We start from the raw sequence: 288,358 nt of genomic DNA on the forward strand, positions 1-288,358 counted from the left end.
CTGCCTACATAGCACTGGAGGACAGACACCGAAAAAAGCTGAATCACTCAACAGGAGTCAGAAGCACTCTTTCCCCTTGGTGCTGCCTGTTTAGGAGAGGCAGGAAGACCAGGATGGAGACTTTTGTCAGAACTATCACTGAAATTAATGCTTTCCAATTAATGCTGCAGTGTTGCGCTACACGACTGCAGCAGTCACTACCGTTACGGTCATGGTGTTATGGTCTCTGTGTTTCAACAGCAAGGCATCACAAACACTTCACTCAATGTTTGATTCCTCCCCAAGGCGGTGGGAGGCTCTTACCCATCCACTGAGCCTGGGCAGGAGCTGAGGCACAGTTATGCTTCCGGAGCCAACTTTGGGAGCTACCACGTCTGCAACCTCGCTGCATTCAGCAGGAGCTTAAACTGGCAAAGAGGGAATCACACCTTTCCTCAACCTCAAATTGAGCATTACTGTTGGGTAGAAAGCTCTTCAGAGAAACTTCAGGAAGTTTTCTGACCCCTAACCTGGAATAGTTTGGATAGAAAACATATGAGTGGGTTTATGGAATTATAATTGCAAATGTGTAACTTTTAAAATTTAAATTATTTGTTTCTCTTCCTTAGAGAAAAAAAAAACCATTCACAGCAGAAAACCACCATGGTTATAATTACTTTCAAAAACTTAAAAATCAACTAACTAGTATAAACTGAAAAATTAACACAAAAGAAGTGTTGGATATGTGCAACACATCTAATAACTGGGATACAAAGAGGATAATAACTTCTAACAGATTTTTGAAAATAACAAAAAATAATTCTGCCCTTACTACAAATAACAGCTCTGTATGGAGAAAGATATAACTTGCATTACAGTATTTTGACATTTTTCTAAATAGGCTGTGAAAAACAAAACAGTTAATTCCCCTTTTGTTTCTAGAGACTGTTTAATAGCAATATAATGGTTTTATGTATTTCTCCAAAGCTCCACATTTTGTCAGCAGTAAAGGTGAAAGTTTATGTTAACCAACCCTAAAGGCATTCATATTAATATATCCAAAAAGCTCCTAATCAATAGTCTTGAGCAAGATACTTTTCTTTTTCCAAAATAAATAAAATTTCACTACTCTTATTAAAAAAGTAAGCAGTGCTATGTAGGTGTCCTAAAATGTAAACACATGCTCAGCTAGAATAAATAGGACTTATTTGTTGCCATAGAGTCAAAAGACAGACTAATTCACTGGGTAGTGAACTCAGGTCTCAGTGAGGTACTTGAGAGTAGACGAGATGTTAAAATTCCTTGGAGGGGGAAAAAAAGGTGATAGATTAAGCACTGGTTTATATTACATACAGATTTTTATTGCAGAATGACAGTGCACCTGTGAATGCAAACACAACTTAGGGCTTTCAGGGCCCACCCTGTGAAGAATACATGCAGTCTGGTAAAGCTCTTAGTTACATATGGCAGGTCTGAGCTCAAACTAACTCATGTTGTTCATGTCGGGAACTGCAACCAGTAACTGCATAAAGGAGAGTTTCACTCCAGGACAGTTATAGGGTGCAATCTGGGCACTTTCAACAGTCTCATATACAGTGGGGTAGTATATTATATTACAGCCCTAGAGAGGCTGTTGCAAAACCCACTCTGCTCTCAGCCTGTAATAAATACACGTCTGTCTCTATCTCTAAGGTATGAAAGCTGGCTTTTTGGTTCACACTTTTCCATTTTGTAGTCCCTAGTACAAATCCCAAAACACTGGCCAAAAGGACTGCCATTATACAAAACAGAAATAAATCTGGAAGCATTGCTTTAGGAAAAGAGGTGAGTTAATAATGTTTAATTAACAGCAGTGACAGAACGTTCTTAGGATCAAACAGAAATGTAAGACATCCCCTAACTTTGAGAGCCAAAAGTGACCATGTAGGTTGACAAATACCTTCCTCTACCAGAGCCTCCCCATTGCCAGTCCATGGAGGCAGGCAGCTCCACGCAACCATTGTCTCAGATAAAACCTTCTGCCTACTGACAAGTCTTTTTCCGATCTTTAAATGTAAGCAGCCCAGATCACCAAAGTCAGGCAAAACAAATACAGGTCTCCTCCTTTTTCTAAACCCCAGGAAGTCCAAGAATATTTTCCATGTTGCTTCAGAGAACCATAGAGCTTATTTTTAAGTAGAGATCTGACTATATCAGCATAACATCTTTAGCAACAACAGAAGTCCTCAGGACTCTCCACTGTGTATCAAGTTGTGTACACCAGGACTTGGGCACCTGAGCATTGGGGTTTTGAGTCCTAGACAGGAGACAACTTGGCCACTCCTAGCAAAGAAGCCATTGTCAAAATCTGGACTGAAGGAAAATGGAAGTTTCTATTCGACATTCATTTACTGCATCAGGATTTCCTTTTCTTGCAAAAGCATTACTAACAGCCACAACTGGAAAGAAGAATAAGCATACCTAACACAAATGTTCGGTACACGATAATTTATTCATCTCATTATTTTATTTTGTCTCCCTTAATGTTATGTTATAGCATAAAGGTAATTTCTTGACAGATGAATTACATAAACACTGATTTAAAAAATTTCATTTCTCTCATTAAATTGCACTTATCCAATTATCCATTAAAGCTGTTTGTAATGCGAATGCACATTTCTCACATGGCATTCCAAAGCAATGAACTGGAAAATGACACCTTGCCAAAATGGCACATTCACACATCTGATAATCAAGTTGAAAGACCAGGAAAAAAACCCACTCAAAACCCAAACCAACCCCCAAACTAACCCCAATAGTTTAAATCAACTTTTGTCACTGTTTCAGAATCCAATAAGGTGTCTTCAACTCAACTTTCTCTAGAACAAAGCAATTTTATTCTTTACCAAATGCTGGTAAATCACAAGCCTGAAGAACAGCCCACTTATAGTCCAAAAACTAAGTAGAGGAGCTCTGAAAAGCAGAATAACCAGACAAATCTGTGACTCATTCAAAGGACGCTGAAAACAACCTCCCAAATCATGCTGCACTGATGGGTGCAGACAGACCTCAACAGGCTCTGACTGTGCTGAACATGGTGTGGGGCCAGCACGTTGCATACAAATCTAAGAACGATGAACCAGCTCCAGGCCACAGAGCAACAAAGCTGCACTAGTGCTGCTCTGTGCCCCACTTACTGTGGGGTAGCAAGACTCAGAGTTTATTAGCTTATGAACTGTGCTAAGCTCATTTATGCACACGCTGTCTTCAAAACTGAGCTGCTAAGTCTGTGAAATGCTGAACTGTATTTGTGAACCTCCTAGGTCAGGCCACATCTCTGCACTTTATGCCACTTCCCAGTAAAGCAGATGTCCCCTCTGATCTCAGCCAAGGTCTAAGGAAGCGCAAAATGACTCTCCAGTCTAAGTATCATACAGACAGTTATACCGCAGAAAAGAACCTGACCTTTTATCCCTATGCCTACACCAGCCCCCATTAAAAACCCTTCTAGTAATACAAAACACGTGACTGCAACAGTAGTTCTTTTTGGGTCTTTTTTTGGACAGTATAGGTACTCAAAATAGTCTCTCAAAAAAGACTATCAGACTAAAGTAGTCTCTCAAAAAAGATGAGACATTTTAAATACACTGGCTGAGTGTGCAGGGATATGTGCAGGTATTACTGTACAGACCTTCTGTGATGAGTGTCTTTTATAGATTTTTCACATTCTCTTGCGTGATCTGAATCCGTATCTGCTTTATTTTGGCACAAAACCAGAGATCACTCTTTGGTGCTTAGTTACAGTCAGCTAGGAACTGTTCTCATTTATGACAGCCTTCTGAGTATTGCCTACAGGCTGCTTTCACAGGTCTGAGCAGCCCCAAATCTCCATGTTGCTGCAATAACTCTCTTCCCAGAGCTACGCATTGTTTATATGGGTGCTATGGTCACACAACGCTTAAGAAAGTCTATCCTATCCCAATCCTATTGGGATTGCATGTTCTCTGTAACACTACTGTGTCACATCTTACACAACAGTCTGCTTTGTACCTTCAAGGGGAAGGAACACAAGATATAGCAGAAACTCAGTGAAAGTCTGTGCCAATTGTGATTACAGCTGTGATTTCTTCATCTGTCCCAGTCACACAACAGCAATTCAGCAATTAAAAACACAAACAATATAGTGGGTGAATAAAAGATATAGCATATAAATATTGTCCATACAAGTGTTAGATCAATAAAGATGAGGTGCAATCTACTAGAGGTACTCTTCTAAAAGAAAAAGGCTGGAGTCCCCAACTCAGAATTGTGCTTCTGGATTTGAAAAGCTAAACCATCTCCCTGTTCACCTTCTCTTTACTCACAAATCCTGAGAATCATTGGGAGCATGGACTCACTCATTTCCTTGGCAGCCAGCTGTTCAGAATGTCTCTGGAGACTTTATCTAGGTTGTGGGTCAACCACATTGTTGGATGCAGCATAATCTGAAGTATCTTAAGCAGGCCAGCTTTGGTCTAAAAGCAGTACAGCCACACCTTCACTATCCACACCTACCAGTTTACCTCAGCTGGAGAATCTCTGTAGTCCATGGCCAATGAAGTTTTCTCCTTTTCCCAATCATATCTTGCATTACAGTTCACTAGGTTAGCTTGTCTATTAATCACATTTACCACATTTCTGCCTTATCCAGCCCCCAGAAAATTGCGAGCTGGTAGTACTTAAGGAAAAGAGGAGTGAGGAAGGAAGGCACACAACTGTATTTCTATTAAATGTCCACATTTATGAGCCATACACTCAATAAAAGGAGCAAAATCTACTGTGTAGCAGAAGTATGGTCATAACAGCATTCCTAATGCTATCTAGTTTTACTGAGCTACAATTTAGGCACAAAAAAATTGCACCCATGGGTCCACTGAGTCATTATCTCACAGTGGCTCTTTTTTCACATCTGTTTCAGTCCAGCAACGTATATATCACACAGTTCTGCTCCAGTGTGCTCTGACATGATTAATTTCTGTGACACGAACTCTGCCATTGCTGCCTGGTTTGTGGTGTTCAGGTTTGTACTGCTTCTTTGGGTAAGAGAAAGCATTAACTCTTTGCACTGTAGCACAACTACACCTCAGACTACCCTTCCTGCAAATCAACTCAGTATTACCATCAGGCAAGTACAACTCATCTTCTTGAGCTTGACAACAGAACTCCCTTTTGTGCTGCAGCAACTGCCACTAGTTCAGCCTGGCCCCACGCCAGTCCAAGCCTATAGGATCCCATGGACCAAATCAGATCCTCCAGACCCATGAACCACAAACTTCTGTCCTCCAGATGAAGGATTCGGAACAATAGGACCGCTCAACTGCTGCCATTGGGTTGTTCTTGTTTATTCTGAGAGGCTTTCATGGCTTCTTGGACAGAACTCCATACCCTTCCCTCAAAACAACAGTAGAATTCTGGCTGGAAGGGAACTCTGGATGTCATCCCATCGAACTTAGATACCATTCTCAATTCACAATTTCCTGCCTGTTAAGTCGGATGACTCTCTAACCCTGAAACAAAGCACAAAAGTTGTATTTGTCTTCTCATTGGTACAAAATATTAACCTAGCCAGAACATGTAAAGCAGCAAAACAGTACTGTGTGGAATCAAGAATAAATAACACAATAATTTATGTAAATTATGTTAGACACAGTAGGTTGTTCCCTTTTGCCTTTGGTACCAAACAGCTAATCTTCCCTCCTAGCTCTAATGTTTCTATCCAGAAGGATTAAACATATTGATATACAAGCCTATTGAAAACATTTAGAGTTCTTTCGATTATTTCAGTTTAAAAGAAGTAGATGCTCGACGGGAGCAAAGACCAAAAACAAAGCCAGTGAAAACCCAAGATTTTCCTAGGGCAAAAAATAAAGAACAGTACAATCTCTCCATCTGGGAAAAAAACCCCTATATTTCCAGAAAATTATGAAGTTCCTAATGAAAACAGACTTCTGTTTTGTGGAATTAGAAGTAATGAATCACCTTTCAAACTAAAGGACATCCAATTTAACATAAGAGGGATTCATAATAGTAACATTACATTCCCTACAACATGAATATACCACATAAGGATTGCAAGATTTTTTTAGGGGCTGGATGATCAGTTGGCAACCCAAGAACAGTCACTGCTGAGCCAGCCTAAGGTAATACGAGCTTTCCAGGGTCCCATGTCAGGGAACAACCTGATCACCTGCAAAGATTAGAAAGGAATGTTCTTCACATGTGCAGTCCTGAGCAGCTGGCTCTGTGTATCACAAATCTTGATGCTTGTTTTTTAACCTTTTCCTTGAGTAGAAGTTTGCCAGCGCTTCTAGATTAAGTACACAACAGAACTGACTCTGTATACCAAATGCTGTTCTCTTATCTTTTTATGATTATATGCTTCTTTGGTGAAAAAGAAAACAGCCCTTTTACATATTTCAATATGCAGGCGCCTTCCAAGGTCACTTCATTTACATTAAATGTTTTCCTTCCAATTTTCATGGTCCACCAGACACTGTAAATAAGCACATTATACAAAATAAAAACACATAGCTTTACACTCAGGCAGATAAACTTAGCATCATAAATCTGTTCAAATATACAAAAAATATGAAAGACTTTCCTGATTATAACTTGTGTGTACATATTTCTTACATAACTTAATTGGATTTTATTTACTAGATAACATGATTTAAAATCCACCTTTCAATGCTGTAGGCATCATTGATAATCTTTTAAAAGCTACACATAATACACAAACAAAATAATAAATCCTCCTCAGACCAAATCAGATAATTCAGTTACAACACAAAATAAACAGACCCTCTTACTCCCTGTAGCTCCCACAGTGCCACTGGCAACCCCCACTAAAAATCCTGCTTCTCACAGTCATGGGGGTGAGCAGAAGGGCCTGCTCTACAATCAGTCCAGGATGCTCAGATATTTTACAGATCCTGGTAGCAAAAAAAAAAAAAAAGGTAAAATACTTCACCTGCCACCTTCTCTCTCTTCTTATCCCAATAACGCCTTAAGTCAAGCTCCTCCTTTGGCAGTATATGCTAGTGTGGGATGGGAAACATTCCCAGACACACCTTGGCACGTGTATTTATCTGTAGGTCAAAATGAATACTTTACCATCAGTTCGAAAACTTGTGTAGATCCATGCTAAAATGTTTATCAGTGTCTGTTTATAGAAATACTTTAATACACAAATATACACACACACATACATACACATAAAACCACCACATACAAACTCATACCTTAGGAATATATACAAACTATGTTTAAGCCTGAGCTATTATATACTATACAAACTCAAAGATAGTATTTATACACTGGCTTTTGAATGATGTGAACAAAATAGCTATGGATAGCTAGAGAAAGGAAGAATAGTTTTTAAGATTGTGCTCTGAATAATGTTGTGCTCTACTGACAACAAAGAGGATGTATCAATGACAAGCTTTCCCTCCTTTTCCTTTTTCCTCAGTAGGGCATTTCAATCAAATACAAAGAGGACCTGAAAGAAACAAACACAAGCCCTGTTTTGGAAAGAGAAAGTGACCACAGCATAGAGGGGAATAAATTCTGGTAGTGAAAAAAGATGATTCTTAAAACCAAGGAAACATTAAAACAGGAGGGAGCAGAACTGAAGAGGAACACTCCCAGATACCTCCCAACTGCATAGTGCTACTCATATACCACCACTAAAAACTACTGGAAATGCAGCGTTCCTTATCAGTAACAACAGTTCTACAAAGGCAAGCTCACATTCACTGAATAGGCAAATAAAAGGTGGTTGACAGTTTAAGTGTATCAGCTTTTTTGACAATTAACTTGTGTCAGCCGGGCAGGTTAATTGTCAAATAGGCTGATTCATTTAAACTGTATCAGCCAGCTTTTGTCTGCTTATTTAGCAGCAGAGTAACTGCATTCTGTAATAACAGAAATTATTGATAAAACTCAGGCAAGAGGGCAGGGGAGGGCTGAAGGGAGAGCCTGGAGCGGCTGCTTTGAAAGACGACGTGAAGGTGGCAGCGGAGATATTTGCTTTCAAAATGCTGTGAATCATTAAACATTTGTTCACTGAAGGCAAAGTTTGCTATGCCTTAAGATACACCGCTCCTTCACTATAGGATCCTGGGAAGAAGCAAAGTTGAAAGTGCGCAGACCCATCTGAAGAAAGACACTCCAAGCATGCAAAGGAATTTTTTTTTTTTACTTGACCTCTGTGCAATTTTTCTCCATGGGGCAAGAATGGAATGGTCTTCCAGGTGGAGATGCAAACATCATTTCCCCTCTTGCAGAAATAAAACTTCAGAGCCTTACCTGCTTTCACAGAGACCAAGATCCTACACTTTTCCTGACGTCCCTCAGTGCATTTCTGTCACTGCATTAGCGTCATGCTGCTCTATCCTCTTCTTCTGTTCTTCATTAATCCAAGGGGAAATTGCAGCCTACTATGGAGAAACGGCCTTAGATGGTCTATACTTGGATACTACAAGTGGAGGACCTCCATAAACAGGGATTCAAAACATGGACTCAGCTCTGCTTGTGGGGCTAACCCACCACCTCTAGGCTGCTCTAATTTGTGAGATGAAATTATGATGAGGAACACCATGGACTTCTAGAATAAGCAGACAAACACCTGTCTTACCTTTTTGTCATAGCAAGACCCTCCAGCCAGGTCACTGATGGGCCTGATGGGTCTATTTGTCTAATGGAATGGTAAATGCTCATTAATACTTTTGTTTGGATTAACTAAGCACAGTGCCATCAACCTAAGTTTCTCCTCAGCTTCACTGCATGTGAACTTGTCAGATGCTACTTCTTTGGCTCCCACAATCCCTTTAACGTCTCAGTATTTTTCCCTCTCAAACAACAACCAACCCTCCCCCAGGATCCTGTTGGATGCACCATGTTTGCTAGGGTAACATTAATCTCAGACATGGGAATGTTCTACTTCTTTTCTTAGTTCTTACCACCTGTCCTCCCCATGCAGAGCAAGTTCTCGGAGTTAGGAACTCTCTGCTACCTGGTATTCTTTTGGTAACTTCCACATGATGCCCACATTCCAATTTACCCTTAGATTTTGTAAAAATGTAATTAGGAACAATTAAATCAATTCAGTAATGCATATTTGGGTTTGAGCAAACGAAATTTTGTTTGGATCATGTTCACCTGCCTAAGCACATAAAATTCCCTAACTCTAATCACCTTTCCTTGCCTATCTGTTCCCTGCATCCCCATCCTTCTCTGCTCCATCCCAAAGTCCAAATACCTTTCCATTAATAAAATATTTTGTTCCAAATGTACTAGCATGCAAAAGGTTCACAGGCTGTTTTTCTAAATTAACATTCATGCCATTTTAGTAGCCAGTCATGAGTAAAGCAAACAGGATCTTGAAATAAGATATCTTCTTTTCAACATCAGGCTTAGCACTTGACTAGCTCAGTTAATGTGCTGTGATAGGTGCTGTAGGTTCATATTACCATCTTCCTGTACACCTGCATTTAAGTCTCACAGTGCAGTGTAACTTGACCTTCCCAACGCTACTTTTCACCTATTGGCAACAGATAATGGCACAATTTGTAAAACAGATTACAAAGAAAATAATGGCCTGATAAAATTAGAAATATAAAGAATGACGTCACAAATGGAAGTCAATGAAAATTTCACCACTAACAAATGAGTTTGTATGATCTTGTGTTAGAGAAATACATAGTAAGAACTTTGAGGAAAAAGCATCAGAATTGTAAGTCTTTACCCTAAAGAAAGACTTAATAGTAGTTTTCTCTTAGATTCCACAGGTGGGTACATTCCAAAACAGCTAACACAATTTGAAGGCTACAGACCTATGGTCAGCGATTCTGCAGAGGTAAATCAGTAAGGTTTTACTGAAACCAAGAAAGCTCTGGTTGGTATGATCCACCTCTACATGCCACTCGATACTATCTTGGAGCCATTATAGGAACTGTGCTTATGAATTTCATGTAGAAAACAGAGAAGCAACAACACAAGGCAGATTCTGTTGCTGGCATTACCCCGTTCAGTTATTTCTCACTCCTATTGCTGTAGTAGCTATGAACAACCGGAACTATACAATCACAAAAAAAGATGGGCTCCCCCTGCAAAGGAACTCGTACTGTAGGTCAGCATAGAGGACCGCATACAGACAGTCAAGGAGTACTAGGAAACGGCACCATCCTATCAATTACAGTGCACCAGTCCTCACCACGGGTACATTTTTTTTTTGTGGGCAAAAGAGTTTCAAGGTGGAATGTGAAGAAGGAAGGAGAGCATGGAAGAAAGTACACCAGTGCTTATTATAAAATTTAACATATAGGCAAATGAAGTCAGCATCTTAACTGATGAAAAACAAAAACTTTAATTCTGATACAGAAAGTCAGATGTCAGACAAATGGCAGGCATCTGACAGCTTGTGAAGCTGGGACCCACCCACGCTCTGAATGCCAGTCTTCTATTCTTAACTGTGTAACATACAGAACTTGGCACCCACCTCCATTCCATACAAAGCCAGGGAAGGGAACCTGAAGGCCCCCCAAAACTGAGTAACTTTAGCATGTGCAATGTTGGTGGATTCTGCTTGAACTCCCTTTTTTTTTTTTTTAACTTGCTATTTTAAATGTCAGTCTTCCTGGATTTAATCTTAAACTTGACCAGCTTGACTAATCGGAGGAAAAAAGGAGCAGCCTTGAAGTTCACAGTCATACAAATTATCAATAATGAATAACAACCCTTCCATACAACCCATTTTCTATATCTACAAAACATAAAACTTTTTATCAGGATGACGGCACGCTTCCACGGCAAAGAAAGTCTCTCCTCATAATCTACAGGGTACACTATCATGACCACCACACCTACAGGATACTTAAATTGTAAGGTGAATTATTACTATCTGCTCCCCAGAGGAAGGCGCTTTTTTATACCTGCCAGGTGGAACTGGCAGCTGACAACTCAACGCCCCACAAAAATCTTCTGCAAACAGGCTCTTAACAAACAGGCGTATTCTGGTTTCCATTCAAATCAAACATCTCTGGCTCCCACTCTCCAGCTCCACTGGCTTTTGGACTTAGCCTTCGTTCCTGCCCAGTTCAGACTGCTTGATACACACACCCATAATATCTTTCATTTTTTATATTTACATATTTCATCACAGCAAATATTAATTACATGCATTAGTCAAAGACGTTGCTTCCAGTTTGTCTGCAGATTTCAACAGGGGCAATAAATGTCCTCTATTAGAGAGAACAACAGACAAATAAACCACCTTTTTTTCTGGGAAAGAGGTGCCTGCTCCACCTGCTTTTGCTGTGTCACATCAAGCAAAAGAAATCACACCTTTCTATGTCACAGACTATTTTTTTGATTACCAAATACGTATCCCCATCCCCCTCATTCGGGGGCGGGGGGAGGGGAACATGACAAGATTACTAATACAGTAAGCATATATATTGCTGCACTGAATGTTCAGAACAGCCAAGTGTTTTCTTAAGTTAGGCTGCACCTGAATAAGAGTTAGCATGCCTAGCTACTTCAAATAAATGAAGCAATTGCTCTTTCAGTTTGAGAAGTCTTGCAAAAAAATGGGTTTTACTTGCTAGTAAGTGCAACCAGGTATAAATCTTCTCAGTCCAAAATAATTTCTTTAATAGAAATTTCTGAAACTATTACAGAGAAATACACAAAAGAATTAAAAAACAAAACCACCCGCCCACACACACACAAAAACCAACCCAAACAACAAAACCAGCCAACCAAACCCCTAAGGGTTATTTAAACAAATGGTAAAATGAACCACTCTTGAAAGTGTTCTGCTCCAGTAGGAGGGAAAGACATACCTGTGGGAAATCGAAGCAGAGCTGGCAAAAAAGGCTTATTGCAGAATACTTTAAAAATCCACAACTTAAAAAAGAAGTATTCAAATACACTCTTTACAGTCATGCACAAAAATCTAACCAGACAGAAAACATGCAGGAGAATGTTCATTATTTATCTCAAAGGAGTCATGAAATACAGTGAGTTTTAGGCCAACTCCACTCAGATCTGTCCACATCCTACTCATATCATCAAGCTCCAAAGATTAATCAATAAAACACAGAACATTTTAACACTGAAATTCACTTTCCTAATGTATATAGAGTAAAGAATGTACCAAGGTCCTATGGTTAAGTTACATTTCTTCAACTGCTAAAAGTATCACTGAAAAGTGAAATAGGCTTACAGAGAAACAGAAATAAAGTTTACTTCATGAAAACAGCAACCTCAAGTTATATTCCTAGCACTAGCTGGTACATCCAAGAATTTGTCTCTACACCAAGAAGTCACATCTCGCTTGTGTGTGTTTCTCCTTGGCAGAAGTAGTCTCCAGAGGCTGGGAAAAAGTGAGCTTGTGCTGCAGGATATGCCCCCAGAATGACTTGCAAAGACATAAGCATGAGTGAGTTCTGGCATCTGATCAGTTCTGGTTTACTGAAATTTGTAATTTTGAAGAGGATAGTACTCATCTTATTTGCTGTCTTGCTCCTATACTACAGTCAGTCTGAAACTAGCTGCAAGGGATCCCTAAGCAAGTGCTCTGTGCTGAAAAAAGCCTCCTACATGGAAAGCTCTAGAACTTAATAGTTTTTTATAACAATACTAGCTACATGTCTGCCTATTTCCTGCAGGTGCTTTCAGGTTTTAAATTATTTTAAATACAGCTAAGTGAAGCTTCTTTAACTTATTTCTGGAATGATTGGGTATATAAAAGTCTCTGAAGGCTACAGTACAAGCTGTATATTAAACAAATGTGAGTGGTATTTATTTATAACCAAAGATACAAAGTTCATTAGGGAGGGCTCAGTTCTTTAATTTGCCATGAGGGTGACTAATAGGCAAGTATGTGCTGCCCAGCCATGCCAGAACATGCCAGCCTCACCACTCTGCACGGAGCAGACAGTACACATTCGCTGAACACCCCACAGGGATGATGGCAATACTCAGTAGATAGTGGGAGGCTATTGGAGCAGATGTGGGAGAGAGGTTTGGGAAACAAAGGAAACAAATCTCCAGGAAATGAGGCATTGTGCATTCTGCTGCTCCTTGGACAATTTGTTTTCTTTTCTAATGTGGAAAATACAAAATATTATTATATTAGAAAGTGTGAAGGTAAAGCAAGGCTAGTTCAGACATCACATTTGGGGTAAACAGGTATGGATGGTGGCTGACTTGATATGAACATTCCAGGTTGATTCTGGAAAGCTGCTATGTCACTCACAGTAAAGTATGATCCACCAGGACAACCTAATAATTGCACTGCTATTTCTGTTCACATTTGCACATTCTCCAAGCTTAAGAACATCCTAATTTATGACTAATACAGGTTCTTCTTTTTTAAACAACCAAACAAAACTCTAGAACTTCTGATGAGCAATTTTTCCAATTCAGATAGCTCATTTAATATCACTACTTTTGCTGCAGCCTGTACAGTTTTCCCAAATGCAATTGTAGGCTAGAGACCATTTTGATGCTTTCACCTTTTGCTAAAAAATTGAAGTTTCTGGAAAAGAGCAGGCAGTACAGTGGCAAGAAAGTACCTTCTCCTTCTCATTCTTCTTGCTGATTTCAGTAGCAGGTATGATGGTAAGTGCCGGGAATGGCTGACTAAGCCTCAATCTCTTGCTGCCACTCTAAAGGGGGTTTTATTTTTATCGGAGATAATTGAAATAATACTGATCCTGGTTTGTAGTCTTTATCTGTAACCAGCCCGTGTTTTGCACTATTTGAGCTCTATCAGTTGCTCTCAATCCATCTGGAGGGCATGACTTCCAGTTTAAAGATCTTTTAAGGCTAGTTTCCGATTGTCCCTCCAAGAATACACATTACAAGTAACGGTTACAGGTGCACAAAGAGATGTTTGCTCTTTCCTCCTGAGCCTCTCGTACCGTAGGAGAAAAATTCATGCATTCCTGTGCTGGTGCACAGTGATGTGACAAAAGGCTTTACTTAAATTCCAAACAATCTTCACAGTTTATGCAAAATCTAATCACCAGATGCAAAATCTTGCTCTGAGGAGTTTGCTACATTCTCAGCTGTAATTACACTCACAGGGATCAATTTAGCCGAGTCAGACCTGGCAAAATCTGCAGTAAGACCCACAGAATCCAAGCAATGCTGTAACAAATCCCAGACTATTGGGCTATACCACTGATCCAGAGGCCAAATGCTATTTGAGTGACTCATTGGGGAGGTCGATACTAATCAGCTGAGAGCAAGCAGAACAAGCTTTTGACCTAGACTTTATAATAGATAACCTACATTTTATCTTAGCAATTTAGACCAAACTTAACTTCAACTTTAGCTTTGTCTCAACTTGGCATGCTTCACCTGGCTCAAGTTCTTTTGTCCCTTATATTCTGGATAATTCCAACCTTCTGAATGCCTCTCCAACAAATGGCTGCTATCATCCATTATTTAGAAAATGTTCTAAGTTTATATAAGAATATTCTAAGTTTGTATAAGTATATAAGTATTCTAAGTTTATATAAGAATGAACAAACCTAGTAACAGGTGTCTACTGCCACAAAAGTATTGTTTAAATAGATAAATAAATAGAGAGAGAGAAATACTCCTTAAGAATAACCAACTCAGACACACCTTTCTTTGCTGCAGATTCAACTCGCTGTAAGCGGAACACCACCGCAACCAATGCAGTTGTTTAGGTGTTCTCTTTTCTGCCCCTTTTCCCAAAACATCTGATCTGGTTTTCCATAAGTGGTTAGTGAATTTTGGTTGACACATGCAAATGGCTGGATGTTGATTCTCTGTACTGCCTGTAACCCCACTGAAAACCAGAAAGCTGATCAGCAGTTCGGGTGTCAGCTTGATAATTCAGAAAACAAACAGCAAAACCTGTTCATCACCCTCTTTTCCCTAAGTTCACCCATGGCACATTTTTGAACAGAAAGTCTGCTGGTGGATATATATTTTCCCACTGGCTAGCAATGTGCTTAGCGCGCTCACCATGCCTGAAAAAAATATAATCTGGACAATCATAAACCTTAAATTTTAAAGGCAAAAGTTTTCTATTGAAAATCTTAGACTATCTTAGGGAGTTTTAAACATATTCTTTTCTAACATATCCTGAGAATTCCCTACATCTTTTCATTGCAATGTATGAAGTCATCAAAATACTTTTCTCTCCTAGTTGGAGAATGGGCTTTCACTTAATGACCAACTGAAACTCACTCATTTATGAGAAATATACATAATCTAATGGACAGCTGCAATTCAGTTAGAATGATCAACATATGAATAACACAGCTCAGGAACATCAACAGAATAAGGTTGAACCCTCCAAGCCTTCAATTATTCTTTATACCTTTTTTTCATACAAGAAATGTCATAGCCTATAAGCAGCGTAACAGATGACTTTATGACAAATTCTCTAAATGAAAATATGACAAACTGTATATGGAAATAAATTTGTCAACAGAACACACAGCTTAAACACGGAAAACCATAGCATTGAATTCAGCACAGGTGAAGGGGGACTTAAAATGACTTATTCAGCTATGATATAGGAAGTGAAAAATATAGGGCTACATTCATGGTTGCTTTAAGCAGGTGTCACTCATTCTTTCATATTAATAATGCCTCTTTTAATCAGCATCTCTTCTGTCTGCTACAGACAGGTCACATACTTACAGTTCTTTTAGAATTTAGGAGACTAGAGACTGAATCCTCTTCCTGTGTAATTGTTCCATTGCTACTTCTGCTCATCACCTTGGATGTGTTTCTTTCTGTCAAAAAGCAGAGTCACTGTGCTACTGCATGAATCAGGCCAGGGAAACAGCTGTGACTGCAGTAACGCAAAGGTATTTATGGAAACAAAATGCACAGTAAAAATATGCATTTATTTTCTGAGCAGGGCTCATTAATATGTTGCATTCTTCTAGTACAACAATTTATGATATACAGTAAAATTTAAATTTAGTTTAGCTGTAGTCTCAACAAGCAGACAATTAGGAGAGTTTGGAGTAGGGGCAAATGTGATTCTTGCCAAGAGGGAGGATTTTTTGTTTTCTGTTTTAAATAAGCCTGATCCAAGTGGAAAGACTCCAACTGACTGCTGTGGGCTCTGTCTCATACCTTTTGCCTTTATTATGTAACTTCTAGTTTTATTCCTTCTGCTTTTTCTGGCTTTTGTTCTTTGCCTTGCCTTACAAACTTGCTTCTTCCTCATTGCTACATTGTTTTTCTGCCCTGTATCTTTTCCTCCTACAAACAAAAATAATGATATTGGTCTTCTTGTGGCTTACTGCATACCCTTTCAATGTACCAAACAGGTAGCTCTAAAACACCTGAGCAGATTAAAAAATTACAAGCCATTCCCAGGCACATTCACCTACTCACATTGTTTCTTTTTCTCTCCACCATCTTTCCCAAAATGACATTTTAAAAATTTGCTACAATTTTCATTACATTTTACATCAGAAGGGACCGTCATATCACTTGCTACAACTGTCACTCTGGCAAATTTAAATCAAATTAAGTATTACTGTCTCTAGTATAAGTCATGCCAAGCTGTCCCCAGCTTCTTCAATATGGATCACACAGCCTGTACCTGAATTGTCTTCCCAGTAGGAAAACCATGCCTGCTGCTTTCTGCTAACTTGACCTGAAAGGCTGCTTGCTCCAAGAACATGCATGATGATCAGATTTTAAGTATGTAATCAGAGACATTGGGTAGGAGTATTAAAAAAAAAAAAAGATTCTCTGATCACTAGGAGAAAAAAGCCCCTTTTACCTAATATTCCTCTTCAGTTTAGAGTTATCTGTGGACCAGGAGGAAAACGTCTTCCTGATACTACAGGAGATCAACAGAAACCTCTGAATAACAAGTTCACATAATAGGCTAGAGATCAGCAAAAAGTTATACTGCTATGGGCATGTGCACCTCTGTGTGCATATTTTAATCCTGCAAGAGAGCCTTCTTGCACAGAAGAGCATACAAGCAGGTACTGAACACACCAAATATGAAATGCTGGCAGCTGTGTGCCAATGAAAAGAGAAGTAATTAATTTTACAGTCCATTTACAGTCAAAAATTTTGTTCACAGTCATTCATTAGCAATATCCTCCTAAGTGTCACTGCTCACCCAGTTGCTTCAATGTTCTCAGTATCTCTTTTCTTATCAAAATGTCACTTCCCATAGTATATGTTCAGGAAACTGTATCCCACATTAACCACAAAGAGCAGTTGCTTTACTAGACCGTAAGTACTACTTGCAAGATTTTGGTCACACCGGCAGTCATTTTCTACTACTTGTATTTTCAGTAACCCCAGTTACAAATTATCTCTTTTTTTTTCTTGCTTTCCTGAGGACGATTTGTTCCTTACATTGTACCTTCTGATCTGATGAAATGTTAGTTAGTTTTTCTGCGGTAAATTGTACATGGTCACGAGTATGTCTGCTCCCCTCTAGCAACTTTTTAACTTGTTTGCCATTTGCAGCCTCACCAGACAAAAGGAGAGCATCTCAAAAATATTAAGTCCTTACATATTGTGTGAAAATAAGACTTCGGCAGAGTACCACAACCAAGCAAAAAGTCTAGATACTCAGCTGTACTAGATACCAATTAATTCCCATGAGAGGTACCAAGAAGTAGGCTTCATTAGTTCTTATGTTCGCAAAACCAGTTGCTTTTACCTCTGCTGGCTAAAGTACCCACACTGCCATTCTGTTACTTGGCTAAGCACTTAAGTTCAAACTCTATTCAAAATTACTGATTAATGCTCTTCAGTAAATTATTATTTCTGGTTAGGTTCATTACATTACTCTGTCCAAAACACAGCACCAACCTTTGTTTTGGGAAACGCCTTCTCTCTCCACACATCTACTTGAAAAGGCTCTCATTTCGAAAACTGTTTATTTCGACGCAAAACACTATACTTATGGCCAGGACTCAAAGGTGGGTTTTGCTTTTTTGTTTCAGCTTTACCATTATGCCAAACTGCTATTTAAGTAAGCCTCAATCCCCATCATGGTGTAACAAGAAGCATCCTGAATTCCTGTGAAAGAGAGGTTTATTTCATCACAGGCAGGTTAAAGTATTTTTAAAGCTTCAAAACGTTGAGAATTCATCCGTTCGTGTAACGTACTTCAACCTCTTTTACCACGTTGACTGACAAGTTCCTCTCCGAAAGGTTTAACAAACGGTTTCTCATGGTTTGGGCATTTAACTGGACGCGTCACTAACGCCTGAAGGCGGCGGAAGGCGGGTTAAGAACAGGACAGGGCGCTTTAAGCAGACCCTCCACAGGGATAACCAGCCCCGCTCGGCCGGCTTTGCCTTCCCAAGTTCCCTACGCCCGGCACGGCGTGAGGGCGGGGAGGGGACCCTCGGCCCGTGGGGCGCCCCAAGGGCCCGGTCTCGCACCCCGCCCGCCAGCTCGGACTCTGCCGAGCACCGAAGGCCGACGGCAAAGCAGGGGCGACCCTGCCTTCCTCCGGGGGCCGGGCACACCGGCACCCCGCCGGCCGCCCCGCTTCCCGCCCTCGTTTTCCTCACGCAGCCGGAGGACCCCAGGGCCGCGCAGTCACCCACACCACCCACCAGCAGCCGGCCCCTCCTCGCTCCCTGCTCCCCTCTCTCCCGTGGGTGGCCCGAGCCCCCTTCCGTACGAGCGGGGGATGAAACAAGGCCGGCGGGCGGCGGCAGCCGCTGCCGAAGACCCCAAACCGGCCGCCACGACCCAGCCCCTCAGCGGTGGCGGCCCCGCCCCCGGCCCATCCGCGCCGCCGAACCCTCGCGAGAAGCCGCCGCTCGCTCCCGCGCTGCCACGTTCAAAGGTGCCGGCGGCGGGGAGCGTGTCGGCCACGCGCACCCGGCATGCCGCCGTCCCACCCCCTCGCGCCACCGCCGCCAATCGGAGCCGAGAGGCGCAGAGCTTCGCTGCCGCGGGCGCTCCACCATTGGCCAGCGGCGGGCGGGGGGGCGGGTCGAGCCGGGCCGGGCTGCGGCGCGCTGTGTGCCGCGCTGCCGGGTCCGGAGGGCGCTCCCGCACGCGGGGCTCAGGTGGCGGTGGCGGTTCCGGACTCGCTCTCGCCGCGGCCCCGCCCCCGCCGCCCGCCCAGCCCCCGCCGCCGCCCGTCGCTGTCTGACAGGAGGTACCATGGCCTCACGCAAGAGCTCCAGAGGCGCCGGCGGCAGCCCCGTCCCCGGCTCCAAGAGAGGTGAGTGGTGGGAGCGGGGCTGTAGCTGGAGGGGGACGTGGTGGGGCAGCGGCCAGAGCCCCGGAGCTGGGGGAGGGGAAGGGGCCGATGCCGCCCCTCACCGCGCCCTCTCATCCCCCCCGCCTGCGCCTCCCGGCGGGCCCAGGCGTCACCTCCCTCCCTCTCCCCCCCCGCCGGCCCCCGGCCGCGCGATGTGGGTACGCGGGGCCGCGCTTCTGGTGGGGGGGTGTGTGTGTGTGTGTGTGTGTGTGTGTGAGGTCTGTCCCTCGCGTGTCCGTCGTTCGCCTCGGGAGCTCGCGGGGGGCAGGGCGCTGCGTGGCCGGGCCTAGGCGGCGGCGGGGGCGCCCCTCGGCGGCTCCCCCCGCGGGTCAGGGCGGGCGGCGGGCGGCCCGTCTGCCCCGGCCGGGCTCCGCATCCGCCCGAGTCCCGGGACAGGGCGCGCAGACCTCCTCCCCCAGAAACCGGGGGTAGGAGCGGGATGCCCAGCGTGTGATGCCGATCAAGCCCTTATTCGTGTGTTCAAACTTGGACGTTGGAATGTCTCTCGAGGCTGGCCTGTTTTTAAGATCGCTGGTCGAAACTTACTAGAGCCATTGTAGATGTAGCGTCTAACCTGATGGTTTGTGTGAGCATGGAAGCGTGGGGGAATAATAATGGAAAAATGCAAGCAGAAGGCTTTTTGAGACAGCTATCCCTACCCCATCCCCCAGTAAAGGACACCTTAGCAAATCTGACTATTCATGAACTACTATGTTTGGACAATTTACGTAGGGAAAGCTTCATATGCGCTAGTGGAACATGCTTGAAAGAGGGGGGAAAAAAGTAGAGACTTCTGCAGTCACTCTGCAGCCACGCACACTGCCCTAAAGAAAGGAAGTGCCCTCTCTTATCAGAGGTTTGCACGCTTGTCCATTGTAACTCTTTGGTTTTGAGTTCAACACGCACATAGTTCTAGTGATGAAATGTGGCGACGACACTGAAATAAGATGTGTCATTCCTCTTTAAATATAGCAGTAATACAGAGAATGGTGTTAAGTAAAGGATGTACTACATAGGATTAGTTTACCTATTGCAGGATGAATTGAGAGAAAAAGATTTCAGATATCCTTACATGTAAAAAAGTTTAGAGTTGCTATTACAATGTTCATGAAACTGGTTTCTTGCTTTTTTTTTCCTCTCTAAATCCTTTTTCAATTGCTGTCTTATGCTGTAGAGTCTATATCACACTTTTTGCTTGGACTGGACGTACTCTGATCATCATCCAGTATTAAGCATGCTAAGTACAGATTTTCAGTGATACTGCTTTAAAAGCATGCATCCCTGGTGTAATTTTAAATACTAAACATGGTCTGTTAATATTTTAAATATCACTTTAAAGGTTTGTCAACACTTGAAAATGTCGCAGCAGCCAGTGAGCCTTCCATGGTTGAGGGATGTGAAAATGAAATGAGGAAATAATTTTGAGATGGCTAGCAATTGAGACTTGTGAAGTATAGAAACCTCAAGTCTGAGGCAGTTCTTGAAAATGTTATATTCACTTTCACAGCAGTTCATGGGAGAGGATGTGGCGTCTTGCCAAGGTATTGCTCATAACTCTGAAACCACTGAAGCTGACAGCACATCTAAAAATCTGTGCGCTGAGGACAATGCCTGCACCTGAATGTAGTGATCTGGTTTTAGCTTTCCACATCAGAAAACATTGACGGTAATCTTGCAAGTAGATCGAGTCTGAAATAGTTCTAACTGTAGTGTTTATATAGGTGTTTTCAGATTCAGAAGTGGAATTAAATATTTTTTAGAAATAGAACTCTACCTCCGACGTTCAAAACTCATATATTAGAAGCTGTCAAATCAGTCCTAATTAAAAAAAAATCTTTGTATTTAAGCTATGTACTGCTACTGGTGGACACTTCTTTGAAAGTGACATTGACAGAATTGTACGAATATGCCAATGATTTTATTTGGAGTACAGAAGTGTAAACCAGGTCAAAATTTGACAGTTTGGGGAGAGTTAGAGATGGAGACATGTGTTTGCTATTATCTTTACTGGGAAGTTTGGCTTCTTGTCACTAGCCTACAGGATCCATTGTAAAAACTGTGGACTCTTGGAATAAAATCCACAGCTAGATGAAGTAATAGACACTGACTGGAATATTACTTAGAGCTTCATTGGATGAGGGACAGTTTTGGTGCAGGAACAAATGGGTGTCACCTGCTCATGAATTAACTCTCTCAAATTTAATGAGATGGGAAATTTGGAAATGCCTGGGGCATTAGCAGGTGGCTGTGGAGAAGCTTTTCAGTCAGAGTGAGGATCAGGCAGCCCAGCTACTTTTGAAATACAGATGGCTGAAAAAAACATGAATTACTCTGTAAGCTGTGTTGACTTGTGGAAGTAAGAGTGCTGATGATGAGGCATCTGTCATCACGTTGCTTGCTGTGTGGGTGTCTTTTGTCTTGTAGTACATAATCAAGGACTTAAACATAATTCTTACTGATCATAGAGCTTGTGCAGTAACTGCTGTACGTTTTCTTTGTATTTCTAACTACAAGTGGGAGAGTAGTTCTCTAGTAAGCTAGGCTCTATACAAAAGCCACATATCTGACACAAGGCACCATCTATATTTAAAGACAACTGTATTTTATATTAAAAAAAATACTACCTCTACTAGTTCTGAGGCTCTGTTGTCATCGCATAGATTGAAGTCAAAGAACTCTACTGTTGCTTTGATAATTTTTTTTAATATCCATAATAATGATTGCGATTATCTTCTAACATCCCTGACTTTTCTCCACAAGATCGCAGGAGATACTTGATTTATCTGTTTCTTCACTTAACCATATATTTTCCTTGTATATCCAAATGTGAACATATTGCCGAGCTTTTAACTCCTTTTACTCATCTTGTGGACCTTCTAAGATGTCTTAATCTAATCCTTTCATTAATTTCTGGCTTTTCAGCTTTCTTCAAATTTGGGTTTTTTGTATTTGTTCAAGTTGACCTGATGTCCTTATCCAACAGCAATTTTGTGCTAATATTAATTCTTTTAGGTTAACAGCATCACTTCTAGAAAGATAGTGGTGCCTGTTAATTTGCATGAACTTCTACATTTTATCTAATCTCTATGTAAATGCTGCTTTGTAACGTACTTTCTATAGGTGAGGCTCTCCATTAGCTTTTTAATTTGCCTAAAGAGCAAAGAAAGCTTATCAGCTAAACAGGTCACTTTTTTCCTGCTGAAGCTTTTTTGCTGGCTCTTGGGAACGTTGAACATCACCTCACTGCTTCCAGTGCTTTAAGTGGGGTTGCCTGTGCCTTCTTTGGCATCTCCCAGCTTCCCGCTGGGCTGTGGTGTGACATCTCCTTTTCTTACACAGCAGATTGTATGTAAATATGATACTTCCATCTACCTAAACATTCTCTCTCTCTAATTTCTGACCTGAACTACTGGCCAGCGTGCTTGCTGTATGTTCTTGTTTTTACAATTGTGTAGTGTATCATATGATTTCTTGTGTTACAATTTACCCATTATTTCCTTCTTCATTTTAATTGTAATCCTTAGGAAGAAGGATTACAGTTAAGGTGTTGGAGTTCTTAAGACATCTCACTTATGACATCTCACTTATGTGAGATGTAGATTTGGGATGCTCTGTGGGACTTAAATGTTTTGACTGGTTTGTCCAAGTCTAACTCCTAGTGTTTCCTGACCTAATACAATTTCCCATTAATTCAGTTAGCGCACTGCTCAGTGCTTTGATTTGGCTATTTAAACTCAACATTGGAATGTTTTCCTGTAACATCTTTGGTATTCAGTATACAATGGGGAGTTATTGCTTTGTTAGAGTTGCTGTATGGCTGTTGCAGGCAAATGAGAAATTATTAGCTTGTGTCTCACTGGTGGAATCTTTACATACTCTTCTAGAAATGTTGCAGTGATTCCTTCTCTGAGCTTATCCTATTGCCTAATTTAGTTGCTTGCAACTAGTCAAATATCTTGAATTTTTATCATTAGTGACAGATATTACTATTTTTTAAACACTTTGGCACAGACTGGTAAAAAACATGTCTCTGTATTAGGAACAAGATGGATTTGACCAAGAAAGTTGATCATGACTTGTGAGACTAATTGTAGTTCTCCAAATTTTAATGGCGTTTGTGCACCTGGTATCTGATAGCGAACTATAGCTTTCAAAGTATGAATTGCTCATGTCAGTGACAAAGTATCTAAATAACAACTGTGTATGGTGTGTGTATGTTTCTTCCCTAAACCTTCAGGAAACCCTGAAATGTGTGCTAATACAAATAGCAAAGCCATGAAAATGCAGGCAGCCACCTCTTCGTGATTCATCTGTCTGCCTTGTGTCGTGATCAGGGTGGCCCTTCTGGAAAACATTTTAACATATTGTAAAATAATCGCCAAAAATTAATTAGTGGAAGCAAAAGTAATGGTCCAAACATCTGTAATTTACATGGTGTGGTGCAGCAGTGCCACCAGTGAAATTACTGGTTTTGCTGGGTTTCCCTCCATTTTTTTTCTTCTTTTTTTCTTTTCTTTCTTTAACTGTGCCATACAAAACCCGAGGCAGTAACTCTTCAAACAAATAAGTTTTCCTATCTCTTATTAAATGAAAGTGATGTAAATAACATACTTAAAATTGTTAGCAGAGGTATTCCTCTGCATATGTGAGCATATTAGCAAGTCCTTGATATAAGTCTTCATTCATTTGTCTAGAACTTGAGTTAAATGAGCTCTAAATCCTAAAAACGCAACCTTGTCATCTCTTAGGTCTATCTGTATGAAACTTTCTATATGCCATTAGCTATTGAAAGTTACGGCAACTGACTGCCAAGGTGTTCTGTAATGAAAAATGATCCGTTTGAGTACAGTATGTTCTTTTATGACTCGTTTTTCCATATTGCCTGGTACTTGGTTTTCTTCCCTTTGCTTTTTCTCAAGAAAATATTATTTCGGGTTTTAAGATTGATACCTAAGTGTAGCAAAACTAACACAAAACCAAAGGGAGCCTCATACTTTCCCCTCTATCAGTACTTTATCTCCTTAAGAATTCTGGTGCTATAGGTCTGCAGTCAGCTTAATCTTGTCAGAGATTGCTCTGCAGTCTCCTCTTCAAGTCCCCTTCCCTGTACCTGAATCAGTAGCTGTGCAGAGGTGCTAGGTGAACCACATCAGGGAACTGATAAGCTGAAAGCTGACTCGCTTCTTTTTTTCCCCAGACTAGCACAGTGCACAGCTTTATGGGAAGTCATTTGGGTAGAAGAGAAAGAGAAGACAATGAGTGGCTGGGCATCGGGGGAGGGTACAGTTGAATCTAGAGTTTTGTGTTCGATCATGTCATCATGGAGCTATGGTGTGAATGTAGCAGGTGAATGGTTTGGTTGGATATGCTAATGTAACAGCTGGATATTTAATGGCTTCAGTAAAGACAACAAAATTTACTAGCAGTAAAAGGCATGATTATTTCTAATTACAGAGTGCCTAAAGAGGTAAGATTTCAATATTGCTGTTTCTTTAAACAGAAAACCCTTACTGATCAAAAGTTCACTTTCAGCTGAACCTTTCTGAATCACTTTGAAAAATGTAAAAAGTGTTCCTGCGCTAATTCTTATATTGAATTCTTCGTTGTAGAGAACTTGAGCAGTGAAGTTCTGATTTGCTCCAAGTGATTCTTTCCTGATGAAGATCAAAAACTGGTAACCTGTGTGATAGCCTGCAGCAGTCTTTGTCCTAACTGCATCCTGCGGGCTAGCTCTTTGCATGGAAGCGTTTTGAGCTATGCTTTGAAGTGGAAATCATAACTCTATTATGTGTCTTTAAACACACTGGAAATTAAGTATGCAGATAAGCAAATACTGAGTATGAATAGACTGTAGTATGTGTGGTTCAGCTTTGCTAGAACTTTTTAAATGAAACAACTTTTAGTCTCTCCTTCACATGCATTTGCACTATTACTATGCATGTACTTACCCACTGTAATAAATGCTACCGAGTTGTTTGAAGACTTCCTTGATAAAATATTTACTAGCTCTAGGTTTTATAACTATTGAGTAGCGGTTTTCTTGTTTTACAATTTTATTTCTTGAGGTTCTGCTTAAATGATAATTGACAATTAATTGCTAATGAAATTTATCTCACTTTCCTTTTACACTAGTGTGTTTTAAGGTGGTTTTGTAGTATTATTAAAGAAAGCTCAGATAGCAGTTTGTAACTGTGGAATTATTTGTTTCCATACTAACTGGAGGACACGGCCATATCTTTTGTGGCAAGAACGTTGTGAAAAGAGCAATACTTTTGCAACTGAGATCTCCTAAAAACATTTTAAAACTGTTTATAGATCCAAGACTATGTACTGACTGTAGGTATGAGACACCTACAAACTCTTCTGAACTCTGTAGGAATGGCAGCTGCCTAACACCTCTGTGAGCTAGCACCTAATTTATTAATTAAATTGACTTAGTATCAGACTTGAAGTTTTGACAAGTTTTAGACACTGAGTAAGGGACTTTTAAAAGTTCTTTTCCATGTGCAGAAATGGGAGAGTTGTAGGTACTTGCATGGCAACTACAGTTTTATTTGCTTCTATTTGAAATTCTTTCAAACCATGAGAAAAATTGAAAGAACTGAAAAGATATAATCTGTTTTCTTTCCTTTGTGGCTTAATTGGGACTTGTTGCTAAAACAAATTGATATGACCCACATAACAGGGTAGGAAAATGGAACAAGGGAAAAAATACCCTAAAATTAATGCCAGCATGCTATATGCAGAGATGAGGATTTTCAACATTATGTAATAGAAACTTGTTTAAAGGTCACCACTAGCAGAATTTGCATGTTCTGGGCTGAAATATTTCATGTATTTCCTTTCCACATTTACCTTTCCTGAACTCTGTTCTGGCCCAAATACAACCAAATATTTAATTAACCTAGTAATTATGTAGGACTACTGGCTACATTAAATCATTCAAATACAAGATAGGTAGATTGTATAATTTAAAATCTTATTTTGAATGCTCTGTGGGAGAGAGCTGGTTAATCAAAACAGCAGCTATTAAAGATCTTTAAGTCATCCGAACAGGTAAAATTGGAATTAATTTTGTCTCCTCATCAGTGTTATAGATGACATAGATATGTTGATCCTATAACAGGAGGCAAACTAAAATGTCTTTATAAGCTCATAGTCTTAACCTTGATTTTATTGGCTTGATATTTAAGATGTCAGAGTTAGAAATCTAGGGGGTGGCTTGGAAGAGGGGAGAGAGAAGAAAAAGTACAAAAACTATGCTTGAGTCAAGTGAGTTCACAAGAGGCAAGTTCTACATTCCATTTTGGACATTGGTTCTATTTTGTGTTTGTATACACATAAAAACAAAGCTTGAAAATGACTGAAGTGTTTGTGAAAAATATAAGAATGTAGGAAAGCTGACTTTTCTATACAACTCTATTTAGATTAGGTAAATAGAGAATAGAAAATATTTTTGTTCTGTCTTTACAGGACTTTTATTTTTTCCTGAAGTGCTAACTCTTTAAGCCTGATATGGTACTATCTTTAAATTTGTAGAGAAAAAGTTTGGGTGTGTTTTTGTTTTGTTTTTTTTTTTTTAAATCCAAACTATTCAGATAGTAGGTGATGGATGCATTAAATACTGCTTTAAGTATGTTCCTGTTGGTAGTATTAATTTTAAAACTCTTCATAGTTGTAGGCAGTGTTATTAGTCATTGAAGCTGTGTGCACATCTGTGTGTATATTTTTTTTGAAATAAATCCTAACTGAAGAACTATTAAAAAAATGTTCATCTGAATAACCAAAAAGAAAAACCCAACACATGGCTTGGGCAAATTTTGACTCACTTTTGAAAGTCATCATCTTTCTAGCACGTTTAGAAAAGAAGCAGGTGCAGATTCAGGTTTTTCTCTTATTAACATATATTTCTGTATTCATTTTATGTCCTCTAACTTCAGCGGTTATGCTTAGGTAAACAGAATTCCAGAGGAAAGTTGTTAACAGCAGCTCTTACCCTGGCAAACAGCTGGTCTCTCCAAACCTTATTGAAAAGTGCAGAGCTAGCATTGCAAATAGAATTCACTGTTGTGCTGTGTTTAGATAAAGTGCCTTTGGCAAGTCTTATGAAACTGTGCAACCCCCTAGGACAGAATTTCTCATTAAGTTTCTTTTTGTCTTTAATTTGTGACTGTTTTTCTCTTAGAGAAAACCTTCCATTTCTTCAAAAAACAAAAACCAAGAAACAACAGAGCTTGTCATTCTTACGGTTTCTTTTATGAGTAGATTTCTTCTGAATAAATTTGCTGATTTTTGTTGTGTATCTATGAGAAAAATAATTTAAATGGAAACAGTGAGCATTTGTTCACTGTTTATAGTCAGAATAAATGTAACTACATAAGAATAATAATTATAAAAAAAAATGCTGGGAATGATGCTTGACATCAGTCAACGAGATGATAATCTCAGTTTTGTTTTGTTTTGTGTTGGATTTTTTTGTGAAGAATAATTAATTCTCATGTCTCAGTAACAAATCACCTTAGCTTGCAACTAAAAAACTCTTCTAAACGTTGTGGTGCTTACTGTGAACTAGAAAGGTATCCATATGCTTAAAAGTACTTTGGACTGTAACAGCTTTTATTCAGAAATGGGCTAAGTTTTTAAAAGTATGGGCCATCTCTCTTTCTAAACTGAATACAGAAAAGAAAGGAAAAAATCCCTACATATATCTATTTTACTTGAAGCATATTTTCAGATAACAGAATTGCAGATCTGATTCTCTGTAGAACAGGATGGAAAAGAGTGGTTTCTCACTTCTCTGCAGTATTGTGGTAATCGGAACTCTCACCCAGGGTAGCAGAGGAAAAGATTTAATTGCATTTTCTTCTTGAAGAAAAAGTTTGGTTGACTTTCAGTGTGGCAGCTGCTGTTTATGGGGTATGCTTGAACAGCAGTGAGAGTGTAATTTTAAATTCTTGTTGTTGAAACTGTTCCAATTCAATGTGAAACAGAGATTCAGCCTGTTGAGAGTGAGTGTGACAATAGGCCAGTTATGTCCACAGTCCACTCTCCCACCTAGAAAGGAGAGGGAAAACTGGGCTTTAGTCTGTTCTGTGGAGCTCCTCTCTCACAAATTGCTGTTGTGGCAGGTTAAGATTTGACTGTGCACAAATAAACAGCTTCATTGTGAAGGACTAAACTGGCTTTGTTCTAATACCCTTGGGTATACTTAAAAATGTGGTTTAGACCTCTGAAGAAATTCAAACTCTGATCCCCAGTGCAGAGGAAAGAACTGAATCTCTGGTCTCTCACATCCTGATTAAGTGCTGAATTCCAGGAGATGGTTCAATGGCATCGCTTCATCTGCTGAAGGGAGGAGCTTCCTTTAACTAGGGAAGTTCAGTGGGGTGCTTATGATCCTAGAAATTTTTTTACATGTTTTATGATGTATATCTCTCTCTCCATCCCTGCTCCCAGTCGGCCACCCTCAGCACCCCCACGATCAGCCTGCTTAGCTGTTGAATCCTGAATTTATGACTTTGCTCGTTTTCAGTATTTTTGTTGCTCTTTGATTGTTTATGTAGTAGGATACTTAACATGAAAAATCTTGTAGGGATTGAAAATGAAGGACCTTAAAGGTTTATGTGAGGGTTGATTATATGTGGAATAATGAAAAGTTCCTCAAACACTGGAGTAAAAATCTGTGAAGTGGCAGCAGGAGAGCCAAAATTGCCTTTCATTTTGCTAATTTATTATTTCAACTTTAAGTTCCAGTCTGTGTGTTTTCTTTGAACTTGCAGCTCTTTCTTCTCCATCCTTTTGCCTGTTCCTGTCTGGTAAGTTTCTGATTTAGTTCATCGAAGTTCTTTGATAATGTGTGCAGGTATCTTTATAACCATATAGACTAGATTATATAAAGTGCAGAGCAGAGGTCTAGATTTTAATGCAAGTAATAATAAAAAAGCCCCCCCCCCTTTTTTTTTTTTCCTAATTTCCATTAAGGTTGCAGTGCTGAAGATTTCTTAGATACCAAAAGGAAGAATCGATCTTGTATCATGAAATGTATATTGAATTTATTAAAACTGAACTTTTACCCTAAACTTCAGATCTTATCTTTAAAGACCCTACCGTCATGATTGTAAAACAAACGAAATCTTTTGACTATGGATATTTGGAAGAATTTAAGGTTGGAATATTTTATAAGTGATACCATAACTATTTTAGTAAAAATCACCGTTCTATCTGTAAAGTAAACAGAGAGAAAACAGTAACGCTGTCTCCCTCACAAAATGAAAAAGATTTTGTAAAAGCTCATCAAAAGCTCAGATTTGTCCATTGAAAGTGTATTATTCCACCCTTGGTACACTGAATGAAAAATAAAGATGAAAGTCTGTTTTACATCAGGATAGCACTTGCAATTGTTATGGTATGTGGACTTCTCAGAATGGAACGGTTCAACACACATTTATTGAGTCTAGATTTTAAAATAAAAATCACAGAAAGTCTGTGTGCATGTGTATATATGTATACACACATATATGACCTGTCTCACGTTAGTGAGAGAGGGGGAAAAAAGCTCGTAATTTAATAGGCAGGGGGAAAATAGTATCAACAAAGAATGCTGTAAACTTCTGTTTACTAGATCTTTTACTCAAAATACCTGTTATTGGCCTCATACAAAAAAACTTTGTGTAAAAACTGTTTAAAATAATTAACTGCATTTTTATTACTGAGAATGGCTTGCAACAGTTGTTTTAACATTAATCATATTGGAGAAGATAATCTGGCAAAAATGTCAAGCAGTAGTAGGCCATGCTCATACAAGAGAGGTTGTTTTTTGTCTTTGCACTGCTACTAGTTCAGCTCTGATGGTGTTAAGATGGTTCTACTGCAACCTATTTTAGTTTTTTCACTTCTCTCCCATATCTGTGTGTTGGTTTTCAAACCAGCTTGTTCTAAAGTCGCCCTGTGGTCTAGCTGATTGTTTATTTTTACTTCTGAAATGACATTTTCAGATATTTCTTTGAGGTTAGTGTTTTGCTGTTTTCCCTTTAACTGTGTTTTTCTAATTTCTAGTAACTGTCTGCAGGTGTGCACCCTTCTCTTCATGTGATAATTCATAATTGCTTCCATATTACTTCCTAATGCACCTTTGTGGGAAATAATTATACACATGACAAGCTTAGCGTGATGCTTTGAAGCCTGCCTTTGTGTTCATAGTTGACTTCCCCCCCCCGGCTTCTTTGCTTGCACTTTGGTCGTGATCCACAGGTGGAATTAATGCTGCTAGTCTTGATTGTCAATTCTGCTTTTCTAAAATTAACTAAAATAGAGTGGAATGCATAGTTGTAGCAAAACTAACTTGGAAACAGTTTTTAAATTTGAAACACTTGTACAAGTGAGGTCAAGATTAATAATTTTGAGTTAATGAAGCAATTTGAGTTGCTTCAAAAAAGAACCAACAGACTAACCTGTAGTTACAGCATTTGAACACAGCAGAATGAGACCTTGCAAGAAGTCTCCACTGTTGACCTAGGTATCCCAATCTTGAATTGTATTTTAAATATGTATCTATTCAGTCTAACCTTTGTCTTTTGCAAAACCAACCAAAATTATGTTGTCTGGTATTTTGAACTATAGCATTCCAAGACATACACGTGTAAGCTCTATTTTTCAAGGTATGCATTAATATATGTACTTCATGGGGTGTATGATCAGTTTTGTGGCCCTTTGGTCTGTCTTCCTTTTGGTGAGTCTGAAGAGTTTCTCCATTTTAGCTGTAGCCTCCCCTTTCAGGAGGGAAGATGTTTGTCATTTCTTGGGAATACATATTCTTGCAATCAATTGATTTTATTTTTTTTTTTTTAAAAGGGCACAAGATAAGGCTGTGGGTACTTGGTTAAAGGTCAACATATGTGTGTTAGTTCAGATTGGGAGTGTACATTTGAAATTTATTTCTTGAGTGTCTCTGCTTACTTTGCTTTTATTTGTTGTGCTGTTGTTCCTGAATAAACTTACGTAGGTGTGAAAGAAATGAAACAGAAAGGTATGTTGCAACCTCTTATGGGTATTCAGCCAGGTAAGATCTAGTTTGGAGAATCCCCCCAAATTATGTAATGTGGACTTCAGGTTCTCAGCATCAGTTGCATGCTCTGTGAGTCCACTTGTAGTAAGATCTCGTATCTGCAAATGCAGGTGCAGCCAAAGTGAAGTGGCAACAAATTGCCTAATGCAATGCCTGTCAATATAGGTTTTATATGTAATAGAGTTAATATAATTGCATGTACAATTATTTCCCTTAATAAGCTGTTGATTTCTCTGTATATTTGGTGACTCTTACCCTTTGTTTAAATTTTCCTCCTGTCTTACTCTAAATCACTTGTGCATCTCGTACGTTGCTGAAATGTACTAGTCAGGAGGTCTTTCTTAAAGCATCTGTTCTGTTTGACGTATCCAAGTAGCTTTAAAAAAAGTTAAAAGATACACTAGTTATAGAATAAACTGCCTGTAGTTTCTTTACATCCATTTAAAAAGCCTTAAACTCAGTTGGGTTTTATTTCTCACTTTTTATTTTTCCCTTGAGCTATTGGGAAGTGCATTTGGGAATTAGTTGCTGGATGTTAAAACCACAGGAGGTATATGCTGTTTTTCAAAGTAGCTGTAACATTCTACTGTTTGCTTCATCTACCTGATGGCTATGTTATTTAAAGAAGCATGGAGGAGGAAGAGCAGAGCGCTACATCCTAAAGCTTTTATTAGGGTTGCTGTTAATGAGACATGAGTTTGTTTCTGTCTTCCTCCCACCCAAAAGATGCTGGCTTTTGTTTGAAATGCAGTGGGAAAATAATAGTTCGCTAAATTTGAAAATGTAAATAAGTTGAGGAGTGTATTAGTACCTTCTTTTCTGGTTTTCTCAAGAAGAAGAGAGTATGTTATCATTAATCGTTTATGTTAGCTTTAAATTGTACAGGTAGTGTGACTATTGTCAGAATTTAAAGAAGGGGTGGGTGAGATAAGTTAGTGTTAGTACTTTCTGGAAAGGGAAGGCAGCAAAGCAAATAGAATTGTTTAGGTTTAAAAAGACCTTTGGGATCATCAAGTCCTACTGTTTACCTAACACTGCCAAGCCCACCACTAAACCATGTCCCCAAGCACATCATCTACATGTCTTTTAAACATCTCCAGGGATGGTGGCTCAGCCACTTCCCTGGGCAGCTTGGTCCAATGCTTGACAACCCTTTCCATGAAGACATTTTTCCTAACATCCAATCTAAACTGCCCCGGACACAACTTGAGGCCGTTTCCTCTCGTTTATCACTAGTAACTTGAGAGAAGAGACCAACACCCACCTCGCTACAACCTCCTTTCAGGTAGTTGTAGAGAGCAAGAAGGTCTCCCTTCAGCCTCCTCTTCTCCAGGCTAAACGACCCCAGTTCCCTCAGCCACTCCTCATAAGACTTGTTCTCCAGACTCTTCATTGCCATTCTCTGGATACACTCCAGCACCTCAATGCCTTTCTTGTAGTGAGGGGCCCAAAACTGAACATAATATTCAAGGTGTGGCCTCACCAGTGCCGAGTACAGGGGCATGATCACTTCCCTGCTCCTGCTGGCCTCACTATTCCTGATACAAGCCAGGTGCTCACACCTGGGCACGCTGCTGGCTCCTGTTCAGGTGGCTGTTGACCAACACCCCCAGGTCCTTCTCTGCCAGGCAGCTTTCCAGCCACTCCTCCCCAAGCCCGTAATGTTGCATGAGGTTGTTGTGACCGAAGTGCAGGACCCAGCACTTGGCCTTGTTGAACCTCATACAATTGGCCTCGGCCCATTGATCCAGCCTGTCCAGGTCCCTCTGCTACTTTTAGCAACACCTCTGCTACTTTTAACAGATATGCAATAGAAATTTTGCCTGGTTTACCTTTATGGCATGTAGTGTATTCCACTCTAGGGAAACAAGTTTTGCTTTGGCAAAACTATTAGTAACCCTCATCTGGGTCTACTAGAGGCAAATATAAGGTATACTGGGGAACACTTCTGATCTGAAAATTCTTTGGCAAGAATGCATGTGGTTGACTTCAAGTAACTCTTGCAAGACTCAGAACCGCATTTTAGAAATTAGCTGTCTTTTATTCTTGAAGTAGTTAGCAAGTTTCAAATGAGCAGCCTCTACAGGATACTCGGGAAGCCTGGTAGAGAAATGCCAACATGGAGAAAGATTCTTGGGCGAGGGCCAACTTAACAAATGCAAGCAGGCAAGCTTTGTGTCCGGAGTTGGGTTTCAGCTTATGCTGATGGATTTGATGTCCTTAGAGCTCAGGCACTGAGGCATGCATTGCAGGAAAAATACTACAGTACAATGTGTTTAGTTTCATTCCTCACTGTGTTTGATGTCAGAGGCTTAAGGGGAGGGGAAAGGATCAACTACCCAGGATGCTCTGCTAGGAGGAGTAAGTAAATTTGATTGTCGTCAGAACTAGATTGCCATATGAGTTCTGAAAAGCATTTGGCTCCTGAGGATAACTGCTCTAAAAATACATTGGGAGGGGAGGTTTCTCCTGGGTCCAGTTTCGTGTTCCAGCTGAGCTGGCTTTAGGAAACTTGTTTGCTCCTGTTGCAAGACTGCAGTGAGGATAAATAATTTCTTATTCTGCCTTCAACGTTAATTTTGGAGATATCGACGCACTCGCTCTGTGGAAACTGAGCGCTAACGCTATGGCTGACGACACAGGTATAATCCTAACCTTTTTGTGAACAAATGGAAAATGCATAGTTGCAAATACTGGCTATGTCTAATTTTGTAATCAGCAAAGTAACTGGCTTACTGTGCTGTGTTGGTGTTTTCTAGCCAGTTTGCTGTTCCAGTCCGTGTTACTGGCTGCCTCTGTTCTCGTTGATTAAATGTTCTTGGGAGTAGAGGTATTTATTGCATGAGTTTCTGGCAGGTGGTTAATTGTGACTTAGTTTTTGTTTGTGAATAGAGCACACATTAATTTAAGACACATTGTTTTGCCTTCAGATACCTGACTTTAAAGTTATTTTTGGAGTATGTGAAGTTACTACGTGCCTTTAGTGTAAGCTAAAGTAAAAAGAAAACAGTTTTCATATGTTTTTATCTAGTATGATAGTGGGTGAGGTATAGGGCTTTTAAAGATTTGCCGTTGAGGAGTAGAGCACAATTTAAGAGTTTCTGATGTCTGCATAAAGACATCTGGTGGTGTAAGCACAGGCTTACCAGATATGGCAAGTGACCTACTTCTGGCATGGCTGGCAGCATGTGCAGGGAAAGGGCTTGAATTGAGAATTAATGGTCTGGAATGAGCTCTGAGCCAGCGTCAGTCCTTGCAGCATTTTGTTCTGACCCTGTGTGTAGGGTTATCTGTGCAGACCATAGGTAAATTTTACGTTATGTAACTTCTGTGTATATTAAAGTGTTGCCTGATCAAGCTGCTGTGGTTGAATTCTTAGCAGAAATTTTGAAGAGTTTTGAAAATAATTTTCCTATAAGATAGGAGGCTGCAGCATAAAAGTGTATCTTTGTGACTGTTGTTGAATGATGTTTTTATAGCAGAATCTGGTTTTGAGTGAGTTGCATGAAACACTCTTTTAGACTGGAAAAAATACAGACAGCTATGCTTGATTACTTTTATAAATTTTTCTGTTCTAATAAGTAAAGCCCCTTTCTTCAGAGGCAACTAGCAGTAAACAGTAGAAAACAGTAAGGTAAATGAGTAGGTGTGAAATACAGTAAGATTCTCTTTCCTGTTTGCCTCTTCTAATACCTAGTTTTCTCTAGACAAAGTTGTAACCTGGAATCATTTAAAATATTTTGGCCGTAAGGTTTCATTTTAAATATGTACAAAGCTTCTGTTGACTACATTGGAACACAGAAGTAACAAAGTTCTCATGTTACATAGCATAATTGTTTATTTCTGAATATGAAAATTTCCAGCTCAAGTACGTAAAATAATCCTTATATACAGTTGGTCATATTTCTGAATGTACTGGCACACACCACTTGTCTTTGCCTCTATTTTCAGGGAACCTGTACATCTTTCCCACAAGAGAGATGTTATGATGAATTACGTATGTAGACCTTGGACATATGTAATTAGGGTGCTGTGCAGTAGCAAGTGATACGTGCCCGATGTGAGGTTAAGTTGTCTTGGTTTTTCTCTGAATATTATTGGACAGCCTGTACCGAGGCAACTTTTTGTTCAATAAAGAAAAGATACTAAATAGTTGGTATTTGATGTTTGTACGGAGGAATCTTGACAAAAGAGGTGTGGGTGTTTTTGTTGTTGGTTTTTTTTCCAGTTAAATGCTAAGCTGAGTAAGAGCTGATGCGAGTCAGGTGATGGTTGTTTGGGGTCTTTTTTTGTGTGGTTTTTTTTTTTTTTTTATTGGTCTGAACTCAGTATATAGCACAGTGAACGTAATAAAAGGTTAGTTTATTACAGCTGTGAACATGATGGCAAGCAGGGTCTGAAAGTACTTGTATATAATATCTATTACAGAAATCTCTTAGTCATCTTTCAGAGCTACTCCCAACTTATTCTGAAAAAAAATCATACTGGTATTTAGCTGCTGAGTGTTTTTTGTCTTTTTCTATGATCATTGTTGGTAAATATATCAAACATCACTTGCAGTTAGTATGATCAAGTTAACTCCCCACCTTATTATATTATCACAGTATTCATGACAAAGTTCCTTGATTATTTCAAAATCTGTAAGAAATAGTTTTACTTCAATAGCTAGGACTGAATGTGGGTCAATGGGCAAAGGCTGGTGCTTAGAAGGGAATGAAGTGGAATAGGCTGGTAGACATGAAACTGAGGCCAAGTGCCAGCCTTGCAGTGGTAGTATCAGGAGGCAGAAAAGCAGACCTTGAACTTTGGAGAAAAGCCACAGGCATCTTTTGGGATGCACGTTTATTCACTACATGTACCCCTCTTTCCCTAAAATGACCCTAAAGCAATGGACCAAGCAACTTATCTTCTCTAGTGGTGATGCCCATTTGAAACCCCCTATCCATATGCTGGGTTGCGGTTTTTCTTTTCCCAGTGGTTTATTTATAACTACTGTATGTTTAATACACACTTACTTTCCACATGTAAGTTTATAAATGAAGCTGTGATTTGCATTAAGTCTCTGTGTCATCCTTTTACTTGTATGTTCCACTGGACTGGAAGTCTAAAGGTATTCAGCATGTAGTGAATCTCTGCTTGATTCTAAGCAACAGGGAAGATACTTTTAGTTGGTAGAATGTCTGAACTTGGAGTTTTACCCTTAATATGGTTTAGATTTTAGGCTTCTTAGGCTATTTGAATTTTCATGTTGATTTTGTGAGCTGATTCAATTAGCTTTGAAACTTCTTATGGAAGAAATGCTTTTCTTCTAAAGTGTTTCTGCTGGTCTTATTGCCCTCTGGTGGTAGTTTGAGAACTGTTGGCACAAATGCAAAGCATCTCAAAAATGTTAAGCCCTGTATAAATATACACTAAAGGGGAGGAAGGGGGGATTTCCAGCTAAGTTGTTAAGACAAATTACATGTGGGTTTTTGGTGTTTGCTTGGTTATAGGGCTTTTTCTTGGATAATCATCAAGCTTCCCACCATAATTCACAGTGATATGAAACGCAAGTAACGGTGAAGTCAAAAAGAACAAAAAAGTGTTCTTCAAATGTCTTATTCTGTGTCGTCATAAGAAACAAGATTTCCAATTATATCTTCAATCATAATTTTCTAACTGTTATACAAATCTATTTTTCCTACTTGTTTGCCTTACTTTAACAGAGTCTAAACATGGAGGAAGCAAGAATGGAAAGAAAGAAGGCCTCTCTGGAAGCTCATTTTTCACCTGGTTTATGGTAATTGCTTTGCTGGGAGTTTGGACATCAGTAGCAGTTGTCTGGTTTGAACTTGTAGATTATGAAGAAGTTCTAGGTAAGAATTTTAAATCTTTAAGATGCTGCTAATAATTATTATGATATACATTAAATGGAGGCTGCTTTAAATTTCTAGTTAGCTGAATTGCTTACTGTGGTGTTTGCAAATGACCCACATAATAAGAATAGGCAATGTAGTTCAAAAAGTACATTTTAATGCTGAACCCTATTATGATGTTAAAATGGGATTCTCATAAGTCTGGAAAAGGTTTTTAACATACTGCATTTATTAAAGAATTGAAGAAATTTCCAAGGATAGGTCTGGATCTCATTGTAACATGTATGCTGTGGTTCATTTGAAATGTCAGCTAAATATTCATTGTTCCAGTTTTAGCTCTCAGAAACTTGCAGCAGTGGTTGAAACGTGGCAGCTAATGTTGCTACCCCTCTGATGGACTGTGTCTATAAAGTCAGGACAACTGATCAGTCATCCTTTCGTAAATGAGCTGTGGAATGACCTCAGTTTTTAGCTTATAACAGTGATAATATGACGATGTTAAGATATTTTTGTTAATATAATAGCTAAGGGTGGAAATGAATGTCTCGAATTTTGAGATATATGTCCATAGGTACAGCTGCTGTCCCTGACCCTGTAGGCTTCAACGTGCACTTTTGCAAGCTTTACAGCTTTACAAGTCTGTTGGTACATGTTTTTTTCATCTGGACTGATTTTAAGAGAATCTTCTGGTCTGAAACTTAATTGGGTCTAGCAATGCAAATAATGGTTTCTATATTTTTACCATGCATGCAGCCAAAGCAAAGGATTTCCGTTATAACTTGTCAGAAGTCCTACAAGGTAGGATATTAGAGAAATAAGATTGCTTTACAGTCCTTTGCTAAAAATTTTAATTTAGTTTGTTTTTAATTTTTTAGAGAATTACTATTTTTCAGCAATGACATGAAACTCAGTCATTTCTCATCTGTCTCATTCTTCATGGTTCTGAAGTTGATACAGTTCTTATTTCTAAAGAATTACATTTGTTCTACCAGTCTGTTGTGTTTAACTGTAAACTGATAAAGATCCTTTCTAAGTGATTGCTTCCGTACAATGGTTATGGCCTTATTTTTGTCTATTCGAGACCCAAGTCTGAATTTTTTCTTCCACCAAACTTTTTTTTAAAATTTAAGTACCATTTGAAGAACTATATTTCATTTATTTTAATGGCAATCAAGTTCTGCCTCCACTTAGAGAATGACAAATGTAATAATAAGCTGGCAAACTGTAAGGACTTAGAGTTCTTCTGCAAGCAGTGTGCTAAGTTTCAGTCCATTAAAAATTATGTCTGAATTTTATAAAAACTAATTAGATAGCTCTTTACTCACTTGGTGATCCCAGGACAATTCTAATCCTTAATACCACCATACTATGCTAAAAATTCTTTTTGAGTATAAACTGGGTTCTCCTGTCACTTTTACTTAGGGCTGGTAGAGCTGTAGTTTCAAAAATAAGTGAGAAGTCTGATTTATACACCTATAAATGGGTGGACAATTTTTTGTCTGCAGTGAATGTTATACAGTTGTTGATAAAATGATGAACGTTTTTCCTTTGGCCAGGAAGTAGGCTGCTTACCTTCGATTAACTTGGCACTAAAAATTATATACCTATCTTTTTTTTTTTTTTTTCTGAGAATTTAGAATGGCAAGAAGCATATAATCAGAAAACAAACAGTGATTATTTGACTAATTCTTGTTTTATTATTTCTTTTTCCTCAAACGTTTTGAATGTTCTGTGTGAACTTAAATTTTACTCTGACCAAAGTATGTTCACATAAAGCATATCACTTAGAGGTTTGTTTTAAATCTGTGAGCACCAAAATAAATGTGTGGAAAAAAGACTAACTTGTGTTCAGTCTGAAGTCTAGGAAATGTAGAAAGGAACTTAAATTTCCTGGAAAATATTACAAATATTTTAAATATGCTTAAGAAGAATCTGGCTAAATCACTAAAAAAAATGGTAACAACCTAGCATTGACAGTCAGCCATTGCACATTGAAAGCACTGTGCTGAAAACAAACTGCTGAATACCTAATTATTCTTTCCCTCTTTGCATTTCTAGGCAAGCTTGGCTTATATGATGCTGATGGAGATGGAGATTTTGATGTGGAAGATGCTAAAGTATTGCTAGGCAAGTACATACACAGGTGGAATAATTATACAGTTGTCCTATTCATGTTTGTTTTTTGTTTAATGTCAAAACAATAATTCTGGTTTTTCCTAATTGAAGAATTTAAATTGATTTAATTGTGGTTTTTTTTTTTGTAATGCAAGTAGTAGGATTGTGTGTGCAACTTGTAGCAAGTTGTATTCTTTTTCTTCTAATACAGCAACGTAAGTGGAAGGCATTTAATTACTTACAGGATGATTTTGAAGTTAGGTGGTTGATGCTGCCGTATCAACTGTTGAAAAGATGGTTTTGATTATTAATAAATGTATCAAATGCTGGGCTTAAGATGCTTCAGAGTTAAAACATTATTTATGTTAACATGTTAAGTTGGGCCCATTTTACAATGACTTCCAACAGGCCTTGGTATTTCTTAGATGACTATTTGTGTAGCCTGTTTCTGTACTGTGTTTCCTCTGTTCTGAGATCTCCACAAGTCTGTTTGTTTTCTTTGGCCTTCAGAAATCCCACATGACATGGGTTTTTTTTTTTTCAGTTGAAACACTGGTTTCGGGCTTCTGTTCCTTGTAGTTTGGGAGAATGTCTTTCTGCTCACTCCATATCTTCAGATAGAAATTTCAGTCGTTAGTCATCTTTGTGATATTGCCCTTTTACCTGCATCTTCTAGAGGTTAAAGCATTACCATCTTCAGCTTCGCAGTCAAGCATTGGATACATACTTCTTGCATACCTGATGTTAGAAAGTTACTTTTCTTTAATAGATTTGTTCAAATGTGAACCTATTCTGAGTACACAAACCTAGCAAGTTAAACAAATAAGCAACAAAAAACGCCAGCACAGTAGCAACCCCAGGTTGAGCAGAGGGTGGAGTGTCTCAAAGTTATGAGTAGTGTATTAACAGTGTTTTAGAATCATAGAGTCATTTAGGTTGGAAAAGACCTTTAAGTTCATCAAGTCCACCAGTAAACCATGTCCCTAATCAGGATGCTATGGCTTGCGATTTGAAACTCATACTCTATAAAAATCAGTTTATCATCAGTTTATTTTTCCCCACTTATGTTTGCAGAAATAAGCACGTCTTTTCGGGGGGTTCGTTTGTTTAATCCCTACATGGTTGAAGAGAACCCATGCAATGAGAATTACTGAACCAGTTTGCAGTTGTGTGAATGTGAGAGGTGCTCCAAAGAATCTCTGGTGCTCTGAATGACTTCAGAGCTACAAATTGGGTGTTAATTATAAATGGTGAATAAGGTAACGCTTTGTACAGTTATAATCCTAATCTGTCTCTGTCTGTTATGTAGTGTGTAGAAAGTGGATCTCAATCTCTTGTGGGTCATCTTAGTTGGATTCAGATTGGCAAGGTGGTAGCCAGAAACATGCTGCTGCTTTGTTACATCTCTGTTCTATGCAACTTGATATAGCTGGGAATTCTGCCAGTTCATGACAGTGTTTCTATTATAAGCTTGTTTTATCATGCATTTAGACCTTATACTTCAAATGTGACATTAAAAGGTCACAGATCAAATGTTATTTTTATTATTTTTTAATACTTACAGGTATTATTTAACTGCAGGGCAAAGGAAATTACGAATTTAAAAAGTTACATGACTGATTAAAATGATTAATATAAAAATTTTTGATAACTAATGTATAATATTATTAACTGAAGTTCCTAGTGAATTATTATGCTTGTTTGTATTTAACATTTAATGTGAACTAAAGAATGAACAACACTATGCAGACTAAAATTATTTCATTGATGCAGAAACTGGAAGCCTAGGTTCCCTCTTGAGGAATTTGTCTTCCAGAATTAAGTCATTGTAGTAAAGAAAACCAGATAGTAAGCCTGTAGATTCAGTTGCACTAGGGTAACTTTCTAAATACTGAATGCATAGCTCCTTGTATATTTTATTTGTGCGGATTTCGTTATTACACATGCTGTTTGAAGACCTGTTACTTTCTGGGATTTTTCTCTGGGTCAGACTACCATAAAAGCAAGTGGTTTCTCTGCTAATTTAATACTGAGAGATACTACTGTTAAAGGAGAGATACTACTGTTCGATGTTTCATGCTAGGAAGTCATACACTTTTTTCTGTTCGTTAGCTATTGCTGAACTACTGTATATTGAAATTGTGGCATGTTTAGTGGCTTAAAGTTGTCCACTTCCATAGCCTTTAGCTCTTGCTACAGATTTAAAGTTTTAATTTGCATATTAATAATAGATATATTTTAAGCTAATTTAATTTTCAGAAACGCTTCTACCAGCATGAGTTTATATTTCAAAGAATGGTTTAGTAGCTGACAAGTTAGTAGTTTTCTATATTACTTGTGCACACCTAAATAGAAGAATTAAAATTTACTGTTGTATTTCTTGTATGTATAAGGTTTGATAGGGTCTGTTGTTTTTATTTGTTCAAATCAAAGGAGGTTTGATTATGAAGTTCTCGAGGTATTGGTGTAATTTTGAAAACAGTGTACAAGTAGTGTGTTCTTTCCCCCCCACCTCACACCCAAGTAAGGGGAAAAGGGGGAACCACCTAAAACCCAGCCAGCCAGTCAACCCCAAATATTTGTTGAATTAGTTGTGCATCCATTTATAAAAAAGTTATCCAAAGTAGAAATGGAAACTTCCTGAAGCTAGTCTGCAGTTATCTTGCAGATTCTTTCTTTTTCACAGGTATTTGTGAGGTTCTGTTTACTGAATTCCTTTTGGAAACGGGAAGAGAGGCTTCTTAATCCGCACGCTCCTTTGAGGGCTGTTGTTATCAGTAATTCTCTTCCCGCTTTTTGTCCACCTCACTCTGATTCTTCTTTGAAGGAAGTTATTTTTCTCAGGAGGCACGTTATACCTTGGGAAGTGAGAACTGAGTACAGAGAAACAGTGGCTGTAGTAATATCACCAAAAAAAAACAACCCAAACCACATCTATAGGGAGTACCAATGTCTGTTGTAATAGAATCTTTGGAGCCGAGCCATTTTTTTATACTTCAGTCCTTTTTAAGAAAGATTGCACATTCAGAAAATGTGTCGTGAGATAATAAGAGTTAAAAGAATGCTTTCGTATGGTTCAGCTGTTTAGGATAAGCTTCATACTCTTTGTTTTTCTCATGTACTACTGTAGCACTTTCAAATATTAAAAGCTTTCATATGCTCGGTCTTGTAAGAGATGTTTGCAGGAGAAGAAAGGCTTTGTCTTGTTAAATGAATGTAGGCAAGCCCTCTGCCCCATTGGTTGTGGTAACACTGTTGAATAGATGAGGATTTTGACTCCCTCAATAAGTGTTTGATTTAAATTGTAGTGTTTAGGCTTCTCTTGAAATAAAGTAGTTATTTCCTGTGAGTCACTGATTCAGCATGGTATGGCTGCCTCATTGGGCGGTTGTATTTTTGTCACTATTTTCAGGTGCTTCTTACCATGCTTATGTGTGCTTATCAGTATGTGAGTCTTACTTTGAAGGACTTACTTTTGGTTTGTTTTTTTTTAGTTTAATTCTTTCTAAGACAGAAAAAGATAAATATTTTAAATAATGTGTTACTTTCTGTAACTCAGGCTGAAGTGTGTCTTTTGTTCTTTTTTAAACTGTTAGATACAAAGGCCCTTGTATTAATCTTGGATAGTTTTTGTAAAGAATTGTAAAGAAAGATTTTGAGGGTTTGTTGTTTGGTGGTTTTTAAGGTAAAGACTATAAAACTTGTTCTTCCAGTTCCTATGGTTCCCTTTGGTGTCCTAATACTTTCAAAGAAAATGTGCTGCTGTACTCCATGTTATGTTTTATAAAGATAATTGCCCAAGAGCCTTATTCTTGACTTAGTGCAAGAACAGGGACATCGATATGGTTCTTCACGTGCTTACAGAAATGCTATCTAAAGGCTGGGGTCTTTTGTAAGTGGCATTTGGGGTTTGCCTAATTATTTATTTATTTAATGCCAGATTCCAACAGAATGATACAAGTATTTATAATTCTGTCTTGATAACTTAGATTTTTTTTTTTTCCCAAGATTCAGTTTTCCGCTCTTAATTTGATATTTCTTTCATCAGTAAATATTTTGGTTTATGTCTTTAAATCTTGCTTGGTCCAAATTTTGAAAACAAATTAGAATGATGACTGACTACTGTGCATAAAGTTAAGTCTATAAAATTTAATTTTTATAGAACTAAGCCATGGAAGAAGTTGGAGAGGGATATTTATAATACCTTGATTGCCTCCTGGATTCAATCTGTCATTTTTAAACCTTTGGGCTATCCAGTGAAAAATTAAAGAGAATGGCTGGTCACTCAAGTAGAGGTTCTGGACATCCAGGTACAAGGATGTGGAACATCATGGACTTGGAAGTTTCCTCAGAATTATCATTGATACTTTCACTATGTGCTGTAAGAAAAACATGTTGAGATGTGTTAAATGTCTCTGCTATGAACTCCTATCTTGAATGTTTCATTAAACTGCACCTAATATTGTTTTGTAGTCTGCATGTGCAACACGTTCACTTAATTTTATGTCTCAACAATCTGTCTTCACCCTTAACCCACTTTTCTGCTTCTCCTTCCAACACAAACAAAGGTTTGTTCTGGTTAGAAGTGGGGGAAATTCCTCCATCTCCTGCTTTAATGCTTACCAATAATTGATGTTTGTCATTGCTTGATCATTCTGTTGTACTTTTCCCAGAATGGAAAAGTAGAAATGTTATTTAGTAATAACTGTAAAACAGTGGATTTTAATACAAAAATCCAGGAGGAAAAAAAAACACCCTTAATCATGGCTTATTTGTATTTACAAGCATCAGTTAGATCAGTGGGTCTTGTAGCCCAAGATAACAACTCCTGGTATCAGAGAATTTAGAAGTGACAAGCTCTTTCTTCGCTGCTCTAGCCATATCTACTTCAGCTGTCTTTAGTCAGCTTTAGATTTTCTGTGTAACAATATATGCACCCATTATATTGGCTCCGTACTCATTTTTATTTAGTATTCAGTATATCCTCTGGTTTGGAATTAATTCCTGAGGATCAAGTATATTATGTAGAATATATATCATAGAAAAAAATGAGAATCATGTTAAAAAAACCAAGCAAGCAAACAAACTGCAAAACAACCCCACCCAGTAATTAGAGTGCTCACTTCTAAGCAAAATCAAAATTCTGCATGGTAGAATAAATGTTATCCTTAACAGTGTGTCTGTGACAAGTTTGTTTAAATACTGTTTGCTTTTAAATGTTATTCTCAGTTATCAATTGCAAGCTGTCAAATCTGAAGGTGATGGTTTAAAAAAAAAAAAAGGCAAATTGGCTCATCTTAAGTAGTGGAGGATTACTAAGGTAAATGCTGCAGCAAGAAATTGAATATAAATGGATTTGGTTTTAGGACTAGGAAGAAGGGAAAGCAAAGCTGCCGCCTTTTTTTTTTAAGATTTTGGCATAATATTATGCATGTTTATTGTCCAAATTATAGCCTGTACTTTGAAAGATTCAACTTTCTTAACATCTTTCTACTTCCTAATTAGCATTCCTGTAAAGACTGCTGTCTGTGACATGAGATGTTTTTCACAGATCCTCCTTTTACAGTTTCCTCTTTCCATCTAACTGCTGTCTTTTTTTTTTTTTTTTTTCCCTTCCCCCCCTTTCTCTCTTTCCTCTATTCTTGTGTAGGCCTGACCAAAGATGGCAGTAATGAAAATATTGATTCCCTTGAGGAAGTCCTTAATATTTTAGCAGAGGAAAGCTCTGATTGGTTTTATGGCTTTCTCTCATTTCTCTATGATGTATTGACTCCTTTTGAAATACTAGAAGAAGAAGAGAGCGAAGCTGCAGATGATGTTGATGGTACGTCACAGAATGATGGGGTTCAGGGAAAAAAGACTTGTGTTATTTTGGATTTACAGAACCAGTGACTGAGAGACTAATTTGATTGGCTTTCAAAAATGTCCGTGAAACCATCAGTCTTAATATAACAGGAATTTATGGCATTGAGGGGAAACTCCCAAATGGACGCTATAAAGATAGAACTAAAGTCAGCCATGCAATGTAGTTTCGCTAGTTGAAAGCCTTTCAGTGACTTTTCCATTTTTGTGATAGGGCAACAGATACTACGCAGTTGTGTAAATACATAGAATAAAATGTGTATCTGCGGTTGTGTAGTTGGTTTCTGTATGTGCTTCAATTTGTGCATTTTGTGCACAAAGCTAAGTGTAATAACCTCTACTGTTAACACTATAACATTTGTCTTTCTAGCAAACATTAACTGAAGCGTTTTGTAACAGCTTTGATTGTAAAGTATTCTGGCATGACTGCATTATGTAAAGACATATTTATATGTTAATCCTTAATATAGACATGGCAATGATAATTCTCTTGTGAAATATAATTTTAATAAATAATTTATTTTGTGATTCACTGATTTCTCAGATAGATTTTTTTTTTACCTGTTCAAAGAAAAGCACTTCATTTAAAAGTGCTTGCAAATTTTACAAAAAATATTTATTTCTGTTAGCTAACATCTGTTGTATTCAGAACATCTAATGCCACTATATGGTTTATTCCCACTGATTTGTCTGTTTTCAAACTAAGTTTTCAGTCATTTTATTTAATATAACAATCACACCACAAGGGCTGTTATAAATTTGTTCAAGTTTTTGTTTTTTTTTAAAGTGGGTCTTTAATGGAAGTGGGAAGCTGTGATTATGTATTTCTAATGTAATACTGAATATATTAAAGACTAATTGGAAATTAGAATGTAATGTCTTCTGTGCTAAATTCAAGAAATTAATGCAGTTTTGCAAATTTTAATCCTTTTCTGTGAAACTGTTTTATAACAGTTGTTCCAGAAGTATTTTTTATGTACATGAATTCTGTCTGCTATCATAAAGTTACTAGTATAGAAAGGGGAGTTTATAGTTGTGTTCTGCAATTTGTATCAGGTACTAAAAGCTGAAACTGAGCTGTCATTTTAATACATGAATAGCATAATAAATCAGATTATTATTAAATTTATATGAAATTGTTTATTGTGGTGCCTGCTATGCTTAAGTTTGTATCTGTTTCCCATATAAAGTTTATATTAATGTTTTAATACTAGTGGATGCAGGCTGAAATTTTAACCTATCTTAATTTTCACTTGGTTTGGCATGGCATGGCGTGGCAATCTTAAAGCCATGCAAAACTTTAACTTTTGTTAAATCAACCAACTCTTTAAAAGTTTAATCTTTTAAAGAGTAAACTATTTAAAAAGTAATGAAAAAAATGTCAGTGTGAAGCATTTTAAAAAAAAAAAGTGTGAAGTGTTAATACTGCTGCTTAAGATTTACAAATGAAATAGAGCCACATAAACATTAGTCACATTTTCTTCTAAGTATTTGAGGATTAAGTTATAAGAAAGTTAATAACACATAAATTTAATGGTTTTTAGTATGAGATATAGGAAGTATAAGGCAAAGAAGATAAAAATACCCCCTTACATATGAAAATAAATGCTAGTAGATCTGTAGAATATTACTGTGAAGTTTCTTAGCAAGTGGAAGAAACTTGCGAAGTGTCTGAGATGTAGGAAATAAGCAAGCTTGGTTTGTTTTGTTTTGCTTTTGGTTTTTCTCTTAATTTTAGAAGCAGATTTGAATTAGAAATAAGGCTTTCTCACTATTATGGGACATTATTATGGGACAACATTATGGGACAATAATATCTCTCAGTATGAATTAGAAAAATTGTCATGGAGCATTGAATTCTATTGTAGGTGCTTCAGTAATGGTACTGGATAGCCAAAACGAGGAGGAAAACATCTAGTATGAGAATTCTGTATCATGAAGTTTATACCAAAAAGTTAAAATACACATTGATAATCTGATGAAATTTCAAGTGAAATAAATAGATTGCCTGAACCATGAGAAAGCTGCAGGCACTGAAATAGGTAACAGTTACATCAGTTTAACTTGGGCTAGGGAGATGAAATGAGGCTAAGAAAGTTCTGCTTTGATATCATGGAAGTTCCTTGTTGATTTTATTGTGTGTGGAAGTCTGCTCAAAAACAATTATAGTGGGAATAAAGAATTTGTAGGAGGAGAAAAAGGGGTGGGGGGGAAGACCTAGGGGAAATATTAACAGTAAATAACTTCCTAGAGTGTTTAGTTTCCAGAATACGGTTTTTTTTCAGAAATGTCCACTCTTGCCTGGTGTTGTTCTTGTTGAGTTAACGATTAAATCCTCACCAGTGGTGAGCAGAGCTGTCAAAGCTCTCCTAGTGTTTGGGATAGAAGAGTTTAATTTCAGTGAATTGCACTAATTGTTGTGCTTGCAAGCAAGACTTGGCTAGTAAGGGGGGTGGTAAGATTTAGATGAGTCTTCAGTTATATCAGCATGGCAGATCTTTAAAAAGAAGCATTTTAACAGCAAAAAGGTTAAGCTGAATATGAACTGTATCTCAACTCTTGCTTCAAAGTCCACACAAAGTGTTTGAATTTAGTTGAGGAAATTGAAACCTACGTCTTTAGTTTTATTTGTGGTGACTATCAGGTATATAAAATACAGTCAGTATATTAATGTTTTAAAAGAAGCCCAAAACACTTATAAAGTTGTTTTAAACTATAGGTAGAAAGCTGCAGCGGCTTTGTCTTCTGATGTTATTTTAAAAAAATTATTTTGGAAGGCAAAGCTGCTATTTTCTGCCTACAGTTTTGGTTTGAGAATTTAAAATAGGAGCAAAGTGTTAGCAAACCATGTCTTTAATGAAGAAAATATATTGTTTAAGTGATAGGAACTTTGGAGGTTTTTGTAGCTAGTAAAGAATGAAAATTCAGTGATTTTATGTTAAATTGAACATGGCGCTTTCACTAGCTACCTTCATATTCCTTACAGGTTGACTATACTAAATTTTACAGAGCTGCAGAAGCAAATGTCTGTGACTAAAGTTGTAGTCTTCCAGTTTGGCCATAATTTTTAGAAATATGCAGGATGCTTTTCTTTGCCAATTTGTAGTGTTGTTAAATGTTTGATAATTTAACTGCCAGTCTTCAGCAGACTTCTACAACTTTCAAAATACTGCATTTACATTTGTAGCATAAGCTTTTGATTGCTTTGTTGTGATAGTGGTGTAAAGAAATAGTAGGGAAAAAACCCTTAATACCCATATATATGAAGTGGCTGAGAACTTACGGAAGGTTTGAACCCCAGATTTCTGTGACCACCTTCAACAATATTTAATTTGAAAGTAAGACAGTGTTTTATGTTGGGGGAAGAAAATCACGATGCTCAGGACATAGAATAACCTAGAATTGAATAGAATAAACAGAAAACCATTTGCATATCTGTTGAAATTCTTATTGTAGCAGCGCTCTTTTTTTTTTTTTTTTTTTCCCATCAAAGAATGAGCTTTTTTGAGAGCATGTTCAATCTTTCACTCTTGAAATTTTTTTAAGGTCAGTGAGTAAGTCCTACCACCTGTAGTTTTCATTTTATGGTAATTTTGCATTATTAGTTAGTCTCCATTGACTGTCCTTAGAAGAAATTTGTTTTTTATGACAGTTATTCGTATAGGTTACGGTTGGATGGAGGTGTAGAAGAAGAATGCATTGAAGCGTTAGAAGGATTTTTGTTTCATTTCATAATATTTAACGGTCAAATGGGGGAATAAGCCACCTATATTTAAACATGATTTGATTAGTGTTTGAGAGCTGGGGAAGGCTGTTGCATGCAGTTCAGTCATTTTGGACAGATGCACACTATTTTCGCTATTCAGTTGCCATCAGTTAAGCAGCTATCTTCATGATGGCACAATAGCATGAAATAGGCTAAATACACTCTTTTGTGTGGTCAGTTAGGATGGATTCCTAAAAGCAAGATGTGCTTGTTGGTTTCTTGTGTCTCCTTGTATAAGATGCAACGTATGCATCTGTGACTTCCGAAAATGTGTTCTGCCCCATGTCACCGATTTGAATTTTTCTTCCAAAATTAGGTAATTAAATAAGCAGGAGAGATTAAAGCAATTTACCGAGAATGTATTGAGAGCATTTTAGTGTTGGTTGGTTGGTTTTTTTTTTTTTGTATGCTGATTGTATGAATTAAAAACTAAAAAAGCCCCCCTGCATTTGGGAGGGTTACAGGCTGTGGTATGCTTGGCAATCTGCATACAGGTAATGAGTTCAGCCTAAGGTAAGTGGGTCCTAGCCTTCCATCAGTAAGCTGGTTTAACAGAAGACCTTGTATATCCAATGTAGCATATTAGAAATGCAGAATAATTGTAATAATTGTGTGCGGGTGTGTATGCAAACAAACATGGCTTTTTCTGACTTGCAGTTCTGCTGGAGAAGGAAAACAAAAAGAGAGAAAAAGTTAATAATGGTTTTGACTTACAGATTTGTATTTCAATTTTTAGTTCTGCAATTTAACATCTTTTGCTAATTTTCTGTGTGGTGAAGGAGGTTTTTGATGGGACCTCATGATTTAAGGCAAGAGTTCGAACACAAGCCCTGATGTTTAAAGCTTGACACTTCTGTTATCCAGGCTTTGAACAAATTGCAGAAGAGTAGCAAGTTCTGTCTGTCAGCTGCTTAGTGCTAGCCTTGGCTGTATGCTTTCTATGGTAAATGTGAAGTAGCCTCTTCCTTTTTCACATATCAGTGGATAAGCCACCTTAATTAGCTTACATTTGTTGCACGATGCTGCAGGTTAAAAGGGTTTATGCAGGTAGATGTGGGGTTAAATTTATTTATAGGAATTTTTTCATGTGGCAAAGACTTTTGTATAGCAAGGATATTAAAGTTTTCAGTATCATTAAATGAATAATTTAAATTTTGCATATGCAATAATGAACTTCAGGTTGCTCGGTGTATTGCTAAATATGAGAATATTATCTGTCAGCATCTGAAACTGCTCAGAAAGACTGAAGTGCTTTGTGTTATCTATTATTTTTGTTTTGCAGTGCTTGTCTCTCTGAATAAAAAGAGTATTCATACTTTTCTTTTGATTCTGAAATTCTAAAGCTGTGTTTCTCAGTTGGGGATTCTTTTTGTGGAGGTTGTTCTTGAGGATTTTTATGAGGAAAAATAGAGGAAACTGTTTTCGTTGCAGAATTAGAATGCTTTGTAATATTCTAAGTTTCAAAGAATCAGTTAAGATGCTAAGTTATCTACCATTAAGCATTATGTAAAAATAACCACTTTGACATGAATACTTAATTTTTCATATGACCATTTAAAGCAGCTATTTGGAAAATGTTGGAAACCTATCCAGCTGTCTTAACTGGGAAGTCAACTTTTTAATTCACTGACTCTAATAGTAGTCCTTTCTGACATTCCATTATAACCACGGATATGGTTATAAATTCTATGTTTATTTTTGTATTGCTGGCACTGGACATTTATAATGTAGGACTGAGTGGGGGGGAAAAAAAGGAAGACCTTAAAAACTAGCTAAAAAAAAGAGTGTGAAGACACTTGAATTGGATCTTAGAATACAGGTCCACAAGTTCAGTTATGTGATTAATAAAATTCTGGGCATTGGTTTGTGTGCCCCAAGGCTATAGGAGCATACGTCTTTGCCACCAAGGTTACTTGGATGTGATTTTATCACAGGTCCCAGGATATTGCAGTCTTGGAAAAGCAAAGTGGTTTGCACCCATGTCTTGCTTCAGCCTGTTTGGGGTTCACAAATGCGATTTCCCTGTGCTGCAGGCATTGTAGGGTCGAGGTCGAAATCAAGACACAGCAGAGTTTGTGTCTTGTGATTATTACATAATATTAAGATTTCGAAATATTATTCTACATCCTTTTCCTGTAAATGGGTCTATTCATAATATGTTAAACTATACATGATATACCGTGCATTGATAATTTGCTGGGAATCCTAACACCATTATATAAAAGCAGATTGAAACAAAGTACTGCTTGTCCGAATATTGAAGTGAAATATCAAGAACCAGTGAACAAGGTATTTTGTAATATTTCATTGTAATGCATATACTTTTATTTAAATATAATCTAATATATCTGTATGATAATTTGTGTGTATCCAAGTATCTGTAAAATTTTCTCTTTTTCCCTGTCAAGACATGCTTTTAAGAGTGTATCTTAAAATATCCAGTAATGTTTAATTTTACTATGAAAAGAGGGGAGGACTAGAAATTTAAATATGGCTTTGTGCAACTTTGCATAGTACCTCTTATTATTTGTATTTTCATTTATGCTGTAGTGTAACAAAGTTGGAGTCTATTCTTCCTTTTGTATGAGAAAATTGTTTACTTATTGTTCCACACACTGCTCAGAAATCATAAGTTTGAATAATGAATTTAGTCAAGTTAGAACTCTGGAATTCAACAATGATGGTAACCTGTGAGGGAAGAGCTTATAAAGGCTTTCTTATCCCAGGTATGAGTTTGTAAGGAAATTGATCTAAAAATTGTATTTTTACCTGGGTAACCTATTTTTAAGAAATTTTGTGCATGATGTCAATGCTTGATACTTTGAAAACATGTAAGACAGATATTAGATGCAAGTTGATTACAATTACTTTAATGGCTACATTCATTAAATTTATGAATTTTTTTTTAATGTAGAATATGGGGTTTGTTTTTTTTTTTTTTAAGAATAAATGTTAAGGTATATTGACACAGTTTGGGTAGTTATTAATTGTTTTCTGGAAACCTAAGCTGAAGGTTCAGGTGTCCAATGTGTAGACTCTTTATATGTCTGAATGAGAAGCCTAATATTGAGACATGGCAATATCTCTTTGAGTTTAATAAGATTATGTATCAGTCTAAAAATATATATTTACCATAACTTTTCTTAACTTTCTAGTTGGTGTTTGGGTAGCAATGCACCTGATTTTTGTGGTTAAGGAAGTTGTGTTCATGGGCTTTAGGTCTTAATCCACAGCAGCATGATGGTGATAATCTAATATCTTTTTATGGTATTAGAAAGATGAGGCTAAGTATTATTTGTATTTTGGGGAAGACTTCTGCCTTCATGCCGCTTGTGGAGGTAGGTGTAAAGCACAATCAAGATGCTGAAAGACCTCAATTTCTGTTAGCTACAATGGGAAAAGAGGGTAGCACCTCGCTTTGGAGAGTAAGGTTTATTTTTTTAATAGAAGTCTTAACAGTCTTAAATAGCCTTAAGTAAAGCAGTAAGTATTTTAACTGAAACTAAATGGCAGCTGCTTTTTGAAATATGAGCAATACCTTTGCCAAAACAAGTATTTGCCATTGGATAAACAAACATAGACTGTATTTCATCGTAAGAAAATAATTTATATAATCTACAGTACATAGATGCTTGAAGATCTTTTGAATTAATATGTTTATTAAACATTTATAAAATTGTATAGAAATATAAGCTAGTGGGTTTGAGAGAGAGCTGCCACAATACCTAGCAGAGAAATCAGCTGCGATATTGGTCATGATTACGTGGCATCACACTCTCTGGAGAGAACTGAGCTAGCTGTAAGAAGTTAAGAAGCATCTCAAGTAGTGTGGATCTGGTAACGTGGTACTTCTCTTGGATTTATTAGTCTTCCATCTCAGTACTTGTGGGCTTGCTAGTGAAGATGCTTTATTCTTAATGAGTTAACATTTGGTATCTCTCCATAGCATTGCAGGGTGCTGCGTAAAGTTAACTTTTTACCTGGCACGGCAGATTGGAAAATTTTCTGTCATGTTTGTTGAACATCACAGATATGTTCATAACCTATTTCCATTTTGTAACAAATCAGGTGAGGAGCCAGGAGGGGTAGCCAAGAAAAAAACTAAAGTCAAAGGTATTTTTAACCTTCTTTTTTTTTGTGGAACTTTATGCAGATAATGATGTCTGAAGTGCATGTGCATTGCAAATACAGTCTGCAGGTTATAATAATGTTTACTAACACTAGCTGTGTTGGCTAAGTGTTGCCTAATGGTGCAGCAAACTATTATCCTCCCCATTTTTCAATAAGTTTTTTTACTACCGATTGTATTTTAATGGCAATGCGAGTGCTTTCCTAACTAGAGGTTATATTTTGTTTGTGCAAATTTTTTTAAAACGGTTGTCTTGTTTGGATTTTAAGTAGTTTATGTTAACTTCATATTTTGCATGTTTAAAAACAAGTTCTGATGTATTTGCAGATTTTGGTGAAAAAATCCTTTTGTTATCTTTCATGAATTCATGATGCTGTTACTAAATTGTAATTGGTCTTGAGCACTTTAATTTCTGCCTAAGTCTGTACTTAAATAGTTTCATCTATTTCTTTTTCATGGGAGGAGAAATTTAGGTAAAGGTCAATAATTTCTCCTTTAATATTAATTGCAGGATTGCAGTGATTATACTTAGAAATTTTCCAAAAGCTTAAAGTAGATAGCTTGCAACCAACTTATGCCACATATTTATTTATAATTACATTGCTGTATGAACAGGACATAATGGTCTAAATGTGCTCAGTGCACCAGAGTGACTAAAATAGCTAATTAGCCTCAGCAAAACACCAAACTACCAGGTGTACTTCAGGTGCTTAATTCTGTAAGTGTGTTGAGCTATCTCCACACAGCATGGTGCTATGTAAAGAACACAGTCTCTTTGTTGCGTTAAAGACACTTAGACTTCAATGACTTTTTTCTAGCAGTATGTGAAAAAAGCATGCTGTTTATAATACAGAGTCTCATTAGGAAAAAAGTGCATTTGCTGAGGGGAGCTCTTATGCTCATATGAATGTGACTTTTCTTCGCATCTTGCATGCACATTGAAATTTTTAGCATTTGTTCCACATTGTGTTTGGTATGACCTGGTTGCAAATTATGTGTTTCCAAGAATGTAATAAATGTCATTTACCAATTCATTCCTGAGTTTTGGATTATTTTTCAATGTTTGATATGAGAATGAAGAAACGGTATGATATGTTTCAAATGCTTTATGCAAAAAAACCCAACCAAACAAAAAAATCCCATCCCCCCACCCAAAAAAACCCCACACCAAACCACAAAACAAACAAATAACAAAAACAGTTGGCAGGTACTGTGATGTTACTCCTTTTATACTGAGCTGCGTGGTTGCATTTTTCACTCCCAGAAATGTTACATAGTGGTTAAAGGCAGATGTTACAGGAGAAATGTTGTCACTTTTCTGCTTTTTACCTCAACAGACTGCATTTTATCAGAAGTCTCATAAAAATAGAGCTGTTGCATTTTTTGTATATAAAATATTTATAGCTTTTTTAATTATGTGGAATTATTAATTTTAAATACAAATATTGCATATTTAATGGGAAAAATTCTAGTTTTTATTGAGTTAAAAATCCCTTATTCTGGAGAATGCTGCTGGTACTGACAATGTTTTGCAAAACTGGGGGCAAAGTGGAAGTAAATATTGAACATTTAAATTTCAAGGAGGCTGTTCTGAGTGTTCTTCTGATATTTTATCTAGATACCGTGTCACAGCCAAATGTGAATTGAAATAGAGAAAATAGGCACAAGAGATAAAACTCCAAAAGTAAAACAAAAAAGTATTACTAATAACGCTACATATGGAAAAGCAAAGGTATAAGAATTAATTTGCAGTCGCTACTTTGATTTTACTGAATAGGGTCAAACCAAGTTAACTTTTTTGGAGTTGATTTACTTCACTAGGACATCGCTGTTTCTTCTTAATTATGGTGTACTTATTTTTGTGAAATATATACTTATGATATATTTTTAAGCCTTGTCCTAATATGAGGTAACAATGTCAGTAAAATGTGTTGTACATTTGTGGTGTTATAGCCCTTTCAATTGTAGTTCTAGGAAGTTGAGAAATTTGTGGAAAAAAAATGCTCTTGACATTTTTACATCCTGCAATGGTCACACTGTTGCCAAAAATAGAAAATTTAGTGTGATTTTTCATGCTCACAGACAAAACTCTCTTAAGCGTTCGGCAAAAGTTAGCTAACAGACAATAGAGGCATGGTTTTCACTAGATTAATGCTTTATTTGGATGCAGTTGCAGTAAGCTAAGGTTATTGGCTGGCTGCATGGTGTGAGATATTGCTAAAAGTCAGAACTAATTTGTTTAAATGGCTTAAAGCTTACATAGTTATTTATACAAGTTTAAATTGGCAGCTAACATTAAGAATTTGATGAAAGCTTTTAGATATTTGCTCATAAGATGTTTTCTGATCTAAGAATGGTTCTCTTATTGAACATTTCCTCTTTTTTAAATGAAAAACTAAAAAGTAAAAGAAGCTATTAAAGAACCACTCAAGAAATTAAAGGAGAAGCAGGAGTCCAAGAAGGAGGAAATCAAAGATGGGGAAGGAAAAAAGAAAGCCAGGAAAGGAAAAGATGCTACTGATCGAAAGGACAACAAAGCTGTTGATATGAATAAATTAAAGAAAGATTCTGAGAAGGCTAAAAGAGACAGAGGAAAGGAGAAGGAAAAAAGCGTAGACAAAAATGTGAAATCCAAGGAGGCTACAAAAAAATCAGCCACTGAAAAGGATGGTACTATTCAGGTGGGAAAAGACAAAGAAACAAAAAAGGTAGTTAAAAACCCATCCAAGGAAGACAAGAAAGAAAAGAAATAAACAGAGTTCTGGCTGTGCTAATGGGGAACAGACCTCAGGAATGAGAAATGCAGCATATTTATATGAATGTGGTAAATATGGCAATAAGAAGATAATGTTTTCTGGATAAGTGTGAACAAAGGCTATATATAATCATTTTTTGGAAACTGTTGAGGGTGTACTGGAATTGTAAACACAAAGCAAAAATGTCTGCTGTGAAATGCAAATATGTACATATGTTAATATGCCTGCGTAACAATGTATATTGAAAACAGAAATATCAAATTGAAGCCAATTACTTCAAGCATACTCTAAATCTGGTTGGTTGGTTGGTTTGTTTTTTCCCCTTTCTTTGTTTCTTTGTAGTAAAATGCTGTTTTCTTGATGTGGGGATGAAACTGTAATGTTGTATAACAAATTCAAGCTTAAAAGCAATATTAAGAGGATTATCTGGACACATATATTGGAAATTCACAAAAAATTTTGTTTCACAAAAACAACTGAGAGCGGTGTTACTAGAACATATTGTCATAGGAACTTAGCAAATAAAGGTAAATTATTCCCTGCTAAACTTTTTCCCTAAATAGACTGGGAAAACTGTTTTCTACCAAACACTCAAAACAACTTCAGCGTTGTGTTGTTTATGAGACTTCAGTGTATACTCAACCAAAGCATTGCAACACTTGTTTATTGATCCTGTGACAGTATGTTCTCCTTTTCTTCTCTTTGTTCTTTCTTTCTTTGTTTCTATCTTCCTTTATCTTTCTTTTTTAGCTATTTTTAGGTTTGAAAACTTGATTCACTGTCACTTTTCAGTTTACTGTGTCCTGATTTATTTTTTTTTCTGAGTTTTCCAAGTTTCTGGTAATGAATGCTTCTGAAAATTAGGCCATCTATTTCACCATTAATGGGTGTTGTTGGATTCCAATCACATCTTAAGAAGCAATATGCTACTACTACTCTATTCTGGTTGAACCTGAGTAAAGAACAGCTTATATATTTTCGCAACTATTATTTTCTTCAAACAACACTTCTGAAGTACATGATACTTCTGTAAGCAAGCTTCTCTGTTAGTTTGCTCTCATAGCTTCTGTATTTTTAGCACTGAGGAATGATTTATTCAGCATCCTCATTAGAATAAACAGTTATTTCTTCAGACATATTTCAGCCTGTTATTGAACCTATACTTCCTTTCAAGTTTATATGGAAAAGGAATTTTTTCTAATTTTACTGCACAAATATCATGTAGAAATATTAATTGCACAATAAAATTACACGGGGTTCAGAACAAAATTTGCAACGAAAGTTGAACATTTATTATTGTAATACTGCAGTATTGTTTTAAAGAAAACAACTAAGGACTTAATTTGAGCATGAGTATATGCATGTAGGGGGTGCTGTAGGATTGAAGACCTGAAGGTTGATTCTGTTTGTGCTTTTGCTTAAATTTTGTGTACAACAATTGGTGATACACTTATCTCAGAGTTTGGATACAGCACGTACATGTTTCTGTTAGATAATTTGATCCCTAGAGGTGTAAGATGCAGTAGTAGGGTAAGATATATTCAGATTTTTCTTTATTAGAGGAGACTTATGAAAAATTATTCAAATGAAAGCCACAGAAAATAGTGCAGTAGCTGAAGAGACTAGCTGTAATAATTAACAGAGATTATATAATGAGCTATTTTCTAAATATTTATATATGCGTGAAGAAGGAGGGAAAAGATGTGTGCATTATGAGCATTATAGTGCTCAGCAAAAAACTTGACAGAATGAATATCTAATTAAATGCGCTTGCGTAACGAGGATTCTCTTTTAGGTTGTGGTGATAGATGTGTTCATTCATTTTTGCTCTGATGGGTGTTAAGATACATATTTGATAGAGTAGCACTCAAATCACACTTCTCAAGAATGGTGGCACAGTGGTATAGTGCACATCACTTTTTATTTTCTCCCCTAATGTGACAGAAGTTGTAACTGTCTGGGAGGGAAATTTGGAATGAGTTGCCTTTCTGATTAATATATTGTTGCATCTATGACCCAAAGTTTACCTGGCTCTAAAAATGTTGGGGTTTTAAATTTTTTTTCCCAAGAATGTTTTACTTGAGCAGCACTCCAAGCTATACAGATAGCCACACAATAAAATGAGATTTTTGCCTCAGATCTATTTTGCTGTTGTATATCTCTATGAAATATTATTGTAAGTCAACTTAACAAGGCAAGTTACAGCCTAATCTCAAAAAATGCACCACACACGTAAAAACTGAATCCAACTGTACTGTGATAAAAAGATGAGAGAAAATAGTACCTTGCAAAAAGTAAATTACTTAACATATTATGTACTCAACAGGATTGAACAGGAATCAGTTGTAAACACAATAGATGTGTCTAAATAATTTGAAAGCAAAGTTGAGAAATGTGCAAGCAAAACAGAAATAATCTCGCTAGTCCATTCTTTCCTTTTATACACCGTAACTACTTGTTGCTGTGAAATACTGAATAACTTCTGAAATACTTTGAATCCATTTATTGTTCATGAAGCAGAGCTAGCGGCTGTCTGGAATTGGAGGTGTGAGTTAGCAGAGGTTACGAGGGCTTATTTAAAGAGGTGTATATGTAAGGGAAGTGAACTGTATTTGGGAAAGCAGGATGGCTGTTGCTACGCTTCCAGATTCTTAAGTGTGAGGCGGTGGCTATTCTACGTAACTGGTTTTGTCTCCATATGTAGTTAAAGATGATTGCAGAAGGAAGTAACTTCTTACTCTTGTAGCCTTTAATATTACTGCAGGAAAATATGAATATAAGTCTGAATAATATTTTTTTTTTTACTATTTCAGGGTTTTTTTTAATGGCACAGGAGAAAATTGGCAAAAAATGGAGTGTAAATTTGACTTTTTTTCTTCTAGCTTCTGATCTTGACTCTCTAGTAGTGGACTCTTAGTTACAGTACTTTTAGATACAGCCTAACTACTTATCTTAATGTAATTTAAATATTTTAAAAAGGCATAAGTAGGGTTAATTCTGTTATTCCTGTTCCCATTACTTATATAGGGTAATAGAATAAATGTTTTTCTCATGATGCATAAAATAATAAAATCTCTCTAGTTTACAGAAAGTTGTTTTGAGGTGTACTGGTCCTATTTGTATTGAGATATGTTTGACTCCAGTAGAACCTGGTAATTACTTTTTTAAAAACTTCACTGACTTGAAATATAATACAGGTAAAAGTAACTTTAAGTGGAACAATATAAGATAGTTAGCAGTACAGGAGTGTTCATTGTAGTGGAGCCCCTGCTTTCTTACATGTTATTTTTCTATTGATTTCTGTGCATAGAGCTCTTGAGAAACTAGTCTGTTTTGGGCAGCGTGCATGTGTTTATTTAAGAAAGTAGTTTTATCTTAATTGACCTTGGAAGTTAAATATGAACCTAGGAAAAATTATGTAGGGTTATAGGAGAATTCCATTTGGAACGGACTTCAGGACATCCTTGTTCTAAAATGCTGCTCAAAATGGGGTCATCTCAGAGGTATGACTAGGTTGTGCTGGCTGTTATCCAGTGTGGTCTTCAAAACCTCCAAGGATGGGAATGTTCAAACCTCTCTCTGCAGCCTTTTTCCGTTTCTGGTTTGACTGTCCTCATGGTGGGCTCTGTGCGTGGGTCTGAACCTCTCCTGTTTAAGTCTTGTTTGAATCCTTCATAAAGGGTAGTTGAGAGGAAGATTAGGGTAATACCAAGACATTCTTTCTTCAGGATGTGGTGTCTTAGGATGTGGCGTAATCTTTCAAGACTATGAATTATCTTTATCTCTTACCATGGTGTTGATTGTTGCTGTTATTGGCTGCTTTCTTTTCATTGTGTTTTGATCTAGAAAGACTCTGGTATAAATAGTAAGCATCTTAGTGGTGAAATATCAGTCATATTTTTTCTGTAGTAATTTAGTTGTCAGAAGAAACTGGCAATTGAGATGATCTTATTTTGAAGAAACTACAGTTCTCTTAATCAGATCTTCTAAGATTTAACATCTGAATTTAAAATACCTCTTCTTATTCTGAGCAGCATTTTGTAAAGTTTAAATTAGTTCTTCATAAAACATATAAAATTGATCACATGAAGCACTTTTTGCCCAAAGAGAAAAAAGTGAGAAAAATCTGCTGCCTATTTTTCTTCTGGATACTGAATAGATGTTGAGAAGAGCATAGTCATTACTTTGAAATAAAGGCAAGTGCTTAAAATTCTGTCTCTTTTTTTCCCTTCATTTCTGTGTTTGTCTCTAAAACATATACGTTTACTATCTGAACACACTTTAGTCTTTGTGTATATCACTGTATATCAGGACAGACCTGTAACTGTGATTGTTTGAATACATTTTGGAGAATTTAACACCAGTTAATTTAACTGAAACAACTTTCTTAATTTATAATTGAATCAGATGAAAAAGAGCATAAAGTTAACTTTATAACTGAAAAATGCAGGCCTTAAAGAAAGATCTGTCCCAGCACAGCCAACGTCACCAGAATCTGAGGAGACCACCCAGCCTGCTGAGAAGTCATATGTTGAATCAGGTAAGGCCTTTTGTAAACCGTAGGTGAAACAAAAAACATGATGCTTCATTTGAATTATAATTCTGTTTCCTCAGCGTGCAAACTCATTGTGTTATTTCTTTGGGTAGAAAAATAAACATTTCATTGATTTTATGTGTTGCTTATCCACTACAGGTTTATTTAGCGGGAATCACTCTTGATAACTTAATATAAATCACTGACCATAAAAAGCTTATAATTTAAACATATAGAAGGCACTCTTGTCAACTTTCATGTTTACCATTGGAACCTTGTCACATCAGAATAACTTTCTGCTGGTGTACTCTTGTGGTTTTGATATGTATGCAACAGTATACCCAGTCAGAATAACAGCAGATTCTCCACCACTTCATAAGATTAATCAGTCACTTTTCCACTAAAACCATAGTATATCATAAATAAAATAAATACGGCTTCTAGTGTTGAGAAATACAATTTAAACATTTTAAAAGCCCCATAAGTGTTAGTAAAATTTATTAGGTTCAAGGGGAATTAAAGGAAAAAATATTTTTACACATCAGATTTCAGATATGTGATTTGCATTTTAGTGTTATTCAGAGAGTAGATATTTTCTCCTGTTCCTTGAAGAGGCTTATCCTACTTCATGTTTATGTGAACCTAACACAATAACCCACAAACGTGGAGCATATGGTGAATAAAATGGAATACAGAACTTATTTTGAGACTTGCATTATTTTACTTAGAATTTATAAAATATATCATGTTAAGATAGCATTTCCTTTTTTTCCCCCCATAACTGGTACCATTTTGGATTTTTATTTGAAAAAAGCAGCTGTGATTTGTTTTTGTGCTGTTGAGTTTCTCAATATTAGTTTCAAGACACTTATATGAAGGCAATACTTCATACAAATCCCTGTTATGTCCTGGGCTGGCGCGCTAGATGGCAATCACTTGTCCCCAAAATCAGTTTTTGATTTATCCTGCTGTGAATGGCCAGGAGAAGACCTTAATATTACAACGTTAGCATCTATACCTATTCTCGCTGTTTATAAAGCCAACAAAACCCCACGTCTGAGAGTGACATGTTATTGTCAAATATGGCATGCTAGTGCTGCTGCCTAAATTGTAGGAAAGTAATGGATGAAAGTGTTGGCAAGATAATTACTTGGCAGAGAATTCTTGGTTTGAATAGTTATCTGATGTTATTAATGTTACTGCCACTGAGAAAAAGATCTGTGCAGAAAATGCAGTGTAGATAAATTCTTCCAATTCATCTTCAGAATGAATCTGATGTGGTTGATGCAATACTTTGCATATTGGAGAGTAAGCAAAGCCAAATTGTTTTTGTAACTGTGTGAGTTGCAGAGGTTGACCAAGTCAATCTCTACGGAACTTTATGGAATGGAATAAGAACTTTATGGAGGCTACTAAAAGCTGCAAGCCTTGAGCTAACGTTTAGACTTTGCCTTTTGCACTTACCTTCACTGCAATTTATAATCTTTTTAGAGCACCAGAATGCTGGCATAGAATCGGAAGAGGAAATTCAGTCTGTTCTTCGTGAAGCTCTCCATTCCCAGCCTGGTAATGCATTAACACTTAGAAATCACTGAAAAACATATAAATACTGCTGTAGGCTAGACAAATCTCAGTGTCTGGTTTTGTTATGCACTTTACCCTGCACAAAACATTCTAATCAGCTCATTTGTTGTTTTCAAGAAAATTCAGAAAGTTCAGTCAACAAATCCTAAAACTGTGGCCTCTTAGCCAGAGGTGTTTGGCAGCAGTAGCTCAAATCAGTCAGTTGACAAAAACTTTCTCAAAATACTGTGTAGAGTGCAAGAATGGGTAAACAAAGATGGCTTTTACTGTGGTTTTCTCCAGGAGCAAAGAAGGCGCTGGCAAGTCAGTGCAGCTACTTTGGGTTTATACTGCTGGAAGGTGCAGACAAGTCATCGACCCCCCTCCCCATCTGTTTTTGGGACTAGTTCGAAAATAGGAGGGGTGTGCTGAAGACTGAATATGTGCTGCTAATAGAATTTACCAGAGGGCATCTATTCTCTAACAATCTGTGTTATTGATCAGGAGAGAGACATGAAGATGTTGATGAAAGCGTAAATGATGAGTGGCAAGTGAAGGAAGAAACACCTGGAGAAGCTTCTGAAGCTCCTGTAACAGATGACTTGCTGAGAGAATTAGAGAATGAAATTCCAGAAGCATATGAGGCACCAGACTCAGATCAGAAAGGTATCTGAATGACTAAGTGTATTTAAAATCAAATCTTTGCAACAATAAGAGCAGAGAAATAGAAATACATCTCACTGAAAACTTGACTCGTTATTTCTACTTGCAGTAGAGACTTAGCAAATGTGAACCACAGCAAGTATTATTTGCAGAATAAGTATTTTTTTAAACTGCAATGAAATATTTTAATGGCATATGTTTTGGAGTCCAGGTAACTATATATTATTGTTTACTTACTGCTGTATTGACTTTCAACCAAACAAATTAATCTGTGCTCCAGCTGTGCATATCTCTCCCCAGTAGAGGGACTTCTATAATATGGAGTCTGCTTCTGGACTTTGTAGTTTATTAAACTAAATTTTAAGGGTTTATTAGCACGGCCTTTTGTAGACAGACTTATTCTCACTCTACTTTCTTTCTAATGTGGCTCTCTAAGAGAATGTTATACATTAAGTATATTGCAAGTCCTGCTGAGACAATAACATCATATGAAGAAGATGCTCATATCCTGCTGCCTTGGGGCATTGACAGGATGATAAAAATTGTTTGTGATCTAAATATTAAAGCAGAATCATATGATCTAAATCCAACTTAGGGAAAAGTATTTCTGAATGCTTTTTTATCTGCAATACTGACAATTTTACATATATCTTAATACCTCTTTTTGAAAAACTCATGTAATGGATGTCATCCAGAAGCTTTGACTGCTGGAAGTACACTGAGATTCTTTCTTCACAACTGAAGTAATTATTTTTAGGCTGGGCCTGTTATACTTCCTTGTTTCTGTTTTGTTCATTTACAGTGCAAGTTAAAGTATGGGAATAGAGGAGAAATTAAAATTCCAGTTACTTTAAATCTTTAAAATTACTATTAAGAAGGCAAAGTGAATATGTTCTACTTTCTTTACATTTGCACAGTAATGTCTGTGAAGAGTCATCTTTTTCAGAGCGAATACATAGAGAGATTGTTTGTGTATACACATTCTCAGTATTACATATAAAAAAGAAATTATAAATTTTATTCTTTCAATCCATATACCTATCTTAGTGGCATTAGAAGAAATTTGCTTGGAATTTCTACTTAGAAATTTGACTTTATTCTTACATAATATTCTGTTATAGGGTTTGTGGTATCAAGTACTGATTTAAAAATTTTAAGATTTGTAAATACATATTTGTTTCTCAGATGCTGATCTTTTGGCAGATGATCTTGAAGCAATGGAGCCTGAACCATATGAAGCTCCAGGTATAATTTTGTTTTTCCAAACTCAGTAATACTGATTTTTCTGCCTAAATGTAGCAAATTATATGAGAAAGCAGAATAGAAAATGTTAGACTGGTTTAGTAATATATAATTTTGAAAATGTTTTTTTTTCTCCAAACAACTGTTCTTGATTGTCTTGGATATTTTCACTCTGACTGAGATGACTATCGTATTTGCTCTTGCAAATGGTTTTTAAAAGGAACAGATGATAGGTATGGAAACTTTGCTTTCATTGGTGCAAAAACTTCATTTTTACTTTTTTATGTGTTTCTGGTTGTTGTGTGTGATTGGGATCTGGAAAGGCAAGAGATCTGTGGTTGTACGGTCCAAGACAGTGAGAGTGACATTTAGTGCTTATGTATTGTCTTCTTACAGTCTACAATGCGAAGGCTCTCCTAGCCTGTTATTTTTGGCATTAGTGAGAAACTTGTGTTCTCACATGGAAATCTGTCACCTTTCAGAAGCATCCAGTTTTGTCACCTTTCCTTCAGGACTGTTTGTTTCTTTATGGCTGAGTACGCTATCAGAGAGTGAGTCAGCGCCTGCACTGTCTTTCTGCACACCCTAATTCATCTTTAAAGCTTTTAGAAATTTTGCCTGGACTAATCCAATTAGCTTATAGTCATCTTCATATCATGCTTGATATCACATACAATGACATTAGCTCATCTTTCCCATTACGAAGAAGCATTAGGTGGACATTCCAGTTTCCCTGCTTTCTGACAAGTATTTTCTTCTGGATGCTAATAATGCTGCTTTGTAGTACAGGAAGCCTTTCCCATTTACATTAGACATTGATTTCTATTTGGATTAGGCTTCTTATCTTTGGCTCAGTGTTAGTTCTGGACTTTACAGTCTTGATGCCAAATATGACAGGAAAGTAGTTTTGTTTGATACAGCTAAAACTGCTTATTCCTATGTTTGTGGGAGATTACTGTTTTCCAGTTACCAATTTAGATTCCAAGCTGAGATGCTTCCAAAGTAAAAGGATAGTTACTTCAGTGCCGTGTGTTGTCAGATGTATCCTACTGAGTATTTTAATAATATTACAAAGAATTGTAGTCACAGGGGAAAATAACCCACATATTTAGCTATGCAGTGAAAAAAGGTAAAATGCTCTAACCCAGAAGCGACTGTACCTACTGCTGAAGGTCTGGTTTGTGACTCTTACCTTGTCCTCTGTCCATCATCACCAGGGGTCCTCCTGCACATTAGTAAAGAAGCTACTTTAGAACTTTGAGGATAGGAGAAGACTACGTTTTTTATTCATATTAGAAGAACTATTAAAAATATTCATGGAGACTAATGGCTCTTGTGGATCTAGTTTTCATACAGCAAGTATAACAAGATTAGAAGAGAGGGTGGCCCAATACCTGCCATTAGATTGCCATTTGTCAAGTTGCAAGTGTCTGTAAGGTTTTAATTTGTCAGTTTTCAAATAAAGAGCTACACTTAGCTATTGACAGACACATTATGGATGCAAGTTAAAATAATCGAGTATTAAAAATATTTATTTTCTTATATTTGATTTACAGTTTCATATGAATATGATATGGATGTGGAAAAGACAGTAAGTGATCCAGAAGCTCCAGGTTTGTAAATTTTCATGACTTCAGATTATAATATGACCACTTAAACTTTTTTAAACACACTTCAAAGTAATGTGTCATGTTGACTGTTTTGTCACAGTTTTATTTTCACACAGTCTTTTGGGTACTTTCAAATATGCCTGATTGTTGCAGCCGTGTTACCATTACAGTCGTGAACACAACGCTCCACGAGTCCAATCCACAAATACTTACATAAATATCTTGTTCTATCAGGGGTCTTCCAGTCTAATCGATGGATTGTCTAAGACCTATCTGTATTTCTAATTTTAAGCCTGAATACAAATATGCATGAACTTAGTACAGCGTGTGACTTAGTGTAGCTGTACAGATGTGTTTTACAATCCAGCTGTCGCTTCCAAATAAAACACTGTATTATTAACTCAGTATGTCTAGTCCTGTTACTCTTGAGTGAAATATCTGACCTTTTTAACTTCTCTTGTGCTATTTAGCTGTTGCATGAAAATTTGATTAGAATATAAAATATTAAATATTTATGTTTAAGGTGACTCTGAACAAATGCCAGAAGATGCTATTGAACATTACACAGGTACAGTCCAAAGTCTTATTTCTTTTTATTGAAGTTTCATTGAATTTTGGCCCCAAATCAGGCCAAAAAACCACCCAAAACATTGGACCTCAGAGATAGCATCAGTTTCTTACAAAGTTATTACATCGTATGTTTTCAGAATGTAAATAAAAATACAGAAGTTCTACGCAAACACTACTTTTCTGTCATGCCAGTCAATGGGCAGAATGATATTTTGAGGGTTAAATTTGCAGGAGAACAGATGTTTGTATTTTAAATTGCATAGAAATGTTTCTGTGGATAAAAGTAATTTGAATTTGTCCAGGATGTTGAAGTTAATGTGATATGTGTCAGGAAAGAAGTATCTTTAAAAAAATATTTTTTTAAAAGAAAGCCATGACAAACGGATTCCAAAATTCCACTGTAGAAATTTGCTGTATATAGAAATGACTTGAGTGTTTCCATTTTAAATTGTAGGTAATTTGTAGATGATTTAATGAACTAGCCTACTGCTAGTGCTTTATCTTTAAGTCTGTCTTGTGATGCCAAAAAATAATTCAGTTCTTTTCACAGGATCTTTTAGAAATCTTCCTCTTTATTGAATTCATATTAACTTTAATACAGTATAAAATACTATAGTTTTGAATCTTTCTGTCCTGCGTAAACTTGACTCTGTATGATTTGTGTGTATTAGTTGTCTTAATTCCATGAATTTTCATACTGTGCTTTTTTTTTTTTTCCTTTAAACAGAGGATAGAGTGCATGGAGATTATAATGAAGACCATGGTATGACAACTGCTATATTTAGTGAATTAACAGTATCAAAGTCTTCCATTAATATGAAAGTTAATTTATTTTGTCTTTAAACTTTCCATGCTGTCACATTACTTTGCAAGTTCTCAGTTAAGGTGGTGATCAGGTTGTTTGTTTGGTTTTTTTTTTTTTTTAATGTTCAAACCCCCATATATATATAAGCAATCAATTGGTCTTTAACAGTGGAACAAGTGTAGAGTATGTGTGTAGTTTATATGCCCATATTTGTCCTCTTTGTCATCCTTTCTGCCTATGTGGCATAAGAACGTTGAAGACTTCGCATGCCCTTTGTCTTATGAAACCCTGGCCAGCTCAGCTGTGGTTCACTGCATCTGTATAGCTCAGTGTTACCTTCTCATCTTGTCTGTAACTACCAGAACTTTGGAGATGACTCTGTTTTAGTTTGATTTGGTTAATGATCTGCTAATGATTGCTGAGACCAAATCAAAAAGTAAATGAGATGACTACTACTGGTCACAGTCTTGATACAAAGATATGTGGTTACGATTCCTTCTGTGAGATCCTTCTGCGGGACTGCTGTACTTCAGACGAATTAAGCATATCTTCAAAGCACTCTTGTTTGTTTTCCATGTTTATGTAACCTGAGCAAAAGACAGCGATTCTTAACTTCAAAATATTTGAGACAGAAAACCTTGCAGCTCATTCTTTGTCATCAGGAGGGAAATTCTGACATCCACCTTTGGGATGGAGGTCAAAAGCCTGTTGAAGGACTTTCAGTGGCCCAAAGGTGTATTCAGCCCTTAGTCCATGTCTTTCTCGTCTGCAGAAAAAAATTATTTGCCTCAGCTATGATGCCCCTGACAAAATATGTCAGCATCAATAGGATGGAAAAGCAAGAGAGACCTAGCTTTTTCCCTGGGCTTATTATTTACTCTCCTTTCCAGGAGATACTTATTTTACAATCAGTTACGAATTAAGAATCACTTCTCTTGCTTCTCACACCTGAAGGCAAAGTGCAACTTCTAACATTTACATTTCGTGCTCCTTTGAATGTAGTAGTGACTTGACCAGAGAACCCTTCCACAGTCCCCACACTCAGGAAGTGTCATCTATACCTGCTTTTGGAGTAAGATGAGTGTGGAGGTTCTCAAAGTAATTTGCATCAGTTTTCCATAGAACCAGTTCCAAAACAGTTTCATATCCTGCAATCTCTTCTGGCCCCAGCACAAGTGAATTGCTCTACTTTGTTAGTAGTTCATGTGCTTTGGCAAGCAGTGGTTTCATTTCCTATTGTTACTGTGTGCTGCAATGAGAGTTCTAAATAGCATCAGATAAATCAGATTTTTTTCTTCTACTCTTTCTTTACTATTCCAAATCCTTTGAGAATAGGAAGTTCCATTCTTTTTCTCAAAAGGAAATTCCAAGGTAGGAGGTGATTGTCGAAGAACTATTATTCTTGGCTACTAAACTGCCAGGCTTTTTTTTAATGCAGCTAATTGTGCATGCAGTTCAACATAATCCATGACAAACAACTTTTCTTTTGATAAAAGTTCACCTTTTCACAGCAGAATTTTGCCTTGCTTCCAAGTCCTCCCTTCAAGACATTCTGGTTATGAGAGAAAACACAATGGTTCCTTTGACCTTTTTAGAGGAATTTCATTTGAAAGCTCCAGCCTGGAGCAGTGTAGAAGAAAAATACTAATCAGATGAGGCACTGAGTGTTCTTGGCATTTGCACGATTTGATTGGGTTTTTTGCTTTAGTTGTTTTGGGTTTGTTTTTTTCATTTGTTTTGGCTGGTTTTTTTTTAATCCCCCCACCCCGTTCCCCCCATCTTGAAAGTTACATGAAGTTTCAAAGTTATTTGGAATGTCACTCTTTGTTCCAAGGGCAGACCTCTGTACAGGCACTCTTATTTCTAGGCACTTGTCGGTGTCTCAGAAATAAGCAGAGAAGATAATCAGAAATTTGCTATCAGGATCCCTAGAAAAGATGAGACCCACCACTGAGGAAGACAGTCTAATCACACTCAGTTCTATAAGCTCATTTTCTGCTGTCAGTCTTCAAGGTTTGAGCTAACCAGCCAATCATGGATATCTGTTAAGATGTGCTGAAAGATGTGAGGCTGTCTTTCTGTGGCACACTGTTTTTTCCTTCTGAGTTCAGTCTATCCAGTTTCAGAGAATGGGAGTTGTAATTGTTCATGAATGTGCACTAGACATCATTTTTAGCAGTTGTAGTACCTGGTTTCCATCCCTGTTGTCTCCTGGCCCATCTTTCTTTTACCTTTCGACATGCTTTTGGTTGGATCTAAACCAAAACAGATTTGCTTTTTTTTTCTGGAGAAGAGAGTTTTTAGCACCTGATTTCTGAAGTCAAAGAAAGGATGGAGGCCATCATGGAGATCTGAAATTCTTTCTTCAAATGTAAAGCTTATGTTTTTGACATTAGTTCCAAAACTGCAGTTCACATCCACAAGAATATTTGCTTTAAAGCTTTAGATGCAAATGTCTCAGAAATCAGCAGAAGTATAAGCTTCTCTATTCTAGAGTCAATGTATCTTCTCCATCTCTATCAGATGTGTTTCCCCTTTTCTGGCAGACCCTCTGATGTAATAATTTTCTCCAGTCCTGGTGCTTCCTAGAATTCTCAGAAAGCTGAGAGGACAGTGCTAAGATGATTCTTGGCCACAGAGGTTCAGTTTATTTTCTGACTCTTGTTTTGTATGACTTGGTTCTTAATTCAGATGAACAACCATCTCTAATAGGACTGTGGTTCCTGTAATCACTTCTGCCTTGCATGGTGTTGGGAGAAACTGAAGGCCTATGGTAGGCTGCCCCCACTTTGTGTGTTGCATATTGAAAGGAACCGTTTCTTGACACTTTCTGCAGTTATTGCTAATGCTAAAAATTCTTCAGTTGAAAAGAGTATATCTGCTCACACTGAGGTGTGTAAATGAATTGATTGTGTAACTTGGAATACAGGAACTCAGTTATTGTGCACAACTGTGAGCAGTTTTATGAACTTATACAGTTTGTAGCAGTGAAACTAGAGAAAGAAGGTAAGTTTGAGATTTTCATTAGAAATGAAGAGTTCTGGTTGTGTTTAAGAACATGCTATAAGAACTTGGTTTCTTAAAGGGATGGAGGGGGAACCAAATGACTATTAGAGCCTTTTAAGATGAAACAGCAGTGGAAAGATTTTTGTTGTTGTTGTTTAAATCTTATGCAAATAACATTTTTTTCATAGGAGGCGTAATACCTGCTAGGATAATTACATTATCCAAAACACTGGATGAACATTGAACTTCTTTAGTTCTAAAATTCACAATAAATATATATTGAGAATTCAGACAATTAATGGATAACATTTTGTCTATTTTTCAGACATGATCTAAAGCAGAGTAATGAATATTCCTAACCTATTTCTTCTTCAGAGTTACAGAAATTAGACTGGCTCATTAGTCAAAAATTAGGAGTGTAGATGGATTACAACAATTGTACAGAATGATAGCTTTGTTGTTATGTTTTTCAGTATTTCATCGATGTAGATAGAAATTCTTGAAATTTCAGCATTATGTTCAAATTTGGTATCTGTTTTACATCTAGAATTTCTACTGCAAGCTCCAGTAAAGGTTCATATATCTATTCAGGCCACAGAACTGGAGAAAGTCTTTGAGAGCTTTGTGTTTATCAGTAAAGAAATGAACTGGATACGTAACAACCTAATTTTTAGGATACGTTGTGCATATCAACTACTCAGGAACTCTATTTTTCTTTCCTTTCAGAACCAAAACATGAAGAGCAGACTGAGGCTCAAGATATAGGTATTTACATATATATATGTACATACACACATGTATGTATATGTGGGTGGGTGGTGTCTGTGTGTACTCCCACACACATCCCTCCATGAATATATATATTAATATATAGAGAGCATATTAGAAAACCTTTGTTTTATATGTAATTAAAGTAGAAACACCTCTAAAATAAAGGTTACTTGGAATATAAATGATTTTCAAAATCAGAACAATATTTCATTAAATCTAGCATAAAAATCATTAACCTAATCTTGCTATTTATGTATATTGAAATATGTCATCTGTGTGATCTTCAGTCACGATATATTGCCAATTACAGCAAAGGTGCACTACACTCTGTAGTTTTAAAGTTAGGTTTTTGGCTATGAACTGAGACACCTTCTTCTAATATACCATCCTTGAGGATTCATCTTCAAGGTCTCAGGTGACACAAATTGGGGCGTGTGAGGCTTTTCATAGGCGTCTGGAACACAGTGGTTCAGCATTGATGCTCAAACTATTGCCTGCTGTACGCCTTGCTCATAACCTTGTAACTAGTGCTTAAGATCATTCAAAATTTACAGGCTGTCAATACTAGCTCTGCTTTGATGCGTACTTTTTTGCTAATGCCTTTGTGTAATTAGCAGAAGCAATTAAAAAATTATTTGTCTGCAGTCCTCCCTCTGGATCCTATATACTTTGTTGTCTTGAAATACCTGCTCTTTTAAGAGTCATGTCAGACAGCCAATTGAAAAAGGCACAATTGTTTAGTTTAGAATGAAGTCAAGAAATTCTCTAGCGTACATAAATTGTAAGTAACTGTTTTGTCACCTTTGTGGTCATAAGCTTAAGAGGACAGTCAAATGAGTTAAATGGTGCCATATGCAAAGAAAATAAAAATAATTTATTTTTCTATGGAATCCATAATTTAAGTTGAAGAACTTCCTCATTGTCCTTTAGGAAGGGAAGTAGGACCCACCATGGAGTTGCATGTTTATCCAAATAAAAAACGTTTTGAAGTGAAAGATTATAGTTTCATGGGTTGGTTTTTAGTGTGTCTAGCAGGTGGAGGTGATGCTGCGAAAGATGAGAGTGGGAGTACTGATTATGCTGAGAAAGAGTACGGATATTTTTTTAAAATTTCAGTTTTTAAAGTTAGTGTGTCTTAATCCAACCAACATTTGTTCAGAAGGTACAATTTTGAAATATTTACCTTAGGAATTCAGCAGTTCTTTGGTGAAACAGGGAAGAAAACTTAAGTAGTAATTTCTTTTTTGCCCTCAGTCATCCAAATTGCTGTTTGTTTATAGCAGTTTACTGTCTGTGTGCTAGCTATGTTCTTTTGTGTTTTATGTAAGCCTCATCAGTTGATGCCTTGACTTCATTATTGCTCTGAATTGAATGTTTTCTTAGCTGTCGAGGACCTTCTGGAGGAGGTGATTGAAGTCACAGAGCCAGGTATCTATTTTGTAATTGTGATCTTAGTGTTTTGATGACATATATGTATTTTGAAATCTGATATTAAAAAAAAAAGTTCATTATATAATTTTTTCTTTATATACTTTCTCTTATAAATGAAACTATTGAAGACTTTGATAAAGAGCCATCAGGTATGAGTTCTTATAGATTGTAAATGAAAACATTTTTTCTTCCATTTATATTTTTAATATAGTTTAAAAAAAAAGAAACAGAGAAGTGTGATATATAGAATCATAGAATGGGTTGGGTTGGAAGGGACCTTTAAAGATCATCTGGTCCAAACACCCTGCCATGAGCAGGAACATCTTTCAATAGATCAGCTTGCTCAAAGCCCCATCCAGCCTGACTTCGAACACTTCCAGTGATGGGACATCTACCACTACTGTGGGCAACCTGTTCCAGTGTTTCAGCATTTCATTGTAAAAAGTTTCTTCCTTATGTCCAATCTAAATCTAACCTCTTTCACTTCAAAACCATTGCCCTTTTTCCTGTCACTACAAGCATTGGTAAAAACTCACTATCCATCTTTCTTATAAGACCTCTTTATGTACTGAAAGGATGCAATAAGGTCTCCTGGAGCCTCTTCTGCTCCAGGCTGAACAACCCCAACTCTCAGCCTTTCTTCATAGGAGAGGTGTCCATCCCTCTGATAATTTTCATGGCCCTCCTCTGGACCTGCTCTAACAGATTCATGTCTGTCTTATACTGCGGACCCCAGAGCTGGACACAGTCCTCCAGGTGGGGTCTCATGAGAGAGGAGTAGAGAAAGAGAATCACCTCCCTCAATGTGCTGGCCACGCTGCTTGTGATGCAGCTCAGGATATGGTTGGCTTTCTGGGCTGTGAGCACATACTGCTGGCTCATGTGCAATTTGTCATCCACCAGTATCCCCAAATTCTTCTCAGGGCTGTTCTCAATCCCTTCATCCCCCAGACTGTATTGATATTGGGGATTGCCCTGACCCAGGTGCAGGATCTTGCAGTTGGCCTTGTTGAACTTCATGATGTTCTTATGAAGTATTTAGAGCTTCACTTTGAGGAATGGAGTATATTAATTTTCCACATTACTATTCAAAAAGATTAAGTTGTAAATTTTTGGTTGTTGTGCTGATGTCAGGGAATTTTAAATGAGTACTGGGTCAAATGTAACTTGAAGATTTGCTCTAAGAAGGTAAAAATAACATTAAACAAGATCTTTTTTTTCAAACATGACATTAATTCAGTCAGCTAGAGCAAAGTGATCTAAGCAGTTTAGTCTGAGCATAGTGTGTAGGATTAGATGCTATACTTACTTAGGTTTTCCACGTGAAAAATGTGTTCTAATATAATTAAATGGGGAAACAAACATTATTGTTTCACACAAACAACAATTGTAACCAAAATCACTTCTGAGGGATGTACTAGGAATGGCAGTCAAAACCAAAGAGGGGCTAAACTTCTGGATGTGACATGCATTCAGTACTTTTTTTCTACTGTTAAGTTAAACTGCAGAACAGCCAACTAGGTTAAGTCTTCCTTTTTGTTTGATACTAATTTGATTGGGTGGCTAGTGGGGAATAAAAACAAAGTTGTGAACATACTTTGTATAACTTTAAACATATTTTCTTTGTAACAGTAGAAAGTAAGCATACAGAAGATGATGTGGCCACTGAACCAGAGGAATCAGGTTTGTGTATTATCTTTTGCATTAGTTTGATACTTTGAGAATGATAAATATCACAGAATAGAATCCTATGCTGCAATAAAAATACATTTGTAACTTTTCTGCAGCTTTTTTCTTTTAAGAACAAACGTAACTGTGTTGTGGAATCTAGCGCCTTGGGTTTTTTAATGGCAATATTTTAATCGCCTACAGAGCACTCTTGAGTTTTAGAAGCTGAGAGTGCTCCTGCTTCAGAAGAACTTACGGCAATAAAAATGGCCATATTGGGTCACGTGAAGCTGAAGATTTCTTTGCTATGCTCTTGTTTCCCACTAGCCAGTAGAGTATATGTAGGAAATAAAGGGGAATGTCTCCCCAGCTTTGAGCACCTTATTTATGGGCTTCCCAAGTCAGAGAATGTATTTCCCACTCTTTGATTCTTCTTATTGTCTATGGCCAGCATGCTGGCTATTAAGAATTCTTTTCTGGTGAGCCTGACTCCCTCCGTGCATGAACAGGGAGCTATGTGCAACCTTCAGTCTGTTAGCAGTAATAGTACTTGGTGATGTGCGACATCTCTAATTTAAAAATACATATGGAATTAAAAAGAACTGAATTTTGAAGTCAAATATTTCACAATTACAGCTGGGAACATAATAAGTATATGAATGTTTTCTAAGCCCGTACTCTGGTAGCATGTTAAACTGTGGGAGATTTGTGCTTCAGATAGTGTAGTTTCAGAATTTTGGAGTATCATTTTTGAAACTATGCAGTCCTGCAATTTACTCATTGGCCCACTTAAGTATTAATCTTTCCCCTGAAAAAACTCAGTTGAGAAAAATTTGCATCCGACTTCTGCAGAATTAGTATTACAGAGCAGTCTGGATAGGTCACTGTTGTGAGCACAAGGGGGAAAAAATGCAGCTTTTAATGAGTATTTAGAGAACTGTTCTTTTTGAATTGTTTGTACGCTTTTGACTTACAGAAATGCCTATTCAAGCTGAGGATTATTCAAATGACGATCTAGTGGGTAAGTTCATCTTAAGTGCTTGGTTTTTTTTTCCCAGAAAAAGAAGCTATTGCTACATGGAAAGTTTGTAAACAAACTAATTTGTGGAGAGGAGTGAAGGGATGTCATTATTATAATTTGAAAATTGCGTCCTGTTTTTGAAGCAATAGTTTTTATGTTGTACTGGATAAATGCTAGTAATAATTACTGGGTTATACAGAAGGATTCCAAATAAAACTGAGCGGTTTTAGTTTACGACTTAATTTTTAATAATTTCAGACAGAGCTGGATGCTTTTGTAAAGGGAAATACAAAGATTTCAGGTCTCAAAACATGTGTGTACTTCCTTTCTAGAGTAACTGATCATGGGTGGTGATACTGTCACTACTCTTGTGTATCAGTCAGATCTATTGGAGCCTGACTGCGACACGTTCTTTGGCCACTGAGCTGGAAACAGGACTGTTTTGCCATGCCATTGCATTTTTCTTGACATAACATTTTAAGAACAGCAGCACTTCCAGCTCTTCCATCTGTTGCCTGACAGTAGTCCACAGAGTTTACCCAAACCTTTTTTAGATTACCTAAATAGCTTCTGAATTTGAAGACTGCACATTGTTGTGTTTCATCTGCTTTTTGGAGTTAATTATTATAAGTTGCTAGTTTGTTCTTTGTAAAGAAGTAGTTGTCTTGAGTGAAACACTGAGCTGTATTGCTGGGCAGTAAACCACAGAAGCTGCAGTCTGGGAGCCTTGAGAGCTATATTTGTTTTGTCCAGATTAGCCTGAGCCCATTTCTGGGTTAGTTAATCTCTACAATAATCAGAAGCTCTTAAGTGGGGTGGTGCCCAGGTAATTCTGCCGGGTTTTATTTTCCCTTGTGGGAAAGAAAACTTGTATTTGGTTCTTGGGCATGCCAAAAGTAGCCAGAGAAGTTGAATAAACATAGGAGGCTTGGTGGTTGCCCAGTACAGACTGGAGGCATGGGTTAGTTCATGTTTTAATTTACATGCTGAACCTTAACTGAGGTGATTTGAAATGTTCTTATCAATATGTAACTGTGTTGTCTGTTGCAGCTCTCTAACCTGTTTATCGTAACAGCCACATGGTGTGCTGAAATGTTTGAAGCCACAGGAGTTCATTAATAGATGGCTTATGTAAAAATGTTTCGTTTCATAATAAATATGAAATATTTTTAACCACATCTTACTATCAGTGTAGGAACAAGCAGTAGTTACCTTTGACAGCATAGGCAAGAAGTTTGGCAAAGGTGGTATTCAGTTGATTTGTTGTGCTTTAAGTTGGAACTGTAGAACAAGAAAAAATGTTTACTTCCAGAAAATGTTGCTCCTTAAAATTAAAATAGCAAAAAGGCCCCTGAAAGACTATTGCAAAATTTCAACAGTAGACAATTCCACTTCACAGTGTCAGTTGTGTTGATATGAGGATATTGAGATGATTTCTTCTTTCTTATGCTATTTTGAAATTAAATTCAGAATCCAAGTATCGACTTGAAATCTTTAATTTTTGTTTTCATGGACCATATATATATTGCTTTTTGTGATGTAATTCATGGCACACACACAGACACACAGACACACAGACACACACACACTTAAAATCATAAAATCATAGAATAATTTAGGTTGGAAAATACCTTTAAGATAAGTTAATGGTTGGACTTGATGATCTAACACTGCCAAGTTGAGCACTGAACCATGTCTCTAAGTGCCATGTCTACGTGTCTTTTAAATACCCCCAGGGATGGTAACTTAACCCCTTCCCTGGGCAGCCTGGTCCAATGCTTGACAACCCTTTCCATGAAGACATTTTTCCTATTATCCAATCTAAACCTCCCCTGACTCAACTCGAGGCCATTTCCTCCTGTTTTATCGCTTGTTACTCGGGAGGAGACACCAACACCCACCTCGCTACAACCTCCTTTCAGGTAGTTATAGAGAGCAATAAGGTCTCCCCTCAGCTTCCTCTTCTCCAGACTAAACAAACCCAGTTCCTCAGACGTTCCTCATAAGACCTGTGCTCTGGACCCTTCACCAGATTCATTTCCCTTCTCTGGACATGCTCCAGCACCTCAATGGCTTTCCTGTAGTGAGGGGCCCAAAACTGAACACAGTATTCAAGGTGAGGCCTCACCAGTGCCAAGGGCAAAGGGACAATCACTCCTTTAATTGCAGGTGGACTTTCAAATAAGATGGTGGAATTGAACCTAGTTGTCCACTCTCCTTGTATAGTATTGTGATACAAAGAGAGTCGTTGCTGTTTTCAGACATTGTTAGAATCAAAAATAACTTGTTTTACTCTAAAATAGTATGTACTTCTGATCCTTTAAAAAGATTTTTAGATTTTGGGTTTTTTTTTTTACCTTCAGCTGTTTTCAAAACTAGTGCAGCATACTTTTTAAAGCATAAGATTACTCTTCAAGGGTATGTTAGCTCTATCCTGGTATATCGTGTGAAAATAGATAATAATAGCAGCACTGGAAGGAGTGATTATTTTCTTTTCCCTCTCGCAGGAAAAAAGTGAGAGAATCAATCGAAACCTATTAAGTTATTAAACACACAAGTAACTGTTAGATGTAGTACTATGTATGTGATTCTTTAGGAATTAGAGAACGTGTTTTGTGATGAACACAAAATCTGCAGCAGTGTGCCAACATACTCAAGAATCTTTAGTAATTTGTATAATTATGTGGGAACCACTTAGAAGGCAGAAGAATCATTGTTTATCAGTTTTTGTAAAAAGCTTATTGTGCCAGCACATAAAGTAGAATTCAAATAACAACTCTGGGAAACAAAACAGGGGACACAAGTAAACTACTGACCAGAAATACAAAATTTATTACTAATAGATTGTTATTTTTTTCCTACTATAAGTATGTTTACCTGCCTTTTTTGGATGTGAAAATTTCACTTTGAAGGCAACACTATTATCACATTTTCCTCTTAGAGTATGAAATTCATATTTACCAGGGATTGATGGGATTTCTTTTTTTTGATGGAGGATTCTGAATTGAGGTTTTTTGTTGTCAGAAGTCTTTTGTTCTTTGTTCATGTGATTTCATTTCATCAGGTATTCAAAATCAGTATTTCCTGTTATTTCAGCAATAATTAATATTAAGTTCTTTGTACTAGAGACAGTCATGAACTCTATTCTGAATGAAGAACACCTGCATTCTTTACATATATGAAAGATGTATCTATTTATGTAATCAACATCACTTCAGGTAGTGTAAGAGATATTAACAAATGTCACTATAGAGTCCTTATTCTTAGATACTACAAATTAAGGAAACTTCGTTTGAAGCATGGTGGCTCCAGTTTGTATCAAGTTAGGAGCAGTTGTTTGATTTTTATCTGAGACATAGGAACTTGTTTTGGAAAGAAAACAGAAGACAGTTCAGAGGATTAATTTAGCTGTGAGGATCACATCGCCAGTGAAAAGATTGGGTGTGGGATTTGAATATGCTGGAGTGTAAGTCAAAAGTATTTTGCTGACTTCAGGGCACATTACAACAAAAAATACAAATAGGCAACTGCATCTTTAAGAACCGTTTTCCAATTCTTTAAGTTCACTTCTAAAATTATTACCAATATTGCTTCCCAGCACTAGGCTCTTCTACCTGCAGTTACGGTCTGTATTTTTGTAAACTAATGCATTTGAGTGGTATGATAGGGCAGCTTGAAATATTACAGATTTAGGATTTTGGGGTAATCTTGTTTTACACTGGCGTGTAAGTTGCAGTGGTTGTGATAGAGTGGTACTCGTTGGAGACACATTTTAAGGGAGATAAATTACAGTTTTTTGGGATACTTTTACTCTCTGTATTTGGATTTTGATCCGTCTTGTATATGTCCAGTTTTAAAATATCTAAGGGTTGTTTCCCCTCCCCTCCCCCTTTCATCTTGTATCCTTGGTATTTTTATAACTCTGCATTTATTTTACCAGCTACTGAAATCCCTTATGTGTAGAGAAGTTTCTACTTTACAATTTTGACCCTTCCTCATTCCCTGGCTCCTCTTTTCCAATTGTATGTGTCCTGGACTTTAAAAACCAAAAACCAAACACACAAGAACAACCAATAAAAAACCAAACAAAAAACCCCACCCTAACAAAATTGTTTTATTGTACTGGTGATGTGGCCTAGATTTCCTTTGCAAGGTAAATGAAGTGCCATACGCTGAGAAAAAATTTACAGCTTAAATAAATATTTAAAAGTTTACATTTCCCACCTTATACAGCAACTTTGTGTATATTCATTATAATATCTCCTAGATATGATCACTTTCTTAAGTTAACTAATCTGATACAAAGTTGCGCTTTTTAGCATTTAAGATTTTTTTTTGTTTTTGTTTTAGAGTAAGTTGTGTTTTGGTTGGTCCTTTAATATAGATTTCCCCTTATTTTTTCAGATACTTAAAGCTTCAAAAGAAAAGTCCCTACATCAGGAGGATCAGCCCCAACCATACGCTACAAAAGGGGAGCAGATGGTTGTAATAGATCTTACGATGTAATTACCAAGCAGTTCAGGGTTTGGGGAACGAACACTAAGATATTGTAAATGGGTTGTAGCCAACTGTCGTTTTAGTAAGCTTTTTTTAACACTTGGATGTTTAATTTACATTCCTGTCTGATTTTTTTTTTATTATTATTTTTTTGGTCAAGTTTAGTGAATTCATTATTTTTCTTCTGTGTTTGTGAGAGTTGCAACTTTGAGCTGCATTTCGTCTGTGCTGTTCAAGCAATTGTTAATATTCTATTTATAAAGTAGCAGCAAGTACATTTTTTCAGACTTTAATATATATCTTTTGTTGTGGATTCATACAGTATGTACAGAGCAGTTTGGTCAAATGAAACATATTATGAATTTTTGAATGTTTTATAACTGCTGATATAGCATACAGCCTAACTGCATTTTACTGAAAACACTAATCGGGGGCACACTATGCTGTGAAGTTTGACTTCTATCTCTTTGCACTGATGTTATGTCAACAGTTACACTACATGAATTTCAGGTGATTTTAAAAATAGCCTAATAAGATACGGGAAGTGTATGTTTAATTCATACTGGTAAAAGGGTAGATTACTAAATGACTTTTTTCAGAAACTCTTTGTGTGTGAATTAGAACTTTTTATTTATGCACATTTGATTATTTTTTTTTAAGGGAAAATGTCTAGAAACTATATAGTTGCCTGGGAGGGAGTCAGTGTAGATTGCAACAAAACTGGGTTGTGGAATCAGGTTGAGTTCAGTAAAATTCTTCTAGTTTGGCTACCAGTATAATTATCTCAAAGCTAGATTTACTAAGCTTTATTTTCAGCGAATTATTAAAGTAAAATTTGTTCAAATACATGACTTATAAATTTTATTTTAAAAAAAAAAAGCTTTGGAAATGCAACCTTAAGAAAAATAGGGTATCAAAATTTAAGACCTACAGTCATCAATGCTCTTGTAAGTGGTACGTCTGAAATTTAGGCTTCGAGTGATTTAGAACTTTAATATAACAGGTGTACTTTTTACCTGTTCTGTGCTGCTGTTCCACAATTACGAAGACATATTTTATTCTTTGGCATTTTGCATGTGTTCCTTTTTGGCTCAGGAATAATTGCTGTGATTTTAGGAGATTGCCAAGCCTGATATGGGAGCTTAGAAGAAATAAAATAAGAAAAATTTTTTGGAAGAAAAATCGATTTGGTAGTCCTAACAGTGGTTGCCTTTTGGATAACAGGGAGATTTTAAATTTCTGTAACACTGTTTTGAAGTCAGGTTTTTAGTCACTTGCATTTATAGTGAAACGGGCATCATATATGCTTGCCTTTTTTTGCTTTGGGATTTCAGTAAGACTCCATGTATGTGAGTGTTACATCTGATCAACAAACACAGAAGATGTCCCAAAGTGATTTCTTTAGACTTTTCAAGAAAGCAATAATATTCTTAGACTGTGATGTGGTTTGGGATGGGATATTCTAGTAAAATTACCTGTGATTATAAATTGCAGAGCAATAATTTTTACAAAGCCATATTTTGTGAGGAAGCTTGGGAATAATTTTAGAATGGTGAATGGAGGACTTTTTACATAACAGTGGCAGCCTATTTGTAGAATTATGGGACTGTGACAGTGTATTATGCTGTGATCAAATTTTAAGTATTTTGTAACTGGGTATGTGATTTTACGTGCTTCATGTTTACAAAAATAAGCCAAGCTGAGCAAGGTCAAGAGGACTATTAAAAAAAAATAATGTATATTTAATCTGTTTTAATGTTCGGCTGCAATAAAACACAGAAGAATATCTTTGTCTTTCTAGTGTCATTATTTTTTCCAAAATGTGGTAGATATTAACTATGGGGATAAATATTTGCCTCAGCCACTGATTAATAATATTGTTTTTCAAAGTAATAATTCCAAATGTTTAAAAATATATTTGAAAGTATTACTTACAAGGAGGAAGAAATATAGCAAGTAGAAGTAATTTTTATTTCTGGGTGGTAGTACATGAAGGAAATGGACATTACTCTGAGGTCTGTGTCTTTTATAATTGTGTTGTTTCTTTTGGAGTATTAGCTATTCTGCAGCCAATTTGGCCTGAATTTTGCCCATGATACATGATTGCTATTTTTACCTTAAAATGGATGAGATATCACTCTTTACCAAAGGCAAATGTGTGTGGGAACTATGATATCTACATTTCATAGAGAAATATTCTAGGTTACGGTCCATAGTTAAAATCGGAAGTCTCACAAGGGTGTTGTGCGTGTGCAGCTCTCTGAAAACAAAAATCTTCCTTGACCTTTTCAGTTTTCAAACACCTCCACATTTTTATGATGAAATATTGCTGAATAAATAACTATAGTTTAAGAAAAAGTCAAAAGATTACATCTTTCTTTATGTTTTCACATTGCAACATTGGTTCTTGCTGTATCTCAGTGAATCTAGGAAATCTTGAATTCAGTTGTTTTTGGAAAATAGGCAGAAACACCAATAAGGAAAGCAAAACTTAAGTAGGAGTAGGAAACTAAAGTTTTATTTTAATATTGAAAATTTACTACAGTTTTAAGTGACTTTTTCACATTCTCAGTAATTGAAAAGGTATCATGTTATGACACTATTCTTTAAGAAGTAAAGAAAATGGATAAGATTAGATGCTGGAAAGATACTGAAAAATGCCACGTTTTTACTGATTATCATTGTGCAATTTTACGTGTTTCAAAAATTACATATATTTAAATAACAAATTGTACATTTATTTTGTTGATGGTTCATGTAAAATCTACAAGGTACGAAATACATTGTAGTTATGACTTGGATCACTGTCACATACACTCACAGATATTTAGACATATTATAATATGAAAAATAAATGTATTCTTTATAGTAGGAACCTTCTTGGGAATACCTGGTGCAAACGTTACACGGTGATAGCAGACCTAGCCTATAGAGATTGGTTAAAAGTTTAATCTATTATTTTGATCTAGATTTGTTTTGCTGGAAGCAGAGAAATAGAGTGAAGGATGAGAATGGTTTGAAAAGCTAAGAAAAAACTTTTGTTTGGGCTATAATTGGTTAGGTTGATAATAAAATAGTCTCAAGATTTACTATCATATCCCTGTCTTTGAGACAGCACATTTTTAAACCTTTGTCAAAAATGGCATAATTAAAACCATTAACGCCATCAAAGTAAGCTAGTTATGACTGTGGGGGGAACAAAGATATATCCCTTAAATATGACACTGAAGTGAATTCTTAGTTAAGTGTGGTGAGAGCCAAGAGAAATGAGATCTTCAGAGCTAACAAGGTCAAGTTGTGATTAATTTCGAAAGTAACAACCTAGAAGGAGAAGTTGGAGTATCTAAAGATTATTGGAGAGGCTTTGTTGAAGTCAATGGCAGCTAATTTAGCAGACTATGGGTTGAAAAAAGTCTGAGAGGGAATTTGGAGGACTGATCCTAGTACATAAATGGGTATAGAGAACTGTAGGCTATATGTTGCATGAGCCTCAGTAATAGAGAGATGTGAAGCTGGACAAGAAATGGGAGACAGGAGCAGGCTTTAGAGTAATGGGCTCATACCTTGTTCTTCCTGTGATAGAAAAGAGGTTGCAGAAATAACATGGATGTCCAAGGTGGGTGGGTGGGAGTCACCAAGTGACCTGGAGGGAATTAGAGAGGTCAGGTGAGAATATCAGTGTTGCTGATAATGGAAAAGATACAAGGAAAATGGGTAGCTAAGTAGCATTCTATATCGTGGTTTATTTTCCTGTAATGAATTTTGTGTGCTTTGTTGGTAAAAATAACAGAAATATGAGGATCTAAATGATTTTGTGTCTCATCTGGAGCTGCATTATTGGTGTTCTTAAAATAGAGTATTTCTGATGACATACAGATATATGACAAAAGAAAACAAAGCAAAACAAAAAAAAGCGCCAGTATTTGAGAAAGTACCAAACAACGCTTTCATTAATATACTCTTACAGTAATAATACTCCTTTTCCAAGTTATCCCACAGTATGTAACTGACTCTACAGCTCTTTTTGTCATTTCTTTCAATTTAATTGGCAATCTGGATTTTATGATGTAATTGAAGAGGTGAATTACTTTCAATGTGACCATATTTATTTAATTTGCTGTATCATAATCAAGTTAATAATCATTCTGCCTTGTGGTGAATATAAAAATCAGAGTCATACTGTCTGCATGTTCAGTAGTAGCAGTTGTCAGCCTGCAGTAAAGGGTGAAATTAGAATGTGAAGTAGTTTGTCATGTATGCACATAACCCAATTTCTCCATGAAAAAAAGAAATGTTTTCCAGCATTTTTACGTGGTGTGTTTTATTCACAACATAATGCTTTTGAGCAGTTGGTTTAAAAAAAAAGCGAAGATTGAGTATTCTGTCAAGATGTCTCTAATTGACTTAGAAATTAAAGAAAATGGTTTATATATATATATATATAAGAATACGTCAAAATTAAAGATTGTATGTTAGAGAGCTAAAAAGCCAAGTGACCTCTCTTTCTAGTATTCTCTAAGTTTATTGGGAGGAAATACTGGAAGCTTATTGGGATTAAATTGGAAACAGAATGATAATGTTAAAATTATGAGGTAGGATGCTTTAAATGGTACAGAGTAGGGCAGGTTCAAAAACCATTTAGAGAGGAGAAAAAGAGGAGAGGACAAGCCTTTCTCTGTATGTATCACCTTCACATTGTATGCATACATGATTTTGGTACACTATGAAGTCTGTCTTTTGCTACAGACTGTCTTGTGCTTATTTAACAGTTACCTTTGCATTCAGATGTTTACAAAGTGCCTGGGTTAAATTATTTTAAAAGTTGAAGTAAGACTAAAGCTTCCAAGTGCCCAAGTCACTTCTGAAAATGAGGCCTAGGTTCCCAATTGATTTTAATTTTATTTTTTTTTTTACATTTTAATCAACTATATATATTAAGCTAGTGTTCCCGAGTGTGTTTAATTAGTGAACAGTCTTGCAAAAGAGCTAGCATTGTAAGTATGTATCACTACAATCTACCAAATATCTAAAGGGGAAAGCTTATGAAATATTTTGTGATGGAAGCAATTATGTAATATTTGAACCATCTGCAGAGAAAGACCTTTTATGTAACTATAGTCTAGGCAGCAATCTATGGTTACTTTAAAAAATAAAAAGTAAACAGAAGAAGTCCTGTTTGCCCAATTATATTTTTAGTATAATCTGTAACTTTATTTTATCTCTGTCTTATCATAAACTGGTAACATAAATTTATTTCATTGAAATTATATTTTTAATATTTTAGGGAAAAGTGAAAAAGAAACTGAAAAAGACAAAACAGGAAAAGGTAAGTCTGAAAGTAACATTCAGTTCTTCTGAAATTCAAAAGTGTGCTTTCTGGGAGGGTTGATTTAAATCAGATTAAATAGTATTGAAGTTTAGCTCCGGTATATCTTATGTAGATAAACTGGAGCTGAATAAACATCCAGAGTGCACTTGCTTTTGGAAGTAAACACACAGTCGTTTCCAAAGCTGACAATAATGTATCCCCCTCTGACATGGTCTCAGGCTGTTGTTAAAAACTTCTGCTGTTTCAGGAATAAAATGTTCAGTGCTGTACTCCTACTTTAGGACTCTGGAAGTCGCAGCTTCACCAGGCTCCTCGGGTGTTTGCAGGTGAGAGGCAACCTGGGCTGCCCAGCCTGAGAAGCTGGGCTCAGCACTGCCTGCTGCGCTAAGCCCGGGGAGACAGGTGGCACTAAAATCAGTCCTTGTCAACTCCATGTTCACCCAGTAGTGGTTCCTGTCCGGCTTAGGCGGGTTTGGTGGAAAAGGAGCGGTGCCAAGAGCACTGTGAATCTGTTCTCCCTATGCTGACATTGGTGCTGACCCCTGTGCGTTCCCTGTCACTGCATGAAGCTTGCGTGAAGTTGGGACCAAGATTTGTGTCTGACCCTAGCTACATCATTACAGCTGGCAGTACACAAAAGCCTCGGGGTCTGTTCCTGCATCTTTTTCGCTTATGTATGGCCTGCAGAGTAGTGCCTGCCCTAAGTAGCTCCGTCACTACCTACAGGTGGAGGAAAAGGGATTCAGTGACTCTGCTGGTGTCTGCTGTGCCTCTTCCATTCTCTGTTTCCATTTTTCTGCGTGGCTGATACTTTGTATTTGAGTACTTAGCAGTGCTACTTTTATGATCGTTTGGTATGGTTTTTGGTTTTGTATACTTGCATTTTAAATGTAAGTTCCTAGGACTGGCAAACTTGAAACATTTTAAGTGTTAAATATGTCAAATGTAGGCATTATATTTAAAAAGTAAATATACCACTAGCCAGTCTACTTGGACAGCAAGGCAATTATATCCATATTTCCATTTCTAGAAGGATAGATTTGGCAGGAAATACCTTACACACTTGACAGTAGAAGAAAAACCACCATTATGTGCTAGTTTTATTGACCTGTTAGAACAGTAGGATAAAATGACATACAGTAGCCATCCAGTATGGGTAAAAAGCATTCAGAGGTAAAAGTACTAGCTTGTTTAAGAAAATGAAAATGTCCATATTTACTACTGTGCAATGTTATTAACCAGAACTGTAAGACAACTTTATGACTTTAAAGTATGACAAGGTGGGAGCCACTTTCCTTTTGCACCAAAGTGCTGTGGTTTTGCTTCTTCTTAAACACCGAGCAACTAAACAAATGCTTCTGTTGAGTCCGGCTATTGAGGATTACAAGACTTCTGTAAACTGGAAGAGGGGCTGGTTTTTGTTTTCCAAGTTGAATTGATAAAATTCTGAATCCTACAGGGAAGAACAACCCTGTCTTTTTAACGAAATTTGTTTATAGCTGAACTGCTTGTGTGGTTTTCATACAAGTTGAATTCTGTTGAACTGTTTAAGTTTTCATAGTTTGAACTGTTTAAGTTTTCACTTCCAATAAAAGTTTCTAGCTGTAGATATCCCAGTCATAGGAAAGCAGTTTAAAGTACTATTGGATTGGTTTGTTTTAAATTACCCTAATAAGATGCAGCAATAAATTGATGATAGATGTGTTAAAAAAAAATACTGTACTGTGGCTGTCTGATATTTGAAGAAAACTCGGAAGTCTAAGGAGTTGGGAATTTGCAAATTCATGTCTGGCTTGGGTTTAGGGATTGCTTATCATTCTGTCAGTGCACAGAGATGTATATGCAAGTCTGCATTTGTTTTTTTGATATTTGAACGTACAAGCTCCAAAAGGCCTTATGTGCAGAAACTATTTACAGCTTTGAGTGGATGTTACAACACTAACATTTTTCACTGCTGCAGTCTTCATAGTACTTTGTTAGCAAAATGCCTTAACAATTCTGTGAATTTCAGTTTTTAATATTTCATTAAATTTATTGTCTCACTGAAACTTTTTCTGTATTAACAGAAACTCCTCTAAAGAAACAAAAACTAAACTCATTTGTAGTGTACTGTTACTTTGTTTTCTCTGTTATATTTAATTGAGAAGGATTTTCTGCCTTTTCCATATGAATGTGATCAGATTTTATACTTAAACAAGTATTTTAAATGGGGTGGATGTTGCAGGTGAATCTGAGAAATAACTCTTTAAAACACTTCACAGTTAGTAAAGTCCAGGGCATACATCCCACAACCATAAGGTGTCTTTCTATATGAGGTGGTTTTAGTTGGTTTTGATCACATAGGCTAACAAAATTTCAATTTAAGTAAGGAGCTTCATTTTTCTTCTTGGCTTATATTGGCATATATTAAATATCCATTCTTCACCAAGATCAATGAATATAGAAACTGGAACAATCATTTTCTTCAGTGAACGTGTTTCTTTCATACACTGAACATCAGCAGAGGTAATTACAATAATAATTTTCACTTTTCAAAACACGTAAAACATGACAGTGAAAATGAATACCATTTGGTTGGAGCACTCACTTGTGTTGTGTCAGGAACAGAGGTGTACATAAGCCAGGCTTAGGACAATGTCATTCCACAAGTGGCCCTGCAAGTGTCATTCTGATACCAGGGTCAACATTTACCTCCATTTACTCTGGGTATTTGCCTTTGAACAGGATATGTAGGATTCCACTGTGGTACCAGTAGAGATCTAACCTGTATAACCGGTGGAGGCTAAAGTGCTGTTCTGGCTAAACGTGGGGTTTTGCTGTAGGGTGAGATGAGTTGTCCCCTAAACTCCATTGAGAACCTTAACCGTGGCTCCACTGGCTGTAGAAGGAGCACATGTGCTTAGCTCAGCTCCAGCATTGTCACCTCAAGTTAGGTGAGCTGAATTCTACCTTTGCAAGGTCTACTTTTAAGGGTATACATACTACCTGTTGATTTACTTAACCATTTAATTGTAGCCTGCATCAGCTGTGAGCTGTGGGCAGAATGACCAATATTGTACTTCATAGAAGTACATAGTTTTCAAAGACCAAAACTGCTACATAACATCATGCTGAACTAAATCTATAGGACATTAGAATATTAGTGAGTATTTTGTACAGAAAGTCAATGAAGAAATGTATTTCTCATCTTGTCAAAAGGTTGCTTGATTCTAGCCTTTGAATGAAGCCAAAAGAGTTCGTGATGAAGGGGAGAGGTGAATGATGGAAATACATGCCAAAAATAAAATCATGCTGCAATTCTTTTTTATGATCGACATCTAACCAACCAACATTAATTTCAGATAGAAAACCCTATAGAATACTTTTTACTGCAAGGGAAATTGTTCTGGAATAACTACAGCTAAAGATTTATTACAGTCATTAGATTCCACAGCTTTATTAGTCCCTAAAATGCCTCAGTTTTCATTGTCTGATTGCTTCCCGGATAAGTTGATTATAGAGGTTTTGCCTGTTCTACCAGTACAGTTTAGAAAGATCTTTTAATTATTGTAGTGCTACTGGCTTTAAATTGTCTAGATGCAGTTACTTGTTTTTATACCTTCTAAGCTATCATTTATAGAAGTCCTTAGGACAAGTGGATCACTTTACGCTATCTGTATCTCACCTACTGAGCTTCCCAAACAACACGACAGTGGCAGGAGTTTTTCATCACCATCAAATTCTCATTCAAGCACCCACTGAGAGGCAGCACAATTTCAAAAACTAATTTGGGTAATGACGTGGGCCTAGCATGAGGAATGAGGACAATTACTTGAGCAAATTTTGAATTCCAGGTAAAAGTAGTTGGCCCACTAATATACATGTATGTTCTTCAGCCCATAACTGAAACTGTGAAACTTCACTGGGAAGGTCAGAGTATCTGAGGGAGGGGCAGTGGGAATTAGTAAAACAGAAGGTCACAAAACTCATTGGAAAACCTCTGCAGACCATGATTGTTGGTCTCTACCCATCCACAAGTTGCCAAGAACATTATTACTGGATTTGTATCACAGCAGGGATAGGAGGGTGTTTAGAAAACAAAGCCTATGGCTCCCCTGGAAACTGCTTCCTTAGATTTTGACAGTTTGAGATGGAGAACTGGCAGGAGGAGCCTTTGCTGCAAGTGTCTATGAGACTGTGTCACATGATGTTTTCATTTAAGATTAGGTTTAAGGGTTGCACCCCTCACTTGTCTATTTTTGTCAGCATGGGAGAGAAATAAGGACACATCATTATATAGTTATAACCTCTACAGTTACATATTTAAAGCTTTTATTTAAAACTTTATTTAAAACTTATCTGCTAGCGGTAAGCACAACATACAGTCAGTGCTGCAGGATTGTTCCAGTGTAGTTTGCAATCCAAAAACTGGGGACCATGTGTCCTCAAGGTGGCTGTAAAGACCGTGGTTTGTCTTGAATCCTTATGCCTTATGAGGTGATTAACTAAAAGCCAGAGTCTTAGCTGCTTTCTGTTTTGCATGCCAGTAGTAGCAGATGCAAGATAGAGGAAGCCACTGGGAATGCTCCCTTAGCATTATAAAGACAATATGAATAAATAAATAAATAAAAATCTAATGGCAAGAACTAAACCCCACTTATAAGGGGGTTTGTTAGATAGGAAGCAGTGTCTTTCTATCCTTATGTTCTCTCCCCACACCTTCAGAGATATTGTGACATTATTGTCTTGCCATTTCTGAGGAACTAGAAATTTCATTAGAAGACATGTTTAACAAGATACTCATGCTAATAGTGTAATACGGAGTCTCCTAATCACAGCGGAGGCTACTGCCCTTTTGCATTGACTACAAATCCTGCAGGATTAGTTTCAAAACATGAAAGCAAGACAGTTTAGCCTATGTGGAAGGCAGTCTTCCTCCCAGATCTCCAAGTTAGGCCAACCAGTATGTCAGTCATCAGTTTCAGTGCACAGGATGGGTCCAAGGTGCCAGCTCCAGTGCAGCAGGTAAGCCTGCCCTCCCAGTCTGCCACTCTTCCTAGGCTCTGAGCATAAGAAAGGGAACAGAGGGCTTAGGAAAGGGAATAGTTAGTACTGAGAACAAAATATGGAGTGAGGAGAAAAGGGCAGCCAGGACAGGTGTAAAACTGCCTGAGCTAGTCCCAGTTGAGATTTCTTCCTGGCCACAGTTGCACATCAGCTAACAAACTCACTTTTTATGGTGTCCTCCTTCCTGACATGTCTGTCGTGTCAGAATAAAATCACGGAATTGTAGACTACCTGCTCCCAACTTTTTACAAGGTACAGGAGTGAGAGATGATTTATGTTAGGTGTACAAAAGTGTATTCTGGTTTTAGAGAAACACTAATTGTTCTGGGGTTTTTAATAGCAGTGTGATATTATCTCCCACTTACTTGGCTCAGGAAGAAAACTGTACGTGCATGCTTCGATCAGAGGCTCAGAGTATGTCAGCAAGGACAGAACCATGCATGCTATATGTTGTGCTAAAGGTACCCCATCCTTCGAATTATCTTTTCAGGAAGCAGCTAGCTGAAGCCTTTAAAGTGTCAGCAATATCAGAGATCCACTTAAAAGTAACTTGCTATCTGTTAAAATGCCAAGTGCACACTGTCTTTAGGATAAGAAACATGTATTTATCATGAAAGATAATTATGATAGTATTCAGTATTTTTGTCCAGTTATGGCTAATAAAATATTGACTGTTTTGAGGCATCAGGCTGATGTCTAATCAGTCGGGTCAGGAGACTTCACTCCTTTAGGAGGCCGAGTTTTCCCTTAGCCTGGCTGATTGTTTTGCATTTCAGATGAAAATATGAAATGGACAGCTGACTTCCCGCCCACACCCCACCCCCCACCCCGCCTTTGTGGAGACTAGAGAGGATTCATTTGCTCCATTATAGAACTATTATTACTAGTTATTTCTGATGTAATATTTTTACCAGTTTGGTCTGTATTGCTTTGGACTTATGGACAGGTGTAATCAATTGTTTGCCATGTACTAGTCATCACTCTGGGTTTTTTTGATACGTTTTTTTTCCTTGTTACTTCATGTAATTAGTTTGGGTGCACTTACCACATTAACGTAATTGGCTTAGCTGGCATTTTACACCAATTCCAAGCCTTGTGTTCTGCTCAGTCATACAAGACCATACAGACATTTCATCATTTGAGGATGTTTGTCTAGAAAATCTAGAAAAGCTCCATTCCTTGATTGTTATTTCTTTAGATAACTTTTAATCGAAAAAGTTGTAAAGTATCAAGAAATCATATTTGCATCATAATTTTGTGAATAAAATCAACATAGAAATTGCAAAATTATCTGCCTGATGCTGTTTGTCTGAACAGTTACTTAAGAGAAAAAGATCTGCTTCAAATGAAGATTTACAGAACTTGATTTTGTTAATGTTATTAGCCTTTTATTTTTTACAGGAAAAGCTAATAATAGCATCTGTAACTGAGATTGCATTCTGTCACAAGGCACTGGTTTTAATCACTTATAGATTTTCTGAAATTATACCAATGATGGTGGATGATGAAAATTTGCATTGGGAAATCTCATTTTGGAAATGCCTTTCTAAAAATGTATTTTGGAAGGTTTCAAGGAGAAGATTCAGTAGCTTCAAAAAATTTATTTTGCAATTATTTCTTTTATTTTTCCTAGTGTCTAAAAGAAAAAAAAAAACAAACCTTTTATTGCAACGTTAACATATGTTTTTTCCTCCACAAGAGCATGGAGTATTAACAGCTAAAAAATATTAGTTCGCACATGCATGTGCTGGCTGATAGTCATCAGTGAAGAAATGTTTTGAGTTTGGCCACTGAGTCTTGTTATCCATCCCCTGCCCACGGCCTGTTTGCTGCAGTATCTTACTTGACTTGTCTCAGAGCAGAAGGTATGTGCTGGTCTAGATCTTTAGAGCTGAGCAGGATTTCCTCTGATGCTATTCCTTTGCAGCTCTGAAAATTTCTGTGAGATCAGGTCATGGACGAAAGGAATGAACTGTTTCCTGAGTCTTTCAGTGTTCGCACTACTGGCTTCCAAACAGCCTGCGGGAGTAAGAGTTGTCATCTAACAGTAACGTCAATGAGTGAGGAGAACAGTCTGGATGGGACTCGGTTCCAGGCATGTGCGTGTGGCTGCATGTGCCAGTGTGGCGTCCAAACGGCGTTATATCCAGTGGTCACTTATAGGCAGTGGAGCCTTCAGCTAGCCACCTAGTAGGTGTTCACTTTGTGCTGAACTCACTTTTTAGGCTCCATTGACCGTAATGACTAGATTTCTAAAGATTATAGCAGAGTTTAGGTGTCTGCATAGAGAAACCTAAAATTAGTAGCCATAATTTTAAGCTGCCACTGCCCTGATGACGTTCTCAAGTGATGACTAAATGAATGAACTTTTAGCTAGAGGGCAAAGAGCTATGCCATTAGGTACTGCTGCTGAGCCAAGTAGTTGTATTGCTTTGTGCTCAGGCTGTGATAATTTGCAGGTAGTTAACACAGTGCTGCATCATATATAGAAAGAGGTGTAGTGTTTCTTGCAAAGGGATACTTATGTTCTGTTAGCATCATTTGGTATGGGGCACATGTAATTTATGTGACAGAAGAGAGATTTGGCAGTTGCATTCATATTTCCTTGGGTCACTCTCATGGCCGCTCGTAGCCTTAATCATTTCCTGAAGTATGCAGCAGAGATGGAGAGCTGCAGTAGGGCATATGGTCAGTAACAGGGGTAACAGGTCAGTAACAAGACCGTTGAAGAAGGCCATGAGCAACAAGTGTGTGGAAGAAGACAGGTATCTAAGAACAAGTTGGGGATAAATAGGAAGAGCTGGACCAAGGAACAGATAGTGAACAAGTATAGAAATGAAAGGGAAAAACATGGTAGGGCATCAAGGTTGAGAAGGGGAAGAGGTTAGAGAAGAGGATGACAGGAGAAGGAAAGAGGAAGGAGATGATCAGAAACTTAATGGTTGAATAGAATCTGTAGAATATTAAAGCATGATTGTTAGACAAATTGGATAATCTGCAACGGATCCATTTATTTTTGAACTTCAATATTCTGTTGCTGGCATAAGGCTGGGAGGAATCGCGGTGAGAGTGATGACTGGCACAGCGAGCTTCTGGGGGAATTTAATTAACAAATGAAAGAATGGAAGGTCCCTGTGTAATTATAATCTTGGCACTAAAGGACATTGACATATAACAGTATATTACAGAAACTGTAGAAAATAAGACTAGGTGGGACCCTGAAGCTTACTTTGTCTGTTCTGTTGACCCAAAGGCCTTATGAACTGTGTGCATCATTCCTGGCAGATGCTTATACAACTTGTCCTTACAAATTTCCAGTGATTAGAAGTCCACAACTATCCTCAGCAATCCGTTCCACAGCGCTTGCTCAGAGATACTAGTTCCAGGTGTTCAAGCCAAATTCTCTGTTGCAATGATTTTAAGCCTTTTATACCTTGTCCTGGCTATGATGATCAAGTCAAGTTTACTGCACATTTAATACATTATCACTTCCAAAATATTTTCCTTCTTGTGTTTTGTTTTTCGAGTTTTTTATTTCTTCTGTGTTGTAATCAGAAGGGAGATACAAGAATTCTTATCATCACTGTTGGTCTAGAACTAGCATGGATTTTCTTATAAGAGACTTCTTCCTAGCTTGCTGCTTTGACAATGAAACTGTTTTCTCTGAGGGAGTCTTGAGCAATCCTGTCACAGCAGTCCTAGATAGAAAGCCTATCCTTATATCCAAGGCTGTTATCGAAAATCCTCAGTATTATTCTTGCAAGACCGTAGTATGACATATGAAAGAACTACTACCATTATAATGCTCAACCAGATTTGGACTACAAATCACCCTAGCAGTTGTGTGATTGTGCATTACTTCAGCTACATGGTGAAATCTGTAAGTCATTGAAGAAAAATTGCGTGGTTTTTCCCTCTGAAAACAGATAAATTAACTTCTTTGTAAGATTGAATTTAATATATTGGGTCACATCTGCTAAAAGATTATTACACTAGAAGGAGGCAATGGATAATTTATTAAAATACCCCTGCAGGGAGATAGCAGGCTATCTGGTTAATATAGAGGAATGGTTGATGGTTACACTGAAAGCTCCCCGGTGAATCCTTTAACACAGGAGTAGAATGGGAGATGAAAATGATTGCTCGTTATATAATGTTTACTGTGTTATATTGGTGCCCAGCAGCTGAATAATATTTATCTTAATAGCTCTTTTCCAGCTTTTCATATTGACCTCCTGCTGGTCTAGAGCTGATATACAATTGTACTGAAAATAGGAAGATAATACTCTTTTGTAATGGAGGGTGGCAAAAATGTTCTTCCAGTACATCACCAAAGCCAGATATGAGAGGAAAGATGTAATATCTTTGTGCCACAGATTTCTTAAGATTTTCATTCACTCTTTCTTCTGAGCTGTTTGTATCTCACCTCCTTGTAAGCTCAAAGGAACTATGGAAAGAGTGTCCCACAGGCAGTAAGAGTTTCGTGGTGGGAAAGCTTCTTTCCATTGCCTCAGAGGAACCTTGCTGTTGCCATGGTTAACCAAGTTTGAGAAGGACCAAATGAATACACCTTTCCATGAATACTGAAAGCTAGAAAGCTGGCGAATAGCTGTCCTCTCTTACTGAATACACAGTTTCTGTGTAACTGGCTAGTCTTAGATAAAGATTTTTATTCATGCCATAAGAACAGAGAATTGACATTTTAGTTGTTGTTTACATCATTTCTTGTATGTACATCCTCCTACTTAGAGAACAGGTACAAACTGAGTGTTTGGTGGTGATGTCCAGCTGGAAGCTCCTCAGATCATGTACCCAGAGGAACTGACGTGCCTCAGTTTTCCTGCTGACAACGAACGACAGTTTTACACAGCAGCTGTGAGCTCAACCAACCCTAAAAGTCCTCAGGGACACTTGCTTGTATTGGATCCTTGGGCTGATGTTTCCAGGTTCATCCACACCTACTTTTGAGCAAGCCAGGCTTTAGAAATGGCAATGGTTTCTTGAAACACTGAGCTGGCATATTTTCAGAAAAGAAAATACGAAAACCACAAAACCCAACAAACCTTTTGCACAGTATGGATTGTTCTTTTCAGGCCCAGTGATGTTACTTCAGTAACTTCTGCCCATACCTGTTAGTCACTTTGGACTCAAGGTCTTGGGGTGGAGGAATCCTTGCTCTTATGATGAGAGCTGGTTCTGTGAGTTCTGCTGGATTCAAAGGGTATGAACACTTGGAACAGAGCCAACGCTGTGCTCCCTATTCATTATCATCAATAACTGAATGAAAATGTAGTAAAGATATCACTTTCCTATGAAATGGTTAATATTAAAGTAAGACAGCAAGATTGGGGTTTGCCATGGACTGAAATACATTTCTGCTGTATCATCTATGGGGAATGAACAAAAGACATAAAAACCATCTATATTATTATATTTTTTAAAAAAAGCAAAGCATCTCTTTGGTCAGTTCAGTTACATGATAACTACATTGCTTAAGTGCATTATTGTGTGCTGGAATATAAGTGCTTGGTTTAAAGTCATAGGGTACAATGAAACCCTGAAACCCTGGAGCAAAGCCAATATATTGAAGTATGCTATTTGGTGGTTTATCTTGAAAAAGGAGTAAACTCCTGTGTGTCAGACAGGTTTTTCTTCCTTCTTACCAGGTAATACCTACAGTCACTTCTAGTATAAGAAGGGTCAACAGGGATAGAATAATCCTAATGCACCGCTTCTTTAATACCTTTCCTTTATAGATCTTAAGACATTTTTATATTTAAAGCTTCATATGACCTTTGTGAATAAGTAAATTGAATTTAAGATAGCTTCGATCCTGCTAAATTTCTATTCCCCCTTACCCCTGAGAGGCAATAGCATCTATTTAATTGTGCATATCAATGCTGCAGAATAGTTTATAAAGGTAACATAAGGAAAACTCTTTCCATGCAGAGTTGTGTGAGTTCAGTGGTGAACAAGACAGTCTTACACAGAAAGAATCAAAGGTGGTCAAGTTTGGCTTTTTGGTTTTTCGTTGTGGTTTTTTTGGTTGGTTGTTGTTTTTTTTTTAATCTTGTACAGAATTAGCTCAGACTCATGAGTTCATCTAATGCTGGGATGGGGTTAGGGTTGGTTTAGCATTAAGTAAGGTGTTGGTCTTTCTCTGAGGTTTAACATAGACAATGTGATTTGTCTGCCTAAAGCTCTGTTTAGCATTGGAGTCTCAAAAAGAAAGTATCATTTAATGAATGAAGAGCACAGCTTCCAGTGGCATGTGATGGCTCTTATACCTGAACAGTGCACCTGAGGACTTGGGAAGCAGAATAAAACATGGCTAGTTACAACACCTTGTAGCAGTTACCCAAATACTTGCTACAGCATTGCAGCATTCTTGTGATGCTCAGCTGTATGGTGTTTGCGTTTAGCTTCATGCATACCAGTTACAGGATTCCCTGTTTAAACTTCTATGAAGAAAATAATAATTTTACTTCTTTTCATGCTATGAATGACTTATTGTCTGTAGAGGGGAAAAAACAGTAATGTGTAATTTAAGCAAAAATTTGTGCTAATTACAGATATACATAACTAGTTACTTGTGTCAGCCAATATATATTTCCCTTACTCATGTCAGAAAAGGCTGAGTTGTTTTTTTCTTAAGTGCAAAAGCAAAGTTTAGCTATAGCAAATGTGGAGAAAAGCAGTTATCTTCTGTCATATCCTTCAGTAGAGTATTTGCATTTTTTTTACCATCTAGTATACTTAATGCAACCAAATAGATGTTGTTTAAGAGTGAACTCTTATGAAGTAAATAGCTATTTAAACTGACACAATTTACTTCAGTTTGCTCCAAGCACAATTTACGTTACACAATTTACTTCAAGACTGGTTTGCTACATACTGCTGCTGCTCTCCTACTGTGTGGTAGCTTGCTAAGCTGTGGAAACGTGATCGCTTCAAGAGGTCTTGATCAGACATTTCAGCGCTGAACCTGTTTTCAGCAGGAAGTTGGACTACAGGACTTTTTGAGGCCCTCCTACCCTGAGTAGCCATGATTTCTATCAACTCTCTTAATTGTTTTAGACAAACCAGTAGACACATATTGGCACAACTTTAAAAACTTTTATTGTGTTCTGGTAATTATATTTTTCATAATACCATATAAATGTGGAAAAATAACAGTTCTTTCTGTTCTTCCATGTCAATTGAACCGTTTAGGAAAAAAAAATCCTTGACTATATTAGATGAAAAAAGCTTTATCAAAAACTCAACCTCAAAGTTACTCAGTTTGAGTGACCGAAGATTGCTTTTTTTGTACAGGAGTTTGTGATTAGAATAAGTAAGAAATCAGTTTCTTTTCAGAGTATTTTGCAACTGCCTTATTTGAAAATCATACACTTCACCAGCACAGTACTAGTCTGTAGTTAAAGGTTACTCAAAAAAATTACTGTGAAATGGGAAAGAAGTAATGAACTGTGTGTTTTTAAATCTCTTCCAGCTAAAAAGAAGAAGAAGCCAAAGCTCTTAAACAAGTTTGATAAGACCATTAAAGCTGAACTAGATGCTGCAGAAAAATTACGTAAAAAAGTAAGTTTTCACTGTTTCCCTCAGGAGAGTAAATAGTGGACCAAAATTAATACAATAAAAATTAACTTGAAATATTACATTTAGATTACTTTCCATGAAATTATAATTTTAAAATTAAATATTCAGAGCATATTTGTCCTTCAACTTACTCTTTTCTGTTGGATAGTTTCTCTTAAATTTTTTTAATTCATGAGTGAATTCATGTGTGTTTGCTCACCTTTAACCTTGAAAATATTTAGCCTAACTGTTGAATTCCTATCATCAAAAAACTGCTTCAATTAATCACATGGAACAGGGTTAGATCTGTCCTGTCACTGTTGCCTGTTTGAGTACTGAAGTCAACTATTATCAGGGCACTTAGATAATATAAGTGTGTTAATATAGGTCTCTCAGTAAGTGTTCAAATGCTTCGTTAGGATTAGGTACAAATCTTTGTAGTAGGTGTTATTTCTGCTAGAATTCTGTGTGTGTCCCACGAGTGTCTGCTCCCGTGCCGCTGCTTACGGCACGAAGCAGATGTCCCCCCTTCTCACCAGTGGCAGCAAGACCTTAACATCAGTTAATCAGTTTTGGTAGTTCTGAATTTAATACCTTGACTGTGAAAAACAAACAAAAAACCCCAACGATAAACAAAAACTCTTCAGTCATCTCCTCTGATAACTTCTGATTTTATTCTTTTATTTGAATGTTTCAGAAAACAAGACCTTTGCAGAGGTGTCCTTTTTCCAGATGTATGAGTAGATAGTGAAGCAAGACTATGTGATTGTTAGAAATGAAAGACCTCAAGTCTTTTGGTTGTAAATCTTGTAAAAACTCTGGTATGCCTCACAGTCCTAGTGCATGGAGAACAGCTGCATGTCTTTGTTTTACCCTGGATTTGAGATGACTGAGCACTGAGATACACTATTCCCAGTACAGTATGATTAAAAACCACGTTAGACACTGTGGGACTATTCTTGATTTTCAGAAGGCTGACTGTCTTCTCTGTAATGTGAATATGGTTGAGTAATAAAAACAAACTCAGAATTCCTGTAGGCCTGTGATGGGGCTGAAGGGCTACTACATAGAGACCACTAACCTCAGGCTGCCTCTGTTGCTGCTCTTCGCTAGGAGCCTTGTTTACATGTTACAATACAAAAATAAAAAGTATTTTAATGCTTCTTGTTACTTAAACAATTGGTTGATCAGAGGAGGGCATACCAGAAACTTTTGATGAGCCTATGAGGTCAGTTGGCTGACTCTTTTCCTGCCTGTATCTCATGGTGAGTTGCAGACAATCGTGCTTGTCTTGTAGGAAGGAGGATAAATTTAGTAACAAATCAGTTGTATGTGATTGTTGAAGATAGCAAGACAGTTGTGTATAACAATCCCTCATATTTATAAAGCTGTAAGAGTTGGAAGTGGCAGCAAGATCTGATGCCAAATTTTGCAGAGCAGTGCTCAGCTGCTATTTAACAGTGTGGCTGGTTCCTCTCATCTTCCATCTTTACTTGCTAGTCAGCATCAATCATGAGAATACGGTAGTTACATTCAGACTTTGTATGGGACGGGGAAGAGACACAGAGCACGTGTGAGGTGTCCTGAGGGATGTCGTTATTCAAAACATTTGGAGGAAACGGGCATACACTATAGATGAGTCTAGTATTTCCCCTAGAAGAACCATAGTTACACTACTGCTGGTTATGTGAGGTATGCAGAGAGGAAATTTCTAGATATGTATAGAACTTGCTTTCTATTCTTGGTTACATTCAGGTTGGATTTTGTTATTAGCAATAGCATCTTTTATGTTTTGATAGAGACAGGTTATTATCATCTCACCATTTTTTCCAGTCAGCAAAGGGAAAGGGAGTAAAATAAAAACAAAGCTATTCATTTTAACCATGGAATGTGGATAATATTGTTTCATAAATAATGGTAATGAATTTCTCTTAAATAAGTAGGTAATCCCAACAAAGATACAAATGAAAATGGTTGATTTAGTGTGCTTTTTTTGGTTTTGTTTGTTTGTTTTTTAATTGGGGAAACTAATATGTTACTGGGTCATGTACCCTTCAGCATTTTTATTAGACAGAATTGCTCATAAATAACTCTACATTTCAGGGAAAAGTTGAAGAAGCTCTAAGGGCCTTTGAAGCATTAGTGAGTCAATATCCACAGAGTCCTCGAGCAAGATACGGGAAAGCACAGGTACTATAAAAAAAAAAAAAAAGGGCAAAAAAACCCCAACAATAAATGTTAAAAAAAGACAAAATAAACCTTTTTTTAACAAGAGTTATAAGCCCCAGTCAGGCTTCATTTGTAATTTTATGGATGTTTCCTAAGGAAAAATAGAATTATGTGGTCTGTCATATTGTATCTGTTTCAGTCCTCTGTCCTTCCCCAGTTACTTTGGGAGCTTTTGTCTAACTTCAGTCCAGTGGGAAGTATTGTAAATAACACAAGAATAAAATACATCCTGTAGATGTCATGAAAACTGTCAGGTGAATGGTAAGAGAGAAATCCCAGCTAATGTCCTAGTGCAGGAACAACAGGCAGAACTTAATTGTTATGTACTGTTTGCTGCAGCTGGTAAATCAGCACATCAGCCAGCTCTGGGCTAAATGCTGCTTTTTGCTTAGATGGAATAGGGAAGGGGATTTGGAGCTTTTCTAGAGAGACTGTTAAAGGATAACCCAAGTTCGCAGGCAAGGAGGCTTAATTAGCCTTTTCCTGTGGAGTGAGCCCTGTTTCAGCTGTTCTCATGTAAAAAAAGAGAAAGCATTGGAAAATAAGCTCTGCATTCAGAAAGCTTTTGAGCTGTGTTGGGATGTCTCAGAAGAGAATAATCCTTGTATTTTCATAAATAGTAGGATAATCCCACTGCACGAGGTGTAATAAAAGACTGCTTGAAGTCCTGTTAATCAAGATGAGCAAAGTGAAACCCTCACGGTAGAAGGGAATTGTGCTCTTAGACAATTAATGAGGCACTTGAATTGGAGTCACAACCAGTTTCACTTCATTAATAACGGTCATGCTAAAACCAAAGCCATGATTATCCAAAAAACTATCACACAAGCACTTGATACATGGCAGACCAAATACTTTAGTAGTCTTTCTGAGGGACAGTCTGCTGGACTATTTGTCGTCTTACGGTAGGAGACCACTTCAATTCAGATATGTGATGGACTTAACTCTGTTAACTTACACTTTCAATATTTACCTTTTTTTAATGAACCTACTCATTGCATCTAAGAGAATATGCTTCCTGCCTCCTCACTAGCTCACTGCTTTTAGGGAGGAGGGCAGATCATTGCAGCCAAGCTGTGAAGCTTATTCTCATTCAGAATTTCCCCCAGTGCGACACAACTTTGTCCCATTACAACAATTTGTAGTCACAGCCTGCTACTTTAGCAATGCTTTAAAGGTCCTACAGACCAAGATTTGAAGTCTGCAGAAGATTTCATAATTAGAAATGTTTTTCAGAAATTTGAGCAATCCCTGATTCAATTTCTGGAGCTACACTTAGGCCAGATGAAAACGATTCTACAGAAGTTGTTCATGTCCTTAAGGCTGAAAAGAACAATAGATAGGTCTTAAACTTCTTTATATTATTTTTAGTGTGTGTACTTGTGACTTCATGCAGATGTTATGCTGACAATTTTTGCCTCTCAATTATGTATCTTTTACTATTCTTTGCCTTGCAATTCCCTCAAAAAAAAAGGAAAAGCAAATTCATAGTGAATGTACATCAGAAAAATAAATTATTTCTTAGAACTGATTTCTGAAGTTATCTCTGAAACCGGCTGATCAGCTGTTTGGCTGAGTAACCATATTGTTTGGTATTTCCAACTTAATTTCCAAGTAACCCAAGGGAAAAACATAAAGGACAGAAGTGCAAAAAGATTCCAGATATTAACTACTTACTACTGCATATGTAGCTAGCACAGCTGAAGCTGTTTCAGTTAATCTGTGTGTTAGATACAACAGTGAATTTAGATAGGCCAATAAGAGCTTCTGCACCCGCAGTGCGTGCCATGCACCTACACCCTGCTCTGCTAATTGACTTAAGAACGTAAACCAATAAAACGGAGCATTTGGGAAGAATGCATTAAACACATGAAAACGCATACATTTATATAAACAAATCAAAGTAATGCTGGAAAAATTTAGCGTTTGATATATAGTCGTCTTTTTTTTCAGCTATGGAAACAAATCATGAATGTGCCGTACCACAGGTGAAACCAGTAGTAGCTGGCTTCACTGAAGCTGTAATTTCACAGTAGACATCTTGTGTATCCTGTGGTCAGCTTCTGAACTCGATGAATGAATTTAAGTTCTAAAGAGTTGTAGGGTAGATATTTTTTCAACATATGCAAGAGCAAAGCCAATTCCTAATTATTTTTCCAAGAACAAGTGTAAATAAATTTGTTTCAAAATATATGAAAGCAATGTATGTTGGTGTGTTTTGGTCTGTTTATTACTGCTAGTGTGAGGTTTAGTCTACAAATAATAGGCAACAATTTACTTGTATTATTAACAATGTATTATTAAACAGATTGCTTCATTTCTTTTTGAAAGCAGAAATCATGACTTCTACAAATATTAACCAAAGATACGTGGTAATGCATTTTTTAGGTTCAGATTTTCTTGTAGTTATGCTTCCAAACAGATTGCAGGAAACAAGAATTAACAGTAATTCTGATCTGCCTTATCATAAAGCACAAATAAGATTTCCCTTGTTATGCCAAAATTATAGAGATTGAAGATAATTCTAAAATTATTCCCATAGTCTAACAATTGCACAGTTTGCATTTTAAGATAACAAAGTTATTTTTAAGACTAATGAATTATTATGTGTTCTAATAATGGTTTTGTGATTCTTTCTAGTCTGAAGATGACTTAGCTGAGAAAATGAGAAGTAATGAGATGCTGCAAAAAGCCATCAATACCTACGATGAGGTGGTTAGTCTGCCAAATGTCCCTTCAGATCTGATAAAACTGAGCTTGAAACGAGAAGCAGACAGGCAGCAGTTTCTTGGTAAGACTTGACGATAGTGCAAAAATTATGGAAGTTGTGTGAGCAAGACTTTGAGAAGATCCAGATTTAGTCTAGAGAAGAGGAGGCTGAGGGGAGACCTTATTGCTCTCTACAACTACCTGAAAGGAGGTTGTAGCGAGGCGGGGATTGATCTCCTCTCCCTAGTAACCAGCGATAGGACGAGAGGAAATGGCCTCAAGCTGCACCAGGGGAAGGTTAGGTTGGATATTAGGAAAAACTTCACTGAAAGGGTTGTCAGGCATTGGACCAGGCTGCCCAAGGAGGTGGTTGAGTCTCTATCCCTGGAGGTATTTAAAAGAAGGGTGGACGTGGTGCTTGAGGATATGGTTGAGTGGTGGACTTGGCAGTGATAGGTTAGCGGTTGGACTTGATGATCTTAAGGGTCTTTTCCAACCTTAACAATTCTACGATTCTGTGACATGAAAGCATTAATTCAATTGAATTTTCAGTAGGTCTTGTGTTCCTAATCTCTTAAATGCTTATGAAAAATATTTTAAAATTCTTTAAAATTTTTCCAGGTAACTAGTGTATATAATTAATTCTATGTTAATAGTGCTTGTAGACAGCAGCGCACTAGGTGCTATGAGAAGCTATGATGGTAGGTGGTCAAAAAAATTTATGGACAGAAAAAGAAGAAAATGTTCTTCCTTTTCTACCGAAGCTGAGGGAAATCATGAGCAAATTAATGGCATACACAGAGTAACATACCCAGAATAAACTTTTAGTAAACATAGAGAAAAATGGAATTGAACTCAGGATAACATCCAAAAGTTTAGATCTTAATTCTGTGATGTGCAAGAAGTGCTGATTAGAATATGAGGCACAGTCAACTTTGGTTCTGTTCCTATGGGTTGGATTTTAATATCAACTTGTTTTGATCTTGCTGTTCCTCAGCAAGACCTCATCTGGGAAGTTGAAGAATGTATTTAAAATTAAGTACCTAAAGTAGGATTAATTTCATAATGAAAATATAGTGGAGCTATTGCTTAACACTATGAAATGCATTTAATTACTTAATCAATTACAACTAAGTTTATTCTGATACGTTTATCTAGTTTTGTTGAGCACTTTGACATCTGTGTGTGAAAGAGCAACCAAAGCTGAAACGTTGTTACTGCTACACTGTGAACATTTCTCCACTAGAGGCTACCATAACACTGCATGATATGCATTCGCAGTGATTTCCCGAAATATTCCTTGTACAGCTACACCCCCAGTGACAACCAAGCAGCTGAATATACTCCTATCTATACAAATTTTTTTCAAGTTCTACTGCTTGATCGTTAATGAAAGTGGAAAACCCGGCTGTGATTTGTTTTCTTACATGTTGTATAAGCATCTTACTACTGTTACTCATATCTGTAGTTGTAATTAAGTCTTGTTCAATCAAATTAGGTCGCATGAGAGGTTCCCTGGTTACTCTACAGAAATTAGTTCAGCTGTTTCCAAGTGATACTTCATTGAAGAATGACCTTGGTGTTGGTTACCTCTTGATAGGAGATAACAGCAATGCCAAGAAAGTATATGAAGAGGTGAGTTTCCATTCCAGTGAGGAAAAATATTATTTGCATTCATGTGTTCACTCTAAAGATTGTTTGCTTTAACTTTTTTAGTTGTTAAACATTTTGCATGTCTGGTTTTGAAGGATTAATATAGATAGGATTTTTCTTTTCTGTTGCAGTTCTAAAATATCGTCTGATTTTAATTCAGGTTTCCTGATGCTGTCATACTAAGTGTTTCCTCATAGACAGAGAAATGCAGATGTTTTTCATATGCTTAATAATATTTGATTTCTTATACCTTCTGGTAGCCAGGTTTGGAATGTATTGACAACACATACAGATGTAATGTAAAGATGTCTTATCTGCAACACATGGAAAGCAGAACTAAGTCTGTTTCTTTCCAGGAACACTGTCTCTAACCACGTGATAAAGTAGTTCAGTACTCAGACAGGTATTTAACCTTTGCATTTTCATGATTTTTGTCTGCAGCCTAAATTCTGTTTTTCTTTCATGACACTTGTAGTGTGGACAGGTCATTGGATTTATATTCCTGTCTCACACTGTGGTTATCAGGATGGGGCAACTTCACTGCCAGGAAGGGCCACTCCTCTTCTGTGATCTAGAAACCCCGTAACCATCTGGAAACTCTGACAGATGCAGAGCTTGATGCCACTGGTAGAGTACAAGCTGTCAGCACCCAATCAGAGATAGGCTTTTTGACATTGGCATACTTGTTGCAGTGCTTGTCTAGTACAGGTGTAGTGTGGTAATTGGCTGGTTATGTAGACTGAGGATGAGTCAGCATGATTAGTACCACCTCCTTAGAGTAAAGTCTTGGTTCGCTGCCCCCCACATCTGGGATTCTGAGGGGATTCTCATCTCAGATGCTTTCGCAAAGAAGAGGAGGACATTCAACCACATGGTTGGAAGCAGGAGCTGAACCCTCTTTGCTTTGCTGCTTCGGCTACTTTGTAGGTCCCTCCATAAAACATTTCTGTTCAATAATTTTTTGCATGCTGTCAGAATTTCTCAGAGGATTGGAAACATCAGCTGTTAGAGATAGAATATATTAAATGAATCTGCTTCGCAAGCTGCAAGGAACTTGGGAAAAAAAAAAACAAAACCATGCTCCTTTGGGGCAAGATTTCCCTTTGCAATTTTTCAGTATTTTGCTGTGAACAATATAGATGTCAGAATTTCTCATTATCAACAGTTAAAGGATTTTTGTAAATAAATGGAAGAAGGTAATGAGTTTGCTATATAATTACTTTGATATTGAGTTTGATATACTTTAGAACAAGTGTATACTGCTCTGATTAATAACAGATATGCTAAATAAGAACAGGTCTGCTTTTAATGTGTTGGTTTCCATGCTTCCATAGACTTTATCCAGTATAGTTACTCTGTTTTGCAGTTCACTAGATGCTGGAGTAGATAGTGATGTTCTGCTCTTGTAAAAGAGCAACAAACAAATCCTTTTTTTAAAAGGAGCTGGATTTATTCTTTTTATGGTTTTGTCCGTATTCTGGCTATTCCTCAGGTTGAATTCCTATACATTAATGTAAATTATTTTCTTTGTTCTTATTCAAGATAAATTTACATGAAGAATTTTAAGAAAGGAAATGTAGCCAAAGAAACAGGCAAAAGCTCACGTGTACCTGTTTTTATTTTTGGTTATACTGAAGGCTTCTTACATTATTTTGGGCAGATTGCTTAGGGGCCATATGGTGGACTCTTGAGTGCTTCACTCAGCTGTTGCAATGCATATTTAAAAAGTGATTGGCATATGGTTTGGAGCTTCTACCATAGGTGCTCACGCTCTGTGTATAGTCAACAAAGAGAGGGGGAAACTGTGAAGAGTGGTTCTGGGAGCCTTCAGGAGGCATCTTACACTTCCCATGATTTTTGAGAAATCCAGGAAACTACTGTAGTATGATTAAATCCTCCTTCTTGCTAGTGGAGGACAAATTAGTCATTTGACAGAAAACGTAAGACAGCACAGACAGAAGCTGTGCGGCACAGTAGACGCCTCCAGTATTTATGAATCCTGAGTTCTGGTTCCCACCTTAAGGTTGTTCATATATTTTATTCAAGTGCTCTCTAATGCGGAAGGCATGGGCATCTGGGAAGAGAGAGCAGAGCTGAGGACTCATCCTCAAGAGAACGTACCCCTTGTTTGACTAAGGGCTCAGCTTCTGCAGATTGCCCTCTGGGTCCCATTCTTTTCTTTGTGGTTGTCTAACTCCTTGTGTATGTGTACTTGTTCCTGCTCCTCAGGCAAGTTCTCAAGTAGTTAATTTGTCCAGGAGAATGTAGACCTCAAATTTCCAGTTTCCTGGGAATCTGCTAGATCCTTGGGCAATAGGTGCCCATGTCCTCCTTTGCTTCCTGCTATAACATTTTGATCTTAATTCAGTGTTGTCAGTCTGTGTTAGGCATGGGCTGAGCACGCATAGCCAGCTGGACCATTCACAGGCACTGTCCCCTACATTGGGATTACAGTACATGCCATTTCAGACCAAACTAACTGTAGATGGCAACTTCAAGGAACTGAATGGATGGCCAAACAATCCTAGTGAATGAAAACTTTCTGCTTTACATTTAATAGCCATTTTACTTATTTTCCATTCCAAATTTGTTTTGTCTTGGCATTTTTATTTCAAAAGTCTTAAATACGTTATGTTTCTTCTTTTAGCTATAGAAGCAATGTCTATAAACACTGAACTTCAGATCAAGAGTTTTGTACTTACAGCTGTAGTGTGGTATAGTCTAACTGACACAAAATACACTTTTCTAATATTAATTTGCCAGAGTTTGGGCTGAACCACAAATGAAAAATGGTGTCTGGCTGGAGAGGATTTCAGTTTTGCTTCTAATATTAAAGCATTTTCTTTTGAACATTACACTTAGTGACATGGAAACATGACATTAAAAGCAGTCCTAGTAGAATTCAGAAATATTTTTGTTTTCAAAGACCTACAAATTATGATAAAATACACTGGAAGAGAACTCCTTAAGACTGGTTACTCTACTAATAGCACTTTTTCTGCCTGCCATGCTGAAGTATGTCTGCATGGCTCAGTGCAGTATTATCCACACATGCATAAGCCAGCTCCGATTGAGCTATCGCAGGTACCAAAAGCAGAATATCCACAGTAACACAGTGCTCTGCCCTGGCTAATTAGCTATTGATAGCCCCAGAGGTTAATTTCTGTATTCATGAATAACATTTAATGGGCTATGAGCAGTTTAGTAAAACTTATTTCTAAACATAATTAATATTGCACGCAGCAACCGCAACAGAGTTATACAATTTACATTAAATACTTCCAGTGTCATTTCTGCTGATTGTACCTCTTCGCTTCTCTTTAGGGGCTCTGAATGTAGATCATGCCTTAATGCAACTCAGCATAGTTTAAATGAACTGTAATACAGAAAATTCTATTCTGTCTTAACTAATCAGATAGTTTTATCCTATAGTTAAAGGAACTGTAATGAAATTATATGACTAATAAATATTTCTGTCAGTCATTTTATTTTACCCTGCAGGTGCAGATTCTTGGATCAAAATGATTATACAGAGAATGCTGTAGTCGAAAGCATAAGTTGTATAAGGTGACAGCATATTCTTAGCTAGGGATCAATATGATCCTTACTATGAATTTCCAAGATCACTTTTTATTCATAATGTGTTGTATTATGACTTCAGACAGATGATTCTCAAATTGATTGTTTCTTCATAGTAGCTATTTTCTGCAAAAAGCAGTGAAATAGCGTTATTTTTAACTTGTAACATTTCATACCCACACTGCGCTGATTTCGGTTTTGCTCAGATGTAGTTTGTATGTAATAAGGTTTGAGAAAGCAGAGAAATTGGCCCAGCGGACTCGTTATGGTTTTGCTTGCAATTATTTTGATTGAAAAACTAGGTTAGACAGTGACTGGAGAAGGCAGAGGGAAATGGCTATAATGTATGCAGGGGTTTTATCCATGGCATAACTTTAGTAGCTTCAAAATTTGATTTAGGCAAGAGAAATCACTGATCTGTCCATCGTTTTGTATGTAGTGGCTGTGCTAGGGTCAGCCTCTGTAATTCCACTGACTTGCAGGCACTTATGATGATCCTCACAGACTGAGGATCTGTCCTGATGAGACCGTCCACTCTTACTTTAAGGAGAGAAGAGGTGTAACAACAGATTAACTTGACCATGTAATGGATATCTTGTAGAGCTACAAATGATATTGAATATATACATCATAGAAAGGAGGAGCTGGAAAGTAGATGAAGAGTCTCTAATTTTCCCCTTGGCTGAGGCAGACCAAACACACTTAAATTATTTCAGTAATGTTGGAGGTACATGTTCCAGAACTCAGGCCAGCCAGCTTCACACCACCTTTCCCTGAAACACTCTCCTGTACAGTGAGCCTTTCCTACAGCTCTCCCTGTACTCCCTGTACTCTTTCTCTTGCACAGTCCCCATGAAATATCTCTCTCTGGATATTTGCCTATGGGTTTTCCTTTCTTGCAAAATTAAGTCAGGTTACACCTTAGACATTATCTGAATCTTGTTCAGGATACAAAATCTTTTAGCTTAATTCAGCATGCCAGGTCTTGGTCACAGAGTGCAGCACACAACTATACAAGAATAACTTATCCATCACCTTCTAGCGTGAAAGCACATTGAATTACTACTGCATTATACCTTGCATTACCATCTGATACCTTTCTCTTGGCCAAGCGTGTGTGAGCTCTTCTAGAGAGTGCTCCATTTCACTGTCGTGCTGAGAATGCCCTTTGTGTTTCCAGGGTTTGCGCAGTGCCATCGTGATGCAACTGTTATTTTACAGCGTCTTTCTAAGTTGTACTTACTGTGTTTCACGGCATAGATTCTTGCCAAGACTATTTTGCCACCAGTATAAACCTACCTAATTTTAAACTATTTCAGGTATATTTCTACATTATGCTTCCTGTGACTGCGCTGTAGACTTGTTCAAAATAAGCTGCTTTCCTTCAGATTAGCCAAACCTGGGATAGGTAACTTAAGTGTTAATGAATGGTGTTAATTCTGTAATGTAGCATGCTGTAACTTGAGATGGTGGAGGAAAACAGACAACAAAAAAATAATACAGTTCAGAGATTCCACTTGGATTCATTTTACTTCTGAGACTTTAAAGTTTGGCTTGTAATAGATTTTTCTGGAGAAGCACAAAAGTGAATGGCAAAAAGAAAGTACAGCCAAACCAAGAATTTGTCTGAGACTCAGCAATGGAAGAAAATGTCATTACATGACTAAATAGTAATATGTGCACAGGTTTGTTAATTTGCATAGATCCATACATGACTGCTTAATTTATTTGCTGTCAAACAGGTTCTAAGCCTAGCTCCAAATGATGGCTTTGCCAAAGTACATTATGGCTTCATCCTGAAGGCAGAAAACAAGATAGCAGAGAGCATACCCTATCTAAAGGTACAACTTTTTTTTTCTCACCTTCAGTAAATACTATACTTGTGAAAAATAAAATTGGAATGTATAAATCATGTCATGGTAGAAGCATACTAATCACAAATCACAGTTTAAGTTACATGTTGGAGTTTTATTTCTCTATCACTGCCTGTGAACTAGAATAAGCTTGTACATTGAGACTCATCAAGTCTTAAACATGAAGTACTTGTTTTATTAGTGTTTAACCCTAAGTACACAGCTGAGAGTCTCAAATTGTTTTGAGTTTGGCAGTATGCTGCAAACTTAAGGTTTTGTTTAAATGTATATAGTGTCAGGCAAGTGTCCATCTCTGAATAAACCTCTGTCTTGGAGTGACTGACAGAAGAGGCCATGGCAATGTCTTTTTACTGAAGTATAGTATTCATTCAACCTAAGTTCTGGGTTGCCATGGTGGTTGTATTTCATAGCCAATTTCATAGCCTGTCTCTTGCATAGAATTGTCAGCCTATTTACAGTAATCAAATGAACTTTTTAGAAGTCCTGCTGAAGTTTGTCTCATATGTTTTGGTTTTTTTTAGGAAGGACTAGAGTCTGGTGATCCCGGCACAAATGATGGACGCTTTTATTTTCATCTGGGTGATGCCTTGCAGAGAATGGGAGACAAAGAGGTACACATTTAACGTGTTCTTGCTTTAAAGTCTACAACTCTGCACTGCAGAATCCAGATAAACTTTTAAGCATGGGCTCAATGTTGAAAACATGAGTAGTCCTATTGCAATAACAATCCAGCATATGTGTGCAGAGGTCAAGATGAGCAACATCAAAAATCTGCCGTTGGTGTGACAGTACAATCTCTTAGCTTTAGAGCTAACCTAAACTTCTGAAGCGTGCTTGGGGTAGTTTGAAGCGAGGGACCAAACAGTTTTCAAAAATTCAGTGAAGGTGTTTTTAGAATCTGTTTTCTGCTCCTACCACTTACAACAAATTTTTAACCAGTTAAAAAAAAAACAATTACATGTATATCACTGAATAGAAGTTCTCTCATAGCTCTGTCGTAACAGTGTTTTGTAAAGCTCCTTTCTTTCCCAAAGTGACCTTGAGCACCAGTAAGTATGTGATAAAAGAAGACCATGAGATGACTGAATGTGTGGACTGAGTAAAGGTATTTGTTCAATAATTAAAGTAGCAAACAGATCAGAAAAGCAGAGATCTGTGCAAAAAATCTGTTGAGGGCCCAACGACAGCAAACATATGCAACTGAGAACCATAAGTGCTTCCAATGTGTTTATTTTAAAAAATTGTTTTATTTGTTTATTTAAAAACAAATTTAATATAGAAACCAAATTTAAATGTGTGAATTAGCACTGTTGCCACGGGCTTTTGCTGAAGACTGTTATTAGTAATGAACTTGACTGTGGGTATGAATTTTAAAAACAAGAAAAAAAAAACCACACACAAAAAAAAAACCAACCCACCCCCCAAAAAACCCTCTACTCAGGTTCCTGGATAGGAAATGTGAAAAGAATAAGAATAAAAAAGCATAATGGAACTGCTTTCTAATGAGTCATCCAGTAATAGGTCTGAAATATTGATACCTAAAATACTGTAAAGAATGCTGACCTCTTGGGTATCTTGGCGCAGTCAGTAGGCAGTTCTCCAACATGAACTGTATACAGATGGAGTAAAATGAAGCCTATATTGGTGATCTTTCTTAAGCCTAGTTCATCAGGTTAATTTTCTTTTCTTTATGAGAAGTGGAACTTTTATTACAATACCTTATACATACATTGAAATGTAGTGCTATCTGTATTTTTAAAGTTAGATTGTCTTCTCTGAAAGTACAATAAAATATTCTTCCAATCAAGTTTTTTTAATATAAAAGTTCATTTACAAGTGAGAATTAGTTGGCCTCATTCTCTATGTAAACACACATATCATAGAATCATAGAATGTCCTGAGTTGGAAGGAACCCACAAGGAGCATCAAGCCCAACTCCTGTCCCTGCACAGGACAACCCCAAAATTCACACCATGTGTCCAAGGGCGTTGTCCAAGTGCTTCTTGAATATCGTCAGGCTATGACATGCAGCATCTGCTTGTGCGCATACTGTCTCTCTGTCTGACTCTGTCTGCCCTTCTCTCAACAGAAGACCAAAAAGGAAATCCCTGTATGCTTCTGTGGGGTATTCTGCATTGAATGATTGAGCCTAGAGCATCCCATTACAATGTTTGACTAAAGATACCACACAGATGTAATTAACGTATATCATCCCAATCCCCAGGATAATTATGTGTTAATGTTTATGGAGTTAATGGTCAAATCTGCTGTAGAAAAAGTTTTAATCAATGACAAATTAACTTCTTGGCATAGAGAAGACTTTTAAATTTATCACTGGAAAGTCCACTGTTAAGCTAAATTTTTCTCACTGACCTTGCTAGACTTGCTGAACTGCAAGATTTAATCAAGGAACCAGATCAATATTTAAGGAACATGTGAAAATGCTATCACTGAAGGTTTGTTGAAGGGAGATATTCATCTATTAGACCTAAATTAGGAATTATGAATGTGGTCTTGTAAGTGTTAGGGAAACAGCGTTGAGTATGCCCTTTCCAACTATAATTTGATAAAATGCCAGATTGAATTAAAACAAGATAAATTAGAACTGTGGAAGGTATTATAGAACAAAGTGCTGTTCACACAGAATTTATAAACTGAGTGTGTCTCAAACAATTACTTTCCTGGAAAAGTAGCTGTACTGTTGTAGCTGTCCTGAATAGTACAGTGGTCATTATTTAGTCTTTCAGCTGCCAAGATTTGTGTGTTAAAAAAAGGGTTTCTCTTGGAAACTCAGGACTGGAAAGGATGAGCAAGGCAACCTAACCGTACTCAATGCTCAAAACATCATAGCACAAATCTTCTAATAGATAAGGATTAACAGTATTGTACATCGTGATTATAGCTAAATGGATCTTAAAGAGCAGTAACATTCATACTCATCAGTCAGTGGCTGAAACAAGTAATTCATCCCCCTTATCATTTGGGCGAACTCCAGACATTGCAAATGAATGCAGGCAGTCAGCATGAATGATCTATTGATATCCCACTGCTATTACAACTTACATCTTGGGGAACATAAGTTATAAATCATAATGCTTCCATTTCAGAGGCTTAACCAAGATAACATCAAAATTTAAAGATACACTATGTATTACCCAAAGGTAATACTTTTTTTGTTGTTCTTGACCCATACACAATTTTACAAAGCTTCTCTAGAGAAAAAAAGATGGAAGTTTATATATGGCCTGCTGTTACCGTGTTCATCCACACTGTTTTTCTGTACTTCAGATAAATACTGTAAGGCAAAATTTATTGCAGCTTCAAGATACTTCAAGAGAGTTATGAAGATCAGAGTACCACATTTTTTAGACGCTGGAAGAAAATTTACAGACTCTCAAAATATGATCTATGGTTACAATGTAGAGACTTCTGTAAAAATTTGAAGACAAAACCACCCAAATTCATTTCATACCTTATATCTGAAATGAAAGATCTCTAAGATGACACCTGGAAATTTTTAGAAATAATCCATGACATGAAGAATTTCCAATGGCTTTTTGTTTTCTTGACTGACTGACTGCTAAGACTAAGTAAGTCTTAGCAAGTCACACACTGTTCTTGTGGCTGATTTGTAATCCAAAAAAGTTTTGTTTTTCCTCATAGTTCACTGGTGTCAAGGTAAACATAAAAAATAAGCTGACATGAATTGTTCTTCTAGAGATATGTTTAACTGATCATATGTTTCGCTTTCCATTAGACCCCGTACATAAAGTGATTCTTTTTTAGCTTAAGTCCTGTGGTTTTTGCCTCGATAAGTCTTTTGTTTTAGCCTTCATGTCAAATGTGGGCAGATTAATGGACAACTGTCATATACTAGTGAGTTAGAATAGGAGAAATTACTATAATTGAAAAACAAATAACAATTTAAATAGTTAGCATTCTGGCATGGTAGTTTCCCTGAATGACTACTGCAGACAGTGTTCATCTTGTCCAGATGTTGTGGTTTAATCCCAGCTGGCAACTAAGCACCACCCAGCCACTCACTCACTCCCCACTGGTGGGATGGGGTGCGGGAGAGTTTGAAGGGTAAAAGTGATAAAACTCATGGATTGAGATAGACAGTTTAGTAGGTAAAACAAAAAGCCGTGCACACAAGCAAGCAAAAGAAGGAATTCATTCACTACTTCCCATGGGCAGGCAGGCGTTCAGCCATCTCCAGGAAGGCAGGGCTCTATCATGCGTAACGGTTACTTAGGAAGACAAAACGCTGTAACTCCAAACATCCCCCCCCTCTTCCTTCTTCTTCCCTCATCTTTACAGGCTGAGAATGACATCATATGATACGGAGTATCCCTTTGGTAAGTTGGGGTCAGCTGTCCCAGCTGTGTCCCCTCCCAAGGTCTTGTGCACCCCCAGCCCACTCACTGGTGGGGTGAGGAGCAGAAAAGGCCTTGACTCTGTGTAAGCACTGCTCAGCAATAACAAACACATCACTGTGTTGTCAACACCGTTTTCAGCACAAATACAAAACATAACCCCATACTAGCTACTATGAAGAAAATTAACTCTATCCCAGCCAAAAGAAGCACACCAGATTTTCCATACTCCTGCTGGAAAGAAAAGTCGAGTATTTGAGGTTTTTTGAGGAGAACTTGGCAAGGGAAGGTGGCTAATGGTGAGGTGTAACAGGAGCATTATTAACTGGAAGCACAAGGGTGAAATTATAGCCTGTTTTATGTAGAGTGAGATAAGAAGAAATATCAGGTTGGGTGAAGGGATATGGAACACGGTCCAGGTTTGGTTGAGTGACATTTAGGTGGAGGTGAATTGGATAGGTTGCAGGCTTGGGAGGGAGTGAATTTCAAGTGGTGTAGCTAGAGAGAGACTGCATGACTTGAAGTAAAGAGATTTTTGGATGGTTTCTCTTCAAGGGATTGCTGCCTGCTTCAGTCCCTCTGCTCTGGACTTCTTACCTCCTATCTCTCCCTACTTAGCTGTCCTGTCACATCTGGGATTTTTTTTGTGTTGTCTAAAATATTCATAGAATCATAGAATCATTAAGGTTCGAAAAGACCTCTAGGATCATCAAGACCAACCGTCAACCCAACACTACCATATCTCCTAAACCATGTGCTGAAGTGCCACATCTACATGTTTGTTGAGCACCACCAGAGATGGTGACTGCACCACCTCTCTGGGCAGTCCGTTCCAATGCCTGACAACTCTTTCAGTGAAGAAATTTTTCCTAACATCCAATCTAAACTTCCCCCAATGCAGCTTTAAGTCATCTCCTGTTGTTCTACTGCTAGTGACCTGGGAGAAGAGACCAACACCCACCTAGTACAACCTCCTTTCAGGTAGTTGTAGACAGTGATAAGGTCTCCCCTCAGCCTCCTCTTCTCCAGACTAAACGACACCAGTTCCCTCAAGTTATCCTCAAAAGACTTGTTCTCCAGAGCCTTCACAAGCTTTGTTGCCCTTCTCTGGACACGCTCCAGCAACTCAATGTAGCTGTAGCAGCAATGCTGGACAGGACGGAGGCAGCTGTATGTAGCCTTCATCACGGTGCAGTTCATTCTGGATCTTTTTTTCCAAGCATCCTATTTTCTTCCTTTGCAGGGCATTGTTTTGCTGTTACGCAGTGGTAAAGCAAATTGTGGAAAGGGAGAGTAAGACAAAGAAAGGTCTGGTATTAAGCTCAGTAGGTTTCTACCATGTTGAATAAAGGGAAGGGACAAGAAAAATTAGTAGCATCAGCTAAATTCTAGTGTGGCAACAAATATTTGGAGAAACTGAAGCGCATATATGTATTAGGTAATTATGCAACAGTTTAGATCCATAAACTCAGCACTGTTTTCATTATCACAGCATCTCCATTGGCAGCAGAAGGCAGTCATCTTTAATTCATAGGCAGAGAATTGAAACAGAGAGAAAACAAGGTTGTTGAAGATGACAGACAATTGGATCTCCCAAGTCCAAGGACAGCATCTAGATTACTGACCAATATTTGATATGAATGGTTGTGAGAAGATTATCCGATTTTGCTAATGTTGGATTGGACAGCCTTGGCCAACTGAACTATTTTGGGATTGCTAGTTGGGGTTTTTTGGGTTTGTTTTGGTTTATTTCCTTGAAGTGTTCGTTATTACATTACATTAGAAGAATAACCCAGGCATCAAAAGAAGACAGTCTATTACCTTACCAAAAAAACACAAGTGTTTTTTTCTGTGGGAGCTTGGCTGATATGAATTTGGTTGTTAACAACCACAATCTTTTAGGCATACAAGTGGTATGAACTTGGATACCAAAGAGGTCATTTTGCATCAGTTTGGCAGCGCTCCCTCTACAATGTCAAGGGACTAAAAGCTCAACCTTGGTGGACAGCAAGGGAAACTGGTTACACAGAACTGGTGAAGGTAAGGGAGTTTGTTTCTGTATACTTTGACTTTGTTTTTTTAATAACAACTCTAATCTAAGGTATTAAGCAGAGAAAATTCTAATTTATGAAGCCTGAATCACTGCCTGTAAATATCAGACACCAATCTTAGATTGAACACAAGATTTAACTAAGTTACTATAAAAGGAGCTCAAGCATTTTCAAAATTGAGTATGGAGACAGAACGTCTGAAATTATTAATAAATACAAAATTTGCATGGTAGACAACCATAATGTCTCAAGTGCAAAATCACAGCAAACTTTGGTATGTCTGGGACACCCATTGTGATTTTTTAATTAGTCAGGAAACACTGTGTCCCTCATCCCTTGTGTAATATCTGGTGACTTCTTTGGAAGCTTTTAATGGCATAAGAGAAACAAGTGTAGACTCCCAGTAATGGAACTCCCAGTAATGGATTTAGCAAAAGATAACAGCACAGAATTTAAGTTCTTTAAAGTTCTTTTTTTATTTAATGCAAGATGTCTGGTTATTGTTCGTAATAATAGTTTGTGTTTCCAAAATAGCATAAATTTTAATAATTTTAATCATAATTCCTAAAAATAAAAAAAAGACAGGAGGAGAACCGTTTTGTCCTGTACGTTTTAATTATTGGTATGAGTTTAGCAAAATTTTTCTGCACAAATAATTTAAAATCATAAAAGTTTGTTTGCAAGATCATTGAAGATATTGGTTGTATTAATTTCTGAAATATTCCAACTTCTGTACAACTTTTAGTTAAAAAGAAAAAATCCATATTATTTCACCATTCTGCAGAGCAAAAACCAGTCAGCAGTTATTTCTTACTGCTTTATCTCATTATGTTCCTCATATCTCTGGGGGGGATGTGTAGGAAATGCTACCAAATTCCAATGATAGAATTTGACATGGGAAACTGCTGCATGGAGGGCAAAGCCCTGGAGGCCCTGACTCTCTTCCCTGTGTTTCACCGCTTGTTAAATATGAACAAGTTATTTTCAATATCTTGGGAGCTTAACAATGCTGAAGATCTATTTGTGGCTAACTGGGACAGTGCTAACGCCAGATTGGCAGCATTTTTTGATTGATTCTACTAACCAGTACAGCTGTGATCAGTAGCATCTTATAGCACAGACCTGGCTTGATTTTGTTGTAAAGGGTCTTGTGGTTTCTTGCTTTTTCCATAGAAAACCTGAAGAAGGAAAAAAATTGCCTTTTTTTAGTATTTCCAGTTTAATAGATTTCTTCAGAGGGGCGTTCAGCTCACCTAACTGTAGCCATACAGACATGAGGCTTATTGTCCAAGCTAGTGGTCTAGCTTACAGGTCAAAAAAGAGGTATTTCCAGAGGGTGAATAATTTTTACTGTGTTAAATAACTATCTAAGGATGGCATCTCTCCCTTTCTGGTGTTAACTTTCCTACTGCTTTACTAAAAAAAGAAGCCCAGACAACTAATTTAGGCCTGATGTTTGACTGCCTGATGGGTGAGATTAAAGACAATCTCTTACTTTATTTACTTTACTATGACCTACTTGCCTGGATATCTTAAGGAAGAGGGGTATTTTTTAGTTTCTTTTAAAAAGGAAAAAAAAATGACTGCAGATATCTCAAGAACACTTAACAGGATGTGTATTACGGTGGTAAATCCTGGGGAATGCTACTGTGCCAAAGGGAAGTGGATCTTTGCATCTTTCTAGCTGCAGCTCACTAATGCTTAAGGTTGAAAGAATAGGAAAGGGCACCTGATTTCTCAGGGAGCAGAAAACATAAGCCTTTAAATTAGGAAGAGTATGTCCAAGTGATTTATGTAGAAATGTTCTTGTAATGTTTCTGATCTACAGTATTTCAGGCCTTTGGATTTGAAGATTCAAGAAACCCTTTCTTGTTTGAGCTCAGCTAAAAGGAAACCTTACTTTTATCTTTGAAAATCTGTACTCCTGCCTTGGGGTGATTAACTCTCCATGGACTGTCTTACTGAGTCATTGCATCATTCTCTGGTACCTTTTGTAGAACCTCAGTACAGCATTATTTTTCTATTCTAGTGCTAATTTAAAAAAATAATAAAAGAGGTACAATGCTGTTGGATCCTAGAGACTTTTCACCAGTCGGAAGCTAATACATAGATAACTTTGTCCTTATGTTGTGTCTGTTGACTTTTGGAAAGGACCCAGAGGATGCTTTCTAATAATGTACTATAGTGAATAGCTGACTGATTGAAGTAGGTCTTGTATTGTCAGTTTTCTCTGATGACTTAGATTTTATTAATTAAAAATTTAAAGTGCAGCAAGAAAAGCACAGGAGGAGAATGAAAGTACAGGCAACAGCACATATCCATAACATTTTCTGTAGAGTGACAGCTAGGGCTTAATGGCTTAGCTAATAATAGCTAAACATTCATATTTAATGGAGAAACTAAAATGACATATGCATTTAAAGTGTGGCTGGATGCTTTAAGGATAGCCTTGTGTTGAAAAGAGCAGAGATTATGTGTACGCATGCTGCTGATGTTCAGGCTCTCTGGGTGACCAAATGGGTGCAAGGAATCTGTTTTGAAAGGTTTAAAATATTGCCCTTTACTTGGAGGTCATCAGCATTCCCCAGCAGAGACACGGTAACTGATCCTGAATACTCTCCTACTCTGTTTCAGTAGCAAAGTGAAATAGATTGAAGTCTTCACCATGATTTTATTTTATAGTCCAATGAATTACAATGGACTTGTGGTCAGTAGCTATACCTCACATAAGGGGTAGTAACCTCTTAATCTCTGCCTGTGTCATTTACGACCATCCGTTTGAAAGGGTTTGGCAGCACAGAATAAGGATTCTTTTAAAATAAGTCACACGTAAAAATTAACCAATATTAAGAAATCCCTATTTAAATATAGTAATGTCTTTACCAATAAAATCTACACTATTGCCAGATGTAAAGGAACTGTAAACTTCTATTATTGTTAGGAACTGTATTTAAAAAGCCATATGGAGGTTTATGGGAATCAGCTGCTAGGAAACAAGTACATATGCTCCCAATGCTGTTCGCCACCTGAGTCTTCACTTGAAGTCAGGATATTGCACCAAATATAGAATGAATTTGTTTTTCTAACCTAAGGCTTGAATCCCTAAATATTATGGAGCATAAACATACTTCACTTTTTTCTGTAGATACCAGCTCTTGGATCGAGAGCCTTAAGCCCAAATCCTGGACTTAGTCAATATGTGTTAATGTTGTTTTGCATTCTTACCATTCAAGGTATGCCGAAGAATCTGTAAAATCAGGGACATCAAAGCTGAGCTGTGTTTGAACTCCTATAACACAGCTTCCTTTCTACATAGGAGTTGCCTATTACTCATAGTAAAGCACTGTCAGTATCTTTTATAGATGGGGTCCACGTTTTCTGGAGTATAGAGATGCTGTTGATTTCAGTGCATTTCTAAAACCATTGAGGAGCTAGTTCAAAATCAAAGATGTGTATTCAAATCGCTTCATATCCCATATGTTAGGGAAGGAGTCTTTTAAAAGGCAAGGACAAACACACACCTTTGGAGGTTAACTTTAAGCCTGTGGCACTTGGGAAGGATTAGAGGTGACAAAGCAGATGTTGCCTGCAACTCCTTGGACCACCAGTGCTCTTCGTGCATCATCTTGTCTGCATGGATGAATGTTCCCTCTTACCTTGTAATGTCTTTGAAAGTTTTCCAGTTTTGTTGATCTGTATCACTTTAATTAGAGGCCCGTGTAAATTTAAAGTTATTCTTTTCTTTCTCTTCTTCAGCTGGTGCAAAATCAGGTACTCCAGCTGTTATTTCCTTTTGTCAGTATCATAGCGCTGCATCGGTAACAGCACTGTTCCCATATTCATCTCTGATCAGATGGAAATGTTCAGTGTTGTTTTGTACTCTTCATTTTGGAAAAGTCAGTTTTCCAAAGATATTCTAAGAAACATTTCTACTTAATGTTAACTGTTAAACGAGTGTTGTGGAAACCCATCAGTGGGAGAGAGTAAGGTGAATGCACCAGGAATAATGATAAGTTAATGATGGATGAGAGAGGAAACAATTTGCTAGGAAGAAGAAGAGAGAACTGTAATAAAAAAAGTGAAATCTTAACTTTCATAGGTCTTAGCCTACCCCAAAATGTTCTAGTGGGAGAAAGTCACTTTATTATAGGCAGCATGTTCTAGCCATGGCTTGCTGAGCCTTTTATGATATCTCAACATATTCTGAGTGATCAGCTTGTCGTTCGGTTGAAAAAACTCAAGTGGAAAATGCAACTGTTTAATTTAAATGGGGAAGGCTAATAACCATACGAGGTTTCAAGGCTAAAAAGGGGCAGTTATATCACCTAGTCTCAGAGACTTTTGAGTTTTACTCAGCTTTACACATCACATAAAGAGGTGGTGTGGGAACACGCCTTAGCCTGTTTTTGGTATGAAATCGATTGAAAATGTCTTACAGAAATGCTTTGTTCAAGAGCAAAAAGGAAAAATGAAAGCTATTCACCCAAAACAAGGTTCAGTGAGTAAAGTAAGCAGCTGGGAGATGGAAGTCACTTTTATCCAGGTTCATTGTTACACTGTGGGGTTTTCATTTCTATTGCTATAACATTAAAATGACTTACTGGTAGAATAAAAGGTTTTCTGATCTATCTGATTTTGACAAATATAATGTCCTAAGGCAGCAGAGAACAGAATTTTTAATTCTACAATCTTGTAGTTTTGGTATGTATGAAGTACAAGGTGCTTACACATTTTTAATAGTTATGTCCATAAATCATCACCTGGCATTTCAAGTCTTACTTGATCTTTTTCAATAGCATCAGCATGTACAAGCAAATCTTTGCAAACCTTTTTGAAGGTTTCAATCATAACTGTCAACTTAAGTGGCCTGTTTACATTTGGACTCTTTGAATCATGATGTTCTGCCAACACCTGGACTTCCCAGGTTATGTGAGAGGTTTTCTAGTCACAGGAGTGCTTCCAGGTAACATGTGCTGTCTTTAAGAAGATCAATACTCTTCCTAGTTTGCAGTACAAAATGATCTGTTAAAGAGCCCTTAGGCCAGTCAAAAATCAAGTCAAAGTGAGGTCTAGTCTGCAAAGAGGCTAGGGATTATTGAAATTTTATGATCCAAATGTAATTGAATCTGAGGAATGCTGTGAAAGTCGTTTTTCCTGCCTTAACGTGTCAGAAGGGAATTGAATGTAAAGAAACTTGATAATGGTGATGAACACTTTTTTTAGTGCTTTTAGATTTTAAAAACAGTTAATAATGGCAGGGAAAAGTAGAAACAGTACTAAAGCCAAATGCAATAAGTTCTCAGTGCAGTAACATGGCTCTTTAAATAGTCTTTAGAAAAAAACTGGAAGCTAATTCGGGACGAGGGGCTTGCTGCGATGGATAAAAAAAGAAACCTTTTCCTGCCTGAAGATGAGAATCTACGAGAGAAAGGAGACTGGAGCCAGTTTACCTTATGGCAACAAGGTAAAACATTTTGTATTTCTTCTCTTTCCTCAATTTCACTTTCTCAGATTAATATAGTGTAATAAGGAGTAGCAACACAGCTTTTTCCAGAACCGTTTTTGTAATCACTGAATCTGCAGAAGGAACGGAGCTAATAAAATAGTGTCTGGGACCCCTACAACAGTGAACAAGGGTTCTTTATTCTAAACCGTGTTGTCCCCAAGCACTTCTAAAATCTCTTGAGGGTAATAGTTCTCTTCTGGCAAGGCTGCCAACATTATGCATGGTATTGCATAGCACAGATCAGCCTGAGGGATGATAGTAACATGGGAGAAGGTGCATCTTCAATATTGCATTGTCAGCTAGGTGAGATCTATCATTCAGAAATGGTATGAGCAAAAGAACATGAGCTTTAATAAACTTGCTGCCCTGTCCCTGAGCTCTGCAGTGGGAGGCCCAACTATTGGAATGACCATAAATCCTTATAAGACTCTGCATATGAAACGGTACTGTAAAATAAAATATTAAAAACAGCTTATATCAGAATGTAATCTGGGTTGGAATGGTATGATGTTGGTGGCATTTTTCATCTTGTTTTTCTATGTAGCCTCATTAATGATTATACTTTTACACTCATGTTTAAAAAGTGGCAGAAAAGCCTGCTCTTCACAAATAGTTTAAAAAAAAAAAGACATTGCAGGCTGTTCTGATATTACAATGTGTTGCTATTTCTGTTTCATAATCTGCAAAATGGGAATAATAATATTTACCTGTCTTTCAGTGTCAGCTGTTTGACAGCTTTGTTGCTGTTCTGCAGAGCAGAAAACAAGGAACCGTTTGTTCATTGCTCTTACCAATGCTCTGTCTATTATTTTCACTAGGAAGGAAAAATGAGAATGCTTGTAAAAGTGTTCCAAAAACATGCACTTTATTGGAAAGATTCCCGGAAGCTACTGGCTGCAGAAGAGGGCAGGTATCTGGCAAATTTCTTCATTTTTTTCAAATTCCTAATGCTGAGAGCAGGTGATTTTGAGGAATGTGTGTAGAAGGATGCATGACCTTGATATATTTAATGATGCCTCAAGCACACAATGAAGTTAACAGTAAAAAATATGACCAAAACAGATCTATCCCAGAAAGCACATTCTCTTTGAGTGCTACTATTTGGTCATCATTTTTTAGCAGCCCACATGTTATCACCACGATATCATTTGCAGAAACATTATTTATTCACAGCTATAGCTGTAGTAATGTGTTTTGAACACACAAGATAATCTGAAAAATGGTGCTTTAGAAGTCTTAAGTTTTACATCCAATATTAGGGGACGTGTGGGACAATTTTGGTCTTATGCTAGCCATGCCTCAGACTCTTACTGGTAAATTAAATTTAAAATATCACCTAATCTCTGTTACATACTGAAGCACTTGGAAGCAACAGGAACAAACGGGAAATTAGGAATTCTGTGGCAGATAGGCCATGTGAATGCTTTGGGCACCCCATGTGTTGACAAAGATAAAAGAAATGTAAAATAATCAACTACCTGCTCAGTGCTGCTGAGAAACTGTGTAGAACAATAGCAAGTGATCATGTTTTTAAAAATTATATCATTCTTCTTTAAAATAGCAGGAAACTAGAAGTAGCACAGGTAGTTTTAATTCTGGGCATTTCATAACTCTGCAGAGTTTTACATTACAACCGTAGTATAACTCATTGGTAGTTCAGAACTATTTATATATAGCACTTGAGTACACCGAATACATATAATTCATAGGCATATCTAGACTGATCTGTGTGGACAGATAACAACCATAACAGTAATCATGCTGCAGTGCTGGTATATTAGCACTAAAAAAAATGTTTCCCTGGGATATTAGTAACTATCCTGCATAGCCAGTTATTTGCATTGCGTTAGGGTCTGACAGGGCAATCAAGTTAACGTATCTTGGTGTAGCAGAGATTGTGGGTTTGGAGCATCTGTGTTAACCACGGCCGCTGGAGCTTGTCACTTGCTGTCATGAGAAACTGCTGGTAAGCTGAAACCTCAGATAGTGGGAATGGCTAAGGCATTAGACACACAGTGTCTTCTGCTGATTTTGTTACAGTTGGAGAGCAAGGAATTAGCAATTAAATACTAAGATTTATCAAAGTTACCCTATCCAAGCCTGATGTGCTGATTTCTCAGTTAAAAAGACACTTCTCACCACTGTCATGTGTTCACGCTTCCTGTTCATTGCATTGTTGTAGAATAACAGGTTGAGGTGGGAAGAGACGTCTGGAGATTACCTAGTCCAACCCCTTGCTGAAAGCATGATGAACTACAGCAAGTTGCTGTGTCCAGTCAGGTTTTGAATGCCTGAGGATAGAGGCTCTATGGCCTCTTTGGGCAGCCTCTTCCAGTGTATAGTAAAAAAGTTTTTTCTTATGTTTAAATGGAATTTCCTGTATTTCAATGTGTCCATTGCCTCTGCCATTCACTGGATACTGTTGAGAAGATCCTGCCTCCATCTTCTTCACTCCTCCCACCAGGTATTTATATACATGGATAAGATCCCCCTGAGCATTCTCTCCTCCAGGCTGAGAAGTCCCAGCACTCTCAGCTTTCCCTTGTATGTCAGATGCTCCAACCCCTTGATCACCTTTACAGCCCTTCACTAGACTTGCTCCAGTATGTCCATGTCTCTCGTAGTAGGTTGCACAGAATTGGACCCAGCACTTGAGATGTCTTACCAACTCTGAGTGGAGGGGAAGGGTCACCTCACTCAGCCTGCTGCTAAAGCTCTCCCTAATGCAGCCCTGGAGGCTGTTGGTCGTCTTTGCTGCAAGGGCACATTGCTGGCTCATGTTGAAATTGTTGTCTATGAGGACCCCATGGTCTTTTCCTGGGAAGTTGCTTTCCAGACAGCTGTCCATCAGCTTGTACATGGGGTTATTCCTCCACACTGCAGAACTTTGCACTTCTCTTTGTTGAACATAAGATTCCTGTTTGCTCCTTTCTCCAGCCTGCCAAGGTCCCTGTGAATGACACTACATATATTTTGCTGCATCAGCCATTCCTCTCCAGTTTTCCATCATCTGCAAACTTGATGAGGGGGATGCACTCTGTCTCATCATCTGAGTAATTTGTAAAGCTGTAAACAGTGTTGGACCTAGTATTGAGCCCTGGGTACACCTCTGATGAGTGTCCCCCAGCTCAACTTTGTGCCTCTGGTCACAACTCATTGAGCCTGGCTAAGCTGCCAGTTTTCAGTCCACCTCACTGTCAACTTACCTAGTTTCTATTTTGTGTTTGTCAGTGAGGATGTTTATGGCAGACAGTGTTGAAAGTCTTACTAAAATTGAGATAAACATTCACTAATCTCCCCATATCCACCAAGCTAGACATCTCACCACAGAAAGCTGGTTAAGTACAATTTCCCCTTCATAAATCCATGCTGACTGCTCCCAGAGTCAGCATGGGACTCTCTTCCTTCATGTGTTTGGAAACAGTTGTCAGGATTATTTGTTCTGTCACGTTCCCAGGGACTGAGGTGAGGCTGACGAGCCTGTAGCCAAGATATGTATGTATAGATATATAGAGACATTTATATGAAAACACACACACATATATTTTCATATATATATATCTAAATATATATATATATATATATATATATGAAAAATCCTCAGATCCTCCTTCTTGAAGATAGGAGCAACATTTGCTTTCTACCAGTCCTCAGGGACTTCTACTGGTTGCCATGACCTTTCAAACATTGAGTGTGGATTCACAACATCATCCAGCTCCCTCAGCATTCATGAGTGGATCCCATCAGGACCCATGGACCACTTTGTTGAGTTTGCTTAAATGTTCCCTAACTGGATCCTTCTCCACTGAGGGTAAGTTGTCTTTGCTCTGGTCTTTTCCACGGGTCTCAGGTGCCTGGGATTCCTGAAGGTCAGTAAAGATTGAGGCAAAGAAGGCATGTAGTGCCTCAGCCTTTCCCATGTACTTTGTCACCAGATCTCCTGCCACATTTAGCAGCAGGCCCACATTTTTCCCTAGACTTCCTTTTACTGCTGATGTATTTGTGGAAACCTTTCTTGTTGCCCTTTACTTCCATCTCCAGATTCAACAGCAGGAGAGCTTTGACTTCCCTAACCTCATTCCTGCATACTCAAGAGAGTGTGTCTACAGTTTTCCCGGGTGACCTGACCCTGCTTTCACCTCTTGTATACTTCCTTTTTCTGTTTGAATTTTGTCTGGGACTCCATGCTTCCTGCACATAGGGATGAACTGTTCTTGAGCTTGGACAAGGTGATCCTTGAAAATCAACCAGCTGTCCTAGACCCCTCTTCTCTCCAGCACTGTATCTCAAGGGATTTTTTTTCCCAGCAGATCCCTGAATAAGCCGAAGTCTGTTCTCCTGAAGCTATGGGTAGTAATCCTGCTTTTTGCCTGTCTTCCTCCTCTTGTGATCCTGAACTTCACCATTCCATGGTTGCTCCAGCCAAGGCTGACAGTGACCTTTACAACCCTGTTGTCATCTGAGAGGGGTTGGTCAGTCTGGCTAACACAGGCCTTGTGTCTCCTGTGGTCCATCCTTTTCAATGATAGCCGTCTGTAAGTCTTTCCATTGGCAAGGAGGTATTTTTCTGATCATAGATAGGAGATAATTATTTTCAGGTTGAAATATGAATAGTGAACAAAATAAAAAATATGCACGTTTACACACACACACCCCCCCAAGGCATCTTTTTTGTAGTATCAAATGCTTTTAGGATGTCAAAAAGTGCAATTGTTGCAGAGACTCAAACAAACAGTGACATTGGACTTTTGGACCTCATCAAGGATGGAGCATAATAGAGTCCTTAACTCCTAGCACTATGGTTGTGAAGCTGAACGTGTTGAAGGCCTGCCTCTCTTTTCTTACAGATCAAATATTCTATCATGCACCCGGGGACTCATGTCTGGCCCCACACAGGGCCCACCAATTGTCGGCTAAGGATGCATTTGGGCTTGGTGATACCTAAGGAAGGCTGCAGAATTCGGTGTGCCCAAGAGAACAGGTATGGTTTGGGGTTCTTGGGGGTTTTCTTGACCTTCCTCAAGGCTGCAAAAGAGATGGAACTGCGTATAATAAAAAAATAAAATTAAAAAAAAAAACAAAAGGTGTTTTACTGATCAGGAGGTGTACTATGTTTCATTAAACAGGCAATTTACACCCTAACTCTTGGTACGAACATATAAATATAATTTGTCAAAGAATGCCAAAAGAATCATAGAATCATAGAATCGTTAAGGTTGGAAAAGACTCTTAAGATCATTGAGTCCAACAGCTAACCTATCACTGCCTAGTCCACCACTAAACTATACCCTCAAGCACCACATCTACCCTTCTTTTAAATACCTCCAGGGATGGAGACTCAACCACTTTCCTGGGCAGCCTGGTCCAATGCCTGACAACCCTTTCGGTGAAGAAGTTTTTCCTGTTGCTTGTTACTAGGGAGAAGAGTCCGACCCCCACTTCCCTACAACCTCCTTTCAGGTAGTTGTAGACAGCAATAAGGTCTCCCCCTCAGCTTCCTCTTCTCCAGATTAAACAATCCCAGTTCCCTCAGCCGCTCCTCATATGACTTGTTCTCTAGACCCTTCACCAGCTTCGTTGCCCTTCTCTGGTCACGCTCCAGCACCTCAATGTCCTTCTTGTAGTGAGGGTCCCAAAACTGAACACAATACTCAAGGTGTGGCCTCACCAGCGCCAAGTATGGGGGCACTATCACCTCCCTGCTCCTGCTGGCCGCACTCTTCCTGATACAAGCCAGGATGCTGTTGGCCTTCTTGTCCACCTGGGCACACTGCTGGCTCATGTTCAGGCGGCTGTCAACCAACACCCCCAGGTCCTTCTCTGCCAGGCAGCTTTCCAGCCACTTTTTTCGAAGCCTGTAGCGTTGCCTGGGATTGTTGTGACCCAAGTGCAGGACCCAGCACTTGGCCTTGTCGAACCTCATACGATTGGCCTCGGCCCATCAATCCAGCCTGTCCAGGTCACTCTGTAGAGCCTTCCTGCCCTCCAGCAGATCAACACTTCAACCCAGCTTGGTGTCATCTGCAAACTTACTGGGGGTGCACTCAATCCCCTTGTCTAGATCATCAATGAAGATATTGAACAGGACCACCCCCAACACTGAGCCCTGGGGAACACCACTCATGACCAGCCGCCATCTGGATTTGACTCCATTCACCACCACTCGCTGGCCTCAGCCAGCCAGCCAGTTTTTAACCCAGCGCAGAGTGCACTTGTCCAAGCCGTGAGCAGCCAGCTTCTCCAGGAGAATGCTGTGGGAGACAGTGTCAAAGGCCTTACTAAAGTCCAAGTAGACAACGTCCACAGCCTTCCCCTCATCCACTAAGCGGGTCACCTTATCATAGAAGGAGACCAGGTTAGTGAGGCAGGACCTCCCTTTCATAAACCCATGCTGGCTGCGCCCGATCCCCTGGGTGTCCCACACGTGCTGCTTAATGGCATTCAAGATGATCTGCTCCATGACCTTTCCCAAATCTTGGGAGGCAAAGCTGCTGTTCTCTGTTATAGCATGGAAATAAGAGTGTGTTTAGTCCATGAAGCCTGTCTGTGTTTACTTTTATAATGCCAGTCCAATATACTTGCCAACTGAGTACCTCTATTTGTTTTGAAAAATTTTTTTGCTTAGATTCTTTGCTTATTCAGCAAAAGCTGAGACTAAGCTGTGCCTCCCTTTTTACCACCGTAACAGAATACTCCTCTATTTCTGCAGAACCCTGCTTCCTAGCTAGTATTAGTTATTATAATTCATTTCAAAATCTTCCAATTTAAGTTAATTTGAAGATGAACACATCTTCAAAGTGTTTGGGCCCAATGAGTTTCACAGGTAGCAAATTTCTTTAAAGTGCATTTTAAGTAAGAATTCTTACCCCTTAGGGAAAAGTTATGCTGACTTGAAGGCCAGTTTTGTCTCTGTTTGCTCACTGAAAAAAAACCAAAAACAAAACCAAAATGCAATAGTTATACATTTACAATCAGGGCATATACTCCCCTGGGAAATATAAGCAAATATGATAGGCTTTTGCATATTATTAAACACAGGAAAATATAGTATTAACTATATTGCCTTTTGCTTACAGACTGAATTTTCTGAGACTTGTGAAATTCTAGTGATACTTATTATTTATATGTATATTTTTGGAAGATTTTATGTCTTGTCTTCAGCATCTGAGTGCAACAAGAGTTAATTCTGAATTATTTTTATGGTAGTAATTTACAGATATATTTGATATTGAAAAATGAAATGCTCCTCCTGCCTGCATGACTCCCATATGTAGCAAAGATATTTTCAGAACATTTGAAAACAACTACAGGAAATGTTTAGAATTTTTTAGGATAAGGGTATCCAACAGTTAATAATAAAAAATGTTACTATAGCCTCCTGCCAACATACAGTTTATTCAATAATCTGTCACAGTCATTGTTACAACCTTCACTACGTACATCTAGGTGGTGGTAGATGTTTGCTTCCAGCATTCCAATCCAATATCCAAGATGAGTTTAAGATAGACATTTGGATGGAGGGAGTGGTAGCTAACAGGTTTAGAGGACTACTGTGGAGGTGGGGGGGTCTTTTCACTTTAGGACAGTATTGTAAATTCAGATTGGTGGTGACCGAATGTCATTACCATTAGGTGGGTCTTTAGTGGCCTGTGTGAACAAAGTGGTGGTTTTGTTCTGCTGCCAAGAGAGCAGGTGTCCACAGCTCCCCACCCTTTATTACAGCTGGCACCCTTCTTTGTCTTAACCCAAACAGAAGGGATAACGGTGAGGAAAATGAACTTAACGACCTCCACCTTGGTAGCAGCATTCCCTCAAAGTCAAGACTGGAGAAACGCCTGTTGCTGCTGGTACGCTGCAGACCAAGCAGTCCAGGGTCCAGGCTCCTGAACCTGGCTCAGTGTCATGCATTTGACTTGCTCATTTGAAATGTAAAACATTCAAGAGCTCACTACAGCCTGTGCTGGAATGTGCTAACTTTAGTTGCTTTTGGCAAGAGCTCTACATTCAGAATCCAAGGCAGGATTTTCCCTGAAAGCATTGAAAGTGTGTCTACTGATGGCAATGAAAGGGCTTTTTTTTACATCCCTTCCCCCATGAAAGGGGAGGTGGGTGAGCTACTGTGTAAGGGAATGGTGCCAGGAAGCAATCCGACCTTGGGCACTTTCAGTTCCTCCCCTCCTGGTGGTTCAGAGCAGTGGTAAACTAGTGGTTGCAAACAGGAGAGCTGGCTCAAAAATGAAGGTTAGCGTAGGTCAGGCCTTTTCTGGCCTCCTGTCCCACTGCTGTGTGTATGAGTTAGAGAACAGAAACAATAAGAATTTTGTGCTTGGTTACCTCTGTGCCACCCAGTGTGGGTCCTTAGAGGGGCAATGTTACAATGCAACTCATCCTTTGATGGATGGGCAACTCAGCTCTTTCTAGTACTGTGTTTTACTCCTTCACTTGCAGAAGAGTCTTTTTGCAGCTGCTAGGAGCTGGTACACCTCGTTGTTATTCACTACAGCTGTGGTAATTTTATGTCACTGGGCATTTTGAAGTCCCAGCTCTGCAAAGTGTAGGGTGCAATGCACAAAAATGGTAGGTAAATAATATCGAGTTATCAAAATCGAACATCTCTGTCAGAGAAGGTAATCATGTTTTGAAATGAAGGTGCAGAATTACAGCCTTATGCAGAAGCCAGTCCAAGATCTCACCTGTAACAGGTGACACTAGAGCCGTGCAGGTGATATAGAGACTACCCCAAAGTGGCTCAGCACGAGAGCAGAATAATATCATCCCTATTGTCCCACTGTGAAGTTTCTCACACCATGAAGGCTTCTAGAAAATATTTATTTGCATGCTAATGGTGGGATTTGTAATCTGTTCAAAAGGGGCTAATAGTTCTGTCAACTTTATGACTTTTTCTTTATTGTGCAAAACAGCCCCTCCCATTATGATGCAAATGATAGATCCTGTGTTTTAACCTCTGCAGCTACTTCAACTCGGTGCTTGGAGTTTTTATTGTTTTTAACTGAGCTGCACTTTCAGGCTATTTAGGGCAGGATTTTTCAGGCTTGGTTTAATTAAAGAAAAAAAAAAACCACACACACACATCCTCCCCCCCCCCCCCAAAAAAAAACCCAACCAAAAAACCCAAACAATAAAAAAGTCATAACGAAATAGCCCCTAAACAAAAACAAATCCCCCATACTCCCCCAAAACAACAAAAACCTCACTCACACACCCAAAACACCCCAAAGTCAGCTTGATTTTTTTTTTTCCCCACATTATAGCATTGCAAGTGGTTGACTCCCATTGACTTGAATAAGACCAATGTAACTTTAGTGCTGTAGCAGAGACTCAGGGTCTGTATGACATCAAACATTTTTGTTATCAGACAACTGACGTGGTAGCAGAAAAAACACGTGATCATAGCTGAAACTGGCAAAAGGCTCATTATCTGGGCCTTCAAGGCTGATGCATGTGTGCAAGCCAGTGTGACTTTTTTACTATGTTATGCTTTCTGTTGTATCTACTCTTGCTTCAGATATGTTTAGATGATCATTTCAGTTGAAATGATCCAATTTGAATTTCCATTTCTCTTTAGAACTTTGCAGCACAACCCTATAAATTTTGATGGTTAATTTTTGCTTGTGTTGAATTAAAAATTAAAATACCAAGATGACTTGGGAGTCTAAATCTCATTTTCACCCTGTTTTAGAAAGAAGAAAAAAGAAAATTGTTTTCTTTGCGAATGAACACAGTTGAATGAGCTAAGCAATGCATTTCCAACTTTGATGGCAAGATCTCTGTTTCTTTACCATAGCTACTGTTCACGGTTCCTAATTCCCTTTAAGGGCATGATCCTCATGGACTGCTTCAGCTCCTAAGGGATCCTGTTAAAAAACTTGATTATGTGGTCATTGTAGAGTGACTTAGGAGGTAACACTTCTTTGACCAATATTGTTTGTAACAGTGTTGACTGTTATTCATCCAGTCTCACCTGAAGGAGTATAATCAGGTCTGTGCTTTTGTCCTGCTGCAATGCAAAATAAATTTGCTTTGCTCATGCCACTGCCTGACTTTACAATAGAGAAAGCATGTAACACATAATCAGCTGCTGTGTCTAAATGCAGTAGGCGAGATTGAGATCTGCGGGGCAGCGACAAATGACTAGCACAGTGACTTTGACATGTTGTGACATTGTCACTAGTGGTCACTGATCAGCTGCTGATTTTTCGCAGTATCAGAACTGCATTTAACCAGCCGTTAAACCTTTATTCAAAATTATGAATCCCGATCTCAGCAAGCTGGAGAAGTGTGCCAGCTGAAACTCCTTGAAGTTCTACAAAGCAAATGCAAAGCGCTGCAACCGATAACAGATCAGCACCTTGCAATAGTGGACACTGGGTGATGAATAGAAAGATGGATAGAAAGCAGCTTTGAAGAGAAGGAGTTAAGGATCCTAGGGGATGAATTGAACACGAGTCATAATGTGCTATTGACTTGATGAAGGCTAGCTGTGTACTGGACTGTTAGTAAGTGCGTAGGAAGCAGAATGAGGGAAGCAATTTTTTCCCTCCCTTCTGCACTCAAGACACTGTCTCTGGAGTATTGTGTCCAGTTTGGGGATCTTCAGTAGAAAAAAAAATTAATTGATAAGCTAGGGGGACTCCAGTGGAGGATGAAAAAGATGATTAGGAGACTGGAGTATGCAACATGTGAAGAGAGGCTCAGAGAGCTGATTTGGAGTCTGAAAAAGAGATGGCTAAAGGGGAACCTAGTTACTGTCTTCAGCTGCTAATGGGGGACTGTGCAAAGACAGTGCCAGACTCTCTTTGGAGATGTGCAGTTATAGAATGAGAGGTAATGGACACAAGTGACAGTGAAAGAAATTCCCTCTAGATAGAAGGAAATTTGCACAATGAGGTTAGTGAAACACTGGAAGAGATGGTAGAATATCCCTGGTTGTAGACACTCAAAAATCCACTAGTTGAGAACCTGAGACGCTTCATCTAACCTCAAAGCTGGATCTAACTTTGCAGTAAGCCTTGTTCTGAGCAGTGGCATGACCAGATGCCCTTCCAAAGTTTCTTCCAACCTAAATTGTTCTGTGATTCTATCCTTCATAAAATCGACAGGAACACCGATTCTTCAGGCAATTAATATCTCCCTCTCGCCATTGCTTTTAAATCTGGTAATTTCGTTAATTTTTCAAATGATGGAGGTGCTCAAAATCAAGCCACATTGAATAAATTGAATGCATCCCTTTTAGTGCCTAAGAAAGGTACAGATTCACTGTTAAAACTTGGCTCTTTCATGCTGTAATGAACACTCACCCAGGGTACGTAAATCCATTCAGTGGTCTGCTCTGCCGAAGAAGTACTTGGCAAGCAGAGATGCTTTAAGTTATTACGTGGTCTCATCCTTCCAGTTCAGCTTTAATAATATATTTAACCCAGTGTACACCGTGGTGTCACAACCTTCCTCTGAAGAAAAATCTTTAGATTCTGTGCTTTGAATGGATTTATGGGACAAGACTGTTAATATCCCTGAAATTTTAAGAGTGATGAAGGCCTATTTCTGTTTTTCTGATTTTTTAAAAAAGCAGATTATTTTAATGTAACTTATTTTCAAACTATCTGACCACATCGCTGGTCATTCCCTCAGTTTCCATTACTCATTAGGTACGTATCTGATTAGAAAAGGAGCAAAGCTGATTACTACACCAGCGTTATACCTGTGAGCCTGGTGAATACTCCCTGATAATGGAACTTATTAGAAGTACATAACAAATATTGCAAATGTCTGAATGTGTATGTGGGCACATGGGGGCATAAGTATGAAGAGTGAGAGGAGACAATCCCTCAGTAATATGAAGGTTCATTAGGCTGATGTTTCTGTAGTTTATTTCAGTTAAAATTCTGATATTCCAATCTATATTTGGTACTGAAATCTTGACTGTGCAGTATATACTGTTTGAAAAATTCTTGCATGTAAAAGGGCATCTTCAGAGCCGATACATAGCTTGCCTGGTCCACAGCACTACAAATATTACACCAAAGCATGTTCTATTTTGTTTTGCAGAACCTGGGAAGAAGGGAAAGTTCTTATTTTTGATGACTCTTTCGAACATGAAGTATGGCAGGATGCTGAAAGTTATCGCCTGATATTCATTGTGGATGTGTGGCACCCTGAGTTAACAGCACAACAAAGACGCACCCTTCCTGCTATTTAAGGGGTTCCTTCTGATGTGCGGAGCAGCGGAGCTTTAATCCCTTTGGAGTATGCATATAGGATTAATTTATCCAGTGTACGAAGAATACAAATATTGTGAGGGTTTAAAGAGATAAGGATGACATTCTGCAATCACAGAGGACTTGATTTTAAAAAAGGAAAAAAGAAGGAAAAAAAAGCCATGTTTTGTTTCATACTGCTGCAGCACTGATACGTATTGTTGTTATGGCTGCAAGTTTTAAAAATACAAATCTTGTCAGCCAAAGAGCAATAGGTCTGGATTTTCAAACTGAGGAATGTGCAGATGTTTTTACCATGCCTATATTATGTATGCAAAAACCAGTCAGTCAGTCACCTGCCTGACCATGTTCAGGCACAAGATTTGCGATTCTACATCTGGGAAGCAACATGTAAGATATTTACAAATATATGCACACAACCAACTTTGAAAATCAGTATGCAGTTGTAATGTTAGCTGCTTTAGCCATAGAACATGTCCCTTTGTTATATCAACTGTAGATAATGTGAACGGGTTATGTGTGGTTTGTATTTTTTTTATCCTGAATGACTATTTTTCTAGCATAATTATGAACAAATCTTCTTTAATCAACCACTATTTTTTAAAAAACAATATATATGTAAGTGCATCTCTAGCTATCAGCAGAAGGAAAACACTACATATTAACAGATTTCATTTTTGCAAAGTGTGGCCTTGTCTTGCCTTCCTGGAAATACAAAGAGAAATTTGCATAATCAGCTGCTTAGTGAAGCTTTGTTCTTCTAAAACAAAATAGTTTTCTTACTTAGCAGGCAACCTTCAGTTTGATAATGTGATTTTGGAAGATCTTGAGCAAATGTGACATCTCTAGGCGCAGATCTTAAAGTGCTTGACAGTACTTAGGATTATGTGGTGAACTGCTATTTCTCCTATCGTTACAAAAGCTTGTGTTGTGACATCCATTTTCTACCCAGCAAAAGTCTGGGGGATCCCCTTCCAGGGGCTTCTTCTAGGCTGCCCTTGGGTGGTTGTTCAGCAGAAGAAAAATACGTGAAGAATTTCTTGTGCTTTGGGCAGAAGGACAAGGTCTAACTTGGCTTCCTGCCAGAATGCAGAGCAGACAAAGGGCTTCAGGTTATTAACTTGTATTAACTTCTGCTGCCAGCATCCTAGAGAGTGCCAGAATGCTCCTTTAATTGACCTAATGGTGTTTTCCTTGTCTTGAAACGTATGACATAATGCTGAAGTAGCCTTATGCCAGTACTGTTTACAGTATGCTCTATATTTGCCATACAGAATTTGCTATATGGAAAAAAGGCCTGTTTTGAAGACAGAAAACTGGTTGCATATTTAAGCAGTTCTTTGGTCTTTCAGGTTTATACTATTTAATGGCAGGTGGAGGGTGCAGGACCCTCTGCTGTTAACTTCTAAGAACACTAACAGGAAAGAGAGACTTGAGGTTGCACTGAAGATGTTTATGGCTGGCTGTTCTCTACTCACCTGCAAAACCAGCCGGGTGTGGGTAGGTGTGCTAGGACGCTCAGGGCTTGTCAGGAGCAGTGGCATCATTACCAGGGTTGTGAGAGACAAACACTAAGCAAGGAGACATTGAGGTTACTTAATCTCCACAGCTTTGGCTTTGTTGTCCAAAAGACACTGAACAGTCATGTTATTTGTTTAATGTTCAGTGGTTTTGTACTGCAGAGACCACGTCATGGTACCTAAGTATCATGACTAGAATGCCATGTTTGCTGGAGCAAAATACAGATAAGAGCTGTGCATTCCCATAAACTGAATGCTTTTCAGTTTTTGTGTTTTACTAGGTAATTAAATCTTATAATGCCACGTAACACATGGTGATTGCACCATAAATTAATGTAACCAGTTTCTGGAGGTGTGCACTTTAATTTCCTTTTTGACTATTAAACTGATAAACCCTCTCTGATCAAGAGTCAGTTTTAGACAGCTATGATAATGAGGCTTTAGTGTATTGTCCGTATCAAAAATAACACTGAGACTATACACAATATAGTCTCTGTAACGGTTGTCGGTTAATCATCATGAAAACTTAAAATATTTAGAATTTTCATGCTTAAGAAAATTTAAAAATACTTTTGGAGAGCTTTAGGAGAATTGTGCAAAACTGGAAATAAGGTACTTGGCATTGTGCGGGGTCATAGGACAAAAGTTTTTCAAATCTGCTGGTAGTTGTTCAGCCAGAGGCTGTATTTTGTATCTCTGTAAGGTGATCAAGCAGTACAAATCATGAACTATTTTGTAATTCTGTAAAATAAAGACATAGTTTGTAAAGAAGAAATCAAGAACTTTTGAAATCAAGCTTTGTGATTTAGGAATATTTTTATTAATGTTGCATTTTAGTTTTATAGCTCAGAGTAAATACTAAAGAAATGGTAAAAACTTTGGAGCTTTATTTGTAAAAATCCATGCCGTCCTTCAGATTGCTTCATTGTTCCTTTGAAGTTTTATACTTCATCTTTTCCAATTATGATTGGCAAATCGATAAAATTGGCAAATAGATAAAAGTAATCTACCCAAGATGTGTGTGTGCCAGAGTAGCACTGTTTATTAAATTGTGTAGTGACATATTGGCCATTTAAAATCTTAAGTGCCTTGAATGTGACAAGGTATATTATGAATAGCTCCTGCAACACTGAAGTGAATCTACTCTGTGCCAATCTGTCAAGGCGCTGAGAGCGTATCCTTTTGTTAGGTACAGTTACTGGCTTAGCTATATACATGAGCGGGGTGTGTATATATAGCAAACTACAGAAATTATCAGAAAGTGTTATATTATTCTAGGTATTACTGTTTGCCAACCAGTATTTCATCTTTAAAAAGTTTTTCAACATTGGAAATGCCAATGGAAGAAGTGAATGGAAATGTTTTTTAAATGGAGAACCATTGCAATTTAAATATTCTTTTCTTTAGATTTATATACAGAGGGAAATTATGTACTCATCACGATGTTAGGAGATCGATTCCTTCCTGCCTGTAGCTACCTTGCTTGCAAGCACAGAGTCTGTGTAAGATCCTACAGTTAAATGCAGGCATCATACAGTTATATACAAGTCAACATATGCATTTATTCATGTCACAGCTAAAGAAAATAAATAATCTTCTGCAAGGTTTAATCCTCAAGGACTAGATCTCAGTGATATTTGCACTTCTTGGGCAGAGCAAGTCCCACTTGAATGATTGTAACAGGTCACCACAAAGATGCAATGGCAGTGGAGGTAAGAGTATTAGCAGAGAAAAATTGTAAACCAAAGTATTTCTTCATTAATGCTGCAGTATAATAGCCAATGTCTGTCTTTTTTTGTCTGACTGGTTTTTTACTTTCTGCTTTAAGCAAGTTCTGTGTGACAAATCCAAATGCCTGTGAGTCTTCATGAGCCCAGGGAAGGGAAGGGATCTGTCTCCTGTAACCAGAAGTTGACATCCTAGTTTTCCGTAATAGGTGGTAATGCCAGGGGAGGGGGAATGGAAGAAATCTCAAAGATAAATAGGCTCAGTCATCTTATTTGCTTAATATTCCTGCAAGCTTCTGCTTCTTTTTCTGATTCCTGTGTTGCCTTGCTGGGACCAGCCATGCCTTAAAGACCTGCTCCCTATCATGGAGGCCAGGCTTTGTACCCATGACATGCTGCTGCACAAGGTGGTTAGTCTGAGGCTATTCTGTGCAAATACTAGCGGGTAAATCCCAGGTGTGTTGATAGGCTCTGGCAAGATGTCCTTTCTGCCCTGTGGAGGCATAAAATGTTGTTGAAGGTAAAGGCGGTATTTCATTACTCCATCTGTTAGGGCTGACCATGTCCAGTTGAACTATATCATCATTTCAATGTATCACTTATGAATTCAGTGGATGTTCCAGAGGCGCATTAAAAATTCCTCTGCCCAGTATCATCTCATTTTATATACACGGTTTACACTGCTACCTTTGATATGTTGTTGCCAACCGCTTGTTCTAGTAAATTGTCAATGTATGGCAATTTAATTGAAGACTAAAGGTGTGTACAGTGGTTGTAACTGTTTTAGGAAATAAAGTCACTGCACGTGCAATTCGATAACGATTTTTCTTTTATTTCTTTAATCCGGTTTCCATTTCAATGAAGGGATGGGGCTCTTTGCTGCTAGAGCAAATGATAGAGAAATAATAAACTGATCTTTGGCATTTCAGTTCTTCTATTCTTCCACATGTCTTTCTAGCAGAAGCTTCTACTGAATAATTAATTCTAAGTTTTTCTTTCTCATTTTAAGCATGGCCCGCATCTGCAGTCAGTGTACCCTTTGGCTACACCTTTCACTGACTGCAAGAGGGAAGGGGGTAAATGGATCTGCAGAGCTTTCATTTCCAGTTGTGGCCTAAATGAAACAATTTGGATTGAACCGTTAATCACTGGTGAATGTGTCCAATGGGTCTCCTTAGCACCCCCCCTTCACACACGCGTGCGCGCGCACACACACACACACACACACACACCCCCCTAACCAGCTCCCGAGTTGCCAGTGGAAAAACATGTCATTAAAATTAAATAACTGCATTTCAAATTGTGTGCGTCTGCTGCCTGCACAGCATATTCTGGTTAGCTGACAGTTTTATAAGGGCTTCAAAAGTTAAGAATAATTTTTGCTAGATACTGAAATAAATGACCCCCTATAAGCAGCACAGATGAGACAGTCACAAAATGTCATGTTGAATGGCATTACGCTGGCACTATTTTTTTTTCTTGATGCGAAATCTTTCTGTAAGACTTGAGCAATAGATGCTGCTATTTCTGCCCTCTGAGCCAAAGTAAACTACTAGTTATAGTGCAAAGTTTAAATTTGAGATGCATTTCACCTTCGCTTCTATAAATCTGGGTATCCCTCCTGGAGGCTTCGGGAAAACTTCTACTGACACACCATGGTTTCTTTAAACAGAGAATGCAGTCCCATCATTTCCAATATTTTAATGTTCTAAGTCAAAAAAAAAAAAAAAAAAGAAAGAAATCTTTGTATGTGGACAGACTCCTGCGTCAATAGAAATTTCTTTTTGCTCAGCGTCAGCCGCGCAGACAGATAGCTGGTGACAGTTGTTACTTGCTCAGGAAACATGAAGGACTTGTTCTCAAGCAAAACACGTGCGTGTGTGTGTTCATGTGTGTGTGTCGTGTGCTCTGTGGGTTTCTGGTACTGTGGAAGTCTGTTAATGTATCTGGGTGCGTTGGGCACATGGGAGCTCAGTCCAGAGCCAGCAGCGGCTGGGTGTTCTCGCTTTCCCCCTGGTCTTCGTGTTTCAGCGTGCCGGCTTCCACCACAGACTGGGACCTGAAAGCAAGAAGACACATGCTAGTGAAGGCTGCTGCAGGAGCACTCACCTTCCTGGAGTCCCTTTGCTTCGTTTTATGATTTTTGCTTTTGCCTATTTTCCCCTTTATGGCTTTTTATTTCCTTTCTGTGGAATGCATAAGGAATTTGAGAAGCATTCCTTTGAATATGAACAGGGATGTGACTCACTGCGTGCCTCAAATGCTTTCAAAATATTTAGCACTCTAGCTGCTATCCAAAAGGCTGAGTGCACTCGGCAACTTAAAGGCCTGATCCTGAGATACCATGAGATCTGTTGGTCCTTAATGTCTTCCTAGGCAAAACTGCGTGTGCAACTGCTTACTGGAATACTTTGCAAAAGCAAAGTCATTTTTACAAATGCTTGCAGAAGTGAGTCTGTCTCAGCTTACACTTGTTACGAATCTTGAAAAAGACAAGTAGATAAATCACATTTTACTGATGTCAGAGTTTAAGGGGCAGAAGTTTCATGAGTTACCCAAGATCAATGAAGAGGCCAGAATTAATATAATGATGAGGGAGCTTCTGGTGCTCCATCCTGCAATTTATCTTCATCTCCTTCTCTGCACCTCTGAAGGAGAACTTTATTCAGGGTAGTCCCTTTTAAATTAATTTCTGACTTCAAGGTGGGAAGCATAGTTTATCCTTTGCTGCTAATGGACAAAAAAACCATAAACCCAATGGGTAAAAAAATTAAACACTAGAGAAAGTGGAGCATCATGATCTCTTGCAGTGACAAAAGCTGAATGGGCTTAAACTAGTGGGAATATTCAAGACTTACATTTTCTGAGGTCTGTGTGCTCCAGTGTTTGCTCACTGAGCTATGGAAGGAGGAACTGATGAGTTTATTGTTACAGACATGTGTTATCCTCCATTTTCTCTGGTTTGGGCTAGGAATTGCCTCCAAGTTTGGAGTGGGCAATGAGCTTTAGAGTGAAGTCATTCTGTGATTTGGGAACTTTTTAAAAGAGAACTTTTTCAAAGGTAGGGGTAGAACCATCCAGCCCAGGCATTTACGCAGTGCATAGTATTATTTTAATGAGCCAGTTTTCTCATGGATAGCTTTTAGAATTAGGGGTAGCTCTCATTCTCTGCAGGATGTGTTTGTAGTTCCCAGTTGTTCATTATGGTAACCTCAGTTTAAGCCTTAGCTATTTCATGAGACTAGATAACACCTCTCTTTTGATAAGAATCATTAATAAATTACATCCTTTGGTACTGCGGCGCTTGATCAGGACTGAATACCATGACTGTGAATAACTTGTATGATTATTTTTCTTTTGCCTGGAGCTTTCGTCAAAGCATAATAAAAATGTCATTAAAAAAAATCTCCAGGCAGCTAACAAAAACTGGATGCTCAATGGGAAGATTTTATGCCAAAGTTTTCAAAGAAAATATGTTTGTCCAAACGTTTTCACTGTGTATTTTTTACAGTAATGTGACAGGCAGAATGTTTATGACTGCATTTTAATGTAGAAAAGCAGTTGATTCATGAGATTATGCAAAATGGCAATTTACATACTTCTAATATGTGGTAGCAAAAACTGATCATGTGGTGTTGAAAGTGATGCAGAATTGATTCAAATCACAACATCAACAGGTTTTAATTTTTCTTTTCTGGACTACCAGATAAAATTATAATTAACTAGTACCTGATGACTTAGTCACCATCACAGAGACATGGTGGGATGACTCTTAAAACTGGAGTGCTTCAATGGATGGCTATAAGCTCTTCAGAAGGGATAGACAAGGAAGGAGAGGCAGTGGGGTGGCTTTGTATGTTAGGCAGTGCTTCAATTGCATAGAGCTTAGCAGTTGTGATGATAAGGTCGAGTACTTATGGGTAAGGATGAGGGGGAAGGCCAACAAGGCAGATACCCTGCTGGGGGTCTGTTATAGACCACACAGCCAGGCTGAAGAAGTAGGTGAAGTGTTCTACAAGCAGCTGGGGGAAGTATCACAATTGGTTGCCCTTGTTCTAGTGGGGGGCTTCAATTTACCAGTTGTCTGCTGGAAATACAACACAGCAGAGAGGAAACAGTCTAGGAGGTTCCTGGAGTGAGTGGAAGATAACTTCCTGATGCAGCTGGTAAGTGAGCCTACCAGGGGACATGCCTCGCTTGACCTGCTGTTCACAGAGAAGTACTGGTGGGAGATGTGACGGTTGGAGGCTGTCTCGGGCTTAGCGACCATAATACAAATGAGTTCTCGGTGGAAGGTTTGTCAGCAGAATCACTACCATGGACTTCTGGAGGGCAGACTTTGGCCTGTTCAGGGCCCTGGTTGGGAGAGTCCCTTGTGAGGCAGTCTTGAAGGGCAAAGTTGTCCAGGATGGCTGAGCTTTCTTCAAGAAGGAAGCCTTGAAGACACAGGAGCAGGTTATTCCCAAGCGCTACAAGATGAGCCAGCAGGGAAGATGACTGGCCTGGCTGAACAGAGAGCTTTTTCTGGCACTCAGGAAAAAAAGGAGAGTCTACTGCTTTTGGAAGAAGGGGCAGGCAACTCAAGAAGAGTACAGGGATCTCATTAGGTGATGCAGAGAGAAAGTTAGGCAAGCAAAAGCCCAGCTAGAACTCAACCTAGCCACTGATGTAAGGGATAACAAAAAATGTTTTTACAAATATATTAACACCAAAAGGACCAAAGAGAATTTCTATTGGATGCAGAGGGGAACATTGCCACTGAGGGTGAGGAAAAGGCCAAGGTACTAAATGCCTTCTTTGCCTCAGTCTTTAACCATCAGACCAGTTATCCCCAGGGTAGTCAGCCCCCTGAGCTGGAAGGCAGGGACAGGGAGTGGAATAACCACCTCATAATCCAGAAGGAAGCAGTTTGCAACCTGCTGAGCCACCTGGACACTCGCAAGTCTATGGGGGCAGATGCCATCTACCCGAGAGTACTGAGGGAGCTAGCAAAGGAGCTCACCTGGGGAACAGAGGAGGTCCCAGATGACTGGAGGCTTGTCGATGTGATGCCCATCTACAAGAAGGGCCAGAAGAAGGACCCGGGGAACTACAGGCCAGTCAACTAACCTCAGTACCTGGGAAGATTATAGAGTGATACATCCTGAGTGAGCTCACCAGTCAAGTGCAGGACAACCAGGGCATCAGGCCCAGTCAGCATGGGTTCATGAAAGTCAGGTCCTGCCTGACCAACCTGATCTCTTTCCATGACCAGGTGACCCACCTAGTGGGTGAGGCAAAGGCTGTGGATGTTGTCTACCTGGACTTTAGCAAAGCCTTTGACACTGTGTCCCACAACATCCTCATAGAGAAGCTGGCGGCTCATGGCTTGGATGGGTGTACTCTTCACTGTGTAAAAAAAACCAGCTGGATGGCTGAGACCAGAGAATTGTGGTGAACAGAGCTAAATCTAGTTGGTGGCCTGTCACGAGCGGGGTTCCCCAGGGCTCGGTTTTGCGACCAGTCTTGTTTAATATGTTTGTCAATGATCTGGACAAGGGGATTGAGTGCACCCCCAGTAAGTTTGCAGATGACACCAAGCTGGGTTGAAGTGTTGATCTGCTGGAGGGCAGGAAGGCTCTACAGAGTGACCTGGACAGGCTGGATTGATGGGCCGAGGCCAATTGTATGAGGTTCAACAAGGCCAAGTGCTGGGTCCTGCACTTGGGTCACAACAACCCCAGGCAACGCTACAGGCTTCGAAAAAAGTGGCTGGAAAGCTGCCTGGCAGAGAAGGACCTGGGGGTGTTGGCTGACAGCCGCCTGAACATGAGCCAGCAGTGTGCCCAGGTGGACAAGAAGGCCAACAGCATCCTGGCTTGTATCAGGAAGAGTGTGGCCAGCAGGAGCAGGGAGGTGATAGTGCCCCCATACTTGGCGCTGGTGAGGCCACACCTTGAGTATTGTGTTCAGTTTTGGGACCCTCACTACAAGAAGGACATTGAGGTGCTGGAGCGTGACCAGAGAAGGGCAACGAAGCTGGTGAAGGGTCTAGAGAACAAGTCATATGAGGAGCGGCTGAGGGAACTGGGATTGTTTAATCTGGAGAAGAGGAAGCTGAGGGGAGACCTTATTGCTGTCTACAACTACCTGAAAGGAGGTTGTAGGGAGGTGGGTGTTAGTCTCTTCTCCCAATTTACTAGTGATAAAACGAGAGGAAATGGCTTCAAGGTGCATCAGAAGAGATTTAGGTTGGATATTAGGAAAAATTTCTTCACTGAAAGAGTGGTCAGGCATTGGAACAGGCTGCTCAGGGAGGTGGTGGAGTCACCATCCCTGGAGGTGTTCAAGAATGTGTGGATGTGGCACTTCAGGGCATAGTTTGGGAGGCATGGTGGTGTTGTGTTGACAGTTGGACTTGATGACCTTAGAGGTCTTTTCCAACCTTAATGATCCTATGATTCAATAATTAATACTTGTCACCAATGTATTCTTTCTGTCTGACCCACTGCCTTACAATGAATATAAACTGTCACAGATCCATTGCAGCATTTGCCAATGTACAGTGAAGTTTCTGCTCTAAGTAAAATAGGAAAAATCTCAGTTTTTCATTTTTGTGCCTTTTGTGATCACTGCTGGTCATCTCTGCTCTCATCTCATTACACACACACAAAAAAAATCTTGCATCTTTAACAGCAAGATACCAGTTTCTCCCCCATACTGATACTCAGATGCACACCAGGTTGGGAGCAACATAATCCTAAACTCTGTATGTAGGTCCCACGCAGAGCCAAAATAGCTGGAGCATCAAGTAAATGCATTGCAGCCTGCCTGACCTCCAACTTCACGATACCAAATTGTTCAAATGCTGTGCCCAGCCCTTCTGAATAACATGAAGAGGGATCCAACTGACATTTTAGTATCTGCCAAGCTCTGCAGCAGCAATCTCTTTTCCTTTTCTGCTAGAAGCTGCTTCACCCCCTATCCTAAAATAAGCAGTTCAGACATTGATCTGAAGGGTGCAGTAGTCATTTGAACAATCACCACTATTTTCCAAGACCCCACAGTAAAGGGCTTGCTGTTTTGTTTGCATTTTCATTTTCTAAATGCATCGGTTTTTCATTTGCTGAAAAATGTTTTGCTTTTAACTTAAATTTTACATAGGAAAAAAAAATACTCAAGTCTCAACATGATCTAAAATACTTTTTTCATATTCTTCATTTATCGTAAATATTAAAAATGTAGATGCTCAGAAAAGTATTTTGGCAATATATATCAATGCAGCTCACAATCTGATGTAATAACTTAGTGTGAGAGGTATGTTTTACTGGCCTAGATCATCCTGGAATATGTATTCTATAGCTATGGTTTATTTAACGACAGAGAAAAGGAGATTTGCAATAGGCCACCGTTGCAGAAGGCATTTTCAACAGACCAGTAACTATATTTTGCAGCTGTAGAAATTAGTATAAAACAAATAGTATTTGAAAGAATGCAGCCTATGTGTTGGTTTCATCTTGCTTTTGTGTATCTCACACATATATTCAGTTCAAAGCAAGCAGTCAGTCATATTCTAGGTATGTGCAAGTTTACACAATATGTAGGGGGTTTTGTACACTGACTCTAGTATTGAACCTAGGACTACGACTAGTTTCTGTTTTAAAATTACTGCTACCTGTTTTAACTGCATTGGAGGACTTTACAGTCTTGTTTCAAATTTTTGTGTAGAATCTGATCATAGTTCTTGAAAAATATTTGGGTATCTAACTCCACCTGAATCTTCTATTGACAAATAAATCATAGTCAGGCACCAAAATGCCTTTGCCCTGACTAGTCCTTGTAATTTGCAACCCTCTACATTAAAACACCAAAACACCCCCTTGCACAACAAGATTAAGATTAAGCCATTTTCATGTAAAATGGTAAATGAGCAGTACAGAACTTTCCTTGTTTGGCACGTTCAGTTTAGGCTTTGGCTCTGTAAATGCTGAGGATGCTGTTCTGTCAGCACCTTATGGCAAGCAGAAGTTTATGGCACCAGCCAAAAGCATTTTTATTTTGCTGCCTTTGCATATCAATGTGTACAAATACCTGATGCGGTGGAGTAAAGAATATGAAGCCAGACTCTTCTCAGTGATACCCATTGACAGCCGAAGAGGCAACGGGAACAAATTAAAATATAGCAACTTTCATTTTAACATAAGAACAAATTTTTTTACTGGGGGAATCGACAAACACTGGAACAAGTTGCCCAGAGAGGTTGTGGAGTCTTTGTGCTTAGAGATATTAAAAATCCATCTAGATGTAGTCCTGGGCAACCTGCTCTGATCAGGGAGGTGGATAGATGATCTCCAGAGGTCCCTTATTCAACCTCTTTGTGATTATGTGCCTACAGAAATACCAGCTTCTCTGAATCACCCCAATTCATGTTTCTCTATCTTGACAGGGCAATGATTTTCTTTCCAAGCTCATACTGCCTTTGGGGTGTCAAATTTGACAGTGTGGATGACATTCAGCTACTAAACATAGATACCTACTGCCATTTAAGGCACTTTAGGGTATCCAAGACAACCTTCCATGGCTGACTGTTATGACCCAGGATTTATAGAAGATTTATAGAGGACTCCTGCCCTTCTGGAGTACCAGATGGAGGCCAAGAGGGCATCACAGTGACTGAAGTCATACAAGACGCCTATACTTAGGCAGCAGATGCTCACCTCTGCTGTTGTTTCTTCAGGATGAATGCAACTGGTTTGTAATATTCAAGACACGTCAAAGTCATTTTCACCTGGATCAGATATGAACTAATCATCTAAGCAGGAAATAGTAATTGCATTGGCTGTGTCCTCATATCACTACATTTTTGTCACTTGTGTTGTGGTTCGACTCGCCGTCAGACATCTGTGGTCACTCTGTGCTATAAATGGCAGAGAGAAATAGACATTTTTGGGGTGCAATTCATCTGACCTGTTCAAAATGTATGATTCATGAGTCCCTGTTCCGATGAGTTCTCATCCGTTAACACCAGGGGGAACAGGTTCAATGATTTAGAAGGCAATGTTTCCTACGTGCCATGGCCATGGCTGCTTCACACTATATTAGCTTCAATACTCACCTGAAATGTGGCACATCCTGCATGTGCTGCAGCTTTGGAATTATAAGTGACTATATTTGAATTCAAAGCCTTCTAGCTTTCTTCCTTTCTCAGCTAAAAATTCTCAGTAACCTGTTTGGAAGATGCTTGGGTGGGGGGGATCTGGTTGAGTTAAATTTTAAAAACAATTTAAAGGCAATTGTTTGTATCACACAGATAAGATCACTGTGTAAGGCCCTGAGCTGGCAGACCCCGTGCCTGTCTGTCTTTGACATGATACATGTGGGAGACTTAGCTCCTGTAAAAATACAACGTGATCACCGTGGGCTGGGAACTAAGTCCAAAGTAATCAACAGACAAGTCAATGCCCACAGACTTTCCTAGCCTAGTTTCCAAGATAAGGTAAGCTTGCTTAGGGAAGCAAAATGAAAATGGAAAGAGAAATGAATTCTCAGTCTCACTTCTGAAGTCTAGGTAGCATTTGATTGTGCTCTGTTTAAAGCATCAGTCAAACCCCTATGGTTGCTTTACTCTTCAGCAAGAATATTTGGAAGTCTGGAAAATCAGCACTGTCCAGCTGTTTCTCTAGCAGGTCAGCCATGTATTTCAGATGACAGCACTGCATGGGTATGTACGTCAATATCTGAGAGAGCAGATGGCCTTATGTGTGTGTGGTCATTTTAATGCAACTATCTCAAATTCAGTCCAAAACCATGTAAGACGACTGGATGCAGGCCTTCTAGCTGCACTGATTTCAGAAGGCTGTTCTCAGAGTACAGCTGGAGTGAATCAGCTCACAGGAATTGGCATCTGTTTGGTATCAGTTTTGTTTCCCATAAAAAACAAAATACCCAAATCCTGCACTGAGCTAACAGTAACTGCCAGCATGTCCTGGCACGCTTGCCTTAAAGCACGTATTCCAGTTCTCTGATCCCTCATTTTATGCTTTTTATCACAGCGATGCTGATGTGCTGCAGCCCACAGGAGCGAGCACATACTACATTTGTGATGGACTTCTCTGGAGGGTTTTATGGAGGAAGGAGGAGGGTAGCATGTTTTTTCCCCCCAAGTGCAGGAGGCTTCAAGCTCTCAGAGTGACACACTGGAGCCAATCAATCAGATCACATTGTGTGTCTCTATTCATCTACCTCTCACCTCCCATCTGCTCATTTCCCTCTAATCCCCTTCCCATTTCACCAGCACCTCAGGGCTGTTCATCTCCCAATTATTCATTCCCTTTACAGAACATAATAAGCATTTTAAAAAAATCACACCCATGAATTTTTGTATTGCAAGGTCTGAGGGGCATTTCTTTCTCTGTCCTCCTCCCTCCCCATCAGGCTGCAGAGGAGGGTGCAGCACCCCAGAGTGTGCTCTGCAACACACCTCAAGAGTGTTTCCCACATTCATCAGGTGGGAAAAATAAGGATATTTTTTTTTTCCCCTGATATTACCGAAACTATGCAGACGTGCAGGTGTGAAGGGATTGTGGTAAAAGGTACTCTTTTAGTATTTAAAGCACTTGAAAATTAAATGTATGGGCAAGGCATCTTGGAAGACGTGTATGCTCCCGCAGGTGGTGCAGGCAGATGCAGGCAAGCTCTGCTCAGCAGTGCACAACTCCAGCACAGAAGCCATGAAGTGTGGCTGTCTGCCCAGGCTAATAAGCCCTGCTGAAATCTCTTGCTAATGCAACTCCGCAGCTTCTGCACTTGCACTGGCTCACAACTCTGCATTAAGACAGCACATTGTTCTGCTGCAGAGCCCTGCCCAGAGGGGCAGCTTTGATGCACCAACTCCAGCATTTCAAAGAGATGAAGCAGCATCTGTGTCTAGGGGCACAGCTGAGCTGGTTAAGTGATCCACTGACACGGTGAGTCAGGGGACAAAGCAGCATGAAAACTCTGCTTTAACCTTACTCTCAGCCAGTGCTTAGCCCACAGGACAAGGGCGACAAGCTGCTGTGCTTCCCAAACAGGAGCTGACTTTGTGGCCACTGTGGAAGCAGTGACCATCTTTCTCCCTGATGGTTAGCACTTCCCAGGGAGAGGTCTCTGAGTAGTCCCTTGCCACATCAAAGCCAGGGCGACCATGGCCCAGATCTGTGCTTTACTGCATGTGTGAAGAAGTCTCTGTGAAAGCATCTACACCGCTGGAGGTGACTGCCGCAGAGTGACCCCCAGCACGAGACCTCCCGGTGTCTGCCAGCAATCTCCATGCCCCTCCTCTCATGGCCCCAGCTACTTCTGTCCACTGCAAACCCAGGGTGCAGGGTCTGCACCGAAAAGCAGTAGGGGTGACACTGCGCAGCCTTTGGCTTTACCCATGGGCCAGCCAGCTGTGCACCCTGTCCCAACCCTGCCTTAGCCCACACCCCAGGGGATGCAGGGCATACCCTTTGACACTTGCTGTAAAAATAGTTCTCTGGTGGGCTATAACACAGTTCTCAGATTACTGCAGACACTCTGAACTGCGAAAAAAATACAGAAATGTTTAAGTATTTGGCATAGCTCATATGGTTGTAAGGTCACTGAGGCCCAGAGGAGAGTAAGAGCCAGGTGCTACGCAGGGCAAATGCAGCCAGCCTCCTCTACCAGAGGCTATCCCTGAGCAACAGACGGGAATTGGTCTGGGCCACGAACCTTGGAATTAGGGTGCACAGCTTGGTCTTTTTTCATTTATCAGTGTGGTATCTCCTCCTCCTACGTGCTGCTAACTTTCTGTGTCAAGACCTTGCCTTGGTCACATCCTAGTCCAGGGCTGGGGAAAGGCATGGGTGGGAACTTGTCCTCTCATTTCCTTTCTCTGCCATAGACTGACCCCTCTACATGCTTTTTTTCCAATAGAAAGAATGGGAGCACCTGCTTCAGACAGGCATTCCCGGAAGATCCTTAATACCCTGTGGAGCAATATATTACCCATCAAATGGTAAGCCTAGTCACAAAGCCAGCAGCAGCAGTCAGCACCAATTTACAGCAGATTAGGCAAGAGCTACTAAAAAGTGTGCAGGATATGATATCCAAACAAAAGACAGGCCAAGTAATGAAGAAAATGGGCTTCTCCCACTTTATGAATATTGCACACACACTCCTGTCATCACCATTCAGGTTTTTCCTGCTCATCCGCAGCTCCTTGCCCACCAAGCGCTCCCCCGAACCCAACAGCTTTATAAAGGACAGCTCCAGCCCTTTACACCTGCCTTGTCCTTCAGTCTGCCTTTTTTGGTCCCATCCCAGTGAGTCCAGTTCCCAGTATCTCAACCAAGTTTACCACCAAACCATAGTCTCTTCAGTTCTGTGTGCCAATAACGGGGAAGATGGAGCCCTGAGAGCAAAGGGTGTCAGTCTTCCTACTCCCCTGCCCTACATCAGAGGTTTCCTGTCCTTAGCAAGAACAGCACTACAGCATGAAAGCAACCCCGCAGATGTACTATTTAGGCTGGAAAGCCAAACACTGCCACAGCAGGAAAAGCCAAAATGTGGGTTGTGGGAGCAGCAGTCACTTGGCTGAATGTGCGGGGGCACTGTGACCCCTGCATTGCACCCCAGCCCCAGGAGCACACATTGTCCTTTCTCAGAGGTCTCTTTCCTCCCTCAGTGCTCAGGGTAGATAGTGCTGAGCTAATAGGTGGCTATTTATTTTGCTTTCTTCTAGCGGTTCAGCGTGTAGCTCTGTGACACGTTTGCTGCATATTATTCCAAGCCTGCGCTGAAGATAGCCTTTGTTAATTCCCTCCTGAGCTTTTCTTTGGAGTTCATCAACGCAGTACTTGTGTGCCTCTTAAATGCTAATTCATTTACTGCCATAGTGCGACTGTGAGGATATTTTTTTATTTCCATTTTGAATGTGGAAAGCTGAAGCACAGTGAGATTAGGGTCCAAGTTTTCCTCTAATGTGGGGTGCCCATTTCCCAGTGCTGAGAGGCTGAATTTGCAGAGTGCTCAGCATTACATGGCAGACTGTGTGTTCAAAGCACAAGTCCCATTGAATTTTGTTGCAGGTGAACGCTGAGTATTTCTGGAAATTAGACCCCAGAGTCTATAGTTTGGCAAGCTGAAAATAAGCAATGTGCAAGCTCACCATCTGTGTGAAGTTTGGTTTAAGCAACTTGCCAGGCCACCACAGGGGCTTGGGAGAGAGGGAGAGCAGGATCCACTTCTCCAGGGCTGCACCCAACAGGCTCAACCAAAGGATCATTCCCAGACTCCAGCAGCCCTGCCCCTAAGCATCCCCAGTTGCTTGCCCACCAAGTGTGCTTCCTAGCCCAGCTGCTTCCAATCCTTTATGCCTGCCTCATCTTTCAGTCTGCCCTGGGGTTCCTACCCCAGTGACCCCAGTTCCCAGTATCCCAGCTGGATTCACTGCTGAATCCTCATCTCTCCATTTCTCCTGCCAACAGCAGAGAGGGAGCCTGGTTATGGGGTGTCAGGCTTCTAAATCCCAGCTCCATGTCTTACTACAGCCTGGCCTAGTGCAGGGAAAGTTGTTGTGATCACAAGCAAAAGTTGTAATTACAAAAGCCCTCTGCACCCCATAGCCTAGAGAGCAGATGTGCATTGTCAGCATTGAATCAACTTGAGCTGAACTAGTTTATTTATGCTGGGAGGCCAAGCTAAAGCATGAAGCAATCCTCGAGGTCATTAAATGCTAAAATTAAATATGTTTCTACAGAGCATGTGTGAATTGCCTTTTCAAAGGCTTGTAACTCAGCCAGATGTAGGTGGATTTTTCACAGGGCAACAAAAGACATAAGCAGTGTAAAACCATTTGTTTTATTAAGTGTCATGCCTCTAATCTAAACTACTAAACTTTTGGCAAATTTATAGCCAGCTGAAGACATAATTTACAATGCAATATTTTAGGCAGCTTGAACAGCACTGGTTCTGCCATTCCTACCTCCAGCCTGTGTTTGTGCACCCGTGCACCGGTCACTGGTAATTGAGTGCTGTAAACAGATGAAAACCACGCTGTCAATGCCCTGAGAGCAACTGATTTCCTGCCTTGCCCCAGGGGACCCCTAGCACCAAGTTACCCGTTCCTCCTGTCCTTGGTTCAGCCATGGCTTTGCAACTCTGACCTCTTCCTCAGCATCTCTTACTCCTGGCTCCGGAGTATATTCTGCACTGTCTCCCCTGCAGCCTCCCCAGGACCTCCTAATGTGCCAGATCCACCATCTCCTTTCCATTTCTCTCTGATGTATGAGCAGAATTCCGGTCAAAAGCTATAAACCTGTTCAACAGCTAATAACCTATGTTGCTAGATAATGCATACATTATGTGATGTGCATGTCCCTGGGACATCTGCTTTACTATCAAGACATGTCTCATTCATAATGTGTGTATGGGGGAAGCATTTCCATGTAAGCATTCAGAAATTCTCCATTGTTTAAAATAATTAATAATAAAATAGTGAATAGAAGTCTTGCACCATAGGTCTCGCATATTGTAGAGATACTTTAACTGAAGTCTTATACAGAGTCTTTCCCTTTTCCCCCAGCACATGTGAAAGTACACCCCAGCTACAAGCAGCACAACCCAGATGCCATCCACGGGCAGTAAGAAGTTTTCACACATTTTCATACTGGTTTTTATTTGCTGGTATTTTACTATTTCTGCAGTAAATTGGTGCTGACTGTGAACCGGCATAAAACATGACCCATAAAAGCAGAAACATATGGCAAAGGAACATTAAGGTCACACCAAGGGTAACAACTAGAAAGGTCTGCCTTGCACAGCCCAGCTGGGCATATGGAGGAACCAGTCTGAATAAATAAAAACCTTACATATGTCACCCCCACGGATGGCCCCTTTTGGATTTAAAACTGTTCCAGTCAGCACTAGTGTATACCAGTTTTGATACCCTTCCTTCTGGGAGCAGGATCCCTTTTCTGAGAACCAACAATTCGTTTCAGTGACAAATTTGTTTGAAGATCAGTCCTTTTGAAAATGCACACATCAGGAGGCAATAATGGCAAACCCTAGTCTGTACTTTAAAATGCTTTCACTTTAATCTAGGGCATAAAAGTCCACATGCTCTGACTCAACAACGTGGGACAACACATTCCAACAGGTTTTTTCACTGCATTTTCAAAATGCCTAATACAGGGACTTTTGATGAACCACTAGGCAGGTCATTGCATCTTTAGGCGCTCAAGTTTCTGCTTCACAGGAGGAAAAGTTACAGAATCATAGAATCATTTAGGTTGGAAAAGACCCTTAAGATCATCAAGTCCAACCATAAACCTAACACTGCCAAGCCCACTTGATGCATGAATTGTACATTTTCACAGTTAGCATGCTTGTCTTTAAAAGTTTTACCCTAAGTCTGAATTTTTTGAATCTCTAATGAGCTTGACTTGGTGATGGTAATGCCTTGGTGATGGTAATGCCTTTGCAATCCATGTTATCCTAAGAATAATTCTTAACCGCAAATTTTATTAAAGTTATCCTTAATTAAAGTTTGGTTAAATAAACTGAATTAAAAAGCACAGGTTGTTTGGTTAGAATATATATGTAGCTGTTAGGTAAAGTTTCCTTTCTCTGCAGGACAATTTTAAATTGAACTAAGTTTTCAGCTCTGTTTGCACTGGCAGCAGGTTAAAAGCAAGCACTTTTTTGATGCCTGGGAGAGAGAAGGAACAGTCATCTCCCAGGCTGTGCTTGGTGACTGTGTGGGGAACAAACAAAGGCAGAGAACAGTCTTTGTCACTTGGACTGAAGATCAAATTCAGACATCAAGAAGTGACACAGATGCAGCTGCAGAAAGGCAGATCTTGTACAGAAAAGCGAGTCACACACAGGGAGGCAGTGTGCTACTGCAGGTTACTTGCTGCTGCTGGACCCAAGTGTAAGAGTAGGGTGACACCTGGGAAAAAAGAAAGTCTTCAAAGAACTGGGGTCCTCCACATCTTCCCCCATCACTGAATCCATCTCTCCAATTGGGGATGCTCGCACAGATACAGACATGCTTCTCCCACTGTGGCTGGCCAAAAGACTATGCTCTATTGGTACAGTGATATGTTGAGAGCAGTCTCTGACTCTTTAACTGCTAGGCTTAACCATCCACCATAACTAGTCATTACACTGCACACCCAGATAAAACCTCCAGCTGTTCCCAAAAACAACAGCTCATCAACAAAAGCCAGCATGAGTGCCTCAGGCAAATGCTTTGCTTTTGTGTTAGCTCCCGGTCGACCAAAGCAACCCAAGGCCCCTTTCCGACCATCAGGGCTCACAGAAGGTTTGGCCACAGCTGAAAGAGAGGTGATTTTCTTCCCTGTGCTCCGAATTTTCACACCATTTACATCGCTCTCAAATCTCACCGCTCGTAAGTGACAGGCTCCCTGCGTGGATGCAGACCGTTCGGAAGAGATGGCCCAAGACCGGGAAGTGTCTGTTGCCATTGCTGTTCCCAGGATCATCAAATGGATGCGGCCAAGCTGTCAGCTTGAACTGACTTTGCTATTACTGTATTAATGCTGGTTTGTACATTTATTACCTTGCCCATTTCAAACTTCACTGAGCTGAATCTTAATAAACAGATATATTCTGAATGGATTTTTGTTATTGTTGCTTTTTTTTTTTTCCCCTGGCCATTAAGACTCATTATGTGGAGTCATCAGCTGTTTTGCTTTGTTTCCCATCTGTTCATACAGCACTTGGGTTCTGGGATTTTTCCAAGGGTGTGAGATAATACTGCAGATGGGAGTGCAATTTCCACTGTTTTGATTTTGCCCCAGTGGGGCTTCATGTGGCCACTGGTGGAAAAATGACAATTGCAATAATTTTGATTAAAGATTTTCCACATTATAGAAACTTGTCAAATCTCAAGATTTTCAAGACCATGTTGCTACCTAGAGTCAGTGGCAGTTTTTTTCTAAGAGGATTTTCAAACCTTTCCCCATCTATGATACCTCCCTTCTCTGAAGTAAGCAAGGACTGTGGTTTTTTGAGAACAGATCTTATGCAATTTCAAGTCACAGGAAAAACCACCCCTGACTGTGGTTGGGGAGAAGATAATGTTCTGGTCCCATTGCTGTTAAGGGGAGCAGAAACTGGAGCCTAAGGAAACTTTGAGGGGCAAGTCTAGTCTCCTGTGACCACTGGGAGCCACCTTACATCAGACCTTTCACTCGCGTATCAGTTAGGTTGTCACATTGACAAGCTGTTTCAGTAACTCACTTCTCTGATCAGTAGCAAACCTACTCCTCTAATTTGCAGCTAAGGTATACTTTGGACATCTCATACCCATTTGATCTCAAGCCTAAGATGTCCTTTTTCTCAAATACCTGTTCTTTCTCCTCAGTTTTTATTCCCTCCTTTATTTGTGTAGAATGATCATATCCATTTCAACCTTTGCTCTGTGAGGCTGTACAACTATTTTCCATAGCTTCTTGCTGGAAAAATATGTTCTCCACTCTCCTCACCATCCTTGCAACTCTCAGGTGAACTTGTTTCAATTTATATGCGTCTGCCCTGGTGATGGGAGCCAAAGCACTGCTGTCAGTCCTGAAGCAAAGGTACGGGCACGTACCTGCTCCGGCTTCACTCCCTCCTACTGCTGCTTGGTGTTGCATTTTCTCTTTGTCTGCATTTTGAGACTTATTTTAATTTCCAGGTGATGATTTTAGTTTAGTCTCAGGCACATCTTGAAAATGCCCTTTTTTTTTCTCCCTCTGTATTCATATTCTAACATAGATTAAGTGACTACAGAAGTATTATGGTCAGTTATCCTCTGATTTAATTTCCTGGGATTTTTCTTCCAGGTGTATAATTCCTATCTTGTTTTCTCAGCATCTCTGCTTCTAGAATTGGAGACACTATACTTGGCGTAGGTTGTGCCCAGTGTGAACTTCTCTCTAGGCGTAGGATGGCAGTACTACACTTCACAGGGTCGTTTCTCTGTGGTCACAGTGCAAGACTCCAAGCTATTCTAGCAGCACTGAGCTCCAAGATTAAGAAAGCTTTAACACAGCACTGGTCCAATGGCAGATCTAGTGAGGATGTGCTTGTATGGCTTTACAGCAAGCGGCCGCAGAGCCAGGAGCGGCAATCTGCATCCCTGCACCTTGTCATGCAGCAGAACAGTGCTCCATGGGTGGGAACAACCACCCTCCCCCCAGTCTCTGGGGTAAATCCACCTCTCATAAACACTGCCCTTCCCCTCCCCTGCAGCTAATTACTGGGCAGGTAAACCTGCAGTAATATCTGGGAAGTCAGCGAAGAGAAGACCCGTAATTGTTCAGCAAGGCTTCTCATCCTCAAATTACAGAAACCCAAGAAGGCTCAGTCTTCATATATTTACCCCTTTCAGAGGAACATAAGTGCTAAAGAAAAGGTCAGCCACCTTTATTTTTGTGAAACACAACATTTCAGCATAGAAACACTTAGAAAATTACCACATTTACTCAAAAGTTTAAAGATTTTTACGCTGTGAGTGGAGGAGGAGAGGAGAGATTTTTAATGCAACTGCAAAATTATTTCAATAAGGGAAAAAATGATGGGGCAATTGTGAAGGAATTATATTTAAGATGAAGACTAATACTAGAAGATCACCTATGCCTAGCAAAAACCTCTCTGGAGTATCCCGGAATCTCAGCCATGGCTCGAGACTCTCTTTGTGTTAGAGATGTATGAACCTAAAGGAGCAAGGAAGGAGGATATATAAAGACAGGTAATGCTGGTAGAAGTCTGTAGACCTTTTTTAATAGGCCTTAGATATAAACCTGGTTTAATAAATCCAATAAAGCACACAATTATGCTTCCTAAGCATAGGCTTTTACCTCAAGTTAGGCCAAACAGTAATTTCAGGGGAAGAAGAATCAAAGCAAATACTCATAGGAGAATATCTGTTGAAGCAGTGAACTTTTCACCTCTAACAGCTAGTAATGACGACAGGGTACAAGATCAGATGGTTCATTTAACCACCAAGTAACGATATTAGGCTAAAAGTTAGATCTAGTCTGCCCAGAGGCAACATGACAAATTAGAGTCATCCACTCGCCATATTTGTATTAATGCACTTTTGTATTAGTGAACAGATTATAAAAGAAGGCTTTGCCTCGAGGCAGGGTTTTCTGGCACTGAACTAATTTTCAAGCTGAGGTTCTCCCTTGAGGGCACAATAAGACCCTCCTTTCTTTGCAACCGAGGATCTAATCCTCAGCAAAGATTTACCCATGAACAGCTTGTAACACTTCAGAGCTTTAAAAACTGCAGATTTCTTTGTATAAAGCTGCATAAATTGTACACCCTTGAGATATTTAATAATAATGGAGTATTTAGTTAGCATCCTTCTAAAATCATTCAATGTGTTCCACTGCTAATATTAAAAAAAAAAAAAAAAGTTGTTTTAAAATCAGCTCTCTGGGACAGGCTCTGTACACTCGTCCTGGATCCCAGTCTTGGCTGGCTGTCAGTAGTGAGAACTGCTGACTATGCAGATGGCCACCTCCCTTCATGCCGTGGTTGCAACCCTGCAAAGGGTCGTCACCCTGCAGTCTCGTGGCCCTGTGAGTCATGGGACTCACAGCACTTAATGTCAGTTTTCTGTGTGCATGTTTCCAGCACGAGGGTTCACTTTGCAGCTGCAGCAGCGTGGCATCTCTCTGACCTGGGAGGGAGCTGCAAATCAAGAATGCATTTCTTTTTCCTCTGAAGATGAAAGACTTTTAAAATTAATTGCATGACATTATGGCTTGTCTATGTTGTCAGCTTTGATTTTGCTGTGACAAAATGATGGCCGCTCCCTGTCACACAGAGTGACGGCGTGTTTGTGAGCACTGCACTCATCAAGTGGCAGCAGCAAGTTAAAGCATTGCTATGATCTCCATTGAAAGTAGTTTTGAGGAGTGCAGCGTGGGGGGTGAGGCAAGGGCAGATGTTACCCTCCTGCAGGGGACCCAACCTGGCCATCGCTTGCTGCAGCTGGTGTCGGCTCTGCCGTACCATCCGCAAACCTGTGCCAGGTATCCAACCCTCCTCACCCCATCCCCGCAATCAGTGCAAATTACTGAGGGTGATACTCTTGGAAGACGTAATCTTAAGCATTCAGAGCTGAATGCAGAACCACTAGATATAAAATCAGAGGTCCTAAAAGAGCAGCTTTGCAGCTGTTGCAGGGCTGGATGGAGAAATCAGGAGCAGAAGCATCCGGAGACGAATAACCCATTTTCCCTTTAGAGGGCAGTGGTGTTCATCGTACAAAAGCTGCGTTTCCGAGGAGCTAAAACCCTTATCTTCAGTATCTGGGGTCAGCAGCACAGCAGCGACAGCAATAGGAACCAGCACTGAAGTGGTGCTGCTGACTGCACTACACCGTACAGAAGAGCATGTCACTCTGGTATACTTTCTGTAATGCTCTGTGCAGGGGCTCATTAATTTCCCCTTGTTTTCCTTCACAGTAATCAGACGAGTAATTACGGTTCCAGAGAGAGGAGTTCACACTGTGAAGGCAGTCCAGGGTGAAGAGCTCCTTACCATGAATGTTTGCCAAATTACAGCCTCTCTCTGAGCCAGATGAGCCCTTCCTGCTAGATTAATGCCAAACTAGTTTCGGAAGCCAAATAAAAGATGATTTCAAAGGCAATACTAACCTTTTCATGGGTTTGGGCGAGGCCTCCCGCTCCAGGTTGGAGGACGCATGCTTCACGTGCATGGCGTTGTAGGAGGTGTGGGTGTATTCGTTTTCATCACTGTAGTCAGGACCGAGTAACGTTCGTGCCCACGTCCCCATGTCATACGGAGGAAGAGTCCCCCCAAATTCAGAGGGCAAGCATTCAGGGTGTATTAGCTGGTGAAGGCTGTTCAGGTTGTTACCATGAAGAAAGATCTTTAACAAATAAAAAGGAAGTTCAAAGTTATCATCAATTCCTTACTTCATTAAGTATAATAATAACAGCACTAATGAGGTTGGAGCGTCATTAGTTGGCGCTGCACTTAGAGGTGGGAATTTCTGAAGCACTGGTGTGGGCTAGTGGGAGGACAGGGATTAGCTTTGGGTTGTGCAGCTGAAGAATTAGGCCAGCACCATAAACACTTCTGAAAATCCCGATAAGCTTCCTTTTGGCACATGACACTTTCACTTTCTTAAGTACCAGATGAGCGAAAGTGCAAGTCAGGAATAATGACTGATTATTGCTACTGTAAGAGGATAGAGGCTTGTACAAAGAGCGGTGAGAAGAAAAGGGAGATAGTGGAGCTTACTGAAGGAAGATATGAAGAGTAGGTCCTCAGCATCTGAGAGGGCAACCCAGCCCTGCACCCCAGGACTGACCTTTCCCAGGGGTGTAGGGCTGCGTTGCCACTTGGCACTGCTTCAGCAACATTTGTCTCTCCAACCCCGCTTTGCTTTCAGGCTGGTACTACCCTTGTTCTGCCTGGCCAGACATAGCCCGGGGTAGGCTCTGGGTCCTTCTGAGAGATGATCCAGGAGCTGTTTGATAGACTGCAGAGGCCAAGATGACTGCAGGACCACAATTCACATGGGTTTCAGTGGGGAAGACCTGCCTCTTCTGCAGTGCAAGCAAACAGCCTTCAGGCATAGGCATTTTCTGTGGAAACCCCTTACCACCATGTGAAAACAGTCTACTTGCTGAAGGAATGAAATAGGAAATTTTACTTCCACAAAAAGGGTTGAGCTGAAGTTTCCCACACTGCAGGTGACTTCAGCCAGGCCTGATAATCCCTCCACATTGCCAATTCTCTCTATCCCTGAGCATGTCCCGTTAAAATGTACCTACACTCTGTTAGTGATAACAGCTTTCTGGTCCCTGGCTGAGCTATTGATTCAATCCAGACCATTGCAAACTCTAAGTTTTAGTAACAGCAGCAATTCTCCAAGGCTATATGAAAAATGCAGAGAGAAAAAGAAGGAAGAAAACAAAGCAGGCACCTACTCAGTTACTCTGGCTCTGCAGCTTCCTATCCCCTCGCCCCGGCCCCGTCTAATTACCCTTTTCCTTGTCTTGTCTTTGAGGAACGGTTTGATTAGCGTGTACAGGGCATGGATGTACCAGGGCTGGTTGACAAAATGGACTCCTCCAAAACGGGCAGGAAAGCTGTCCTACAGAAAGAAAGAAAACGGAAGGCAGTTAATAGATGCAGTGCTTTAGCCCAGCAGTCAATAGGATGAAAGTCAGAGGAAGAAGTCTGCCTCTTTCCCTCTGCAAAGGAGCACTGGGCTTGCTGGGAGGGGGGGCAGGAGAAAGATAGAAAAAGAAAGGCGCCTGGAAACATTTGCATCAGTTTCTTCTGTTAGCAGACACAGTCCCTTCTCCCCTCCACACACTAACGCATCAGTTGCTGATGATTTAAAGTAGGGTCTCCAGACACTTCGCCTGAACATTTTTTAACTCCATCAGGGCATCTGACTTGGCTGGGATGGGAAGTGAGAGGGGGCTGATGAGCACCGCTCCCTCGAGGGGAAGCTTTCTAATTTCTCATTGTGTGGCGTAAAGCAGGACCCTGGTTCCCACGCACATCGCTGCACAGAGCTCACCTTTTCACCCTTCAGCCTCCCTGCCTCCCCCCTGCTAAAATCATCATTACAATGGCTGACCTTTCGGGGTGAGCGAGCAGCATATTATGGGGAGGAGGATGGGTGGGAAATGCTGATAAGTGAAGGTGCAGGGAGAGCGCACCACGGCGGCGCCATGGAAACTGCCGGAGCCCAGCGCTCGCTGCCAGGCTGCGCACAAACACCCTCGGCATTAACATGCAGGTAGCGTCCCGCCAGGGAGGTGTTTGCAATAGCGTCCTGCTCCGCTCGGCCAGTGGGGCACACTTAATGAAAAAGGAGGTTGCTGGCGTGTCTTTAAAGGTTATTGTATATTGTGGTGGGCATTTTGTACCTACGCTCTCATCTAAAAATTGCGCGTTGCTCAGGGAAGAGCCTAGGCTTTTTCGCTTGCATAAATAGTGGGGAGACCGCTGCTCCTGTGTGCAAATACTCCTCCAGCGAGAGGAGAGGTGTCTGTCTGTCCTCTGTGACAGGAGATCCTGATGAAGCCGTCCTCATCCTGCCTGTGCTCCTAACCCCTACAGCTCAGCATATAAAGACAGAGCATAATCAGGTCTCTTCCTTCAGGGCTTTGGCTTTGGGACTCAGATAGGTTCATTCCCCCCCAACAATTAGCACGGGGTGTTCTGGGGCTTTCTCTCACCTTCCCCTGGAGCATCAGCGATTGAACACAGCTGGTGAGGATATGGGGTGGATTTGTGAGATGATACGGAAAATCCCCTTATACACCTGCTCAGTAAAGCTTCTGTGCCGCTTCAAGGTCAAATTATCTCCCAGATTTAGCACTGTGTAGGCATCCCACCACTTCCAGCCACCCAAGGCAGGTTGGCAGGACTCTCTATGCTCTTTCGCACTGGCCATGGATTGCCCTGGCAGTCATCTTAAACTATACTTGAGTACTGTTTGTGAGTGGCCACAGGCAATAAGTAATATATTTTTCTTTTGTTATACAGTAGTATAAGCTGCTTATATTCAGTTGCTTTCCTCCCACATGGGAATGAAAATTTTGAGGATTTGGAGCTTTTACAGAATAGTCTAAAAAAAAAAATTGTTAAATATTGGAATAGTCCACATTTGCCTTTTTTTCTTTTTTCTTTTTTTTTTTTTTAATTCTATATTTGTCAAGGTTGCTGCCATCCCACGAGCTGTATCTCTACAGAAGAAGTTCTGGACTCCTTTGCTTTTTGGAGCTGAGCTTCCACAGCTGTCCCAGGTTGAACCATAGCAACATAGGTCAGTGTAGAAGATATGGTCTAAGTCTGAAGCAAAGGACAGTAAAGAAATGAGAGATTGGAAGCAAGGAAATAACTTTAAGACAAAGAGATTTATACTGACCTGAAAAAGAAAAATTGTTTTGCCTTCTCACTGGAATGCACAGATGATATTAATCACAGTCTTCAGTGAGAAATGTCAGACTTCATTTCCAAGGGGGAACCTCTGTTTTTTTTAGAACATGTTGACCAGCCTTAATGATACTACATTACCCAGAAAGGACTGAATGCTGAGAATTATAGGAACCAGAGAAAGGTTTAAACTGGCAGACTGCCTCTGGAAAAGGTCGACTAAGTAGAAGGATGTACTTTCCTACATAGAAATTAATTTTATGTCCACCCAACATAGGTTTTTGAGTCCATAAACTAGATTCTGTCTGGTACATCACTAGATTAAGTGTTACAGGAAAGCCCCTCACATAAACAGTTTTGTTCAAAGAAAATTGCTATCATTTCATTCTGAAGGTACAGCCAAAACGCACAAAGACCCTTGAAAAGGCAGCATGATGGCCAGGAAAAAAACAACCAAAGAACATTTTTTTGCGTGTAACTTTCCACTAATTTTTGTTCCTTACCCTATTAAGCACAATAAACTCAATTTGACCTTCATTCCTCAGTCCACCTGCATTTGTAAGGCTGTCAATTCGAACAAGGACAAAGACATAATTTTTTTTTAAAAAACAAAGAAATTTGATATGGGAATCAGCCAGACACTGTTTGGAACCGCAACATACCAATTTTGCAGAAGTCCCTAATTAGAGCAGAGCTGTCTTGGAAAGAAAAGCTCCCGTCTGGAGGTCTGCCTTGCTCAGTTCCAGGAAGATGTATGAGACCTTTCCCATACCCCACTTAGTGTCTCTGCTGCTTTCCCTGGGGCAAGGTGAAAGTAGCTGAAATTGATTTTCTGCTGGAGAGCTTTTGCTTTTAGGAATTCTCATTTGATTTCTCATGTCTTGTGATTCCTTGGGAAGGTGTATTTTATAATGAGGTACATTTTTTTGGAGCCTACTGTGAAAAGGACCCTGGGATCATGCAACCTTTTCTTAACCTGATTCCTTGTTAAAAATGCCCAGTCCTGGGGATATATTTGCATTTTATTCCAATGGCATAAATAAAATATGGCATGCAGGAATTGGTCTAATTATTTGTGGGCACTACTGTTGTTTTATCTGAAAACCAGGCTGGACATATTAGCATGTTGCTCAGAGACGCAATTGCAGCACAAACAAATACATCCAACACAGTGTTACTCTAGCTAACTTGATACTCAGCAATAGCAGAGAAGAAACAGTAAGAGGACTCCAGATACCTGCTTGGGCAGCTAGCTCACTCCAGAATCAGGCCAGGTCTTCCTCACTGGGACATGAAGTGAACTAACACAAGGAATATATCTAACTGTGCTACAGTGCCACCTTTCCCAAACTGTAAATGTAAACTTAGAGGGACAAAATTGTCCAAACAGAGTTTTAGTTGTTTCTGTTGATTGAATGAAGCTGGTGCCAAAGATAGGACTTTTATTTTCCTGATTTGCCTTTTTCTAACTTTATATATTTTTTTCTTTACTGTTTTCAGTTATTCCCCCCTGTATCATCCCCAAAGAAGAAAAAGAAATGAACTCTGGAGCTGCCACAGACACCCCAAAATCCATACAGGCTTCAATACGTCTTCCATTTCAAATTGGAGAAGTGTCTCCAAGCTTGCAGATCAGAGGAAAATGTTATGGATGTCATTGTTTCCCTTCTCTGCTCAGACCTCCCGTGCAGGGAAATTTCTGACCTGAAATGAATCTGAGACTGAAAACCCTCGGTACATAATGTTCCACTAAATAGCTCGGAAGCAATAGCTACGAGGTGAATGAGAGACTATTTTTCAATATTTCTGACCGTTCTTTCCTTCACAACATCTATTTCTTTTGGCATGAGTATGCATCAGAAACCTCTTACTGTGTTGTGGTTGTTGTTCTGAACTGCCTGAAAGCTAAAAATCAAGATGATCTCCCACCATCTCCTCACACCAAAGTGTGGCAGAAAAGCAAAAATATTATGAGAAATATCAAAATCAGGTATAAATCCAGCCTGACGCTCAGGCCCAATCTTTTCGAACTGTATGAGTTGGCTACATAGACCAATGACCTGAGCTCAAAAACCAAGCTACAGTATATTTCTGGTTTATGAGACGTCTGAATTTTGTGACCCAAACATTTTTAAAATGCTTTCATAGCTTCTACCCTTTGCAATCAGAAAAGCAAACACGCATCTTACCACCCAAATGCACTTTAATCTCGACCATGCTTGCCAGTTTACTGCAAATCAAAATATAATCCCCTTTGAAAGAAAATAATTTCCCGTAGATTCAGGAAGATTTTGATCACAAACAAAACTGTTTAAAGTGAAAGGTCGTTTAAACTGAGGATAAAAACAGCATCTTCATGCCTGTGCACTTACATAATCAGTCCCTGTGGTGGATTAAAGCTCCTACAGACTATATTAATAGTTCAGGAAGATTATATTAATAGGTCGTTGATAGTTGCTCCACAAAGAGTTTCCGTGAGCGAGCAATATTAATGGATTGGCATGATAAGGGAAGGAGGCTTTCTGCTCTCCAGCGCCGGATCCAGATTCAGTCTCTGAAACAATGGCTGTGGTTGAAAGTTGCCCCCCGATTTTCACTCTGTCAGATATTGGATAGGTTGTGTTTATCAAAAACATGTTCCTGAGCACATTTGAATGAATGCTGTGTAACGCCTTTGGTGTGGGCAGAGCAGGCTGTCATATAGTGCATGCTAGGAGAGAAGGTAAAGTGTCCCCGCACCGCTACAGCTTCAGCTTCTAATTTTAATGCAGCTCTTAAGAGATGAGTGCTTAGTTTGGGAAATCCCACGGGCAGGAGGAGGTGGGAGGCAGTGGCAGGGTGGGGGGCCATGAGGACCCTGGGACGGGGCTGCTCCCACACCTCTCTGAGCTGTCCCTGGGGCTGCGGGAGCCAGGGCTGCTCCCGCTCACCTGCTGTGGTGCCTGCTCTGAGCCCAGGCACATTTCACATCTCTGGCCGGACAAGTTGCTCATCTTTCCGTTATCTCTTTTTGCTCCCCTGTGCTTTTGAAAAGACAGGAATGCAAAATTAATGTTGCCGGTGGCAATAATTGCAAACTCATTTGCTTCTACCTTGGCATGCCCTCAGAGTACACAGGGCTTGGAAATAGCTGCAGAGTAGGGGAAAACCATTAAAAAAAAAGACGTTAGTGCTAGCAATATGGCAATGTTGACCTGCTCAAATATGACCGTAAAAAGAATTCTTGCAGTTGGGAAGAACTCATTGATTTGGGATAAGCTGTGACTGTAACTGCTCACACCAAAACACTCTCTTTTCCCTGAAGCATACAATAGCAAAGGACTGAAGCAAAATCACAGCAAAATATGAGTGCTTCGTTTATTTTTACACTGCATACCCACATATGTAGATGAGTACACTGAAGTACTGCTGTCAGGGAAATGGAACTGAAAAATGAACATTGGGGTGCATTCTTCTAGACATTTTTCGTTATGTTTGTTATCTCTCCTGCTACACTCGATAACTTTTAAAATTCCTTCATTTGCAGTGGGTTTTTCCCAGTCATTACTGCACATTAGTGAGGTCCTACAGAGCATCTGTTCATGGGTGCTGGCAGATGGCACCAATAAATCAGGTTACAGAACACAGATTTGCTCAGTAAACTTTGATTTGTCCTGATAGAATCATGCTGTCATATCATCTGGTCTAACAAAATAACTTGTAACCTTGGGGCAAAAGAGGGATTTCTTCACTACCTTTTCACAAGAAACCCTTTGCTGAACCAGCTCAGAATAAATTGGGAACAGAAAATTTCCCATAAGCAGTGACTCCAATGGACTGACACCATACCCCGGTGCTGCTTTTTTCTTGCTGTGTGCCCCTGTTGATTTCAAAGTGTTTCACACACTTAAGGTACAGACTGAAGTTCCCTCCAGAAAAAAAGATGAATAAATTATACTGACAGAGAAACAGCAGGTTCATTCAGGGGCTTGGTTGAGGAGGTACACAGAGAAGAGAGGAATTCAAAAGGTGGTTAAAAAATACTAATACAGAGCACTGACACACTGATTTGGAAGTAGCCTATGCATGTGTGCGACTGGGGTGCCACAGTTTGCTCTAGATTAGGTCAGACTAGGCGAGGCCACATCAGAAAGCTTCTGGTGGAGCAGGAAGAGTGAAAGGTGTGGGCTAAACTAAGGCGGGATAGAGCAGGTCACAGGAACAGGCAGCAGCATAGGAAGGGACAATTTTCTGGAGGCTAGTTTTCAAAGTTAGTTTAGGAACTTGCTATGATCTTTGCAGCCAGCTCTAGCAAACCAGGCTAAATTGCCTCCAGTGTCCTAATTTTTGGTGTAAACTGCAGCTCAGAAACACTTTTGTATCCAGCTTTCTTAAGTGAGGGCGACTGCAAGCTGAGTCGTTTCTATTCCTGTATCTCACTGAACATGAACATCTAAAATTAGTTGGGGGGGGGGAGGGAAAAGCATCAGGAAGATCATGAAATCTGAAAGTAGTTTAGGGCTTAATTAGAACCTGCAAAGTGCGCTGGGCACAGTGCAAGCCTTGCCTGGGAGCTTGCTGGATGAATGCAAGCGCTGCTGGCTGAAGTGTGTGACCACAGGTCGGCCGTGATGCTTCTTTGCTCTCCCTGGGATACCAAACCCTTGGCTGGCTGTGACATGCAAGCTTTGGTTGCTCACTCAAAATCACCATTAGAAGAAATTCTCTATGCAAATGTTATGTTTCTGAGAGAAGTGACGTCTCTCCAATCCTTTCGCTGACACTGGGAGTTAAAGCAATGTTGTTCATCTCTGAGCTGTTGGTGGGTTGTGTGGGTGTGAGTTGCTCTCAGTTTTAAGTGTCTGATAAAGAAGTGGGGTTTTTTTCCCTGTAGCCCCCAAAATGTTCTATTTTTAATATACACTTTTTGGAAAATAATAACTTAAATATTTTTTGAAAGTAACTTTTTAAAAAATTAATTAGTGCTATTAACCACTGTAGCCAAAATCTACAATTTTCCTTAGCTGACCTGATTTAAACCTCTCTCCCTAGCTATTTCTATTTCCATTGACAGGCCTTGTTCCCATCCTGAAGGGCAGTAGATCTGTGGGACACTGTGGTTAAAAGCACAGGGAGTGAAGGAGTGAGGGCAGAGAAGATGACACTGAGGCAAACCCACTAGGATTTAAAAGGCTGTTGAAAGGAAAGAATAAAGTCCTGAAAAGGGCAAAGTACAGCACATTTCTTGTCCAGCACTACTAGGATTTAAAATAAAAAACCCTTTACAAAGTCTGCCTCTTCAGATATTCATTGTTGTGCTGATAATCTACATCATATATGTAAAATATTTATTCCATATTTTGTTCATATCACTGCTTGCTGTATCTATGTATCTGCTCCCTGCCAAAATAGCTCTGTGTCTGAGCTGAGGGACAACGAAGGCCAAACTGTCATGGTGAGGACAAATGCCCACAGCATTAGTTAAAGTCAGCCAAAGAAAAGCAATTAAAAAAGGTCTTGTGGCACTTGCCTTTCTTCTCAGGAGACCTATTGACTTTGCAGAAAAGCTTTCCATCTTGCCTATGAAAGTGCCAAGGTGTTACACAGAAATCATGCCGTCGGATTACACTTGTGTTGTGATTGAAAGCCGATGATGGAGTAAAGGAGATTTTGTTATTTATAGTGCTAGGCAACCTATTTGGCGCTGAACAGAAGTCTGCCGTAGCTTGGCTCGAACAAAGCCTGGAATCATCTTAAAGCTTTTGCATGTGCATTCATATATAGGGCGGCATGTAAAGGAGATTATACACTGTTATTGTGATGAGATTATAACCTAGAAAGAAAAATGGTTTTTCTAACTTAGGTCAGAAAAAAAATGATCAAGCAGTTTTTTTATTGGCATTTGTTGACTGACTGAAAAAACACTATCTGACAGAGATTATTCCTTTTCCAGTAAATTTCTCTGCATCTAGCAAGAAGTTAAGAAAATCCTTTGTGTTGACTTCTCCATACAGCTCCTTGAAGGTATCATAGCCTTCTAGCACTCATTTTCTCAATGCTACCTGCTAAACAGAAGCTAGATTCCCATCTCACTTCACTAAGAATTTAACTTTTTGCCCTAATTTGTTTGAGACTGGAACCTAATTTTAACATGGAAGGTTTCCCTTCACGTAGATCTCACACAAGCCCTTATTTTAACATAATTTCTATGGTCTCTGTCATCCTTGACAAATGTACCTTGATGAGTGTCCCTCTGGTGAAGATTTTTTAAAAATTATTTTTTCTCTTTCAACAGAGGAGTGTGTGTGTGTGAGGGTGGGTGAGAAAACCCTGTGACCTACTTTGTTTTAAGGGGAGTCGATGCCTGTGCAGTGGTGGAAACCCAGCTCTGGGGGGATTCACTTCTATGCAACTCATGCTGCATTAGATAAACACCTGAAAGCAGCAGCAGCTTTGCTTTGTCTACAACCTCTTGTTCTTCAAAACAATAGGAGCCTAGTGGGAAAAAAAAAAAGTATTATTTGCATGATTCAGTCTCTGTCCTTGTTCTAATACCTTAGTGAGATTGCTTAACTTTCTTACCCCTCCATAATAAAGGGAAACTTGTTTCATGTATTTGTGTCTCACAAAGTCCCACGTAGTCACAGGGCTGAATTGACAGGAGCAGACCAACCTGTTGGCTTTGCAATAGAACATAATCTCGTTGTGTCTGCCCTTTTGTGATCTTTTTCTCTTTTTAATTTTTTTTTTTAATAATAGAACAGTGTCTTGATAATTGAATGTCCTTGAAATAAGTTTTGAGGACAAAAAAATTGAGTAATACTAAAGATACAGGTGAAAAGATGTAAAGATACATTGTGGAGAACATTTTCAGGAAAGCTGTTTTTACCATGGCAGAGCACTTTAAATTTTGTGACATTTTGTATACCCCGCATTTAAGAAACAATTTGTGGAGACCATTTTGCAGTGAAAAGCCTTGCAGTACAGAGAACACATTTATATTTTTCCCCCGTGGTAATAGCACCACCAATAGCTAAGATTGTCTGATGTTCCATTTGTATTTCATTATAACTTTGCCAGAGTTTTACATTTTGTGCTCAAATGGTTCAATAGGGATCTAGGACAGTTTTGGGGGCTGGAGGATGAGGTTGAGGAAGTGATTTGAGTGTTTCTCAATGGGCTTGAGGGGGAAATATTATTTTCTGCACTTCAAAAATATTTATATGACTACTGGAGGGTAGAGATTTAAAGCTCAAAGCCTCTGGGGCATGGACCTGACCTTTAATATAAGGTTTTCCTAGTGCACATGATTTTACTGCTGCAGCGAGAATTTGCAGCTCCATGTGTGCATATGCCAGAATGCATTCAAGGAAGTTTGGAGGTTGAGAGGTTTCATAAACTAGACCAGTCATAGTGATAGCCTTTTGCCTTAAAAGCTATGATCAGTGAAAATCCTTAGAGTTCATTAACTATGTTCTCCCAACAGAGCAGCTGTAGCCCTGACCCGTGGATGGGAGGTAGAGCTTTCCCTGCAGTGGTTGCTCTTAGAGGTATTGTAAAACACCAGTGGAATCAGGGCCCCATGAAGCTGTACTTTGATACAGGGATTTCTCCTTTTCCAAGTGTGTGACTTTGCCATTTTAATGTTTTTTTTTTGTGCTGTGTTCACCACCTAAAACAATGCTAGGTGACAGCCAGTGTTGCTTATCACATAATCACTCAGAATCCAAGGCTTTTATCAGTCCGGCAGTGTTAAACGCTGTATAAACCTTGTACTCTTTGTTATACAAAATACATGCTTATATTCTCTGCAACAGCTCTCTCATTTCAACAACACCACTCCCCTTCTTATTCCTCACTATCTTGCTTTACTGCAACTTTAACTCTGACTTCAAAACAACTTAAAGATAGTGGTAGGAAAATTATATCTGCTGTCTGTGCAGGTGCAAGGAAAGCAGGGCACTAATCAGTGCATCTTCGCAGCCTTTTCATTATCATCAGCTGAGCATGGATACCAGACTGTGGGGATAATTCCAGGACACTGTTTCAGTCCTTTGACCTCTTCTATATTATCACCTGCTCCCACTACAGTCTTTGAACAATAGGTGTCTGAGGGTTACCAGTTAAGCTTATTGCCCGAGTAGTGCTTGCACTGCCTACCCCAAAAGGTTATTCTTAATTGTGTTTTCAGGCAGCACGGTGTCAGTCTGCAAGCTAACGATTCCTCCATTCTCCTGTTCTACTCTTAACAATTTATTCTGATTATTTTTTCTAAGGCCAAGAGCATTAAAAAAAAAAGACTTCTCTGGATTTGTTAAAACTATTGCTAGCAGGGAGGTGTGACCCCATTTCTCACCCACCTCAGATTAAAAAGCCATACAGATTTTCCTCCTCTTCTTGCTTCTTATATTAGATTAAAGTCATGCATTAAGCACAGCTACACGAAGTCTTAAAGGAATTAGGCTTTCCACCCAGAGACTGGGTGTATGCTGTGTCATATCCCTGGAGGTCATTAAATTTGCTAGGTAGGACAGTCAGTCTGTACCTTCTCCTTTGAAGGCTTCCAGTTGAGAACTCTTTCCACCTGAAGGCATATAGCAGCATATCCTCCTTGTTAAACTCCAAGTGTTTTATTACTGTTCCCTGCTTGAGTACCAGGGCATTTGCAATTCAGTGGGTGCCATTTACTTTGAGTTTAACAAGACTTTGGGCACAGTAGCCCATATGGTCCCTCTAGCAAATTGGAGAGATCTTGTTTGGAGAGGTGGAATACAGTGTGAGTAAAAAACTGATCAGATTTCTGGGATTCAAGTGTTGAGATCAGAGGTACAAAGTCTGCCTCATGGTCATTTACTAATGTTTTTTTTTCTCTGAAGTTCATACTGGAGCCAGTACAGCTTAATGTCTTTATAAATGACTAGGGACTAACTAACCCTCAGAAGCTTTGGTGATGGTACCAGGCTGTGGAGTACAGCTGATATGCTGGAGGTTAAGGCAGAGACACCCTATTCAGAGAGATCCTGACAGGCTGGAGAGATGAGTTGCTGGGAGCCACATCAACCAATGCAAAGTGCTTTATCTTAGACTAACCCCATGCAGCAGGACAGGTCATGCACTGAGCAACTAGAAAGCAGCTTTGCAGAAGAGGACCTAGGCATCCTGGTGGGCAAGATGAATGCAAGTCAGCAGAGTAGTGTGCTCTTGTGGCAAAGGTGGCCAACCTTGACCTGGGCTGCACCAGCAAGTGCATAACTAGCAGGTGAGGGAGGTGATCCTTTACCTCTATTCAGCAACTGTGAGACCACATCTGCTGTGCCCATTTCTGCCCTCCCCACTGCAGGAGAGGCTGACATACTCGAGTGAGTCCGTCAGAGGCTGCCGAGATGGCCAGGGGGTGGAAGAAGCAGCGTATGAGGAGAAGCTCAGAGAACAGGGTCTGTTCAGCCCACAGAAGAGGAGGGTAAGGGGGAATCTTGCTGCTCTCTGCAACTAATTAATGGGTGCTTACAGAGATGACATCCAGACTTTTCTCAGGGAGAAAAGACAAGGTAATCAACATGAGTTGCAGCTGTGGTGGAAAGCCAATCCACATATCAGGGAAAAGGTTTCATGGCAAGCAGTCAAACACGGGAATGCTTTTCCTGAAGAGGCTGTGGAAATCCCATCTGTGGAGATGTCCATATCTCAGCTGAACAAGACCCTGAGTGACCTGATCTAAACTCAAAGTTGGATCTGACTTCAAAGTTTGCCCTACTTTAAGCCATGAATGGGATCAGATGACTTTCAGAGATCCCTTCCAACCTTAATTATCCCATGATCCTGTGATATTTTATATGTGTGGGTCTGCATACATCTGAAGTTCTCAAACTGTTCCTGCTCTGTAATTTACTTAGTCATGTTCCACACTTACCACTGACTGGTCTCTGGTTACTCAGGGATTCAGGTTGCAGTTTCAATTTAAAGCTGAAACTTTTGTCATCTTTAAAATACGCCACAGAATTTATTATAAACTAATGGGCAGGAAGGTAAGGCTTATTTAAGATATACTTTGCCGCAAAACCCATATTATGAGCACAAATGATAGCAATAAACAAAAGAAAATAATCTGTTCAGACCAGAGGAAAATCTATATCACTAACTTCCTGCATTGAACTGTTGTTCCACAAATGAAGGATTTACTTGTTATCAGGAATGTGCTGGGTGAACAGAAGTCATCAGAAAAGCTGCAGTCCCTATTAACCGCTAGAGTATTTCACACATGCCCCAATGCATATTAATCCCACTTATGTCCATCAACTTAATTAAAACCTCTTCATTACTGAAATCTATAACTGGCACAGAAAGGTATCAGAGCTTAGGAAAGAGTATTCATCTACCCTATTCACTGGACAGCTTTTCAGTGGTGCTAAGTTATTTCTGGCAGGAAATAAACAATTTCTGCTGGAAATACAGCAATTCAGAAAACATCTGGGATTTGCAGCCAAAGCCAACATTTGTCAGCAAGCATTAGTGAGAAGTTAGTAGAATCGCTGAAAGCTTTGCAGATGCTTGACCTGGGATTCCTTTTTTTTCTTTTCTTTTGTCAGTGACACACTTTTATCATATATATGCAGTAGTGTGCAGGTATAGCATATCTTTGCAGAAAAATCCAAGGTAAAAGCCACTGACAATACACTTACAATGCAGAGGTTACACTAATATCTTCCTTCCCCACTTTTATTAGGGGTCTGTCTGGGAAAGTCAGTTCATCCTTATTGGTATCATCCCCTCCAAAATTTTAAGACCAAACTGTTAGCAAACTTCCTTCTTTTTTCCCCCAAATTCTCTGCTCCAGGCACTATCTTGTTTCAATTTTGAATTTAAAACAAACCTTAGGCACACTCTGTTGTACATTCTGGGAGAGACTACTCTGTTAAATAGGCTCTGCTATTTGAACTGGTTGAGTTGTGAAGGAGTTCACCTTATGAAAGCCTGCTCAGTGTGAAATCCATCACTGAACTCAGCAATTTCTTCCCTCAAGGTGATTACTGAACAACTAATTTTCCCAAGAATAAACAGCAAGGAAATAATCTAAACAGAAAAATAGAGAAGTTAAATGTCTTGCCAGCACTGAAATTCTTTCAGACTGCAGAAGATAATTGGAGTCATTTGCCTAGTGCTTCAGTCTGTATCCATAAGCCAGAAGTGCCACTGGAAAGGTAACTTAATTTATGACAGAGAAGTTCTGAAGCACCTTGATTGTCAAAAATATTTTCCCATTAACTTAGGCATCAGAGGCTAATTATGAAAGATTATTACAGCAATTTGAGCACTACGTTCAAGGTAAAGTGAAACATGTCAGATGTATGTTTTTGAACAGGCATTACAAAGAAGGTGGTAAAAATAAAATTATTTTTGTGATTGATAGAAAGTTAAAAAGAGTTTTTCAATTTTTGGAATCAAATTCAGTATGTGATAAGATCACAGTTAGATTCTTGGAAAAATTATTCAAGGAAGCGTCTACTGAAATACCCAGAATCAACTTATGGGAAAACAATTAGCATTTCTAAAGCAATGAAGGACTTGCCTGAAGTTTGAAGAGGTTAGATGTTGCTTTGATGACATGGACATGAAAAGAAACCCTCAATGTTTCTGCAAATGAGATTGAGGCAGCAAAGCATAATGCTGTCAGTGTGGGAGTCCACAGAGCCCAAGACTCTGAGAAATCCAGAGTAGACAAACAACTCACGCAAGATAGTATTTGGCATTTGTAAAAGGTTCACAACACTACACAGGCGTTTACAAGCATCAGCAGAGATCTGTAGAGGAAGGAAGCAGATGACTTCATGGCAGTATGGAAAACATCATAGCAAAAGGTGAATAGACTGCCCACCTCTCCTGGTTTCAGCTGGAATAGAGTTAATTTTCTTCATAGTAGCTAGTATGGGCTATGCTTTGGGTTTGTGCTGGAAACAGTGGTGATAATGTGGAGATGTTTTAGTTGTTGCTAAGTAGCGCTCACACTAGTCAAGGACTTTTTCAGCTCCCCATGCTCTGCCAGGTGCATGAGAAGCTGGGAGGGGACACAGCCGGGACAGCTGACCCCAGATGACCAATGGGATATTCCATACCATATGGCATCATGCTCAGTATATAAAGCTGGGGGAAGAAGGAAGGGGAGGGGACATTCAGAGTGATGGCATTTGTCTTCCCAAGTAACCATTACACTTGATGGAGCCCTGCTTCCCTGGAGATGGCTGAACACCTGCCTGCCCATGGGGAGTAGTGAATGAATTCCTTGTTTTGCTTTGCTTCCACGTGCAGCTTTTGCTTTACCTATTAAACTGTCTTTATATCATTCCATGAGTTTCCTCATTTTTACTCTTCTGATTCTCTCCCCCGTCCCACCAGGAGGGAGTGAGCGAGTGGCTCCATGGTGCTTCGTTGCTGACTGGGGCTAAACCATGACACCACCTGAAGGCCCATGGGACACAGACTGATTTTCCATGATGTTTAGGTGCACCAGGGACACCAATATCAGCAAAGACAAATCACTGATGGTAGAAGTAATGAAACTCTGGTCTTATAGAAATAAGATTTATTCCATTATAGAATTACATCAGTAAGTGTTTGGATAAAGAAAAATATTGAAAAATATGGAAAACTTAAAAGTTATACTAGTACCAGAAGGAAACAAGATGTTTATTTTTGATATTAAAGGATGCCAACTTCTGGATCTCAGAGAGTGAATTCAGTCAATGGATGGACAATTGTTGACAACAGCTGAAGAGTAAACTAAGGATGCTTTTAGGAAATACAGGAACTCTCAGAGTATGGAATAGGGATGAAAGGGTTGAGATAGTCCATGGCTCATCTACCCATGAAAGTTTTTCCTGCCATAATTCCGGCTACAGTATGAGATGGCTATCACTCTAGGGAGAAAAATATAACTAAGAACAACAAGTGAAGGGAGTGCTCTTACAGATCATGTAAAAAGCAAGCAAAAACATTCATTCGCATACAAATGACCTAAAAATGGCATCTATTGCAATATCTCTAATGAGAAACTGAAAGGGCAGTAACACTCTGGGAAGTGACCTTATGAAACTGGGGCATTCATTTGTGCATGATCATTATCTCTTTAGGAAACTGTTTTCTTAGAATGCCATTGGGTTGTGCTCAGAGCCAGAAGTTTTTTGCTTGGAAATACAACACATTTGACAGTGTAAACAGTACTAAGTTATGCATAAATTACATTAGATATGGGGAAGAGTGTAAAAATCCTGTCTGGAGGCTTCAAGCAACTCAGAAAGGCCAACAAATTAAGACATAAACTAAACAAATTAAGATATAAAGTTGTCATGGTTTTAGCTGGGATAGAGTTGATTTTCTTCACTCTAGCTGGCATAGTGCTGTGCTTTGAACTTAGCACAAAAAAAATGCTGAGATAACACACAGATGTTTTGGCTGTTGCTGGGTAGCGCTTGTACTAGTCAAGGACATTTCCAGCTTCCCATGCTCTGCTGGGTGCACAAGAAGCCGGGAGGGGAGGGGGCACAGCTAAGAGAGTGGATTCAAGATAACCAAAGGGATATTACATAGAATGTAACATCATGCCCAGTATGTTAACTGGGAGGGGCTGGCTGGAGGAGGGAGGGAGCAATCATGGCTCAGGGCTGGGCAGCGTCGGTCGGCGGGTGGTGAGTGGCTGTATCGTTTGTGTTTCTGTGGGTTTTTTTTACTTCCTTTTCCATTTTATTATATTAACATTATCGTCATTATTATAATAATCATTATAATAATTATTATTTTATTGTAATTATTAAACTGTGCTTATCTCAACCCACAAGTTCTTTCGCTCATCCCATTCTCTTCCCCATCCCACAGGGGTGGAGGGGGAGTGAGCGAGCGGCTGCGTGGTGTTCAGTTTCCAGCTGAGGCTGAACCACAACAAAAGTGTACAGATATATTCCAGAGAACCCCATGGGAATGCCTCCCCCAGAAGACCCTTCAGAAGGGGGAGCTGTAAGGAAGTTTGTGCCTCAAACAAGCTGCCTGCACCAGCACCTTGAGAGGGCTACTGAGAACATACATGGAGAAGGGGTAGGTCCCAACCAGGTCTGTATTTAACATTGTGAAATTACTGTGGCACCACTGATGTGCTGGAGGTCATGTGAACTCTGAAGACAAGATGCCTGTGCTTGTCAGCCAGCTGTCAGAGTCACTTTGGCCTCACAGATGTCTTGAGACAGGTAGAGCAAAGCAGCAAGTTCAGTATGGTTTGTGAAATGATGCTAGCAGTGATAAAGGTGGGAAGCAGTCATGCCAATGTGCAGTGGCCTCATCCTGGCTGCAAGCGACACTGTTGCACCAGATGGGTACAACCAGAGGTGGAGTAGATTTTTCTCAGCTGAGGCAGCTGAGCCCCAGGACACGCGACAGCAAGAACTGAAGGACCTGTCCATGGCAGAAATGGTAGCATGGGTATCACAGCTGAGATCCAAGGGTCCATGTGACAGTACGGTGCACCTCTGATGTTAATCAAGCTCGCAGATGCACACAAGCACGTGTTACACAGCCCTACACTTTCTCTCTGACCTTCCTTCTGGCCTCTTCTGGACTGTTCTTTCTGAGATGCCAGTATGAAGTGGATGAGCTGGAGGTGGAGGTGCAAGTTAGTGAGACACTAGTTTCATTGCTCTGCCTTTTCCTATTCCTCCAAGAAAATCCCTGTGTAGTAGAAAAAGAATATTTGTTCCTGTTATGCTGCAAGGCTTGTCATAAGTTTCAGGCTCAGACTGCAAACCATGACCTGATGCTAATGTTCTTGAAGTGCTTTTCTGTGCCTTCCCCCGCCCCCCCACATTGTTGTCATTCTTTCACCCTTCCCATAATCCATAGTCCTTTCCTGGCTCAGCTAAGCTTGTTGAAGCAAAATCATGGACAATATATTTTAGTGTGCGTTTTGTCTTTCATTTTGATTGACTTCCCATGTGTTTTTAGAGCTACAGGTCAAAAGCTTCATTGCTCCCAGCTGCCTTATAAAGTATTCTTCTACATAAATAGTCCATACCGCAGAAATATCTGATCATCCTAGCAAAACATGAAGCTAGCAGTGCCAGCTGGAAGCTGAAGAAAACAGCACCTGCCTGCGTGTAGCAATTCTATGTAATTCTAAAGACATAAAGACAAATGAAAAGCCTTGCCTCTGCTGAGACACAAGGGAAAGTTTACTGTGAAGTGAAACTCAGCACATGAAAACAGGGGTGCAATTCTGAAAAAGCAAGGGAGGTTATTGTCCCATCACTGCTAATAACCTCCTTGAAGCTGCTGGCTATCATCCCTCATGGTACCCGGCTTTGTGAGGGTCCCTATAATTTTACAGGTAAAACTTTCCAGGATGGCTTATGTGAACCTGAAGTGTTTGCCCTGAAACATGGAAGAGTATTTCTGGTCCACAGCTGTGGAAAACTACAAGATGAGGGGTGGATACTACTATGTGTCCATCCCTGGTACTCCTTCAAGTGTACATTCAGGAGGTCTGAGTTTCTTAAACTGATCTCCACAGAACTGTGGTGGGTTAACAGCTACACTGTCATTTTTCACCTCTCACAAATAAAATATGGTAACTTGTGAAGTCTTATTAATTTATATCCTTTCAATCGTATGTTTATTTTCTAAGTTGATTAGAAAACATCTTTTCATGGGTTTAAGTTTCTTAGAAGCCAGATAACTGAAGAAAAGGTTAAAATCTAGCACTTGTGCATTTTACATACAGAAGGTATGGGTGATGCTTTCTTTGTTTAGAAGAGGACCTGTATATAACACTTGTCAGTGCCTGCAGCAGTGAAATTTGGTGTGTGTTGTTTTTTTCTGCCTGATGAATGTCTTGGGATTATGGCAGTTTTTAAAAGCAGTAGAAACCGTAGCTCCAAAGCACAGTGCCAGCTCCAATGGCTTCAGGTTACAGAACTGTTTGTCAAAATTACAAACTTCTGAATTACTCTGCCCTCAAAGGTGTGACTCCACTGAGGAGAATTAGGATATTTTCCATCTAATTCTAATTTCCATCTAATTTTCCACTCTAAGCTTTGGATCAGCCTTGTATCACATAGGTATATTTTGTAATACATAATACAACTCAGGTGTGGTTTTGGTGGAACTGGCAGCATAAAAAGAGGGAAGATTTCAGCCATGCATTTTTGCTGTGCCATGCAGCACCACATGCCTTGACTCTAGACATGCTATCGTATGCAGCAAGCAAGTTGATGGGTTTGCAACGGTGAGCTAGGGGCTTGAGAGATGGCAGATATTACTTTGTATTTTAGACATATTGCAGTGGCTGTGTCTGCAAGAGCTTCACACACACACCCATGAAGAACCTGATGTTTCTTTTCATACTTTGTGGCATCAGACTTTGAGGAAAAAACTGCAATACCATGGCAATGTGCTTTAAAAGCTGCCTTCACTCTCATGGGTTTGGGATGATGAAGTAATCTGACATTTAAATGGAAGTAATACTGCATGCTGGTCATGTCCTGTCTTCAAGGACTGTGTTTATTCGTAGAAGCCCACAAAGAAGAGTTTGCAGTTTGCCTTGATGCGAGAGCTCCAGGGGGAATATTCATCAGACAATATGAAAGGGCATCAAACATGCCTGACAGGTGAGTCTCAATGTGGCTCGACAGCTTGGACATTTGCATGAGAAACTGCTCACCTTTTGCTTTACTTTTTGTTGAATAACACTGTACATTGAAAACTCTGTGTTGCCATCTTGGCAATCTCAACCCCTCTCCATTGAACATCTTCATCTCTAAGGTTGCCTACCAGCATCTTCTCCCCTCATACTCCCTCCTTTGTTCTTCAGAGAAGAAAGATAATCTTCGAAGGACATACTGCTCTGGCAACAATTTAAGGTGGGCCTCCATGTCTGATCAATGACCCAGGTGCCCTCAGGTTTGGAACATGAAAGTTACCTGGTATTTTTGTTATCAGGGAAAGCAGAAAATGGGAGAGCAGGAAATTCGCCGAGTCCTAAGACTGGATCTGAACATCCCTTCCTTCTCTTCCATCCTTTGACATTACTTGCTTGTGTTAATGGCTGGCTGCTAACACCAGTGTGATCTCTGATTGCCTTTTCTTTACCGCCGAGTTATTAACAAGAGGAAATATTCAGGAACTCAACACTTTCTTACTCAAATTCCATTTCTGAAAAATCCTTTCATAAAAGCATAGGAAGGTCCTTACTGAGCCAGATCCAGCTGGCCCAATATTCTGCCTCTGGCAGTGGTCAAAGATGGACAGCCAGGAAGGAGTATAAAAACAGCATAAAATTTGGTATGTTCCCACAGCACTCTCAGATTCAAGTTAACCGCTTCCTGTATTTGCTCTTTTCCTGAAAGATTTTTGTGTCTCCAAAGACTTTTCTTCTCTAATGACATTTCAGTCATGATTCTCCATCCTCACAATCTATACATGAAAAAAAGAGAATGAACTAACGTGACAGGAATCCTGCAAACTATATTGATACCTTAGGAGTCCAGCTTGCCTGCCTGAGAATAGATTGGAAGGTTTCGCTTTCTCCTATCAAAACATTCCTTACTTAAACAGGAGGGAGTCTGCCAGCAGCAGTGCTGTCCCTGGAAGTCAGCTTTGGTATGAGAAGGGCAAGGGGATACCATCATGATTTCTGTTTTACTGGTTTTGCCTTTTCAGCTTATTTTAGTATTGCCACAGTCAATAGCTCATTACTTGCTTCACTGAAAGAGTCTTTTGGGATTCTCTGGGTCTTGTAGGAGAATTTTCCACTAGAAAAAATAACAAAAAGCATTTCTGTGGGAGCAGTGAACCCTGTTGTTATCCTGAGAGCATGAATCAGGATCCCAAATGTTGCAGTACAACGTCCTTCCAGCTGTTCCTCCTCCATGTCTCAGGTCAGGTGCTGTCCTGTGTGCTCCAGGAACATTTCAGTGCTAGCCAGGAAAGTTTTACATGCAGGCCTCAGATATTAGTGACTCCTGTGAGAGCTCTGCTCTCCCACACAGTGCTTAAGCAACAAGGCTTAAAAACTTGCAAAAACCCAAAAGAACAGGATCTTTATGGTCACGTTGGTTACATTGCTTTATATAATACATAACTTTGCAAGCCATCCTTGGAGATGAGAGCTGCTGAGTGTATTTTGCAGCATGACGATGACCTCGGGACCCATATGGTAGCAGATCTCCTTGGGCTGCCTGAGAACCTGACCTGGCTCAGCACTCTGGTTGCAAACACTTACAAGTACAAATTTGGGACTTTCCAAAACACTTGCTTGTTTTTCATTAGGTTGACATTTCCTTTTTAGCTTCACTTCCAAGCCTCAGGCATGTGGGCTTTCTGAGGTGAAAAGGGGTTGAATAAAAGGTGATGACTGATTGTAAGAAAACGATTTGCTTGGGAAGCAAAAACAACAGCACTTCATCCAGAAGCACTTGCCATTTGAGAGCTCAGCGCTTGCCATTCCGTGATGCTCTGCAGCAGTACATCTGGAGTTCCTGGTGTTGCCAAGTGTTTAGTAGGACTTGGTATAGAGTAAAAGGGATAAAAGGGGTATTAAAGCTATCTCAGCTCACCAAAATATATCATATTTAAGAATCCCTTACAATTTGTTATATCTAATTGTCTAGATGCAAGGAGTTAAATGCTGACTCTGAAGAGGTCACAAGGACTACAGTATCTTCTAGAAGTTATAATACATCTCTTATTCCAGTGCTCTTTATTTTTGTAGCTGTCTTTACTCCTGGGAATGCAAAAAAGCGTATTATCTAAAATCTCCACAGTGTCAGACTAATAAATACTGCATGTTTACAGCTACTCAACATGTTTTCTGTGTGGTACCAAAACAGGTGAAGACACAAACAAGCAGTCATTAAAAAAAATCTATTATTGTAAAACAAAATGTCTCATCCATAAAGACCTTTAGTTTTGGGAAACAAACAGCAATCCACAAAATCCATAAATTTTAATTCAGCCTCTTAGTGGAAGCAATTCACTGCAGCTATCCAGAATACTGGAGGGTTACACTCCTTGTAAAAGTCCCTGGCAGAACAAAATAGTAGTTAAAAGCAGCAAAGAGGTATAGTCTCCTCTGCCTGGATAGGTCATACGGACCTCTGCACAGCCTTGCCTTAGAATCAAGATGTGAATATCCTCACCACAGGATAAACCCCTGCCCCGGATTTCTCCCTCTCTGTTGCCTGGCCCACAGAGAGCACTTAAATACTCCTCTCCCCTGGCCCTGGGAACACCATCTGTTCTGTGAAGTAAACAAGCTCCAGACTGGGAAACCACAGGAAGCCCTTTACGAACACTTAACCATTCTTACATGATCATCTAATTGTTTAGATAGGTAAACAGGAAATTATCTTGCTGACAACTCGACCAAATTGAGACCTTACATCCCTCAGTGAGGGATGTCTGCTCTTCCACCCAGGGTTAGCTAGTTTTTATCACTGCAAGGTGATAGAGTTCAGTATCAGTTTGTTTCAGGTAGTAACATTTGGATCACAACAAAAATAAATATTTCTGTTAAAGAACAACTTCTGGCAGCATCAAGCATTTGCTGTCTGAGTCAGAAGCTGCTCGGGAAAGCTGCACAGCTACACTGACAGGATGGAATGTCCAAAACAATGTGTACGCTCGCATCTCAGCAGGGCTCAGGTGCTTGTCACCAGAGTGGCCACCCAATTCTCAGCCTAGCACTAGCAAGCGGGGGTGACACAGCATCTGTCTGCACAGACAAGGCCCATATGGCCAGAATTTATTAGGAAAACAATTTATTCACTGAAGAAACAAAAGACTGACTGAAGGTACTTGTATTTATCTGTGAAGAGTGTTGCCAAAAAAGAATGAGGGAAAAAAATTCAAGCAAACGCACAAACTGAGGTATTTTCAGCTTTTATTTTGAACTCTGATTTCTTTTTGACATGTAGGTTCAGTGTGATATGAAAAGGGAGAAAGAAACATTCTAAAATGACAAGAAGCTTGTTTGCAGTTCAAAGAATGAGCTGGATGTTTTCTGTTTTGGTTTGACCCACAACAATTGCTTTTCCAACTTTAATACTGGGACGACTTAGAAAATCAATTTGTTTGTCTCTAGTTGTTAGGTGGGTAATGAGGCATTCAGTGTGGTTCATGGCCACACTGAATAAACAACTTATTCAATGTCATTAACATTTTCAGCCTAAGAACTCATGAACACCCAATAACGCTACTCATTGTGCAGGTGCAGTGTCGTCAGTGTTTCACAAATCAGTGTCAGAATTCAAGATAATCTACTCTTATTGAGCATTTTATATATTTCCTTGTGGCAAAAGCTTATCAAAACAGTCTGGACAAAGTGTTTGGATGATCTGCATGTATTTTTGATCAGTGGAGTGTTTGCTGTTGAATTGTCCATTAAAGTAATGGGGGAAAAGCTGGTATGCCAGAAGAGAGTGTGCATCACACTGTCAGTTGTGTGATTTTGCTGCATTACATAGATGTCTCCCATATTAAAATGTTGCAGGCATCTTATAGCGAACTTGAATATGAATTTTAATTAGACACTGTATAGAATAATATGTTAATTATTAAACTCATGGGGATATATTTTACATGAAAAAGGTGCTATGTGCTGCATAAAATTATCATTCGATTTCCAGATCACCTTCTCCACAATAGTACAGAGGGACTCAGATTGGACCTGCGATCTATCTAGTCTGGTATTCTGTGATAAGCTCCCTCAAATACTGATTTTAGTAATGATAAAAAGAAATACGGCTATTATTGACACCTGCATAGCTGATATATATTCAGTCTGGCCAGAAACCAGAAACTTAGCACAGTTCAGGCATATGACTTGAATGCATGTCAAAGCATAAGTGCTGTTCCTGCCATTTAGCACGGAGGAGCTGCAGCCTGTGAGCTGCTGGTGCTAAGCTGACATGCCTAACCGAACACCTCTGAAACTGGAAAGCAATCATATTTCTCCTTTTGTTTTCAGTGTTGTAAAATAAAACATTAAACAAGAGCTGGCCCATACAAAGTGAGAATGAAGAGAAATTGAATAGAAAACACTTCTCTAGTTTGAAAACCAATCTGGAAACAGGTGAAAATGCAGCCTGGGTGTGACTGAGAGGGCAGAGCCAGGGTCAGGTGCCAGTGGTTGACCCACATCTTTTGGCTGAGGGTTGAAATAACAGTCTTTCCAAATTATTTCCCACCCTCTCACATGACAATGCTGAAGTCCTTCAAACCCATTTGTAAATCACTACTGGAGACGGTATTTGCTTGGCCAAATGGATCAGATCCTCCTACCTAAACAAAAACATGACATTCCCTTTATGCCATACAGTCAGGCAGAGAGAGACCACAATAAAATCTGGGAAGGCTATAAGGCTGGGGAAGACTCAACACTTGAATGTTGCATTTATCTTAAGAAACTAGCTCTTACTGGAGCATCTACTATCATGTGGGTTTCAAATTATTGGAAAAAATACATATCATGATGTGTCATGTAAACTCTATAGAGATATTAGAAGACTGTAATACCCATCCTTGTATTTGTTCTAGAGCTAGAAGCATGGATATTATATGACCAAATGCCACATCCCCTTCTAATTAAGAAATGTAATAAAGGCAGCTTCATTTTGCTCATGTGACATGGACCTATTGAGTCACATGAAGAAAGAGGGAGACATCAGGACCCAGGGAATTAAGACGTCAGAGAAGAAACTGTCAGGAGATTTTCATCCCTGTTTCCCTCATTTCTCTGAGAGGGCTATAGCACAGATTGGTCTGAAGTTGGGGTTGCTCCTGGCTGGATGGTCTCACTTTTGTTTCAATATACAGTAGTCCTGTGTGTAGAAACCGAAAGCTTTGCTGTGTTACCTGGACCGACCAGCTTTGAAATGAACTGACATTCTTAAATTGGTCTAAATTTCTGAATTGTTATTTTAGAGTTTCTTGGTTGAATTGACTTTAGTGATCTCAATATCCCATTGGCAAATAACTTTGGAAATAAATGCAAACCTACTCTTAAAAATCCATCAGTCTCTGTTAGTACCAGAGTCACCTGCCCAGACATGTGCAGACATGGGATAAAATTTTGCTTCTGTTAACACTATTATCATAAGACTTTGAATTAATTGAGCTGGTTATTATAACTTAAAAATTGTACCGTCCCCTGTTGAGTTCAATTTCTCGTATAATGAACACATATCTAAACACCTTAATTTTCCTTCTTGTCATGGCTATTTTGCTTTGAAAAATAATTTGCCTGAGATACTTAACACATTCATAATAATTTTCCAGCCTGTATTTTACTTAAGGCACAAATATCTAAAAGCCATAAGAAAAATCTAACAGAGGTACTGGTTATAATGAATTATTTGAGCATGAGTATTACATAACTCAACATTCCCAAAGACAGCTCAACAAGGAAGTTTTCCACAAACCTCACTAGGAAAAGGATGACACATGCCCCAGGACAGTGCCATATACTTGATATTTAGAAAAATAATTTGACTTGTAAAAGGGAAGGAAATGAGTCAACAAGGCAAGTCTAGTCACCAAAGTCATGCCTACATCCCACCACAGACTGCATCCCTTGACTATGCATGATCTAAATTAGTATGTCCACTTGATGCAGTGTGGTTGTGCCACATCACACCTGAAGCAGTATTACTTCCTTCACATCTCTCTCAGTTAGCTCCCTACTAATTCTTGATTATCTTAGACATCTTCTGCCCTTTCTCTTGCAGTATAGATAAACTATACCATGCACCTCCTCTGACTCAGTCTCCAATTTTAAATGACTTGTTCACCCCTCTCACCATCTGAAGTTCCTTTAGCCGTGTCCTGTGCAGGCATGAGAACACCTCTGGATGAGCGAAGTGCTGAGCGCTTTCACTCTGCATTGTTATTTTCTGAATTAGTAGGCATAGTTTTCTCTATGTCAGTTCAGTCACCTTCATGCTAGAATAATGGGGATTTTAATTACATGATGTTAAACCTCTCACTCTGATGTAGCCATGTATTGGAAGGCTCATCATCAATTCAGCAGTCGATTGAGAAAACCTTGGATAATGAGAGTTTATTAACCCAGGTTAATGAGCCTCGGGCAAAAATGAGGGATTTTGTCCAGCTGAAGAGGAGCACTGAACACAAACACGGCTACATGAGCAGAGCTCAGTCCTCTTGAGATCTGCCCAGGAAATGACAGAGCATTTGGCAGAAATACCAGTGACTGGATACTGAAAGGAGAACATCTGTGTTTTCAGGGGTTACATTTTTTAATCACTTCCTCCAGATCACTGAGGAGAGGTAGATATCCCAGCAAGTGCACTGGCAAAGGGGGTAGAATGGCTCAGAGAGGCAGTAGGCATGATGGGTGTTTCTCAAGAAGTCCTCTAGTCACTTCCCTCAGGGAGTCCCTGAGGGGGGACCTTCTGTTGCCCACCCTGGAATTGATAACACTTCTGCTCCCAGCAGCACACTCCCAGTCCTCCCTGGTTTCACACCCTGAAGAAGGCTGCCAAAAATTTAGAATAGAATAGAATAGAATAGAATAGAATAGAATAGAATAGAATAGAATAGAATAGAATAGAATAGAATAGACCATTTCAGTTGGAAGGGACCTACAACAATCATCTAGCCCAACTGCCTGACCAATTCAGAGCTGACCAAGTTAAACCATTTTATTAAGGGCATTGTCCAAATGCCTGTTAAAACACTGACAGACTTGGGGCATTGACCACCTCTCTATGGAGCCTGTTCCGGTGTTTGACCACCCTCTCAGTAAAGAAATGCTTCCTAATGTCCGGTCTAAACCTCCCCTGGCACAGCTTTGGACCATTCCCATGTGTCCATCACTGGATGCCGGGTAGAAGAGACCAGCTAGGGAGAAAAGATATGTGTGATGCTGAACATAATCAACAAGCTATCAGCCTTTCCTGCAAGACAGCCCTCCAGTAAAACACTGGCCCCACCACATAAACTCACACAGGTACATGTTCTTGGGGATACGGAAAAGGGAAAAACCCCATGACGTCTGAAACAACTATTTACATCCATACAACTCCCCCTACACTGGTCTCTCATGCGCTTCTTCACCCCTGCTGTTCTACCCTGTTCTGGCAAGATGTCAATAGATAAGGAGGTAAGAAGCAACAGATCATTGCAGCAGAAAGGACATTTATTTAATTAGAGCTATGCATTCCTAATTCATAAAGAAGTTTGGCTATGGAATTGCTTTGATTTGGTTTGGGGTTTTTTCTGCACTTTGTTGAATAGCTGTAAATGCAGCTAAAATAGCAATAATATTATTTCAGAAGTATTTGCTTTTTTGTAAGTTGCAAATACCTGTCATTCACAGCTAGAAAGGCAGATGGGTATTAGCCATCAGAGGAAAAATGCATAAACATCATGAACTTCAGTGATGAAAAATACTCCTCTTTCCTGTAATAAATACACTACCCAATAAAATTATAAATGAGCATCTGTAGTTCAAACACAGTAGCAGTAGTCTTCTGAATTACCACTTTTGTGACCAGTCCCCTGTGATTATGAACTCTGAGAAGAGCAAATAGTTCAATATGACTTATTAGGCTGAAATTCTAGGTTCTGAAGTCAGCAAAAGATTTGCCCTTGTTGTCAGTTCTGGGAATTTGTGTAGCAGTACATTTACTCGTCAGAGCCTGCTGTTGGCAAAATTCAAATGGATACAAATCTTTAAGCTAGTGGATGGAAGAGAAAATGGCCCAAGAGAAAATAACCCTTGATTTTCTGACCTAAAAAAAGAGAAGTTTCTATTTCATATTTTTGCATCTATTGCAAAATATAGCTCATGAATTAAAGGCTCTCACCTCCTTCCCTATAGGGTATCTTATCAATATTCAAAGAAGGAAAAAAGGACTGCCTAAAATATCGAGTGCTATGGAGTACCTGTAACTTTTGAAATGAAAACAGCTGGGAAATGACTGAATGAATTGTATATGGCCTGAAGAAAGTTGGGTGCATATTATTCTTAGTTTCAATATATGTAAAATTGTAAAGCTGTGATTCAATGAAAATAATGACAGCTATGCCAAAAAGGTTTCTGAGATAGATTTAGGTAAGTTTATTGTAAAGCCTATTGTAAAATTTCCACTGTGCTTTGTCTTCAGAAGGCAAAATCTTGCAGTTCTTACCAAAGTAAGACCTCTACTAAACAAGACACCTACCTGCATAGAAAAGGTCCATAGGTTTTGTCCCAAAATTAGAACCTTTTTCAGCTGGGGAAAAAAACCCCTTACATGGTTGATGACAAACAGAAGTTCAGCAGGGCCATGGGTAAAAACTTGCCTGCACAGGAAAGGTCTCATTGCGCATTTTTTTCCCATAATGTCTATGCAAATATTATTATGACAAAAATGCATCAGTGTATTTGTGAGGATGTGCCAATTTCAAATGATAGCAGATCCCACAGGGCCTTGGGCTCCTGGTGATCATGAACTGAAGGAGATGATCCACACCTCCCGGCAGTCACACAGCAATCCCAGTAACACAGAGGTCTGTGAAGAGCTCTCTGGAGCCTCAGCAGTTCATGAGTGTTGGAAGAGACCTCCACTGAGCCACCATCACCTTATGTATATGCATACATATGTATGCATGACTATACTTATAAAAATATCTAAACATGCTGGTGTTTGTAGCTCAACAGCTGTCAGGAAAATGGCTTCTGCTATAGTGTCATTTCTTGGGTCATGTGGGAAGGTTTAGGTTTGTACTGTAAGGCTCCTGCGGCAGCATCGTGACTCCAAAAGGGGTCTTGCTTTTTACCCCTCACACTATTAATCCATAAAGTGGAAAATGTGATTGCTCTCCAGTGTTGTAAGCCATGTCAAAAGCTTTGCAAGCCTATGTGGTGACTATCTTTTCTGCAGTCTGGGGTATGTGTGCAGGTTGTAAAATAATTTCCTAGCTCCCTGTGAAGACCCCTGCAGTGAGTACTGCTGGGAGGAAGGGAGAGGGACTTCAGAGGTTTGAGGTGGAGGTTATGAGGAGCAAAATAAATACAGTACCTGTTTGTAACACAAGGATTAATATCTAGGTCTGGATTAAAATAGCCGCTGATGGCTTCAAATCTTCTGATGAACTTTACGAAATGTACCTGGAGTATTGACAATTCAATTTATAAAATCCAAAGGTAGAGAAAGAGCTAAGGATATTGATTAAACTATGAACCAGAATGATGACATTTCTATTTTTTATGTCTGCATCTACAATAAAAGTATGTCAGATTAAAGGTTTAACTTGTTTGTTACCACCACCTAGAGAAGGCTCCAGACCAGGAGGTGAGGAAAACGAATAATTTCAGAATAGAGAAGCATATACAGACAGTTATTGTGGGATTGAACTTCAAAGGGGGAATCCTTTCAATCTCAGTAAGCAAAACGGAAAAATATAAAGAAATACTAGTTCTTTAGTGTCTACATTACATTCAGTGGCTTACAAAGCTGTGAGCTTTTCAACTCTAGGGGACTGACTGGCAGAGAACAGGGTACTGCAGTGGAAAGGCACGCACACAGTTGTCCTCAGAACTTGCTCTGGAGCTGACACTGCTTTCAACTCCAATTAGCTAACTAAAAATCGTAGCCCTGACATTTTTTAAAACTGTCATGTACAAATACGCACAAATTGTACTGAAAAAAATGACGATTCAGTAAAATACAGTCCTGCTAGCTTTTGGTACCAGAAAGGCACTCCTAGGAGTGACTGAGGCCAGCTGATGCTAAGCACTCTTGCCAGAAAAAGCTCTGGGGAGCAAGAAGAAAAGACCTGACTTTCCATATAGATGCTACCTAGTAAAATACTGCTGGTATTTTCCTTTGGATGAAATGCTAAGATCCTTTTGGTTTCACATGCTAATTGATAGAGTGAAAAAGGGAAGCTAACCCGCCTGTGTTTTAAAAAATCCTATTTTCCATATTTAGGCCTATCAATAAGGTGACTATCAATAAAGCTGACTAAGTGCTTAATTGCACTTGCAGGCTTCTGACAGGTCACCTGACAGGCCCTGGTGGTATGGGAAAAGGCAGGTTCTTTTGATGAAGGGTATAAGGTGGTACGGTAGACCTCTGTGTGTGCTCCCCACCCCAAACCGAGATTCCCACAAAAATGCCTGAGTGGTGCTCCATAGCCATCCCCACACAACCTCTTAAGCTTTCTCCATCCTTTTTCGTCTAACAACCTTGGGGTCCCTTTGTCCCTTCTCCAACTGCACCACAGCCCACAGCTCTTATCACTCCAAAAATCCCATTCATATTTATTTCTAGTTCCGCGTATTTGTCTCAGATCAGAGCTCCCCAAATCTCTCTAGTATGTGCCAGACCATCCACCCTCTTTGTCCCAAAAATCCATCCAGAGCACCACCCAACTCTGAATCTCCTCAGTTCTTCCAACCTTCTGCCCCAAATCTTCTGCCCAAACCCTCAAACTTCTCTGCTCTTCTGCCCCAGGATCTCTGCTGTCACCCCTCACTGCTCTGTCGTCAGGACCCCCAAACTCTGATCTCCTGGCAGTAATGGCTGCTCAACTCTACACCTCTGGACCCATCACCTTTGCTTACACTACCTGCCAACATCCACACCCACTGCGAGGAGCTGCCATGGCTGGCTGAGCCCACCATTCACCTCAGCACCTCCTCCCAAACCCCCCCACATCCAGGGAAAGACCCAGCTCCTGCCTCTCGCAGAGATTTCTAAAACCTAGATACAGGCTGTGGTTTCCAGAAATGTACTTAAAAAGGATGCAAAGAACAAAAGAATAAGATCTATTTCAGAAAAAGCAGGTATATTTAGACCCTTTCTTTCCTTACTTTTAATCTGCAATAAGATCTGGAACTTTGCTTTTTATAGGATTTGGAAAATAAAACTGGAGAAAATGCATGTGTAAATATTTTTCCTCTTTTTTTGCTTTTCCCCTTACCCTTGTTTGACAAAGAGATTAACCCCAAAGAGAGCATTTTTACCTTTATCTCTCTCTTTAGCCCTGTATTTGAAAGGAAGGTGGGGGAGGTGAAAGGGGACTAAGATCCAAAGAATTAGAGGTTACTTGATCTCCTTTGTAAATAATTGCAGTACCATTGACTGAGTGCCCTGAAGCCCAGCTGCCTGCTGACAGACTGCTGCATCAGCAAATTTTCTCCCATTTTGCAGGAGTCTTCAAAATCATCATGGGTTGAATACAAGGCAGAGTACAAAACAAATTCACTACTAATCCTTGATGACATGCAGTCGCTTTCCACCAAATCCGAGCAATTTTTTTTCTTTCCCACTCGCACCAGGGATCTTACCTCCATGGTGTTTACCACTTCTTCCTTTCGTGTGGAGGGTGGAGCGTTAGTTGCTTCATTCCCACAGAACTACTTTTTTTCCCACTGAGATTTCTCATTGCAATCAAAATGCAGGAGATTATTTCATTAATCACTTTATTAGTCCTGTTTTCACCTTTGAAAAAGACACTTCATTCTCCTCCATTTATAGTGCACTAATTCCTACAAGGTATTGTGGATTGGGCATCTATGGATCAACACTCTTTATTAATCCTTTTTTATGATAAAATAGCTGGGTGAGGAGGAACAAGGAAAACCTGGATAACAAAACCCTGCTAGGTACCTCATTTAGACCTTTTCTTGTTCAAAAACTCCTTGTTCCACTACAAGATCATGGGTGCTTCCTTGTAAATTATACATGTTTGCCTCCCAACCTCACTCTGCTGCCAGTGTTAAAAAGGTGAACAAAAACCAAGGTACAAGGGAATTTACAGGAACAGAAGTATGTTGTGAGTTTGAAAAGCTACAGAAAGGCACTGGACAAGTAGAAGTCCTTGTTTTTCAGCCATGCAGAACTTTAAAGGACAGAATGAGCAAGGTGGAAACTTGGTCTGGAATATTGATTAGCAAAAGCCTCTACATTTCTAGCAAGTGATTGCTGTAAACTGCCCAGTAAATCCAGCCAGGGATAGCACACATCTTCAAGAAAGCCTTCAAGCCTTCACTAGCATAGATCAGATGGCGGAGGATCTACTACACTCCTAGATAAGATGCTGCAGTGGTTGATAGCACACATCACTAGGTAGAGACCTGTTTTGTGGTCTGAACTGCTCTTTCACCAGCTAGATTAAGGGCTCTCTAATATCACTGACAATTTTCTGAATTTATGCTCTTCAAACCAAACTGTTCCCATTTTGGGACAGATGAGGGTTTTGTTTCCAGCTAAAGCCTGGAATCAGCACTCATCCCCACTTTATGGAAGTTCAGGGAGTGTGCAAGTAGCAATAAAATCGTAGAATTATAGAATCACAGAATGGTTTGGGTTGGAAGGGACATTAAAGATCACCCAGTTCCAAACCCCCTGCCGTGGGCAGGGACACCTTCCAATAGACCAGGTTGCTCAAAGTCCCATCCAACCTGGCCTTGAACACTTCCAGGGATAGGGCATCCACAGCTTCTCTGGGGAACCTGTTCTGGTGTCTCACCACCCTCACGGTGAACCATTTCATCTTTATATCTAACCTAAATCTACCCTCTTTTAGTTTAAAGCCATTACCCCTTGCTCTATTGCTACAGGCCCTTGTAAAAGGTCAGGTTTTCTATCTCCTATCTGGCTTGATTCTGCAGTGCTGGTGGGAGCAAAGAGCAGCACAGCACTTCATCCTCTAGGTAAACTTTGTAACTCTGATTTGAAGAGGAAGGATATGAGTTCTTAAATATTAACCCTTCATTCTGAGCAAAAGACCCGTCCCACATTGTCACTGTGCAAAAGTAAGCAATGAGTGTCTCTGTACAAAGAATTCTTTTGACTGCATCCAAAGGAGGAAGGAGGTGGTTGTTAGTAATGAAACATTTTAGCTGCAAATAAACAGCATTTCCAGGGAAAACACTTAGATGTGGACTTGGTGAGGAGGGAAGTGTTGGAGCTGCTCACAAACCCTTGCTTAATACATCAGGTGCTATGTGTCATTTGGCTGAGAGAGGTTGTACCTCTCCATCTATCTCTCCTCCTCAATCCAACCTAATGGTCCCATTGCCATCACAACCATATCCAACACAGCTGTCTCTTCTGTAAGTCCAGCAGCAGCAGCCAGGTCACAAGTGGGCCTTGCAAGGGAGTGAGGGCATATGTAAACCTCCCATTCTCTGGAGATACAGAAGCAGCACTGGCAATCAGTCTTGTGATTTTCAAAGGTTCCCTTAAAGCCTGAGCTGCTGTTCCTGTGATATTGCATTAAAGGTTGGCTTTCATTAAAATGAGAAGAAAATGGTTTCAGCCTTCATGGCAGCAGACAAAATCTTGAAGACATTAGCTGAATGCAATTCAGAGGCTTAAAACCTAGACTAGAAATGCAAAGGAAGAGTCTTACATTTTCTGTTTGTAGTTACATCTCTATTTAAAAAATATTCATGACACTAAGGAGGTAAAAGAGAGGAGGAATGTGGGGTTTTTGGGTGTTTTCAGAGGGAGCCTGTAACAGTACTAGGGAGCAGCTGCCCTGACTGATAGTCTCTTGCCCACCTGGAGGAAAGGACGTGCTGTGAGGTTTCCATGAGCTCCTCAAAGAGAGCTAGGTGGAGTGCAGCAGCAGCAGCATTTTGGATGAAACTCTCTCCCTTTTGAGTCCTGTGGTTTGTGTAGGACTCCTGCAAAGAAGCTGAAAAGTTCTGGGAAAGGCTATGTGGGTTTCTGCCAGAGCACAGCTGGGGAATTCAGGGGTCTTTTGCTCTTCCTGTGCTTCAGGCACTCCATGGGACACTGGAGTAATAGTGCCACAGTCCAGCTTTCATCTCACGATCATGGTCACCACTTCATCTGGCCACAGGACAGGGTGTGGGAGGGGTTGCTGGATGGGGTGGAGGAAAAGGCTCTGTGGTCCCTCCCTCTCTGACCCTCCCACCAACAGTGCTCACTCCAGCATTATGAGAGGAGAAACAGACCTTCAGCTCAGCAGCTCCTGCCCCCACCCACCTTGGTTGGAACAGAAACCCAACAGGCCTTCATGCTGCCCTCTGCAAAAGAGGCCACAAGGATGTCAACAGTGCTGTTTAGGAGCAGGTGATGTATCAGTGGTTATGACTGAATGCTCCATGCTTTTGATCCACCAAACTCTGCTGTGGTCATGCTTAGATAAGCACAGGGAGAAATACAATCAGCTTTCCACTAAATTTCAGAATTTACTACATTTTTACTAGCATCTTGTTTGCTTGAATATGTTTATTTTTACCCTACAGGCAAATATTTCTGCTTCCTGTGAACCTTTTATGTAAATCAACTGAGGCATTTGGCAAGCCATATCAAAACTGCAGCTTTACATATCACTGAAGCAGAAAATAAATGGAAATAATTACTGATGTCTCCAAGTACAGATTTGTTTCAAAATGAAACATGTAGCTCAGAGGGGGTGGACAGTATATATCTAATGATCTCCTATTAGCTTACACAGCATTGGCTCAGACATTTCTATTTCATTCTGGGAATGTGGTTCTACCCATTTTGGGGGGAGATCAGGGAGAGATGGTGGTTGCTTGTTTGCTCATTTTAACCATATTGAACAGAATCAGATCTTTACCTACTTAGGAAACCCAGAAGATGATATTTGTAAATCCCTCCCTCATGCTAGAAATTGGAAATAAACTGATGTTTGAAGGAAAAAGGTATATACTGCCTTACCAGTAACATCACTAACAGAACCACTGACTGAGCAAACTGTAGTTTCTACATGACGGGTTTGATCAATATTCATAGGGGTCAATACTAATCTGTTTTAATATATTTCAACATAAACCAGTAATGCACATCCTGATGCCACTGAGTTGCACTTACAAGAGGAGAACTGAGTCCCACAGTGCCAAGGGCTGCTCCTGAGGCATCGTTGCAGTCCTTCATCCTGACACTGGTTGCATCCCAGAGGAGAATTTAGGACCACTTCTGTTTAGTGTCTTTGGACTCTTGGAAGCATGTTTTATAACTGTTACCATGACTAGGCAGTACTTGAAGGAATCACTGAGAACAGATACAAATTTTGCTGTTTCTGGAGCAGAAGGTGGCCATATGAGCCAGGCCAAAGACCCATCTGGCCCTGCATCCTCTCTCTAGACCAGCTGCCCTATACAGCTGCCAAGGGAAAGAGGAGGAAAAGGTAAGCGTGTCTTCACCCAACATGCCCTCAGCCTTCAGTTATTCTCAGTTTTTAGAGTCAGATGTTGTTCCTGTCTCCTTAGTCACCTTTGCTGGATTTTTCTTGCATTAGCCTGTCCAGCGTCTCTTGAAGTCATGTGGCATCCACATATCCTTTGAGACAAGGACTTTCAGGTCTACAGTGCACTGCAGGAAGAGTGGCCTCCTTTGGTTTGTTCCAAGCCTGATTCCTAGTAGCTTCGTTTGCTGTCTCATCCTTATACTAGTGACTAGCAACAGGTGCCACTAGTGACAGTGGCAAAGTATCAGCCCTGCACTCCTTTGTTTTTTCAGAGCAATAGTTCCCTGACTTCAGTGATTACAACCCCACTGTTAACATCAAACCCGCAGAGAAGGGGTTTGCCATGAATTCTGGTTCAAAGGTTTGCTTCTGCTGGATCTAGATTTTAAACACACCATCAACACCTGGACTTCTGTGGGGGTCATGCCCCACTTAGAACTGCTATGGTTTCACAAGCCCCAGTTTTTTTATTGCTCCCCTGCCTGCAACCCCAGGATATAAAAAATATACAGACAGTTGTATTTTAAAGGCTGACTCCAGTTTTATTTAATTTGTCCCCATTTTTGTTTTATCTTTTGCTGCAGGGTGAAAATGAATGGTTTTTTTGGAACACCACTCCTAATGCATTCCTATAACATCTCAGCATGTGCTGATAGTACACAAGTCCTGGAAAAGTATATAATATGAAGAAAATTACTATTCCTTCCACCCCTCCACACATTGGAACCCTTCCAAGGGTTTTAAAGGTAGTAAAAGTGCTAAATACCATCTGAGCTTTGCTTACTATAGATAGAAAATCTCCAAAGAGACAGTACCTTGAAGTTCAGGCAGAAATTATCTGAGAAAGGGCAGAACACCAAGAATGTGGGAGAAGTGGCAACAAAAGAAAAAGTGAAATGGCATGTTTTCTGATGTATTTAGCAAAGCGAACTGCTGCAAATATCCTTCCAGTACTACCTCCTGACAGGAAGCTTATCAATGTTTGATGTGTTGCTGTTGAGCTCATTTACATAATTCTGATGCCGAACAACAACCAAAAGAAAAAAAAAGATACGGCACATGGCACTAGCTGTTCTGCTTTATAAAACCTCCCGTCATGGCAGTGAACAATACTTCAGCTTGTAAAGATCTGCTGTGCATTAGCGATTAGAGAAATGCGGAAGGAAAAGTGACCTCATGACTGAAGGGGCAGAAAGGTAAGTAAAAAGGAAAAGATAAATAATTTTTAAAGTTGGTGGTTTGCTGCATTTAGCATGTACAAACAGTATTTTGAAATGTTTAAAGGATGTAAGATCTTCTTCACATGCGACAACGTTTAAATGGCAAAGAAACCAGAAGCGTTCAAAGTCTTCGCCTGTGTCACATCTTCCAAGGCTGTCCCTAATGGTCGTGGGTTTCTCAAAAGGAGGCAGTGTACACAAAAATCAACACATGTTTCATCTTTAGTGAAATGTTCCTGATGAGTTATTCCACATCTTCTTTTAGTGGTGCCAACCAGACCAGATTCAAAGAGGTCTGCCCTGAAACCACAGCCTCCAGGGCCTCACCAGGGACCGCCAGAGAGAGGTGGCATGGAGTTGCTCTCTGGGCTTGGACCCAACCTCCCAAATATATAAAACAAGGGATACATCGAGTTTTGCCTGTGGCTACTGAAGTCATGTTAGTAGTGCTGGTGACATATTTGGGGATTCACTGTGCTGAAGTTCTTGATCACTTGCCCCTGTTCATACCAGTGGCATGTATGCTTACTGGCTGGCCCAGGGCAATTTGCAGACAGCCAGCGTCTGAGATACTGCTGCTGGGGGAAAACTTCAGCCTGACAACTAACCACATGGAAATATGTCTAAGTTAGGTATTTATTTTCAACAATAAGCATGCCCAACAAAGCACTCTGCTGTTAAAAACAAATTTCTAGAATAACGTTCTGATATTATTATAGAATTTGTACTATGTAAAATTTCCAATTTAAAAAAAAGATCATCAAAGAGGACTAATTTGCAAAACTCCTATAAAAATGCAAGGTTATTTCCTGATTTTTTCTTTTGGCCTCAGAGAAAAGGAATGCACTACCACAAAGGGGATTTTTTCTTTTTCTTCCTATATACACACAGAGCTGGGCAAGCCTTAGAGTTAGATACCAAATAAATTTACTCAAGCTAATAGCAACATTCACTTATTTTGTTAGTTAATTTGCCTAGAATATCTTTGAAAAACAACCAACCTCAAAATGCTGTAAGCGGTCAAAGTAAAATACTTCAAATACTGACAAATTTTATCACAGATGACAGGAATTTGTTAGTAAGGTTATTTATTTGTTCTCCGGCAATACTGTTCAGGGATAAGTTATGTCTGGTACAGAGACAAATTTAAGTTATTTTCATTGTCTTTTAAGACAGTTCAAAAGGATTTTATTTGGCTTCCTTACTCAGCAAATTGGATAAGAGGTCTAGCCCTTTAAACACTGTTGTTCCAGTTTTAGAGGAGAGAGGCTGTAAAACAGGGATGCTTCATTAAAATACCATAGCTGGACCTCTCCGAGGCACAGGAAAATAATATTCACTGAGTAAGTAACACATTATAAATTATAATTGAGATTCAGTTCTCCCAGGGAGAAGAGAAGGTAACTTGTCATTTGAAGTGTTGTGAGTTTCTGAGAGTGGACTAAGAGTTTAGAGGGTATAATGATATCATTAAGAAATGCCCTTGCAAAGCAAGCAAAATTATACTGTGCTGTTTCTTGAAAACCACAGGAACTCTTTATTGTTCTGTCAGCAGCAGTTCAAAGAGCTATGTGACCCCATTAACATTCACTCAGGCATGTATAACAAATTGGAGGGGGGAAATTTCTTGAATAGTTAATTATATTTGGTGTGTTTGAATACCTAAAACTGTTAGCCATGTGGGCTCAGCACCACAAAATGCACGCCTTGCACACCTGGTTTACCTCACAGCTTTATTTATCTTCTAATATTTAGAGGAGAAAGCAATATCAAAGGTAGAGAAAGAGCAGAGAGGTTGGGAAGTGCAAAAAGCTAGATAATGGCCAGCTGATTTGATGGCCGTGGCTGAACTGATCTAGTATTTGCAGTAGTTCTGCTTCGAGCAGAAATTGCTATTAGATGACCAGAAGACCCGCTGAACCCACATATCCATGGCAGGGACTGGGTAGGAATATGTAGGGTGATACACTATAAGCTTAAGCTAGAATCTTGCAGAGAAACTGAGTTTCAGTTTCAACAAGAGGCAGCTCTTCAAGCCAACCTATTCATTTATTTCTGTGTGAAAAGTTGTGGGCTTCTTCTAGAAAAGGTTGACTTTTTGTAAAAAAGCTTAATTGCAGAAATTCTGGTGCAGTATCTGAGTGGGACTGCAGCTTGCCTGTTTTCTGCTTCCTTAGTCCTTTGCCAGCCCAGTCGTCCCAGTGGCTCTTCTACACATGATGCCAAATGACTACAGGCAGTCTCCATGCTGTAGTGACCATTGACTCGGCTTAAGGAAAGAGAGTGGCCAGCCACAGAACCTGAGGTTTGCCTGGTTGGTATTGAGTGCTAACGTTCTCTTTTTAATAAAAAAATGTTTGGAATTTGTCTGAAAACATGGAGAATTAATTTTTTTGCATAGTAAAATGATTAACTGTTTTTTTTTCAGAGTGAGTAGCAGGTATTGTCTCCAATGTTAGCAGAAAGACCACTCACATTTCTTAATCAAGTCCAAAGCTTTATCTGTGCCAATTCACTAATTTCGTCTACAGTACAGATTTGGAATCCTTATCTCTTTAGGACCGTACCCTCACAGCTTTCCGCGCACTTAGCAATAAGTTTGATAAATGATATCAAATTACATGATAAAGGAAAAGACCATCATAAGGAGGTTAATGTTGTCTGTGTTATACTGAGATCTTATTTCCTGATAAACTTTTAAATTCAGGTTCTCTGTATTTGTTAATGAAGCCAAATAAAGTTAGGATTGCCAGTGGGACTTTCCATGAAACTTCACACAGAAGTTACAGGAAGACACTTTGTAGCTACTGCAGATGCCCATTCACGGGAGGATTCCCACCAACCCGCCAGAAACTGTCTCTTCCAGACACTGAGCACATGTGCTACTGAGGACACTCCCACTCATTCAAAGCTTCTTCTAAATTCCCTTGGAAAATAAAAGAATAAGTTTTATATTATCCTATAAGCCTAGGCAAACTTGAGTTCTATTTTCAGTTTATTAGAAGTTCTGCTTTTATTCTCTGTCATTTTTAAAAAGCGATCAGGTATTTTGCTGATCACATATATATTCATGCTTCTGTTCTTCTTCTGAAAAACTGTCAATTTGATGACATTCTAAATGTATCTGCTATTTGAAGAATATTTGCATTGTAATTGTATTTGTGTTAGCTATGCTTTTTCTTAGCTGCATTTTCATTGCATGCAGATTGGAGTCGATCAAAAAAACCTCTCTGAAATGCAAATTTTTTTTTATTACACTTTGGCCATACTTTACACTGGTTCTACTGCAAAGAGTCTGAAAGAGTGGGAGTGTGCTCAGAGTGAAAAGCAGAATGCGCATTCAAATGGTCTAATATGTATCTAGCAGACAGGGATGAAAAACACATCCTGAAAGAATTGTAGGAAGGTTTGAATTACAGGGCAGTACAGCTGTTGGAGGAATTTCCACTGAAATGCTCTTTTCCTCAGAAAAATGCCCATTTGTCAAAATTAAGGATTAGCAGGGGGGCAAAGGGGTAGAGAGGAGGGGAAAAGCAAGTTGGGATTCTCCGTGAATTTTTCACATAATGTTTTCATCTTTCCTTGAAAGGCTGTGATTTTTGAGATGTTTCAGGTTGACATTTTTGTATCAAGGAACCATGGCTATTCAGGAATTCTTGTTTCAAGTGTTATGCTCAACACAGTTAGGAAGAGACATAAAAATATTTGAGAACAAAACTGAGTGTTTCAAGATGGCTAGACAAAAAGTTCTAACTGATGTGCAAAATTTCCAAGAAGTGCTCTGATGTTGAGGGACTTTTTATACAAACCTGGAAAACTCTTATGATGTGGAAAATGGCTTCCTGCCAAAGTGTAACACACGGAATTACATGCATTGCCTCTGTCAGTGCAATGGCGAAAGTCCCATTCACATCAGTTGGGACCTCACATCAACGTTACTGAAAACATTGCGGTGTCTTTTGACCATATTGACCATACACATATTGACCATACTAATATGTATGACCATACAAAGTACTGAGGATTTTGTAAGTTGCTTTGTTTAGAGGGAGATAATAATAATAGATGAGGCTTTAAGGAGATCTGTTACGTGTGGTAGGAAAGTCAAACAACGTTTCTCAGAATGACTGTCTTTCTGCAGAACTTTAAGATGCTACTCTCTGCAGTTCTTTGTTAAAAGCTTGCACCAGAAATTATTACCTTGCCTAGACCAGCAGAGCATATAGTGTGAACACAAAGTCCTGGTGCAAACCCTGTCTGCAGCTGTATGAGCTGAGCTGCTGGCTCCCGCATGGCAGTGGTCAGGGACCCATGACCAGTTCCACTGATGCAGCACATTCTTGAAGGCATGTGCTAAAAGGGTACTGTGAGCCAGAGGTGTAAGGGGACAACTGGTCTTATACTGCCGCAGCTGTTTTCCCAGGGAACATGGATTTTAGTCCTGCAGTTGTTAGTGAGGTTCCAGCATGGAGACTCTCTCCTAGAGAGAGCCAAGTCCTTAACTACATGTGCTCATGGGATAATCCATGCCACATAACAGGGTGTACAGTCATATCATCACTCCTCCTCTTGCTCTGACTTCCTCCATCTCCCTACCCACATGTACCTCCGTCACCACCCCACAACTCAAACAAAATAGTACCTGTTCCACCTCTGTTGGCACATAGCTCTCACTGAAATGTCACTACTCCTGTGTCTTTCTGGTCTAGTCTTGTACGTGCAATCCCTTTTATATTTTTGCATAATTGCTTTATATATTTCTCACAGCAAGAGGTATCTGTAGTACGCACTCTCTTTGGGAAGCTTTCACTCAGTTTCCATGCTAAAAAGGGGAAGGGGTTGTAAAAGAAGTTAAATAGTTATTACAGATGCATGACTCCTGGAGTTCTACAAAATTAATGAGGACAGGGATAATATAAATTAATGCAAGTACATTTGGGCACATTCACATTTTGTAAGAGGAAGAAAGGTTCAAGGTACATCATGAGCTACTTATGCATATGTTGGTGGGAAGGTGCAAGCATGACTGGTGTTAGCTCTAGCTGCTGTTTTACTGCCTACCAGTAAGAAACAGCTGCTTTCTGTTCTAACCAGACTTATTGCAATAAGAATTCCTGTTTCCCTGGCAGGGCTGAAAGAGTATTTTCTTCCTGTCTAACTCTTAAAATCAACTCAGTGAGACCTTTACTAAAATGTAATAACTGGCATAAAAAAACCCCACTTTCTACTTAACATATCCAGCCTCTCAGGCTGTCCACATTGCAGCTTGTCCTTTACTCACAGCCAAAAGCCCCAAAACCTCCAACTGGCAAACATGGCTGTGCTGATCAATACTACTAAGCAGTTAATTCCAATTTTCAAGTGACGATTATGAGTCTACAGCCTACTATGCCTTTCTTTTTCCTTGTTCCAGTCAGCTCCCTAGAGATGGTAGGTACACAATAGCCTAGGCCTCCTCTTGCAGAGAGCAAAGTCTGTTTATCTACCTTTATTTTATATATAATGAGTCAATCCCTTTTCTTGTCTCCTAAAATTTCAAAGGCACTGTCACTGACAGCTCAGAGAGTACTCACTCTACATATCACAACAGCTGTTGGAGACAGATAGCATGAGTGTTCCTGCAATGATTCAAACTGACCTTCTTTCAATGGATACTAAGTGCCCATCATTAGCTGTGACTTCATGTTCAGTAGTTCAACAAAGGTCTCTAACATGAAGCACATTTTAATAGTGAGGAAAAAAATAACTAGAGAACAGATTTGGAAACTTCTGAGACAGCATTTAATGGAAAAATAAGGTATGCTTTTTATGTGCATATATTGGAAATGGTTTCCTCCAAATGTCTGTGTAAATGTGCAAACTTACATTTCATACAAATAGCGATTTGAAATCAAGAAAGATCTTTGGGAAAGTCCATTGCTTCTTACAGCCTCTATGAAACTGTGATCTGTAGCCTTTTTCCAGATGCTGAATATCAATAGATCTTGAAGCTGTCTTTTTTCAGAAACAGTTAAATAATTCTTACTGGGAGGAGCTCTCTATTGTCTTCACAGACCAGATTTGCCCCGCTCTGTAGGTAAAACCATGTTTATTTAGCCAATCTTGTCTCTACAAACATAAGCTTGAGTTATTAGCAGGTCTTCTAAAGTTATTAGCAGGGACTCTAGTTTGGGAAGCTACGACATGCCTTTTGGACATGTCAACACACTATGTTTCTGATAGAGGAACATCCTGCTTTTATACTCTGATGAAATTGTCTGCCCTCTAGTAGGCCACTACTAAAGAAGCGGTTATCCATCCTTAAGAACCCAGCCTAAAACATTGCCTTTTCTTCAATTTCTCTTTCCTGATAAAGAAAATGACAAGGGTTTTGCACAAAATCCAGAATCTAGAGATCTCCTTAGTTTTTTACAAGCCTTTAAATCCTGGGCATAAAAAAAAAAAAAAAAAAAAACAGAATAAACCAGTAGGTCTCTTTCCAACAGCAGAAGAGCAAGAAGGACTGATTCCTAGCTGCCATAAATCAGCATTACCCTGCAGATGTGCACAGAGCCCCAGCCAGATATACTATGCCAGCAACTGGCCTCAGCTGTTTGCTGACTTTTGTCTTTGAGATTCTGAACCTGAAAGACTAAGGAACAGCAGAACAAATGAATGAGTGACTTTTGAGTCTTCATTAAGTCTCCCAGAGATAAATACTAGCTGCTAAGGTTTTTTTACTTGTCCTTGTCCCAGCCAGTGTATACACATGTCTATATATAGTTTTACTTGCACAGCTTCTATTACTAAGGATATAATCTGTTTTGTCTTCAGTAGGCAATGACAGATAGCTCTCTGTCTTTCTGTTATATGACCTGTTTTAAATACCTGATGAGACATAACAGCATCATCGGATATTTATAACATAGACAGGTTTCTCCCTACACTACAGAATTCTACAGAAAGGCTGAGCTAGAACAAGCCTTTTCAGAGTGTTCTTCAGTGTGTTGTGATGTGGATTCTCACTCACTTTAAACTTTCAAGTAACCACAGTATTATGTTCAGAAACACTGTAGAAAGACTAGCAGTATCTTAGAGTCACTATGTAAGGCATTTCATAGCCTACATCCTTCACATGACTGACTCATAAAGAGTTCAATGGGAAGTGCTAAGTCAAAGAGTTCACGCCTGCCTCAGGTTTCAGAGTATAAATATGCTTGAACAAGGAAAGAAGAGCCAGTTCCTTGCTCCAGGGTCTGGGCTGGTGAAGGAAAGACCCAACTTGCAGGGCAAAGGGTTTGGCAAAGTCTCCAGATGCATGAGGACTGCCTGGGCTCTGCTCAGATTCCCCAGCCTGACCATATCAAAGATTCAGTCACACCTATTAACCCACGTCATGCTGATCTGAAATACTGTTCCATTATCTCAGCTTGATTTCAACTCTGAAAAAGCAAAAACTGATAACAATTAAGAAAGAAATCAAGTGCTTCTAAACCACTCATAATGAAATGGAGTGGTAAGTATTTTGATTTTCCAGATGAAAATTTTTGAAAGAAACATATTTCCAGAGTTTTGCAGAGAATTTTGGAAACATATTTCACTGCAATACTTCTATTTTGAAAAAATGGCATTGTTCAAGAAAAAAATAGCTTTCCGTTGAAAACTTTTATCAGCTCTAAGGCTCATATTTTTCACTAAGATTTGGAAAAAGAAATAAACAAATTACCCCTTTGTTATAATATTGGACTGCACTTTTTTCCTACAAGCTCTACATTCTAGTCTGCATTTTGAGCATATTTTATATTTTAGCTCTTCCTTCAGAAGCACAGCAGGAAAAATATTTGATTGTATAAGATAGCATCAAGAGACAAGTAATCTGCTGCTATAATTTAACTGACATTAAGTTTCTCAATCCCACATAATTACAGTAGGAGGGAATTTCCAAAAAAAAATTAACTTTTAAAAATCTATTTTAACTTATTTAAATCTATTGCTCATATTAAAGATAAAAAAGCTTCACGTAATTCTAAGCAGGCTGAGTTTTCCCTAAAGTGGTATTTCATTCCAGATTTCAAAGTGGGATAACCTTCAATAATGTCCAAATAAACATGTTAGCTTGATTATCTGACTTGATCTCAGCATTGGTGCTTAGAAAAAGCTTAAAAAACTTTCTAAGAAAACCTTATACAAGTTTTCTTTATTTGAAGAAATTTTTTCAGAATAATTTTATCAGTACCAATATCTGATTAAGATTTTCTTAAGTCAAGCATCATCGATTTCCTTTCATTACCCTCTCCTCCCAGAAATACCAGTTTCCAAATTCACTGGATGATGATAAGCTGAAGATAATTTTTTTAAAAAAGCAGCTTTAATGGATGTCCTAATTTGTTTTCACTAAAGCAATGGCAGGTGAGATCAGACCTTGTGCTGTTTTGAAAGTTTTGGAATATTTCTGGATGCTGTTGGAGACTTTGCTGCATTTCTGCTCACAGTACTAGCTGGGGGAATTTCTGAATAGGTATGCGCATATATGTGTGCAAACTGCAGTACATAGCTCTGGTGTTGGATAAGGCAGAAGCAAACACTGGTTCTCTGTACTCAGTGGTAGGAGCACCCTAAAATCAAGTCCCGTCTAGAGGCAAAGCAACTACATCCTCTGAGGAAAAGAACAACAAGCATTAAAAAGAAAAAGTCTGGGCTTCACTGGACACCCAGGCTATGGTCATTGTAACACTTCAGCCCTAATATCCGTGTTTATTAGAGGTCTTCAAATGCAGTGGTCAGTAGCAAACGTCCTGCACAGTAACCATTTTTTACGTGCCTTAGGTGCTTCATGACTGCAACATGAGTTTCTTACCTTTGCCATTAGACTCTGATGCTTTTAAACTGTTATGCAAAATGCCAAAAGGTCAGTCTCTGGTTAACTTAAGACACAATTAAATTATGCCTACCATCATAGGATAATTATAAGTTCAGCACTACACACAGAGAAGTGTAACTTCACAGACGAAGAGAACAGAGGGGAGAAATATGCTGTGAAGGGGGAAAGCTGTTCACATTAAAAGAATAACGATCAGAAGTCAAAACTCATCAAGTTATTGGCAAAAGAGATTGGTTTTATATACAACTCTTTCCCCACCTTTCTATCCAGATGACAATCTTCTCTTTAATGTGTTAAATATCAAAAGATCAGTAAGGTCTAGAAAGGAGTATGGCATGAGCTCAAAGCATGCAGTAGCAATTGCCTTGTGATAGAAGAGAAGAGCTCATTAAACAGGGATGGTTTAGGCACTAAAACCACATTTGTCCCTGTGCTGCTGTGGTACGATGAGGATTGCCATACTGTACAAATACTTGTTTAGTGTCCAAACAACTTTTGTTTAAAGTGGAGTCATAAGGCTACTTTTAGGTCATTAAATAACTGAGAAACAGAGTAGGTGCCCTGTTGACTTATAATGAGCTGCCTTGCGTGATGCAATATATACAGAAATCCAAACAGTGCAAAGAGTAGTATTGAGCAAAATGTGTTTTCAACCATATGGTGATGTAACTCATACTTCATCTCCCTGAGCATTTACAGATTTTACAGTATTTGGAACTGAGCATCCTATATAATAGCAACAGCTCAGTCTATTAGGTTTGACTGTGTTGGTCTTGTAACACAGGATGAATCAACATATGGACCTGTGCAATGTTTGTTCTCTGCACTTAGTGATAATGCACTGCAGCAGCAATTTGAAGAAAAAAATAAACTGAATATAAATGCAAAAAAATGAACTGCCAATATATTAATTGGCTTAAAGCAATCTGAAAGTAAGAAAAAAAAATACCAAATGCATAAATTTAAATTGTTAAATACACTACTGTTTATTTTTTAGTAGGTCTATATTTTAGAAAGCGATGGTCTGAGATACTGAATCAGATGAAAGCTTAACAAAGCTATGGAAAAATGGTTCAGCCATGGCATTAGAATTGCTATTACATACAGAGAGGCTAGAAGTTCCTGGCTTAGACACCAACAGGTGAACATATGGGTTCAATCTCACTAGAAATCATAAGAGAGAATTATTTTTCTTTGATCCACTTCACCAGACTTACATAGGGCTTAATATAACCCAAAATCTCTTCTTAGAAAGGAGGACTGGAATTGCCATGTAGTCTGCCTGTCTGAGCACCTGTACATGTGCAATGCCTTAGCTGTGAGAAATAACAAGGAACTAAGACAATCATGATTTTTTTCAGACATCACCATCTCATGAGAGCAGAACTTGACTTTTTCACTTTCAGTGACCTCCAATGCAACTCATATTGGGACTCCTCTTTCTCTGTATGTAGGTCTTGCCTGCATTTCAATTACATTTTACATAAATTTTACATTAGGACAACACTAGGTCTTTTAAAATAATAATGGAATGAAGTCTTAATGAAGGTACTTCAACAGCAGTGGTGATAGTGAAAAAAAACAAACCTAAAAAACCCCCACCAACACTGCTTCCTAGATATGTGCTTTATAAACATGAATTACTTCCTTCTAAACCTGGTAAACTGGAGTACAGCATTCACAAATCCTATAAGTCATCAAGCCCACCAGTGGTTAGAAAAGTCTGGGACACATTATCCCAATTTGTACTTTTTAGAGAGAAAGTTATACTTCTACATATTGTGGAGAAGATGACAATAACGTGTCTTTAAATGAGAAATGAAACGTCCACCCACCAACAAGAAAGGCAGCCTCCTTAAACTGCCTGGCACAGGATGTCAGGTTAATGACACCATAAGACCATCTTTGATACTTCCAGGCTTTGATACTTCCAGACACATGTAGTTGCCAGCAACTGCAAATACACTGGGGGCTCCCTCCAGATGATGGGGATGTCAAAGAAGAGCCTGTGAACATGCACAGTAGGGGAAACTGGCTTTGAAAGGAATAACATTTTACTGCTCAAAGCTGGACATGCCATAATGTGGACATGTCCCCTCATTCGACACAGTAGGCAGACAACCTGGCAGTGCTGTGGCCAGAAATCAGATGGGATGAAGGCTGGGCTGGCCTCTTATTGGAGAGTTGGAGGTGCACAATTCCAACAGGCACAAGGACACCTTGCTGGAATTTTATTTCCTTATGAGCATCACTTGGCTTTCTCTTCCCCCTGATGGGAGGGTTTTTTTGAACCACAGAATATTATCCTCTGAAGGAAGGTAGATGAAGCGATAGTATCAGCAGGAGAAGATAAGGTATTGTCCTAGGGACTAATTGCACAGCTTGACTTTCTACTTTGTTAGAACAGATGAAAAATCCCCACAAAGGGGAACACAGTCTTAAAACCGCTGGCAGATTTTTGAATAATAACATAAAGATAATCACGATCTAATTGTAGACAATTTGTTAGTAAAAAAATTAGTTGAACAAATTGTTCTTTCTAGTATATGAATTAAAGTTAAGATACACACACACCAGGGAAGATTATTCCTGAGGTATTTATGACTGCAAGATACCTGAAAAATACTAAAAATACAATGGGGAAACAATGACTTATAAAACCTCTCCTTTTGAATACAGAGCTACATGGAATGTGGTCCTTAGCAACCTGGTCTAAGGTTAAGTCAGCCCTGCTTTGAGCAGGAGGTTGGACAAGATGGTATCCAAAGGTCCAAGTAGTGCTTGGATTCCGTCAAACACCCACAGTTAATAAGGTTGTGTCAGACTACCGCAAACTCAGAAATACATCTCAAATCTAACAACAGAGATGGGCTAAGACTCTAGTGGAAAGGACTGAAGTCCTCTCTGAACACCACCAGCTTATCCTCATCCTCAGGTTGTCCCATCAAGCCCCAGCTCCCTTGTCCTCACTTTCCACCTAACCCCATAACAGCATATGCTTTTAGCTTGCTTCTATTTATTTGCAAGCACCAAGTGGATGTGCAGCCTCTGAACAGTCTGAACCATAATATGACAGCAGCCTGTGTGACAAATTAGGGCAGTCAGAATGAGGGCATGACAGGGAGCCTGTCCTCCCTCTTCTTATTTCCCTCCGACACAAATGCACCCGCGTGAACACGACAGCACACTTCCATCTGCTAAGGGAACTGCTCTCTTCTCCTGCCACCCTTCCTCTGCATACAGATGGGCTTGCATGTGAACTGCACACTCCAGAAGGCAGACACTGCTGGATTTTAATCCCCCTGAATTCTCTGATGGATTAAACCTCAAACCTCTAACTGTCCTCCTTAATGCTGCAGTAAGTAACACATATTCTGGTTACACTAGTTTACAGCTGAAATAAAAGCGAAAGACAATCCAGATGAAATGTCTGAAAATCAATCTATGCTGTGACTGGATTGGACACTAAAGCATTCTGGATGATTTTCTCCCACCACCCTTCACCCTGCCCAGTGCCTGCTGAGGCAAAAATCACTGGCTGCAGCAACAGAAGTTGGAGGCACATGTTTTACCCTCCGCTTACCTGTAACCCTTCAATGGCCAGTTTGAGGATAGATGGCGTAAGCTTGGAGGCTTGCTTGAAGGAGAAGTTGCTCCAATCTATAATTAGAATGAAGCCATTTATCTGAAGCTCCTGATCTTCGATGAGCACTTCCAAGGACAGTAGGATAGCACGAAGGATATCTATGAAGGAGTTCCTAAAGCCAAAGCAGAAAAAAACCCCAAAATCAATGGCTGCAGTTATCTTCAGACCTCAAGATAGTCAGCTTTGCTGTGGATGGGGCATGGGCAGGGACAGGGACTTATTCTGGAAGAATTCTTTAGAAAAGGAAGTTGTTTCAGAGGTGTCACTAAAGTGCTCCTGCTCCAAAACTCACATTCCTCTGCTTGATGTGATAAGTCCTGCTCACTGACGGATAAAATAAACCCTGAATCAAATCTTTTCAATTCTTCTGGCATTCCTTACAATAGATTTTAGCTAAGCTACTTTGAGAAAATATTTATCTGTGGTGAAATGAAACAGATTGAAGCTATCAGTTTAAATCCCTGCTCCTTTGGATATACTTCACCAGTTCTTTTTGTTTGTGCATTTTTCCCCCTTCTTTTCTTTCTATTATGAAGAGAAAAATCAGAAATGGAAATAAATTGGTACGATATTAGTATGAGTGGTATGGTTACAACTAGGCTCCCTGGCTTCCTGCTTGAGTGGAGGGAATGATCCAAGTCTTTGCACAATAAAATTTGACTGTTGCCTTATTTCTGTGAACAAAATGCAACATGAAAAATAGCTGAATCCATTCAAAATGGGAACTCTTTATTAATTAGCAGCTACCAATAGGCTGGCTGCAAGGCTTCCCTCGGCTCTGGGAGAATAATTAGAAACCTTGGAGGCCCTGAAGGAGGTAGCAAGTGACAGAGAAGAAAATGTTGAAGTGTTTTCTTTAATGTGAAACTCTGTACTGAGAAGCCTGGGCCACTTTCTACTTCCGTCTCATGTATTTTACAGAAGCTAGAGCTGGACACTTCAATGACTTATTCCATATTTACACCTGAGTAAGCTGAATCAGGCCTTCTCGTCCTTCCCGTTAAGATGATTTGCAAACAACAGATTCTTTTAGAGAGCAACAAGCAAGGAAAGCTTTAGAGAGTACAGCTTAACCTTCTGCAAAATGAAATTGTAACATGGTGCTATGGCAGTGTGCTTTACCTCTGCATAATTCTTAAATTTTGATGAGGCCTGAGGTCTATTACAGGGAAGGCTCACACCATGTTCTCCCATGGAGATTTTAATTTAATCCTTTTCTGCTGTTTCCTTTAATTTAAAACAAGTCATCTAAGCCTACAAGAGCGTTGTTTCAAATTCTGCCTGAAAGAAAAAACCCGTGTGCAGTCAAAACAAACTTCTCTACCATCAAGATCTCTACCCTGCAAGGATGCAACATGTGATAAATTTCTGTTACAAATAAATGGTGAAGTGTTTTCTTATTCTTTCTCTTTTCTTTCACCAGGTTTTGAGTGGAAATACGCATTTCTTCTCTAAGATGTGGTCCCTTGAAAAAGCTGTTTCTAAACTATGCCTCTCTGCCTAGGCTAGAAGCCTCTCTGAAGTACAATTTCTAAGGCAACTTGTAATACTAGAGCTTGAAGATATTTAACTTTGTTGCTGCTGGGTACCAGGCCACCCCTCCCTCGTTTGCATGGGACATTAATGGGACAGCCTTGGTCTGTGCTAAACCTGAGCTTTACTTAGCAACGCAAGGTGAAGGCATACTGATTGGATTGGCAACTGACATTTATCTTCAGTCTAAATTTATTTAAAAAAATAGTGTTATGGATATACTACCTACTGCCCAGCTGAAACAGGTGATTACTTTCATACATCAGCAACAAATTACAATATTTTCAGTGATGAAAAAAACAATTGCAGCCCTAAACCATATCTACAGATATGTACCTATGTATAATTTACCCTACATTACTCTACCCCAGCATCCTTATTCAAGGGCATCAGCCTTCTACAAGAACTGGCCCATGGAAAGTCTCAGAGGTGTGCAGTGTCTCCAAAAGTGTCCTCACACACATGTTCTCCACTCTCATGTTGGCATCAACACAAAATTCATTCATGGATGGGCTTTCTGACTAGACCGGGGAAGATGGATTGATCCAGAGCTTGATTTAACCCCACATTTTCAAATCTTTAACGGAAAACTTATTACTGAAGGTGTGAAAATAGGGCCACATTGCGATCAGAAAAGATCTGATCAGCCTTTACTGATCAGCCTTTACTGATGCTATCTTTTCCAAAGGTTTCATCCTTTATTTTGGGGAAAAATTTTTCTTAACAGAAGATTCAAACTCATATTCATGATTCTGCTACCTCTGATGTTTTTAGAGGCTGTAAATCATTTCAGTAGGGCTGTATGGAAATGATGTGTACAACGCATATCTACAACCCACTTAAACTCTAAACGACAATGAAATATTTCATTTGATTGAACAAAATCTTCCTCTCAGACTCTACTGTTAAGAATTCCAATCTTTGTTTAGGTGTCTACATAAATTACCAGGTTATTAAGCAATTTCTCACCTGTACTTTCATCTACTTTCAGTACAGCTTACTTGCCTGGGAGATATGGCACCCAGTTTTCTTAGTGTTTAACTAATCTGGCTGTCCCCTGCCCAGATCCCTCCTGCCCCTCTATGTATTTGCAGTTTTAAGACATAGTGTAGGAAATAACTCAAAATGAACACAAAGACATTTTTCAGATGAGTACAAGGAGACATGAAAGCAGCAGACAAGTCCTCCAGGTGGGCTGTTTGCAGGCACACTGTGAATGCAGGGTCTGGACAGAAATCAGACAGAGTGCCACTTGAGGCTGAAGCCCTCTGCTCCCTAATCTTGAGGCTTTGAGACAAACCATTCAGCTGTGTGACTGATTTGCATCCAAATCATTTTCTATGCATGAACACAGAACCACTTTCTATTAGTCCATCTCTTTTGTTCCTTTGCTTAATGTTCCCTTCCCTACTCCAACCTCCCTCCCCACCAGTTTAACCCTTTCACAAAAAAAAAGTGAAATAAATTGCTATTGCACAAAGGGAAATGTGTAAGGTGCTGTAAGGATTCAGCATGGACCCTACTGAAGTGAGCCACTAAAGAGTTACAAAAGATTTGCACAAGCCCCAGAAAGACAAAAAGGATGACGGAGGGAGAGTGCCTATCTGCCTTGGCTGAATGGAAAGGTACCACAAAAGAGGCTTTTCAAACATCCTTTGGAAAATGGGAAGTTAGCCCAACAGAAGCTAGTGGTAAGGAACAATAATGTAAAACAAAAATGAAGATGGTTTAGCTGAGGGATTTGGTGGAGAGATTAGCCAAAGGCATAACATGAAAATAAATAAGAGGAAATTACTTAATTATAAGAGGTGTAAGCAGGCTGTGAGAGAATCAAAAGGCTCAGTGGAGTACCAGGGTGCAATGGGAACAATTAAGGGGGATAAAGACATTGCAGAGAAATTAAATGATCTATTTGCATGTCTCTGCCACCAGTCATTCTGAAGAGATACATGGATAATAAAGCTGAGGGACTGTTGGAAAATAAGAGGTCAGATAAGACACACTGCAAGAAAGTGATATATTTTGGAAAAGATAGCATCAGTAAAGGCTTTTGGCATTACTGTCTCTGAACACTTAAGCAAAGGCTCTCTTTTAGGCATGATAGAGAAATTAATTGGATTATTCAGATGGTTAAAAGTATGAATGTACAGAAGTACTGGCAGCTGAAACTATTAAGATTGGCTGCTAGTAAGCAAAAACAAACTGTCACTAAAAATCCTGACTGTCCCACAAGACAGCAGGCTAACAAAGTTTGGACCAGTGTCATTATCCTGGCAGTTGCAGCAGCTCAGCTTAACATCCCTAAATTAGTATGCAGTAACAGCCCCTCTCCTGTAAAAGGCGGTGTAGTTAAATAAAGATAAGAGGAATTCCTTTACTTATTAAAAAAACAGCTCAGGATACCGAATCAATGAATTTATCACCTTTGAAATATAACAGAGAAGTGAACTTGCAATGCCATCATATTTAACATAAGCTAACAAAAGACTGGTCTTATGAGGAGAGGTTGAGGGAACTGGGCAGAACTAAGGAAGACTATAAAGCCCTGGGAAAGCAAGTGAAAAATATTGGTGCCCAGGTTATCTTCTCCTCCATACTACGTGTTGGAGCATAATGGGCGACTAGAAATAGGCAAATAATACAAATCAACTCCTAGTTACGTGGCTGGTGTCAATGTGAGGGTTTTGGCTTTTATGACAATGGGATGTTCTTCAACAATCATAGGCTGCTAGGGAGGGATGGACTCCACCTGTCTGGAAGGGGAAGGGAATCTTTGGCAGCAGGCTGGCAAACTTGGTGAGGAGGGCTTTAAACTGAGGAACTTGGGGGGAGGGGGACAAACTGGCAATGCTAATGCCATCACAATGGGGGAATAAGGCAGGACAACCTGAGCAGTGATAAAGGCACCACAGCGGCCTCTTGAGATGGCAATCAGACGACCAACCACCTCAAGGGTATGCATGGCTATAGTGGGTCCTCATACACCCCTCTGGGAAACCTGTATGCTCAAGCAACTTTCTGAAATGCCTGTACGCCAACGCATGCAGCATGAGGAATAAACAGGAGGAACTACAGGTCTGCATGCAGTCACAGGGCCATGATCTCATTGCTATCACAGAGACATGGTGGGATAGCTCGCATGACTGGAATGTGGTCATGGATGGCTACAGGCTTTTCAGGAAAGACAGACCAGCAAGGCAAGGTGGGGGAGTTGCTCTTTATGTGAGGGAGCAACTGGAATGCATCGAGCTCTGCCTTGGAGTGGAAGGAGAACAGGTTGAGAGCTTGTGTGTAAAAAATTAAGGGACAGCAAAATATGGGTGACACTGTTGTGGGCGTTTGCTACAGGCCACCTGATCAAGAAAAGGAAGCTGATGAAGCCTTCTACAGACAGATGGAAGTAGCCTCACAATCGCAGGCCCTGGTCCTCATAGGGGACCATGATATTTATACCACCCTGATATTTGCTGGAAAAGCAACACAGCGAGCCATGCACGATCCAGAAGGTTCCTGCAGAGCATCGAGGGCGACTTTTTGATGTAGGTGGTGGAGGAGCCAACAAGGCGAGATCTGCTGCTTGGCCTCATCATAACAAACAAGGAAGGGCTGGTTGAGGATGTGAGAGTTGGGGGTAGCCTTGGCTGCAGTGACCATGAGATGGTCGAGTTTAGGATACTGCATGGTAGAAGCAGGGCAACAAGTTGGATTACAACCTTGGACTTCAAGAGGGCCAACTTTGGCCTATTCAAAGTCCCACTAGGAGGAATCCCATGGGCTAGGGCTCTGGAAGGCAGGGGGGTCCAAGAAAGCTGGATAGTATTCAAGGACAACTTCCTCTGAGCTCAAGATCAGTGCATCCCTAAGAGGAAGAAGTCAGGCAGAGGAGCCAGGAGACCTGCATGAATAAGCAAAGAGCTTCTAGAGAAACTTAAATGGAAGAGGGAGGTTCAGAGTATGTGGAAAAAGGGACTGGCCACTTGGGAGGAATGTTTTCAGGGTATGCAGAGATGCGACGAGGAAGGCCAAGGTCCACTTGGAATTAAATCTGGCAATGCACGTCAAAGATAACAAGAAGGGCTTCTTTAAATACATCAGCAGTAAAAGGAAGACTGGGGATACAGTGGGCCCACTGCTGAACAGGGAAGGGGCCCTTGTGTTGCAGGATGCAGAGAAGGCAGAGTTACTGGTTGCCTTTTTTGCCTCAGTCTTTATTGCTAAGGCTGGCCCTCAGGCATCTCAGCCCCCAGAAGAGAGACAAAAAATCTGGACAAAGGAAGACTTACTATTGGTTGAGAAGGACTGGGTCAGAGATCACCTATGCAAACTGGATCCTTGCAAAACTATGGGCCCCGATGGGATGCTGGTGGATGTTCTTGCTGAGCCACTGCCCATCATCTTTGAAAGGTTGTGGAGGACAGGAGAGGTGCCCGAGGACTGGAGGAAAGCAAATGTCACTCTAATCTTCAAAAAGGGCAAGAAGGAGGACCTGGAAAACTATAGGCCAGTCAGCCTCACCTCCGTCCCTGGAAAGGTGATGGAGCAGTTCATCCTGGAGGTCATCTCCAGGCATGTAGAGGACAAGAAGATTATCAGAAACAGTCAACATGGATTCAACAAGGGAAGATCATGCTTGACCAACCTGATAGCCTTCTATGATTGTGAGACTGGCTGGGTCAACAAAGGGAGAGCAGTGGATGTTGTCTGTCTTGACTTCAGTAAGGTGTTCGACACTGTCTCACATAGCATCCTTATGAGCAAGCTAAGGAAGTGTGGGTTAGATGAGTGGACAGTGAGGTGGACAGAGAACTGGCTTAACAACAGAACTCTGAGGGTCATGATCAACAGAGCAGAGTCTGGATTGAGGCCTGTCACTAGCGGTGCTCCCCAGGGGTCTGTGCTGGGTCCAGTCCTGTTCAACATATTCATCAATGACCTGGATGATGGGACAGAGTGTGCCCTCAGCAAGTTCGCTGGTGATACCAAGCTGGGAGGAGTGGCTGATATACCAGAAGGCTGTGCTGCCATCCAGCGAGACCTGGACAGGCTGGAGAGCTGGGCCGAGGGGAACCTTATCGAATTCAGAAAAAGCAAATTTAAGGTCCTGCACCCGGGGAGGAACAACCCCATGCACCAGTACAGGCTGGGGGCTGAACTGCTGGAAAGCAGCTCTGTTGAGAAGGACCTGGGAGTGCTGGTGGACAACAAGCTAACCATGAGCCAGCACTGTGCCCTTGTGCCCAAGAAGGCCCAACAGTATCCTGGGGTGCATTAAAAGGAGTGTTGCCAGCAGGTCGAGGGAGGTTATCCTCCCCCTCTGCTCTGCCCTAGTGAGACCACATTTGGAGTACTGTGTCCAGTTCTGGGCCCCCCAGTTAAAGAAGGACAGGGAACTGCTTCAGCAAGTCCAGCGGAGAGCTACTGAGATGATCAGGAGACTGGAAAGGCTGAGACACTTGGGTTTGTTCAGCCTGGACAAGAGAAGACTGAGGCGGGGTTTCATCAATGCTTATAAATATCTAAAGGGAGGTTGCAGGACGATGGGACTAGGCTCTTTTCAATAGTGCCCAACGACAGGCCAAGGGGCAATGGGCACAAGCTGGAACACAGGAAGTTCCAGCTAAACATGAGGAAAAATTTCTTTCCTGCGAGGGTGACAGAGCAGGGGAACAGGCTGCCCAGGCAGGTTGTGGAGTCTCCCTCCCTTGAGACATTCAAAACTCACCTGGACGCGTTCCTGTGCCCCCTGCTCTGGGTGTCCCTGCTCAAGCAGGGGGGTTGGACGAGGTGATCTCCAGAGGTCCCTTCCAACCCCTGCCATTCTGTGATTCTGTGATTCTGTAATTCTGTGATTCTGTGATTCTGTGATTCTGTGATTCTGTGATTCTGTGATTCTGTGATTCTGTGAACTGGGGTTGTTTAGCCTGGAGAAGAGGAGGCTGAGGGGAGACCTTATTGCTCCCTAAAACTACCTGAAAGGAGGTTGTAGTGAGGTGGGTGTTGGTCTCTTCTCCCAATTTACTAGTGATAAAACGAGAGGAAATGGCTTCAAGGTGCATCGGGGTGATTTAGATTGGATATTATGAAAAATTTCTTCACTGAAAGAGTGGTCAGGCATTGGAACAGGCTGCCCAGAGAGGTGGTGGAGTCGCCATCCCTGGAGGTATTTAAAAGATGTGTAGACGTGGCACTTCAGGACATGGTTTACGAGACATGGTAGTGTTGGGTTGGTGGTTGACCTTGACGATCTTAGAGGTCTTTTCCAACCTTAATGATTCTATGATTCTATAAAACTGATTTCGTTGAGCCTGAACACCTAAGAAGACAGTATAATACACCTCACAAAAACACTATAGCCAAGGCTCAATAACATTTAGCAAGCTGCAAACACTGCATAGATACAAATGAGGTAAGAGACCACATCTCGCTTTGTTCCCTTCCCACACAGTAAATCACCAATGGAGACCAGAAATGCACACTTGGTTTCTAGTAGGGGAGAGCTGGTACTGCCCTGCAAGGAGGATTCCCACTGGGAGTAATGTGCAGAAGAGGAGGCAGAAAGAAGGACTAGAAAAACATGCTCAGGTTGCCCCAAATTATTTGAGCTAATCGAAGCTGAAAAGCTGTAAGGAAAGGCTTAGACAGGGAGACATGAACAACAAGCAGGTTGACACTGGTGGAGGAGGGAGAACACAGGAAGGTGCATTTTGAATTGCTCCCACATGCGGTGAAGGTACGGTGTTCATGAAAAAGCCCTTGGAATCCAGTCAGCATTGGGTTTTGAACAGGTGTTGATAAATCATACAACATCATTTATTTCAGCAGATTAAATCCTCCTTTCTACTCATGAAGTAATGACAAGAAAACCCCATCTTCCAATAATGCGTTCTTAGAAAACATTTGAGGTGTTTTTTAATGCATGTATTTATTTTAGAAGTTTTAAACTCACCTCTGCTGAAAAAAGGACTGGAAATTACTGACATACTGTCCTTGGGGATTCATTCTTGATTTAAACTCATGATCATGAGTAGCTACCCTGCCCCTCTGGCATCAGAGGGAAATGGCAGTCAATTGAACCACTGCAAGACCTGATTTTCACATTTTATGACCTTTTGGTGAGGAAAGGCCCCTCATATGAACCCTTCACAATGCCAGGCAGCCCTTGACTGAAGAATAACCAGGAAGAATAACTGCAAAATGAAGGATCGTGAGTAAACATGGTGGCCCAGTTGACTAATCCTGCACCAGAGAAGATGAACAGACGAACAGGGGAGCTCACAGCTGACTCATGCACTGAAAAGGGCTTGTTTGTCTCATCTGTCTGAGGTCTGAATAGCGCATATGTGCACAGAAATTAGCAAGGCTTGTCTACGATTCACAGAGAAAATGGGCTGTGTTCACAGCAAATGTTCACAACAAATATTTTGACCAGTCATGGGTAACTTTCTTCATAAAACAATTCAAAGCCGTTTAAACTCATTAGCTGCAAAAATCTGAATAATTCACCAGCACACAAACTGGATAAATTCTTACACAATAATCTGAGATTTTTTTTATTATTTTGTGGTGTACCAACCCTTTCTTTGCCATGCCAAAGTTAAGTTACAGATTTTTAAAATTTCTCTGTAGAACCAGAATATATGCAGATAAAACTCCTACTGAGTAAAACACAGGTTGCATTAAGCTAATGTCAGAGCTCCAAATTATTCTTCTGTCACATCCAGTGTAGCTATCTTAGGCTGTTCCAGCATGTCAGCTCAGACAGGCATCACTCCTGTTTTGTAATGAAAAGATAGCAAGTTTTTCCCCACAGCATCTGTGTGAGTCTATAAATAAAATTCCAAAGTAACTTTACACCCAGGATATCAGAATGAATAGATAAGTGTACCGATTTTTTCCTTTGGAAAAGGTTAGTTCAACAGTGCATTAGGTACAAAGAATAGAGTAGACTAAGCTGAGACCTGTATTTAACAACATCAGAAATCCACTGCTTAGCTTATGATTGAATGGAGGCCAGTCACTTACAGATATCTGGCTGGCTTGGAGTGAGCTGGAAGCCTCTGCCATTGCCAGTGAGAGGGAAATGTACCAGCCTTCAGAAAGAAACTACATTGGTTTATTCTCTTATGCAAAAATTGCCTCTCAGTGGCTTTCGTAAAGATATAAAAATATTCCCCATGTTATGTTTCTACTTGAGGTTCTTCTATATACAAGTATTATGAGGTCTTTTTCTGTCACTTTCCGCTTCAGCTGAACTCCATAGCAACCAATAGCCCCTGAATTACACGCTCCACATTCAAGTCAGTGTTACGAATCTCCTCCTACATCCACTCATTCGTATCGTGGGCACCGTTACCAAATGAATACTTTGTCCCTGATCTTAATGTGACTGTGCAAGGACCCTTTCTTACATGTAATTTGGCTGAAAAACAGGGACCTTTGCAGCCCCTGTGCTTGGGGAGGGAGAGTGCAGGTGGTGCTCTTTGGACCCCTGGTGGGACCAGCTTCCAACAAAGTGACCTACACAGGGGAGTGGGTAGATGACATCTGCTCTTCCCTTTGCCTCAGCCCAGGGACCTGTTAAATCATCTAGCAGGGCATCAGTCCAAGACAAAGCATAAAATTGTTATGCTCCTGAGACCTTAAAAAAACATCCCCGCCCCCTGAGCTCTCCAGAAACTTGATCCCAAATGCAGCAGGCAACCGATTGCACCCCAGCACAGCGCAAGCGCAGCGATCACACACAAGGAGTCCACCTGGGTGCAGCAGGGCAGCCCAGCCACCAGGCTAATGTCTTGGCTGGGCTCCAGGCAGAGCGCTCAGCTCCGTGCAGGGTGAAGCCTCTGAGGAGCAGTCTGCAGTTCTGCTTTGCAGACTGCTGCTGAAAGGAAAGGCCAGAATTGAATCCCAGGTGCAATACGACTGTTCCTCTGGCTGTGAATTTGTTTTATTCCTCCAGGAAGCAGTATCTCTGAGCTACACACTGTTGGTTTTCTTGCCTTTTTAGTACCCAGGGCAACATCATGCTTGCACACTGTGCAAATTCCTCTGTTGAGAAGCAGTAAGTGACAATCACAGGCAGTGTGTTATGATACTGCGGAAATTATTAAAGTCCTATGCTACAATGCCTAAATGCAATCAATAAATCAATACTACAGACCCACTGCAGAAATTTGCCTGGGTAGTCCCAAATGCAGTGCCCCCTGCAAGGAACATGGGGAAGATGAGCAAAGACTGCGTTCCTGCAGGAGCACAGTCAGGGAGTCTGTGGTGGTTTCACATTAGTGGTCTCGACCGTTAGAAATTTAGGAAATGACATGCGGGAACACACTGACAGTCACAGCTCAGGATACTGTCTGAGAGGTGGTTTTTAATCTCCTATCATGATCTTACCGATGTTGTGATACCGTTCCCTCAAAGCACAGCTGTAGTAATAATGAATAAAATGAATGCTGGTACATGAATGGCTTATGGTTAGCAGCATTAAGATTGATGACCTCTATTGTTTTATTTTATTCTGTGTGATTGCCTAGCCTTTTCTTATTCCCTCTTGGCACTGCAATCCATCCTTGCATCACACTAAGCTATTTGCTCGATTTCTTGCATCATTGTGTTCCACAAGTTAATTTTTCATTACAGAAAGGCAAAGGACTTTCTTTTGAACATCATGAAGCTACTGTTTAATCACAGAAAGCAATTATACAGCTCCTTTGTTCTGTTATTAGAAGAAGGTACAAGTGGCATCACCAATTCAGTCTCCCTGCTATAATGCTTTCTCTGTATGATCCCACTATATCTCCTTTAGCTATATTTCTACTGCATCTTCAACACCTTTCCATTTGAAATAGCCCTTTTTGCTCCCTTCTGATGCAATTGCCTCACTTGTTCATAATGCTAATGAATTCCTTTCCTTGCTCTTTTTTTTTTTTTTTGACAGTTATATTTTTTACATCCCCTTCTTTCTGAGATAATACAATGTAAAGTGAATTCAGTATTCAAGGTGAGTTTGGAATATCAGCACACATAAAAGAATATGTTATCTTTTTCTATTTATTCTCCATCTCATTCTTAATGCAGCCTAACATCTAATTAACTTTTCTGACCACCACTGCACAATAAGTACACTTCTTAATTGTGCTCTCCATAATGACCTGATGTTTTTCTTAAAAGGTTAAAAGTAATTGAAAACCCTGAAGAAACTGCTTAGAGTTAAGCGAGGATAAAGGATCTGCATACAAGATGTGGCTACATACTAAAACCAACCTGTTCTTGTGCTGGACTTAGAGTTCTTTGCATGATAAATGCTGCTTTTCTAGGTGATTCTAGAGTTTTCCACAATTTTGCTAATCTTCACCAATCTACACAACTTTCCATTCACTTTTTGTCACATCACCACTTATCTCACCTATGTCTGCCAAAAGAATATCACTGCTGGGCATTGTGACAACGTAATTTTGCCACTTAAAAATCCTACTCTCCGCCTGAAGTATCAGGGCCACTTTTATGTGCAAGGCAGAAATTCACCCATATATTTATTAACTTTTCTGAAACGACTCTAATACAAACTTCACAGAAAGATTTTTGATTACCTAACTAAATGGTATATTTGCATATTTTACCTTAGACATTCTAATAAAATTATCTAATTGCCCCTTTGGTTGCAACCAGTCATTCTTACAGCAGACGTCAGTGATGACTAGATCAAAGAGTAAAGTTAAAATCAAATAACTGCTCACCAATGCATATATTCTGAAAGTGCTGAGTTGAGAACTACAAAAGTCATATTATCCCTTAGGTATATTCAAACAGCACCTGGTTACTCACACAGCACTCATCAATCCAGAAAGCTTTGGAAAATATAGCAGAATGCCTGGAAGTTCATTCAGAATCTCAGTTTTCTCTATCTGTGTTGGAAAGTTTAACTGTTCAGCTAAGCAGCAGATTCCTTCTGTGTGCTTGAAATTACATTAATGAACTTTCAGTTCGTAATCATAAGCTGACAATGAACCCAAAAGGTATGCATGAAGACACCTCTTTCCTTCCAGTACCTAGTCTGAAATGTTTATGAAGCTTTAAGGTCAGAGAATAAATCTGGTTCAGCAAAGTTTCAGATTGTTAGAGCCACAAATACCCTACAACCAGTGTGCTTGACAGATAGAGTCAAAACTTGCCTGTGAAAGCAGCTCATATTTTGAAAAATATTCTGCTGCAGGGTCCTGTTTTCTTGTGTATGGAATTATGAAAGGTACATTTGATTCTACAGGCTGAAAAAAAATCAGAAAAAAATCATAGGAAAACTGGAAAACTAAGTGAGGCCAGATGGTCAGGAGCAGATTGCATCAGGCTCAAGAAATGACAATCTATCCAGTAGGAAGACGAAAAATGACAACCTATCCGGTAGGAAAAGCAGAGCTGAGCTGACTGTGGTGAAAAGCCACAATAAACTGAGACCAATTTATGGGTAATGCCCTGTAGATGAAATTCCAGACACTGTGTCTGAAGGTGACAGGCATGCAGTACTATGTCCTTAATGAAAACATAACACGAATAAGAAAAAATAAAATACAACATCCCAGTGCAACATCCTCCTTGGCCTGTGCGAAATGAATGCACACACAGACAGACTGTTTCAGACCCCGCAGTAATGGCATGACTAGAAATGGTTCACACAAAGATGGTGGAAAGTGGCCTTTGTATCTTCATTGGCAAGATCATCCTGTGGTAGTAGTATATATCTCCACATAAAAAATTGCAAAGTAGTTTTGGTATCACCAGATGGCATAGCAAAGAAACAGAGAGACCACGTTTTTTTTCCTCCTTTCAGGAGGAAAGAAAGAGAAAAGCAGAGCAAGTATGGGCAGTGAGCAGCAATGCCACCAATGAAAACTAAGAAATAATTTGCAAAGAAAGCAATCAGAAACATCACAGTCTTACAACGTCTCTTCAGTACAAATGGCACATTAACTATTATAATATAGAGGATGACACAAAAATGATGATGTTACTAAAAAGCTTGGAGAAGCTTAGCGGTCCCTCTGCCTGTCTGGTGGACAGCATATTAGGGCTTTTCTAGAACAGCAAGAACAGGCTGATGAAACCATGTGGGATGTCATCACCAAAGGCAAATAAAGATGAATCTGTTCAGAGATATTGGGTAAGAGATTATCAAGACATAAGAAGAAGTGTCAAAAAATAGAAGTGCAAGTATATCTTAGTAAACACCTAAAATGGCTATTAAATCATGTAAATAAGCATATACCTAAGCTTATGCATGCATGTACTTAGATCTGAGCAGTGAAAGTAGCAGATGTTAAAAAGACGTACAAAAGCGATGTCAATCACAAAAGGGTTATAAATTATTTTAGTTGGAGCCCTTCAGGGGCAATAAAATACAGACATGAAAATATTCTAATAATTTCTCATAAGTGAATGAAAAGATGTGTCAAGCATTAGATATCAAAGAGGTTTCCCACTGGAACAATAGGCAACTTTGATATAGCTGACAAGATGGAGGAACTTGATATTATTGATGTAGAAATGATCATTGGGGAGCGCAAAACTGATGCTATAAAGATTCATAAGACAGCAGTCTAGGAAAAAATAACTACAGATCTCTTCAGAAACAATGTTGAAGAAAATTTGCTATAATGATTGAGCTGAGCAGGGGAGAAGGACCAGAAAAATTGAACACGTGTAGATTTATGAAATAGAGAAGGCCGCTAAAAGTGTATGGGATCATGATGCTGCCAGCCACAAAGAAACTGCTTTGCACAGTTGCGCTGAAAACAATATGCGGTGCCATGAAGCTCAAGAAAAACGAGCAGTTTTCATGCTAGCCACTTTTGAGTGAATCATATTTCACACAACAACGCTGAAGAAAGTGAAAGAATGAATAGCAAAAACCATTCCCCCTAAGAGAGCAGATTTTTTTTTTTTCCAGAAACCCATTGAAAATGTGTATGAGAGATATCTGTAGAAGACTCCAGACTTCACAGAATCCTTAATGAGAAAAAATGTGATGCGACCCAACCACCAGTGAGGAGTCTGGTCAAATGTTACCAGTGGAATTAGAAAAAGGCACGTTTTCTTACATTTTCCAGGTTTGCCTCAGACCTCGTTGAGTGTTGGACCTCCCACATGGAAAGCAGCTGACAAGAAGTTGCTTTGGGAGATCTGGATTCCAAGGACACACGACTCCCCAACACGTCAATCAATAAAAGACTGGTAACTGAAAGAATTTTATAACTACCAAGTAGAAAACGAAAGTTATGGACGACACCATCAGTCTGAATTTACCATATCATTGTAAGAGTAACCTTAGGAACTAGTGTTGAATTTAATTTTACAGGCAGTATGAATGACAACTGCTTCTCTAATGACTCCAGTGTGTGAGGTGATTGCTTTTTTTGAAGGGAAGTTACTGAATACAGAAAACAAGTATCATCAGGTCTATACTATGTATCATTCATAGCCTTTTACTAAGTGTATTTTTGCATGGATGACAGTAACTGAGCAAAAGAGGTCTGCCTAAAGGAAGATAAATACCTTTTTCTGTGCATTTTCCTCCCACTTATGCAGAATAAGTTGGGTAGAGGAACAAAAAATGTTCAGATCCAGAGACAGCTACAACTACCTAATGCTTTGCAAGCGAGGAAGTGAGCTTTCCTGGGATTTATAGGGTTTCTCTGACAAAATAGTCTTTTGGAAGGGTCTTCTTTCCTTTTTTTTTTTTTTTTTTTTAGCCTTGAAGTTGCAAAATACAGTTTTCTGAGACAATTGCAAGACAAAGGGAAAAGAGGTAAGCCTAGAAGTACTCCCTGCACCACAGAAAGCCTAGTGGAAATTTGCAAAGCAGCAACCTGAACAAATTATTGGGACTTGCTCACCTCATTTAGAAATACAAGTGTTTAGACTGGCTTTCTCAAAACAGATGAGGTAATTATGGGACAAAAAGATTAAAATACAGGTTGCAAATTGAAAATTAGAAACTGTCAAGGTTACAGTTGTTCTCAAAATGCCCCCTGTACAGGATCAGTGGACAAAATAGGCTATAATAAATTTTTAAGTATTAATTCATATACCATAATCACAAAGAGAAAAATTAAACATATTTTAAAACTGTACTTCGTTTTCTATGGATGCAATGGCTTGATACCTAATTTCCCTATTTAAAAAAAGAAAGAAAAGAATGGGAAATCTACCTGAAGCATTTAATCAATTCTCTACTTGTATTTCATTATCAGGATTTGAAACCTTAAATTTCTACAATAAACTCTGCCTTTTAACCAAGATTACTAATTTTAAAATCTAGCAGCATGAAGGCTTTTTCTTGGATGGGATGGGATGGATCTTTGTGTCAATTGACAGCAGTGGGGTGTAGTAACTGTTTAAGTTGAGATGCCAAAGAAAGCAGCAGTAGGGTTGTGCAGCCTTGCATATATGGTAATGGTGAAAGGAAACACAGCCTGCTATCCTCTATTCCCCTGAAGCTAGTACAATTTTTTGGTACATGCCAATTCCCGGTAGAGTACAGATTAGTGTTGCAGGTGCAGTGTCATCCTTGCCTTGGAATAGTAAAGTTCCATTATTATTTTGGCGCACTCTCAAATTTTCTCAGGAATTGCCAGTGAAAAACAATTTAAGTCGTTCATAAACTATTAAAATTCAGCTGAGCTGAAAGCAAAATTTCATGTGAATTACAATGTTAGGAATTCTGAAAGGAAAGTTTCATTTTTCATCTTATTACACAAGTTATCAGCAACCTCCTAAATCACTCTAACCTCTGGACTATAGAGGATACTTGTATGTGTGAGTGTTTAGTCTTTGCCTTCTGGCAACCATTATTTCAGGGTTTGCTGTTTCTGGGGGAAAGGGCTGTGTTTTATGTTTTCTGAACAACTGTAAACTGTAAATTGATGGTGTAATGTTTTATACTCTTCTAATTCTGTTTGTATTGTGTTTTATTGTGAAGCTAATACAATTAATTCAGGTTTGGTTTTTTTTACACTTCTAATAGGAATTCTCACATAGTCAATACAGAGAATTACTGAAGAAATGTGGTTAATTGAAGTCACTACTCTGCACTACTCATTCAATTATAAATAATTGCTCATGGAGAAACATATGTAACAATTAAGTACAGAAAATAGTAGACAGCTAAAATTTTTGCGCTTTTGAACTCAATGCACAATGACATCCTGCCAGACCTCACATTGGCATTTGTAGGAGGCAGTTAGCTGGAACAATCAGGATCTTTACTCCAAACACAAGCAGTAGTGATCACTTCAGTGAACATACAGACAGAGGGGAGGCCCTATTTTATCAAAAGTCAGCAAAAAAGAGGCAGAAAAAGGATCATCAGACATTGCCACAGCAAGTCTAGTTACATGGCCTTGAGAAAAATGCCAGAAGGAAAACGTCAGTATTAGAGGTAAACATGGAAGTTTTGAGCAAATAAATCATCCCTTGTTCTTTACTTCCTGTTTTCTGGAAAACAGTTGAATGCACTCATTTGCACAAGCTTGTTTACAAAGAAACACCTGATTTTCTCATCTATTCCTTCCCATAAAAAACCTTTATGAAAACAGGAAGTCACAATTAATTTTCCTTGAGATCTAAGTGGTTCGATGGTAAGAAAATAAGGGATTGGGTGTTACCATGAACATATTATGATTTATTGGAATAGCTGCACTGTGAAGTCGTCTTTAAAAGTAGCAAAACCTACCTTTCAGGAGATGGCATTGGGGATGCTTGCACCATAACAGGGAAGATGTGGCCTTTGGAAGATTTAAGATATAAAAGCTGTAATTTGGTGTTATGGGATGGCTTGTTACAGGCGCAGGGTTTGTTAATACTATTTTGGGTCTCCTTTTTTGTCTGTTATTGTCTCACTGTTTACACTGTATCGAAAGAGGAAAATTAGGCAGGAAGAGTTCATTCCTAAAGGTCTAAGCACAGTCTTAAGACACATTTGTTACAACAGCAGAATTCATTTGCTTAAAAGCATACTTCTCTTTATTCTAGCCAATGCTTTGACTTCACAGAAATGTTACTAAAAAGGCCTTATGGCAATATCAGAGAAAAACTACAAGTGATCAAGTCTCTGCAAAATGAATCCCAATATGCTGCAGTCAGTTTCACTCCACAAAAACACACAAAAAGCAGAGCGCTTCCAACCTTTCCATGTTTTTTTCCCCCTGATCTGCCAGAACACTTGATGTTTCCATTCCCTTGCATTCATTTTACTTCACTTTGGTTAATATTTTGTAATTTTAGTATTAATCAACAGTGCTTAAAAGTTTCACTTCTGCAGGAGAAGTATACTAAGCCAGAAGGTACTTAAGCAAATGTGTAATGTAAAGCATATGAATAGTCTCATTGCTGCATTTTGTCTCCATTGTTGAATTTGTTGGGGTTGCTCGCATGCATGTGAGTATATGCACTGCTGAATCAGATGTTATGAAAAAAACCTTTCTTTGTCTCCTTGCCCTTTGGAAATGCAGTAACCCTATATGTTTTTGAAAGAATTAGATAAGGAGGCTCCCCGGCTTCAGCCATGCAATCTTTTAACTTATAGTTTCATGAAAGTTGTAAAAAAGGCTTTTAGTTCACCTATTCTTAGTCATGTACACTACTTTTATTAAGGGCTCCACATCATGGCTGTAGTTATGAATTAGACCATTTTTCATCCCAGAAGTAGGAAATTGCATGACAGAATACAGCACTGGCACAGTGGGACCTTGTGCGAGCAGGTCATTGATGAACACCTTCCTCCCCTCCGCCTGGCCATAGCACTTCACCCCTACAGTCTGCCACTCCCCCAGTTCTGGCCAGAGCCTCTCCTCAGAGGACACAGTTAATCAGGGTGCTGAGCTATAAATCTCACCTGCTTCATGATGTTGGGCACTTCTTCCAGCATAACTATTTCCATTTTCTCCCTTTGCTTCATTTTCTATTATCCTGCCATGCTCACACCAGAGCAATTCACCACATGCAGAAATGAGTCTTGTCCATGGCTTGTGTGCCCTCCTTAATTGCTCAGCACCATCAGCCTTGCAAATGGTTGTTTTCTTAAACATACCATTAGTATAGCAACACTTCTTATCTTTCTGGGTACTTCAGGAAAACAAAATAACAATTTTTTTTACCGAACATCTGTTTGTAGACATTTATAGTGAGCCATAGCCTCGGCCAGGCATAGCTAGCAGCCAAGAGATTTATTTTCCACCATAACTTTAGGAGATGTAGAGCTTCTTTGAGGGAGAAAAAAGTAGGCAAAGAGGTTAGTCCTGCCCACCCTGGTGTAAAAGCTGGACCAGGACTGAAGTCTCTCTGTGGGTCAGGTAGGGGACAGTTCAGGTTTCCTTCTGTGTCTTTTGGGAAGCAGCGTTAAAGAAGACCTTGCCTTTGAGGCAGTGGTGTGACAAGTAGGAAACATTGAGTTATTTCTTCCCTGTGTCACTGATTCACTGCCTGACTGTGTTCGATCCCTGTGAGCCCCTCCATTAGACCCGGGGTGCACTCCTGCCATGGGATGCAGCCAGCTGCAAGTTGCTTGGCCCTGCCCTGCTGCCCCAGGGAGCACCTGACCCCCTGACATACTCTTCTTCATTTAGGAAAGTCTTTCTCACGTCCATTTAGATTGCAAACTTTCTAGGTCAGGGGTTAAGCCTTGCTTTTTTTTTTTCATCTAGTGTGTTAGGGCTGATAGCAAAAAATTAACAAATTCACGCAGGAAATTGGTTGCTGGTGAGCACAACTGGCTGGTATGAGTGCAATGCCCTCTTAGATACATCATGCAATAACTGGTCACCCAGTTCAACAGCCATGGTCTGGATTCACTGAGCAAGAGTTTTGATGCAGCTGCATTTAAAGTCTGTGCATTTTATTACATTTGACAATTGCCTGTAGGTTACCACCCTCCATTATATGTTAATATAACCTTTGTTATTCACTGTCTTTCCCTTACTCTTGTGCAGCTGAATGAGAGAGAACCGTAAACTCCTTAAAGTTCAAACCCACTCTAGTAAGACAGTATTTTTGGCTTGGTAGGTCCAGTAGTATTCAAGAACAGCATTTAACATCCTGGGGACTAGATACCCAGCTGTGCCAGAAGCATACCCCAGTGTATTCCAGAGTTAAAATGAAAATGGCTTTACACTAATTAAATTTCCTTGGATGTAGGGATGTGGCTGCTGATGAACAGGGCCAGCAAGAGCTCTGAAGGCCCTTCTGGTGCTATCCTCCTCAATGGCAGTCAACAGGACAGGCCACGTGGCTCCTGCATTGGCTGGAGCATTCCATCCATGAACACGTAGTCAACATTATGTCTGCACCATGGCGTTTCACAAACAGCCACAGTCAGTACTTCAGAAGTCCCCTTCCATGGGAAAACTCAGTACCTCTGAAAGTAAGACAGACACAAGAAAGTGCCATTCTCACTCACCGCATGTGCATGCTCCTCCTGACAGAGTACTTCCTCACCAATGCTTTCCTTAAATCTTAGAACTACTTTTACTGGGGTCATGTCAGAAAGCCCCCACTGGAGGACTATTTCCTGATGGGGTATCTACCTAGAGGTTCTGCAATTTTCCACATCACAGATAGGCATAGCAACCTTTTCACAAAGTTAGCATACCCGCATTATTTAGTGGTTTCAAACAGGTTCTGATCCAGAAAGAAGGCTACAATAGACCTTGGAGAAAATGAGTTTTGCAACAATGGAGTGAGTCTCCCATGTGTGGGAGACACCGCTCCACCATAAGAAACAATATCACTGGACCACCATAAAATATCAGAACTATCTATTTTTAAATATAGTTGAGGCACAAAACATCTAGCATGTATCCAGAATCCCAGATGCGAAAATTATTTTTACACAACATTTCTTATATATGAGATAGTCTGGTGGACTTTTAGGCACCAGAGCTTAGTGATACGATGCTTATGTTCTTAAATTGCAAGATATCTTCTGAGTTTATCCTCCTCAGAGGCTTCTGACAAAGCAAAATTAATCCTAAAAGTAGGGGATAGGAAGTTACAGGATAGGAGTCTTACATCTCCTGCACTGCATCACCATAAGTACTCCTAGTTTGTCTCTGACTTCAGTAAAAAATCCAGTGATGAGAAGTCCACAGAGCACCTCAGTTACCTGTTCAGGTCCTGAACCAACTTAATCATTGCAAAATGTTTTCTAACTTTTTGAAATCTAATTCTGTTTAAGATTGCTTTGTTGTTTGTTTGGTTTTTTTTAATTCTGTATTCCCATCCTTAAGGAAATGGGGAACTTCTCAAAACCACCTTTTATTCAACTTTTATATATAGGAAGATACCTATCCTATCTCTTATTTTCCTCAATTTTTATTACATTGTCATATTTTCAGTTACTTTGCTTTACTATTCTTTTCTTGACTTAGCTCAGGTTTGTCTCCCATGCTAGTATTTAGGTTACAGGTCAGCTGAGGTGAGTAAAGGTGATTAACTACTGGTGCCCTGCAGACAACATTCCTGTAATACAGCTCAGAGATATCGCTTCGTCAATGGTATTACCTTACTGTATCGTTCCATTTGTAGTCCATCCTTTACCCCCAAATCCTTTTGTGCCTAATCAGTATTTTCTCCATTAATTAACCATGATTACCTTATTTAACAAAACAAGAGGTGAGAAAAGTCCAGTAAAGACAAATATGTCAGCCAGGACTAAACCAGTAATGGCAGGTATGCCTGGTGTCTCACAAGGCTTCTTGGTTTTTAACATGGAGCTTACATCTGATATGTCTCTTTTTGAAGTAAACCCTAAAATGATCCTGAATTACTTTTAAATGAGTCATATAAAATGTTCTGTGAAAGAAAGTGAATATACATGTGCCTGTGTATGCATTTTAGCAGAGACTAACAATAAGATGCTGGAAAAATGAAAGGCGTTCATTGCAGCTATGGCATATACAGATTGCCATTTTCCCCAGACTTGCAAAGCTCTTTTATTCAAACAGAATGGAAGGTTTTATCAGAGTGAAACTGAATTTAAATTGCAGTAGCCAGCTAAAAGTGGCTTACATGTAAATGAGAACCTAAGAAATGGAAAGATTTCCTACTGTCTCTCCCTAGGTCAGAGTTTATTCCTCCTCCTTTTTTATCTTGGTTTTCAAATTAATATTGCAGTGCATTTGGAAGCAGGATTTTTCAGCAGTCTCTTTCTCTTTCAATATAAATCACATTTCTCCTTTTGTACTTACACAACAGACAGGTAGGATTATCCCTGGGAAAACAAGGTAATGCATTCTTATTCAGAAGCCTTGCAAAGTGAGAAGGGCTTAGAGGATCACAGGTCCAAGATAATAGGAGAGGATGAAGATGCCTTAGATAGGGTTATTGCACTCTGGTGTGGATTATCCTGGTCAGAAATACCTATACAAAAGAAATTCTGTGCACTAACACATACCCTAGTACTCTGAAGGGGTATAGGCACCACATATACTCTGTAGATTGATATGTGCATGTTTAATATACATGACTGGCATCTCCTGGATTTGCTGTGAAAGGAAGCCAGAAGAAAGGAAACAGTGAAAGGTTTAGCACTGGCAAGGAGAGTGCACGTTCCTGATGACACCATAGCAGTGGCGTTGTGCTTGTTACCACTTTTTTTCACCTTTGTTACTTCATTCATATCTGTATGCAATTCAGTTCTCCTGCTGACATGGTACAAAACCAGAGGAGCTGAAATTATGGCTTTGTGGAAGGGAGCACAAGACTGTCTATGGGAAAGAACAAGGAAGGCAGGGGGATGGGTTGCAACTGGAATTCCATGAAGAAAACCATATTGGTCTAAAAAAGTAAAAAAATAATCTTGAGCTTCCTGCTTTGTTAATTCAGACTGACACCTGCATGTCTTGTAAAGTATGTGAGACTCCATGTCTTGTGAAGTACACATGAGAGTGCTTCTACTGGATCAGACCAAAGGTTCCTCTGGCCCCAGATCTTTGTTGTGACAAGCCCCTAACAAGGGGCTTGATACACAGAAGATTGGCAAGGTTAAAATACAAAACATACTAATTTGCCTCCGAAAAGCAAATATTTATTCTTATGTATATTGATATGTTAACTTCAAAAAGATGGTATCTTTGCTACCATAGCTTAGAATCCTACAGTTTCATTCAGATCCTGAATTTTGGCCCTCTAAATATGTATTATGGGATATTATATAAATAACCCATATGCGTTTTTCAAATAGATTGCTATTGATCATATAGCATTGTAACATTACTTGGTGCTGTGATTTATACTGCATATACGAAAGATAACCGGCACCAGATGTGTTAATGCATGCACAGACACATGCCATCCACTGTGTGTTTGCAATGGCAAAATGGAAAAGTGATACCATCTTTCTATAAAGAAAAAGCACCAATGAAGATATGTGCATATTAACTTTCCCTTAAAAATTAATTTTTACTTATGCAAGTTTGCTCAGCATGGGCAGAAAATAGGCAGTTATATAGGAAATAGTTCCAGCAGGAGGCTAACTGGCTGGCTTTGCCCTCTGTCCCTTGTTACAAATGGACACTCCAGGAAGTTTCCAGAGCTGAGATTATCCTTTGTCTAGGAGCAAAGGATAGTTGCTTTTTACTGCCCCTTTGGTTGCTGCACTTATTAAAAATAAAAACTGTGAGAGTGCAATCAGGAGTTAAGACAAAAATTTCCTCTTCCTCAAGGAGTGATATCACCATCTTCTCTTTAGGAATCATGTCTCCCATCATGGCATATTAATTATGATGCTCCACCTGTTTTACTGCCTTACCCGTATCAAAAGAGGCAAAATATCTTGTATAGAAGAGCTTTAACAACTCAATATTTAGGCTAATTTATTAGAATGTCTTTAGTCCTCCACCCTGGCCTCCACCTCTATCTGGTCTGTTAAATTTTTAGGTGCCTGTGGCAGATGGGGTCTTCTACCACTTCCTTCCTCATATTATCAAGACTATCCCAGAGATATATGGTCAGGACACTCTGATCAGTGCAACCACAGGAGCTGATGTCTCCCATGTCCTCCAGCCTTGCCATGGTAGACAAGAACCCTGAAGCAGGGTGACCATAGTGGCAGGGTAGAATTTACCCCAACATGCTGTTCAGCCATTTCATGGAGCTCAGCACCCCCCACACCATGCACAACTTGATCAAATTCATGCTGTCCACTGTAACTCCTCTGGGATCACCCAGCCTGCTAATGGCAGCAGTTCCCAGGTATCCCTCGTGCTGCTTTGAGGGTGCTGGGAATGGAGGATGCTCAACACGTACCAGGACATGGTGAAAAAAGCAACTGTTTTTATGTAAAATGCAATTGATACCGAGGCTTGTAGCTCAGAGGAAAGAGCCTAAAATAAATCATGGCCTGGGGAAATAATATATCAAGAAATTATTAGAATTTAAAAATTTCAAATGTATTTAAGGATTCCAGCTCAGTATCTCCACTCCTTTCTGACACTTCTACTGTATGTAGCCTATGAAATAGATAGTCAGAGAATTATGGTTTTTTCCTCCCCTGACTCTTTACAGTCTGCTGCTGCTGCAATGCATGAATTTACGTTATCTTCTTTTAATTAGGTTGGCAAGTTAGAAATTGATCAGAATATCAGATATTTAGAAAACTTGAGTTAGGAAAAGTTCTGACAAAAAAATTTCTGATCTCTTCCTACAAAATCTTACCTCAAAAAACTCCTATTTATAAGAGCATTCATTCATGGTTACCAGCTGTTCTTGAGGGTCAAAGGGACAGAGCCAAGTGGGATGTCATATTGCTTGGCTTCATACTATTCTTTTGATATAGCTTTGTTATAATGTTCTTTTGCAGAACCCAGCTGTTAGGCCAACATATACAACCCACATAGGTGTATGGGTCATTTTCTAGAGACAAGGGATGAGTGTTATCACAACTGTATGCAGTTTATCTTTTCTGCCACCCAGACATAAACCCTCACAACAAGATTTTGGTCTTTTGAGTCAGTCTGGGAAGCAAGCAGGGGGCTGTGCAAGTGTGCGTATGTGTTTGTTGTGTACATGTGTGTGTTTTTTTTAATCAACTGTCCTCTTCGGTTCATAAAGCTTGGAGATTGGATTTGCTTTCTTTTCTCCACAGGAGGGAGGTAGCACAGAGCCACTTTCCAGTCTGCCCTTTGTTTCCCTTTGTCATCCCGCAGGCCAGCTCCAGCAATTGTCTGTCTCACCCACTGGCATTGTCCTTCACAGCTCTTCAGTCAGCTCTCAGCCCAACACCTCCTTCTCTTCCCTCTCAATATGTGTTTGATTGCCCTACCCTCCCTCCACTGATTTTTTTTTTTCCCTTTCAGTCAAGCTTGTCTTGTTCTTCAACATATGCTTCATAACTTTCCCAGCTGTTGTTTTTCTTTCTCTTTTTCAGACATTTTCTCTCTCTTCTTTGATTCCCTTCTCAGCCCTATCCAGGACTGTCATTTGTGTATGTCATCCTTCTGTCATTCATATGGACTGCAACAGCCTTCACAAACTCGGCTTCCATAATAAATGGTACTAAGTGAATTAAGTTGCCACCTCCAAGCAAATTAAAACATTTCAAGACAGAGCTCCTTTTTGTCTTCTTTGTCCAACATTTAATTTGCACATCTGTTAGTCCCCGAAATGAGTATTCTGCTAATGCTATGCTTCCTTCCTCTACTACCCTGAATTCTGCTACCATTTCAGACTACTTCAGTAATGTAATAATGTAATATGAATTATTTTTTAATACAGTGTGCTTCTAGCGCTATTTATTGGTCAATGCAGTGTTTGAATCACAACCTCAATCTGCATGACTGTAAACATCTCCCAACACAGACGCACTATTTCTTAACCAGACCCAAAGACTTGCTGTGTAAATATCATTCTGGTGTAAGGGCTGGCTGTATTTCAGCTGCAATCTCTCATAATAAACAGCTATGAGGCTGAGTTATTGCCACAGTTTGCCTGTGACTATAAATCAGTCTCAACAGATGTTTATTCCTTCATATTCTATTAAGCATCTGAGATTATCCTTGAAATATATTGGAATAATCAGCATTTGAGAGATACTCATTTATACCAACAGGATCTGCTGATGATAATATCCTTGTAATTACACCACTATGAGCATTCTCAGCAAGGACATAATTTTTTCTACTGCGATCCTTTAAAATATTTATAGCTGTCGATTTACTGTTATGTCAGAGTATTTCCTTGCCCTTTAGCCTATCTCAGCACACTTTCCTACAGAATGGCAAGTATATGACATTTGAAGCTCCTTGGTTAATAAAAGAGCTTTTATGGCTAGCAGCTGACTTGGGAATGTGTGTTGTAAACTGACTGACTTACAGACTTCTTGGAGCTATGTGACAGCTTCTAAGACACAACAGTCCAGTCACAAAGATAGAAATTCATTACAGTTTTGATGCAAAAGACAATGGGCAACCTTCTGCCCTCCTACCCCAAGACCCTGTTTGCAGAGGATCATGATTGGAGATGGCCCTCATGCTGGCTTTCTACACAGAAATAAATTTTACTCTGGATGAACAACCTTGAAGGAAATATCTTTACTTGGAAGATTAATGAACACCTTCTGCTGAATTACTTGTTCACCCAAACGCCTCGTCTCCCTGGTGTATGAGCAGGATATATTGGAAGGCAGTAGCAGACTTAGGAACAGCTGCGGTAGTTAGGGAAGACTTTCCTCAATCCAACAGCCAAAAAGGCACTTTTATCTGACTTCTTTAAAAGCTTCAAACTCACTAGAGGTGCATCAGAGGAGTGAGGTCTTGGTGGGACCGATGAAATTAAAAAGTGTGAGAAAGAGCATTTGTAATCCAGCACAAGGCACATTTGTTTTTATGTGAAATCCTGGTACAAGTCTCATCAAAACTGTAGGCCTATATGTACGGATGTATTTGTTTTACAAACTACAATCTTTTATGATGCAAATTATTTTTTCAGAAAAGTTCCTGACAAGATCGGTTTGACATTCTTACCTGTCTTTATTATTCCATGGTTTCCATTTAAAAAAAAAAAAAAGGTGCTCTGTAAGCAGTGGTATTTGTGAGACCTTTGTGAGTTTTGGGTGAGTTCACACCTTGTAGTTGGATTATTCTGCACCTCTGAGGACTGAGCTCTGATCAAAGTGAATGACAGCCCTCCCCTGCGTGGATTCTCTAGTGTACAGTAATATAGCTCAACATTTTTCCTCTCCCTCAGTGTGGAACTAACCTGATCTCTGTCTGTTCTACCCTTTCTATCATTTTCACTTATTCAATACCTCTGAAGTTTTCTGTTCTGTATTATATGTGATTAACATTGACTAATAGATCCAAAATATACTATGCAGGACACAGAAAGAGATGACATCATCTCTAAGAAACCTGTCTGAAAAATAGAACAAAATCAAACCAATGCAGCACATGCTAAATGAATGAAAACCTGGGACCATGATAGATCTCAGCCAGTGATTTGGAGATAAGAGTTTTCATTCCTTGTGTTTTTTTCCTGGTCATCAAGGAAGTTTTGGTCAAAACAATAATCACCATCTTTTTCAACAATGCAGAAGCAAAAATAAAATTCTTGCCAGTGAACTTTGCAGCTGTCACAAAACCCATGCAATGATAATTGATGAGGAGGACAGGTTTAGCTCTGCAGAAGAGCGTGAATCACATGCTAGACTGTGCCCACATTATGGATGAGAATGTATGACACATTTACCAGTGGTGTTTGTATTTTAGGAAACAGTGACTTGGAAGCAGATTTGAGAAGAACATGAGCTCAAAATGTGATAGAGTAGCTAAGAAAACAGTGACAATCTTGTATCTAAAAGGAGTGAAAGTTTGTATTCAGTTCATCTGCACATTAGCTAAATGATAGGAAAGGTCCAGAAAATAATGATAAAGAATATTAGCAAGCTGGAAAAGCTTCCTAATTCTGAAAGTAAAGAAGTTCAATCTATTTAAGGTTTGGCAACATAAATCTATTGCAAGACATCAGGCTAGTGTAATACTTTGCAGAATATTATCTTTGCTGTGCTAGCTACCCACAAGCATGTTCTTTACCTTGTGGACAACACAAGGTTGTTTTGCCCTCAAGGAAAAGAGGGCTAGCTCTTTTACATTCACCATAGTTAAAAGGGAACACAAGAACCACTGCTGTAGACTAGCTAATGTACTATCTTCTTCTTGCCTGACAGTAACTTACCCTACAGTGCCACATCCTCAGTGAATTCAAAAGTAGGTTAAAAGCTGATGTGGTCAGGACACAAAAGTACAACCGTGGGAAGCTGTCATATTTTTGTGGTCCCTTTAAACTAGCACAATCCAGCAGCTGGAAGCTGAAGCTGGGAACATTGGGACTGGAAATTAAAATCTAGTTTTCTAGAGATGTTAGATCTACCAGTTACATTCCTGAAGCTAAAATTACAAATGCTTCTAAAAGATCACATAGAAGTTTTATCTTCCATACAGGGTATGCCTTCAGAACATCTTGAATCTGATTTGTCCACGCAGTCACATTACACAAATAATGATATTTCCTTTTAAAAATCAATATATTTGTAAGATCAAAAAGTTGTGAGGATGCTTCTCCCTCCTTGATATATGATCCATACAGCCACCATACTTCCAGGAGTATAAATGGTAAGAATGTCTGGACTGAAAATCAGTTTATGGATTATAGCCATGCTGACTTTAAATGAACCTTTATAAATTATGATTTCTTTATAAATGACCCCTTATCATTATGATTTAATGATAAAGGAAGAGAAGACACAGCCAGTTGCAAATGAGATTAAAGTTAGGAAAGGCATGCTGAAGGCTGAGCTCTTACTCTTGCGTATCAGCATCACAGCATCGTATGAATTAATTGCATTAACATTCAGCTGAACTGTAAACTTGTAAACATCTTGCCATCACTGAAGACATGTCTATAGAAAGGTTGCCCAAGGTATATGTTTGTAAGATATACACAATACCTGTTTGTTCAGGGTTTTTGTGAAATATATATGAATATCTATTTCTTCTGGTCAATAACCTGCTTCCCCTCTGCTTAACAGGACATTGAACTCATCATTTCCTGTTCCTTAACATCTTCTGCTCGTGTTGACTTAGACAGTAAAAAAGGAGGAGGTCATCCCTCTGTTTACTTACAACCTAAATCCTGTCCCAAATCCCTGCAGCACTTGCAGTGCTACAGAAGCCCACAGAAATGACACTTCTTGTCATTTGAATCCATAGAGAGTTGAGCTTCAGTGGCTGAAGAGAGCTAAAATTTTTAATTTCACTGAGGAGACTTAGGAAAGTATATCCTATCCTATTAGCTTCAGCCTTTCTTCCTGGAAGGTTAAAATTACATTTTCAGAAACAAGGTATCTTGCATGCTGGATCACTTTGGGTTTAGTGCACACACACACACACAGATGCATGTTAAAGGACTTGCAGAAAATTTGAGCCAAAACCTGACAGGAATCAATTGAGTTGCAGATGACACCAAATTGAGTGGGGAAGTAGACACTCCAGAAGGGAGAGCTGCACTGCAGGGGGATCTGGATAGGCTGGAAGAGTGGGCCGGCAAGAACCTTATGAAGTTCAACACGGACAGTGTATGGTCATGCACCTGGGAAAGCATAATCCAGGAGTGCAGTACAGCCTGGGATCCACCTGGCTGGAGAGCAGCTCTGTCGAAAGGGACCTGGGGGTCCTGGTGGACAGAAAGCTCAACATGAGCGAACAGTGTGCTGCTGCGGCCAGGAAGGCCAACAGGATGCTGGGTTGTATCAGAAAGCGCTTCACCAGCAGAGATAAAGAAGTCATCATCCCACTCTGCTCAGCACTTGTCAGTCCACACCTGGAGTACTGTGTACAGTTCTGGTCCCCTCGATACAAAAAGGATGTGGACAGGCTGGAGGGGGTCCAGAGAAGGGCCACCAAGATGATCAAAGGACTGAGAAGCCTGCCGTACGAGGATAGGCTGGGAGAGCTGGGTTTGTTCAGCCTTGAGAAAAGGAGGCTTAGAGGGGATCTCATCACCATGTACCAGTACTTAAGGGGTAGCTACAAAGAAGATGGAGACTTTCATTTTACAAGGAGTCCCATGGAGAGGACAAGGGGGATGGACACAAGTTGCTCTTGGGCAACAAGTGGCGCTTGAACACGAGAGGGAAATTTTTCACATTGAGGACGGTCACCATTGGAATAATCTCCCCAGGGAAGTGGTTGACTTGGCCACATTGGACACTTTCAAGAGTCGTCTAGACAGGGTGCTGGGCAATCTTGTCTAGGCTGTGCTAGAAAGGTTGGACTAGATGATCCCTGAGGTCCCTTCCAACCCGTGATTCTGTGATTCTGTCAAAATCTCAGTGCAGGAGCCTTAGACAGCAGCACTCGCTTCTTTCCCAGAGCGGGACCTGATGTACGAGGTTAATCACAAATATTCATTTTGTTGAGGGATCAGAAACCGAAAGCTAGCTCTGTATAATACCTAAATCCCTTAGTGCAACCAGCAGACCCACAGTGCTTCTGTCCTCTAAGCTGATATTTTCTATTAATTCAAGATGAAGGTTAATTCATCTGTCTTTCCAATTGCTAAAGGAAGGGTTTTGTGGTTGGAAGAAAGGCAAGCTCACAGTACAGAATGACAGGAGATAAACTTCTGGCCCCTTTGCAGTCAGTAGGACTTTTAATCTCTGTCTTCAGTTCTGGATTTCACCAAATACTTTTGTATATGCAAAGTTACATTTCTGTAACTTTTTCTGTACATTTATTTACCAGAACTGTACATACAAAAGAAAATTAGAAACACCTCTGAACTCTGTCTTCATGTAGAGATGAAAGGCTTTCCCAGAAAACAGCTAACAGGAAAAACTGCAGGCATATGTGTATTGCTCTCTAATAATTTCTATAACATAAATTCAAAGCTCCAACTTATTGATTCCTCAGGATGAGACAATTTCATGGACAACTTTAGACCATGTCAAGACAAAATCCTACCTGGAACTCATCAGAATTTATGATACTCAAAACCTGAATCTGAATTTTGTTCTTTGGTCTCATTTTTATCAAAAATCAGCAGAACACATGGCAATCTTACAGCTGATGACATTTCTCCATCTCACTGTGAAGGCAGGGAAAACAGAAGGGAATCAATTCTGATGAAGAGGACAATGTGTACATGATATTCCTGGACTAGCCCCTTTTCTCTATATCACTTCAAATAGGTAGTGAAAGCTGACTAATCACATCAACATTGAAGGACATCATTTTATAATAATGGCTGGGAGATATCTTTGTTCATACTATTCTGGAAAGAAATGACCTGAACAGAAAATACTCTTTGCATGAATCTCCCATTGATCAAACTAAGAAGCATACAGTAACCAGAGTGTGTAGAAATTACAATGCAGTTTGTGGAAATCTCATAACACAGGCTGTAATTTGTGAAATGGTTAAAACAAAAAATATTATTTGTTAAGAAGTCTGGAGACAGAATAAATATGGTCACTTTCTTCTGTACCAGAAGAGCTACAAGAACCTCCATATGTTTTGAGACATTTGCTTACTGTCAACCTGTTTGGCTAGTCTGTGATATTACTGAAGCCATTATAAGAAAGGCATTAGTGTATTTACAGCAGACAGACACTATCTGGCTAAAAACTGGAAATATTTATGGAAAAAAACGTGAGCTACTTATCTGACACACTGATATGCCCTTATTTCTCAAAGGTGTTATATCTGAAGAATGAGAGGTGATCAGATAAGATGAGGGTTTTAGTGAAATGGACTCATGGTTACAAAATATTTTACTCAAAATGGCCTTGCTGCTTCAAGTATGGTCACAAATATTCTGTTATGAGTTAAGTGTATGTAAAAAGATAAGGACACTATCTACATTTACCTACTCTGATCCCAGTTGGCTGCAAAAAGCAGAAGAATCTTCCTGCCACAGTGGTCACGATTTTCCAGTACTCCCGGGAACCCATCTGTCAGAGCCCGTTTGATTCCTGGATCATCAGCCTTGAAGTTTTTGAACATATCCAGATTTAATTGGCGGTACTGGAAGTACTGAGCCAGTAGTCTGAAGGCCTCAGTTTGGTGAAACTTTCTGGCTCGGAGAAATCTCAAGATGAAGGCATCATCTGTACGTAAAAACCCAATGTCAGGCCTCGTGATGATCATGTCCCTGACTTGCTGGATATCCTGATGTAAAATGTCTGGGTTTTCATTCAGTTCTAGGCGGGCTTTCTCTATAGTCTCTGGACTAAGTCCAGCTTGTAAATGGGTCATCTCTGCAAACACCTCTTTTCCAAATCCTTAACTTCAGATATTTAGTAGGAGAAGAGCTGATCCCATTCAACTGATGGTCTGCTGTGAGCATGAGCCATTCAGAAGTTTTCTGCTATCAAGCTGATATTTAACAAATGGTAGCGAAAGGCTTTTCTTATTCTTGCAGAAGGAATAAAAGGCAGTTCACATGTAGTATAATCCATCCAAAGGAAAGTGTTGTTTATTCCATCACTTACTAAAAGAAAAAGCAAATATATAAAAGAAAGATTAAATATGTATATAAAGCTTACAGGCATGCATTTCTGAACTGTATATAGCAATAAAATTGCTGTGTGTGCTTCGTATGTAAGAGGATAGCAGTCAAATCATTTCAGAATGGGTGCTTTGAGATAAGGCAGTCACTGACATCTTGAATGTATATATTCAAGCTTTCAGAAAGGCAATTTCATTAACCGACAATTAGTACTAAGATGTATCAACTTACTATTAGATTACACTTTGCAAAGTTGTCTTATAGAAGTGGGGGAGTTGCAGCATCCCATAACTTCAAGCCCAGGATGACAAAAGCAAAAAATAATAATCTTTTTTTTCCACCCCTAACAGAAGTTAAATTTCAGCTTCCTAAGTGCGCAGATTTACACTTACCATAATAAGTATAACAGCTGGTTGATTTGGTTTTATCACCCCTACTATCAGCTTGTAGCTTTCCTTGAATTAGTCCCTGAGCTGATTGTACAACTGATTAAAAAACCCTCAAAACTCCACCAACGTCAGGGGTATTTTCTATGTGGTAAAACCTCTCTGAAAATATTTCCCATTGAGACTTAATACATCTTCATGGGAAACTTCCCATGAATAAAATGCTTGATGAATCTAATCTGACAGGGTTGGTGTTTTAGTTGAAGAGATGCATTTTATTCCAAATTCACTTTTTTAAGTATCCTGTAGCTTTCCTGAATACCTAGTTCCAAATTTCATTTTCATTCCTGTACTTTATCTAGATTAGTTTTTACGAGTGTTAGAAGAAAACCTGCTTAAGCTGTTATGTATGAGCAAAATGGTACAGTGAATCTCTTACTTTTCAGTGACATAATTAGCAAGAGGTTGTCATTGAAGTCTGTGTAGTTACACTTGTGTGAAGTATAAGATCAAGGTTTGTTCCAATGTGAAATGTGTGTGAAGAAAGATCAAGATCCATCCAATTTTTCAGACGTCAGAAAAACAGACAAGCAAACAAAACCCCTACTGCTTAACTGATATATCTCTCCTTCTAATTTCTGAAACAGAAAAATTGGTTAAAAATTAAAAGGGAATCCCTCAGTGAAAGACATACTTTACTGTATTTGCAAAAAGCTGTTTGGGAAGTTATGAATTATTTATAGCAACGCAACTATTTCATTCAGCTGCCCCCCTGGCTTCAGCGTTCTCGTATCAAACAAAGGGGACAGCAGCAGCCAGAGTATTTCTTCATCCAGGGGCTGCTCAAAGTTACATTGCAGGACATAGAAGTCAAACAGCGCAAGGGATGCTCGAGCTCCCTGTCATGTGAGCTTGCATGTTATTGAGAAGCCCTACATTTTTAGAGGCCACAGCTGCAACCCTGGGATGAGATCCCTAAATTTGAATATAGATTGTTCCTGCATGTTTGCTTAAAGGATATTTGTGGTGGGAGATAAGTTCTTCATTCAACAGCGATGTGCATTAGACTCATCTGTAGGTGATACAAAGGAGAGTTTATTCAGCAGTCTACTTCTGTATTCACTGTGGAGCTAGAGTTAAGAAGAGCTACCTGGAGGGCAGAGTATCCAGGGATTCATCAGCCTGGGAAAACTTGGGAAAAGTCAGAGGCAGGAGGAAAGAAGGCTTGCTGCCTTTGACAAGTCATTATGGAGTGTAAACGGCTCCAGAAAAACATGGCCTGAAGTTTTGAGGGGGTAATCTGTGGGTCCAGGTTATTAAATTCTTAAAGAAACTAGATTTGTATTAAAGGTGGATGGCACACATAAAAACAAAGTAATAGTTATGTGCTTTCTTCTTGCCTTTATTAGACCAAACTAAGGTAACTCTGATGGTATCAACTGAATTCCACCGACCGAGGCCATGGGAAAATCAGGCCAATATTTTGTGCTTCAAATCTCAAATTAATGGTGACATTAGCATTTTCTTGCATAAATCATGTTTTTAGTTACAATTGCCTCCATGAGCTAGTTAGGGGACCTCAGTGTGTTTAAGTGTGACACAGTTACTGGGGGAGTGTAAAGTAAGGATTGGTTCTTTCCCTAGTTTTAACAGCAAGTCATACCCTAAGGAGGCTGGTTGTGCTTGAGGGTGCTTGGCAGAGGGGTGGAAACAAGGAGCTTATTTGGGGTCTGTGCCAGCTCTGGCTTAGGGTTTAGTATGGATTCGAACACCTTTGGAGCTCCCGTGATTTTGAATGGCACAATCATAGAATCACACAATGGTTTGGGTTGGAAGGCACCTTTAAACTTCATCTAGTCCAACACCCTTGCCATGGGTAGGGACATCTTTCACTGGATCAGATTGCTCAAAGCCCCTTCCAACCTGGTCTTGAACACTTCCAGGGATGGAGCATCTGCAGCTCCTCTGGGCAACCTGTTCTGGTGTCTCACCACCCTCATTGTAAAGAATTTCTTCTCTATATCCACTCTAAACCTACTCTCTTTCAGTTTAAAACCATTAGCCCTTGACCTATTACTTCAGGCCCTAGTAAAAAGTCTCTCTCCATCTTTCTTGTAGGTCCCTTTTAAGTACTGAAATGCTGCAATAGGATCTCCTCGGAGCCTTCTCTTCTCCAGGCTGAACAGCACCAACTCTCAGCCTTTCTTCATAGGCAATGTGTTCCAGTGCTCTGATCATTTTTGTGGCCCTCCTCTGGACCTGCTCCAACAGGTCCAAGGATTTGTGGCAGTTAACTGTGAACCCTCAGTGGGTTCATCAATTTTCTGAGAGTTTATGGGAGTAGAACTGCCCCTTCCTCTCTTCCTTTTCTGATTCCCTTCTCCACCAAGATGCTTCTTTGGAAAGAAGACAAATTCTTTAAAGGTCAACTGCAGTGTACTCGAGAAGAAAATGGAGCTAGACCAAGGAGAGGAAGTCTGGCCCTTCAGATTTCCTTATAGGATCCCTCAGCATTTAGTGTCAAAAATTATACTACTTATTATCATTAAAGTTTCCTACTGTTTTTACCTTATTTAAATGGATTAGCACCCTTCATTCCCAGGATGATCCCAAGTTGAGGAAGATAGAGCCCTTTCCTGTCACACATTGTTGCTAAAAAGCAATTTACAACTACTCAGTCTAACAAAAGATATATTTTTAAATGCATTTCAGAGTTTTCTCATAATGAGCTGAGCTATAGCCATGAGTTACATCTTACAGGAGAATGTTTATAGATTATCCCAGTTATCAGCCAGAGTAGATTTTGCATTAAAGCACTTTACTGGTGAAATGTTATATAATGCAAAATAATCCAAAATACATGTGAACAATGTTGACACTATCTGAATCATAACACAAATCATGGGGTTAGCAGTAATCCACTCTAGCACCATTGACTTCAAGGAGCCTGGTTTATATCAGTAGATGATTTGGTTCTCCCACTGCTTACCTTGACAATAAATTTAATGCTCCATATCTACCCACTTCAGTTGTCATTGTGCTTTCTCAAATGGTACTGGGGTTTTTTTTTCTGATTCCCAAAGGTATAAGAGAAGCACCTTCTCCATTTTCACCCCCTCCCACACATGGCAATTTCTCATTCTGTTCTGGTGTTGTGTACGGCTCTGATCCATCTGCCAATTTTTCAGATGTTTACATCTTTGTTCTGCTTGGTTTTTTCCTCCCAAATGAAGATGCTGGCCTTTTTTCCCTACCTTGAATATTGTTGCTACATGTTGGCACACTAGACTCCTTGTTATAGTCTCAACAACTGTTTTTCTGTGTTGTGACTCTTTGTTCCCAAAGGACTATTTGCTCTCCTAATGTCTTTTCACAGCCACTTACAATAAATCATCCTTCAAGAGGACAAAAACCCATCTTTAAACAAAGAAAAATAATTAACAGAGTTTGAAATGCAGCATATCAATCTAGGGGAAAAAAGGGAAATTTCCACCAAAATTGTGGTGCCACATACTATTTCAGCTTATTCATTTTCATTCCCAACAAGAGAACAACGAGGGACAGGGATTGGCTTTAGAGTGGGTTAAAATACTGAAAATGGGATACAGTCTTCAGACAAACAGCCTGCATTTTTGCCTGACCCTCAAAAATAAAATTTAGCTAATAATAAAGTGTAGAGTAATACTTAATAATCAACTGAAATGAAAATATCTTAAGGAAGTATATGTAACACTTTCCATCCAAAGATCTTAATATGTTTTACTGCTCTCTCATCAATGACAGCTTCTGGATCAGCATTCAACCCCTATTTGCTCTATGTCTCCTGGAAAACTGGCCAAAACCTACTCTCAGTGATGATGACACTTGTCTGGATCATTTTGTTCCTGCCCATTTAGCTGTCCCTGCAACACCATTTCCCCCTTGAGGGACTGTCCTTGTCTCCATTTGGCCCTTCCCCATCCAGTTCAGTTCCAGAAAGATTTTAGTTGCCTCAGTCTACCAAGCGTTTTACATTTACTCCAAAGCTGTATGCCATGTGAAATTTCATTACCACAGCTTTCAAACAGGGAATGCACTAGGGTTTGACCCTCATCTGGTATTAATAGGCATCACTGTCATGATTTTTCTCATTACATAATTCCTAATTCCTAGCATTCATACAGGTATTAGCTACTAACATCACGCCAGAAAAGAAGTCAGTGGGCAGGGAGGGAGGGAAAATGGTAATCTAGCATGATTTCATCTCAGAGTGTGGGTGTCATCTCATTAAATTGCTTTTTAAAAAATATTTTGATGAGAACTGTGGAAAACATCTTAGGGCTACATTCTGCTTACCAGGGATTGCTTCATAAGAGCAGGGGAGGATGAACCCATAACTGTACTTATTGGAATGGCTCCTATGGCACTTTTTGGCCTTGTGGTACCTTAGTAGGAATCTGCACTGGAAACTGAGTGCTCAGACATAGAAAGAAACATACCCCAGCTCCGTGAACTAATTTCCAAAGAATGATGAGAAAAACTGACTCTCTCTTGTCTTTGGTTGCTGGACCCTGGCATCCTCCACAGACAGTGAGAAGTACATCCCTAAGTGACTTCCCTGAGGTCACAGAGGACACATTTCACAGAGCTGGGAACAGACCATATGTCTCCTGAGCTGCAAGCTTAGGCGTTAACATCTGGGCAATCTTCCCCCCCCTGCATAATTCTCTGAATCATGAGAAAAATGTCAAGCCCTGTTGCACACAAGGAAATGGAAATGTAGATTACAATGTTCCCAGCATCCCCAGTGTAATGCCCCTAGGCTTCAATGGCACAATCAGGACCCAAAAAGTGTACCATTTCTCTATATTTTTTCCAAGAGCAACCCCCCCCATGCAAGATTCAGACAGGTCTGTCTCACATCCCAAGTCCCTAGCCTGACTGCTGCTCAGATTATCACAGAATCACATGATGGCTGAGATTGGAGGTCATCTGGTCCAATCCCCCTGCTCAAGCAGGGCCACCCAGAGCAGGTTGCCCAGGACCAAGTCCAGGTGGCTTTTGAATATCACCAAGGAATGAGACTCCACAACATTTCTGGGAAATGTGTGCCAGGGCGCTGTCACTCTCACAGTAAAAAGGTGTTTCCTGATGTTCAGAGTGAACCTCTTGTGTTTCAGTGTGTGCCCGTTGCCTCTGGTCCTGTCATTGGGCACCACTGTCCTCTTTGCATCTTCCCTTCAGGTATTTATACACACTGATGAGATCCCCCTCAGGCCGCTCTCCTCCAGGCTGAACAGTCCCAGGTCTCTCAGCCTTTACTCACAAGAGAGGTGCTCCAGTCCTTTAATCATCCTTGTGACCCTTCGTTGGACTCTCTCCAGTATGTCCATGTCTGTCTTCTACTGGGGAGCCCAGAACTGGATAGTGTAGTCCAGGTGAGGTGTCCCCAGTCCTGACTATTATAAACATCCCCTGCTTCCTTGTAGCCCTTCCCTAAGAGACTAGATTTCCCCAGTCAACCTAAATGAGTTAAATATTGCAAGCCTTTCCCCTGAAAGTCCTAGCGCTCTTGTAAACTTTCTCTAGGGAATAGTTGCATCTCTTCAATATGAAAGCAGGGAACATTTGTGACTGTAACAGCTGTGTGGGGAATTTGATGGTTTCTTACACTTTCCTGGGATGCAATCTCCTTGTTCAGGTATAAAAACTGACATGTCTTTCAGTTCAGTAAGAACAATACATTACTAATTCCTATTCCCCTCATATTAGTCTCCTTGTCAGTTAAGTCAGTTACAGGTTACCCTTGGGCCACATCTATCTGCCCAGTAGTGGTAATTTAGCCATGGCACAGCACAAAACACGGGAGTGACTCGACTGATCTTTGTATCTTTCTGCACAGTACATAGTGCAGGCACGTCTGCAACACCGACCTGCAGTTGTCCTGCTGTTGCTACAAGCTGATGGGTGCGAGGGGAGACTGACAAGGCTGTCTAATAGACGTAAAATTAAAAAATTGCCTCATTATCTTTTGACCTGAAATGCCCAAAACTTATTGCCTACCTGAATATTAAGGAATAGGACCACATGCTGAGGAGGAGAACTTCAACAACTTGTAAATGAAAAAGTTAAACAAAACACCTGTGAACTTAATGTGATTGCTTCAGTCTTTCTCCAAATCATAGTTTTAAATTTTTAAATATTCACAAACCACAGATAAACTTCAAATCCCTGTGGGAACGTGGAGCCTGACCTGTGGCATGTCAAAGAAGTGGCAGGCTCTGAAGGACTTCCATGTCAGTCACGAACTACAAGTGTCACCATGCAAAAAGCATCCTGGCTGCTATTGGACAGAGTTGCTTTCTCCGGTACTTTAGACCCTTCTTGCAGCCAAATTTATTAACAGCATTCAAAATATTAATTCTGACTCCCAAACCTGATAATTAAGCTATGTGCAGAAATCTGATAGCATGGCATCATAATATTTGTGCCTGAAAATCCCTAAATGCACTGTACAAGTTGTGTAACAATATGTGCACAAAGATATACGGAAGAAGGAACAAAACATATTATCAAGATATTTAGTCCTTCATCTTTAATAACATGAATTTTGTCTAATTGTACAGTTGTTTTGCTCCACACTTTAAAAATTAAGTTCCTTTAAAAAATACAAAGTGCAATAGTGATATATTATTGCCCTATTAGTGGCTGACTTAGTTCTGCTATAATTATACATTATGCCAAAAAAAGGCGTCCACCATCCTGTGGGGTGGCAGTAGGGGGAGGAAGGGAAGGAGGGAAAGGCAGGGACAGAGAGGAAGGAGGGAGGTAGGGAAGGAAGGAAAGAGGTAAGGAAAAAGGGGGAGGGATTTCTGCACCCGGGAATTCATGCGATTCTCCTGGATTTTTTTCTCTCACTCCTACTGAAGTCTGAGCACAAACATAAAGATCTGCACACAAATACTTCTCCCAAAATTGTAGAAAAGAGTTTTATTATAATTCAATGTTACCTTCTGGATTTGTATGCTCAGCGGAGGAACATATCAGACTTAAGGAACTTATTTCTATAAACCCTAATGAAGGGGAAAAAAATAAAAGCACAAAAAAACCCCAAACTGTTTGGAAGTTCTCAAACTAAATCCTCAGAGCAGCATTAGTATCAAGAGAGAAAGGACTTATGACTTGTCTGCCAAAAACCATGTGAAATTCTGCTCACTGAATTTCCCACTCCCAACTGGTGTTGCTTCTGGTTTGGTTTGGGTTTTTTTTACTGGTAGGACCTGATTGTCATATCTTGTTTGTGTATGTGCCAGACACCACAACAATGGGCTGTGAGAGAAAATCATACTTGCTTGCCGAACAATAGCACCGTAACTGAACACTGACATTAACAATTGCATTAGTTTACAGTCTTAGTTATATTAGGAAATATTCTTCATCCTTTTATGAGGCTGATCATTTGTATTTTAACTATGTGGTCCTCTTTTGGAAGATGAGTAGGCTGCTGCTACATGTTTCAATGAAACAACCTCTATGTTCAAAGCACATAGAGTTTAAGGAATTATGACCCAGTGCTATGGGGTTGATTCTGCAGTTCCTCCATTGTTGAACTCAGTTACACCATTTACGCTATTACTCAGCAGCACTCAGTGATACTCAGTATAAGTGTATCTGGTCTCTGCACCAGATTTTAAGTTATAAATGATGATGTAATAAAGTAATAAGGTTTTTGGAAAAGGTTGTAATATCTTTCATTGTTTTGCATATGCCTTACAAGAGTCTAATGTTTAGAAAATACTCAATAGTTTTCAGAGCTGGATGAGTCAACAGAATTCTTAAAATAATTGGGAGAATTTTATAATGATTATGCTGACAACACAGTCTTCCCCTGTAAACTTCAAGCTGCGATACAGACTGCAAACCAGGGAAAGCGCTATAAGGTTATCTGACTTATCATTTTATGAAAAAGTAAACCCTTACCTTTGCTATGCAGTTCATGGCATAATACTATTACATAATATGTCATTTAGATGTTGGCATTGCATTAACTTTTAGTAATGGAGAAAATCCATGTTATCGTCCGATTACTCAGAAAGCACATGAAAGCAGCCTTTCTGTAATTTAATTTTTCCTTCCAGTCAGTGTTTAGTGATGGACAACAAGTAGCCATCTGCTCCTTAACTTCATTATTCCTGAAGCTTGTTTAGATTGAGGAATCAGCTTTTTGAAAAGGGAAAGCTCCCTTTCTCCTATGACCTTCCCCACCCTCCCAGGATTAAACCTTTGTAAACAAAATTAAAGTCAGGCCAGTGGCACGCTTGGGGCTTCTCCAGACGTTATTTGCTTTGTGTTTACTTTTTGTATGAAGTCTTCTCTGAACACCCTCACTGCTTGCAGAGACCACAGCTTAGTTCTTGACTTCCTGCAGCAAAGGATCCACAGGGTAGGCGCAATTCACCTCACTTCTTCCCTGCCCCCATTATTCATCACTGTTTGCCATTGCGAAAGCAGAACCCTTGAGTGACCTGGCACACCCCCTCCTCCCTTTAATCTCTCATCCCCCTTTTGGGTTGAATATACCTGGTCAAAACAGGCATCAACTTGCTGAGGAGCAAACAGGTATCTGCTGACGTTTGACAACTCCTATCTGTCTGCACTTGGCTGGAGTCCTTATTTGGTCCCTTAACTCCCAGTTTTAAACCTTTCCCCTCCATCCCTCTCACCTCTCCCCTGCTATCAAATTGGATCTGGACTTTCCCTTCTAACTTGTGCTCTTTCCCCTGCTTGCTCAGCTCCTAGGCTGCTGAGCTGATTTTTCCAGCTCCCATGCCCTCTTTAAGGAGGGATTGAGGCTGGTGATGGAAAAGGAAGACAGAAGGGGAGGAAGGAGCAGGAAATTGGGGAATGGGGGAAAATATGGGTAAGGAGGAAAGGAGGCAAGAGAGCAGGGCAGGGAGAAGAACAGGCAGGGAAGGCAGAAAACAGAAAGGCAGGAGGCAGAGAAGCAGGGCAAGGAGGACTGGGGGGCAGAAGAGGCAAGGTAAATAGAAGGCAAGAAGCAGGGCAGGGAGGAGAGGCAGGGGAGACAGGGGAAGCAGAGGAGGAACAGGAGGTAAGGGAAGTAGGACAGGTAGGGCAGGGAGAAGAAGCAGGGTAGGCAGGGGAAGTTGGATAGGCAGGGAAGTCAGGGGTCAGGGCAAGGAAGAGAGGCAGGGCAGACAGGGCGCAGGGGAAAGAGTCAGGGAGGCAGAGAACGGTGAGGTAGGACAGGCAGGAGAGTCAGGCAGGGGAGGCAGGGGGCAGGATAAGGACACAGGGAGGGAGCAGGCCAGGTAAGAGGCAGAGGGGACAGGGAGCAGGGAGTCAGGGCAGGCAGGGGAGGCATGAAGTGGAGGCAGGGGACATGGCGACAGGGGAGGCAATGAGCAGGGGAAGGTGTCAGGCAGGGCAAGCAGAGCAGGCAGGAGGCAGGGAAGCAGAGGCAGGGAACAGGAGGCAGGGAGCAGGGCAGGCGGGGATGAGGGCAGGCAGGAGGCAGCAGGCAGGGATGAGGGCAGGCGGGGATGAGGGCAGGCAGGAGGCAGCAGGCAGGGATGAGGGCAGGTGGGGGTGAGGGCAGGCAGGGATGAGGGCAGGCAGGAGGCAGCAGGCAGGGATGAGGGCAGGCGGGGATGAGGGCAGGCAGGAGGCAGCAGGCAGGGATGAGGGCAGGTGGGGGTGAGGGCAGGCAGGAGGCAGCAGGCAGGGATGAGGGCAGGCGGGGATGAGGGCAGGCAGGAGGCAGCAGGCAGGGAGCAGGGCAGGTGGGGGTGAGGGCAGGCAGGGATGAGGGCAGGCAGGAGGCAGCAGGCAGGGATGAGGGCAGGCGGGGATGAGGGCAGGCAGGAGGCAGCAGGCAGGGAGCAGGGCAGGCGGGGATGAGGGCAGGCAGGAGACAGCAGGCAGGGATGAGGGCAGGCAGGGATGAGGGCAGGCAGGAGAGAGCAGGCAGGGATGAGGGCAGGCAGTGATGAGGGCAGGCAGGAGGCAGCAGGCAGGGATGAGGGCAGGCAGGGATGAGGGCAGGCAGGAGGCAGCAGGCAGGGATGAGGGCAGGTGGGGGTGAGGGCAGGCAGGAGGCAGCAGGCAGGGATGAGGGCAGGCGGGGGTGGGGGCAGGCAGGAGGCAGCAGGCAGGGATGAGGGCAGGCGGGGGTGAGGGCAGGCAGGAGGCAGCAGGCAGGGAGCAGGGCAGGCGGGGGTGGGGGCAGGCAGGAGGCAGCAGGCAGGGATGAGGGCAGGCGGGGAGCAGGGCAGGCGGGGGTGGGGGCAGGCAGGAGGCAGCAGGCAGGGATGAGGGCAGGCGGGGAGCAGGGCAGGCGGGGGTGGGGGCAGGCAGGAGGCAGCAGGCAGGGAGCAGGGCAGGCGGGGATGAGGGCAGGCAGGAGGCAGCAGGCGGGGAGCAGGGCAGGCGGGGATGAGGGCAGGCAGGAGGCAGCAGGCGGGGAGCAGGGCAGGCGGGGAGCAGGGCAGGCGGGGATGAGGGCAGGCAGGAGGCAGCAGGCAGGGAGCAGGGCAGGCGGGGAGCAGGGCAGGCGGGGGTGGGGGCAGGCAGGAGGCAGCAGGCAGGAGGCCGGGCAGGGAGCGGCCCCTGCCCGCAGCGCGGCGGGGCTGCGGCCGGAGCTGTCCGCCCGGCGGTGCTGAAACGCCGCAGCCCGGGCCCGGCGGCGTGGGGCGGGCGGGGGGGAGGACGCGGGGAGCGCGGGGAGCAGCCCTGCTGCAAACCGAGAAAAGACAAATCCAAATACCTGCACAGCGCCAGGCAGCCTGCCGTGGGGCGGCGGGGGGCTGAGTGGGATGATTTTTTTTCCCCCCCTGTAGGTGTCCTTGCTGTAGAGCGGGGTGGGTGAGAAAGGTCTCCCGGCTCCCTGGTTCAGGCTCAGATCTCTCTAGAAAACTGTGAATGAGCGAGCGCCAGCTCCACGGGGCTAGGATTTTTTTTTTTTTTTTTTTGGTAGGAGGCGTGTGCACCAAAGCCTGGGTCCTTCCACTCGGCGGCTGCCGTCCCCCTGGGTCCTAAGCCCTCCTGCCGCCCGCCCGGCTGGCTCCCGGCGCTCCCGGCGCTCCCCGGCTGCGGGCTCGGCGCACCGCCACCGCCGAGGGAGTGGTGACAAAGGAGCTGCGGGCTGCCGACAGCCGGGAAAGCAGCAGCACAGCCGGTCACTGCCAGCTTACGAGCGTGGGCTTTCACCCGGTGGCATGGCCTTCACAGCCTTTTCTCTCGCATCACCCCTTTCCCAGGGAAACTCGGGGGGAGCGCAACCTCCTGCGGCATTTACAGCAGCCACAGAAGGGATAATCTTCATGGGCCAGGTATTATAGACGGGCTGCCGTAATGAACGTGGCAGCCTGGGTTTATGAGAGAAGTTTGTCTGGGTCAGACTCCAGGTACCCCTAGCTCAGGTTGCTGTCACCACCCGAAGCCACAGCAAATGTCTAGTGAAGAATATAAAGACAGGAGAAGCTTCACCCCTGCACTCTCCCAGCCTCTCTCCCAAAGCATTTTAAGTTTAGGGATTTCCCAAGAAGTCTGGTGCCTGTGTTTTTAGGATGAATTTGTCCTCCTTCAGCTTTCCCAGTGTCTCCTATATCACCTATAAATCTCTAGAACATCCTTCCATAATGTCCTTTAACAAGGAGCTCCACAGACCATCTGACTACTTCACAAACTATGACCTCTCTGTCATTATGGGGATCTGTAAGCTTTAGCTAGGGTTGTAGTAAGGACAGGAGAGGGGAACTTCTCTCATTAAATTAGGTCCTGAAAATCACTTTCCATATGAGTCTTGTAAGACCTGTGCTAAGCTGTACTTGAAAGACTTTGAGTGACCTAAAGGCCTTGGCAACCAAATTCACACTCAACTGCTCTTAACAACACAGTAGGCCCAATCAAATGTACCAGCAAAGTGCGCTGCTTCTACTGCTACCCCTGTACATTGTGGAGTATAATTCCTGTGACATGGTGGATTAAAGTCAGCTGAGTCTCTTGGTCTTTTTGCTTTGGATATGTCCTCTGTGTCACTTACTGAGGGATCTTGTATACCAAAGAACTGGGTGGTAAATGATAAAGACAGGGCACAACTTCTGCATAAGAAATGGCTAAACAGAGTAGGATTCTTTAGCATGGAAAAAAAGAGGTGAGTAAGTGTAGATAAAATAGTGGTGTGCTTTTTTCATAATTTATAGTATTTCATAATAATGAGCATCATGAGGAAGATTAATTGGAGCAATATCTCATTATCCTTTCCAATTCAAGGAGTAGGAGAAATGAAACCCACTAGGGACTAGCTTTGAATCAAACCAATGGATGTACTTCACAAAATATTTAGTGATGCTGTAGAACTCATTTCCACAGGAATTCAGGCTCCAGAAGATTGTTGGGCATATCCACAGAAGAAAAATCCATTAAGGGCTTTTAAACACGAAGTCATGACCTCTGGCTCAGGGATTCCTTGTTCCACAAATTGCTGAAGGCTGGGGTAATATTTGGGAAAGAGTGATGATATCCTTGCCCTGCTCTTATTCTTTTCCTTAATCATCTGCTGCTGGTCATGGCTGGAGATAGGCACTGGGTTAAATGGACCTTTGGCCTGACCCAGTCCTGTCTGCTGTTATATTTTTGTTCTGGTGGGTTGACCCTGGCTGGATGCCAGGTGCCCAAAAAGCCACTCTATCACTCCCACTCCTAAGCTGGAGAGGGGAGAGAAAATATAACGAAAGGTTTGTGGGTCAAGATAAGGACAGGGAGAGATCACTCAGCAATTACTGTTATGGGCAAAACAGACTCGACTTGGGGAAAATATTAATTTAATTTATTACCAATCAAACCAAAGTATGACAATGAGAAATAAAACCAAATCTTAAAAATACCTTCCCCCTCCCCCCCCCCCCCGCCCCCTTCTTTTTGGGCTCAACTTCACTCCCAGTTTCTCTTCCTCCTCCCACTGAGTGGCACAGGGGGATGGGGAATGGTGGTCACGGTCAGTTCATCACATGTCTATGCTGCTCCTTCCTCCTCATGGGGAGGACTCCTCACACTTTTCCCCTGCTCCAGCGTGGGATCCCTCCCAGGGGAGATAGTCCTTCATGAACGTCTCCAGTCTGAGTCCTTCCCATGGGCTGTGGGTGGGTATCTGCTCCACCATGGGCTTCCATGGGCTGCAGGGGGACAACCTGCCTCATTGTGATCTTCACCATGGGCTGCAGGAGAATCTCCTTCTTCACTGACCTTGGTGTCTGCAGAGTTGTTTCACATATTCTCACTCCTCTCCCCAGCTGCAACTGTGCAGAAACTTTTTCTCTCTTCCTAAATGTGTGATCACAGAGATGCTACCATGACCACTGATGGTCTTGGCCTTGGCCAGCGGCGATTCCATCTTGGAGCCGGCTGGCACTGGCTCATTCAGACATAGGGGAAGTTTCTAGCAGCTTCTCAGAGAAGCCACCCCTGTAGCCCCACCCCCCACCCCTCCCCCGCCCCAGCACAACCTTGCCACACAAACCCAATACACTAGGTACAAAGTTGACTCTGAGAATGTGAGCACAACAGAAGCACTCTCAGCTTTGCTTTACCTTGAAAGGGGAAGAACCAGTGGTTTTGTTCTATTTGACAGAGTGTACATCCAGGCAGAGTCACTTGCTTTTTAGAGGAAACCCCACAATATTAATGAGCAAAGGCAAAAGGAATCTGTTGGGAAGATTCCTTGTGCTTTTAGAATGATTTCCATGCACAACCATTAATTGAACCCACAGCATGTTTAAGATTGGAGTATGAGGTATTTGCATCCTGTGACCCAATCGCATTGACTGGAAGAGATGAAGCAGCAGGTCAAAGGCAGAGAGCTCAAACCGCTTACAAAAGCATTTGTCCCAGCACTTGATGGGAGAGCAATTCTAGCCCCAGGGAAGTACAGTAGTCAATAAGTAGTCTCATTAGATCATTATTTTCTGCATAGAGGTCAGTTTGGAAATAAAACAATAAGCACTCTCTTTTCATAATCTTGTTGCAAGCTTCTTCTCTTGCACATATGATAAGGATTAATGTACTAGCTACTGTAACTATGCACTACTTCCCTGGGAATTGTTAATAATATTAAGTGGAATGAACACAACTCTATAAACCAACTGCCTTAGGCAGTCAAATGAGTTGCCAAATTTGACATGTGTTTAATATTTAGGGATTTAATATTTTTATTTGGTTTGTTAATTGAGGTTTTGGGTTTTTTCCCCTTAGTGTTGCTGTTAGGTGACCAGTGCCTGCTGATCCACTGGGTGATTGACATGTAGCACAATGCTATGGTATAAGCAAGTCTCTAAACATATTTCTGCAGGGCCTGATATTGATCCCACTGCAAATATTCTCAGGTTTCTTTCTCATCACCACTTCATCACTTCCTCATCACTTTCTTCCTTCAAAGTCTACTCTGCTCTCTGACAGCATGCCTCAGGTCTTTGCATTGTTCCAGCCATTACACTTCAACAGAAGTTATGATCTCAGAAACAGCTATGTTGAAGGTATAAAACCTTCAGTTTCATGAAGGTGTGTCTGGGACATTAGGAACTCCCTTGCTGACGTACATAGGCTGGAGCTGCATCCTCTTCTCATTTGCAATATTGAATACGCAGAACTAAGCAGAGAAAAAAATATGCCCGTAATCACAGTTGATCACTGAAGGCATTAGAACTGACTGAACGCAGAGAGGGAACAGATCAGTTTGGAAGGGGGAGGATATTTATGAAAGTAAAACAGAACTTTGATATTAAATTTATTCTAACCTGGCCTTCCCTGTCATCACACATATTGGTTCTCTGTTTTAATGAAGAGCAATGAAATAACAAACTTGAAAAGAGAATGCACATTTTTGGCACTAGTGGAAAGATTCCATGTACATGAACTAAAAAGGAAGCCATGGAAGGTCAGAGTGGCTCCATAGTCTCAGTATGATAAATAGTTTCTACTGGATCTACTCTGTTTGCAGCAAAACATTTTGTCTTCACTCAGTGACATTAAACACACAGCCTCTTGCTGTATTTTTGACTTCCAAAAACTGCCATGAATCTAGGAGCTAGTTTGCACAATTTTTGGAGCTCTGATATTACCTTCTCATCCATACAAAGCCCAAAACAATTGAAATAGTTTCATTCATCACAGTAAGGAATGAATTTTTTTTTAATTCTCAGAAAATTCCAAAGAACTGGAAAACTGCTCTCACTCTGCTTTCAAACTGAAACACAGACATTTCACAAAAATGTACTGATATTCAGCATCTTATAGGGTTATATTTGTGAACAGTGTGCATATATAAGGAGGGGAACAGATTTTTGATGTATATACCTTGTGTCATTCCCTTTTTCAATATGATTTCTCCAATATTTAAAATGTTCTTTACAGCTTGTGAATAGGAAATTTGAGAAATAATATAGGATGTCCCTGTTTCTTTAAATTTTCTTTTACAAAAAATTTGCTGCAAGTTTCTAAAATTAACAGGCAATTTTAATAATTAATTGGGAGCTCATTCTTTTTCCCTAATCTACAATTACCATCTGGTTTTATTTCCTTTGAAAGTAGCTGCATTGAAAGCCCCAGTAGATTAAAAAATAATAATGCTAAAACTGCTTAGACCCAATAAATCATTATTCTTAAGGGAAAAGTAACTCGTAGATCACAGTTCAGAGGGATTCATGCTATAAATCCTCCCAGGTTTCCTGAACCTTTAAAATATTTAAAAATTTATGCCCAAGAATGCAGAACATATGCAAATGGCTTGTTCATGTGAGTTATTCAATGTGAGGGGTCCAGTTTTTGCCATTTTTACTCTTGATGAAGACAATCCACTCTTTTGCCGAGCTCACATGCAATTGCCTCTTCTGCCTCTCGGAATAGTGTATAACTGGGACATGAGCAAAGTTTTGGCCCCAGTCATGTAGAGGGGTGAAGCTGAAATGTCCCTGACTCCATGGAAGTCTGGGAGCTGGCAGAGAGATCCCACACAGAGCCGGAGGCCAGCAGCAGGAGTCATATAAAGTTCAGCTCTCAGAACTGTGATCCAGAATTTTCCCCCTCAGCTCTTGCCTAACTCTGAACCAGTCTATATCCTATAGCTGGCTTATTTCGGGATTGTGAAATTCCTGGTGTAGATCCAGGCTGAGTAGCTTGGTACCAAGGATCAATCAGCATCCAAGGAGTTACAAGTGTCTCTGTCAGCCTAATCATTTGGGTGTTGGAAACGTTGGCTTTAGACCTAGATGTGTTGTATAAGTCGGGTGCAGATTTGGCCTCATGTCTTTAGTTGGTTTAACTTGGCAACACTGACTGTGTTGACTTAAGTGACCTGTTATTTAAATCACCTGGGGACCTGCTCTTACTGAGTTCAATTACTCACCAAGTCAGTGCTACTCTGTCTAAACTATAAGGACACTGTCTTGCTAAACTATTAAGTGTCCTTTTGCAGAGGGAAATAAATGATGAGATGTCATATTTTGCATAGATGGTACCTAAATGATATAACCTTTAAAGGACAGCATAGCAGAACTTAGCCTTACTGCCTAAGAAAGTGAAGATTGGAGCTAATATTCTTCCTGATCCAGGAGTAAGACAATCTAAGGTAGGCAGGCATGACAAAACAAGCTCAGAGGGAGGTAAGTGGTCCAGAAAGTAGAGGAGTCCAGCAAGAAGGTTTAGGATGGCCGTTATGAATTAATTCAAAATAATCCAGCTGCTTTCTGGTGCCTTACTACATTGGGATCAGTATGCACAGAAGTAACACTTCAGTCTGAATTCTAATGTACTGTTCTCAGATATGATATATTGAAACCTTGAAATATGTACTCTGTTTATTGTTAATTCTCCAGTGCATTAAATTAAGGGTTCCTTACCTTCCCAAATTCTATTGTGTATTTTCCAACTGCAACTTGTTCTTATGCATCTGTCCAAAACAGCTTTAACAGTTGAGCTCAAAGTGCAAGAATATAACTTCTGAAGTGATAAAAAAGGATTTGAAGGTTGGTAGTTTGACTGGAATAGTTAGAGATGAGGGGAATAATAGGATACTCATCTGATTGCTTAGCTTGTTACGTGATGATTTATTTCTGAAATATTTTTAAATGAGTGATGCACATAAATACGTGCAGCTTTGTATGGAATAACATAAATCAACAACAGAAATAATGACTGTGATCTGTTCTATGTGTAAACAAGCATATGTGCAATATAAATCCAATTACCTGAATGTCACTGAGGGTATACAATAATTTCACATTTGTGACTGAATAACTGCAGAGATTTTTGTTGGAAATAAAAACAGATGGACGACACAATCTTCTTCTGGATAGCTGAAGTCTGTCTGTTGCAAACTAAAGTATATGAATGTACATGCACGCATAAACAAAAATATAGGCAAGCACTATGGCTGCAATCCTCAGCAGATAGAAATCAAGATAACTCCACTGACTCTGCTGGAGGTGTGCTAATTTACACTAGCCAGCACAGGGGTAAGTGTGTGTATATAAAACAACTATTACACCTGTCAGCAGTCTGACGTTTTACATTACCACTTCATACAGGAACGTAAAGGATGCAACAATATGCTGAAGCCACTCCACAGTACGGTTTTATCCCTCCTGGGATGCAGCACTGGAATCAAGGTCTAAATAGCATCAACATCATCTTCCAAACACTGGGTATGCTTTAATGTCATCGGGGAGCCCCAGCACAATCCATCTAGAATATATATCAAGCAGAGGGGCATACAGCAATCATGTACTTTTTAACAGGCAGGAGGCTTTTTGCTTGTCATAGCTGGTGAGCCCCTAGGGAGGTGAGGCTGCTGCCATCCTGATTCCCAATATATGCTGATCCAGTCATTAAAATGTGCATTCATCTTCTTTCTCCCAAGACCTAGCTGTGCACAGCAGGTTTAACTAAATTGCCAATAAGAAAGCCTCTTAAATCATCTGCAGTCGTGACTGGCAGCCTCACAAGCAGATGCAGCAACCGATCCCAAGGCAAACGGAGTCTGTTCAGCAGCAGCTTTGCACTTCTGTGTGTACCAGCTAGGTTTTTTTGTAATCGTTAATGAGCAAGTACATTGAAGATGGAGGGAGGAGGGGCAGAGGAAGAGTGAGAAAAGCAGTTGGGAAGGGGAAGGTGAGACTATTGGAAAAGTCTCATTACCTTTTCTGTGGTGATACCCTCTCTGCAGCTGTAGGATAAAAGGAACAAGCCCTTCCCTTAAGCTCCCCTAGCTTCAGGGTACGGAAAACTGTTAATCAGCTTGTTCTCATGTAGCAGCGACCTGCAGGAGGGCTGGCTGGAAAAGTGCCAAGGACTGTCACTTCACACATCTTGAGAAATCTCCCGCGTTTGGCTGAGATTTTAATGGCTTTGGGACATGTCTCTGTGTGTATGTGTGCGTGCGTGCTGCGTGTGTGTACGTATAAGAGAGAGAAAAACCTATTCCCTTGTCACTCTTCCATGTCTCACATACACTACTGCAAATACCTACTTTTGACTATGTATACACAAGAAAGGTGGTTTCAATAACAGTTTGTAAAAGTGCTAGAAAGGACACCTGATTCTGACAGGAAGCCCTCTCTGTCAGGTGGTGTTGGAGTCTGTCACAGATGACAGATCATCTCTGGAGAGGCATGAAGTCCCAGAACCTCTTTAACCAGGTGTTCAAACTCAGTTACTGCCTAACAAGCTGGGCACAATTAGCCTTGCTTCACCTCAGTAAAGGGTCAATATTTAACTTTGGGCTGTGATTTTCTAGACAGGACGGAGTCTGGCCCTTCTTGATACAGGACTTACTATCAATACACTGAAAGGGTGCAGCAGTTTGCTCCACACTGATGCTAAAATTAGATTATTGGTCTATCACTCTTCCTATGATGTGGCGCACACTATGTCTGCATTGGACAGAAGTCTAGAAACTCATTAAACTGAATTGGCTTTCTCCATATATTGGGTATCTCATTGCAGAACAGAGTTGGCCAAGTCCTGCTGTTGAGCACTAGAGTGCTGCAGACCTGCAGCACCCTTCAGGAGGCGTTAAATACTCTGCATGGGTGAATAACCAGATGATGGAGTGGCTCAACATGGGCACTTGTGTGTGACAGAGTTGCAGTCTCTCTCCTCTTGCCTGTATTTTTTCCCTATGGAACGGCAGTATAATGTGAAGAGATGGCAAGTGTCTACTTTTTCCAGACGTTGCTGAAAACCATGTGCTTCTCAGCATCTCTGACAAGCTATAGACAAATGCAAAATCCTGGGAAAAACAGCAGGGCATGTAGGACTCAAAATATATTTTAAAAAAATCCCTTCTTGAGTTCCAAACTAATCTCCATAATCACACATGACTGTGAGAGCTGGAAAACATTTTAAAAAATTAAATTAAATGTAATCAGAAAGAAGTGCTATGGGGCTTTAGATAGAGGAATTTCACTAGCAAGGAGTTACAAATTGCCAGCCAGTAACTTGTCTTTAGCAGGATCAGAAGGAAGACAAGTACTTTAGATCTCCAAAGAAACAACTCCCCTCTAAGCAATGGAGGAGACAACTGGTGAAATCTGTGTGCCCAAAAGAGACCTCCTGAAGAATATTTGTTAGTATAATTGGTGTCTTAGTGATGAAAGCATTGATAATAGGCAGCAGTTAGTGGAAAAATTATTTTGCCTCTTTTGCACCATCTTAGTGTGAAAAGACCAGTCCATTCTGGGAGAAAATACTTCTACAGACACTAGAAATTAGCACTGCATTTCTGAATGCCCAGTTCAGTCTGCTGACTTCTCTTCCTACAGACAAGTGCTCACCAAGTACCCAGGCAGATCAGTGTAAAGGAAGAAGAAACTACAAAACAGCATCAGTAATTTAATTTTATTTTCTACAATGAAAGATCCGTGCCAATGAAAGATCTGTGACTTTTCTTTAAAAAAATTACTGACACCCAAAACTTGAATTGAATATATATTTTTTCCATAAAGAACTGATGAGATAACTTGTTAAAAATTAATACATTCCCTAACAAGTGGTAGATTTAAGCCAAGAAGTTGGTGCTTTGCTGTTACAGAAGAAATCAGAGATTGAGGGGTTTTTCAGGGTCCATTTTTGGAAAGACTGTGAATAGAGAGTGAGGTAGAATTTGGGCACGTTTATTTTCCTCCATAATTTCACAACTAAATCTCTATTTTCTGTTGGTTAAAAGCACTCTTTATTTTCACCCTAAGTTTATTTGATTTCCTCCATTTGGTTGGGGTTTGGTTTTATTTTTTTCTTCCTTTTCCTTAACATTTTCCTTCTGGGGACAGCTACAAAACCCAGTGTTTATTTGTAGAGAGTGATCAAGTTTCTAGCTAATTTTACTTTTTTAGGTCAAGAAAACTAACTCTGGGAGGACACGTCTCTGTAGCACAATGGACTCGCGCTGGCAGGGGCTGATGAATCCACCAGGTAGGGCACAGCACTGTGCAGGGAACCAGTCCAGGCCCATGGGCAGTATAGGGACATTTATGGGGCTATATTGCCTTTGCATTCACACAGAAGAAAATTCCTGTCTCCAGCTGTATTAAAATCCCAGTAGCTGTTTTGACATCTATTCCCATCTGAAACTGTCCTTTTCAAATAAGGGAAATGAGATTCCACATAATTTCTGATTAGTGTCTCACACAGTGACACAAGCACATCCCTGGCTTTACTGGCTATACCAGGAAAGGTATTTTCCAATTGTGGCACTTGTTTTTTTCATGACCACATTATACTGGTGGCTCACAATCCTCCTGTAATCAGCAAGTGCCCCAGGGTCTCCCTTCTTCTCTGTCATTTTCATCTGAAACTCCCAATTTGCAGAAGTTCATGTTATAAGCTCGTTAAGTGCATGACTTTGCACATTATGCAATTAAATTTCATCCCATTTCTAATACTCTACTCTCAAGGTCATTTAGTTTTTCCTGTACAATATTAGTCTGCCTCTCTATTGAGCTTTGTGTCATCACCAAACTTCATTAGTACATTCCAACTTCTTATCCCAGAGTCACTAATGAAGATGTTAAAAAATCAATCCCAAATGTTTAAGGGTTTCCACTAATGGCAGTTTTTTCCAGACCAATTATTGTTTCTCTTCTTTTGCCGATTCTGAACTCATCTTTCTTGCTACTTTCTTCATATAACCTCTATTAAAAATATTTTCCTATAAGATGTCAGTAGTTAGCTACAAAACAGATAGATGAGATTTAGCTTTGGGTTTGGTGGGTTATTTTTTCTATTTTATAAAGATTTAGTCATCTTTGGTATCAAAAAGTATAATAATCATGTGACCAATCTAACACCACTAAATGCCTGTTATATTTTATCCTGGTTTCTATTTAATTTCCTGCTTTTAAATATACACCACCTCAAAATATGTGTTAACTGCAGATTAAATTCTTGATTCTGGATCCTTTTCCTCCCCCCTTCGTATATATGGGTAGTGTGCTTGCTGTTTTCTGGTCAGATGGTACTCCTCCATATTTCATTAAATATTCAGAAAGTTTTTCATATTTCTGTGTGTCAATTATGTTGTTTCTCAAAAGAGCATATTGAGTATTTTTACACCCCAGATGTGGTCATTTCCATCTCCATGCATTCACTTCTATTAGCCATTTAGCCTTTCCTTCCATCCCATCGACGTCATCCTTCTTACTGAAAAATGAGGCAAAATATTAGTTTGGATCTGGAGCCATATCATAGCATCGCAGAATCATTTACATTGCCAAAGACCTTCAAGATCATCAAGGCCAACCATAAACCAAGCACTGCCAAGTCCACCACTAAAACATGTCCTGAAGTGCCACATCTACATGTCTTTTAAATACCTACAGGGATGGAGACTCAACCACTTCCCTGGGCAGCCTGTTCCAATGCTTGACATCCCTTCCCATGAAGACATTTTTCCTAATATACAATCTAAACCTCCCCTGACTCAACTTGAGGCTATTTCCTCTTGTCCTATCGCATGTTACTTGGGAGAAGAGACCAACACTCACCTCACTACAACCTCCTTTCAGGTAGTTGTAGGGAGCAATATGGTCTCCCCCAGCCTCCTCTTCTCCAGGCTAAACAACCCCAGCTCCCTCAAGCTATCCTCACAAGACTTGTTCTCTAGACCCTTCACCAACTTCATTGCCCTTCTCTGGACACGCTCCAGCACCTCGATGTCCTTCTTGTAATGAGGGACCCAAAACTGAACACAGTATTTGAGGTGTGGCCTCACCAGTGCCTAGTACAGGGGCACGATCACTTCCCTGCTCCTGCTGGCCACACTATTCCTGATACAAGCCAGGATGCTGTTGGCCTTCTTGGCCACCTGGATGCACTGCTGGCTCATGTTCTGCTGGCTGTCAACCAACACCCTCAGGTTCTTTTCTGCCAGGCAGCTCTCCAGACACTCCTCCCCAGGCCTGTAGCATTGCCTGGGGTTGTTGTGACCCAAGTGCAGCACCTGGCACTTGGCCTTGTTGAATCTCATACAATCAGCCTTGGCCCATCCATCCAGCCTGTCCAGGTCCTTCTGTAGGGCCTTCCTGCCCTCCAGCAGATCAACACTTCCACCCTGCTTGGTGTCATCTGCAGACTTACTGAGAGTGCACTCAATCCCCTCATCGAGATCATCAATGAAGATATTGACCAGGACCGGCCCCAACACTCAGCCCTGGGGAATCCCACTTCTGACCAGCTGCCAAATGGATTTGACTCCATTCACGACCACAATCCTTTGGACCTGGCCATGCAGTCAGTTTTTTACCCAGCGATGAGTATACCCATCCAAGCCATGAGCAGCCAGTTTCTCCAGGAGAACGCTGTGGGAAAAGGTGTCAAAGGTTTTAAAGTCCAGGTAGACAACATCCGCAGCCTTTCCCTCATCCACTAAGCAGGTCACCTTATCATAGATGGAAAACAGGTTAGTAAAGCAGAACTTGCCTTTCCTAAACCCATGCTGCCCACCTACTTGTCCTGTAGTGCCATGTGATGGCACTCAAAATTATCTGCTCCATAAGCTTCCCCGGCACTGAGGTCAGGCTGACGGGCCTGTAGTTCCCTGTATCCTCCTTCTGGCTCTTCAGGTAGATGGGTGTCACTTTTGCTAACCTCCAGCCAACTGGGACCTCCCTGGTTAGCCAGGACTGCTGATAAAGGACTGAAAGTGTCTTGGTGAGGACTTCTGCAGCTCCCTCAGTATCCTTGGGTGGATCCCATCTGGCCCCATAGACTTGTGTGTGTCTCAGTGTTGTAGCAGGTCACTAACCATTTTCCCTTGGATTATGGGGGCTTCTTTCTGCTCCCCATCCCTGCCTTCCAGCTCAGGGGGCTGGGAACCCAGAGAAGAGCTGGCCTTAGTAATAAAGACTGAGGCAAAGAAGGCACTAAGTACCTCAGCCTCTTGCTCATCCTTCATCACTATGTTCCCCCCCCACATCCAGTAAAGGATGGAGATTTTCCTTTGCCCTCCTTTTGCTCTAATGTATTTACAGAAACATTTTTTATTGTCCTTTACAGCAGTTGCTAGATTAATTTCTAGTTGGACTTTGGCCCTTCACATTTTCTTCCCGCATAACCTCATGGCATCCTTGTAGTCCTCCTGAGTTGCCTGCCCCTACTTCCAAAATCTATAAACTCTCCTTTTTTTCCCAAGTTCCAGCCAAAGCTCTCTGTTCAGCCAGGCTGGTCTTCTTCCCTGCCATCTCGTGTTTTGGTACATAGGGACAGCCTGCTCCTGCGCCTTTCAGATTTCCTTCTTGAAGAATGCCCAGCCTTCCTGGACTCCTTTGCCCTTCAGGGCTGCCTCCCAAGGGACTCTGCCAACCAGGCTCCTAAACAGGCCAAAGTCTGCCCTCTGGAAGTCCAGGGTGGCTGTTCTGCTGACCCCCCTCCTTACTTCTCCAAGAATCAAAAACTCTATCATTTTGTGATTGCTATGACCAGGTCAGCCTCCAACCATCACATCAGCCACAAGTCCATCTCTGGTTGCGAACCACAGGTCCAGTGGGGTGCCTTCCCTAGCTGGCTCACTTACCAGCTGTGTTAGGAAGTTATCTTCCACACACTGCAGGAGCCTCCTAGCTGTTTCGTCTCTGCTGTGTTGTGTCACATTCCAGTAGACATCTGGTAAGTTGAAGTCGTCCTCGAGAACAATATCCCCCATGAGAATAATATCATTATTATGTTTCATATTTAGCCCATCCTCACTACACAGCGGACTCATTTGCTTATTTATTTGCACGACAAGAGATTTTCACTACTTGTTTTAATTTTATTTGCAAAGTCAAACCTTAGGTTTTTTGTCAATTCATACACCTTTCGCTTTATTTTTTATAGAAAACATCAGTTACAGTCCTTTGCCAGCTCCAAATGGTGTACTGTGTTTCTTTCTATTGTTACTTCTAGTGCGCTTTCTCCATCACTTTTTAAAATCGTCAGTGAGATCAATGGTCTGTGGCACCTTTTCATGTGGCTAGAATTATGAAGGCATCTGAAAATCTGCCTGGTCTCAGAAACAGTTGTAGCTGCCTTGGCAGGACAGGGAGCAAGGAATTGCAGATTCCTGGGTTCTCCGTGTGTCATCCTGTGGCTTCCAGAGGGGGGCAGAGCGAGCAAGCATTTCTGGATAAGGATGGAATGACGTGAGTTTGGTCTCATTAAAATCGGTCAAAACCTTTTCGAACATGCACTGGCATGTCTGAGCTTTGCAAAATCTATCCCGGAACCGACATTTTCTCTCTGCTGTTTTTGGTATTAAGATACTTAGAGCAGGAATATCACCACAGGGCATGAGAACATGTTATGTACAACAACTACTACGTACCCTTTTGGAAACTGCTGGGGGAACCCATAGGTGTGACACATTTGAAGCAACAAAAGTAAATCCTTGGTTTATATTCAAGGCTCAGAGGGATGACTGAACATATGCCATGAACATATAAAGTTGCCACCGCTCAGCAAAGAAACCCTAGCATACAGGATATGAATATACGCGGTACTAATTTAGCTTCCTTCCTCTGACTTTAAAGCTCAATGGAAGAGGAACACTTCACAGATGAAGCACTCTGAGAATGCACGAATGACTGGTTATTCCAACATCATGTTACCTTGCCATAGCCTGATGAAGTGTGTGAGTCCTCAGTGTAGTTTCTGTTAATTCAGCGCTTGTTGTTACTACTCCTAATAGTAAAAAGATAATCTTGTAGTACTGACAGTCCAGTCTTGGGACTGAGGAGGTCTGTATCTTATTCCCATTTATCTCACATATCTGCTAAATGACAATGAACAAAATCATTGCTCTGATTGCATTAAATTTCCTGTTCCATAATCTGGGGATAGTAATACTAGCCTAGAGCACAGAGATGTTATAGGTTGTAATTCTTTAATATGGGTAATGTGATTTCTGAATCATCAAAAGAAGGTGTAAAAGAAAACCAGAATACTATTATGGCAAATAGGCTACAAATCTTTGAGGATTCAATTATATTTAGCTTTCTTGAAAGCTAGTGTTTTAAATATTAAAGAGCTATTTTTCTACAGCAAATGCTGTTGTGTCTTATAATAGTCATAAGTGACACCACAAAACAAGGGTTTGAGACAGAGCCAAGATCTTTTCTAATGCTTTAAACTAGAATGAGAATTTCTCAGCCTTGAAGCATGACAGCCACTCAGGAGTTTATTTTTCCGGCTTTGAAATCTGAGTTGTACTTAGCTATAGGTTCTGACAACTTTCTGCTTTTCTGCTGCCTTACATCTTCCCTGCTTACCTGGCAGTACAGAAGGTATCTCACACTAATGCTGTCAAGCTAAATCTCCACTGAGAGGACAGTGATGAATGCTAGTTTAAGTCTGTAGAGCTTGTGTTGGGTGGGCAATGAATAAAGGCCAGATATACTAAGCAGCAAGAATTAAAAACTGAAATGAAAGCCTCCATTGCACATAGTCTAGTTCTTTATGCAGTCAAGATGAGGTTGTTTCTTGACCAAACAGTGATCTTCCCTAAATCAGCTTTTCCCCCCAAGCCCACATATCTATAAGGAGTTTGTTTCCTTGAATTACTGGCCCTGGCAGGCAGTGCCATGACTCTAGTAGGAAGAATATGGTCCAGAGGAAATAATAATAATTCTGCAAGAAAACAATCATCCTCTGACTTATATATCCCTATGCCCCACTGACTAATCTCCAGCTATGCATGCAGGCTCAGTCTATCATTCCTTAGGTGAACAAATTTCACCCTCAACAAGATGAGCACACCCAACACTGTAATTGCTCAGTGAGTGATTTTTAAACATTTTTAATGCTGCCAAATCAAACCAAATTTCCTCCAGAACAAGGCTGCTCATTGATGCCTCTTGAAAGATATTTTCATGACATTTAGAAGTAGGTTGTGGGTCAATACAGTTGTACTCTGTGGGAATATTTTAATTCATCACATGGTGTAATTATCCATGACCACAAATACACAGAGCCAGCAATCACTGGCCAACTGAACATGTATTAATTGGAAGTCTGAAAGCTCTAAAGCAACCAACAGCACCAGCTCCTTAGTTAATCACTGCTTTTGGATTGCATTCTTGTTGTGGATGCAGCTAGGATGCAGGGTTTTATTCCCTAATTCCAGTTTTGAGGCATTGCACATATTCCACATGCTACAAGACACAGCCTTTCCTCTAGACCTCATCAACCTCTTTCAGTAAAGGACAGTGCAACAGCTGTGTGTCACTGTGCTTCAGCTCCCTCCTGTTGTGTTTATTCACTCTGCTTGGAGACCCACAGGATTGCACCGCCATGAATGCCAGTTGCTGGATGCTGTGATGCTCCCAGGACAGGAAACCCTAAAAAAATATGTAAAAAAGGAAAGGGGAGGCTGTTTCTTAAAAGCAGCCTGATACCCATTTCTTGATTGTGTTATATATGTTAAGCGTGAATAAAAAGCCAAGTATATATTAAATAATAATACATGTTTTAAATAATAATATAGGATGCTGTGCAAAGCCAGAGCAGCTTTCCTCTCCAGCTTTAGGCTCTGGGCTGTTGACCTCTGGGTAGGAATCCCCTGGTGTCAGGGTCCTGAGCACACTCCCCCCTAATTTTAGGAGCCTATTTGACCGAGTTAAGGACTCTAACTGACTGAGTCCAAAGTCAGCTCCCTCGCTAATAAGAACTATTATGAAGAAAACTAGAAGCAATATCTTGCCCTCCAAGCCATCCCCTGGGATGTGTGTGTCCAGTCCAAATACCTCCTCAGTCCTGACCCTGATCCTTACTGATTGACCTGACTTCCTGGCTTGACCCTGGACCAGCCTGATCACAATGGACTTGCAGGGCTGTCACTGGACTAAGGCTGACCCTGATCACTGTCCCTGGCCCTGATCCTGACCCTGGCTGTCTAAACTTCCTGACTTCTTGTTAGGGAGGTCACAGACCCTGCCTGCCTTGCTGTCCCCCTCTACTCCTGGCTCCCTTTCCCTTGCAGAGCGGCTTGCCCTTGCTGCTCCCTAACATCTGGAAAGCGTAAACTTACGTTCCTTTTTACAGTGAATAGGTGGCTAAAAGACATTTTATGGGTCTAATCATATCCCAAAGTAACCCAGATGTCACTGTCTAAGGCTCTGTGCTTATGAGAACATGAGAACAGCAGTGCAGCAGGGTGTCACAGACTCACAAAAGCATTGTTTGGGAAGGATTTCTGGAGCTGCCTAGGCCAGCCTTCTGTTCAAAGTGACGACATTGCTAAGATCAGGTTGAGTCAGCTGTGGCTTTGTCTAGCTGAGTTTTGAAAACTTCCAAGAATGAAGAGTCTTTGTACAACCTGCTTCAGTGGTGCACTACCCTCCTAGTGACTTTCTTCTCTTAAGCTCAAGTTCCCAAGCTGCAATTTGTGGTCATTTTATGGTTACAGTTGGCAAAACACTCAAATTTTGCAGGTTCCCCTGGACTGAACATTGCTATTTATCATGTCAGCCACTGTACCTAATCTAATGTCATCCACAGGTTGGCTGAGAGTACACTTTATATCATCATCCAAGTCTTTGATGCAAATGAGCATATGGGCCTCAGCCTCAGCCTCTAGGTTACTCTGGTTATTTTTTGGTCTTCACCTTGACACTGAGCTTTTGACCACTACTCTTTGAGCCTCATGATCCTTAACCCACCTAACAGTCCATCCAGCAATCCCTTCCCTACAGCCCATATTGCTTCATCTTCCAAAATCTGCTGCGGGGGATGGTGCCAAAATTCTTAATAAATAGTTCTCTGCTCATCTACCAAGGAAGAGGATGCCAAATGATAAGCTACAGAGAGTGATTTTATTCTTCTGGTCAACTATCCCACAGTTGCTCACTTACTTGGCTATCTATGGTTGCTCCCTTCTCCACAGTGCCCTGGTTCAATGACTGTCCTATAGGCATTTGTGTCCACAAATCTGTGTCTAGTTACCCTCAGCCTTTCTAAACCACAGACACTACTTGTCTGCTTTGAGTTGGTTTTCATCACAACTCACTTTTAGTCTTTCTAATTTTGAGCTACGAAGCCTGATTTGAACCTTAAACCTCTTACCACACTTCTGCTCCCCCTGGGTAAACAGAAATTCTTCCAGTCCCTCATTTCTAGGATTGCTTACATCCTTCTGCTACAAAAGTCTGAGTTCTCCTTTGGGCCATGTCAAGCCTCTCTCTTGTCCTGGACACCTCACTGTTTTTTGGTGGTTTTTTTTTAACGTTAAAAAAGATTTATTATTTCTTTTTAAATAAGCTTGGAAAATGAGATACCTGCATCACATTTGTACCTTTCCAGCAGACTGCTGAGAGTGTGGGCTGTATATAGCAGGCTACAATACTACAACACATTAAACGGTCCATCACACTAGGTACCTGCTGGAGGCCTGAGCTGGGTAGAGGGACAGGCACAGCCCTGGCCAGAACACCTACTGGAACTGCTTTTGGTTGATCTAAGCATCAAACCACTCATGGGTTTTGCTTGAGATACCCAGTTGTTCCCCTCCAGAACAGATCCCAGGACAAATTTAGACTACATGCTGTGCTGCTGGTCAGGGAAACCAGGCCCTGGAGTGATACAATGAGTAATCCAAGCTGACAGGCCAGTGACCTGTTGACCCTTAGATAAAGAGCTCATTGTTGATGCTGTTAACTCAGGGAAAAGAGTGATCGAAATCTTCTTAAGTATTTCCAGTAGATGGAGGTCTGACAGGGAGCAAGACATCTTGATTGACATCTCTTGATGAGTGAAGAGAAAAGACTGCATTGGCCAAGTGTCACTTGTATTTCTGTCATAGGACACTTAAGGCATACTTTGCCAATTTGTCATTGCTGCATTTTGCTCAAATGCTCCGTTAAGTAAAAGAAATAACATAATGCTGCTTATTCTTTTGGGGTCAAATGGAGTCAGAGAACTGCAGACTTTATTTTTGGTGAGGGCTTACTGCAGACTGGTATGGCTGAGTTTTGGAGCATGGGAAAGAAATAAGAGGAAAAAAAAGTGGAAATGTTCCCATACAGTATTTCTCATTTAAAAACCCTGGGTAGAACCTTCCATGCCACTTGCTTTCTGAAAACTTTGTGACACATTTTAATAATGCAGCAATGGCTTTTGCTGAAGTTGTAGGACCTCATCAACATAACTGTAGAAGTCAGCAACCAAGCTTACAACTGCTCTTTCAGAAGCAGACAGCATTGCTTTGGAGAATACCAGGCAAATCGTTCTGAGGGGCTGGTTGCAATCCTTCTTAAACTCTGGGTTCTGGCAGCACTGAATACCAAACCAACACTGAATACCAAACAGCAAGTGATGCAGCTGTGGAAGGGGAACAGAAAAAGTGCAGTGTCATATTGGGCACTTCAGACTATGACAGACTGTTGCTAGGAGTGAGAAACTGCTAAAAGTCTTTTATAATAGATATTTACAACTAATATTATCACTGGATTTCCCAAATGTAGGCTGTGTTCTTTTCAGTCAAGCACATTCAGTTTCCAACTAACTTCTTGCGTTCAATGAATCATAAATACTGATTCAGAGAGATGTGAAATGCTTGATAGATGTTTCTCTTCTGCATTTGGAATAAAGTAGGAGCATGTTTCCATCCCATATGATATGCTTCACAAAGGACATGTCTGTGATAAAGAAGGATGAGAAATCTGCTAAAGAAGCCTAGATAATGTAAATTAAAGAGGAAGTGGGCAAGGATCTTCCTTAACACAGTAATGGTTAAGCAACTCAAAGAATGCAGCACTACAAAAAATGGAAGGACTATTAATCCAATCCTCATACTTAAAAAGGGTTCCAAGATTTCAGTATCTATAACCTGGTTAGCATAAAATTACCACCTTGCAAAGCAACGGAATTCATTTCAAGCAATACACACCAATATATAATAAAAACTTTGAAAGAAAACTACATCTTTTAAAAGACCACAGGAAAAAAAAAGGACTAGAAAATTCTTCTTTTTTTTTTTTTTTTTGGGGGGGGGGGTGGGTGTGCAGCAGGAAAGTAGCTCAGGGCACTGATTTAATGCCATGCTACATCTGGACTAAAACTTTAGACCCTGAGAGTGAGGCTTCCTCTTTTGATGTGATGCTTTGTTACCTCTCCATGTCTCTAGGAGACATCTCTCTGAATGGATCTGCACTTTCTGTCTGGCCTTGAGGAAAGTAGAGTGAAGAATAAAAACACCTTTAACAATAACATATGCCTTCCTATTCTACACAGGAAAGGAGATGGAAAATTAAGGAAGAGCTTCATGGGTTATTACAGAAGGCTGCTATTCAGCTCAGCTCAGCTCAGCTCAGCTCAGCTCAGCTCAGCAGTGCCTCTTTGCATTGACAACACTCTGCTTGCACTTACGTGTATTTGAATCTCCTACCTGTATTTATCAAACAAGCCTTTTGTTTTTGTGTCAATAGAGCTGGAATCTTGCCTCAGGATTATTTTACTTTATTGCTATAGCACCTGCTACAGCAGCTAAACATAACCCATACTTCGGGCTGATTCAGCTGCCATTGTTGGACTGCTTTTCCTACCAGCCTGACTGATGAACTCCAGAACAATTTTTGGTAGAACTGAGGTATCTTCACAGCAAATGGCAGGCAGTGGTTTGAGGTTGACAACCCACTTAGAAATGGCAGAAATATGAGATCCTTATAAATGACAAACTCAAGCAAACAATGCAGCTTATTTAGGAAAAAGACTTCCAAAGTGGAGACCGGAAGTCAGCTGTAGATTTTACTGGCCCTTAAGAGCTGGTGATGTTTTTGAAAGATAGGTGGTCACTCTAGAGGCACTGCCTTTTTTTGGAAGTCTGAATGGAGGTAAAGTGAGACTTCAGACGGGGACTGCTCACCAATGCACCCCCACAACTCACTTCAAAAACAATGGCCAAATCCTGCAGTTCTCAAAAATCTAGGGAATCATTTAAGACATATCCTTTAAGGCATCATATGATCCTGTGTAGAGAGGGACAAGCAGGGATGTGTTGATATGGCCTCTGGATCTATTCCTAGAAGAACATAACTCCATACACTTTTTTCTTAAGAGCATGGAAAAATATGTGAGGAGAAATTGGCAGTGTATTCACAAAGGGAACAGCGGGTTCTGAAATTAAACTAGGTGATAAGCTTTCAGCTCAGACAATCAAAAATCTCCTGTGAGGTACCATTAAAAACTGCTACAGCACCAGTTAGTGCAGTGTCATCCGATCAAATGAACTGTAGGACATGAACATAGCAAAAAAAATGGATCAGATAACCAGCCTGCTTGGGACTGCTTCCCTCTGCTACAAAAATATGCGCTTTATCCCACTACTTTCCTGACATTGTCATGGCACAACACATAAATGGATTGCACAAAGAAGAAACACTTTGTTCCTTTCCTGTCTGCCACAAAAGGCTTTGCTTTGTTAAAGACAGAAAACACTGCACGTTAATGTGCCATTCCCCACCTGATGCCTGTCCAACATCCTTATGCGCAGCAGCTAAAGAGCAGCTGCATCTGCCTGTGTCTGCAGTGTATCTTTGTTAAAAGGATTTCAGATGACTGTGTTGGCAAATACTGGGTCCACCAAACCTAGCTGTCAGCATGAGGTAATAACAGATGTTTAATTCAGAATATTCAAGCATATACACCTTAGCAGAAGCCATGAAGGTAAGGCGTGCACATTAGCCACACAAAGAAACAGCTTGAATAATTAGATGAAACACCATTATGAAATTCTGGATGCCTCTACCTCTGTCTTAAATACATGAAAATCAAACTTAATGAGTTCTGGCAGCTTTCACAAGTCAAGTCTGACAGGAAGCAGACTAGAAATTTCTATCTTATATTAAATATATAACCACGATAAAGCCCTACTAACTGCTTCAGGCCTACTTTTCTCAGTTTTCTTCTATGTTAACATTGTCAGTAAATTCTAGCATGAGCAGCTTGCAGCCACTTTGGGTTAGCACACAAAGTGACTCTAAGAAATAGTCACAACTATATCATAGTTATAATTATTTCGTAATAGTCAAATAACCAGCTACTATGGCATGTATTACACAGAGGTGCTGCTTGTTCAACAGGGTGTGAGCTTGCACAACCCCCAGAAGAGCACCGAGGAGGGATGTGCATAGCAGTGCATGCAAAACCATGCATCAGCTGAGACTCTGAAAACTACATACACATTTAAGCTGAGATAAATTACAATCCTCTGAATGCTGCTTGTCGGTCCTCAGTCACCATAAGTGACAAACAAAGAGAAAGTACTATCATTCTTTCAACGGCTACAATAAGAGATGTTCTGGTGTGTTGTGCTAAAATATCATTGTGCTGGGATGCTTTCAACACATTTTGTTATTGCTGGTGGCCTCACAGCCAGGGACAGGTGGGAAAAGAAATGTCTTATAACAGGTTGCTCCAAAGAACTGCATAATTGCTTGTAGTAGCAGTGAACACCCTCTGCTCCCTGGGTTTCAGAGTGGATGCTATGAACACTGAGTTTCACAGGCCAAAGCACAAACTTTTATGTCACAGTACCTTGTACCAAAGGTACAAGAAGAACTAGATATAGAAGTGGGGTTTCAAAGACAACTTTTCTTTGCATTCATGAATCTGCTTATGTCGAGAGAGAACAGTTTTCTTATATATGATAAGACTGCTTACTAGATCTTGACTTCCTGTGAGCAATAAATCAATTTGATTTCATTTTGCAAGCTCTTTAAGATAATATAAATAATTTCAAAACAAAACAAAACAAACACAAACACACAGGAAAAGAGGAACCTGAATACTTCAGGTTGGTTCCTTTCTATATTGTTCCAGTTTTACACTTGTGGTTGATTGATTTGATCACAAATCTAGAGTGAGTGGTAACTCAAAGATAGGGACATCTGTTCCATTTTCTCATACCGATTATTTGCAGAGTCTATATTTTAAAAGAGGAAGAGAGGCATACTGCTTTATGTTACCACACCAACATTTATCTCTCATTATAGAAATTATTCAGTCATTAATTATTATGGAAAGATCACTTTCATAGTGAGGTTATTAGAAACAGTAATTGGAGCATGTTTCATGTCATAAATTTAGTACATTGTAAATGAGTAGTTATATATTAACATTTAAAAGAATCATTACTACTTAGCAATAACAAAGGAGGTGCAGGACAGGTTCAATGAATTGAAGCAGAAGTGGAAAGATTTGGTACTTGAGGCAAAAGCCACTTATCCCAGTCAGCCACTTATCCCCAGGAAGCACCCAGTGTCAAGATTGTTAATATAATTATCATATTTTAAAGGACATGAGGATGGTTTGCACTTTTGGGTAAATGAATCTTGCTTCTTGAACATGTTGAAGAATAGGTGCATGCTGTCACATAAAGACACTGACGATTTCCCTTGGTTTTACATTTATGTACTTTTGGATAGAGCTGGCTGAATAGTAGCTGATGTTTAAGGCATCTACATGCCAAGTTCAAAGATTTCACCATTTTGGAAAGGCAAAATATATGTTTGTTTAAAGGTTGCAAAGCATTTGAGTGAGAATCAATAACCGTTTTTGATCCAGAGACCATTTGTGATGCTCTGTAGATTAGTTCTGTGAGTTCATTGCTAAACCTCTGGAGAATCGAATCAATAAATACAGAAAGAGAAATTTAACAAATATCAGTCATTATTTAAAGTAGCAAGGACAGTTACAGAGGATTATGCAATCCCTAGAAAAGGAAATAGAGTAAATAACCAGATAAGATGAAAGCAGAGAAATTCAGTTTCAGTGACTACTATGTCAAAGACCTGTTGAAGTCAATGGCAGTTTTTAGAAGAGTATTGCATGAAGAGAGCTTTATGGCAAGTATCATAATCCCCACTGATCATTTTTGTCTCAGAAAGGACCTAGCAAACGCTGAAAAGACTATGGAAGGATAATGCAAAGTTTAAAGCTATGAGGAATACTAGACACATTTTAAAAGGGAAAGCTTCAACTAAAAGAGGCAATGTGGTGAGTATATAAAATAACAAAAGGAATCATGAAAAAGAGATCTTTGATCCTGATTTGGCCTTTAGATTACCACAAAGACAAGAATTATCCATACTGAAAGGCAACAGGTATAAAATAGCACGAGTACTCCATTTTCTACCATTTACAATTAACCTGTGCGGTTCATTGCCACAGGATACTACTGAAGGAAGAAGCCTAGTAAATTCCTGAAAAGAGCAGCATCTGCAGCTCAGCCTGAGATGACAATGTGATAAGAACTATCAATCCTTGTGCTTCAAGGTATCAAGCCAGGGCCAGCTGGGTCTTGGGGAAAAGCTCTCCCTTTGTGGCCCAATAGAGAAGGGAGCAGAAGTGCTACTGTCGAAGGGCAGATGTTACAACAGAAGAACTGCTGCTTTGTAATGCCATCGTGGCTTTTGTCTCTGTTTTTACAAATCTGGAGGACAGGATTTGGTATTTACTGGGAAATGTTGTATCAAAATGTCAGCATGCGTGTCACGCCTTCTTACTGCTTGTGATTCATATTCCTATAAATCACTAGAAAGACAGGAAAAATTCTTGCTTTTTATTTATCTTAGGCAGCTGAACAACTGGCACTGAGGATTTTGCACTGAAGTCAAGTTAACTATGCATCATGAACTGAATCAAGTTTATATCTTTTAATCCAAAAGCGAAAAGTATTTTAAAACAGATTGTAGGTTAGTGGTTAAGAAGAAGATGAGGCCTTGGTTATGCTAAATGATTTTCTTAGCTCTGAGCCAGAACCCCTGCATGAAGTCAGACAAGTTATTTAACTTCTATACTTCTAAGCTTCCCCACGCCTGCAAAATGGATCTGCCTAATGAAGATGCTGCAAAATCAAGTGCGTTCTGTATTCCAGACATGAAAAAATATCATGTAAATGCAAGGTGTTATTACTGAGCTTTGTTCTGAAGCTCCTACAAATGAGTCAGATTCCTCTAGCTGTCACCTCACATCAAATAAATGTAATTATGTAGTGACATCATACCTAGGGACATTTATCTGAATGAAAGTCTCCTACAGAGTTGTCACCTGGTATCCCAGATACAGCTTGGTATACTTACCCGAGTTTACAGTGGGAATTATGGTGGCCTCTTCCCTGAAGGTCTTCATTTGTTTGACACTATTTTTCTTTCTCTCTGTCTCTTAACGTCTCTCTCAGCTGATCTACAAACAGTTCTCAAGCATCACCGGGCCAGTCATAAGGAGCTGTTTTCACATTGCACAAAGCACTATCATGGATGCTAGCTGAGCTCAGCCCAGGAGCTGCATTCCTGTGCTGTCTTCTCTTTCCCATCAATAGCCAGCACAGTGAAGAATATTATGCCAGTGCTGATGGCTTTAGCAGTGTGCATCATGCAAAGGTGTTCCGCAACACGTCTGCTCCCAGTTACAAAAAAAGGGAACTGAAATAATAATCCTCTGTGTTACTCAGCGGATTTAATTACACCTTGCTTCCATGCCTTTTGAATCCATGCTGGCTCTTTTTCTCCTGAGAGAGAAATCTTTGACTGCCACCTTGCAGGTGCTGAATGATCCTGGAGGATGGAGTTGGGCAACTAGGAGGAGGCTCACAATGCTTGGGATCACAGCTGGAAGCCAACTTACTTCTACCTGCCCAGGTTTGCTGCAGGGTAAAGGACAGGATGAAGGTTGCATGGAAGAGATCATTAGAATAAATGCTCCCAGCAACAGTACCAACAGGAACAGATTGTGTAGAAAGTACAAACACAGGGACCCCTCAGGCAATGTGCATGGTGGCTTTATGCCTGCAACTTCAGAACACTGTGCTATTATTCTCTGTGAGCAATGCTACCTCCTTGTGTCCCGGATCAGGCTCAGGAGAAAGATGTCTCGCACAGAAGATGAAAGAAATAACAAAATGCTCTGAAAATCACCCGGATACAAGAACCACTTCCTGCTTGTGGTGAATGGTATGATCCAAGGAGTAGTGTTTTCTTATTTCTAGGTTCTTCTTTTCATTCTTATAAAGATAAACTAAACAACTCTCTTGAGCATCAGTGAAGCCACTGGGAATTGTAGGTGCCCTACTCCAACTTGCAAAAGAAATGCCAGATGTAAGTCTCAGTTCTGCGATTTTGGGTCCAGCTTCTCATGCAGGCTCCAGGGTTGATGGGCATGGAATTGCATATTTTCCTTCTAGCTCAACAAAGTCATAAAATAGACACCCCAGCGCAGCCTCCCTGTTTGACATGGTTCAACCTCAGCCTGAACAGTACTGCTACTGGGGGGAAATAGTTCAGATTCTTGTAAATCATTTGCTCGGATGCTGAGGGAGCTGGAAATGGTGGTGGTGGTACAAAGTAGAAAACAGAATAGATTCTCTCATCTATTTCACACAGCTGACAAACAATAATGTCCTTCAGCCTCTCCCCAGCTGGCCCAGGTTCAGATGACCAGCACAGTAATGAAAGTCTCCATATCCTATTAGCAGTTCTCAGGCCAACCATAGTTCATTGGAGAAGTGTCTGCTCTGAGCTGAGATGGATGGCTTCCTCTGTAATGAAAACAGGGTGAGAAGACTGCATGAGGAAGACCTGCTTCTATTTCATCCCTATGCAGGGGAAATGATACTTGGAAGTGGGGGGAGTTTTAAGTATCTGGTACCCTTGTTTCATGTAACAAAAGAAAGACAAATAGTAATACATTCATAATTCTAGCACCGGTTTTGACATAATAGGACAAAATGGTGCCTGAGGATTCCTGTGTATGAAGCAGATGGGCCATCCATTATTTTCCTTCAGGTCAGGGGTCATCCTAAAACGAGAGTCAGCAATCGTTTTGCAGGGTATAACAAAACCATTTTTTTCCCTGCTTCTTAATCCCAGAAAGCACTACTGTTCTCTACTTTTGTCCACATACATTATCATTTTTGTCTATTATTTGTGTCCCCAGAGACCTAATAGTCTTTTCTTCAGTGTGGCTTGATCTGGAGCAGCTGTAAGCTTTGCTGCAGGCAGTGTCTGACAACCGCTTGCCTCTTGGTCAGTGTCAGTTCCCTGGGGGCAGGCAGGCATTCACTTCATTATTAGAAGCATGGAAAAAAATCCTATATTCATTTAGATCCAGAATAAATACGTAATATTTGGAACAAAGGACCCATGTTATAGTCCAGCTGGCAGTGCTTTTACCATTGCCATTCTTCAAGGCCAGCTCCCGCTTAACGCATGCATTAAGGTCATTTATTTAAAAATAATGGAATGTGCTGCAAAAGCCCTTTTTCTCTCTGTCAGTCTGGATTTCACCTATCCAGCATCTCTCATTGATCCTCAGGCACTAAGAGCTTGTGTGAAACAACACTTTTGTAAAAATAAAGATTGTTCAATTACAGCATTTGGGAGAAGAGAGCAATACCAAAGAACAAGCTCAGTGTTTTTTCAAAAAACAGGCCTGAGTCTTATTTTGTCATATAACATTGTGCTTTTATTCGGGTGTAAGGTGAACATGAATTTTGTCTATAAATTACCTCCTCCATTACTGGGGTAAAAATGGATGTCGATAAAAGGCTTTATTGTTAGATTACTACAGCACATCCCAGTACGTTACATGATTACCCAACGCAAGAAGGTGCCCTTCAAACCTGCTCACGTGCTTTTTGCTGCAGTTGTCCAGCACAGGTGTTTATGTTCCCTTCTATTTGAGACACACAAGAAACGGGGTCTGAACGAGATGGCTCTGCTTTGTTTCCAGAAGGAGCTAACCATGCAAAGGCGCAGCATGGTACAAGTTTAGGATAAAATCGTGGCCCTTTTGTTGTTAACATACATGACTGCTTGCTTCAACAGGGTAAGAATCTTATCAGTAATATACAGCAACTATTTAGGGCAGATTGTCTTTTTAGTGGACTCCAAGGTGGAGTTCCACTAAAGGAGTATGTGGAGGCTCCTTTCGCCAAAGACCACACAGAAAGGCTAACCATGATTAAAGTGAAATGCACTTCAAGGGTAAAATCAAATATCTGTGCATCCTTTGATACCAACTTCCAAAAATTTACACTGAGATTTGTCTGAAGCAATGGTAGCAACTAAATGCTAAGGACGAATTCTGAGTTTGCATGTCCAGAGGGTGATATATGCTTCCACCTTTACCTTAAATGGCAGGACTATCCTTATCCTTATCCTTATCCTTATCCTTATCCTTATCCTTATCCTTATCCTTATCCTTATCCTTATCCTCATTATAACTTATGTTGGAATAAAACCATATCTGTGACATTTTTTTAGCTGATTAATGTTAAGATGACTCTTGAATTAAGTTTCTTCAGCTTTTAGAGAGACCTTGTGAAATAAGCTAACCCTGTTGAAGAAGGGTAGGAAGTTTTGCTTATGCTACTATTTTTATGTAAGCATTTTGGTAACAGAAGCAGTAATTTGGGAAAAAGTCCAATGGAAATATTTACCGGTATCTTCTTTACAATTTTTTTTTGTGCAGGTATCATGGACCTTTTGTATACAAAATATTTCTCCCGTACTTTCAGACATATAAGGTAATATTGTCATAAATAGGACAAATAAAAACTTGTAAAAATGTTGTAAAAGAAAGAACTTCGTTATCAGTGTGCTAAGTATTCTCCATCATGTAAGTGTCCACTTTTTCCTAACCATTTTATTGTAAGTTGAGAAAACCTATGGTTTGAGAAGAGGATGGGAGTGTAGAGAGGACAAGAAAGCGTCTTGAGGATTCTTCCATGCATCTTCCAACATCTTTCCTGTCCCTGACTATCTACTGCACCACATGTTAGCCTTGAATAGAAATCTTACTCAGAGCAGTTGAAATTTTTACTTGGGTTTGAAGTAATGGAATAAGCAACTTTTTTAGCGCCTGAAAAGTGAAAAAGGAAAATATTATGTTTTCTGTCATACCTTGGGTCATAACTGTATTACATACATAAAGTTAGTAAAGGCTACACAACCTTTTTATTATTTGGCTAACATTGACTAGTTCTAATGAAAATAATAGAAATGTTAGTAGTGTTTTACTGGAGTTGTCTTTAAAAACAGTTATGAACTGAGGGCTTTCTGAGAACTGCAACTATAATGGCCAAAAAAGAAACATATTTTTGGATTTATCTCATATTTCCTTCTTGTCAAATTTTCTGGGCTTGGGCTGATACCAAATGAGAAACAAGACGGACATCATTTTGCACTGATAATCAATAAACACCACAGAATTATTATCAAGTCATAACCAAATTTCAAAAGTAAAAATTTCAAACATGCGCCACTTTCTGAGGAAAGAAATCCCTACGACCCTTCAGAGAAATGTGACCCATAATGTGCACCATGCATTTATCAGAGACAATAAAGAAGTTGAAATACAACTTTCTAGTGTGACTTCTACAAGTTCCCCAAACAATTAAGTCCCCATCCTGTTTCTGACTACTTTTGAAGTCATGCAGTCTCAGTACTTAGATCAACATTGTGGTCCTACTTTGTGGCTTCCAAAAATGGATTTTCTGCTATGCAGGGGCTTTTAACTGTTTTTTGTTTATTTATGATGACATATTCTGAAGATTCTGTTGGATCTAGTATAGCAGTCAGTTCAAATGTCCTGCAACAGCAGATGTATCACCTCTTTTAAGATTTTCCATCTCAAAGGCAAGTTCCAAACTATTTTGAAGACATTTTGTAAGTAGATACTTCAAGCTGCAAGGTGAAGATAACTATCTGGGAGAGATTGAGACCAGGCTTGCCATCTCTTCATCATTTACAGCTGTTTTCCCTCAATGCACATACTTCACTCTAATTACTGCTAATAGGAGCTGGTTGTGCAGTCTGAGGAAGTCTGAATTAGTTGCTGTTCATTCAGCAGAGATGAAGATGTTTGTGACTAAATAAAACCCTGCCATTCTATATGCCTAGCACATGGCACTAATTGGACTGCCACCTTGACAATATTGAAAGGGCATGGAGGGGGAGCAATTTTGTCTTTCTTTTGTACAGTCCACATGAAGGTCAAGAAGACTTGCAGCTGCTTCACTCTGGGAAACACAAGAGTGGCTTCCTTCCTGCTTCTGTCCTTCCTTTCCCCTTCACCTTCCACTTTCAACAGCAAGACAAGGAAAAAACCCAAACCAAACAACAAAAAAAAAAACCAGGAAAGTTGGAAAGGAAATATTTCAAAGGCCTTAACTGCTATGCATTATGCCCATGGGGGAATTAAAGCTCATCCCACCCCTGAAGGTAGGTGGTCTTATACATGGGTGCTTGTTTCTGCCAACTCAGTTTCAGAGTTCAGGCACATACATAACTGAGTTACAGCAGGAGTGTGTATTGGCAGAGCTATAGTGATTGTTGAGGTAGGTTGCTGTAGCAATAGGTTGTAAGTTAGTACGTGGTTGTAAGTCAATCATGTGTCTCAGTCCTAATTTAACACAATATTTAAATCTTATTTGGATCTTTGTTTCAATCTCAGCTTAGTTGCCTTTGGTTTTTTTTTGTTTTAGCTTGAATGTCTGGTATATCGACTTAGGATATGTCTACAAAACCTCATGATAAACAGAACAAAGGGTGCTTATACAGACCTTGGCTCTTGTTTAACTGAACTGATGTACAGTCTGGCCTGAAATTAAATCAGTCAGTTTGCTGAAAGAGATAAGACCTGAGACAGTATGTTTGTACTTCCCTTGGAAACATAGGATCGCTTGTTAACGTGCAGCTATGGAGAGCACTACATAATTTCCTTTTTTTAGCCTAATGTTGCCATTATTACCTAGGAGTTTGATAGAATAATACATATATAATGCATTTACCTGATTTGTTTTTAAAAAAAGTTTGTTTTTTCTTGCCTTATTCTTTATCTGTTCCCTCAGCCTCCTTTTTTCTTAACTTCTGTGGAAGACAATAAGCTTTTCTGTCAGAAGTCCTATTTCTCTTTGATAAAAGGTTGCCTATTGTTAATGCCTTGACTAAGTTCTTAATGAAAAAGTACAAACAAATTTTGCTAACAAACCAGAAGAAACCATTATTACCAAAAAGGTAATAATGTTATGGCTGTCTCCTCTGTAAACTGCTGACTTCCCACAATGTGAAATACCCTACTAATCTACACCCCTCTTCCCAAAACGCCCTCTGTTAGAAACAAATAGCTACCTTCATGTGAATAACTAAGCATCCCGAGCAATTCAGAGTATGTAGTCATTGTGCTTAACTGGCTCACTTGTTGGCTTTTCACAGTCTTTGTATCATATACTCATCTTTCTGGCATAAATATGTAGTAACCTCAAAACAAAGCCAGCCTTTCTTCAGTCAGACTTCCTCCAGCTCCATGAAAATCCTTCTGAAGAGCCACTGTCTCACCACCAGCTCTGAGGACTGTCCTGAAGGTTAATTCTCTTACCAAGCCCCTAGCAGGCACAATGCCCTGGCAGAGCTGGCTCCTGCAGGGTTTCCTTCATCCTGACTGGAAGCACCCTCTTAAACTGGCCAGGGACATACAAGTTTCTCTACACTGGGAAATGAAAAAGATCCAGGGCACAGGCTCAAGGTGTGTCCATAATAACCTGTAACGTTTAATAGCATGCTCCTTGTCGCATATGGCTCTGGCCCATGAGATCTGCAGTCTCCGTACAACACTGAATGCTTCGCAAGGTGACACAGACCATGGGATACTCTGTATTTACATGCAGAAGAAGATTCCCTACAGTTTCCTTCTTTTAGTTTTGGTGTGGAAGAAGGATGGAGAGCTACAGACATGTGACCTGCACACTTGCTTTCAGGGTCAGAAAGTGGCTCTTGGACCTATTCAGTTTAATATGGACCTTGCCTGGGGATAGGAACAGGAAATACTGTGAACATACCACTCTCTAGTAAACTATGTATTTCACAAGGGAGACTGAAGAGTTATTTAGTCTTTCTTCTTCCCATATACCTTCTAGCACCCTGAAGACACTTGCAGTTTACAGTCCTGTAACATACTGTTAAACAAACTATGGTGTGGTCACCATCACGGAAACATGGTGGGATGACTCGCACAACTGGAGTGCTGCAATGGATGGCTGTAAGCTCTTTAGAAGGGACAGGCAAGGAAGGAGAGGTGGAGGGGTAGCCTTGTATGTTAGAGAGTGTTTTGACTGTCTAGAACTCAACAACGGTAATGATAAGGTTGAGTGCTTATGGGTAAGGATCAGGGGGAAGGCTAATAAGGCAGATATCCTGGTGGGAGTCTGTTATAGACCACCCAACAAGGATGAGGAGACAGGTGAAGTACTCTGCAAACAGTTGGATGAAGTCTCACAATCTCTAGCCCTTATTCTCATGGGAAAATTCAACTTACCAGATATCTGCTGGAAATACAACACAGCAGAAAGAAAGCAGTCTCGGAGGTTCCTGGAGTGTGTGGGAGATAGCTTCCTGATGCAGCTGGTAAGAAAGCCAACCAGGGGAGTTGCCCTGCTGGACCCGCTGTTTATGAACAGAGAAGGCCTGATAGGTGATGTGGTGGTCGGAGGCTGTCTTGGGCTCAGCAACCATAACATGATAGAGTTTTAAATTCTCGGAGAAGTAAGGAAGGGGGTCAGCAAAACAGCTACCCTGAACTTCAGAAGGCCAAACTTCAGATTGTTAAGGAGTCTGGTTAACAGAGTCCCTTGGGAAGCAGTCCTGAAGGGCAAAGGAGTCCAGGAAGGCTGGATGTTATTTAAAGAAAGAAGACTCAAAGGCGCAGGAGCAGGCCGTCCCCATGTGCCATAAGTCAAGCAGGGGGGAGAAGATTGGCTTGGCTGAATAGTGAGCTTTGGCTAGAACTCAAGAAAAAAAGGAGAGCTTACCACCTTTGGAAGAAGGGGCAGGTGACTCAGGAGGACTGCAAGGATGTTGTGAGGTTATGCAGGGAAAAGATTAGGAAGGAAAAGGCCCAGCTGGAACTTAAAGTGGCCGCCACTGTTAAAGATAACAAAAAATGTTTTTATACACATCAGTGACCAAAGGAGGGCCAGGGAGAATCTCCCTCCTTTGTTGGATGCGGAAGGTAACCTTGCCACAAAAGATGAGGAGAAGGCTGAGGTACTTAATGCTTTTCTTTGCCTCAGTCTTTAATAGTCAGACTGGTCATCCTCGGGGTGGTCGGGCCCCTGTGCTGGGAGATGGAGATAGTATGCAGAATGAAGTCCCAGTTGTTGAAGAGGTGGCAGTCACCGACCTGCTCCTTCACCTGGATGTTCACAAGTCCATGGGGCCAGATGGGATCCACCCGAGGATACTGAGGGAGCTGGCAGAGGAGCTTGCCAAGCCACTCTCCATCATTTATCAGCAGTCCTGGTCAACAGGGGAGGTCCCAGATGACTAGAAGCTAGCGAACATGATGCCTCTCTACGAGAAGGGTCGGAAGGAGGTTCTGGGGAACTACAGGCCTGTCGGCCTGACCTCAGTGATGGGAAAGGTCATGGAGCAGATCATCTTGAATGTCATTATGCAGCACGTGTGGGACACCCAGGGGATCGGGCTCAGCCAGCATGGGTTTATGAAAGGGAGGTCCTGCCTCACTAACCTGGTCTCCTTCTATGATAAGGTGACCCGCTTAGTGGATGAGGGGAAGGCTGTGGACGTTGTCTACTTGGACTCTAGTAAGACCTTTGACACTGTCTCCCACAGCATTCTCCTGGAGAAACTGGCTGCTCACGGCTTGGAAAAGTGCACTCTGCACTGTGTTAAAAACTGGCTGGATGGCCAGGTCCAAAGGATTGTGGTCGTGAATGGAGTCAAATCCATTTGATTTGGCAGCTGGTCATGAGTGGTGTTCCCCAGGGCTCAGTGTTGGGGCCGGTCCTGGTCAATATCTTCATTGATGATCTGGATGAGGGGATTGAGTGCACTCTCAGTAAGTCTGCAGATGACACCAAGCAGGGTGGAAGTGTTGATCTGCTGGAGGGCAGGAAGGCCCTACAGAAGGACCTGGACAGGCTGGATCATCGAGGCCAGAGCCAACAGTATGAGATTCAACAAGGCCAAGTGCCAGGTGCTGCACTTGGGTCACAACAACCCCAGGCAATGCTACAGGCTTGGGGAAGAGTGTCTGGAAAGCTGCCTGGCAGAAAAGGACCTGGGGGTGTTGGTTGACAGCCAGCAGAACATAAGCCAGCAGTGCATCCAGGTGGCCAAGAAGGCCAACAGCATCCTGGCTTGTATCAGGAATAGTGTGGCCAGCAGGAGCAGGGAAGTGATCGTGCCCCTGTACTCAGCACTGGTGAGGCCACACCTCAAATACTGTGTTCAGTTTTGGGTCCCTCATTACGAGAAGGACATCGAGGTGCTGGAGCGTGTCCAGAGAAGGGCAATGAAGTTGGTGAAGGGTCTAGAGAACAAGTCTTGTGAGGATAGCTTGAGGGAGCTGGGATTGTTTAGTCTGGAGAAGAGGAAGCTGGGGGGAGACCTTATTGATCCCTACAATTACCTGAAACGTTGTTGTACTGAGGTGAGTGTTGGTCTCTTCTCCCAAGTAACAAGCGATAGGACAAGAGGAAATGGCCTCAAGTTGAGTCAGGGGAGGTTTAGATTGTATATTAGGAAAAATGTCTTCATGGGAAGGGATGTCAAGCATTGGAACAGGCTGCCCAGGGAAGTGGTTGAGTCTCCATCCCTGTAGGTATTTAAAAGAAGGGTAGATGTGGTGCTTGACGATATAGTTTAGTGGTGGACTTGGCAGTGATAGGTTAGTGGTTGGACTCGATGATCTTAAGGGTCTTTTCCAACCTTAACGATTCTATGATTCAAACCCAGTGATCCCACCACCATTTCAGTTTCTCTGCTGGCTCTACCAGCTCAGTGTGACCCAGGCTGTGGCCAGCACTAGGCCAGCACTTCTTTTGTTTCAGGAAAATTTAAAACACAGTGTTTTGCTGGGGGCAATGTTACCATAAGGAGTTGTTTTGATATTTTGTCTGAAATAAAACCAACCAAAGCAGAACTTGAAATGTAGAAATTATCACAAGGAAGTCTAAATTACAGCAACTGTTCAGGTTATTAGAAAGCTGTTTTTTTCTAAATGTTTCTATATTGGATTTTTGAGTTACTTATATACTACCATTGAATTCAAAGATAAAGATATTTCTCACAAAATGAAAATATGGATCTCTGAGCCACACAGTGAACAGATACAAGAACACAATCACTGATGTGGTCACATTATGCCAATGGTGCAGGGGGAAATAGCAGGCACATGGTGTGCTTTATTACAATCAGGAAAGCAGATCTTTTTGCCTAAATCTATCTGGAATCTTATTGCTCTTATTTTGTTTCCTCTCATCGTGATTAAACTGCATGATTTAGGCTACAGCATCTGGAAAAGAAACAAATACACAATGTGCCTGCAATTTTGACATCCATGTACCCTCCCTAGAACTGGCATCTGCTACAAGAAACACTGTGGACAAAAGGGCAAAAGTAGGTGTTAAAATGTCATTATTCTACAGTTGTTTTTGTAGTACCTGACCAAATTCTTGAAGTAGCCAGTGACCTTATGGAAAAACACTGTATCGCAGAGAAGGCATTACATACTATGTTTGGTCAACTCTGCTTGGTGAAATGAAACACTTCCAAGGCCCAGATGACCGTGGACATCAGGGGTCCAGCCCTACCTCTGAATCAGACCAAAGCTCATAGGAGATCCTTCCCCTTTCCTGTGCCATCCTCTGGGTTTCATGTGAAGGATTGTCAAGCATGTGGTCTGGAAGGCATTAGCGGTGCAAACTCATCCAGGACTGTGATGAGGTCACTTTGAAGTGGCCAGAATCACCATACGTTCCCACCACTCCATCTAGATGCAGCCTTCCAATTCATCTAGAAAGTCAGCATCCCCATACTGCATGATTTTAGATTTTTTTTCTGTTCTAGCACACTTCAAAGTAGAAATGGTTATACATATGTTCATACCTATGGTGACATATTACTTAAGGTCATTTACGTTAGAAAGGACTTGCAAGTACTGAGTAACACTTGAAAGAAGTAGGTACGAAAGACAAGATGAAGAGAAATCTGATCAGCAGATAGGTCTTACCTGTCTTCTGAGTTCATACTCTGGCTTTTAGCACAAAGATAAGAAATTTCTGCCTGTTCTACTGCTGTCAGCTGCCAATCCCCTGAGCTGCTGCAGGCTAATCCACCTGCTCCATGTTCCTTCTCACCAGCTAGATGTACAAAACACCACTGGGAAAATGATGCTTTCATGCTACAGAAACCAGCAAACCAGAAGTAAAGCAAGGAACAGCTGCTGCCTTGAGAAGCCCCAGCCTGAACTCCAGGCTGAGCACTTGTCTTAGCCACAGGCTGCAGAGCAAAGCAGAAGTAACAAAGTGAATTGCTCAAGGGAGAGCAAAAGTTTGAACATGAGGCAAATGAAGCATGAAGAATGAAGCAGTGAACCAAACAATTATTCACCACTACAAGAAAATCCATTAAAGAAAAACAAAGCCATTTACAATAGTGCAGCTGAGGGAGATAGAGATGAAAGCATGAAAACAATCCCCCCTGAAAAGCTATCTTGAAATTCTCGGACTGAGGAAGAAAAGTAGAAGGGGAACAGAGGGAAAAAAAGGGATGGGGGAAGGAAAAATATCAAAATGCAAATTAGCAAGCTTCATTAGTGGCCTCATTCCAAAACATGCAAGGAAAAGTCTAAACAAGAGCTATTGCCTTTCTGGGCATGTTGCCACCTCATCATGCATGAGGAGAAAATCTCAGATGGGATACCAAAAGATCATGGAAATGGTAAAGTGAATGGTGAATAAAGGGGTTTTTTCCTCCTCTAATCATACTCAAGATACTGTACATTTATCACCATTGTGTAGTTCTGTGACCAGGTTCACTAACAATAAATATAATTGAGGTGTGTTTGCTGTGGTATTCTGTTATTAGGTAAATTTTGAACATGCTAATTCTGCCAAGTTGCTTATTCTGCAAAGAAGCTGCTGCCACCAAAGACAGCTCTGGGCACATCCAGTTTTGCAGAACTGTCTCCTGCTGAGCCCCATTATTGACAGATTAATTCTTATAGATTTATTTTCTCCACACGATACATGTGAGATGATATTTGGAGTAATCCCATCATCATTCTATACGGATCAGAGTACAAAACCCAGGGAAGTGTACACAGTGACACCAAAATCATGTATGTAACACATTCTGTGATGTCATATTGTGCAGAAAAAAAAGGGCAAAGGAAACAAACTGTCTATGATCCTCGGATATATAGTATTACCAGTCTAGAACACATAAACCACCCAGTATCTATTATATATAAAGCATGAGATTGTTTCAAATGCCAGGAGGTCTACACTTCATGCCTATTATGTTTATTGAATCCTTCTGATTTCCAAACACATTTATTCATAGTTTGAAACTTTCCTGTCTGACTAGGAGACAGAATATTTTCTGTATGGCCTAAATGGTAGCTAAAGCACAACTATGTGGATCCAGGAGCTGCAGCTTTTCCTGAAACCCCAGATAGCTTGACACTTGCAAAAAATGGTGAGCATCAATAACATATAGGCTACTGTATAGGGAACCTGGATATTTATCCATATTGCAGAACAGTGCTGGAGGCGTAACAGCAGAGCTTCCCACTGCTAGCAGCATGCTATATCTAAAAAGTAAAAGGGCAGACTTTAAATACAACATGGGAGATTTAGAGGTGAAGAGTGTGATTTGGGTTCATTTTTCTGAGGAAAGATTCCATTTTCTAAAGTTTGGGAAAGACCAGTTTGCAGAAATAGCATCAAGCTAGGCTGTTTGCAAGGGTTAAATACTATTAGTTGCTATGAATGCTAGCCTAAGATTAGCACATGTGAAAGCAAAACCTATATTCAAAGCTGGCTACCAATTAAAAAATAATTTAAATTTTGATTTGAACATTGGGCTTGGCTGTCTCCCTACTAACAGAGGCAACATAACTTATCTAAAACCTATTCAAATCCAACTAAGGAAAGAGATGAAATGCATGAAGCACTCAGACATTTTAATATCTTTTTAAAAATAGAGATTTTAACTTCTGCCATTACTAATTCACTTCTACTCAGACTCATTCTCCTTTATTCATTCTCTTTAGATGTCACATATGCTGCTTCTATTCAGGAAGTTTCTTCTGCAAGCCCTATCAGCCTCTTTGTCTGACATACTGCCAGCAGAGCATTTAGGTATTCATCTTTTTCATGTTAGGATACATGGTCAGTGTTGCTGGCCACAGGCAAATTCTGTAGCGTATCTATGCAGAACAGTTTTTTTAGGATTCACTATCATGTTTAGCCCCAGATTCCTGACACAGTTTACTGAAGCATCCCTGGAGCAGACAAGAGCACAAAATCTGCCATGGTGGATGAGACACATGGTCCATCTAGCACAGCATCCTGTTTCCAACAGGAAAAAGCCCAGCTGCTTCCAAGGAAGTGTCTGTGAGGACTATGTCTTCAGAGGAACCTTCAGGGAGCATTTGACTAGCTGAATGAGTCCTCATACTCATCCTGAAGCACAAGGTTGTCTTAAACTCTGATGTAGGCAACTTCTGTCCCTCATTCTTCTTGTGATGTTAATTTAAATATTTCTTAGAATCATAAAGATATGTAAAGTCTGAGAAAAAAATCAAAGCTTGTTCTGGAGACTATCAAGCATGTGTCTCCTGCCACCATACCCTACAGGTGTCCCCACTGGACTGTCTGATCCTCCAGCAGTCCTGTGAAGAATAAGTCTGCTTTGTCTTCTCTCTAATTACAGTAGAAGTAGAAAAAAAAAGTAGATTTCCAGTGTCAGGAACATGAGTTTTTAGAGCTGGTATTGATAAAATTGCTTTTCTCTTAGACTGTAGAAGGTGGGCAAAATTTATCAAGGTTGGAAGCAGCAGGTGCTGCTGGAGAGGCTTCAGGCTCTTTAACCCAGACTGA

At 40.0% G+C, this 288,358-nt stretch overlaps 2 protein-coding genes and 1 long non-coding RNA gene across 8 annotated transcripts; 1 reads left to right on the top strand and 2 right to left on the bottom strand.

Moving 5' to 3' along the window:
- Positions 1-1,347: 1,347 nt before the first annotated feature.
- LOC135311909 (uncharacterized) lies at positions 1,348-16,812 on the bottom strand. 3 transcript variants are annotated; one of them, XR_010371453.1, is made up of 4 exons: positions 15,688-16,812; positions 6,968-7,085; positions 6,185-6,490; positions 1,348-5,504 (listed from the first exon to the last, which is right to left on the bottom strand). It is a non-coding gene; the product is annotated as an uncharacterized LOC135311909 (long non-coding RNA). The 3 variants fall into 3 exon arrangements; XR_010371452.1 differs by adding an exon at positions 8,305-8,435 and having other exon boundaries at positions 1,348-6,490; XR_010371451.1 differs by having other exon boundaries at positions 1,348-6,490; positions 15,688-16,806.
- A 2,017-nt stretch (positions 16,813-18,829) lies between these two features.
- Positions 18,830-135,667, top strand: ASPH (aspartate beta-hydroxylase). Of its 4 annotated transcripts, none has more exons than XM_064442645.1 (27): positions 18,830-19,219; positions 37,028-37,177; positions 39,236-39,304; positions 60,256-60,345; positions 61,831-61,905; positions 62,407-62,568; positions 63,751-63,810; positions 65,364-65,420; positions 65,941-65,985; positions 66,715-66,750; positions 70,525-70,563; positions 71,953-71,997; positions 72,129-72,149; positions 73,636-73,683; positions 74,645-74,689; positions 84,471-84,512; positions 97,054-97,142; positions 99,243-99,329; positions 102,009-102,159; positions 103,576-103,712; positions 109,052-109,150; positions 109,705-109,794; positions 115,462-115,599; positions 120,939-121,074; positions 121,935-122,026; positions 125,964-126,097; positions 133,183-135,667. In XM_064442645.1, the coding sequence occupies exons 1-27, from the start codon at positions 19,159-19,161 to the stop codon at positions 133,331-133,333; spliced, it is 2,349 nt and encodes a 782-aa protein (XP_064298715.1). In that variant the 5' UTR covers positions 18,830-19,158; the 3' UTR covers positions 133,334-135,667. The 4 variants fall into 4 exon arrangements, with proteins under 4 accessions (XP_064298715.1, XP_064298716.1, XP_064298717.1 ...); XM_064442648.1 differs by lacking the exon at positions 18,830-19,219 and adding an exon at positions 33,819-33,964; XM_064442646.1 differs by lacking the exon at positions 72,129-72,149 and having other exon boundaries at positions 73,633-73,683.
- Positions 135,668-137,422: 1,755 nt separating this feature from the next.
- CLVS1 (clavesin 1) lies at positions 137,423-238,318 on the bottom strand. Its single transcript, XM_064442649.1, has 5 exons — positions 237,911-238,318; positions 206,411-206,585; positions 158,624-158,734; positions 157,266-157,501; positions 137,423-138,658 (listed from the first exon to the last, which is right to left on the bottom strand). The coding sequence occupies exons 1-5, from the start codon at positions 238,297-238,299 to the stop codon at positions 138,571-138,573; spliced, it is 999 nt and encodes a 332-aa protein (XP_064298719.1). The 5' UTR covers positions 238,300-238,318; the 3' UTR covers positions 137,423-138,570.
- Positions 238,319-288,358: the final 50,040 nt, after the last annotated feature.

The sequence above is a fragment of the Phalacrocorax carbo genome, chromosome 2, assembly GCF_963921805.1.
Source record: "Phalacrocorax carbo chromosome 2, bPhaCar2.1, whole genome shotgun sequence".
NCBI lineage: Eukaryota > Metazoa > Chordata > Aves > Suliformes > Phalacrocoracidae > Phalacrocorax > Phalacrocorax carbo.

What these genes read in the sequence shown, in the direction of transcription:
- ASPH (XM_064442645.1), top strand. Translation starts at nt 19,159, where the DNA reads ATGGCCTCACGCAAGAGCTCCAGAGGCGCCGGCGGCAGCCCCGTCCCC. An exon ending in TGCTATTGAACATTACACAG is followed by an intron (nt 65,986 to 66,714) that starts GTACAGTCCAAA and finishes TCCTTTAAACAG; the next exon opens with AGGATAGAGTGCATGGAGAT. An exon ending in GTTACACAGAACTGGTGAAG is followed by an intron (nt 115,600 to 120,938) that starts GTAAGGGAGTTT and finishes CTCTTTAAATAG; the next exon opens with TCTTTAGAAAAAAACTGGAA.
- CLVS1 (XM_064442649.1), bottom strand. Translation starts at nt 238,299, where the DNA reads ATGACCCATTTACAAGCTGGACTTAGTCCAGAGACTATAGAGAAAGCC. An exon ending in AAGACAAGACAAGGAAAAGG is followed by an intron (nt 157,502 to 158,623) that starts GTAATTAGACGG and finishes TATTTGTTAAAG; the next exon opens with ATCTTTCTTCATGGTAACAA. An exon ending in TCGCCCAAACCCATGAAAAG is followed by an intron (nt 138,659 to 157,265) that starts GTTAGTATTGCC and finishes TCTTGCTTTCAG; the next exon opens with GTCCCAGTCTGTGGTGGAAG.